Raw genomic sequence first — 250289 nt, 5'->3', positions numbered from 1 at the left:
AATTAAAGAAACCACGCTAAATGAGGTGATTAATGCAACTGTTGGTCCAGCCGCAAATGAACAGTGTATGTTCAGTAAATGCCCTCAATGTCACCACAAGCAAGTCAAATATCAATACGAAGCTGACAAAGAAATACAATACTCAAGATGGGAATACGTTCCGGAAACGAAAATTATAAAAGGGACAACAAAGAAGATTAGAAAGGTACTGAAACAAAAGAAATCATGTACCATAAGTGAACTAATTAAAATATTCGAAATAGAATTTGTCGATGTTAAAAAGCATATTTTCCAAATGAATCATCAAGCTTAGAGTATTCAAAGCCCGAAAATCATATCTAAAAAAGAACGAACTTGTTTTACACGTGGACTTTGCAGATAAATGTGGAACTAAATATTCAGAAGAAATTCAAGCAACACGTTACGGAGCATCAAGGAAACAAATTTGACTGCATACTGTGATATTATATTACGAATCAGAAAAGAACATTGTTTCTCCCAAATCATTTTGCACAGTTTCAGATATACTGGATCATCAAGCTCATGGCGTATGGGCTCACTTGAAGCCTGTTTTGGCAATAATAGGAGATAACTTTCCTGAAACTAGTAGAATAGGTTTTTCAGTGACAGTCCTTCTTCACAATATCGTAACAAAAATAATGTTGCGTTAATGAAACACATTGTACCGACAATAATTCCGAAAGTTCACCAAATGTCATGGAATTATTCTGAGGTAGGACATGGGAAAGGAGCTGTTGATGGAGTTGGGGGATCGGTTAAACGTACTGCTGACAGTTTTGTGTTGCATGGAAATGATGTTTGTGATGCCAGGGATTTTGTTCGTCTGTTTGAAGAGTCAACTGCGGTTGAAATTTTATATTTTCCAGATTCAAACTTCCATGAAACTAAAAGTCTTCTGGCTGTGAACCGATGCACCAGTAATTCCGTCTATTGGAAATGCTAATCAAATAGTGTGTACTCAAAAACTCTCAGAATAAGACGATTATCTTGCTTTTTGTGTCCACCACATGAAATATGTACCCACTATAATCTTGCAGCTGTTCATGATGTCCCTAAAAGGGACAAGATACCTTACACAAGAGCCTTAAGAATATTTCAACTAAGAAACGCCTTCACTGATTCTGATGACGTAATTGTGAATGTGAAAAAACAGCTTTATATTCCTGTTAAGAGGTTTACAGATGTAAATGTAGGTAATTGTGTTATTGTAGGATTTGATGTAAAAAAGACAGGAAAGCAAAACTATTTCGGTATATGTACAAGTATTCCTGAAGGAGAAGATGTTGAGGTTCAATTCTTAAATCAAACACGTGAAGGAAGCTCTTTGTTTACCCTGAATGAGCAAAATGTTTCTTTCTTTGTAAGAATAAATCAAATAGTGGGCATTGTTCAAGAATGTAAAATTGAAAAAAAGAGGTAAACGGAGGTTTTTTAGTTTCAGAAGGTGTGTGAGAAATCTGTTGTAAAGCAATTTGATGTATTTAGTTAAGACTTTTCATTTAGGTCCTTGAAATGCTGTTGTATTTTAACACAACAATGTTTGTGAATTTTTCCAAAATTACTTAAGAATTTTGATTTCCTTTCTGTTGTTCATACTAAGGTAAACTTTATATGAGAGTAACATTTAAGTTTTACTTTAAATATATCTCCTGAAAAATACTTATTGAAGAGTGGTACAAATCTATCAGTTTCCTATATTTGAAATATTACAAACTTTTAAAATAGTTCAGTTTCATGTAGATAAAATTAAGATTAAAAATGATTTTGTTTTAAAGAAAATTGCTTAGAATGTGTTTCTCAATCTTATGCTATGTAAAAGTATGCGTTATCTAAAACAACTACTTCTTGGATGTATATTAAAACGTTATTAGTATAATGTATTACTTTTATTATTGCTGTTATTCTTATATAATTCTACATGTATTACGAAAAATATGCATTGCTGTAATGGTGTTCAAGTTAATGTATTGCTCTGGCTTCAGTTAAAAAAGAAACGAATAAAATGTTAAGTTGATACATGTTTTCCTGTCACCACGGCATGGCGCGTCCTCAGGTTGCGGATCGAGGAGAAGGCCTCTAGATATAGAGGTTAGCTGCGAATATACTGAATAAGCAGTCGCGGACAGCCGACTAGGAGTGGTCCTCCAGCTTGGGGGTTTGGGTAGAGCTAACAACCTCATCCTGTAAAAAAAAAGCACTTGTTCAGAAATATTCACAAAAGCCTCGGACAAGGACTGATAACTTGGCACGACCTCAGCAAAAGAAAATGGACATGAGATTTGGAACATGGAATATTAGGAGTCATTATAGGGCAGGCGCGTTAAAATCCGTAACGAGTGAGTTAGAGAAATACAGGATGGACGTAGTAGGAGTTCAGGAAGTTAGGTGGGAAGGAAATGGATCTGAGAATTCCGGAAATTTTACGTTCTTTTACGGGGAAGGAAACAAAAATCGCCAGTTAGGAACAGGGTTTTTCGTTCATAAACGTATATTACCAGCAATTAAATGGGTTGAATTTGTCACTGACAGACTTTCTTATATTACTCTTAAGGGACGGTGGTGTGATATTATTGTTTTAAATGTACATGCCCCAACTGAAGATAAGGATGACGATATAAAAGACAGTTTTTACGAAGAAGTGGAACGGATATTTGACCAACTCCCGCGATACCATATGAAAATTCTATTAGGGGATTTCAATGCGAAGGTAGGACGAGAGGATATTTTCAAACCGATTATAGGGAACGAAAGTCTGCATAAGGAAAGTAATGACAACGGTGTTAGACTCGTAAATTTTGCAACATCCAAAAACTTAATCGTGAAGAGTACAAGATTCCCACATCGCGACATTAAGAAATACACTTGGACATCACCAGACGGGAAAACACATAATCAGATTGATCACGTTTTAGTAGATAGAAGAAGGCAATCTAGCATAATTGATGTCCGGTCGTTTAGAGGGGCTGATTGTGACACCGACCACTACCTGGTAGCAGCGATAATACGAGAGAGGTTATCGTTGAATAAAGGTAATATTCATTGTCCGAAAACGGAGAGATTCAATTTAAAGAAATTAGAAGAGAGCCAGGTAAGAGAGAAATACCAGATTGAAGTTTCGAATAGATTCTCGGCTTTAGAAGATTCGGAGTGCACTAGTGTTGAGGATACCTGGATTGAAATTAGAGATAGCATTAAAATTTCAGCAAAAGAAAAATTGGGACACGCGGAAATACGTATATAAATATATATATACGAATTGCATTTCTTCCCTTCACATTACTTATAATAATACTTAGAAGTAGAATAACACATTGTTTTTACACTGAGCAAATTCAAATATTTCGAACATTTCTTCTCTTGTTATATTTGTATTAGATATGAGGGTAAATAGATATTGGATGGCTCGAGTTTTTATGTATGATTACAGTTGAATACCTACGAGCTTTTATTTTAGATATGTATTTACTAATCTTTCTATTCACTTGCTCTTTATATATGTACATGTATTTAGTAGTATTTTTGTAAATTCTATATAGCTAGTATTTGTTTGGAAATTTAAGAACTTACATTCGCCAAAAAAGTTTTTCGAATTCGAATACTACACATATGAATTTTGCTGAGCATAAGCTAACAGTCTTTTTTCAGGTCTTTGAAAAAATGCTTATAACCCATGGTACTTTGGAAATCACTTCTGGTGTAATCTCTTTTGACAAAAAAAAACACATTTTTCTTGTATTAGATTTGCACACTATACAGCGTCCTTCTGATGCATCCACAATGTAATGCGTGTCAGAGTTTCGAGCTTCGAGAGGAACATGCGATCTTGGACCTGGCCTAATTGATGTCATGTTTCCGATGCGAAAGACACATGGTATCTTCCCTCAAAAACTGTAGATGTGTGAGTTCATTGTTTGCATTCAATTCGCAATGCAATTTCCAGGAAGAAACAATCGCTAAATTGAGTGCATTATTGAAAAGATTCCACCACCATTTCTTGGATCTGAGTTTGGGTCTGTATGATGCAAGAAGACGATCCATAACATCAACACCTCCCATTTCTTCATTGTACTTTTGAATAACGAATGGTAGACTAATAATTGGAACCTTTTTTCATGTGCATGAGACTATCTCCTCACTGATCCTACTGGCAAGTGTATAAGACAGTTTGAACCAACAGCTAGAACTGCACTGTCATTCGACCTTACAAAGCTCACATTATCATCACTTTTGACGTCAAACTTTCCTCTTTCCTTCCTAGCAAGTTCTAGCAAGTTATATTACGTCGTAAGTGCGCAATGTTGCAACCTTATGTGAAAAACATGAAAACTTTAATTGTAAAAAAATCGAAAGAAACTATTTAAAATATATTGTTGTTTAATTAAGGCAAATAAAACAATTAACAATTCATTCATTTATAATACTACTTAATGTCAGGCAAAAATATAGAAAATATACAACGCTAGAACGCTGAAAAGTAGCTGTTCCCAAAAGGGAACAATGGTACCTAAACGGTTAAGAAAGGCTATCAACCTCGTGCTTATATATTAAAGAAATCTGACGGTACAGTTCTCACTGACACGGATAGCATCTTAAATAGATGGAAAGATTTCTTTGATGATTTGCTTAACACGCAACCGAAAACTAGTGTGCGTGGAGAAAAGGAGATACACACCGCAGAACCGTATATTCCAGAACCCAACCGAATAGAAGTAGAAACTGCTATAAAGAAATTAAAGAAACACAAATCTCCGGGTGTAGATGAAATTCCGGCTGAGTTAATTTTAGCTGGAGGCGAAAAATTGTTGAACAAGATACACAAACTCATTCTCCTTATCTGAAACAAGGAAGAATTTCCACAAGAGTGGAAAGAATCAATCATTGTTCGAATTCACAAGAAAGGCGACAAAACTGACTGTAATAATTATCGAGGCATTTCTCTTCTGTCAACATCCTATAAAATCCTTTCAAATATTCTATTAGCAAGACTGACCGCATACGCAGATGAAATTATTTGAGATTATCAATGCGGGTTTAGACGGAATCGATCAACTATCGACCAGATATTTACCATTCGCCAAATACTCGAAAAAAAAGTGGGAATACAATACCCTGGTACATCAACTATTTATTGATTTTAGAAAGGCTTACGACTCGGTTAGGAGAGAAACATTATACAACGTTCTTACAGAACTTGGAATACCGAGAAAGCTAATTAGATTAATTAAAATATGTTAAAATGAATCCCAAAGTAAAGTCCGGGTAGGAAAATTTTTGTCCACGAGCTTTCACGTCGAAAATGGTCTGAAACAAGGAGATGCGTTGTCGCCATTATTATTTAACTTCGTTCTGGAATACGCTATAAGGAAAACCAAAGATAGCAACCAGGGCCTAGAGTTGAACGGTATTCACCAGGTTATGGCATATGCTGATGACGTAGATTTAATAGGTGATGATAGGAGAACAATAGAAAGAAATGCAGAGATCTTATTAAACGCTTGCAGGGACATGGGTTTAGAAGTAAATGCAGATAAAACTAAATACATGGAAGTGCGTCGGGACCGGAATACAGTAAATTATGGATGCGTTAAAATATTAAATAATACTTTTGATAAAGTGGATAGTTTCAAATACCTAGGATCAATATTAACAGAGGAAAATCATATTCGCGGAGAAATTAAATGTCGACTAAAAGCAGGGAATTCGTGTTACTATTCGGTTCAAAATCTCTTATCGTCGCGAATTCTGTCGAGAAATTTGAAGCTTAAAATATACAAAACGGTAATCATGCCTGTTGTTTTGTATGGCTGCGAAACATGGTCACTTACTCTGAGGGAAGAACGTAGACTGAAAGTATTTGAGAACAAGATCCTGAGACGAATATTCGGACCCAAGAGGAACGGGAATGGGGAATGGCGGAAACTTCATAACGAGGAAGTACATAATTTATATGGTTTAACCAACATTGTTAGGGTCGTGAAGTCTAGGAGGCTTAGGTGGGCGGGTCATGTAGCTAGAATGGAAGAAAGTAGAAACGGTTTCAAAGTCTTGATAGGAAGACCAATCGGAAAACGACCATTAGGAAGACCTAGGCGCAGATGGGAGGACAATATTAAGATGGATCTTGCAGAGATTGGAATACAAAGTAGAACTGGATGCAGTTAGCTAAGGATAGAAGTCAGTGGAGAGCTTTTGTGAATGCGGCATTGAACCTCCGGGTTCCATAGGCCATAGAGTTAGTTAGTTAGTTAGTTAGTTAGTTAGTTGATACATGTTTATTTGTCTGAAGTTCCAAATATTCATTTGGCCACAGCATCGTCATTTTGGTCACACTGTTCATTTGGGTCACGAGTGATAAAAAGTCTGTAGATACCGTAAAATTATATTTTAATATTAAAGTCCTGTGATTGTATGGAAATAAATCTGTTTTACTTCAATAGTATTATATAAATGAAAAGCTAAATATTTTAAAATATATTCGAAACTATGTGGGTGCAAAAATAGAAAAAAATAACAAATGATGAACTTTTAATATATTATTTAGCTTACAAATTTCAATTTAATTTATCTTAATGTACAGTAATATGAAAGTTTTTAAAATAAGGAGCGTCGAATGAGCTTGATTCTGTCTATTTAAAACATTAATTTTAGGTTTTAAAAATTCACTAAAAACGTGACCGAGATGACGTAGCGCAACACTTTCAATTAGTTATTTCATCATAATTTAGAAAAAAAATGACCAATCAGCGCCACCACTTCTGTGATGAATGCGAGAAACCTGCCAGAGGTAGTTCATGTTTGAAAAAATAGCAAAGGAAGAGTTTCATTTTCGCGAACAATATAACTCGAATTTATCCACTTCGTGAAATTGACCCATTGGATGAGTAAATAAAACTGGAATAACTGTTCTCAACCCAGAAAAACAGAAAAACTTGTATCCACGAAATTTCACGACTCAGGAAATTTCACGAGTTTGCTAAGAGAAATAGGTCTATAAGGTTAAAAACTGTTGGGGAAATAACGGTAAATCGTTGATTGGGCAACGCACACTTTAAACTATGTTAGGTCAATGTATTTTTTACTGTTTTTAATCACTATTTCCCAACTCGTATGTCCGCCAATACTGTGATAGAAACTATTGCTGTGAGTATGCTGCTAAGGGAATTGCAGTAGTTTTTCTTCTTCGGAATGATTCACTTTTGGTTTCTCACAGCAAGCAGCTAGATTTCAAAAGTTTCTGTATCGAAAAGTCTATGGGACTCAGGGCAATGTATAACTGTAGAACTTATACCATAAGTGCCCATTCGTCCAATGTAACATATGCAAAACGTCTCATCCAATAATACCGTAAGATTTACATTGTAGTAGCTATTTGACAATGATAACTCAATTGGTTTCAGACTGATATTTAACCATTGAACTACATTGCACTATCACTTTAAAACTCATAATACTTAAAGAGAAACTTGTTTCTTTGGCAGCACCTCAACCGTTGAAAGTTGAAATAGCGGAGTTCTGTGCGAAGCAAAATGCTGAGTGCCATCACACGAACCAATTCGAATTAGTTGAAGTCTCTCCAGCCACTCCAGTCTTCAGAAGAGGACAGTCATTTTTCTTTTTAATGAAATTCGACAGAGCCTACAACCCCAAGACAGATGTTCTTAAACTTATACTAGACTTTGGTAAGTAAGTATAAGATACTGTAGGCTTATATTGGTATTTATTTATTCTAAGCCCATAGTTAATTAGAAAAAATAATAAGTACATACTGAGAAGTTGAAGCTGAAGTTCTGCTCATGGAATCAAAGAAAATTCTATAATCAATAATAAAAAAGTAAACACTTAAATATGTTTAAGTAGTAAAGCTAAAAAGTACTGGAACAGGTAGGTCTAGGGAATGTGTCACCGCACTTTTGAGAACATACCAGCACATTCCGGCTCCATTTAACGTCCTCGTTGCTCGAAATATCCTTGCAACAAAGATAGAACTAACATCGCTTGTTAAAATGATAATACATTTCGCTGGGGAATAAACCGACAGGTATTGTACGGTTAAGGAAAGCTGGCTTCTAAAGTTGACAGAATACATGTTACTTTGGAGCTACTGTTGCCAAAGACTCTACAACAATAGAGACAGTAGCTCTGGTGACAAACTTAGAAGGTTTAACAAGCCACAATTTTATAATCTTAATAAATATGACAGGAAGACTTCCAAATAACAAAAATAATAGTTCTCGTAATATTTGACGAAAAGATTCAACATTTAATTATCATCAACAGGGTGAAAGAATGCTACACCAGTTGGCGAACAACTGTCATCATTTTGTTTGGACCACCAGCATATGCAGCTATCTGTTAGACGAGAGCTTCAGTTGTCAGAAATATCGTTTTCTTGATAGGCAAAGAACAGTATCAATTCTATGGAACGGAGGCGATCATCTTGTAGACCAATAACAACAATGTCCATTGAGTTGGAGTTAACTTTCGAATTTCCTATGCATGGAGTACTTCGTAAATATAATAAATTAACTATACATCTCAGCCCTCTGTGTACTTTATGTGTAGTTAGCAAGTATAAGATTACACTGGATTAATTATGAAATAATTGCTAATAATTGCTTGTATTTAATTCGCTACAGATTAATGTTGTTATTACTTTTATTATACATAATACAAATTTACATACATTTCATAGTACAGGGTGAGTCAAAAGTCTGAATAAACCCCTATAAAGGTTGAAGGGCGTGAGGAATCATGTCATTTGGTGTGGGGTGTCTATATGTGGGGGCGCAGCTTATAGTTGGTATGGCGACAGCGGCAGCCATGTTAAAATCCACCATCTTGGATTCGGGTTTTGTTTTTCGAATTGAAAGGGGGTCATGTCGCATATCATTTTAGACTGTCTTTTCCCGAGGAATACACCTGTGGAATGTGTTTTGCGATATCTTTATTTGTGAAGGAGTTATGAATTGTTAAAATTTGGGACACTTGTCAGAATCGGCATTACAGCATATGCTCAATATGACTTCCATTGCGCTGGATACACAATCGGAGTCTTTTTTGCCAGTCTTGCTGCACACATCGCTGGGTCTGTGTGTCAACAGAGGTAAACGAATCCTTAATATGCCGGCAGAGATGGGCTACATTGTTGATTTTTACCTCAGACATAATTGATTTCAAATGATCCCACAAGTCAAGAGAAGTGAGATCAGGGAACGTTGTGGCCATTCCATAGGACCCCTCCCTCCTATCCAGTGACCTGCAAACTGTTAATCCAGAAACTGTCTGACCTCAGTAGCATAGTGGGAAGGTGCACTGTCCTGTTGGGAGAAAGTTGGGAAATCATTCTGTGGATTCAACGATGTTGGAAACACATAGTCATCCTCTGAAAGATGATGCTGCAACTGTAACTTGTACGGGTGTCATTGATGTGTGTGCAACAGACGCAGGATTGAACGGTGATTGACACCGGATATTGCTGATAACTGGCACGTGCTGCGGTGTGGACTTTTCACAACTTATACCACAATTGCTGTTGCAGTCTCGTCGCCGGTGGCTGTTCTTGGCCGTCCACTGCGTGGCTAGGTATCTTATTTAATAATTATTTATAGTGATATAGGTAGATTTTTAATAAAGGAAGTTGCGTTAGATTAATTAAATTTAGGAACAATGTTGTCCGCCATAGAACCTGTTGCACCAAATTTGTCCAATAACTTGGGTACTGTCATATCTGAAATGTCATTTCTCTCAGGATGCCGGGCATTCTTCCACCACTCATTAACACAATTTCAATGCGTTCCTTCTGTGTAAGTACCATTGTGGATCACCTGCAACGATAAAGAAAATTGATAATCTCCTTGCAATTTAAAACTTTATCAGGTCATAACTCCTACACAAATAAAGATATCGCAAAACTTATTTCACAGGTGTATTCCTCAGGAAAAGGTATTCAAAATTTATATGCGACATGACCCCCTTCTTATTCAAAAAACGTAACCAAAATTCAAAATGGCGGATTTCAAGAGGGTCACCGCTGTCGACAAACCTCCTATAAGTTGCGCCACACCTATACACAACCTATACTAAACGACATTATGATTACTCACGCCGTTCGACTTTTATAGGGGTGTATCTAGACTGTTGCCTCACCCTGTATTTGTGCAGTTGAAATACCATTTTTACAGTTCGCAGTAAAAAAAAAAAATAAATAAAAAAAATGAAAAATACCCTGCAACATGAACATGAAAGTTTATTGTGAAACAACGAAATCTTTTTATCCAAAAAAAGAGTGCAGGGGAGGACGCCGATGTTTCTCTAGCATGATTTGTGCTACTTAGACGTTATGTTGATTCCCTGTGCTGTTAGGCGTAGTTTCACAATAAACTTACATGCTCATGTTGCAGGTTTTTTTGCTGCGGACTGTACCGCAATTACGTTTGTTAAGTAAGAATATTTTAGTTTTAAAATGTTGGTGATAGTATCGTGGAAAAGTATTTAACTTGTCTGTCCTGGCTCTGTAGGTGTCACAAGTGGCGAACTTTTCTAAGTGATATAGTTAGGTCTATATCCCTAAGTTTGAATATATGCCAAAATCAGCAAATGACCAAGTTTTAAAGGTGATTGAGTTGATTTTGAGTTTAACGTCCCTTTCAGCAGTGGAGCTATGTGAGACGTGGACCTACTGATTAACGCGGAACCCGAACATCAGTTCCCACGGAGAATCGAACCCGGATCTCCCACGCCAAAGCCGCGTAAACTAACCGCTTAGCTACAAAGGAGTTCAGTTTTAAAGGTGGCCACGTAGCAAATTCTACTGGAATTAGATACCTTTATGCAAAACTGTACATGTTTTCTTTCATTTTTTCATTGTCTAAAGGACCAATACCCTCTGCACCAAACGGAACTTTGGTCGTCCTTACTGTGGAAAACCAGAAGAAATCGTTCAAGGATAACTCAAAATGGGATGTTCGTATTCATTATATGGAAAAAGACACTGTAACATTGCTGGCAAGTATAGTTTTTCATTTAGAGTTCCACAATTAAAATACGATATATAGTCTTATATCGTTCTTTTCTAGATGTACATAGTTAATTTTTTTCATGTATTGCCTTATTTATCCTCGCATATTAATATACAGACGTGTTCAAATTATTAGATTCAACAATCTGTTTCTGAATATTTTAGTATTCTTACACTATTACGTGAGAAAATACGTTCGAACTTAGTCCAAATTACTACTTTCTAACTCTGTCATAATTTCTAGTGGGTGTGGCATATGCTTTTCAATGTCAATGAAACGAATGCGTACGTAGCATTCAAATATAATTACTATAAAGTGTGTATATCCAAATTGAAAATAAAATAAAATAAAATAAAATGGAATACTTACAAGAAAATTATCTCTCACACAAAAATTAATATTTCTTATGAAATCCCTTATTCTTTATAAGTCTTTTATACTTTGTGGCATTCTATGTACGAGTTTAGCACATTTTGCCTTCAATTCAGCATCGTGATACCACAAATGTTTGATCTCCTTGATCAATTGAAGTTTGGTTCTAATGTGCTTCTTCTCTAGCTTTTCTTTCATGAAGCTCCAAAAGTTTTCAATCGGGTTCATATCAGGACTAGTGCCTGGCCACGGAAGAACATTAATTTCGTTGTCCTCGAAGAATTTTGTCACAGCTTTGTCCCGGTGGCATTGGGCTCCATTATGCATAAAGATGAATTGTACGTCATCAAACCAGAGTGCAGTCTGGGAAAGCAGTTCTTCTTGAAGAACTTGTAGGTATTAGTCGTGCTTCATTGTCCTCTCTACTATATGCAGTCTTCCAGGCCCGAAGGCAGAGATCACACCCCAGACCGTGACAGAAGTAGGATGCTTCACGGTTTATTAGGCATTGCAACTTGAATTCCTCCCAGGTCAACGTCGTACATATTGTGAACATTCATCAGACACAAAGATACATGACTCATCACTCAAACACACTATTCTCCAATCGTCAGCAGTCCAATATTCTAGATCTCGTGCCCATTTGGGGCGCTTCTTTGCCATGATTAAAGTAAACTCTAATTTTTGTTTTCTTTCTTGACCTGCTTTTATTTCCTCGGCACAAAGAATCCTTCGAACACTTTCAGGCCAAATGTCTGCGTCATACTCAGCCATTTTTATGCTTAAGTCTATTAGAAGTTGCACTTCTGTTTCTCAGAGCCAATCTTTTTAGTTTTCTGATACCTCTTACCAATAGCTTTGGTTTTCGCCCACACTTCCCAACGCTGTTTATTTCAACAGAGTTTCTGCTCACAGATTGTTGTTCTATCCCAACTCTGCTAGCAATGTATTGCCGTGTATATCTTATTCCCACCAGAAGTATTTTGTTAACTTCCATTTTACGCGAAGAAAGGTCTTTTGCTTTTCCCATTATGCTGCAATTACAGGACTGCACAGATTAAAAGATTAATACACGAAACACGTCACGATCATTTTAAACTGGTCCATTCGAACTGTTGAACGCTTTGAATGTCGTTAACTTCTTACGACAGCAACCACAACACTTCAGATTGTAACTTGTTGATAGGAACTATAATAGCTATCTACAACTGAAACACCACTTTCAGAATCCCCCCCTTCACTAATACCATCTGCTGTTCAACGGTGATATCACCACTTCAACTGTACAGTAACAAATGAAGGATCCTATATTGATGGTTTAAGTATTAAATTAAATGTTCTAGAACTCTGAAATTAGGTCTTCTACATCAATTTTGCATTTTTCGAGCGTGAGTCTAATAATTTGAACACGTCTGTACAATGATGGGTGTCCCAAAATTCAATTTTCACTTTTTACCATATAGGTGCAATTGAAAACAAAAGCACTTTCCTACCATCAGTTGAATTTGGTTTTAGTAACGTGCACAGAATCGTTATTCACATGTTGACAAAAGAAAATCTAAATTCAGAAAACCCGTTCGCTTTCGAGCGTACAAAGTCCAGTGCTTTCGCTGTGCACCGACTAGAACTGTCACCACAAATCGGCGCGCAAAGGGAAATGAAGATGAACATTTAGGCCTATAGTTTTGCGCAGGCATTTTCGTGCACTTATGTATGTATATTCTTATGATACTTTTCTCTTGAAAAGCATTAAATAATTGATGAAATGGGACGAAAGAAGCAAATACTACATAGGTTAGGCAACGTAAGAATTATTATTATAGTCGATTAGGAATAATACTATTTATAGTTCGAAGTAGACGTCGAAGTATCCATAATCAACTTTTGAAGTGTCAAGAGTGCATCAGGCGAGGTGTGGCGATACTTCAGGGAATAGTGTAGGAACGAGCACTCGGTTTGATAATTTCACAACATCGCGATCATTGTAAGCAAACACTCTGCGTGCGTCAATGGGGCATTTTTCTTGACCCATATTTGTCGCCGCGCCTTCCAAAACCGCTATGAGCATCTTATGCTCAAAATATGATTTTTACAGATATAGGAGCACTTTGGTCTAGTTGTAGAACCTATACTTACAAATATCCTTCTGTGATATCGTTTATTTAAGGGGTAACTAGGTCTTAAAATGGAGCCTGTCATGTAATGTTGCGGTCATATTGGTCCTTTCATTTTCTGCTCAGTGTTCTGAAAGACACAGCTAATTTGACATTGAAATGGTAGCAATAATGCGCGCCAGCAGCTGCACATAATCTGATTTTCTTCCTTCCGTCTGACAAACAATGCATTCGTTTTTGCCCTCCTATAAACTTTTGAATTTTACACATAGCGATCTTTGAATGCGCAGCGACGGTATGACTTAAGAAAAAACGTATAAAAGATATGAAAATCTGAACGCTTTGGATAAAAAATCCAGAGGTCATCATTTTAACAGAAGTTTTCCCAGGGCTTTCCTCTATTACACGACAGAAATGCTTGAATAGTATCTTTAAATATATTCGACGAATTCCTTCCGAATTTCCCTTTCCATTGTTAATTTTATTAACGTCTCAGTACAATATCACCTTGACTGTATCTGAAACAGTGTCAATAAATAATTAGTAAATATAACTCAATAGAAAAATCTTTGAGTTTAACGTCCCACGATTGTGCCAATAAAGCTAAGGGAGATGATGATAGAAGAATAGTTGGAATGAGAATATAGGAGGAAACGGGAGTATCCCGAGAAAACCCACAACACAATGTTGTCCACCACAAACTTACTTAACCGGGGATCGAACCAGGGACTCTACGTCCCAGAGGGATCCCACCTGGAACCGTATTCATTCTATAACGCTCTACCACTGAACCACCGTTTTCCCCAATTCAATACAGACATACGCGTAGTAGTGTATTTAGTTAAATGTTTAATATAAAATATAAAAACTATCGTGAAAATTGTGTACCAAATAGACAAATTTTAAGATTTACATATTGATCAGGAAAGTTTTGTTGAGATCTGGAATAATATTTTTTTTTTTTTTTTTTTTTTTTTTTACAGAGTGCTTCAGTGAGAGTTACTAGAAGAACGAATGTAGTTTTGTATAGTGCATTCATAAAATAATCGGCTTAAGTTTCTTTTTGGTTAGCAATGTTTTGCAAGCTAAACACTTTTTATTACCCCATACTTGTATAATTTGCAATAAGAAGTATACGTTGTTGTCCAAGTTTCGGAAGATGATACTTTGCTGGTCTTTCATCTATTAACATTACATTTACAGGGGGCCACAAAAATTCTTGATGTACAAAGTCCGTGAGTTAGGCAACCCAACTAAAGCCCGCTCCAAGATTAATTACGCGTAGTAGAGTAGGTAGAACAGCAGCATGAAGTTGCTACACCTGTTAAAAGAACAAATCGTAAAGAGTTTTTTTTTTTTTTTTTTTTTTTTTTTTTTTTTTTTTTTTTTCCAGCAGTGAGGAGAAACGCTGGCTGACAAAGTGACAAAAGGGAGTCTTTGGATACTTGTACTCACAGTAAACAACACAATACCAGAAAAAACTATACGGACAGAGGCGCCGATGAGAAGATAACAGTCAGGGGCCTTAAATAACCTTATAATTGACTCAAATGAGGGATTATAAACAAGTTAACTTACTTCAAATGACTACACACAGGTGTACGCATATCTGCGTATCAAATAATATACGGATAAATTATGCGGTATATGTAGTAGGTTATTTTTAAGTAAACACAAAGCCTTGCGCTGAGTTTGAAACTATTAACAATAGTCCTACCTGCAAATCAATTAAAATATGGATCGACCATTCAGGGGAAGAGCACAGCCTCCAATGAAAATTTTGGGTGTCTAACAGGGCCTGAGCTCCTAGGTTCCGGCGCCACTGATTGATACGTAATATTACTTCGAAAGAAGAACTTGTTCGATTTCATTATTCGTTAAATGACTTTTGAAAATGCTAAATATTGATATGCAGTAATTTATTTGTAAATATTAAAATGTAAAATTCGATAACACTCAAGCGAGTTGGAGAACCTATCCGTACTAAGCGTATTTCCCCTTAGGTTGTAGATATAACTGAAGGTTCTTGATTTGATTAATATTTGTGAACATTTACACATTGAGACACAAGAAGAAAAGAGGAGAATACAGTGTCAATAAACAACAATTTAAAAATGCACGAAATTAACGGTTAATATCAAATATAGAACCATTAACAGAATTAACTCTGTAACTCGTTTTCTCCATTCATTTTTCTTTCTTTATTTTCAGGATTACATCATCACTGAATTTCTCCAGTGGAGATTATCTTTCATTCAGCAGCATCCAACTGGAGCTCAGCCTTGCAAATGAAACATCTTAAATAGTTGTAAACGGCGAGAGGGAGACTCGCACTCGGATCACCAGTTTAGAAAACCACAATGCTAACCACTCACCTAAAGCGTATACTTATTTAGGCGCGATTAAATAAAGAGTCTTTTCTGTTCGCTCAAAACAGTAGCTTCTTAATAGACAAATTGAAAACACAGGAATATGTAATTGAAAACTCGGAGTGTATTATATCATATCACTGTATTCACTAAATTATTAACATTTCAGATTTTTAAAAAACAAAATACAAAACGGCTTTATTTATACTCGTAAACAAACTAAAGACGAATCAATTACTGCGTAGCAATAGTGGTTCAGTGGTAAAGGCGCTTGACCAGTAATCTGAAGGTAATCAACTCGGACTCAGGAACAAGTACATTTTTCTTTTGTTTTAGAATTTTCGGTGGCGATTGATAAGCGATTACACATGTTCTGTTATCTTCAGATATTTGAATACTGGGATGTTTCAATAATTGAACTAGCAAATCTTTAGGAATAACAATAGTAATAATAATAATAATAATAATAATAATAATAATAATAATAATAATAATAATAATAATAATAATAATAATTGTTATCTCATAGAAGATTAAAAGTTGGGAGCTTATTATCACTCAGGGCATAACATTACAATCAGAAACGTAATACTTGGCAAGAGTATTTCAGTTTTGTTTAGTGTTGCCCACGAGAAGAGAAATTTCTCATCTCGTTTCTACAACAAAACAAAGAAAATTGAGACGAGAGTTAACATTTTACATTCGAGACGGAGCAAGGCTAACTCAAATTATCATCTTGCTTTGGAGATGGAAATCAAGACGAGACGAAAAGTATCGTGAACATTTTTCGTTTTATCTCGATTCTCGAAGTAGTGTATGTCCACTCTTTAAGTAACAATTGGTCTGTAGACTGAATCTTATACGTTATTTTGTTAGTTTGTATTTCAGAGCTAACTGAATTATGGTCAGTGTATATATTTTTGTAGCAAAGCTTTAATAATTACATCTGCATATTCTACAAGTTAGTTTATTATATGCCTTACTGTCCAATGATATTCAGTTATTCTATTACAGTTATTTTCCTTAAAACGTACAGTAGAAGACTTTCTACATGAAACTTTAGTGAAAATCTTTCGTTCAAATTTGGGTGTGTCAAAGGTGTCTTTTGAAGGTACGGAACCCCTCCCCGAAATCCCTACGTTTATGTAAGTTTTGCCAAATTTTAGAGCACCTTTTAAACTTTTAATACCATTATTATTATTATTATTATTATTATTATTATTATTATTATTATTATTATTATTATTATTATTATTATTATTATTGCTGAATATTTGATACCTCAATATTAGTCTTATTCGAATGCAAATAACCATACTTAAGAAAAATGAAAAGAAGTTTTTTGTTTCTCTATAAGGATGAATTGCCTTATAAGGGATACTTTGGAACGAAAAGAAGGGAAAAAACAAGGTGTCAGCCACTGGACAATATGAAAATAGAACGTTCGGATGCCTTAACAGAAACTAAGTAGGATTTGTCTTCATCACGATACATAGTAACACCCTTTATTTGGATAAAAGACATTGAATTATGTATGCGTAATATTGATATTTTAACAAAATATACAAACAAATTTTAAAAAGAATGGTTCCTTTTTACCAATTTTGGTTGAACGAATATATGGAACGTGTTGAAAATGGCAAACGAAAATATTATTATTAATTCTAGTAAGAGGTGAAGAACTTAATAACAATTCCACAATGATGGTTCATACAAGTTTATGACTCATACTAGACCTGAAGGATAACCCGTTTGTATTCATGAATTGTTTGGGAAACACGTGAAGTTTTCAGGCAGTAGAAATCGAGATTGTAGACTGTGACGTCATGTTGTTAATTTTTCCCTTGTGAAGGAAGTCGTTTCAACTCTAACTTATAAAAACGAGAAAAATTGACTATTTTTTATGTTATTATACATCAGAAATATCTGCATTCTAAATTATAAAATTTTTCTGAATATCCTCCGAGGGTTTCAAACCGCGGACTCCTAACTCATGAAACGAATGCTCAAGCCACTACTCTGAGACCGCTCTGTTAAGTAAGAGCCAAGAAACACTCGTCTATGTAGCAAATTGCAAAAGTTTACGATTCCAATATTTTATTAACGATGAAACACTGATTTCGGTCATGATAAAATATTATAGTCCAGAGAATTCAAGTTTAAATTAAAAAAAAACGAATGTAACTTACCTCTATTATATTCAGTTATTCTCGTTTTACAGGTATTTCCAGTTACCTTGAACGACAGGAACACGAATACAGACACATCGAGGACATGTAATATTTCAGTCTCTCCCATCGGGAATCGAAACTGAGATCCCGCCTACTGAACTATCTAATGGGTGGGGTGCCTGGTTCGTTCCCAAGACAACAGACGAACAAAATCTTGTTCGTGGGTTTTCTCTCGACACACCCATTTTCTCATTCCGCTACTTCGTCCATCATAATTCACCTTTTTTAATCATAGTCTTCCTCAACCCAACAGGCATAATCGTTGGACATTAAATGTAAAGATTTCATTTTAATGCTGTTAACCCAAAACAGTAGTATTTTCTACTGCTCATTAACGTGTTTTCACAAAAAAATATGTAGGAAAAACATGTAGAATCGTAATTCCATTCAAAAGGGAAACAGCAGACTCATAATACCTTAACCTAAAACGAAACCATTACATATCGTTTGAAATTTTTCCAAACTATGTACGGATATTCTGAAAAGTGCCAATCAGAGTTAGAGTGGGTCAATGAGTCGGTGGGTCAAGTGGGTAGAGTTTTCTGATTGTTATTGGGTCCTGGTTCAACAGCGCGTGATCCACTGCAACCCACCACCAACCATTACCCACCATGACCCACTGCGACCCACAACGCACCGTCCCACTCTGCTCATTGAATTGTAGACAGCATCTTCTGAACAGCATTTTTCTTTTAACATTCGACTCTACCCATAGAAACTAAAAACACGTTTCTTATTGGTTGCAGTTTGCGATTGTCCTAACCAGGCCCGCAACCATAGGGAAGTAGGGGGCCTGGTCCCCTTAACTTTTTGTTGTATCTCCAGAGCTCAACACAGAAAATACAATTTAGATATGTGTAAGAGACTTTTTAATCACTTGATCCTCCCTTACAAATTCTTGGCAGCTCTAAACCTCTGCGGCTGGTTGCGGACCTGCTCCAAACCTTCTAGTGTATGTATTGTGTTGGAATAGAAGAAAATTGCCTCTTTGTTAGGGTTGAAGAAGAAAATTGAAGAAACAGTTGACGTAAAATTTGTATCATGGACTTTAAAAATTTCATCCGTTTTTCCACAGAAAATATCGATAATTCAACAAGGAAATAATTAGACCATGATGATTTAATTGAAATTTATTGTAATTTTACCCATGACAAACACTTTACCATTTATATCGTAAAGGTCAGATCCATCGTTATTGTAACAGAGGGGTGCTTGAACGATTGACGGGAGAAATTCAAACTCCAAGTAGTTAGAATTTCCCAACCTGATTGTATTACAAGTGTAAACTCGGTAAGTCGGTAAAGAGGAGGTGGATCACGTGTCAGAGTTGGTGACGATGTGTTTTGGTGGGTCAGTGGTTCATGGTGGACGGTAGGTCGGAGTGGGTCATAGTAAATCACGGTGAGTCATGGGTCAGAATGGGTCACGGTGGGTGGTCGGTCGAGGGTCACGGTGGGAGATGGATCAGTGGGTTGTCGGTCAAGTTTTCATTGACAAACGCAATATCTGGGTTAAATTGTTTTAAACTTGAATTCTCCGGACTATTATATTTTATCACGACCGAAATCGGTGTTCATCGTTAATAAAATATTAGAATCGTAAACTTTTGCAATTTGCTTCATAGACGAGTGTTTGTTGACTCATGTTTAAAAGAGCGCTCTTAGGATAGTGACTTGAGTATTCGTTTCGTGAGTTAGGTGTCCGCGGTTCGAGTCCCTCCGAGGATATTCAGAAAATTTTATAATTTAGAATGCAGATATCTCTGGTGAATAATAACATGAAAAATAGTCATTTCTTTTGCTTTTACAAGTTAGAGTTGAAATGACTTCCTTTACAAGGGAAAAACTAACAACATGACGTCACAATCTACAATCTCGATTTCTACTGTCTGAAAACTTCGCGTGTTTCCCAAACAATTCATGAATACAAACGGGTTATCCTTCAGGCCTAGTATGAGTCATAAATTTGTCTGAAACGTCATTGTGCAATTGTTATTAAGTTCCTCCCCTCTTACTAGGAATAATAATAATATTTTCGTTCGCCATTTTCAACACGTTCCATATATTAGTTCAACCAAAATTGGTAAATAAGAACCATTCTTTTTAAAATTTGTTTGTATATTTTGTTAAAATATCAATATAACACATACATAATGCAAAGTCTTTTATCCAAAGAAACCGTATTACTATGTATCGTGGTGAAGACAACTCCTACTTAATTTCTGTCTAGGCATCCGAAGTATCGATATTAATATTGTCCAGGAGCTGACACTTTCTTTGTCCCCTCTAGTATTTTTTCGGACACTAATCGCTCTTATCTTTTCTCTATCACTGTCTCTTCTCCTTTCTCTTTCTTTAACCTATTAACTTCAGTACGCTTACTTACATTGCAATAGGACGTAATATTGAGGTCTTAAATTTTCAGTAATAATAATAATAATAATAATAATAATAATAATGGTGTTAGAATTTTTAAAGTTGCCTAAAATTAGAGAAAACTTATAGATAAGTCGGAATTTCGGGAGGGTGTCAAGAGCTCCAGGACACACCTCCGCAACTATCAAAATTTTAAAACAAAGTGTTCCACTGAAGTTTCATGTAGAAAGTATTCTACTGTACGTTTTTAGGAAGATAGACCCCTAACTGTAATAAAACTAACTTAATATCACTGAACAGTAAGGCATATAATAAACTAAATTTTAGGATATGCAGAAGTAATTATAAAAGCTTTGCTACGAAAATACTTACACAGACCATAATGAATTCAATGAGCTTCGAAATACAAAGCAACAAAATAGTGTATAAGATTCAGTCTAAAAATCAATTGCTACTTAAAGAATGGACATACACTATTTTGAGAATCGAGATAAGACGAGAAATGTTTACGATACTTTTCGTCTCGTCTCGATTTTTATCTCCAAAGCGAGACGATAATTTGAGTTAGCCTTGTCCCGTCTTAAATGTAAAATGTTATCTCTCGTCTCAATTTTGATTGTTTTGTTTCAGAAACGAGATTAGAAATTCCTCTTCTCGTGAGCAACACTAAACAAAACCGAAATATTCTTGCCAAATGTCACATTTCTGGTTGTAATACTATGCCCTGAGCTATAATTAGCTCCTAAATAATCTTCTATGAGATAATAATAATTATTATCAGTTTATTATTATTATTATTATTATTATTATTATTATTATTATTATTATTATTATTGTTGTTGTTGTTATTATTATTCCTGAAGATTTGAAAGTTCAAGTATTGAAACATCCCAGTATTCAAATATCAGAAGAAAATAAAACGCGTCATCGCCGATCAGTCGCCACCAAAAAAATTCTAAAGCAAAAAAATACACTGGCCGTTCGTGAATCCGATTCGATTTGACTACTTTCAGATTCCTCGTCGAGCCCTTGACCACTTAACCACGATTACTACGCAGCAATTGATTTGTCTTTAATTTGTTTACGAGTATAATACACGCGCCGTATTTTATTCAAAATAAAGGAGTTTTGTATATTGTTTTTAAAAAATCTGTAATGTTGATAATTTAGTAAATACAGTGATATAATGCCCTCCGAGTCAATTACATATTCCTGGGTTTTGCCAATCAATCTGACTATCAACAAGCTACTGTTTTGAGCGATCAGAGAAGACTCTTTATTTTGGCGTGCCGAAACAAGTAACGCTTTAGATGAGTGGTTAGATTTGTAGTTTTCTTATCTGGCGACCCGAGTTCGATTCCCGACTCCGTCGGTTACACATTTTTAATATGTTTCATTTACAAGATTGAGCTCCAGTTGGATGCTGCTAAATGAAAGATAATCTCCACTGGAATAATTCAGTGATGATGTAATCTTGAAAACAAAGGAAGGAAAATGAATGGAGAAAACGAGTTACAGAGTTAATTCTGTTAATGGTTCTATATTTGCTATTATCCGTTAATTTCGTGCATTTTTAAGTGTTTGTTTATTGACACAATATTCTTCCCTTTTCTCTTTGTCTCAATGTGTAAAATTTCACAAATATTATACAAATCATGAACCCTCAGTTATATTTGCAAGTTAATGGAAAATAGGCCTACTTTAATACGCATAAGTTCTCCAACTCGTTTGAGTGTTATCGAATTTTGCATTTTTAATATTTACAAATAAATTGCCAATAGTTAACATTTTCAAAAATTATTTAACGAATAATGAAATAAACAATTTGTTCTTTCGAAGTAGTATTACGTATGAATCAGTAGTGCCGGAACCTAGGAGCTCACGTCCTGTTAGAGCCCCAAAATTCTCATTGGGGGTTGGGTTCTTCCCTCAAAATGATCCATCCATACTTTTAATTGATTTGTAGGTAGGACTATTGTTTGAAAACTCAGCGCAAAGCTTTGAGTTAGTTAAAAAAAAACTACCATATATACCGCATAATCTATCCGTATATTATTTGATACGCGGATATGTATAATTATTTGAACTAAGTAAACTTGTTTATATAATTCTCATTTGAGTTAATTATAAGATTAACTAAGACTGTCATCTTCTCATCGGCGCTCTGGTGTCCGTATATTTTTTCTGGTATTGTGCTTTTTACTGTGAGTATAAGTACCCAAAAACTTCCTTTTGTCATTTCGTCAGCCAGCGTTTCGCTCCACTTCTCCACGAAAACACTCTTTACGATTTGTGCTTTTAACAGTTGGGGGCAACTTCACGCTGCTGTGCTAGCTACTACCAGTAGGGGTGGACGGTTCCTAAAAAGTAAACCGCGGTTTCAGTTTGCCACTTAAACCGGTTTGGAACGGTTAACCGAAACCGAACCGAACCGATCCCAAACCGAACCGAACCGAACCGAACTCATCCCAAACCGAACCGAACCGTTCTCAAACTGAACCGAATCGTACAGTTCAGAACTGTAGAACTTTGACAAACTGAACTGTCCTTAGGGTTTGAAACGTGGTTTCATTTACTAAAGCGAATTCAGCTGTGTCCAAATAGAGCTGAATTTAATCTTTAACTAACTCGTAACATACGACCAGTTAGCAGATTTATGTATAATAAAAGAATAAAATAGCAATGAGCTTGAGAGTACTCATTGCAGTACATATATATATATATACACACACACACACGCACACACACACACACACACACACACACACACACATATATATATATATATATATATATATATATATATATATATATATATATATATATATATATATATATATATATATATATATATATATATATAAATGTTTGTATATCTTTTGTATGTATGTAGATAGATAAAAATATCACACAACTAGATACCACGTATGCAAAAAAAAAAAAAAAAAAAAAATCCTGGCAATACAAGTATTTGACGGAGAATTGATCCCAATAAATTCCTTCAAATTAGAAGCATTTCATATGTCAACGGAATAAAAGAAAATCACTGGTAGTGATCAGTCTTTGAAAAAGATGAAATTCGTTGGGTTCTGACCTGTTAAGCCCCTATTCTACAGCTGCTTCAAATTCGAAAATGTCATTATTCCCCTTGTTTACCTTCACTTATAATATTCCCGCTCAAATAGCAGCTTGAATATGTGTCTTCATTTCTCTCATTTTTCATACTTTCATTCTCACCGTCGTGATTAATATTATAGGAAAAGCCTGATTAACCACACTCATCATCATCAAAACGCCGAACACATATTTCAGACTTTGAAAACGCTCGTACGTACAATGTAAGTCAATACTCAGCACCTTGTATATCACATCGTTATTAACAAATCATTATATAATAACTTTCTGAAAGTAATAAGTAAAAACTTCTTGTGAGTTTTACTGAAACGTTTGGATTGCGAGCATAGCGAGCAAGAAATTTTTTAACAAATCTATTTCTTTGCAAACCGACAACAATATTGATTTAATAGGGCGCCAATACTTTTACGGGGCACCACATCGTTTACTCATTTTCAACACTTCTTTTTTCTTATTGCTTGTTCGGCGCCCTCTTGCTACCAGCTTCCCCTCCACCTGTAGCTACGGCTCTGGGTGTGGTATCTTTTCCATCATGATGTAGGTTTTGTACATTTGCTAATCGTAGGCATAAATATTATTCTCTGACAGAAGAGTTGCACTAAGTTGCAATCTCGCTATCTTCGATTCTGGACAGTGAACACAATGGCGAGGAAACATATACCATTTCCCACTTTAATTTCACTTTATTTCATCACCATACGGCCAACGAGTGTGATTACAGAGGTAATGGAGGAGCACACACGTGAGGAATTGGCAGATATTGATCTGGCATACGGGAAAGCGGACGGTAATGGCCGTGTGGCACAACGGCTGTACAGACAACAGTTTTCTAATCTTAGAATTCCACGCCACGCAACGTTTTCCAGTGTAGATCGAACATTACAAGAAACAGGATTGCTGGAAGCACACAGGCCCAATGCTGGACGAAAAACAGAACGTATGGACTGTGGCTTTTGAGGAGAAAATTCTTGCTTGAGATCAGAGAAAACCGCCCACCAGCACACGAGTAGTAGCTGCTGAAATTAACACACATCAGCGGCAGGTTTGAAATATGCTCACGAAAATCATACGTACTCTTTCCATGTCCAAAAGGTGCATGCATTACACATCATCCACGTAGGCGGGAGTTTGTCCAGTGGCTACGCGAACCATGCTAATATATCCCGCTTCATGCCTCGTATTCTCTTCAAAGATAATGTTATGTTTTCCCATGCTAGTGTGATAAACACTCACACTCAACATTTGTGGTTTGAGGCAAAGCCATATGGAATGTCAACTCGTGTCCTTCAGGAACGGTGTTCTGTGAATGTGTGGGCATGAATCGTTGATAATTCTCATCAGACTGTACCTACTACCACAATTCCTGACCGGGTGGGAGTATTGGATATTTTTGAAAGAGATTCTGCTTGAACTACTAGAGACTGTGCCATTGGCTGTTTATCGAAACATGTGGTTTATGCACAACGATGCTCCAGCACATTTGCTGTGGAGGTGTGAAATTGTCGCAACGCATCCTTTCCGAACAAATGGACGGCAGAGAATTACCGGTATCTTGGACACCTCGCTCATCCGACCTTAACCACTTAGATTTCTTTTTCTGGGGCCATATGAAACAACTAATCTACGCGACGCCTGTGCAACAGAGAATGATTTGGTTGCTCGAATTGTTGCTGCAACGTGGAGCATTCAGGAAACGTTAGGAGTGTTTCAACGCGTTCGCAGCGTCTTTCCCTTCGACGCCGCTGTAATCTATGCATTGAAGTGGCGGGTCGAAACATTGAACATCTTTTGCAGTGTCCGTTCTGACAATGATCTTCTTTCATGTGAGCAAAGACTCCCCTCTGTATCTTGCTCCCTACAACTACTTTCTCTATGCAGTCTCGTTATACGATTTGGAACCAGAAATATCGGCTTCTGTTAGAGTACGTACAAATATCATGAATGGTAGGAATATTTTGCTTCACATCCGTTAGTTTAGAACATTGATTGAGAAAAAACTTACTGTAGTCGCATTTGTGTGATGTACTGATCGAAATGAATGTGTTAAAACAGTTATGTGTATTATTATTATTATTATTATTATTATATTATTATTATTATTATTATTTTATTATTATTATTATTATATTTATATTTATATTTATATTTATTATTATTACGCGTTCTTTATTTGTCTGTAGTTCTTGTTCAATTACTGTAGTTGTAAAGGTAGATCAGTTAAATTTTCTTAGTTACCTGATAATATTGCGCCACGATATATTCCACATATAGGACCTAAATCATGCCCCCTAGTCATTTCAAGATGAGTTTAATGTTTCATTCTAAACGTAGCTTCTCCTGGAATAGCATGCACCCTTCACGTAACTTCCCCCTTCCCCCTCCTTACACGGTATCCCCTAAATCCGTCCAAGCCGTAAAGTTGTCTTCCAACTGACATTAAGAGTTTTATTCCAAAATCCAAAGCATCAGTAAAAGTACCCACACAAGTACGACCCCTCAATTGTTTCTGTAATATCGAAATAATTATTCAGTAATATACCGAAAAACATAACATTCAGCCTTATTATAATGTCTGGGTGGACGGTTCCTAATAAGGGAAACTACATTTCTGTCGATTTCAAATATTGAACTGGAACCGAACAAAACAGTCCTCAAAGAGGGTCCAACAGTTGTTAAAGCGAACCGAACCATTCTACAAACCGAACTGTTCCCAAACCGAACCGAACCGTTTCAAAAGGACCGAACCGTTCCCGAACCGAACCGAACCTTTCCTAAACCGAACCGAACCGTTCCCAAACCGGACCGGACCGGTTTGAAGTCCAAACCGATTGATTCAGTTTAAACTACAAACCGAACCGAAACCGGCTCTTGGAACACCCCTACAGTCCCTTAATACGATTTGGAACAAGAAATATCGGCCCCTGTTACAGTACGTACAAATATCGTGAAAGGAAGGAATATTTTCACATCCGTCAGTTTAGAACATTGTTTGAGAAAAAAACGTACTGTAGTCGCATTTGTGTGATGTAGTGATCGAAATGAATGTGCTAAAACAGTTATTATTATTATTATTATTATTATTATTATTATTATTATTATTATTATTATTATTATTATTATTGCATGTTCTTTATTTGTCTGTAATTCTTGTTCAATTACTGTAGTTGTAAAGATAGATAAATTCTCAAAAGCGTTGCGATATCATTAATATGAGCAGATCAGCAATCGGAATTTATTTTGTGTTACTTATCAGCTTGTGCCGTACGTATTTTTACATTCTAGCGAGGTAAAGTTTCCAGTGAATTCGTGTACAACGATTTTACTAGTACTTTTTGAGGAGGCATGCAAACACACACAATAATTTTTACTTCATCCGCCATCTTTTATCTTCGTGTATGAGTATTGACCTGCCACGTAGTATTATTTCCAGGCAGTGAAATGTCCTTTACATGTTGTTGTCCACTCAATTTACGTCATAAAATGTCAGGGAATCCTTAACGTCCTTTGGGGAATCCTCCGAGCCGCCATTGCACAAATCTGGAAACTGCAAATTTGGATAGAGCAGGTTAGGGTCCTTTGTCGATATCATGCCGCATCACGTCTACAATCATAGTTTGTGCAATATTTAACTCTAAAGTTTGTTTTCCCACGCTTTCGGCAGCCTATAACACGTAAACGACACGCTTTTCGTCTTATGTGCACTGGAACTTTTGTTTGTGTGTTTTGCTCTCAGAAATCACCCCTCTGTTGTTGTACAACGAATTTAGCGCCATACTGTGTAACGTCATCAGAATGAAGTTGACCACACTAACGTGACAAAAGTAACTGTTCTCAAAAACAGCACAAATTTTCTTAGTTACCTGATAATATTGCACCACGATATATTCCACATACAGGAAGTAAATCATGCCCCCCCCCCCTAGTCATTTCAAGAAGAGTCTAATGTTTCATTCTAAACGTAGCTTCTCTTGGAATAGCATCCATCCTTCAAGTAACCCCCCCCCCCTTCCACGGTATCTCCTAAATCCGCCCATGCCATAAAGTTGTCTTCCAACTGATATTAAGAGTTTTATTCCAAAATCCAAAGCATCAGTAAAAGTACCCACACAAGTACGACCCCTCAATTGTTTCTGTAATATCGAAATAATTTTAATCTGAATAAAGTTACCGATTGATTCGGTTTAAGCTACAAACCGAACCGAAACCGGTTAACCGGTTCATGGAACACCCCTAACTACCAGGCGTAATTAATCATGGAGCAGAAGTTACTTGGGTTGCCTATCTCACGGACTTTGTACATCAAGAATTTATGTGACCCACTGTAGAAGTGCTCTTCAACAGTATTCATTCCATAACGCTGCATTCACCGCGTCACAGATGATTACTGCAAATTTTTCCCATGGTCCCCCCCTTGCCGAATATGTGATACTTTATGCGATATTTTTCGTTAAGATTTCTTTAGATACACTGTCTCTGTGTATCATCTATGCCAAAGTCTTTACAGTATTTTTGGGGCCGAATGAAATATGCACAACGGACCCTAACATTAACCATGCCTCGTTTGGTATGGCAGGAACTTGCTTATCGTCTAGATGTGTGCTGTTTCACCAGGTTGCATACATTGGTAGAGGGGATGCTTTGTTAAGTATGGCAGGGATTTCGTTAGCGTTTAGTATGCTGCTTGGCCAGTGATCATTTCGAGTCAGTCATTCAAAAAATTAATTACTAATAAAATATGTGCTACAAAGTGTGCAAATATTGAAAACTACAGTACCAGGCATGCTTTGTCGGATATGACAGGAATGTATTTGTCATTTACATATACTAAGTGACCAAAAGTAATCACTTAAATATATATTTTTGACGTTCTTTGTATAAAGGTGTAGTAGCATGGTATCTATATATGATATGGTAGTAAATACCTGTTGTATGGACATTTTGCAGTTATGCTCATTAACAATCAAATTCTGTATTTCTATTTCATCACAGATAATCATACCTGCAACAGCTCAAGTTGGAATGTGGAAGTTAACAATTGAAACAAATGTTAGCGGCGAAAGAAGCGCTGCCCAGAAGTACAAATGCAAGGAACGCATGTACGTCCTCTTCAACCCATGGTGCAAAGGTAAGTCACGATTGCTATATAATGCTTTATCTAGGTGATAAAGTCTGGGAAAGCATTTATCCTAAATAAGATATCAATGTTTCTGTTGTAATGTAGAAGCCACCAGGATCAGCAACTTTCGTTAAAAATAACATACCGTTAAACAAAATTCCAAACTCTCATTAACTCCAATCTTTGAGAGTATACAGTGAGTAGATGAGTTTTTACGTCCTGACTTTACTGAGAGTGATTTTGAGTTCGATTCCCTTGGGAGCACATAATTTTTAATGTTATCCTAAGAGTAAAAACATACCCTCGGTACTGGCACAAACACATGGATTCAAATGGCTAAGCGCATGCTGAAGATGTATGCTACATCGCGACCTAGAGGTCGACCGAAGGGTGAATTAGTGGTCGAATGGTAAACAACCGAGTTTGTTTTTACATCGATGTTCAGAGGAAGCATCGCTGTGGCTCGTGTTCTCATTGGTTCTCCCTGAAGCACTGTACTGAATAAAGTTTTCATTTGTTTAGAATTTCGTCTGCAGAGAATTTTGTGTGTCTATGCTCGAGACGTTTTAGTGCACTATTAAATTTGATTATGAAAGACATATTAATAAAACTGTTTCAGCAATGTGCGATAAGAAACACAAACATCATAATAGGAACGTTTTAAATAGAGTATAGAACAAAATAGCAACTGACATGGGAATGTCAGATAAGTTATTCAAATTTATTTTAGAATTATATGTAACTTATTATTATATAAGGCAGTAGCGGTTACATGGAGGGGGCTTTCAAGCTGAAGTCCGTAAATTGTGGAATTTCTAAAGAAAAAAGAAGCTATTGTTAATCATATCTATACTTAAAAACTCTACGTCCCGCTTCCCCAATTCCGAGATTAATGAAAAAGGCTTTCTTCTAAATCGTAACTGGTATAAGGTAAACAAATGTCTGTAAAGACAGGCACGTACACATAGGAAGGAAACGTCGAATAATGGAATTGCAGTGACGAAACTTCATTTGCTGAAGTTAATTTCTGAAACCTGAAGACAAACCTGTTTTTTTATTTTACTGGGAAATGATTTCTCGCCTGAGTGCTGAACAAGGACATTTCTTCACAGAAAATTGAAAAAAATGTAAAAGTCTTTGATTTATTGATAGAGATGAACCAGAGATGAAATTCAAATATTTTTCCGAAACAATATGAGACTTTGGCATTTCTCATGTCTCGTCTCGAGTCCATCCCTATTTATAAACTGTTTGATCCTTTCAATTTCAAAATGTGGTTTCGCAGTGAATTTTATGCACTGACGGAATAATTTCACACGCGTCACAATAATGTTTCTCCTCAAATTGAGAACTTACAGCGAGGGTGCGACCTCCTCGCTATGTGCGCCCTTCACCCATTGCGACCTAGACATCGATGAAGCGACCGCAACTTAAACCTCGACCTCGATCGCGAGGTCTCTTTGGTATGTCTTTACCCTAACGCCTAAAGCGATTGAGAGATATTTTTTTTTTTTTTGCTCAGGTCCGTCTTTCAGATCCAGTATCTGAAAATTAAAACCGGAAAGGGTTGTCATAATTGCCATTTCTCTTCTTTTCTATATTCATTGTCCTTTATGTTTCAGGGGAAAGAAAAAGGGGAAAAAGAAAACAAACCACAGCACTGTAATACGCTTAATTATATATATATTAATTGACTACATTCATTAAGGTTGAAAAATAAACAAAACGGCTGCATACATCTGTTAGAATATAAGAGTACATAGATAAAAAGTGTTATAAAATGTGCACTAGCCGTTCCTAAGGTAATTTGGGCATGAGTATGTTCAAATAGAAAGATATAAGATTTAACGAAGATATAGATTATGGATGTTATGTAAGATATGATTTAGGATTTCAAGATTACAAGAAGATATGATAATGATGAGTAATATGTTTTAAGAGATTTATATGTAACTAGGATAAAGGTACAGATAAAGAATAAACAAGATTCAAGAAGATTTACTAAGTATTGATTTTGTGTAGATTACTGTTGTAGTAAGATAGATACAAACGAAGTGATCTAGATACAATATAAAGATTTCCGATTAAGTAATTTAACCTAACAACATCCAATTCTTTTTTCCTTTTAGAAAAAAAAGAAAGAAGTCCTCCTTAATTTACGACCACACACGAAAAAAAAAACGCGTCGACAAGCTTATAAGTTTCGTGGTTTTTTTCGTGAAATTTTAGATTAGCGTTTTTGCCACCCTGGAGAGGAATTTTAACATAGACAATTTATTGACTAATACGAAACAGACAATTTATTTATTTTAAGATTGTTACTTGTAGGTTGTCACCAAGACACTTTTTTAAAACAATGATCATAGATATAGCAGACGGGAGTGTGGTTTTAAACAGTGTAGGGACATTTTCTCAAAGCTAGCTAACATTTACACAGTTCACACTAACTGGAGACAAACAAGCAAAAACAAAAATAACGAATACGTTGCCAAATTTATAAGAGAAATAAGCACACGAATTTTTAATGTATAAATAAAGCTTCGCTACTAGGAGTATATAATGGAATAGGTAACATTGCCGCGAGAGGAATAATACTATTTAGTAAAGGGACGAGCGAGAATAATGAGTTGTATAATGAATTATTAAAATTAGACGCCTAGAAATTTGGCAACAATTAAACACATAGTAAAAACAAAATGCCCCAACGCTGTGAACCCAAAACTTTACTTTAAAAAAAAAAAAAAAAAAAAAAAAAAAACAACCCAAAACCAGCTACGTAAGGAGTCCAAAATGGATTAACATGGCGCTAAAAAAGAATCTTAATTATTTAACACATAAGTAATAACACAAACCGCATGGTGACAGAAACGTAACAAGGCTAAGTTGTGCGGTCATTTTAAAAAAAAAATTCTCAAGACTCTCCGGCGTCTCTCAATATTTATTAAAACACGTAACATATACCACAAAAAACCTAGTCCCCAAGCGATCAGTTTGCAACTGCAAAAAATGGTCTTCAAAATACAAGCCCCCCAAAAACTACCACAAAAGAAAAGACGTAAAAGAGAGGGGTGTAGAAATGGGCAGGAAAAATGCGGGGGAATTTTCTTAACTAAAATAATTAGCTAGGTAAAGTTACTCTAATACGTAACAATAATCAAAGTTGAGTAAATTTTACATGCAAATCTAACGAAATAAATGAAGCAGCATTTCTTTAAAAAAATTCCCTGTCTGTCTCTCTCTCTCTCTCCCTCAATGTATATGAAATCGTATAATTATATAAGTATAATTATATAAGTAATAACATTATCAATTTACTGCTAGGCAAAAGATCATTTCTAACCTAGTTACAAGCTGTACATAATCTTGGAAAATATTTGGAACAAAATAGCATTATTATTATTATTATTATTATTATTATTATTATTATTATTATTATTATTATTATTATTATTATTATTATTATTATTATTATTATTGGTAACTAGCATTTTGCAACATCATAGAAAAGGAATTGTGAAACGAAGAATCATTTTAATAGTAAATAACATATTCAAGTAAATATAAATATTTTATAGAAGTATTTTAATTGTCATTGCATATATACATAGCTTATATATTATAAATTTCGTCATATTTAACCAACAAATATTATCATTATTAACACTATTAGTGATAAAAATATAGTTTTATTCAACATTATTAATACCACCATTATTATATCAAGCCAAGATTGAATAGAAATATAAATATTCATATTCCAGCAAGTAATATCTAAAAAATCAAATTAAATTGTCAAAAAATACAATATTTAATAAATCAGGTTTAATAAATATTAAAATATATATTTGAAAAAAAAATTGTAAGCCATTCACATTTGTCACTGGAGGATCATTCTAAATTGGTAGTACAATAACCTCAGCAGGGTGTCTCTTGCTAAAGAGGGTAACTTTGAAAAAAAAAAGAAAAAGGGGAGGTCTTTGCTAAGAAACAGGAGAGGAGTCAATGAAAAAAGGGTGGTCAAGAAACAGGAAAAAACAAATAAGACAGCAAATAAAACTTTCTAAAACAAAATAAAATGAACATTATTGGTTGAATTAGACAAGAGGTGTGTCAGAACGTAGAAAAATGGTCAGTGTGTGTAAAGAACAAATAGGAGAGGGGAAACAAAAATAAATAAATAATTAGTCTAAAATAATAAAAAAGGGGACAGAAAGAGGACAGAAAGAGTTTTTTTGGTTAGGTTCAAAGCAGTTAAGTGCTTGAAATCATCAAAGCACATAGTCCAAACTTCAATTTAGGGGTAACCGTCAAATGAAACATCCCGCCCTAAGCGTTAAAAAACAGTTTTAGTGGGGCAACTGGCAATAAAAATGCGAAAGGCCACAAGAGTACGCTATTTTTGGGATGTAATAAAAGGGCTGTAATAAAATAGTAATTCCATCTTAAAACGAAAGACCAAATACTAAGTATAATATTTTAATCAACGTTTTATAAATGTGCAACATTACCTGTAGTAATAAAACTCAGTAAGCGAAGTAAGCGTTTAAAACTCGGAGGACTTTCCAAAAATGTAAACTATCTAAAAACTTTGCGGTGAACGAAACAACAACAACAACAAAAAAAAAAAAAAAAAAAAAACACCGACAACTTCCACAAAGATACAGCGTAGCTACCTTGCTGAAAGTGGCAGACATTTTATTAACTAAATTTTAAGTATAATGCGCAATAAAAACTAAAAACCAAATAACATACCCTCAATTTCAAGTCATTTATAATTTGAGTAAAATTAAATTTACTCTCTTTTGTTTTGCAAAATCAATGTAATTATTGGTGTTAAAAAAAGGCCAACTTATATTCTTGTGGTGGGTGCAGTATAAAATATTTTCAATCAACCTGTAGGTTTAATAAGAGTTAAATACAATTTTGCAATTAACATAAAGCTGATATTCTACAAATAACACTATTATTCAACATCGTAATAACTGTATTTTTTATTTTTATATATATATATTTTTTAAGAAGTTATAATTATATAAAATCATTAATTGTTTAAAAATTTAAAATTACAGAAACAAATAGAAATTTGAATATAACGTTTTTACAACAATAAATTTTCCGACATTCTTAGATGAAAACCTCGGCTGAATATATGATTGTTTACAAATATTTAAAATAATAATATTGATTCAAACGGAGGTAGATTCATTTGACCTATTGTGCTCTCTGCTGAGAAAGGGAAAACCAGAATTAGTTTTCTTCTGGTTAACATAGTTCTGTATAATGCATTGACCGGTGCTTTAACTCCCAGAAGACTCGGAGCTCAAATGCATTCTAGATCCCTCCAACTTTATTTCCAAATTTCAATGCTCCTAGTGTACTAAGCGCCGTCAGAAATCACAAAAGAAAAATCTCTTCTAATTCTTTACCAGTGGGTAACGTGCCCATAATAGCGGCCACGTTCCCTCGCTGAACGGCAATGCTTATGCGCTGAACCAGAAAAGACCTAGCTCGAGTGTCTCCCGATTTAATGGATATACGCTTGCCAATTTCGTTAATAAATTTTACGCCCTCTTGATCCCAGGATCCACTAGATTCAATTGCTATTGCAATAAACCAATACTTATCTAGGAGATTAACGTATTTATTTCTTTTTTCTTTTGCTCTTCGTGCAGCGATAAGTCCTGCTTTGGTCGATGAAAATTGCAGATTGGAGGGCGCATAAGTGTCTGAGCAAGTGAAATCCCAAATCAACGACTTTCCTTGCTTCCAAGGCACTAAAGTCATACCATCCGGCCTTTTTCCGTCTGAACGGCTGCACCCAATTGGTTCTCTCACTGCTGGCACCCCTGCGTATGTTAAGGCTCTCAAAATGATGTCATTCACATTCGAATGGCGTGAATGTCTGCCGGCACTGCTTTTGCATGACAGACCGTGTAAACCTCTTTTATCTACGAGAGCGTTGCATCTTGGGCAGTGGTGTTGTTCGCATATATTTGCTCCTAGTCGAAGGGCGACGGACACACGGAAGCTTTCGTTGTCTAGGTGTAGGCCGAGAGAAGGTGAAGGTAGCGCTTGAAGCCATGCTCCGTTTTCAGGGTTCATGACAGCAAGTAATCTGGCCTTATCTTCGATGTTATTAGAAGTCTGCAATAATGAATCCAAACGGTAATTCAGGCTCGTCCCAGACCGACTGATTATTTCGACTTTCGGGAGCCGGGGGGTCTGACCCAACTAAATTTGACCATCTGGCTATGCAGTCCTGCACATCCGGGTTAGTGACTTCATCTTCTCTCTGAAGGAGGGTTCCAATCAGTTGTCTTGAACTATAGAAAGAGGCCAGAAAAGACGGGATAGCCAAATCCGTGGCACGACGTATTCCAAGACCTCCATTTCTGACTGGTTGTGATGCTTGTAGCCATGCTTCATCACTGAGGGTACAATTAAGAATATTCTCCAATCCTGTTTTAAGAGCATAGTCGAATTTCTCAAGTAGATTATCGTCCCTCCAGGAGGGGGAACTACGTAGAAAATACAACAATCTTGGGATCGAGAAAGATGCTCTGAGGAGATAAAATGCTGAATGTGCAGAAAGTTTGGTAAGGCGTGAAAGTAGATGATCTAAAGATGAAATCTTTTCCAGTAATATCTTGCTCCTTGTGTCTGTATTTATATTTGTGAATTTTATTTTCTCTCTCATTTCATTATTAAAGTAACTAAATAAACAATGAAGTTTTCATTAACCAAAATTTATTGTTGAGCAAATAAAGAGTTATGGTACAAATAACTTTAAATGGAAAGCTAACAGCAAACGGAGGCTCGTCAAAAGACCAAAGCCACAAAACCCTAAAATAAAAATAATTAATATACTATATTAAGTCTCAGCAATATTTTAACTTTTAATACAGCACACAACGCAGGAAAACAACAAACAAACGAAAGTAAACTATGAAAAATTAACAATAATTTCCCTAAGTGCTATATCCATTGAGCTTGACTCTTAACTAACTACCTTAGTTCCTAATTGTATCCTATTCCTATCCTAATAGCTTATCAAAATTTATTACTATTTATTACTTACTGAACTATCTAACCTATCTTATCCTAACAAAGATTAGCCTGACATGACAGTGTTTATTGTTTGCTAATGTTTAATTCTTCTAAGATTTTTATTTATTTAATATTTTTTTTTAATTTTTTGATTGTTTATGCATATTTAGTTTTATCTTTATTTATTTGTTGTTTATGCATTTATTTATTTACTTACAATATCAGTTAGTTTTATTTAGTTTCCATTATTCATTCTCTCCTTTCGTGTTCTAGTTCTCCATTTTTTATATGTCTTCCTTTAATTATGTTATTGTATATTATTTGTTTTATTTGTTTATTTTGTTCTGATTGAGAAAGCTATATTTGAATTAAAGGCAATGAACTCTGGTCTAGTAAGCCAGAAGGTAGCCAATGTATTAATTATACATTATTCAACAAAAGCCAATTTCCTGCCATTGCCCATCATGGGCTGTAACTCAAAGAGAATTCCATTATCTCTAATTATTATTCTTAATGGGCTCACATATTCATGTTAGAGAGACCTTAAAATTTTTAATTAGAAGACTTTTATAGGTGTTTAACGAAAATTAGTGAAAAAGATTTTGGATAAATATTAATGCTTACTAAACATTTAAAAACTATTATTAGATTTTTTACATGTTAAACAGGAGGAAGCTGCAACAAATATCCTTTAATATTGATGCTTAGGAAAATTTCTAAAAATAAACTTACTCAAGTAAAGCATTGCCAGACAAATCATATTACCCGAGCATACTGCACTAGCAATAGTAAATACGCAGAAGAGTGTCCAAGATACGATAAGCATCAAAATAGATTACCCGTGCATGCTGCGCTTCAATATTATGCGGACGAATTTCCAGGAAGTGATGTATGCATCTAATCAGATTATCTGTGTCTACTAATAATACGCGGAGGCGCCTACATGGAACGATATAGGCAACCAATCAGATTGTGCGTGCATGAAAAATATATTGTCTGATATAGGAAGTTTGCGGTCAATACTGCGCAAGCCAGGTGCACTAATACACTTTTGTGGCGAGACCAGATAATGAGATTATTGCAATTTACATTACAAAGTAACCTGGTGGTTAATGGTGCGAATAGACTATAACGCAATTGAAATGTTTTTTTAAATTAAACGGCTCGTCCTACGTAGGTAAAACCGATAAGAACAAAGTTTCTCAGAAGGGGGAAAGAATTTCGAGTATAGAAATGACAGTTAAAGAATTTTGACATGATAAGCTTCAGGTACTGAACACTTTAGTTGCTGGTACTGGATGCGTCCAGTTGACGGCACTCAAAAGTTTTGTTCGCGGTACCAAATATGTTTGGTACCAGGCAACAAATGGATATAGTTGTAGTACTGAACACTTTAGTTGCTGGTACTGGATGCGTCCAGTTGACGGCACTCAAACGTTTTGTTCGCGGTATCAAATAGGTGTGTTACCATGAACCATATCTACAGTTGTTGGGATTAAACGTATATAGCCATGGACTTTGGTTAATCCGTGGTCGCAGGGACTGTCCGAGAGGGTGAAAAAATACTTCCTCTGTATGTTCAATAGTACAGTGGAATTGGTTCCAATTACAAAAAGAGAAATTATGATGGAGAATGCATTACTCCTAAAATGTGACCCACACATTGTTTATTTTCTGGGTTTCTCTTGCACTGTTGTTTGCGTCTTTATCATGTGCCAGTATATCCATCTTTGATCTCAGTTGTTTACATTCTTGTTAACCATGCATATTTTCGTATCATAAGGTACAAGGGCAAAAAAGGCTCCAGTATAAACATAATAGGAAACAAAACATTCAAATGGATGAGGTAAGGAACGCATCACAAGTTATGTCATTCTCCAGCCTAATTTCTCTTTTTGTAATTGGAACCAATTCCACTGTACTATTCAACACACAGAGGAAGTATTTTTTTCACTATCTCGGACAGTCCCTGCGACCATGGATTAACCAAAGTCCATGGCTACAGGACCTAGATACGTTTAATCCCAACAACTGTAGATATGAGTCATGGTAACAAACCTATTTGATACCAATACTAAACATGAGTGCCGTCAACTAGGCGCATCCCAACAAAATATAAACACATGAACGGTAGCAAAAACGATACGTTCACGTAGACAATTGATGCAACAATAATTCCTATGAATCAAATGTTTTTTCATATGTTGGATAATGTGTCTGAATGATATAAAGTCCCTAGGTTTACTATACTAGGCACTAGTCACTAGGTGCATTTACCAGATCCGCATCGTTTGTAAACAGTAGCGTTTTGGACGTCTACAAAAAATAAACAACCAAACATCTTTGTGCAGTATCCTGAATGAATGATAATCCAAGTGGGAAATGATTTCATTGGGATAGTCGAGCTCTATCCATCACGAGTGTGGAACTAAGTACAAGAATAATTAACACGTTTCTGACCAGAGTATATACACTTCTGTATTACAACTAAAAATAAAGTGTTACAGTTTCGACTAGTGAGCGCTATCTTTATCAGACACTAACTGAAAGAAATATTCAGAACATTGAAATATGTACTCAAAACAGAAAGGTCTAACACTCATTGTTTGTTCCAAAGGCATCTGTGATTGTATCTAATTACTGTCATTTCTGTGGTTATATCTACAGTATATAACTGAAGATATGTCTTTCAGTTAGTGTCTGATGAAGATAACGTTAAGCTGTCGAAACTGTAACACTTTATTTTAGTTTCAATAACAAAGTATATATAGTCTTGTCAGAAAAAAACGTTATTTATTCTTGGGATAGTCTCTTGTTCCGACGAATTGTAGTTCGCAACAACCTGTCGGCGACACTTACCTTCATCAGACAGGATAATAGCAATTTATCTTAGAAAAGAAAATTAATGTGTCCTCAACATGGATTGAGATGCAATTGCACTAACAATTCTTGTAATGAAACCAACCAGATAACTAAAATACACAGAGCTTTATGGAAACGAAATGTTCTATAAAATAAACCGTAGTATTATTACCCTATTCATTAAATGTGAAACCAAGATCAAGGAATCGAGAGACTCACAAAAATAGTATCCTATATCCTTAGAACTAGCAGTCAAACTAAAGTACGCTAATGTGCATTTTAGTTAAGTGGTTCGACTCTACTGAGACAGCTGGTAGTATACACCGCACAAAACATTCTGTTAGCATGACACGTAGCACACTGTGTAGTAATACCACACTTTTATGAGGTAGAAAACAAAGATGCCACGAACATTTCTCCTGTCAAACGCTGAACGATAAAAAGTGCTTAATAACGAATGCAAAGATTTACGGTTATTACTTACAACAAGTTAAAGATAAACTTTATATGTTATGGAAAAGGAAAGTTAAAATTATACGAATACAGACTTTCAGATTGAATTCTTTACTGTATTTTACACAAAGTAATTAAACATCTTGAGAATAAAATATGGGTTCGAAACAATTTATAAAGAAAGAAAACATTGCAAATTTACATGTGGAGGCATGTAATTGACACACCGAGTCACATTCTGTATACTACAAGAAACTGAAACTGAAATTGTACATAGGTGATGCAAAATATACTAGCATAGAGGAAAAATCGTCCTATCAATACATGCATATTAAATAAACGTGTATGTCGACATTTAGTTTAGAATATATGATGTGTTCATAATTAAACGTTTACTACGTAATGATGTACTTATAAACTTCTCTGTTCCCTCGACAAGACCTGCCTCGCACAATTGAGAAGAAACCATACCCACATAAAAAGTTTCGTACCCAACCCCAGAGTGAGGAAAAAGAACAGATTATTGTGGTTGAAACGTAAAAGAATAAAGCAAGGGACATGTACGAAAATTGCCTAGGCGGGGCATTAAATAAATATAATATGCCCCAGAACTGGAGGGAATCCTCACTCCATACCTTAGAGCATCACAGAATATTTTTCCAATATCAAGGAAAAAACCACGCCCGTCTGGAAATCGCTTAGCTGATCACAGACGTTCTCTTACGATACTACAATTGTATTCTACACGAAAGATCATTGTGTTTCGTGATGACAAACTTTCTACAATGTTACTCAAGGTGTTTGTTGTGTTCGTCATTACGCGTCTTGACCCTACCACAATCATTTATTTAGATTGATGCACGTGGAATCAATCGACAGATTCACGACAAACTTCCAAGTATATTAATAATGTGGGTATCCGTTGTTTATAGTATGTTCGCAATTCTTTTCCATACGACATAAAAAGTACACTTAGTAATTTGTAGTCGCCATTGCGATCGTGCTTTCTAAAAGTACTGGAGAGGTGTGAGAAAAGCCTTCGGGTCTCATCCTAAACGAAGGGAAAATCTCAACCTACACCTCCTCGCGGGAGAAAGCGGGCAACGTCTTTGGCGGCTAACGTAGGTGAGGACCGACCGACTCCCGGGATAAGGAGTCAGCTTCTACCAAGTGCCAACGGCCTTCTCGGATGGCGGATGAGCAGGTGGTCAGGGCACCTTCTTGTCCTTAGGAGGGAACTGTCCTAAAAGGCGGATGAATCACTAGATGGTCAACGGCATGGAGATATGGAAAAGAAATGGGAATACTACCACATTAACTTTTTCCCAGAAGGGACGAAGAAGGAGAATAAATAAATAATGATGGTTCTTCCTGAGGTAAAAAGTTCCGGAGGTAAAATAGTCCCCTGTTCGCATCTCTGGGTGGGGACTGCTCCGGGAAGAATCATCAGAGGAGAAAATAATGTCTTTAATTTTAGCATAGGAACCTGGAACGTACGAACTCTACGACATGAGGGAAAACTTGAAAATTTAAAAGTGGAAATGGACAAATGTAAAGTGGACATAGTGGGCTTGAGTGAAGTAAGATGGCCAGGGAAAGATGAGATAATATCGGGAAATTACAGAATATACTATTCGGGTGGCGATAAGGGCGAGAATTGTGTCGCGATAGCAATGAAAAGCGAAGTAGTCAGGACTATAACCAAAATGGAATGCTGCAGTGACCGATTGATGTTTGTAATAGGGATGGTATCGGGACGAGACGAGACGAGACTTGGGACAGTCTCGGCCTCGTCTCGGTTGATAAATAGCGGTCTCGGTCTCGATCTCGTCTCGAGTCAAAAATCGCCGTCTCGGTCTCGGTCTCGTCTCGGTCAACATATGCTTGTCTTGATCTCGGTCTCGGTCTCGAAGGCAAAATCTCGGTCTTGTCTCGGGTCTCGTCTCAAAAGTCTCGAAATAAATAGTATGAATTAAAATTGTGAAAGTATTATTATCGAACAGTCTGTCGTTTCCGATTCTTACTTTTTGCCTTCATTCTTGACAGATTATGGCATGATGTAATTCTTCGTAGCTAATTTGCTAGCGCTAATGCTTTCCATGCGTGTGTTCCGGGTTCAATCATCAGTGGGTATAACATACCTGGAATAAAACCCTAATAGTAACCCATATTTCACTCTCAACAATAGACTTTGTCTCAAATAGCCTCAGTACTGCCTATACAATTAAACTCTATTAAATTAACTCTAGTACTATACAGTAGTTTATTTACTTCCTTTGAATCAGAATTGTTCAATACCTCCTAACGGATAACGCAACACATAGCAGCACGAATGTATTTAATCGTATCGAAATTGAAATTTTACAATTTCTCAGTTATTATCCAAAACACACTGCTTTGATTGTCATTTAAAAAAAAGAATATAACATTCATTATCTTAACAAATAGAATAAATTATTACTAACATATATTTTGTTTCAAATTGATCAATTGTTTTATTACCGTTTCACATCTCAATGTTTAATTGACACTTTAAAACAGGCACTCCTTAACCTTATGGTGGGAGCTACGGCACTCATCTTTGCTACCTGTGTTCTCGGGTTGGATCACCAAACAAGTTAGATTCAAAGTCTTATGTTTCGTATAGTTCGCGTCTCACTTTAAGTACATTCTGGTTCTTATACAAGTTTATAAGGTCGTAATGTCGGTGCATGGGGTCGCGGTGGCTTAATGGTAGAGCGTTTACCTCTGGTGCTTGGGGTCCCTGGTTCGATTCCAATCCTCGCCAAGTGAACTTTGTGGTGGACAAACCTCGTGCGTGGGTTTCCTCGGGGTTCTCCCGTTTCCTCCCACTTTCTTCATTCCACCATTTCATTCATTACTCATCATCACCGTCTCCTTTAGCCTAACCGGCATAATCGTGGGACGTAAAACTCAAAGATTTTATTTCATTTTTCTCAGCGGTGCATGTGATCTTTATTCGAGAAGACTAATCATGCATTATTACGCTGAAATTTTATATTGCTTAAAAATTACTTGCGAAACATGGACATACATATTATGTAAGTATATAGGTAATTCGAGCTATATGTATCAATTTTCTCTGTCCCGGCGAAACAAGTGATTCTTAACTTTCTAGTTTTCTTTTGTATTAATTTTCGTAGTTTTGCCGCAATATGAAGGATCAAATTTGTTTTTCGCTGTACGAATTTCGTTAAATTTTGGATCTGTTTTTACCCTACTTTACCTAGTAAAAGTTATATATATATATATATATATATATATATATATATATATATATATATATATATATATATATATATATATATATATATATATATGAACTTTAGAGACAGACTATGCTAAGTCATTTTTTGGTCGAAATTGAGTTAAGAATACTTTTTAATAGACTATGTTCTTTCTAGTGGTGTAACAATGTAAGTCTAAAAGCACATATTACTTTGTAACTACTTAGTATAGCTTGAAAACAGTACTATAGGTCTTCCTTAAGGAATTTGTTTTTCGCTTCTCTTGTAAAATTACGAAATTATGACTTGGTTTAGTTTATCTCTAAGGTCCAGATAATGAAATGATAGCCATAATCATAATCAATCACTGTCAATCCACTGCTGGATGAAGGTCTTTCCAAGCCTTCTTTACAACTATCTATCTTGAGCAATTCTTTTTCAGGTTACTCCCCAGTTGTTCTTGATTTCGTCAAACCTTCTTGTATAAGGACGTTTCCTAGGCTGTTTTTATCTCGTGGTATTCTGTCTAGAATTGTTTTTGTTCATCGATCATAATTTCTTGCAATACGTCCAGTACATTTTCCACCCCATGTTAAAAATTATTCAATTAGTACCAGTCATTAGTTGCCAAATAATTCATTTCTACTGTATATATTTAGCGTACAAATAGTTCAAATCCGCTCGTTTTGGAGCACCGACACACTACTTTTTGATCTTCGAATCTGGCAACACTGACTCAATGATTTAATCAACACAACGTGAGGACCTCCATTTGGTCTAGTGGCTAGCACGCTTGACCGGTTCGCGTGATCCCGAATTCGATTTCCGGTGGGGGTACAGTTGAACGACCGAAGTGGTTCGGATTCCATTATAATCATTAGCTCCACGTCTCCTTTAGACGGCCTGGCATAATCATGGGACGTTAAACTAAAACAAACCAAACAAAAAAACCAACACAATGTGTATTACTAACTGTAAGTCCTTTAATAATTGCATATAGCTATATGGTGTGGATCGAGTTTGAGGTGGTCGGTGGTCAAAAGTAAAACAAGTTTAATGTAACTAGGGTGTATTTAGAATTTTTCATTAAGCATGGTTTTGTGTACATCAGGTCTAAGGCTTAGGGCAGGGACGTACGCAGGGGTGGGTTCTGGGAGTCCGGACCCCCCCGAAATCCCGACTTTTTGTAAATGTAGTCTACTTTTAGGGGCAATTTTAGAAATTTTCATATAATTTAGCCTCAAATTGTATTTTGATCCCCCCGAAACGCTTTAGACCCCTCCCGAAATAAATTCCTGCGTACGTCCCTGGCTTAGGAGAAGAGTTAGTGTTACTGAAAAGTTATCAGTTATATATCAGCACGTAGTCTTTAGAAATTTAAATTTTCTGTTTCTTGTAGCTTTGTCCCTTCATTCATTCGAAATATATTATACCATGATCACAGTATTTGACGCTAAGGTACAGTTGATGTGCATTGCACCGTCCATGCCATTTGAGTTATTAGAGATTTCCAAGTTACACTAAATAATGTATGGGCTATTGTGGTTTTGTTAAATTACTAAATTAGAAATATGTAATACTTTACGTAGCGCAATTTGAGAAAATACAACTTTATTTTGCTTTAGCAACATTGCTTGTTTATCTAGTGATATTGCAGAGTATCAAGAAAAATTTCCCAACTTGGTAGAAAATTTCAGCATTTTTAATAATATATATATATATATATATATATATATATATATATATATATATATATATATATATATATATATATATATGTATATATATCGCAGATCCTAGGGGAGGGCTATAGGGACTATAGCTCCCTTTAACGCTCAGGTGTGCACTGGATAAAATGGGCTTCAATCCTACTTTCTTTACACTGGATAAAGCGGCAAACCATGGTTTAGCCCCTCCGTTGATCATATACTGGGTCCGTGGCTATATATATCCAAGATGGCCCATTTTAATCCTTCTATGGAGATATCTTGAAAACGGTTGAACATAAATGAACCGAACAAAAACTCAAATAGGAAATGCCATGGGGCACATTGAATGGTGTTGTCGCGGCACCTCCCGGGGCCGCCTTTCATAGCGTACCAGGGCCAACCTTTAAAATTTTAAATTGAAACATGGGGCGAGTAATACCTTGTTCCATATATCTTTAAAAAGTAAAAAAGCGTTGTGGCAAAAGACTTTTCATATCGGTCACCGTATTCAAGATGGCCGCCAAGACATGGTGCCTGTATCTGATAAAACGTCCAGTACCACTAATATGAAAACAGTTGGAGATAAACGCACAATCAGAAAGTGAGACAGGAAAGGAATAGGGCGCGTCGAATAATGTTCTCGCAGTACTCCCAGGGCTGCCTTTCAAGGGGGCCAAACCTAGAAATTTTAAACTGAAATATGGGTCAAGTGATACGTCGTTGGATAAATCTTGAAACACTAAACAGTGTTATGGCAAAAGATTGTTCATATGGGTCACCGTTTTCAAAATGGCCGCCAAGACATGGTGCCTGTATCAGATAAAACGTCCAGTACCACTAGACCCCTAATATGAAAATTGTTGGAGATAAATGAACAGAATAATACTCGTATAGGAAAGCACAGAGGGTATTTATCATTCGACGGCTCGAGTATAATGCAACGGAGAAAAATATTATTAAAATATAATTGACATGATGCAAAAGAGGAAATGATAGAAAATTATCTTTCCGATCTCTGTCCGTAAGTAGGTGAAGCGGGAATGAATGGTAAAATCTCAAATGAGAACCTCACTTTTATTTGCAATAGATATGGTTTGTCTGAAACACTTGTGTGTACAAATGACTGAATGAATAAAAGTAAAGTGAAATAAGGTGAGATTCAAGTTTAACAACATTTTACCCGCCTCTTCGCCCCTGATAATTTAATGCATTGCGTGCAAGATTTTTGGGACATATCTGCATCAGTATGTACCGTTTCGTTACTAAGGATCACAACTGAAATTACCGTTGAAAGTTATTCGGAATGTAGCTGTGGACTTCTCAGTGAAACTCATATTCTATCACATGAAAGATGACAGAAGGAAAAGAAGCGAACCAATATCAAGCAGGGGACTGTTGAACAAAACCAACGTTCGTAAACATTGGTCTAAAATTGCATTGTTCGACAAATTTGTTTCGCATTTCAGTTGATTCATTTTTGTATCAAACCATTGCCCGGAATCAAAATGGAAGGTACCATTTAACAAGAATTTTACATACTTTATCCCATTACAGAGACATTTATCTCTTATAAAAACACATTTCAAATAACTTCCTTTCGTAGATACAATTTGCAAAAACTAAGGCTCTCATTTGCAATTTCACCGATCCTTTCCGCATCAATCACGTATTCTCGTGTTTTCATATTAGTGATACTGGACGTTTTACCTGATGCAGATACCATGTCTTGGTGGTCATTTTGAAAACGGTGACCCATATGAACAATCTTTTGCAACAGCACTCTTTAGTTTTTAAAGATATGTCCAACGAGGTATCACTCACCCCATGTTTCCATTTACAATTTTGAAGTTGCGCCCTGGGCCCCATGAAGAGTGGCCCTGGGAGTCTCCGCGACAATATCAATCGATGTGCCACATGACATTTTTTATTTGAGTTTTTGTTCGACTCATTTATGTTAAACCGTTTTTATATTAGTGGTACTGCACGTTTTACTGTATCTGATAGAGGCAACATGTCTTGGCGGCCATTTTGAATACAGTGCTCGATATGAAAGGTCTTTTGCCACAACGCTTTTTAGTCTATTGAACGAGGTTCCACTCACCCCTTGCTTCCATTTAAAATTAAAGTTGGGCCCCGGGAACCCGTACAGGGCGGACCTGAGTGGCAACGCAACCATAGAGAGAGAGAGAGAGAAAGAGAGAGAGAGAATTCTAGTTGCATCAGCAGTGGATTTTGTTTCGGGAGAGGCTTGAGGAACGAGTAAAAACATTTGCGTTGTGCGTGCAATGCAAAAAATTATCACAAATTTATTTCGGGAGGGGTTTGAGCCCGATAACCACCCCCTGAATACGCCACTGTACATGAGTCAACCGTTCTCATATTATCTAACATAGCAACGAAACAAATTTTGAGTGAAGGTAATTTTAGTATCTATCAATATCAATATTCGAGACGAGATCGAGACTGATCTAAGTCTCGTCTCGATTTATAGAGGTTAGTCTCGGTCTCGTCTCGGTATTTAAAAGTCCGTCTTGGTATATAAAACTCCGTCTCGGTCTCGGTCTCGGTACTATCCCTAGTTTGTAAAACTACATGCAAAACCAGTGGATATTGTAATATCACAAGTGTAATGCCAACAACCGGCCATGATGATAATGAAGTAGAAGTAATGTATGATCATATTAGTGACATATTCATCAGGAAGGAAGAGGTAAGGTCAAAGCCGTAGTAATGGGAGACTTCAACAGTGTAGTAGGAGAAGGAGCTGAGAATAAGGTAGTAGGACCGTTTGGACTAGGTAGAAGATATAAACGAGGTCAAATGCTTATCGATTTCTGTAGGCAACATGAACTAGTGGTCATAAACACGCGGTTTTAGAAAAGGAAAACCAAGCTGTACACGTGGAAAAGTATAGGAGATACGAAACGCTACCAAATCGATTACATTCTTGTAAAGCAACGTTTCAGGAATAGTGTACGAGACGTGAAGACACTGCCAGGAGCGGACATTGATTGGGATCACAATCTCCGGGTGGCGGAAGTGCAAACATGGTTAAAGTCGAACGACAAGAATGGGAAGAGAAATCGAAAATGGAACTTGGAGCGACTAAGAAATATCGACGATGACGTGAAAGAACAAATTGAAGAAAAATTCTGTGCAATGGCGATGTGGTTGAATATATAGAGAATAGTTGGCAGGATGGAAAGAGCACCGAGAAAACCATGAATAACTGAACCAGCGCTTAAGGAGATGGAGGAACGCAGAAGGGCGAAAAACACGGACATCAAGGAATACAGAAGGCTGAATAATGAATTAAGAACAGATACAGACAAAGCCAAAGAAAAGTACATGGAACAGATATGTGAAGAAATAATGGAACTTCAAAGGCGCGGCAGATACGATATGATGTACCGAAGAATTAGGAAGGGAAGCTAACAAAAGTATACGAAGGTTCGGCATCGAAGATCAAGAAGGTAATGTAACCACTGACCATCAAAGAATCCTTAGAATTTGGGAGAAATACATAAAAGATCTGTATGATCAGAAGAGCCACCGCAAAGAAATTGCGATCGAAGACGAGGTGGGTGATGATGAAAAAGGACCCAGTATATTGAAAAGTGAAGTAGTACAAGGAATCAAAGACATGCGAACGAAAAAGGCTACTGGAGAAGACGACATACCAGTAGATTTGGCCAAGGGATTAGGAGATAACGCAATGAAAGTACTGACTTCACTTATTAACAAGATCTACCTGAGTGGAGAATGGCCAAAGGATTTTCATGATGTTACAATGATTGCAATGGCCAAGAAAAAGCAAGCAAAGAAGTGCAGCGATCACAGAACCATTAGCCTCATTTCCCATACTGAAAAGATCATTGCACGCATACTGAATAGGCGGCTGGAAAGTAAGATAGATGAGAGGATAGAAGATCAATTAGAATTCCGGAAAGCAAAAGGCACCAGAGATGCTATTGGATTGATGAGAATTATATCAGAAAGAAGTCTTGATGTAAAGAAAGAGTTGTGTTTGTGCTTAATCGACTGGCGAAAAGGTTTCGACCAAGTCAATAGGACGAAACTCCTGAAAATACTTAAAGAAATCGGAGTCAACTGGAGAGATCGACGACTCATTCAAAACCTGTACACATTAAAACGAGTGGAGCATTGGACTGTATGGTTCAGAGACTTGGACATTACAGAAGTTAGAGAGGAAATATTTGGAGAGCTTCGAAATGTGGTGTTGGAGGAAGATGGAGAAGATAAAATGGCCAGAGAGAGCAACAAATTAAGATGTTTTAAAACGGATAGGAGAAAAGAGGACACTTGTAGCCACCATCCTTTACAGAAAGATCAATTGGATTGGACACATCTTGCGAAGAAATTGTCTTCTTCACGCCGCCATAGAAGGAAAGATGGAAGGGAAGCGAGGAATAGAAAGAAGAAGAACGCAGCTGATCGATGATTTGAAAGATAGGAGAAAATAATGGGAGTTAAAAGAGGAAGCTGCTACCTACCGTTTCCCTCGAGTGCTGGCTTCCGGAGAACTCCCTAAGAAAACAGCTGATAACAATTCTGGTCCAGGTTCATGCTCGGTTCAGGCGCAGACTGACGACATTGAAATATAACAAGTGATTTGACATGAGCGACGTTAGTGCTTTTGAGACTCAAGTTGGATTATACTTACTTTTGCGTATGCATGCGTATACATACTGGCAAGCCGACTGTTCGCAGGGATTCATACACACATGAATGAAGACGATAGTATTTCCTTAGATGAATTATTATTTATTAAATAGATATACATGTGGATACGAAGTAGAATAAGAAATACTAACACACACACAAAATTTTCGCTTTAGAGAGCTTGAACGCTCAGACAGAAGAAATTGCACTGACGCAATTGAATAAACGAAATATTGAAAAATAAGACACTTAATATTGCGTAATAAACGTAGATATGCACATACTATACAAAAACATTAGAAACAGCCCTTCTATTCGATATCACTTACACTATAAACTTATTATTCACACTATGTTACTGTCACTGCGTAATTTAAGACAAGGGGAATGGGGAGACACAGGAAACACTTCCATGATCCATGATGAGATCCATGATGAAATATGTTGACTCCGAAGAAATGCTATGTTCTAAAAAATGGTTGTTCACTTTGTCGCTCAACACCAAAGTAAAACTACTATTACATATTTAAGTCTTCGTCGTACTCCTTTATATTAATATAGCGACAAAACGTTCTTCATAACTCTTCGTTCCTTCTTGCTCTGACGTCTTCGGCTAACCCCTTGCTTCTACCAACGCTTGGGAACATCTCTTTCGCTATACGTAGGGTTGGTAGTGCGTTATACAAAATAATAAAGAAACGTTAAAGTTTTCTCTATTCATACACAATACAAATGTGACGACGGTATGATGGAGAGCACTGGCAACATATATTTCGGTCCCGTGGGAACGAAACTCGGAAGTAATGGTTAAAAAAAGTGTTGCAGTCTGAACTAGTAGATTCCTTCCATGACTATTAGATTTTTTACACTACTATGATACATAAACCAGTTCAGTGGAAAGGAGCGAAACGGTAATTGTGTGAATGAGTCATTTCACCTACGACTCCTACAAGCCATGAACACTGTTCTCACGGTAGGAAGGATGACGCAATATGAGTGCGTGAGAACACGACAGACGACGAAAATTCGTTCACACACAATATCAACTTCAGGCCCAAAAGTATTCCCAACCTTAATAAATGTCGTTATGAAGAAAGTACATATGGAACAGTCATGGTTACGAAAACTATAAGTTGGTAACTATTTTTAGGGAAAGAAAAAAATGAGTTTGCTACTGCAAAGCACTTTGTCCAGACGATAAGCGTTGTATTGAAAAACAAATCCTTTGTTCCGTCGTGAGAAATGATAAGAGCAACTGTGGAACACCTGCAGACAAAGAAAGAGTTGAAGTCCTCACCAGCCAGAAAAATAGCTTTTCGTTTCTATGAGTAAAATAATTATTTCGTTGCATGAATAAAAGTTAAAAAAGAAATACACTGTTTGTCCAAAAACGTAATTTTGTGGCCAGGCCGACGGTCACAAAGCTGAAGATCGACAAAAGTGGAAGAAACATTTCCAGGCCAAAATCTAAAATTGGAAAAAATCCTCATTAGTCCCAGGACCTGCCGAAAGGCAGAATACTTAATAATAATAATTACTACGATTATGTGAACTAAATAAAGGAAGTGAAAATATACTACATTGGGAACCTTACAGTAGCGAAATATCGTCCTTTCCAGTTTACGTTGATACTGGCTGGAAATGGTGACCGTAAAGAGCATTTCTTAATATACACATTCCTTCTACTCCATTGTAACTCATAGGAAAACAAATGGTCATCAAACCCAATCGTACTCCACAAACGACATTTAAAAACAGCTTATTCTCCAGTACGGAACACGGAGTCTATAGTTGCAAATTCCGGCAAACCGCATTCTGTAGTGTTAATACAAACAACAATACCTTTTTTATACATTATTCCATTCAGTTGCATTCAGGTGGCACGTGGCAGTGTTTCATTTATATCACTAAATCTCTCTATTAGAATGTTGTCTGCGCAAGTTGTACCTTTCTTACAGCGGCCAACATCCATATCTACATTAATATATCCTCTGAACAATACAGTATTCAACTGTAATTGTTGCTTGAGTGCCAGTGTTTTGCAAATATTGCGTTTGTTACACGAACAATACGCCATTGTTGTCAATATTTTTTGTTTGACCTCAAAACAAAATTACCATAAACTTACTAAAGGACCTTGCCTTTCAATGAACGAATGGTAATGTAACAAAAAATGAAATTTGGGTTTCAGGGTCCTTTTTACATACATTTCGTTTAACTCCGAAATATGTACTTGTAACAATGTACTTTCATCTACATGCAGGGTCCTTGAAAGACGATTATCACAAATTTGCCTGAGTCTCTCATATAATTGCCACGTTGGTTCGTCCCTGGGTACAAAATCGCCAACCAAGAATCCAAAATATCGTACCAGAGTCAACACTCCCGTTGCGTAAAGTGGAATAATTTAAATGAACGTATTCCTGCTTAAGTAACGGCGGTTTACAATTCAAATCCGGTTCAAAATCAAATCCCGACAGTCTACCATTAAGAAATTCAACCGAAAAAAGTTGCAAATTCTCCGTTAAGTGAAACAAAAGAAACCCTATGATATCTTTACAGCAGCAGTAGTAAGCGCATGACTTGAGGCAAATTTTTCCGCTCCTTGGAGCGTGGCCGCCCGCCGCCGCCAAATTTTCGCCCCGAGCGCCCGATGCCCATTTTGGAGTCACGTGGTATGACGTCATAGGTCACATGATGTTAGGCCACGCCCTTATGAGGTAGTTTTATCGACGGGGTTGATTTTGTTTCCTTTTACGGCATAAATTTTTGGAGATTGATACCTTTTGATGGAATACAGGTGTATGTATAGTCTACCTTGTGGTATCTAATTTCAACTTTTGCGCCCCCGGCACCCTAGGCCACACCCCGTCCGCCTTTATGGGGTAGTCCCACCTATGGTTTATTTTGTTCCCTTTTATGGCATAATATTTGGGGATTGTTACCTTATGATGGAGTACAGGTGTATGTATAGCTTACTTAGTGCTACCTGATTTTAACTTTTTCGCCCCTGGAGTGTGACGCCCGCCGAAATTTTGCACTCCCCCGGCCCCTCTAGTTTACATAGTTTTACGCTCTGCTTTTATGAGTAGTCCACCTATGGGTTTATTTTGTTCCCTTTATCTCTTTTCTTACCTTATATGGTGTATATGTAGCCTACCTTATTTTTGTTTCCTTTGATACCCCCTGTGCCCACCTTAGCATCACCTTTAGGATCACGTCAGGGGGTCGCGCGGTGTTAAGTCATGCTATGTCTTTATGGGGTAGACTTACCGAAGGGGTCGATTTTATTCTCTTTTATGGGTATAAAATTTTGGAAATTGTTATCTTTATTTCTTATCTTATAGGGTGTATGTATAGTCCGTTTTCTTTGATGAGTATCAATGATTGATTTTTGAGCCTTATTACGTTATATGATTATTTGGAGGTGTACTTAAGATTATTTCCTTAAATTTGATATGTACTTCGTGATCCATTTCGTTCCACCTCAGGGATGAACATGGATACTTTACATATGTTGATTATTATGTTATAGACATTTCAATCGTCCGAGTTCGATCCTTGGTGCTAGTTTCAGGAAATGCTGAGATTAATGTCCCTCTCGAGGCTAAGCGAAGCGATGATGATTACTCTGTATCTAATTGTCCGATTTGAAAATTTTATGCCCTGATGTGATCTCTTTCTTTGTCGAACCAAAGGCCTTTAGGGGGAGGCTCTTATAATCTGTACGTGAGAGATAGTGGAGACAATCCTTTGTGGATTGGCGAATACATATGACTATGAAATTTTGCGCCATGCTATACACAGTAATCATAAACATGCATTCAATCACACACACTATCCTACTGTGCAATGCCCTTGCGAAATATCCATTTTCTTTTTACTTTCTTTTATTCCGTATCCCCGGCCAAGTAAGTTTGTGATGCACAACATCGTGCCCGTGGGTTTTCTTGGGGTACTCCAGTTTCCTCCCACAGTCTCATTCCACCAATTATTCCATCATCATTCACTTGCTTTAGTCATCGTCTCCCTTAGCCTAAAGGGCATAATCATGGGACGTTAAACGGAAGGCTTTCATTTCCTTTTCATTTGTTTTGTAAACACATTTACCATTATGAAACCATTACAAGTGATCTAACCTATGTCATTTTATGCGATATGGAGTGTTTTCTTGCATGACCCTAGTTTTAGCGCATACTCTTCGTCACAGACAAGGACACAGGTGGCTCAGTGGTAGAGCGTTCACCTGTGGTGCATGGGGTCGTTGGTTCGATGCCAGCTTGCGCCAAGTGAACTTTGTGGTGGACAATCACCGTGTGCGTGGTTTTTCTTGGGGTTCTCTCCTTTCCTCCCACATTCTTCACGCCTCCATTTCATTCATTTCTCATCATCACTGTCTCCTTTAGCCTATCCGGCACAATCGTGGGACGTAAAACCTAAAGATTTCATTTAATTTCTTTGTGACAGACGAACTTGCTCCCTGCGGACACATCCCCTGATACGCTCCTTCCTGACCCGATAAGATAGCATTCGTGCTTTTAGAGACAACCTACCACAAGTTGGTTAGTGTTTTTGCACAAGTGCTTCTAATCTTACGTACACTCGCGCCCTGCTAAGGTGAATCTGTACAGAGGAGTGCAAGTCCTTATCCTAAATATGATTGTTTAAGATACAGAGAGTCGATTTACGGGAAAAGAAGTACATATACAATGAATGTATGTATGGGTCCGTATAATACGTTATACATAAGAGCATAACCTCTTCGATTATTTACACAGTAATCTCATAAAATATTCTTACAACTTTGTTCTGTAAATTGTACAAATACATGGATCAGTAGACTCTACAGTAAATCTGCATGGACAATAAACAGGATTTATGGCTGCTGGTGTAGCACACTACATGTTGAAATATCTAATGCACGAAATGCATGCAAAGTATTGAATTTTATCTGTAGATATTTCAACAGATAAAATTCAATACTTTGCATGCATTTTATGTTGGCAATTGTAGTGTTACACTCCTAGCATAAAACTTTCACAAGCGCTAATGAAAGCCGTGTAACTGATAATCGCTACTTCTTTTTACTACCCTCCTTATGTTTATACCCACCATCGCAAGCACGCCTGCTCCATTCGGACGCATCTGCGCTCTTTAGCACGGGTCCCACCTCCTTCACCCTGCATTGACTTGGTCCGATAGCACTAGTGCTTCCAAGTGGCTAATAGCACTGGTTGGTGTCTTTCTTGCAATGTCGTTTTTATGTCATAAAACAGGAAGCCGTATTTATACACAATTTTGCAATAGAATTGTAATTTTTCACCAATTTATTATGGTGGCGCCTTTGAAGTTTTTCTATGCCAGCTGACATTTTCATGTCGCACAGCGCAATTCCTTTAACCCTTTCGGCATCCGGGGTTTTTGGGGTATTTTTTAGACTTTCAGTCAAGCAGCTACTGCATCGTCCCTATTTATCCTAGGATCAAGGTTCATACCTCATTCTCTTCCAAATGGAGCTGGCTTTCAAGTGGTACCACTTGCATGCTCATACCATATACCAGGAGAGGGAAAAATGATGTCAAACGGAACATTTCGTAGGGAAATTTTTTTCACACTTTGCGCCCCTCTGGAACGGCCCTGTGTGAAGGTAGTGATCTCAAAAAATCTGATAAATAGTACTTGGTAGACTGAATGTGTGTGCCAAATTTCAAGTTTCTATCTTGAATACTAAGGGCGGGAGAAATTTTATCAAGAATCCCCACAATGCTCCAAATTACCGCAAAACACCATGATCTCAGGTAAAAAATTTCCCGAGACATCACTATTTACCCTAGGACTATAACCCGCCAATCATTCTCTTCAAAATAGAACTGCCTTTCAGACGGTATGACTCACGTGTCTCCATCATGTATCTAAGGCGGGAAAATCCCGAAGAAAGTGTTTTAAATAAAAATATCCCTTTTTCAACTTTTTGCCTCTCTGGTTCCCCCTGTTTTAACGCAGAAATCTGAAAAAAAGTCTGGTAAATACTACTCGGTGGACTGAATGTTTGTGCAAAATTGTAATCTTCTACGTGCAAAAATAAGCCCGCCAAAAAATAATGAACAATAAAATAATAAAAATAATAAAAGAAAATATATATTTTAGAATAATGACATCATGACTTCCTATGCCTCGACGCAGAAAGGTGTGAAACCATACGTAAGATCCTCCACAATGCCTCTGGACTTGGAAAACAAAACAAAAAAAAAAAAAGGACGAAAAAGCTCAAATAAGAGAGTTATAACGCTATGTACCATGAAACACCCGTATGGTACAAATTGTGCCATCGGATCCCCAGGCGCCTTTGAAATTTATCTATGCTAGCTGACATTTTCACGTCGCAAAGCGCAATTCCTTTAAGCAACAATAACAAGAAAATTTGTGAAATAATTATTTTTTTCAAACATTTATTTCGAGTGATGCGCCAAGAGTAAAGCTGCAGGTACTTGATACAAGTGCACAGAAATGTGTTGGATATCAGAAATATCCCTCTCTCAAATCATTTCATGGCTACAGAACCTACATTTTTTTGTCTACACTGTGATAAAGGTAGAAAACAACGAGCCCTGAGGGACTTTTAACCCCCTTCGCTCGCTCAGCTGTATTTTATGAATCAAGCAACACTTGAGATCTTTATGTTCAGGGTTGGAGGAGATACTAGATATCAGCCTAGGATATTTTTCCGATGCGTTACATACGAAATTATAAACGATATACCTGGTCTATTTCTTCTATCGAAAACATACTAGATGCTAAATGCGTGTGAACTATGCAGGGTGGAAAAAAATCGTGATTTTTTTTAAAATTGATTTCCTCCTATACTACAAGTCGCGAACTGAAGAAAATACATTAGGAATTAGTATTAAATGTTAAGTATGCCATTTAAGTGAATGTATCGGAATTGAATTTTGAATTAATCCCCAATCGTTAACCTATTTCAATACCAAATAAAGTTTCTTAAGCATTATGGAAAAAGTACAGCAACGTTTATCAACATTGCATTTTTTTTTTTTTTTTTTTTTTTTACAAAAGTTACTGATATTTTGATAGGACATATTTTAAAACAATCAGAACTAGCTTGCGGCACGAATTTACATATAAAATCCGTAAATTTCGCCTAAAGTTATACAATCTAATATATATATCTGGGAACAAATAGACATGCAAATATGATAATTTTCGTCTTAAATTCGAATAACTACTGATTCCCGTTGGAATAGTTTACGATTTACTAATCCGATGTTACGAAGAGAAGAAAGCAGGATTGCCTTGTTACCTGTTCAAAACGGGATTTTTCCTAATCATCCTCTGCATAACACTCCTCCATAATTGAAATAACAGAACAGAAACGGAATTTTACTTATTTTCACTTCAAATTAATTTATTTCGGAATTTGATTTTAATAATCACTTGATTATTTAAAAAGTCAAGTGATTTAAATCTTGATTTGAATCAGAATGATTTGAAGCGTTTGGAGGATAAAGGTGTTATGTAACAAATTGAATATGACGGAAAAATTGACTTTCCCAACTTTGTCGGTCAACATACCGCCTTTGTCGTTTCTAAATATCTGCACCCAGATGAGGACTCACTAAATAATGTGTTACGTACAGGGGCGGATCCAGAACCGACTTCTGGGGGGGGGGGCGGTGGGTTGTCACACTGCTACTTTTAAGGGCTCCCAAGTTTGGGATGGGTTTTATTTATATATATAAAATAAGAAAGTTTCCTGTTCTGGGGGGGGCGATCGCCCCCCCTGGATCCGCCCCTGGTTACGTAGCATGATAAACATATAACACGTGCATGAACCGCCAGAATGCAACGTTTCAAAAAAATGTAACATAACACCTTTATCCTCCAAACGCTTCATTTATCAGAATTAATCCAATGCTCCAGATATAGCACTTGACTAACTTCCTACTAAGTCCAATAAATTATTATAGACTGTCAATTGCTCACTTTAACAATTTATGAAGTTCACTTTAACGCAACAGTTTTATCTGGATAGATACTTAAGTATTGTTAGCATATTTAAAGTACTATCAAATATCATGACATATAATTAGTAGTTTCAATTAACTGAAATGAGATGAAAATTAAAGCCCCCTGGCGAAAGGTTAACTATTAACTTTAAAAATACCTGTACCTCTTCAAAGTAATAAATGCTTTTACAGACTGTTTCAAAATCACAGATTTCGTGCTTTTTAAAGTGCAGTAGGCAAATCATAGTCAAAGCAGGCAGATGGGGTTTTCTAAAGTATTTGGGCATATGTTAATTTCATTTTCACCGGTTGCCAGGCTTGATCTGTCCTCGTTTTTGCGCTACGGTGCAATTTTCTAATATGGCTGCCACAATTATCAAAAATTTAAAATTCATGAAAATTCATAATCTTTATGTCAAAACATATGTTTATGTGGCTTAGAAATTCAAATCTGCCGTCAATTTTTGCATAGGAGTTATTGTTTTATGTACAGCCATATTCCAATATGGCTGCCATAATTATTTCAAATTTAAGAACAAAAATCATCATCTTTATGTTAAACCTTATGTTTTTGAGGCTGAAAACTGCAAATCTACCATCTATTTCTGCATAAGATACCAGTTTTGGGATTCTACCATTTTCCAATATAGCTGCCATCACTATTAAATTTCAGAAAGCGCGTCAAAATTATTATGACCTTTATATAAAACTATACATTTATGAGGTTATTGGTCAATTTTGACAAAAGTTAACGCCTGTGAGCATTTGATAGTCAAAGTTGGCAATTGGTACATCTTCAAAAACTTGAAAATTTCCTGTGCAAACTTAGTTTATTTACATGACCCATGTTGACTATGGCAGCTAGTGAAAATGTGTGGTACACATGAAATCATGAGCACACTTTTGCTTCTTTTTAAACAAGCAAGCAAACAAACAAATAAAAGAACTTAAAATAGAGAAGTAGTTTTTAGTAATTTTTAGTTGGTATATAAATTAACAGTACATTCCATGCGCCACTTTCATGACACTGAAATCTGTGATTTTGAACCATAATATAATCATTGGAGTCACTGAGAATAGCTGTATTATAAATTTACTAATAATTTACTATTAAGACTTTGTCTCCCACCTATGTCACACAGCTATGATATTCTTCCAGGTAATTGGAAAGCATGTTCAATTATCTGGACTTCAGAAAGCATGGATAGAGAATAATATGCTGGGGCCAAACATTGCTGAACAAATGTTGTCAGCAAGTCATACTCCAAAAGCATCAGGGTACATAAGATAACGTTGTAAGCAATGTGGAGGATTCTTGTTCCTCTGGTACTGAAGTTCATCGGTGACAAAGATGAAGATTTGGGAAAACAAATTGAGGCATAGACCACAACCCATGATACAACTGGCTTTATTTACCTCTCTGTAAACAAAGATATTTGTGAGAAGGTGGATGAATTTGTAGCAGCAAACAACAATCCAAACTTTCAGTTCTGGTGGATCTATATGCAGATGGTGCAGATTTTCCTTCTGTTCACCCGAGCACAGAGAGAAGACAACTGGCAACTTCACCTGCAGGCCCTTTTTTATGAGGTACAATCATACACAGTATGCAAAGTGGGGCACTGCGTATCTATGTGAGGTGCACCAGCTTTCAGAAGAGGTCAGGGCTGAATTTGAGAATGGTAATTTTGTTGGGAAAAGAGTAAAACAGAAATTTAACCAAGAGTGACACCACAGACCACAATTCCAAACCACAGCCAGTAGTGGATGAATGGCATAGGCAAGAAACGTGGTGGAACTGTTGGGATCACCAAGACATCATCAGCTCTCAGTTGATGGACCCCTTTATACAACCTGCGAAGTCACTTGGCTAGTGAGACAAAGTGTATCTATGGAATTGGATGGGACGTTTCCTTCACTCATAATGAATACAACAAAGCAGGCAGAAACTGGACCTTAAAGATGGACAAAATCTGATGGAAACTCCCCAAACATTCAAACTATTTGCTGAAAATCCACCTGAACATCTACAAAATATTGCAACAAAGGACATCGTCACACAGCAGATTGAGGACAACCTTAGTCTTGCTCAGCAGAAGTATCAGTAACAGCTTCTTAAGTTTGTTGAGAGACTTGGGCCTGGCGCTAAGGTTCCTTTCAGAGATAGTTTAACTAGGAACATGTATCTGACATTTACTTCTCTTTTTGAAGTGGAAAAGAAAAAAAGACAAGTGATCATAAAGTAATCCAACCAGACAGTAAGTTATTACAACACCTCAATACTGGAAGAAATGTCAATCTTAAGGACACACTGAAGCTTGAACTGCTTCCATCGCCTCTTGCACTTGCAAAAATTAATGGCGATCTACGGACAGAACAGAAGTCCTACAAAACTTGATCCACCAGACTTGCAGCAGCAGCCTACATTGAAAATTGATGGCCAAGCTCACATATTCGCATCGAGAAAACTCCCAAAAGCAAAACACTTTGACTGATTTGTTTGTTTTGTCTACTCTTCAAACTGGAAATGCATTCTGTCGCATAGACATTGTAGTCATTGTTGTATCAGTTGGTTTCACTGATAAAGAGCAGGTTAAAGCATGTTCTCTTGTCGATACAAAAGAGCTGGAAGCGCGACACGAGGAAGCTAACACACTTATGATTTTGCATTGTATAAAGAACCATGCTTCCTGTATTGTTGTAGCTGCACGAGATATAGATGCATCTATTCTTCTGCTGGCTCATTTCACAAAAGTGTCATATCCAAAGATCCGGATGAAGCTAGGAATATCGAAAAAACAGAAGCATATTCCAATTCATGACATTTCATCTCAGCTTGATGATAATGTAATCATCAGCTTTCTGTCCTATAACAGGTTCTAATACCACATCTTTTCTCGCAGGACATTCCATAAAAAGGTTGGAATATTTACAAAGCTAAACCACATCTTTTATCAAACTTAGGCCGAGAGATCTGACTAACCAAATATGTGCTGATGCAGCAAAATTCATCTGTAAACTTTATAAGATTGACACATCTTTATCAGTGAACGTTGCAAGATCAACACTCTTTGCACAAGAACGTCCTCTGGAATATCTACCACCAACTACAGATGCCCTCTCCTTTCACATCAAGAGGGCACACTATCAAGCATCCGTGTGGTATCAAGCGAATAAGCAGTATGGTAGATGGGAAATCAAGAATGGCAGCTTTGCCCTTACTTTAACATCCCTGTCACCAGTTCCAGAGTATTGCATTTTACTTCCTGCAGTTGTACAACACATTGCACAACGGTTAACTGAAATTGTAAAAAGGCAAAATTGGAATGTACTGCTGCTTGTAAGTGCAGCATGAGCCAGGGCTTCTGCAGGAACATTTTTTAAGACATTATATAGTATGCATTCACTTGTTAAGATCAATGTTTTTTTCTTGCTAAAAATTAATTAATTATTTGTAGTTATCAGATCCTGTTTGTAAATGTACTCCCACAAATGACTGATTACAAGTACATGATATTCCAACCACATTTTCTCAATTGTTTCAAAGAGCATTCTGGTGAAGTCACAGAAATGTTTTGCTTACCTCATTCACCAGACTTTAAATCTGTTTATCATTATATTAGTGGGGAGGTACATGCAAACACACAATCTGCTTCCTTTAGTACTTCAGTGTGCTTATATCTGAAAGAATATTAAATTAAACCCTGTAACCACTGAAAACGAATTTAGCATGCCCTAATCCTTTTTCAAAACATGTTTGTATTATTGTAAACATAGAATATATATTTGAATTTTTTTAGCCTTTTAATGGTTTTCAGAATTTTGAATAATGACGGGAGCCATATTGGAATATGGCTGAATAACAAAATCAATCAGTCGTATGCAAAAATAGACAGCAGATTTGAATTTTTCAGCCTCAAAAACACATGCTTTAATATAAAGATTACCATTTTCATTAATTTTAAATTTCGAATGATCATGGCAGCCATATTGGAATATGGCTGAACATAAAACTCGGTCAGTCCTATGCAAAAACAAACGGCAGATTTGAATTTTCCAGCCTCAAAAACATATAGTTTGACGTAAAGATCATTAATTTTCATTGATTTTGAATTTTTAATGATCATGGCAGCTATTTTGGAAAATGGCGCCATAGCGCGAAATAAAGAAAAGATCAAGCTTGGCAACCGGTAAAAATGAACTTAGCATGCTGAAATCCTTTAGAAAACCCGTCTACCCACTTTGACTATCAAATGCCTACGGGTGTTAACTTTTGTGTAAATTGCACTAGTCTAGTACGGTATTGGTTTTAAGGCAAATAGCTGTTTCTGTGTGATTAGTTACTTCGAAATAATTTTAAAAAATAAGCAAAGATTTTCGAGACATTCGAGTCGAATCAAGATTTTTACGAGCAGCCTCGACTCGACTCGTGTCTCGACTGAGAAATTGGAGTCGAGAAAGAAGATTGTCTCGACTCGAATTCGAGTCGATATTCGAGACATGTTTCGACTCGTGCGCATCCCTACTTCTTGGTTCAGCTCCATAGTGAATGAGCTGTGAGCCGAGCCGCTCGAGCCGTTGACAACCCTAAACCCGGGCCGAGTAGTTTTGAACATGTTTGGCCGGCGCCCTATAACTTTTAACAGATTTTGGCTCGAGCCCGAATACTTGCTCCTCCGGAATTCAAATTCCAACCTCATGAACAACGTTCTTGCCTCCTAGACTTCACGACTATCTAGGACACAGTCAATTAGTTCTTAGTATTCAGATACAAACCTCCTATCTTTCATGTTTATACGCGGTGTTCTAATAATAATAATAATAATAATAATAATAATAATAATAATAATAATAATAATAATAATAATAATAATAATAATAATAATAATAATAATTGTAGTAGAAGTAGTAACATTGATAATAATTTATATTGTCTATGTGGAATAATTCAAGAGAGTACTTGAAACTACATACATGATTTAGTTTGATTTGGCTCGTTTTGGCTCGACTCAACTCGAAACTCGAGCAAAATTCGAGTCGAGTTTCGAGTCGAGTTGAAGGAAATTCTTCCAGCCGAGTTCATGAGTCGAGCTAAAAGATGTCTGTTTCCTGTCGAGTCGAGTTTCAAAGAAAACTCGCTCGAACTCGCTCGTGCCCATCGAACAATAAGTCATACAATAGAACTCATAACACGTACTATTTGAATCACTAAGGATTAAGTATAATGTGAACATTTCTTTTGTGGTTTCGCGTGGTTACTCATTCCATTTGTCGAGTTTGTTTATTGTATATGATATAGTTGTGCAACCTTGAGATTACATTGAACGGGGTAGTTAACTACAAATTGTGAAAATTAGTATATATATATATATATATATATATATATATATATATATATATATATATATATATATATATATATATATATATATATATATATATATATAAGATGTTTCAAAACAACACCGACAACGTTTGGGAGGTGATTCCTGACACCAAGATAAGATCAAAAGTATAGACAAAGCTGGGTGCACAAATGCTTCCTTTCGGAGTTATTGGCTGCTGAAAACATTAAAAAAAATGAACTTTAAAGGTACATAGCTGGAAAACTATAGGACCTATCGTTGTCGAGTCACGACTTCACTTAGGAACTAGTATGTCCCCTATCCAAATATCCATGTTTCAGAACCCTGAGGTACTTCCATAACAATTTTTATAGGGGTAGTTGGTGAGTACTTTAGTTTATATGTCTGCAGCCAAAGTGCCTCTACAAAACTTGTTACAGAAGTACCGCAGGATTCTGATACATGTATTTTTGGATAGGGGACATACTTGTTCCTAAGTTATGTGTTGACCCGACTACAGTAGGTCCCATAGTCTTGGAGCTATGGACCTTTAAATTTAATTTTATCATGTTTTTGCACCCTATAACTCCGAATGGAAGCGTTTGTGCACCCAGGTTGACCTAAACTTTTTTTTGTCTTATCTTAGTGTCAGGAATCACCTCCCTAACGTTGTCGATGTTGTTTTGAAACACCCTATATATATATATATATTGAATTATAGATGTGTAATGAATGTACGTTATACTGAAGAGATTAGTATAATGTTAAAGTACTTTGATGTAGATAAAATTTTTCATTATTTTCCCCGATCGGTTGCGATATAAAGAAATACGTTCGTTGGCATAGTTTCATGAATTCAACAAATATAAAATGTAGACGTAGACTATACCGCCTTGCATTTAAATGTCATCCTTGTCCTTGTGATGTATTCCAACCTAAGACCTATGTATAACCTCACTAATCCATGGTGCATATAGTAAAAAGGCAGGTTGTCGTAACTCGTGATTAATATCAAGTATATCCATAAACTTGTGAAACTAGAATACTACTATGTAATCATATTCCTTTTGTTACGTGTGAATCTTCACACCAAATAGTGTTATTCATCTCAGTGACCGTGATTACATTTTGAAAGTGATAAGTAATGTCTGCAATATAATTTCAAGTTTTCTATGACAAGTCAACCTGGGCAACTATCATAAGAAATAATCCTATGGATTCGTTGTGTTGTCTAAATTATACGAATGTCACATTGATGTTGAAATCTTTGAGTGATATTGATTTTAACTATATAACCAACCAAATGACGGAAATAAAAATTTCGGTCTAATTAAACTGGATAATAGAAATTGAAGTAGCTTTAGAAACAGATGTATGCATATATTCTACTCACTATTCAGATTGAATATGTCTTAGTTTGAAAGAAGCATCTTAATATGTGTATATTGAGAAGTGAAATATTGAGAAACTATATAAATCATACTATCTAAAACAAAGATAGACTGGACTTGTTGAGTAAAATTCTTTTCTTTAGACTATAACAAACGAGATTCGAGCTCGTGTTACGAATGTTTAAACTACAAAATAAATAAAATCTTTAAGTTTTACGTCCCACGTTTATGTCGGTAAGGCTAAAGGAAATGGTTATGATGAGAAATGAATGAAATGGTGGAATGAAGAAAGTGGGACGAAACGGGAGAACCCCGAGAAAACCCACGAGCACGGTGTTTGTCCACCACAAAGTCCATACGGCGCAAGCTGTGATCGAACCAGGGACCCCAAGCACCGGAGGTGAATGCTCTACCACTGAGCAATCGCGCCCCCCCGTTTAAACTGAAGTAACCTTTTTATATTTTTTTCTTTCCGTTTCATCATCTAAATATTGATAGACATGTTTTGACATTATATGTACACTAATATATGTATATATATTTGCATGTAACTAATATCTTTTCTTGTATTCTTATTATTGGTGAATGTAATAAATGTCACGAAACAGTAGTTGGGTGATATTTTCCTTTCTCAAATCAGTATTTAACCCATTTACCTGTATCAATACATTGTCAAATAAGATATGAATATGTGTGTGAGTGAATGGTAACTCTACTTTTAAGTAGTGAATTCTAAGGTTTAATGCTAATTTAATTATCTTTGTTATGTGTATGTACTAATGGTAAATGTATTTATATATGAGTCATGACCTAGGCCATGAAGGTGACAAATCTCTAATTAATTCAAATCGGCTATGAAAGGCAAGCCGAAGCAACGGAATGAAACTAGAAATGATATCAGTTTGTCCAAAATCTTCAAGAACTGCAATTTTTGGAGGATGTGTTTCTCCTGAATTTTTTTCCTGGCTAACTCAAACGTGTGTTTGATCACTGCGTAGGGTAAATGGATGAAAATTATTTAATGATCAGAATCAACAAATAAAACGATTAACATCTCACTTCTCATCATCTGGGCTGGGTCAGAGTAACTCCAACTTGTGCATTTACCTGGATCCATGTCAGAGTTGTATGAGGGAACATGTGTCTTACCATGAACAGTACAAGCTGGATTCTCGAGTAATAGAATTGGGATATGAAATACCTATTTAAACTTCTTTACTATATTCCAATAATTATCGCGTATTACTTCGTTTCTATTTCTTCTTTCCCTCCCTCTTTTATCTTCATCTGTTTTAGCTGTAAACTATCCAATATCTCTTTAATGAAATATTTCCTCTTGTATTTCACTATCTCTAACATAATATATTTCCATCAGAAGACTTTCCATCAGAAAATTAGTGGATATAAATTGTAGTGTTCTAAAAGTTCCGCTTGTAAGGAGTGGAAGGGACAATTCCTACAATGATTTTCTTCATATTCGAATAAAATACCGTGCATCATCATGGGAAAACTTCTTAACCGTTTGAAATGATTTCTAGAATATTATTAGCATAGCTCGAACCTAGCTTTTATAATGTTAGTTTAAATAAAATGTGTGTCGAAAGAGATAGTGGAGTCAAAATTTACGTCAATGAATTGAATATCTCTAACGTTAGAACGATTAAGTTTTGTATATAGACTCCTACTTAAAAATAAGTGGGCACATGCTACAACGCTTTTTAAAATTCCACTTTTACAGGGGAAAGGGGTCAATTTCCACAATTGTTTTCTCAAAATATAAAACTGACATCGACGTGGCCAGTCTCATTGCGGGAAAACGGCGAAATCCTTTGAAATGACTTTTGAACAAACCACTTGATTCGAGTTTAGTTTTCATCAGTTCACTTTGATTGAAATAAGTTAAAGGGGAAATAGAAGTTTAGAAAACCTTCCAAATCTTTCTCAATTAACCTATTCTTTCCGTTCAAAGAACGAATATTTCTGCTATTAAATAAATAAATAAATAAATAAATAAATAAATAAATAAATAAATGTAGAAACTTCCAGTAGTTTCTTCAAGCAGTTAGACGAAGCTTAAAATACCAATATGAAGTGCGCCCTTGATATGTATACTATACTATTCGTTATAGTTGTAATTAGTTTACCGCTCTTAAATGGTATACGTATATTGAATTCCACATTATTGATACAAAGTAAATTCAGAATGCTTCAAGTATAAATAAGTGGATTAAATGTTTTTGTTAAATTACTTGTGTACTGCGTGCCCTTGTGGCTAAGTGGTATACTTGTGGAGAAGTACGGGATCTTCGGATTCGATTCTCAGTAGAACTAGATTTGTTGCGGATTCCACGTTAAGCTGTAGGTCCAGGTCTTATAAAGCCTCGTTGTTGCAAAGAGTCGTTAAACTTTCAACAACCAACTCATAAGTATGCTAGATGATATTGTAATAAACCGAGGTAATAAAACATTCGGTGCTTCTACTAGTCCATAAATAGTGCCTGGTTATTGAATCAGATGCAGAAAATTCAGTTCATGCACATTCCAGTGTAAAATGAAAAGGAAACATGCCTCCGCTATTCCTTTTCTCGTACGGTATTCAGTAAGGCATTTGGAGCGTTCAGAGTACAAGGGAATAAAGTAATATTACCTATGTTGTGAGTAAACTAGACATAACGTTTACAAAGAACGCTTAATTACCCGGAAAACCTTTACACGTTTTTTTCACCTTATAACAGTTATTTACAATATCTCAACATGAAACTTTGTATCTTATAAGCTCTGAAAAGAGATCCAAGTAGAGATCTTAAAGGTGAAATATATCCAAAAGAAGTGAGTTTTGTTTCAGTTTGACGGTAGACTACGGTAGACTTCCAAACTATTGGAACTTAATACTCAAACTTGAATTGCAATATTCTATACTACTGGCTACTATAGATTATAAACATCAAAGATAGAATCTGTTCTCTTGGCGAGGAATCCATACCGGGAACCAATTACTCGGTATCCCTTACTGTTTTTGTTCTATGAACATAAAGGCTGAAATCGGAATCTTAATTTGAATTACTTCCGGTTTGAGTAGATGGTTAAGGAGGAAACTATAATTTAGTCATAACAAGCTGAAACTAATGGATAGAACACACATTTCGATATCTCTTACCGTTTTTGCTCTAAGGAAATCAATATTGAATTCGGAAGTAATCGCAAATTACAAGCACTTTCGGTTTTGGTAGAGTATCGTGGGTTGTGATGTTATGTTCTCTTGACATTCTGTGTCAATTGCAGAAGACCATTTGTTGTTATACATTACTAATTTTGTTCTATGGTGATAAATGTTGAAACCAGATATTGCTAATTTGATCCACTTCCGGCTTCAATCGAGGGTTAATGGAGAAGGTAGAACCTATTCTTGGAAAGCTAAATCAATTGCAAAAAACTCATCTTGATATCTATTGCTGTTTTTGTTCTACGGAAATCAGTATTGAAACCGGAAGTAGTAGTAAATTTAAACCATTCTCGGTTTTAGTAGAATGTTCGGTTGTGTCATGATACGGTGGTTTGAGGCGCTGAATAGTGTGCAGAAGACCGCTTGTCGCTATCTAACAGCGGCGGAAATCTGTCTTCAACATTGAGGTGAGGAGACGAGTAAGACCGTTTCGATAATTATTATTTAAAGCGATGTTCAAAATATTTATGAAGTTGAAAAAAAAAATACTACGGAGGATCAGGAGAGCAGAGTTGTCTTCCCCATTGAGAGACGGACAGGCTTGAGGCCAATTCTGGGAGGACATCAATTTCATCTCACTTCATCAATTTCATTTTGTGGTAATTCGACGCAAATCCTCACATTTCTCTCTCTCAAAAAAAAAAAAAAAAAAAAAAAAAAAACGTTTTAAATCGGATTATTCTGGGGGACAGTCTCCCAAGATTAGAGGAGGCATGTCCACCTCATCTCCAGAGATTTGCGCCAGTGCTATCCAGAGTTGGCGTGGGTCAATGAAAACTTGACCCACGACCCAGTGACCCACCACCCACCGTGACCCACTCTGACCCACCACCCACCATGGCCCACTGTGACCCACCATGACCCACCCCCACCATGACCCACTCTGACCCACCACCCACCATGAACCACTCTCATCCACTTTGACCTACTCTGACTCACCAAAATCCATCGTCATCAACTCTGAACACGATCCGCGGCCTCTTCTGAATTGACTAAAGAGTTTACACTTGTAATAAAACAAGACTGTGAAATTGTCACTAATCGGAGTTGAATTTCTAGTCAATCGCTCAAGCACCACTCTGTTACAATAACAGTGGATCTGACCTTTACGATATAAAATGGTAAAGTGTTTGTCAGTGAGGAAATTGAAACAGTTCGAGGTGGGGGAAATTAGTGTGTGCCTAAAATATACTTGTACTAAGAGAGTATTCTTTCAAGTGTTAATTTCTGAACGCATTCCACTTCTATTCGCAGGAAAATACCTCTGTACAATATGGAAAAGGTTATGGTTTCTCGGTTCACAGTATTTTTCTTACAAAAGACTTGAAAAATCAGTTGTTCATAGGGTATAAAGGTGCTCGGGTACCCTTTGTGAGAGCATCTCCATAAAGTATGCTCAAAATTGTAATTTGTGTAATCACTAAAACACCACGTTAAATTTAAGTTACAAATATGCATAATTGCAATTATTATGAATATTTATTCAAAGTAGTTTACCTAAAGCAAAGAAGAGACTTACTAAAAATTAGGTAAAAAGTTGAATAACACAAATAAGCCATTAGTAATACAAGTATACATTTTCCGTAACTCATAATTTTCCACATTAAAACAAATCTGAAATCGGATTTATTTCCTGTTGGTAACTTTTTGGCGGTAATCATCCGCAGTGGAATGATGTCCATCCTTCAGCCAAGAAATAACTAGCTCGTCTACTTTGAGCTTGTCTAGCGGTGGGCCATTAACATTGATGAGCAACAAGTTAGACAATGTTTGAGCACTTAGTCTATTTCTAATATTAGTCATCTGTAAATTCATAAGGGGAAATCCCCGTTAGCACTCTGTCGTGGAAATTGATAATATTTCTACTCGATTTCTGCAACTTCTCATCGACAATCTACTTGTTAGACTTAAGTCTGACAACGATTTTTCTTGGGCAGGTTTGAAATACTCAGCAAGAAGTATCATCTCTCTATCACCATACGACATCTTTTCCATATCGGCCATGTCAGTTGGCAATGTCGACCCATGTAGAACAGAAACTTCATCTACCATGCCTTTGATAGGGAATCTTGTGAATAAATTATCAATTAAAGCCTGATAAACTGATGATTTCTTATTTGTTTATAAATTTAATTTTTGTAATTACACATGAAGGTTTGACACCATTACCAAGTTCCCTCCCCAGTCTAGAAAGCGAAAGGGAACGAGGTTTCTGGAAAGTGTTCAGAGTTGAATGGGACGTTCCCTCCTTCTTCAACTTTAATTACCACACTGCTGTTTGCCATGTGCCAAATTACGATGAATTTCAATTAAATTATCATAGTATAATTATTTCCTTGTTGAATTATCAATACTTTTCAGTGGAAAAAAGGATGAAATTTCAGTTCCAAATCAAAGTACGTAGACCAGTGTAAAGGGAGAAAAAGTGTAAAATTTTCCATACAATTATGCGTACAATCCAAACTTCAAATTTCCGTGTAATTAAGCTTACAGTACAAATTTTATGCCTATTTTTCTCACAACTTTATGGGTTGATTGCCCTGTGTTGTAAGCGCTCCATATAATAAACATAAGCTTCAGCAATTATTATAGCAGAAAGCAATGGATATATGAAGCCAAGCACTGTATTTTTTGTTTCTAATTTTTTTCTTAAATAACATCGATCGTATTCGATCATTTTTACAAACCAACTCACTACCAATTTTCCATATATAGAAAGTGTCCCCCCCCCCCACATAAAGGAGAATTTAAAAAAATGCTAGGACACATTCTGTTTATTTTCAATAAAGAGTTAATACACTGAATTTCATCTCCGTAAGTTTAACGGCTTGCGAGATACTCGTAAGTTTAACGGCAAAAATTCGGATCCTCACTACCTCCTTAGGATATTATGCATTACAATAAAAGCAATATAATATCCCAATTTGGATTAAGGCCTAACTATATACCAAAAGTAATTTCGTTTGACTGCAATTTGACCGTGATGATCAGGCACACATACAGTAGCTACATTCAATTTTTTTATATAATAATTTATATATTACAGTAATTCAAAAATGTATTTTTTCCTGTAGTTAGCTCTAAAAACTCACAGGTCTCGAAAGCCAAGTAGTAGTGTAAGTCCTATTGCTATTATTACTATTAAAAATATCAATACCCAAAAGTGCCTGAAGTTCTTTTTTCACTTGGTTAGATATACTCACCTCAGGTAAGTAGACAGAAACAAGTGGAAAAGAAAGGGAAATGAAGGTCTTGAAAGTAAAACGGAGACAAATTTACGTCCTCAGAAGATACTGTCTACAATGCAGTGAGCAGAGAGGGTCGGTAGATCATACTGAGTCGGTGGGTGGGTCGCAGTGGGCCATGGGGGGGTCGCAGTGGGTCACGGTGGGTGGTGGGTCGCAGTGGGTCACGGTGGGTGGTGGGTCACAATGGGTCACATGCTGTTGACCCACGACCCACTGACCCACTCAGAAAACTTGACCCACTTGACCTACTGACCCACCGACCCACTGACCCACTCCATCTCTGGTGCTATCTAATTACCATTTTGTTGTATGGCGATAAATGTTGAAATCGGGAATGAATAATTTGAACCATTTGAGATTTGAATACAGAGTTAAAATAGGAAATGAAACTTCCTTGGGACGTTGAAATGATTGTAATAAACCGTACCTCGATATCTTTTAACATTTTTGTTTTGTTAACTGTCAAAACACGGACAAACGGACGAACGAAAGGACAAACACATTCTATAAGACATGGTGTCACGAACAACTTGTAGTAGTAGTAGTGGTAAACGGATTATCACAAACAAGCGTTGATTCGTTGGACAACCAGAAAAATACTACATTCAAATTCGCGCCAACTGCGTCAAGCCACTTGTATACATATTATAATATATAACACTATCGCAACAACTAACGATTGAGACGGCGAAATCACTGGAAAGTATTGAAATGGAATTATTTAGTTTAACATCCTACATTTATGCTCTTAAGGCTAAATATGACGGATAATTAATGGGAGTAAGCGGAAAGGAAATTAAATTTTTGTTTTTCTACCGAGAATAGAACCCACAACCGCATGCACCCAAGTCGCACGTACTACTGGCTAGACCACATGAAGGGCTTGAAAGCTAATATTTTGTCTGAGAGTAGAATATTGTATTGACATTTATTTGCAACTGTTTACTTACAGAAAATAACTTAGCTAATTTCTTCATTTCTTTTTGTAACAGTTTGTAATGGTATTCATTAACTTCAGTATGGCACATAATACGCTATCGAGTCACAGTTATTGAATTATAGATAATATGTATTTTATTTATTTATTTATTTACTAAAAAGATTTCCGATACAGAAAATATACCATTATTTTTTGTAAAATGTTTATTCTTTTCAGGAGGCAAAAATTGAATATTCTACTTGGGTTGAGAACTATTCCAAGTATACTTTTAATAGACAACTAATAGTTCACGTTTTTATTATTTATGTCCATTTTCTAAATATTCTTTGCAGAGACTATTCGGAGAAAATGTTTTATTTTAGTATTATTTCATTTAAGTTTAGTCATATATTAGTTAACATTTCAAATATTTATAAGTTTCCTATTTCGGACATGATAAAATTTAGAAATGAAGTTTTCTCTTCTTACAAAATTGTTTACAATTTAAACATTTTAAAGACATAATTCTGAATTTTTTGAAAATATTCAAATAAATTAGAATGAACACGATAATACTAAAGAACATCATTAGAACAAAACATTGTTGCTTAACGAATTGACAAAATCAAACTTTTCCAAAAGAAACGTTAATGTAGGTTATGGTATTTGAACTGATGATCGTAGAAAAAGTTAAGTAGCAAGGAAGGACACGCTAACCAACTACTCTATGCAGGTAGGTTAAGAGTCTTTAACTTCGTACACGTATATAAAGAAATCACTATCTCAAAATGCCTGACCGCTTCACATAGTTTATGGCTTATTTCTATTTAGTCGTTTGTTTACGTGTAAAATGCTTAATACCTATGATTAATAGAGCTATGCCATCTGTATAGTAACTAACATTATCAGATATTTACGTAGCATTTCTAATAAAACATAAAATTCAATCTCTCTGTAAATTTTACTGGGCGTTTGGCACGGTTACGAAAATGGAACTTAGGATTGGGGATGAGTTTCAGAAATGTCTTTTTTATTTATAACTTACTTTTTAATTTTCTATTGAAATATTTTTTGTAAATATGTTTTTTCTAATTTTTCTGCATATTTGGAAGAAGATATGTGACATACTATTATAAGAAAGATAGTTATTCCTATTTATGTCAGGCATGTGCAAGTTGGAACACATGGTGGGCCAATCACAGATGACTTTGGTGTGAAACAATGTATAAAATTTTCAAAGAATTGAATAGCTGTATTCAACGGAGAATCTCACTCTCGTACACTAACATCACAGAAACGTTAAAACTATTTTATTTCGGTTACAAAAAATATTTACTTACTAAAGAAAAATATAAAAATCTTATGTACGACGAGTTTTAAAGCACAAAGTTGAGTGGGAAGGGATGGTGCTAAAGGAAAATACTAGCTTCTGGATTGTTTTCTCATGTTGTAAGTCTCACTGCGTGTCTAAGGGTTGTAGTTTCAATTCAGTTTTAAATATTATTTAAGACACACAGTTTAAATAGGATCTAATGGGTCAGACGGGCCGGATGAAGAAATCAATGGGGCGAAAAAAGCCCTAGGGCCGGTTGTTGCACATGTCTGATTTATGTAATTTCTAAAGTCATGGGACAAATTTTGGACAAGTGTATACATATAGGACAACAAATTGATAAACTGTATATCGATCTTTTGCGCCCTCCTTGAAAGAACTCCTGTCGACGTTACATTTCATCATATGGTTTACTTACTGAATTATATTGTGTTTTACACAGAATATAACAAGTATTTTTGTATTACTTAGAATCTTTTTACATTTATAACGGCTTGTGCTTTACGACAGCAAAGCATATTCGTGTTCAGCATAATCAGTTTCTCTTGTCAAATAAAGACAGTGAGGTGAATGTAATAATTGAGGGGGTGAGTGCAACAGTGGTCTAACCCACATTTTTAAAACTGGAGAAAAGTCAAGTTAAACACATCTTTTTTTTTTTTTTTTTTTTTTTGTACAATGTATGTGTGTACAATGTATGACACATTCAACCACTTGTGCTTGCTTTTGGTATATTGTACAAAAAAACACATGTGTTTGACTTGATTTTTCTCCATTTTAAAAAATGTGGGTTATACCACTGTTGCGCTTACCCCCTCAATTCACCCACATATTGAAGATTTGGAAGAGTATCCTGCGAACAGGTCATAGTAAATTCGTGAACTGTGGAAAGCACCGTTAGAGCGTCTACTACCAAAGGAGTTATTAGCTCAGCTGGTAGAGTGCCTACTTGATAATCCAAATGTGCGAGTTCGGGTCTAGGTCAGGTACATAGGGTTTTTCTCTACTTTAAATCTTGAAATATAAATATTTCTCTCTATACTTTGTCTCGTAATCCTGTATAGAGATGTTTGCGTGGTGAAATAAATGTACTAGAATATAAGAAAAGAAAGATAAATTATATGGTTCCTTTTGCAATTTTTAACTATATTTTCATCATTCTAGGACGTTTCTAAAAGTTTATATTTCTAGATCTTCCTTTCGATCTCGTACGTGTGTTTTAAGTCGGGTATTCTAATTCCTATAGTTCCATAGTGAATCACACATATTACAGATGTCGTATCTCTTTCTTTCTCTTCTCTCTACATCATGTCTGGAGATGAATGTTCTGACAAATTTTAAAAAAAAAACAAAACAAAAATAACGTTATACTCTATCAAATTTTGAAAAGGATAAGAATTTTTAATAATAATAATAATAATAATAATAATAATAATAATAATAATAATAATAATAATAATAATAATAATAATAATAATAATAATAATAATAATAATATAACAATTGAGTTTATAACTAGGGTACCATCTCATCTTGCATGGGAGGCCCGCTATTCTGCTACGCCAGTGGTGTCTTATTCTATGTTCGTTTCTCTGTCCGTTTCGTGTGGATGTTTGTTTTTGAGGTGTTAGGCTTTTATATTAAACCTTTACATTATGTAACCTTTTTCTTTTTTACGAGATTATTTTTATTATTAGTTTTTTGAAAAAAGGAGAGCATCTGGTTTCCTCTGATATCTATTTCTTACCATTCATGTTGTTTGAACTGCTTAAGTAAGACCATTTTGTAATTTTTGTGTCATCCATTGCCCTCATGATAATAAAATCGTCATTCTTAACAATTTATTTTATTCTCTTATTTACAATTTGCTGCACCGATATATGTGTAACGAAATTGAGGTTTGGTCCAACGCCTTTCTAATTCTCAACAACTTTTTTCTTTTCTTTTCCTCTTCTTTTTTTGCGTTGCCTACTATTGCAGAAAATGGAGAATTGCAGGGGGAATGCACTTTTGGAGTCGTCCATACCTTTCTTCCCTGAATTTACCATTCCCTAGTTTGATTGGACCATATCTATCTATCTAGATAGATAGATAGATAGATAGATAGATAGATCGATAGAGAGAGAGAGAGAGAGAGAGAGTAAAAGTGGGCTATTCCCATCGATTTCGGAGGGCGGGTAATTCCAATGGGAAGCAATAACTTGGAGACAAATGCTGCCATTTGACTGAGATTGAATACAATGGCAGTGTAGAGTGGAGTGTCCATCGTCAGTTACTTTTAGGTATGAGCGTGCATTATTTCTGAGACAGTTGCAATTGACAGAAAATATGACCTTGTAGACCATGGGGTTATATTTTTATAATCACAGTTTGGAAGTGGTTTTTGATAGCATACGCCTTGTGATACGAGTGAAAGTGACATATTCGAAAACAGAGATCCTTGTGTGAACAATGTGCAATATGATGCATAATGCATGCCTGATGCAGTGTTGTCAACCCAGTGTTGAAAAGTATCTATCAATGTCGGGCGATTCCAATCGACTTTTTGTGGGTGATTTTGATCGCGTGTACGGAGTATTTTGCACAATTTTTCTCTTGGAATAGACTATTCCATCATAAGTACTACACGGGGGAATCTATTTTCTCGTTGCAGATGGGAAATACATCAGTGAAAATGAATAACGCTGAAGTGACGACCATATGAAGGAAGCCCTTCAAGCCGTACAGGGTGGCTTGGCACTAAAGGAAGCTGCCAGGAGTTCCATGTTCCTTATACTACTTCCAGAATAGATTTGCACAAGTAATGGGTCGTAAACATAGAAAACGTGAAAAGGCTGGGGCTATGGAAGTGTTTATAGCTGATCAAAAGAAAACGTTGAAACAACGCATAATCAGGTTGTCGAAGTTTGGGTGTGGTCTTTCAAGAAAGGACATCAGGAAAGCTGCATATGCTTCTGCAGTAGCTAATGACATCCCTAACAGATTTAGTGCCGCAAAACAAATGATTATAGACACCAGTGGCGTATTTACGATTTTGTTTCGGGAGGGGCTTTGCTAACTTTCGGGGGGGCTTTGCCTGAAAATGTGAAAATTCTGCAAGATATTTCATTTACTTTACTATACTAAGTAAGATTTCGGGGGGGGGGCTTAAGCCCGGAAGCCACCCCCCTAAATACGCCACTGATAGACACCCTTGATGACACATTACAATACTCTGATCCACGATGTGCTAAATCTGTGGACTGGATTCAATGTCAAGGCAAAGGACTCGAATGGTACAACGAAGACTGTGTGGGATCTAAGGGTAAAAACCAATTTATTTGCGGTAAATGTTGAATCTAAAAACGTTCTTGACTTTTGATGATCATTTTCTTCTCCAGTTACGTCTATTATAATTATTATATATATAATTAAATATTATACAATTAAATATTATATAATTATTATATATTATAATAATTATTAGCACATTACAAATTGTGTTTGTTTACATGTTCTATAGTATCATTTCTATTTATTGTGTGTTCTATGCTATCACTTTCATTACGTGTTTGTTTTATGATATTTCCATGCGCTGGACGCGTTGCTTTTCACTTTTCACTTCCGTATTTTGACGCGTGTCACGTGTTTCGATGTTTGAGCAGCTGTATCCCGCTTGCTGTCAATAGAAGGCAGAAGCTTACAGGTTTCCTGTGCTTTGTGAATATCTGTTAGTTTAAGTAAGCGCCAGAAGAGGCATCGATGTTTACAGCATTGCAAAAAAATTCCGAAAAAGGTCATATCGTCGACAGCGTCACAAACTGTCGTATCTCAGTTTTCTAGACTTTTCAGGAGAGCGATTTTTAGGTTTTCACACAACTTTGAACAGCCATAACTCAAAATCTATTTTACCGAAAGCAGAGAAAATTTACTAAGTTATAACTTAAATCATAAGAAATCAGTGTAGAAAGTTTTATGGAATTTGCCTGTAAAAGCTTGTGGAAAATTTGGCGGGAAAAAGATACGACAGTTTGTGAGATTGGTAATCCTCTCTTGTATGAAAGATACGACGCATATTTTTTATACTGTGAACTACATTAAGAGATGAATAATCGAAATATATTGCACTTTTATTGAAAAACTTCGTGTTTATTACACAAAATAATTTAACAAATGTTTCCTGAGATTCTTGAGGGTAAAACGAAATTCCTGAAAACACACAAGAAACACAATATTAAGAGCATACTAACCATAACATAAATTAATGCTATCAAGTTGTCATTGCCAGAATATAAAATCTTGCAAAGTAATTTGCAAATTGCATGCTTTGATATTGCACTTGAGAAGGATGGCTAATGTGGTAAGTTTCTGTAAAATTGAACATGTTCAGGGTTTCGAATGATTGGAGTTGGGCCCGGACACAATGATAACGAGTCCTCATAGGCGTGGGAGACCCGGGTTCGATTCCCGGCGGGAGCTCATGTGGTTCGGATTCCACATTAATCAGTAGGTCCACGTCTCATATAGCCTCGCTGCTGAAAGGGACGTTAAAAATCAATCAATCAAAACGAGTCTTCGTACTTCTCTGGAGCGATAATTTTTGACAAGTCTGCAAAGTAGGAACTTCTATCTGGTGGATTCAATCTGCATTCTTTTCAGGGAAATAGTTATGCAAGTGTCCTCAAAATGACTTGTCTTAAACTGAATGCAGTTTGGATAGTCTTTGTTCACTTTCATTTCGCGCATTTCCGTCCAATTGATTGGATCTCCATTTTCGTCATGTCTAACTGACAGAATAAAAAGACATTGCGACAGAGACCTAGTCTCATACATCGCTTCTGTCAACACAATGAACGGTATATGGGTTATTTTTCCTTGCCGGTTTAATAATCGGTTCAAGTTGCGAGGGTACAAAATTACTGCGACAGTGCTTAATACAGGCCTGTCCATGAATTGGCTCCCGGAGCCGAAGCGTGAGCGAGCACGAGCGGAGGTAAGAACAGGTGAGCACTAGCTTCGCCCCTTCCACTGCATCCGATAAGTGTTGCCAACCACACATGATGGCAAAAAACCTACGGCCAAGCCTGGTAGAAATTCGCACGATGTTGAAGCATTGAGCAGACGCAAGCGTGAAATGTGCAGGTATGCTCTCCTCCTCCCCATTTCGAAAGCAGTGACGCGAAAACACTGCAGGAAATAAAATTGGTACGTTTTTTGGTCGAGGAAGACGCATGATAGAGGTTACAGTTAGCGTTGAAGTAACTAACAAATGAACAAGAAAGAAAGAAAGAAAAAAACTAATATTAAACATGTCAGACGTAAAAACGACTGCAGAAATCGGAAACGAATTGTTTCAGATCTCTTGAGCTTGCTTACACAATTCGTGACGTTGTATTACATTAGCACTCGGTCTGTAACTTGTCATTCGCTTCACGTTTGCTAAGTTGTAAACGCCTTTTGTTGCTAGAGTGCTAGCAGAACGACGAGAGGTTGAAAATAATAATAATAATAATAATAATAATAATAATAATAATAATAATAATAATAATAATAATAATAATAATAATAATAATAATACTGGTATTATTATTATCATTATTAGTAGTATTAGTATTATTCGGACCAAAGAGGGATGAAAATGGGGATTGGAGGAAATTCATAACGAGGAATTGCATAGTTTTTACCGCTCACCTAACATTGTTAGGGTCATTAAGTGTAGAAGGCTCAGGTGGGCAGGCCATGTAGCTAGAATGGAAGAAATTAGAAACGCTTTCATAATTTTAACTGAAAACCCAATTGGAAGAAGACCACTAGGAAGACCTAGGCGTAGATGGGAAGACAATATTAAGATGGATCTTGCAGAAATAAGAATACAGAGTAGAAACTGGATCCAGTTGGCTAAGGACAGAAGTTAGTGGAAATATTTTGTAAACGCGGCATTGAACCTTCGGGTTCCATAGGCCATATAGTTAGTTAGTTAGTTAGTTATTATTATCTAAAAGAAATGTTCAAATGTTGTTAAGACACAATTACAGAGAAGAACTGAGTTCCGACCAAACACTAATTTGCCGGAAGGAAATTCCAGTGCAGTCCAGCCCACTTTAAGCGTTATCCGTGTAACCCACGTTTCATGTTCAAGGCATTGGGAATAATTGTTCGTATCATTCAGTTGGAACGTTTCTTTCCGAGTTTACGCTGTTACAGTAGGCCTACAACATTGTGACTTTCAAAATCAGTCAGTAACTATCGAAGAAAGACAAGCGTGTATCTTCAGTCGTTGATATGATTTAACATTCTTTTTCACTTTTAACAAGCCACCGGCAATCAACCAGCCAGGGACAATATATTTTTCCTTATTAAAAAGACACTCCTTGTTATAAGAAAAAAAAACACTAATGGTAGTCACTAATGGCCACTCTTAATAATGGAAAATCTCTTTGGCTGTCTTAATATTTTGTTTGATTCTTTGCGATCAAAGTAACTTTAAAAGTGGAGTAAGAAATACTATTCTTCCTATTGATAGTGTACTAGTGGCTTCTAATCTCCACAACCAACCCCTTGCTAAGCCTATTCGCACACACATACATGCATAAGCTAATTTTCTGGAGATAATACTTAGATAACTACAAACAAGTGCTACAGTACTTGTTTCGTATCAACAGATTATCTCTTTTCCTAAAAAGCGAAACAACATAATATAACAAACCCACACTCGGATTAAGAACTTGATAATATATATATTGAAAACTGGTTTTCCATTGGGCAAACTAGCAAATTTTTATAAATGTAAGCGATGGTTTGGTTCCACCACATCCTTCTTTAACAAAAGAAAAGAAAAAAGAAGAAAAGGAACTTACATAGTTTATCATTTGATTGCTGTTACAAGTTTGTGTTGTCTATAGTTAACGGTTACCACATTGTAAAAAACACTATACACTAAATGGCAATCAGTTACCATACATAATTTTTTTTTTAAATTTGGTAAGCTAGTGATTACCGCCAAGGTTGACAACACTTCCGCTCCTCTAAGGACGAAACCCGATGATTCACGAAGCACGAACAACGATATTTGCACGTAGAATGCTCGTGAGCGCTCACGAGGAGAGTTTCCACTATCTGCTCGCCGTGGCCAGGGCTGGCTTAATAGATGTGCTTATAGCACTGTAGACTGAATCTGCCTCATTTTGTCCATGCCTAGATTCAAAGAATCGGAGAGAAATTTCTCTGATGTTCTTACGTGTTTGCACTGCATACCCCAACATAGCAACCGACCTGAACTCCTACTAGGTCCATCCTGTATTTCTCTAACTCATTCGTTACGGATTTTAACGCACCTGCCCTATAAAGACTTCTAATATTACATGTTCCAAATCTCATGTCCATTTTCTTTTGCTGATATCGTGCCAAGTTATCAGTCTTGATCTGAGGCTTCTGTGATTGTTTCTGAAAAAGTGTCTTTTTTTTTTCTATTACAGGATGAGTTTGTTAGCCTCACCCAAACCTCCAAGCTGGAGGGCCACTCCTTGTCTGCCCGCGATTGCTTATTCAGTATCTTCGCAGCTAACCTCTATCTAAAGGCCTTCTCCTCGATCCGCAACCTGGGGCCGCGGTGGCTCAGTGGTAGAGCGTTCACCTCTGGTTAATGAAGTCACGGGTTCCAACCCTGCTCCCGCCAAGTGAACTTTGTGGTGGACAAACAGCGTGTGCGTGGGTTTCCTCGGGGTTTTCCCTTTCCTCCCACTTTCTTCATTCCATTATTTCATTCATTTCTCATAATCACCGTCTTCTTTAGCCTAACCGGCATAACCGTGGAACGTAAAACTCAAAAATGTCGTCATGTCGATCCGCAACCTGAGGACGCCCCATGCCGTGTAAATATATATGTATACAGCGCCGCATTGATAAAGTATAACATTCTAGCTTATAAGTTTATTTGCTTCGGCTGTTCCGAGCTTAAGATATAAGTAAAAATACATTAGGAACAAATTATAAAGAAACTAAGTGGATAACAATAAGAAATGATATAAAAAGCAATGAGTTTATCAGTACGGGACTGTATACCTACTTTTGGGCCACTTTGTATATATAAACAAATTGCTTTGAATATAGGCTTATCTGTCCAGTTGCGAAAGATCTGTTGCTCACAAACTGTCGTAACTCAAGATACGACTGTTTGTGAAAATGGTTTATATGCTTCATCTTAAGATACGACACAGTGACGTCATCACCACCGTCAAAACAACGCACATTACAGATGTGTCGTTTTGGGAAATCGTAGAAGTCAGTGTATGCAACTACATAGTAAAATATCTCAATTTTCAATTTTTTTGAGATACGACACTTTGTAACGCTGTCGACGATATGTGAAGGGGTTAATATTAAACATAGTAATCTAGCATTTTTCGTTTTGTGTATAGCGATCGAAATCATCCTCCTACGTGTCGGAATCACCCGCACAAGGCGGGTATTTCCGATCGACAATAGGTATTTACACTTATATATATATATATGACATATGACGTGCTGGCTTACCCACTACTATCTCGGGAATTTTGGAGGACATATCAAGGTATGTCATCGTAATTTATTTTTGTAAATTGCATTCGTTATATTCAGCTCTGAGCTGTTTGTCCCCAAAACGATCGGAATCAGCATCCTTTACTCTCTCTCTCTCTCTCTCTCTCTCTCTCTCTCTCTCTCTCTATATATATATATATATATATATATATATATATATATATATATATATATATATATATATATATATACAGGGTTTGTCCGGAAAGTAATAGGACTGAGTCGATTAAAAAAAAATATTGAGCCATCGTTACAATTCTTTAAAAACTTTCAAAATAGGCTCCTTCTGCGTCGATGCAGCGCTGCCAGCGCGATTTCCAAGCATTGAAGGCGTCACGGAAGTCATTCTCCGGAATAGCCTTGAGAGCCGCGGTGCAAGCTGCTTGGATCCCCTCTGGCGTCTCAAAATGCTTGCCTTTCATCGGGCGTTTCAGGCGAGGAAACAAAAAGAAGTCCGGGGGCCACATCTGGGCTGTAGGGCGGCTGCGGAAGCGCTCCGCTTCCAGTCGGCTCCGATGTCTGGTCGGACCCGATTGACCCTTCGTTTGACTCTCTTGAGCACTTCCACGTAAAACTTGGCATTGACGGTTTGTCCAGGAGGAACAAATTCATGGTGGACGATGCCTTTGATGTCAAAAAAGACAATGAGCATCGTTTTCACTTTGGATTTGCTCATTCTTCCCTCTTTTTGGGCGAGGAGACGCCGGCGTGTGTCATTCGGAAGATTGCCTCTTTGTCTCGGGATCATACTCAAAGATCCATGATTCGTCAACTGTGATTAAGTTATTCAAAAATTGGGGGTCACTTTCACACATGTTCAAATTTTCTTGGCACAATTCCACTCGCCGCAATTTCTGGTCGTCAGTGAGCACTTTTGGGACAATCTTCGCGCACACCTTGCGCATGTTCAAATGCTCCGTCACAATTTCCTGAACCACAGTTTTTGGTAAATTTAACATCTGGGCAATTAAACGAATACTTAGTCGACGGTCTGAGTTCAAAACTTGGCGCACACGAGTCACATTGTCGGTGTTTGTCGAAGTCGAAGGTCTTCCAGCACGGTCTTCATCGGCGACCTCTTCCCGGCCCTCCGAAAAGGCCTTGTGCCACCGAAACACACCACTTCTTGCTAAAGCATCATCTGGGTAAGCCTGCTTGATCATATCAAACGTCTCTGTCGCAGATTTACCGAGTTTAACACAGAATTTAATCGCGTACCTCTGCTCTAACGAACGCTGCATTTTCGGCTTGCACCACTCACAGAAACATGTCGCTCGAAAAAGCCTGTCCTGACTCTTCGTGTGCTCGGAGACAACTGACCAGCTGCTCGTTCGTTAGCTAGGAACGCCCTCTACTGGATCCAGTCGGTGCGCGCACGCTCCGAAGTACAGTCATGGCGGAATAAAATCAGTCCTATTACTTCCCGGACAAATCCTGTATATATATATATATATATATATATATATATATATATATATATATATATATATATATATATATATGAAAATGGTACATACTTGAGAATCGGTTTCTAAGTAGAGTGTTTCCAATCCCAAATACTCTCATTGGCGCAAGCTGCATCGTAAAATCTGCCTATGAGAATCATGCCGATTAGTCAACCATTACAAGGTACAAAATTCTTTTAATGCAGCAGTGATTTTTATTGTTTGGGCGTAAGTTTGTGTGGTGAGAAACAATGTGTATGTCATGTGAACACTCTACTTACAAACTGATTCTTCCCTCGGCGAAACAACAGAGAAAAAAGTCGATTGATTACCCTTGTTGCTTTGTGAGCTGCAGTCCACTCATTTGACTCTCAGCATTCCATTTTACATCGTTCCCCAAACTGATGGAGATATTGGCGAATGTTTTCTGTACTGCAAAGGAATATTTCTCACCAGTGGCGTGTAGTGCTTTTTCTTACCGGGACAGGTCATACATTGCAACACACTCTTCGCCAGCTGGAGGAACTCTAGAGCAATATTAACCTCCCAGCTAGTTTAGTGGATAGCGCATGTACGTTTTTACACATAGTCCTACGTTAGATTCCCGTGAGAGAGCACAAAAATTTTACCTTTATGATGATTCATCTTCATTAATGATCCGTCTTCTGTAGTCTGAAGTGTATAACCGTGGGGACTGACACTAAAAATTCATTTATTTTTTTGTAATGTAAAGGAAAGATGTAGAATCCATATGAAGTGCCACCACGCAGAAATTCAATAGAATATTCGGCGGTTCCTCATATAAATTAAAGAAATTAAATTATAAGCCCATATATAATGTCTGAATTTTGTTCTCTTCCAGAGGACACTGTGTACATGGAAAACGAGGAGCAGAGGAAGGAGTTTGTTTTAAATGAAACGGGTAAAGTATGGATGGGGTCCTCCCGCCAGCCAGAAGGACGTCGCTGGATATTTGGACAATTTGCTAAAATTGTGCTTCCTGCCACCATGTACTTGCTGGACCTCTCTAAGCTGCAACACACTGATAGAGGAAATCCAATACAGGTCGTCAGAGCAATTTCTGCAGTGGTAAGTCTCCCTGACCTACTACTTATTTTGTGTTGTAACCTACTGAAAAAATATATAACACTCCTAGTGTTTCAATATAAAATAAATTTTCGTACTACAATATGGTGCCTGCATACCTAATATCATACATAGTAATTGCTTTAGTATGATTTTTTTTTAGAAAAAACTATGTACAGTCATGTTCATAAGAAAGAATATGTTGAAGATCTTTTCTTTAACATGATTGTACAATCGTCGAGATTAAGTATGAAAATTCGATATACATCTCAAGAAACCTTTACTTTGATTGTACTGTACCTGCAAGGAATTTAGTGGTTAGTGCTATCAGAACTTCAATTAGTACTTGTAATTAGCAGTTACAGTAACAGCATTACCGTAATAACCTCATAGAAAAATGTAACATGATACGATTTTTCAAACTGCCGTTAGTTAGCTTTATTTAAGTATTTTAGTTTCGATTTAAGAAAAAAAAAGACGCACAAGTTTAATAATCTATCAATTGAGATGATATGTTCTAAAATATATATTTGTAAGGTGGCTCTGTGGGATTCGAGGCGTGGAAACAAGCCAAACTGTTTAATGGCTCATCATTTATCATCTTTCATTGATGAACACTGAGAACAGTACATGGACAACACATCAAAGATCTTCTAGGCCTCACCGGTGGTCTAATGGCTAGCGCGCGTATCTTTGGTGTTCGATTCCCCGTTGGTGATCATTGAACGTATTATGTATTACAACGTAAATCGATATTTAGGTCCACGTCTCAAATAACTCTAGTTGAAAACGGACACTAAACTTTAATAAACAAGAATAACAAAGCATTTTTATCTATTCAAGATAATCTTGGATGTTAGGTTCGTTTTAAGTTTAACGTCCCTCTCCAGTACCAAAGTTACACGAGACGTGAATCTGCATTTAAACGTGGGATCCGAACTGCACGAGCCCTACCAGAAATCGAATCCAGGTCACCGAATAGCTGAGAGAGAGTTTTCAAGATATTCCTTTGTTACTAATTACCAAAGCATATAAGCTGAAATAATTAGATTTTACCTACCTATTCTATGGTCCAGTGCAGAAAGATGTTATCCGAAGTCATTTGCAGCCTACTAATGTCGATACTTAAGTTCTTCGCCGATAGAAATACCAGTGGAGATATCGCACAAAATACATTGAATGTAATATAGTGTTCTCCGTTTACAGTTACTTGCTTGTTTTCTACTTAAATGATGATGTTTGAATAGCTCGTGCAAGCTTTGACATTTAATTACAGAAGAGGCGTTAGTCTTCAAAGACGAACATCGCAAATCACCTCGTTCTTCTGCATAACTTTCATTGCTACGTGTAATTATTATAGAGAGTGTACAGTATAACAATTGCGTTACGGACGGTGGATTCTGTGAACAAAAAGTATACATCTACAGTTTAGGACTATATTAACAGGTTAACCGCTATGAGACCAAAAATAGTTCTCAAGTACTACTCTTCGCGAAGCCGCGATATTCAGCTTCGGGTCTCATCACAATTGGTTGAGGCCGTGATATCCCTATGTACGTTTCACTTGATATTTGTTAACATGTGTAATGTAAACCAGTTTTTTACGCTCCAGAATGTTTTCCTGTGGGGATGGTACCGAGACCGAGACGGACTTTTACATACCGAGACAAGACCGAAACCAAAACGGACTTTTATATAACTGAGACGAGACCGAGATAGACCTTTATAAATCGAGTCGAAACTAAGACGAGACTTAGGTCACTCTGAAAGTTTTAGTCTCGTCTCGAATATTGATAGCTATTAAAATTGCCTTTACTTACAATTTGATTCGTTACTTGTTTGATAATATGGAAATGGTTGACTGATGTACAGTGGCGTATTTACGGGGTGGCAATCGGGCTCAAGCCCCTCCCGAAATAAATGTGTAATCATTTTCTCGCATTGCACACGTACAGCACAAATGTTTCTTACCTGTTCCTCAAGCCTCTCCCGAAAGAAAATCCACTGCTAATGTATTGTAATGGACCCTTCTTCTTCCACTTCGTATCAAAACCTGATACTTAACCCCAAGAGACGCTTACATAATATAAACAAAATATGTTTACTAATTGTCTAGAGTAATTAGCAAACAAATATAACTTAATACCCAAGGTTCAGGGAATTTTATATAAATTAGGTTTTTCCAATTAGACCAAATTTTATTCACGAAACCAAAAAAAAAAAAAAAGGAAATTTTCCCTAGTGGGATTAAAGTTTCTTAATTAATAAATTTGAGCTCTCTAATTTGTTCAGTTGCAAAGAAAAAAACAAAAAGAGCATAAAATTAGGTTCACCTCTAGATCTAGAGGTCACCGCCTACTTAATACATTAAATTCTGCTTGCTTTTGTCCGGAAGCGTTCAATCCAAGAATAACTAAGATTTCTCTAAAAGAGGTTCTGAAGATGCGTTCTCGTACAAGCCATCATAAACCTCGAAATCTCTAAAGACAGCCCAACATTCTGAGCACTGTCTGGCATAAAATCCCTAATTCAGGGATTGCCCTTTATTGGACAAACCTTCAGGTAAATAAACTAGCTATTAATCATTAGTCTTTAATACTATATTTTCCCTTATACTATGCACAATAGCACAATTAAGGTAATATCACTCGATTAAAAGATAGCATACGCAACAAATATTTTAGTACGTATATATTAACTTTTAAAAAATTATGAACACACTGATACAACGCAATCACAATATATTCTGATTTAAAAACAAAATGATGATGGCCCTGAAACTTGATTTCGACGCGCACGAAAACGACACTACGAAACACGCACGAATATTATAATTTCGATAGTTTACCGAAAAACAGTATATTTCTTAAAGAGAGAACCACTATTCTTCTTTACTGGCCATATGATGAGTTATTTTCTCCAGAAGACGTCCTTGAATGTTTCTTCCATTTTCCCTAGATATATAGCGTCGCTAAAGACGGATTTTTATAAATTCTTTAATTTGTAGGTAATTTAATAAAAACACATTGTATTTGCAGTGACTTTTAAAATTTAAGAACTTTTGGGATTTATGTTCTCGTATTTTACACATTTAGTTGTAATATTACCACGAGCAGGACTTACCCGGTGGTCTTCTCAAAGCACACTCTAGGTACGGACATGATGACCTATCTTCACTATGCAGGAAAGTACAAGGGTGAAATTAATATACATTCTTAATAAAACAGCTATAGGTGATTGTTCCAGAGTATAGTGATAATTCCTTGAAGCAGACGGTCCAAAGCGGAACTTGACTCCGCGACCAGGGCTGTACGCAGCTGGAGCGCTGCCAGACATTTCCAAAAATAATGTTCCCACTCTAGAACAACTTAAAATCACTGCTTATGACATTAAGGGACCAATTACACCATGATTGCTCCAGTATTACACTTGATAGGGCATGGAAACACAAGCGCTAAGCTCGATAGGAGTGAGTATAGTAAAGTAAAACCCATAAGAATGGCTGAATGAGAAGTTCTGCTTGACCATGACAAAACGGCCATAATAATACACAGCACAGACGATATGACAGCTCCTGGGTTGGAACTTATTACGTCTTCCACCAGAAATAGTATTGCCTTTCGGAGAAAAGTCAAATTAGCTTGAAAACGCATATAACATCGACCATCTTACACTGCGGATTCTTCATGATGAGTAACTGTGATTCAATGAGTGCCATAACTGATAGCGTCAAAATTAGATTTCAAATAAACCAAAAGATGAAATAAACATTAGTTGGTGCTGAGATTATATTTCAACTGTAAAGAGCACTGTTTAGCTAGTAGGCAGAATGGAACGTAGGGCCGGGGTTTCCTCAGGAATTTACTCGCTCATGTTTAGCTGTTCACGGCACTGTAAATTAAAAGACATCATACAAAAGTACTATTCAAAAGTTCTAACGTATGTTAAATAGCACTGACAACTAGGTTTTCATATGTACTTTCACACTATTGAAGAAAAGAGTTGTGCAATAGGTAAACAAATGGTTGAGCACTATCACTTCACATGTGACAACTGGCTTAGACAAAGAGCATAATTTTCGTTCACTCACTATAATTAATATTTCATGTTAAACTGCCTACTAAAAAGTTAATCAGGGAAAGCAAGACTTCAGCTATCATTTAGATTCAGCCTGCGCTTTGGATGACGCCGTTCAGAGCGAAAAACCCCGAATTATTTGACACAAAATTCAGACATGACTTTAGACTGCCATACCGAACAAACAGTCTCCCTCCAAGCGCGCAACTTCCTTTTTGCTCCACCGAAGCCGGAAGCTACAATATTGTCAGCTCTTACAATAGAAAATTTACACCAATGAATTTTAAAAATATTACTAGAAATTATTACTATTGCTGAGGGCATTACACCTTTCACATTTACTTTTGCAGTAGATAACAACATTTTTGCGTTAGGCTTAGCCTTTAAGGCACAATATGACACGTGGTCTAATTTTCACTGGAATCTGAATTGTTACCACACACTTACCCCGTGGCACTGCTTACACTTGGTAACCGCGCTGATTTGTCCTTTGTTACGTTTACATGCAACAGTGTATTGTGCCTTTTGGAACACTTTTACAACCCCTCGATTAATAATTCTTTAAAAAATGATTAACTTTTAAACAATTCATACATAATTTATTTCTACGAATGCACTCTAATTTTGGCTGTGTCTTTCATTAATAAAAGATGAACAAGAATATAAGAGATTCTAGCTATTACAAAATACACAAGCATTTGAAAATATTGGTAAATGAGCTTTTGATGATTGAATACTCTTTCCTTGCCTGTTTTGTACAGTAATACCCTGATTCACATAATCAATACTAGTTTTCATGTTCTCAAGCACCTGACAACGTTTCTCTAGAAACGAAAAGAATTCACATAAAGCAGGAAAATCTGAATTTGTGTTTTGAAACTACCATGATTTTCTAGTAGTTGCGTCTAATTTTGATACGAAGTGTTAGGTCTGTAAAGTTTACATCTAATTCAAGTGCTTGTAGAGCATTTGTATTACTAGTAGCTATATTTATAAAAATGAGAAGTTTACTTACATTTTCTTTATACACTGGCTTGATTTGCAGTATTTCGTGAATATAAGAAGAAGAATTTAGCTTTTTATTTGAATACCTGTCAACGGGTTATTGCCATGCTACTGAATATTTTTTCGGTAAATGGCAAATGTTTAATTAGGTTTAATGCATCGCCCTTAAGAGAAGTTCGGAGGTACTGAAACTTCTGTACTGTTGAAATGTTTTTATTCTCTTGAATAAGAGATGTAAAAGTGTCCTTGTATGATAACCAATCTTTACAGTTCCCGTGAAATGTAGCAAACTGTATGACCGGTAATTTAACTTGAGTGCCATTGCTAGTGCTATTATTAACAGCTGATTCTTTATTTTCATGCTTTGAAATAAGTGCTTGCTTTTGAGCTTCTAAAGAAAAATACACATTTTCAATCTCTGCACGAACGTTTTCTGCTTCTGTTTCGGGTTTGATTTGATCAATTTCAATAGTACCTTGCACCTCCTGCAACTTTGGCCAGACGTTATTTAGATGTTTTAAGCGTCCACGCAATTCTTCGATATTACCTTCATTTGGATCAAGAGGCTGAACAAAGGATATTCTGCTTAAATGGACTCTGTATGAAGATCTTTGCCTTAAAAGACACTGGGGTGATACAGTCATGATTAAATGCTATGCAGAGATATGAAGAATAAAAACACTACTGACCTGCAAATGCTGCTTATATATATATATATATATATATATATATATATATATATATATATATATATATATATATATATATATATATATATATATATATATATATATACCTAATAAATGGAACCCAGAAGCCTGATCCTGAATACAACACCTGTTTGCTTACACAACAACATAATTATTGTTCAACGTACGTGATGCACCTTATATAAGCCGACAAAAACACGTTACTCTTAATAGTAGCACAGAACATTTCTTAGAAATCTTTGTACTCACCTGGCCCGGAGGACCAGTGTACAAATGTAAATGTATAAATTTGGAATTTCACTAAATCAAATGACAATGCTAAAAACAATGTTTATAGTAGTGGCTTGTAATCTAAGGTTTGATTCGTATACCACATGAGTGCAATTAAATATAAATTCACTATATTTAAACGATTACAACTTCAGTTTGTACACAAAAAATAAAATATGTAAATAAACATATTCACAAGGTATTTAGTTGTAATTTATTGTGATACGATGGCTTATTGTTTGTGCTATATTTTATGAACTTCGATCATGATATCTGCTCCACAAAAAAACGCATGTTCTTACCTCATGTAGCGTTTATTACTTTAAAGAACAATAATAAGTCTCTCGACTGATCCAAAATATTCCATATAGCAGTTGGTTCGGGATTCAATTAGCATCTCAATTTAAAAAAGTCTCAAAGTAATCTATCGTAACTATATCAAAGAACGATTTCCTTAAAAAGTTACACTGACTCGGTTTATTCTAAGCGTCACTTTTCTATACCACAACCACTATATTTCTCGTGAAAATAATTAGGAAAAAAACTAGCAATCGCGAGTGACTTTGAAGCAGTGAAAAATTACAACAGCAGTACACCTGAAATCCTCCCAAAAATTGAAGGGCAAATAGTTAATCTTAAAGAAATCCACACTCTCATTCATACGATTTAGGATGGTGAATGCAGGAAAATAGCAATTAAACAGATAAATCAAATTTCGGACAGTTTTACTTAATTTTAAATTTTTAAGATTTAAAGTACCATATATAATTAAATGTAGAAAAAACAGTAACAATTTATAACTACCAATTAAATATCTTTAACGATTTAACTATAGTATCAGAAAATGCAATGCACTGTGTTTAACATTAATTTAATTAGGCCCATAAGACCAAACTTTTAATTACCAATAGTGAAATATAAGCTTGAATTGCCAACACGCTTTCTTCGTTGAAATATACAGACTTTAGATGAACTCGACATGGAGATTTTTGACTCAAACAATATTCAGCATATAATTGAATTATTAGTTAATTTTTTTTTTTTTTTTGTTTTTGAAACGTGTGCATTCAACAACCAGTGACTATTTGTACTGTTTCTAACAGGGGAACATCTTATATTGATAGTAGCATTGCCCAATCAAACAATGTGCAATCGATAGAGAAGTAAAAAAAAGTAAGAAGTCCAAAGTTTTAAGGGCCGACACCCAGAAACACAGGAGATACATAGGAAAGAAGAACCTAGAATCATGTGCAGATAGCAATGCAAAATATACATTGACATAGAAAGAACTTCAAAATGATTAAAGTAATCAAAATGACATTTACAGAACAGTATAGTAAGCAAACATTGTACCCACAGACGTGCTCAATAACATTACATGTAATGCAGTGTTGCCAACTGAGCACAAAATGAAGTTTTGTTAAATAGCACGGAACATAACTTATGTAGCAAATCTAATTATTTGTAGAACCATACCTGTGAAGTCATGATATTCAGTGTTGCCAACGTTTGAAGATAGGTCTATATGAATTCCTATATGAATCTCGGATGTAGAAGAGTACATACAGTGCCAAGTCACCTCGGAGGACTTTATCAACAGCAACAGTGAAAAATTGACTGCCAATAATGTGTGAGGTGATACAATATTACGTGCATCAGAAAGTGAGCCTGCTAATCAGTTGTCAATCCAAGAGCAAGCATAATTTCAGTTTTGTGTGTTGTGTTTCATACTATTCTGATTTTCCACTTGAGCAAACCTGCTTCAACACTGTAGTTCGGGATCCACAGTACATGTCCGTAAAAATTTGTGGGTGCACGGAGTTTTATTGTTGCATCGTGTTCTTCGACCTATTGTTTTCCACTTTTTCTTGGGTAGACATCTCAATTATGGTCGCTTATCTCCATAGACGCCATTTTTCAATATGGCCGCAAAATAAGCAATCAGCATACATAACTAAGAAACTAAGTCCCTAGGAAAGTCATATTGGTGTCGAATTATGGGTTTTCGAGGTCAGGAAATTCAAATATTACCTTGCATTTGCGATATATTGAAGTCTTGTGTATAATATGGCCAAGAGACAGGAATTTATTTCGGAGGAAGTTCAAGACTTTTTGGCGGTTCCAAGTTCAATATGAGGACAATTTCTATTAAAATTTGTAAAGCTGTCCCTAAAATTATATAAAATTTACAGAAAAGTAGAGATTTCGGGGATCCAGAAACCAGCAACCACCCCTTGCGCACGCCTCTGTGTATAGCCACAAAAATTAAATAGCTAAACAACTTATTTCTTCAATAGATTTCTTTTAAAAAAATTAAATACATGATATTGAATATAAGCACATAGTTAGGTAGAATTCATTACGCCTATTACTTGAATCAACACCTATCCCAATCCACAACATAAAATAGCAATCTTACTCCCTTTTATACAAAATCTCTATTGTGTGTGAGGTTACATTTAACAATTATTGTCAAGATTCGATTTAGGATTTTTTTTTTTTAAATTTGCAACTTCTTTTCACTGTTTCAAGGTATCAACATTTTTTTTATCATGTAGATAATGAATGCTACAAAAAATACACCTTGAAGAAAACTTCTAGAATCCTGAAAGACGATGACGATGATGCCTGATATTGTGTTATCATTCTTTTCAATATTAGCAAATCACACCTACTCTTGAAAGCGGCAGGAGACAGTGATGTTGCAAACATTGATAATGAACTAGAAGATGATGTCATTTATAATTCGAATGCACTCTCTCTATTCCAAATAATGTAAAATATTATCAGCTATGACATAGTATGAGGAAAACACCATTTCATATGATGATCGCGCATACAATTTATGATCGATGCAAAAGTAAAACGTTAATAACTTTCTTAAATTGGGTTAGTATTTCCATTAGACGCTCATATTTAATAAGAAAGATAAATTTACTTTTTGCGTACGCTGTAGAAGCCTGCGAAATTGCTGACACATCAATACCAAGTCATTTTAAGTTAAGAGACTTCACAGTAAGAGCTCTTGATAACTTCGACTTTGAGGGCAAGTCATCGCTTTCAGGCACATTTGGAAGCCATCATACTGCCATGGTTCTCTTTCAACATAAGATATCAGATGAGATCCACAGAAAGAAAAAGATTTCACACACTGCACTAAAGAAGAGAACATGTAAACTTTAGTGTGAACTACCGTGTCAAAAAATACTAAATCGAAGAAAAGAATACAACCAAACCTGCTTTTCCGAACAACTTTAAAGTTGCTGAAAATGTTGGCATTCATTCATCTGATGAAGCATCCACATGTGCTCTAAAAGTGAGTTTGTTATTTCTCTTACTCGATGTGGTGCGTTTTTAGGCGACACTCACCCTATATCACCAAGGTTTTGCAGCGTACACTCTTTAATTTCATCCAAGGTTGTACCAATTAAACAAGTTAGGTTTCTACCAGTTATTCCTTCCCTAGTTACAGATTACGCTACTGTGTGTACTGTCCTTAAAAAGTTTGAATATGTAAGACAACAATTGAGACAACCTAACCTTCCGGTATTCTGCGACGAAAGAGTGTTCTATACAGTTGTGGACATAGTTCTCATTAATGCCAGGAGAATTTCATGGCATATTGCCAATGCTTGAAATGTTTCATTGCACAAAAGTGGCTCACGGTACCTCCTTGGTAATGGTTTCAATGATGCACTGGTTGAAACAGAGATCTTTGGAGTGAATTCAGTCAAGAGTGTACTAAATGGAAAACATTACGTTCGGGAGTTTCAAGGAATGTTAATTGTTTTTGGAGCACTCGAGAAAATGATTTGGCATGCTTTCTGGACAATAACGAAAAGGAAGCATACAACAATTTGCTTACTGAAGTAAATGAGTTTCGATTGGCCTTGCAAAATAAAGAAAAAGAAAAGTGTAAATTCCTCCACATTCAGCAGTTAATTTCAAGTCAACAACTAGGAGACCACTATTTAAGATTTGTGAACAAATGTACCGAGAAATCGGAACTTTCCAGTTACCTCAACCATTTCCTCAGCATTGTAGGACTCATCAAAAACCTTGTAACGTCTGATCGCGAAGGAGACTGGAATTTACATGTTGAGACCGTTGGGTCATTAATCCTTATATTTCAGCAATCCAATTGCCTGAATTATTTACGTTATGGATTATGGTACTTGGAATTAATGAAGCGCTGTGAAATAGATTGCCCTTACCTTTATGAAACGTTCTTGGATGGTCAGTTTGTAGTTTCTGAAAACCCGGCACCATTCCACGCAGTGGCCCCAGATATGAAACTGGAACAAACAATTCAACGAGTTCATAAAAAGGACGAGAGGAATCATTGGACAAACGCGTAAAACTCAGTACGTCACTGAATAGCAATTGATCTATCACGAAGTTCTCGTCATTGTCAATGTTTGGAACAACCTTACAAGTGCACAGATAATGAGTCACACAGAAACAGTTCATCGTAAATTAACAGAGAAGCAAAACCAATCGTTTCACTCTAATGTCACACGTTTGTTTAAGTTCATAATAGCATAAGGTAATGCATTCAAATTGGATAGTTCTCCTAGTTTACGCAACATTATGACAAAAAAAAAAAAATGTTCCTGAGAATGTAAGGGGGAAAATTTTAGATGTAGGGGAGACCGGGGTTGATTGGCGAACTTTTCATTCTTTATTTTTTTTATGAGCAGATGGTGCACTGTATTGCAATGTAATGGATGTGTACGGACAGACCAATGTTTCCTCTAATAAATTCATTTTTTGTTTTTATTTTGTTGCTTACAGTTTTCGAGAAATAAATTTTTCTTTCTTTTAAAATGGAGTATGCGAACCGACCCCTAGTAAGTGGCCAGGTTGGCTGATATTGTGAGGCTATTTGGCATACTTTTTAAATATAACAAAACACAAACAAAAATTGGATTTATTAGAAATAAACGTTAGTTTTCTAAATTCTATTATATATATTGCAATGAAGTAGGCTATTTGAAGTTTGAAATTACTTTTATTCACAACATTTAAAAGAATCAGCAGTATGAAATATGAAAACTTCTTTCTTTCATTCTAGCTTGGTTGTCATGACATTGAAAGCTACAAGATTGTCAAACCACATCAGTTTTAATATTATTTGGTGTAGGTTAATTCTTCATATTATTTCAAAATGTAATTAAAATAACTGAACTAGCCCCTATCAAGAAACGTAGTTTATTTCCCGCTGTTCACAAAGTAGCTAAGAGAAACTAAGATATGTTTTAGCTGAATTATCGAGAAATGCAGTTTGTTTCCTACTTTCCACAAAGAAAGAGAAAGCAATAGCTAGGCCTCTAATTTTGTAACAAAAGAGCACATACAAAATATTCTTGATCCTGAGAATTAGGCCTATTCAGAAAATTCAGAGTCCGGCATGCAGTCTTATCTCGATTTCTAAATTTTGACAGTAATCCAATACGTGCATGATATTCTATAACAATGAAGTAAAAGATTGATAGAACTGTAAACAATATAACAATAAAACAAACAATATAACAATAAAAGTAGAATGAAATAAAATTCCACGCGGGTTTGTTTGGCGCGCTTGCCAAAAAAAAACAAAAAAAACAAATACTATACGCAAGCCAACTGCAAGCCCATGTTGTGCAACAAAGTCGTAATTACTCAGCAATTGTTTCGCAGTTACGTTTTATTGTTTGAATATTCATAAAAACAAAGTTCAGATCTAACTAGTGCTATATTACTTACCTCTGTACTCCAAGTATTGACGATTCTGTGATGTAACGGAAAACTAAAAAAAAAAAAAAAAAAAAAAAAAAAAAAAAAAAAACTTCAGACTGGCAAAAACACTCTTTATCTAATAGACGCCATAATCCGCAAGTTACAAATTCCATGTGAAGGTGGCAGCTGCATCCATAGGTCGCTCTTTTATGACAGCAGCAACAGCTCATTATGTTATATGCAGTTCGTCAACCAGCCCCTGCTGCCAACCAGTCCCGGTCCCCCCTATTAAGAGATGGAAGACGTAACTATGAGAAGTTTAGGAAAGAGCGCTTCATTACCAAAGAAAGGAAACTGACGGACAAAATTGAAAACGTCTATGTCCGCACCTTCGAAACTCTTATCACAAACAACACAACTGTAACACTTGCCATCATCAAGTAAAAGGATTTTACACAGATTCAGAAGAAAATCGATATTGCAAATGAAAGAGGCTTGACAATGAAAAAAAATACTCTCATGGTCTCGTAAATTCAAGTCAGTTGTTTGAAGGTGATGCACAATCAAGACCAACAAAGCATGAGCTAGTATTACATTTGGAGAAAAAATCAACAAGAGTATTTAATTTCATCCAGAATTTCGGGGAGGGACTACTGTAGTTGTTGATTTCACGTCTGAGATAAGAATGATGAAGAAGTCAGTATTTAAGAACTTTGGAGAAGCAATAAACGCCGTTATTGAACGAACGACTAAAGTGTGCGCAGCCAAAGAAATACATTTTATTTTTGACAGCTAGAAAGTGAGAGTACGTCGATCATGCACTACCGGATTTATTCATCTCGCTTGCCTTCAATCTCAGACTCACATAAAAATCCAAATTGAAAAATTCTGATTTGTCGTTCAAAATAAAATAAAACTGAAGCATTAACAAAAAAGAAAAAAGAAAAAGAAAGGAAAAAGAATGATACTTGAGAAAACCTTCCACATGCTTAATTCTTGTTACAAGCGGAATGGTAATAAATGACAGTGTCCTTCCTGCTACCTTACACTTACAAGGAAACGTAACTAGTATTGAAATGCTCACATCAAAGATTGAAAAAGCCGACCAAAGAAGTGTCCCTCACTCGTACTGACAAGCAGTTGAATGTGGCGCGCAGCGAGTTGTTGTGATGTCCAATGATACTGATGTGGGTGTTTGGTTACTAAGATATTTTGCAACCTTAATTAGTAAAGGGTTGAAGCAATTGTAGGTAATGTTTGGGGGTGGGAGAAAAGCGTCGTTTTATACCTATTCACCACTTATATAATACACTTGGACACGAAATGAATAGCGTCGTAATCAAAGCTCACATTCGCACTAGCAATGATATTGTAAGTAAAGTGGGTACAAAAAATGCAGCACTGAATGCACAACCAACAAATTATCTTCATTTTGTTGAAACAAGCAGTCTCTCAGCTGAAGACATAAGGAGTGCAGAATCATATTTAACGAAAGTGTAAGCAGATCGACTAAAGTAGAGACTTCTGATGCTTTACACTATGAACTTTAACGAATGAGCCGTAAACCCACCAATAAGTTGCCACCCACTTATCTGCTATTCGAGGCCACGTTAGACGTGCGTACTTTGTCATAAGAGAATATCTGTTGTTAGTAGAAAAGAAATGCATTACTGAAAGCCCTGTGGAATTTGGATGGGAGGAAGTAGACGATTTCCTGAGACCAGAAAACTGTTTCCGACCTTAGTCAGATGCTGTATTACGAGTGTGTTCTTGCAAAACAAACAAATGTAAACAATGTATATGTAAGAAATTTCAAGTGTCATGTACAATGTACTGTCTTTGTCAGAAGCGCTGTGAAAATTTTCAATTGTAAGTCACGCATTTTGGACACACATAAATTTGGACACATATTAAGTAATCTTTAATCTATATTTGCAAAAGAATAATATTTTTAGAGGTTTAAATAATAAGGTTGGTCAAATGCGAGGTACAATATATTATCTGCGGGGAAAAAAACTTAAATTGTTAAAGAGTAACGTAGTGCTCTTTATGGAAATATTTGGTTTTCTGTGTTGGTATTGATATTTTATATTTTACACAATAATTAGCATACATTAAAAATGACAAAATAATATTACAGACTGTAAATATTGTGATTGCTAAAATGTTGTGTATAATGTTATTTATATGTGGGAAATATTGTAAGAATATTCAGTTGTTTAATCACATGAGCACCTTTTCTAATAGTTCAATATGTTTATATTAATGATCTTTTGGACCATTAACAAATATTAATTCATGATGGTAGTAATAGCACAATATTTAATACACTGCTTTTACATATATTGTAAACCTTAAGCCATTTTGTATATCAACTTTGTTTTCGAAATAAAGATTTTTCAAAACGTCAAATTTTAATTTCTTTTTTTTTTCTTATAATTTTGTTCCCATGTACTTGAAATACGTCAGATCATGATGATAGTATTTGACACTAACGCGCATTCGATATACCTTGTCCCGTTCGTCTCACTTGCCTTATTATTATTATTTTTAGAAGCCTTCAAAGTTTGGCTGTTTTTAATGTTTGTGATATTGTAGCCTCCGTTAGTTTACAACACTGAACAATAAGTGCGGTATTGTTTTTCTTTTTAAATGTAGATTTGAAAATTGTAATAACCTCACGTAGTGACATTTGAAAGTATTCAACTTTATGTTGGATTGGCAACACTGTTAGTTTGGTGGTATTAAAGAATACGCCAAAATGTGTCTCTGTTTGTGGTGGACAATTATAATTAAAAACTACTCTTGATCTGGTTTGTAATTTTCGAGATATTCCCGTGGATGAATCAAAATGGTCTACCCTGTATATATATATATATATATATATATATATATATATATATATATATATATATATATATATATATATATATATATATATATATATATAGTGCATTTTTGTCTGTAATATATAAAATTCTTTATATATAGCAATTTTATGGTAATATTTGAATTCCCTGACCTCGAAAACCTATGATTCGACACCAAGATGACTTTCCTAGGTAGCTTTGTTCCTTAGTTACGCATAGTGGTTGCTCATTTGGCGGCCATATTGGAAAATGACGTCTGTGGAGATAAGCGACCATAATTGACATGTCTACTCAAGAAAAAGTAGACAAAAATAGGTTGAAGAACACGATGCAACAATAAAACTCCGTGTACTCACAAATTTTTATGGCCATGTGCTGTGGATCCAGGACTACTGTGCTTCGTTCCTTATTTTCATACTTCGGTGATTATATTCTTGTTTGTGGTTTCATATTTTGCTTTTAACTAGTTTGAATCGTTTACTGTATGCACTTTTCTACATCCAAGATTCATATAGGAATTCATATAGGCCTAACTTCAAACGTTGGCAACATTGTACATCTTGACTTCACAGGTATGGTTCTACTCATAATTAGATTTTCTACATGTTATAATTTGTGTTCCGTGCCGTTTAACAAATCTTTATTTTGTGCTTAGTTGGCAACACTGCATTACATATGATGTTATTGAGCACGTCTGTGGGTACAATGTTTGCTAACTATACTGTTGTGTAAATGTCATTTTGATTTCTTTAATCATTTTGAAGTTCTTTCTGTGTCAATGTATCTTTTGAATTGCTATCCTCACATGATTCTAGATTCTTCTTTCTCTGTATCTCCTGTGTTTCTGGGTGTCGGCCCGTAAAACTTTGGATTTCAAACTTTTTTTTCACTTCTCTATCGATTGCACATTGTTTGGGCAATGCTACTATCAATATAAGATGTTTCCTTGTAAGTAATATCTAGAAATCCAAAACTTAAGTACTTAACATTTCAAAATTGCAAAATTTAGAAAGACAGTATAGAGTTTACCCAAAAAGCTTAAATCATTTGCGGGCTCCACAGTCTAAGACCTTCTGTTTCAACTACTAATGTACAACACGATTTATCAATGAGAATTTTTATTATTCAGTACATATTAATTTTAAACGCCCTATATAATCTCACCGAGTTTAATTTAATAGTTAATTCAATAATTTCTTTAATGTGTCTGAATTTAACTTAACTTTCTGCCTCAATTCGATCAAACTTGTCTTGGACTTTATTTCTCTACATAGTCTCATTTAATTTATTTAATTAGGAATATATTATTTATTAACTTAGTTTTCAGCCTCTTTAACCACTACTCCTAGCAATAACTATTCAATTCAAATTACATCCGCTAACATATTTTAGATATTACTATTACGTATTAGCTCTATCATCCCACTACGAAGTTTAATTCCAATTTGGTAGCTTTAGAATCAAGTAGCGAAGGTGATTACTTAATCATTAACAAGTTCTTTCCTTAAAAAAGGAACATTCTAATTGTAGCATTACCCGACCTGTCGATTAAGGAAATTAATTTGTTATTTAATGCGAAATGCTTAATTTCTCTCAACAAAACGATATAAAAGGAGTCGTAATACAACAATTAAGTTGAGACAGCCTACATAACCTAACAACCTTGCCTATCAAACTGTACCAAATTGACGATAAGTTACTTCCTCAAACATAATTTTAAAAAACACTCCACTATCGCTGAACTAATTCACGGTATACAATTGTGTTCTTTATATTTGATTTCTGCACTAGCTTCTTTTTTGTATTTTTTACAATTACTTATTTAAGAGCCACAATTTATATACGGCCTTCACACCAAAAACAGTATTGCACCAACTGCTAAATCGTCGTAATCTTTCACTTGTTCCTAAAATCTTAGTGAGTTCTTCAAACCAAATAACGAGGCTTAGGTAAAGCGAAGCAGCCGAGGTCAAAAAGGGGGCGTGTCGCTCACACGTTCCGTCTTTTACTGTGCCGCGTCATTCGAACACACGACTTATAGAAAGAAAATGTGTTTCGCTTACAGCTTTAAGCTTTTTAAAAAAATGTTAGCAGAAAAAAAGAACAACAGAAACGAATCCCTTTCCTACATATTAAAGTGCACCTTTCTAAATAACAACTTAATATCTTTCTTTTTATAACAGTATTAATTCACTTAAAACAATAATTTTTAACGACAATGATTTTAACACACACACACATTTATATATATATATATATATATATATATATATATATATATATATATATATATATATATATATATATATATATATATATAATACAATGGCGCATTTTGCGGGCTACCGGCAGGAACCCTTACAAAAAAAATCATATTGATAATTTTATACTCTAGCATCTTCTTTCATGATACACGATTCTGAGAACTTTATGAATTAAGAAACATCCACTAGTTTCTTTTCACGGAATATCTCTGGTTTCTTCTTCAGAGATCTTCGACTTGGCAACACAGCAGAAACCTACCTTCTCCTTCAGCAAAAATCGTATAATTATCAACGCATTCTTCGCTCTAACTCCAACCGCAGTTTACGAACGAGCTGCCAGGTAGCACCAGTTACCTACAGAGTAATCGGCTTCCTCCAAGGATGTTATAAAATAGAGTATTAGCCCATACAACAAAATCGTGAAGCTATACGTCAGTTTCGCCACACCTACTCCGCGCCAGTAAGATCGCAATGCTTCTAACCATCAATCATGGCGGAAGCGAGAGTAGCATATCAGATGTGCCGTCTCAGACGAAGACGGTTGGCTTTTGACTTCATTGAGTTCACATGATGAAGATACGAGGGTCACTACGAAAGTATTGAGATGTGAAATAACTTACATACTTAAAATCAATTCAGCACTTACATTTTCTCAAAGTATTCACTATTACACTGTACACACTTTTGCATCCTCGAAAACCACTTTTGGAAACAGTGTTGCCAGTCTTTTTCTTCAAGTGTTGAAAGTTCATTCTCGTAAGCCACTACAGCTTCTTCAGGGCTGCAAAATCTCTTCCCACGCATGCGATCTTTGATCCTGAGGAACAGAAAAAAATCACACGGGGCCAGGTCAGGGCTATACGGCGGATGAGTCATAAGCTTGACTTCCGTAGATTCTAAAAACTGAATTGTGATGTTGGCCGTGTGTGCAGACGCGTTGTCATGATGAAGCAGGATCCCACGCAATCCAGTTCTTGGATGCCGTTCCCGAAGCTTCTGGAACACTTTTGTTAGGCAAACAGTGGTGTACCACAGAGCAGTAAAAGTCCTTTGTTCTTCAAGTGGAACAGTTGCAACATGGCCAGATTTGGAGAAGGAAGTTGCGACCAAATTCTTCCCCACACTTCGCGGTCACTTCACTTTCGTGGGTGGATTTTCGTCTGAAAAGATCCAAACTGTAGACTGGCGTTTATTTTCAGGGTCAAATTGATAGATCCAAGTCTCATCACCAGTAACAATGTCAGACACGCGTCGAGAATTGCCTCCATCAAATCTTACAAGAATTTCTTCACACCATTCCACACACACGCATGGTAAGGATTAGCCTTACAATATGAAGAGGTACACCATACCATAATTCTAAGACAAGAATGAAGGCAAAAAGTAAGAAGCGGAAACGACAGACTGTACGATAATAATACTTACACAATTTTAATTTCACACTATTTATTTCGTGACTTTCGAGACAAGACCGAGACTTGGCCCTCGAGACCGTGAACGAGATCGAGACAAGCATAAGTTGATCGAGACGGTGATTTTTGACTCGAGACGAGATCGAGTCCCAAACCGCTACTTATCAATCGAGACGAGACAGAAACTTTACAAAGTCTCTTCTCGTTTCGATACCATCCCTATTTTCCTGTATTTGTACCCTGGCCTCGCAAAGCAGTACTTACTTATACTTTACAGAAATGGCTTGACATAGTTGTATTTAATATCATTATTCATTTTTGTGTTCGTTAATTATCTGTTGTGTTATTGAACAGCATATTTCATGAATTTGTTGGTTAAATTTAATTCACACATCTTTACATTATTAGTGAGGAAGAAAATAAATAAATCTAAAAAAAAAAATGTAGTGGTCAAAGTTATAAATTCTACATAGTGATGTCTTCAAGATGGATGGGAAAAACACTGTCAGTGTTGGATGTCATGGTTTGGTGCTTTAAATTTACTTCACTTAAAATGTACTCCTTTTGGGATCTCAATTTTAAATTGCTTTTTGTTTGTATTTAAGTTTCCTTTGTTAATATGAATATCTTCAATCATACCCCATCAGGATGCCGATCAGATGCCGCAGTCGTATTGCCGGCGCCGGACACCGGCGTCTTTCCGCGCGATTTTCGACCGCGACGAGCAAAAACAGAGTCGATACGAATTAGGGCTTATATTTCCCTCGTATAAAGCTTTCTCGAAACAGTCGGCAGACAGTCGGACGACTGTTGCAAAAAGACCCTGCCGGCAATGTCTTGGAAAATTACGTCGGTTAAAGTTTCAATGTCGCGTAAGAGCGGCAACCAGTCGAGTTTTGGAAAATGAATCATATCTTCTCTAATGATGAAGTAAAAATTGAAACTGTCCGAACGTTTTTCTTGTGGGTGAACATTAATTCCATTAAATATGTTTTGTGAAAACGGAGTCTACTGAAAGTACGGAACGACTGCGGTAAATGTTGTAAAGACGTCGAAACGCTGACGGCGCGCCGACCATAAAAAGGTAAATGTATGGAAAGAAATTTAGTAAAGGGACTGTATGTAAAGGTTATATGAGAAGAACATTTTTAAAATTAAATTACAAGTACGAGAGGATCCTTGACAAACATTTTGGAAGAAGACGGCAAACAGCAGACGGTGCGGCAAATGTTGTCGGAAAGACACCGAAACGCTGGTGGCGTATGTTCGTGGTTGTATTTGTTATATTCGTGGTAAGTTAAGAACGTGGTTGTATTTGTTGATTATTTTTGATATTGTTAGCGGAACATGGAGGCGGATGGAGAGGTACACTTGTTTTAACCCTATATTGCGCAAATTATTTATTTTTTCGAGAAAAAATATTTAGATGTTTTTCTTACGGCATTCGCGTATCTAAAACGAACTAGTAACAAATTTTGACTCACACATTTACCATATGCCGTCAGGAGGATTGTGTGTTTGAATTAACATTGGGCAATTATGAACCTTATTTGTTTAATTTTTCATTGATATACAATACAAAATTTCTTTTAGACTTTACAAACTTTCTTAACACATGTAATATTGTGCAGATTTTTATAACATGCTTTAGTAAAAAAAAATATGTATTTTAAGGTATGCTGAAACACAGTACATTTAATCTGAAATTACTAACATATCTTTCATGAGTAAAATGAAGTCACACCTATTGTGTATGGAATGACAGGAAACAATTTTTCATTGAAGTGAAACACAATGCCGTAAGACATGTTATCAACAACTTGGTGAATTCTACAGAAAGAACTCGAATACAATCTTGTAATTGGTATACGAATAATGGACATGAATATTACGGTTCCTATAAGTATTTCTAATTCTAAATTAATTAGTTATAAAGGTTTATTTGGATAATTCTGGTTAGAATATAAATTGCTTTCACGAACGACTAACTCTTTCGAATATCACCACTGAAAACATTCGAAAATATTGAATTGGAGATTTGACTTCACTTGGAGAAGACAAACGTGATTTCTATTGTGGTGCCTGAAGAGGCGGATCATTTCTTGTTATTCTTTTCCATTGGGGTGATGACTGGCAGCAGTTGTAGCCTGACTGGAATTGACATTTACTGTTTCATCTGTATAAAAAAAAACGAACGATTCATACAATTTACTAATCTGAAAGTGTAGATTTCAATGAAATCAAAGCAAAATACTTGAGAACAATAATTTGAACATATCTTCTGATCCATTTGAAGTTTCAGATTTAGGATGTGATTCTTTATTATCTGAATCCAGAACTACTTCTAAATCATCATCGTTTACCTGTAGCTGCTCATCCTCACTGTCGTCAGGCGGTATGTATGGCTGAACGAGTCATTTTTCCAAAAATATATTCTTGCCCATCTGTAAAAGTAATATAAAGCTTTTACAGTCTTCAAGAATCTTTATCGAGCAATAAATAAGTAAATAATACAAAATGGAAACAGAATGGAAAGAGAGACAAAGAGTGAGAGAGATTTTCAAAATAACACAAATTCGAAATCAATAGAGGAAGATGTCGGAAATTACGTTGTTACCTTTAGTAATTGTTTTCCTGTTCAACTTCGGATTATTTTCATTCATATGTTGGCAGCATTGAAAGCATATGCTGCACGCAACAATGCTTTCCATGAGCCGACAATAAATTTTCAGATCTAAGATAACAAAATTAAAAGCAAAGAAGGTAAGAAACAAACATTTCAAACTTTCTATTAGGCGTATAGAAGAAATTTTTGATTCTTAGTAAGAGGTTCGTAGTTGCTCAATGTTAATCAGAATATACAAACACATTTCGGACGATAAAATACAAAATGAAATTAGTATGATAAGTTACAAGCACTTAAATAAGAGGCACTTACCTTCTAGAAAAATATTTTTTCAAGGAAAAATATCCCTGTTTTCGATTCATCTTGCTTCAAAAATAAACAAAGCAATGCATCCACGCACGCTGTATCAGCGCTCGCAACAGAAACTGCTGAGAAACCTCTACTTCCGCAACAGATGTAATTATGAGTGTTCAGAACAGATGGCACGGCATAAAGGAAACCATCTAAAACAGTATTGGCACCATCTACGGTATGACATTTATAGTGTCACGCTCAACATGGTTTGTTAATTTGGATTAACACGGCGCAATATAGGGTTAATTTACGGATCCATAAATTGTAAAATGTACAGAAAACATTTGGCAAGTCTTTAATTTGCCCATTTCATGTCGAGAACCGAACCCAACCAACCCTTGCCGGGCTTCTAACCCGTTCCTACTACTATTATTACTACTCTTACTTCTGCTCCTACTACTACTAATACTTATACTATGGATCCGTATTAAAGTAATACTGCACGCCTAATGTAACTTAATCTAACGTACTGTACGTAACGTACGGATTTAAGGAAGTTTAAAGAATATCGCATGTAACTTAGAAACGTAATGATTTAGAACACTGTATTTTAGACATATGATAGTTAGATATGTGTGGAAAACATTCATATAAGGTTCGTATATACACTACAGGTTACGCCAGCCCAATCGTTGGATGTGTGACGTCACCGGGTAAGCAGACGCGAGTATTTTCTTGGCTCAGTGATGCCAGTTTTGTAACAGCAAAATTCCCGTCCAAAGCCACAAAATTTCCTAATGTGATGCAAAATTTCCCGCTAACCTAAATAGATATAGTTTACATCTAGTAGTAAACAATTTTAAAAAATACCGCTTTAGACGGACTATGATGTAAAATGGAATTCATTCTCGTAGTATAAAAAGGTATTATTTATAATTATGCATGATAAGGTAAAAAACAAATTTTTAAAAAATACTGTGTACACTTTTTTGTAACGAACACTATGTCGTTCTTTATGGTTTGGAAGGTAATGCTATGTTCAGCAAAGCCAGAATTAATTCAGTTGTTTTGGTCTAACGATTTTTGTGTTGCAGCACATTGATTGTTCCGTCACCAAAAAAGCAGCGAAAAGCAGGGTATTTGGAATTGCTTTACATTAACTTGATTTTTCAAGTCTTTTTGTATTTTTGAGGTTCATTTGTATCACAAAAGAGCTCAGTGTTAAGGATCTTACACCTATATCCTATTATACATCGTCAAACTTTTCCATCAAATATTGTATCAAACATTTCTTTGGCGATAATTTGGTCAAATAAGTTGGGTAAAACTTTCTCACCCATTATAACGATCAAATATAAAGGTGAATATCATTGCTCAGTTGTTTATATTTCTTGATTCAGTTGTTAGGTCACATGAACGTATATGTGAGTTTTATGGTGGCACCTGCTGGTGTAACTATAATGAATAAGGTTGTAGAAATGAATGGAATGACTATTCACAGTTACTTCTGTCTCATTTCCCTCCTTTATTGCTATTCCCAAATAAATCTTATTTTCATGCTTCCTTTCTTGTTCAGTAAATACGTATGAATCTACATTCTATTTATTAGTCCGATGCTTAAATTTCTTCTAATTCAGTTAATTTTCGAGTAACTTTTGTAACTGGGGCACTGATTAAGAATAAATAGTCCGTCATAAAAATGTTTGGCTATTGTTTAGCTTTGGGGGCCAGGTTTTTAATTGACTTTTTGCGATTTTCTATTAACATTCGGTTAGATTAGCTTAATAACATTTAATTCACACAGTATTGCCGAGCGAACGTTAGCGAGTAAAGGCGGGTTAGAGTCTTGCAGGGCACATAGTTTTCAGTTTTCGTTAGTTTTGCCCCCCCTCCCCCATTACTAAACAGTTACCAAATGTTAGGTTTTACAGTTAAAATGAGAGAGTACATATTAACGAGGGTTCTGTAGGATATTAAATTCCCGAGGAATTTTTCAGTGTAGGAAACTTCTAATTTATATTTAGAAATGCGAGAATATTACGCACTCTAACCTATTTTGATTTTATGCAACATCAAGTGTTTTTCGCTACCCTCATTTTGGCTTTCACCTTCAGCTATTGATGCCTCTGCCTCTTACGAACAAAACCCTGTGCTAACTTGTGGGTCCCATGCTGTGCTCCTGCTTTGAATCGGTTAAATATCATCCTCGCTTTTAATGGCCACCTATCGTAAGATGCTTTTCCTGCAGTCTCTTTTTAAATGATATTCGTTCGATGCGTAGTTACACCTTAGAGGTCTTCACTACTGCGTAATTAAACTACCGCTAATTTTAGAGTTTTTCTGTAATATCCTCAAAATAATAAAAAATACCCGAAAAGTAGAAACGTAGTAAACTAAACAATACGATTTTGTGTGTGATACCGTTATCATAACTCATCTATCTGCTTTCGATTTGCAACTGTAGATAGATTTAACAGTTTTTGTGGGTTATGTAAATAGCGGCATACCAAAAACACATAGGGAATTGTAGTAAAAGTATCACATGCACAATTGTACTATTGTCTAGTTCACTACGTTTCTGCTTTTCGAATATTTTTATTAGTTTTGAAGATATTATATAAAAACTAAAATTAGCGGTAGTTTAATTTCGCTGAAGTGAAGACCCTTAAAGAAAGTCCTCGTAAAGTGAATCTGCACTCATGAATGCAACTCCTACAATGAGAAACAATTTTTAAGGCATTACGAATTAATTTCGTGAAGAAATAACTACATATAACAAGATAGCACATGATCGTTCCATACACATCATATACAGGCATATTGTCAACCTGTACGCAATAATCTGAGCATGCGCCAAAGTAATAACCAGAACGTCTTAAGAAATCTTTTAAATCAAGAAAAGTGAAAAAAATGTTTGCTATTTTTTTTAAAAAAAAAAAGTCACGGAATATTCTCAATCTACGCCAATTTTGGGAAGTCGCCTGTGGTACTTAGCCCTAATATTCTTTAATTTTATAGTTATACAAAACAGATTACTGCTAGTATGCATCAAAATAATGTTAATTGCTTTCCGTGTCCACATACTCAATTTTAGTGCCACCGCATAGCGATTTTCGTTTATATATATATATATATATATATATATATATATATATATATATATATATATATATATATATATATATATATATATATATATATATATATATGTATATAATGTTGGATAGAAATAGAACAAGTTCTAATTTAGAGCAGTTGTGTCAAATGTTGTAACCAACCCAAAAGTTGCATACAACTTGGTATCATACATGTTCAAATTCCACTTTGATGAAATATTTGATACAATATATGATGGAATATTTGTTCGTCTATAGCGTATTATTAAAAGTTGGGAATGTCTCCATTTCCCTTTCCAGCCTATTTTAAAGAAAAATTCCCGCCAATGCTCAGAATTTCGCATTTTACGGGAAATTTCCCACAAACTGGCATCACTGGCTTGGCCGTGCTTACCTCATGACGTCACACGTGTTCGGCATAGTTCGTAATCTCAGTTTGGGTCGCCCCCCTGCATTCATATAAGTTCATTAGTAAACATTCAGTATGACCATAGTTATTGAAATATAAACTTTGGTGCAAAGTAACCCCATAGTTGGGGTTATTTTGTACAACATACAAGAAAGTATGTTAAGATACGAGTATAACGTTTCTGTGCAATGTTTTCTCTTCAGTGTTTATACATTTTATTTTCTACACAAAACTGCATACAGTTTACAAATATTGATATTAGAATGAGGGTATTAGTGTCGATACTTAGTATGAATTACCAATATTTGTGAAGAAAATTATGTATTTTCTGGTACCGGCACAGGAGCTACATTCTAATAGTTCAGCATATGTCCCACACAAATGCCAACTCAAGAACAGAAAGAAAAATCCCCGTGAACTGATTTGCCTGGGTTATTCCTTATGCCCAAGAATATCGTCCCAACCGTAATTAGTGGAAGATTTACGGGGTTTGAATCTTTCAGGCTGAAGTCCACCCAAATTGCATGCTTTCTTTTTCAAAAAATCTAATGTTAATCATTCCTTTACGTATAAGCTCCAAGCCTTTCCAAAAGTCTAGTTATTTCTAAAAATAAAAAATAAATTGAAAAAACCAGAAGCCTTTATGGGTGAAGCCTCTCTCAAACAACTCTTCTGGATCCGCTACTGTTCATTACTTATTTTCCAACATGAAATTCATTCGGCATCTACCTGAATAGGTAATTTACCTAAATTTAGAATGCAGGAGGTTCCACTAGTAATAATTTCCTATCTACGGGGTATTTTTCACGTGTGCAAAGTAACTCCGATTACAGGCTGAAACCGCCTTCTTCCAGTTTTACTTTTTTATGACTTTAAAACGTTTCACATTTCAATTTCAACTATTGTATCAAAGTTTCATTACATACAGTAGTATTCTACGAAACTGACTTAACTTTGACGGAAATTCTTGTGGGTGATACCTTTCAAATTTTGTCGGCCATTACAGTGACTGCTTTCCATGCCTCTACAAGAACGAACGATTCCGGTAATTAGAACTGATGTTAACCACCATTATAGCCAAAAAACAGTTAGATGTTCTATCTTACGGTGGCAGTTGAAACTTCCTCTTTACTGTTCATGGTTTTGCCGACAGAGGACTGCGAAACTCTTTTCATATTTTGTGGAAAGTAATCCGTGATGTGCGAAGTAATCACGTCTTACGGTAACTTGTTATCCAAAACAATATAACCGAATGCAATACATTTTGGTGCTTTTCTTCAATTTTGAAAGTGGTTCCTCGATACGGCACAAATGCTTGCTTGTGGGTTTTCTCGGGGTTCTCCCGTTTTCTCCCACTTTTTTCATTCCGCCACTTCATTCATTTCTCATCATCACTGTCTCCTCTAGCCTAACCGGCATAACCGTGAGACGTAAAACTTAAAGATTTCATTTCATTTTTTATTAAAAAATAACAAGTGACAGTTAGGAAACTGTAGTATGCGATTTTCTTCTTGAAATTGCAAAAGTTTGCAAGCCTTAGTTTTGAAGGTAAGTGGTTTCTAACTCAACGGCAATGTTTAATGATGCAGACTTAGCCAAAAATCTGCAAGTTGCTACAGCACAACAGGATAATGTAAAACAAAGCCACGCTATTGATTTTAAAGTGGGGTACTTAAATGTTCAAGGGATCAATAATAAACATGTGGTTTTAAATGACTTTGGGAATGGGAATAATTTAGATGTCTTAGGTTTAAGTGAACATTGGTGCAAAGAGGATGAAATTGTGTTTAATAAATTAGATGACTATGTACTTGTTAATAGTTTCTGTAGGAATCACCGTGCTCACGGTGGGATAGCTATTTTTGTAAGAGACAAGCTCTCACTTAAGTGTAAGAAATTAGATCTTGACTTTCTATGTACTGAAATCGATTTCGAAGCCACAGGTATCGTTATTAGTTGTCTTAAGTTGGTTTTCGTAACACTATACAGATCTCCAAACGGTAATTCAATAGTCTTTCTAGATAGGCTCGAGGAACTGCTAAACTTGTTGAGTAGGCCTAGTTTTAGAAATTTTAAGATAGTCATAGGTGGTGATCTAAACTTTGATTTTGACGTAACAACAACAAAGAACAGTGTAGATGAATTAAAAAATTTGTTAAGGCAATTTAATTATAGTATTACAAATATGAAACCAACAAGAGGTCTAGCTTGTCTTGATAACATATTTATAAATTTTAATTTATGTCAAATTCATTGTGATGTATCAATATTTCCATTTCTGATCATGATTGTGTATGGATAAAATTGGATAACGCACTATTAAGTAAGGAAATTGATATCTTGTCCACAGAATGTAAAATAGTTGTCTCTAGGCCAATCACTGAGGGTAAAATATCTGAGTTTAAGAGTTCACTCTGCAACATGAACTGGTTTCAATTGGTGTCGAATTACAATGACTCTAATGGATTGTTTGAACGCTTCATGAATTTGTTTCTCTATAATTTTGACACATTCATCCCACAAAGAATTTGTAAAGTTAATCGGAGCCTACTTAAAAAGCCACATAAAGAAAATAATTCCACGTGGTATACCTCTCAACTTTACTCAATGAAGTGTGAGGTGATGTTACATTTAAACAAATATAAGAGAGAGAAAAATGATGTAACTAGGTCAGTCTATCTGAAAGCCAGGAATACATATAAGAAAGCTGTTAATGAAGCGAGAAAGCAGTATACTTCGGCAAAAATCGAATCGTCTGTTAATAAGTGTAAACAAGCTTGGAATGTAATTAATTCTATAGTTAAGAGTAATCGGGACTGTCTTTACCCCAATCCAGAAGATTTTAGTAATTATTTCGTGAACTCTGTAGATGAAGTACACAATAATATTGACAAACCTAATGTAACAGCAGTCAATCTAATGGAACAATCTGTAAATCCTATACACGACAGTTTTGTATTTAGAAATATATCTCCCCAAGTAGTTCTCAACATTGTAAATAACTTTAAGTGTTCAAACATTATTGGATTGTCTAGTAATCTAATTCAAAAAGTTATTGATTGTATTGTTCTGCCGCTTACTCATTGCATTAACCAATGTCTAACACAGGGAATCTTCCCCGAAGTTTTAAAATTATCACGAGTTGTGCCTGTATATAAAAAGGGACCCGAGAATTGTCCATCTAGTTATCGACCAATTTCTCTGGTACCAGTCTTCTCAAAAATTCTTGAAACTGTGATACATATGCAGTTATGTGATTATCTTGATAAGTATAACGTAATTAGTGGTTCACTAACGTAATTAGTGATTAGTGATAGTTTGGTTTTGTAAAGGGTAGATCTACTGTTGGAGCGATTGATTCGTTGGTAAAGAAGGTTATTAGAGGCTTTAAAAACAAGGATTTTGTTCAGGCAACATTTTGTGATTTAAGCAAAGCCTTTGATTGTGTTGAGCACACAATTCTCCTTAAAAATTAGAGTACTACGGTATCAAGGGTTTAAGTTTTAGATTATTCAAGTCTTACTTAGAAAACCGTAAACAAATTGTTTTGTAAATAACAATAAATCTGGTATTGCATCAGTTAAATACGGAGTACCCCAAGGTTCAGTACTTGGGCCACTTCTATTTTTACTAATGATAAATGATCTACCTTACTTTTTATCTGCTTACTCTATACTATATGCTGACGATACGACCTTCCTAAATACTAGTCCTGATCTTAGTAGACTTAATTCTATAACTGAAAATACATGGGATCAAGTTGTGATTTGGTTTAAGGCTAATGGTTTCTTACTTAACGAGAATAAAACTCAACATATGACTTTTAGTCTAAAAGAAGTGCCTACTGAGAATAACTCAACATGTGTGAAGTTCCTAGGTATATATATTGACAACAAGTTATCGCGGGAACAGCATATTACTTATATTTCTGGAAGACTCTCAAGAGTAATATATCTGCTAAAACAACTAAGAAATCATGTTCCTGATAGCTATGTCAGATCGGCTTACTTTGCTTTTTTTCAGAGTATAATTTTATATGGTATATTATTTTGGGGTAACAATTATCATGTAAATAGCATTCTTTTAATACAGAAAATGGCCATCAGAATTATTTCAAACGTAGACAAATTAGCTCATTGCAGGCCTTTGTTTATCAATCTTAAAATTATGACAATAATCAATCTATACATTTACACAGTACTCCTCTATATAAAAAGTAATCACCAAAATTTACAACTCAGGCAAGACATCCACTCGTATAATACTAGAAGCAGTAAATTCATAAATGTCCCATATCAACGACTGTCCAAATCATTAAATAGTTATGAGACAATTGGAATAAAACTGTATAACAAGTTGCCTGCATCAATAAAAGATGAACATATAGATAGATTTAAAAGTAAGCTATACAATTGGTTTGTTGCAACGCCCTTTTATTCTTTACAGGAGTATTTTAATTGTTCAATAGAAGTGTAACAAATTTTGTAGTCTCGTGTTGAGCTTGTATTTAAAATGTATATTGTTATTGTAATTTATTTTGTAATGTCATTTCATCATTAATTTAGTTATAGATCATTATTTATTTATACTTACGTATCAATATTGTATCACATTTTGACGTTGTCTATTGCTATGTATAGCTTAACGACAATAAAATTCTTTATTATTATTATTATTTCTGCACAGTGTATGAAAGCTGTATTTTATGTTTACAAGTGAAGCGATATGTATAATTACCAGAGCCCACATGTTTTTACTACCCTCCCTTACGCGTATACCCACTGTCGCTAACGCACCTGCACCCTTTGGACACCTCCCGCGCTGCCGCGCGGGCCCAGCAGCATTACCCTGCTCTGACGCAGTTATATAGCATTCGTGCTTTTTAGTGGCCAATTAGCACAGGTTGTTTTATGCTTTTGCACTGTAGTTTTTATGCCGCTAACCTAAATTAACGTAATCGAACATAACTTAATCTAATCCAACCAAATATAACCGATTGGAATACGTTTTGTTACTTTTTTTTTTTCGATTTTCAAATTGGTCCTGCGATACAGCATTACTAAATTTAGGTTAGGTTAGTTTGGATAATTAGATTAAGAGCTCTGGCTTACTGCTAGAGGTGATAATTTGATTTTGTCTTTTTGTGAATAGTTGTTGCATAATAGTAAAAAAGTGACCCGAAACTTTTTACTATGGCAAAAATACTTAATAATGCGAGGCGATATACAGGCTGCACCCCTATAATACAATCAAAAGAACGCTATTTCCAAGCAGAAATCCGTATTCCAGGGGAAAAACGTCAGCGCGGTGAGTGGTAGGCCCGGTTTGAATCTCTTTTACTACCACATACCTTTTATTACAATAGTTTTATTTATAATTTTTACTTCATTAATTTTTATTTAAATCTCATTTTCCAGAGGGAGTGGGATTTTTGTACTTTAAAAAATTTAGAAAATCACTTTTTGCCACATTTCTCCTTCCTTCAATTTACACGCTAGAGCGCGCGAACACTGACGTGTGTTCTCTGGCGAGATTATAAAGTTAACAATTACGAAAATATCTTTAAAAATAATGCTTTTCTCGACGTTTTTAGTACAATTTTCAGAAACTCTTTGCATCAAATAACAATAAATGCACAAGTTTGGTTATGTAAACAATCAAACAGTTCTTTATTTTCTTATTTGGGCTCTCGACCCGCCAGCGAATTGCCAATGGGGAACGCTGATGGTGTGCCAATTACAAAGATTTTTTTTTGATGAAATTAATGGAACAATAAGTCTGATAAATTAAATCATAACTATTCTTTTGTTGATAGTCGCCCATTTTTGGCCATGCTCGCCAATAAAAATTGAAATTGTCGTTTAAAATCCTTTTTCAAATAGTTGATGGGAAAACGACAGCCTGGAAAGTTCGTATTCCGACGGATTGCTTCGGCTTTTTTTTCTCCGAAGAAAGCGTTTGCAACGAGTTTGCATGCATAGAACAGTATTGTTCCTAGTCGTCCTGATATTGAAAAATGTGCTTTCAGGGGGAAAATGTACTGACTGTTATAAGTTTTTCACATTACGCCCACAGACGTGTTAATTGAAATATTCTTAACAGACATTATTAGCTGCTTACTTGTTATTTTAGGTCGCATTCAAGCATTTGTAAGTCATACCCAGATACTTTCTCTCTATATGGCACTTAAAACGTACTGAGATTGTATAAATATACTGCGTATGTACCGAGTGCAACATTACAGGTGGGAATTGCTAGTTCTGAAAGTATATAATACTTGCATGTCCCATTCAATTTCTTCTTTTTTGGCTGAGAGTGCTGCAAAAAAAGCAAAAAGGAAGAAATTTTATACTGGGACACACACACACAAAATCAAGTATTATGCTTCAAGAACTTGCAAGGGTGCTCCTTGTCGAGAAATCATAGCATGGGGGAAGACTTAAATGTAAAAGGTGATGAAAATGTTGCCTTCCTGAAGGGTTGATTTCCAGTCGGCAAAGGGCCACTTTTCGGCGGCGGCAAGAGGTCGGATGCCGCTTGTGGGAGAATCCGGAAGCTAACATCGTAAAGAGGTCCTTTTGAGTAGTCGGCAAACAGGCGGAAAGTCGCATAAAATGCGCCGGCCTCGCCGCTGGAAAGTAGCCTTTCCGAGCAGTCGGCAAATAGCAGAAGAGGTGCATAAAATGCGCCGCGCCGCCGTCGAATAGTTGCCTTGCCGAACAGTCGGTAAACAGCCGAAAATGAGCATTAAATGCGCCGGCGTCGTCGTCGGAAAATTGCTTTGTCGAGCAGTTGGCAAAGAGCCATAAAGGTGCAGTAAATGCGCCGGTGCCGCCGTCGAAAAGAGGCTGGCATAGGAAGTTGGCAGAGGGTCGGAAAGAGGTCTTTCCGACTGTTTTGAGGACTCTGACGGTCGGCAACAATCGGCAAAAGGCATTTTTGTTTTACGATTTTCGGCCGCTTGCCGCCTCTGCAAAAGGTCGGCAACTTTGAACAAGTAGATCGTCCCGCCGCCGCGAACGGGTGCCGGCTGCCTACCCGCGGCTTGCCGCCGTCGACGGCGGCAATCTCTCTTGCCGACCGCGACTTCTTGATGGGGAGTTAGCCCTATCTATTTTGTACACAGATTTTGTCCATGACAGTCACTCTTCCAACATGTAAATGTTCATATTTATTATTTTCCAATAAAATGTCCTAATATTTGGAAGACTAACATGTTGTGTTAATCAATACAAACAGAAATCATATCCCAAAGGGTCTCTTGAAGCAGGGGCTCCCTAACTACGCTGGACACTTCATTATGCATAATATCAACCGTGGTCAAGACCTGTGCCATCTATAACATATAATTTTACCATTTAACTATCAAATTTAATTAAAGTAACATTAAATTTATATATATTTACTTTGAATAAAAGTCAAGAGTCTTTCAGTTGAACCTGAAGAAGAGATTAGTAAAATCACATAATAAAAATTCCAGTTCATTTCAAAGAAAAAGAAAGATACTTTGTCATATGAATCAATGGGATAAAAATTATGATAGCGTACTCAGCAGCACTATTAACTCTAGTAAGCTAAGTCAATACTACTAACTGAAGGATGCAGATGTCAGAAGGAACAGTGCATGGAGTTAGTTAATCGATGGAAAATTTATGTTGTTCCGACTTGTGGCAATGTTAAAGCATTAGTTAGCAGTATTAAAAGGGAACTTGGAGCTCCGCCTTAAAAAACTTTCACCGTTATCCTACATTATAATTAATATCCTTTTTCACGTTGTATCAATATACTCTTTTTAGATAAATTCCTTGGATGATAATGGTTTGTTAGTAGGGCGCTGGGACGGAGATTATAAAGACGGAACGGCCCCTTATGCTTGGACAGGAAGTGCTGCCATTTTGGAAGAGTATCTTAAGAATGAAGGCAAACCAGTTAAATATGGGCAGTGTTGGGTGTTCTCTGCTGTTACTGTCACTGGTAAGTGCTACTTTATAAAGTTAACAGAATTGGGCATTGCATTTTTAAACTTCATTTACTGAAGTTAGAATCAATGAAAATTCTTTGTGTAGTCACTTTTATGAATTTAACTATCCAAGTGTTTGTTGAGAAAGTAAAATAATGAAATTTCATGAAAAGTAATATCAAGTACGAGTAGGATGTTAATTATTTTGGTCTCGTAATTTAAAACTGAGAAATACTCATGGCTAAGGCTTGGATTGCTATGACATGGCTTATTTCTATGACAGTTTTCTCCAATAACAATTTATAAGGATTTTGGTACAAATGATACAAAATGCAATGACACTCATCCGCAATGCTAGTGGAGTCCTTTCAAACATTATTTTGGTTAAGGTTCTCCCTTTGGGGGGCAAGGGGCATAAAAAAGTGGTGGGTGGAGAGTTACCAAAATCCCAATTTTTATTTTAGGAACGCCAGTATGCGTAATATTAATCACAAATGCCACAGATCTAATATTCTGATGCTCCTTCCATGTGCTAGTAACTTATATGGGGCTACAACCCCCCATCCAAAAGTCGCATTAAAAATTCAGCGTAATTATTTTTTTGCACGGACATACAAAAAAAAAACTATTTTGTTTTTGTGAATGAATGTGAAATTTGTTGTTATTGTAGTAGAAAGGTAAGGTTTTGAAATCTGGAATGTTATTTTGATAACGCACCACCTGAGGGGGGCACAGGGGCTTAGCATAAGATGGTACATCATTTTTAAAATATCCAGATTTTGTTGTGGAAATGCCAGTGAGCATCAGATTAATCACAAATACCACAGAATTTTTATTCCGATGCTTCTTGCACGTGCCAATGATTGATATGGGGCTGTAGCCCCTCTATAAAAATCACAAAAATAACCATAAATATCCTTAGTACGAACGCACAGAAATACATTTTTTTTGGTAAATTAATTGAAATTTGGTGTAATTGTAGTAAAAAGATATGCCTTCTGAAATCTGGAATGATAGTTTGGTAACGCACTGCCTTAGGGGGCACAGGGGGCGTAGCATAAGCATTTGGAAGCTTATAAAAATTTCAAATTTTATTCTGGAAATGTCAGTGAGATTAATCACAAATGCCGCACAATTAATTTCCGTCGCTCCGTGCATGTGTTAGTGGTTGATATGGCGCTACAACCCCTTCCAAAAATCATAAAAAATTACATCATTTCTTTGGCAGGGACATACTGAAAGAAACTTTTTTTATTCGTCATGTAATGTGAAACTTGGCTTTATTCTAGTAGAAAGGTTCCCCTTTTTTTCAATTCTGTAATGTTATTTTGGTAACAGGGGTCAAGCGTGCGGAGGGTAATTTCGTGGTTGTGCAGAGCACAGGGGTGGGGCATTAAAATTCTAAGTTTTATTTTGCGTGTACCATCGAGCGTAAAATTAATCTCATGACGCACACAATTAATCATTCAATGCTATTTCCAAGTAGCAGTGAGTGATATGGGGCTACAACCCCCTTTGAAAAAGCGATAGAAATTAATTATGAATGTCTTTGCGCAAGGACCTGCTGGCAAAAGTTAAGTATTTTTCATAATTAATATGAAATGTGAAATTTGACTCTAGATACTCGAGTCAATATTTTGAAAGAAACGCATCTTTATGGATCATAATTAATGGCCGCCATATTGAATTCATAACCGGGCTTGGTCAGGCAACTTTGTGCTTCTGGTGAAAGTGGAACTTACGAAGAACACATCACAAGAGAATGATTTGCTTCGTATAATGCAGCATCCATCAGTGATGTTTTATTACGGTAAATGAACTCTCGTTCGAAATTTGGGAAAGTCAATCGACTCAACGTGAATCTTTAAATTGTCATAACTTCGTTGTTTATTAACCAATTTGAATGAACTATACACCAAACGAAAGATAATTTAACAGTCTTTAAAACGTTATATGACATTTTTTTTCGATAATCCCATCCGTTTATTTCTTATTTTAAAAAATATGAGTAAACTCTATCATAAAAAATGCAAACTTCCAAATTAAATAATTTCTGTAGGTGTTAATTTCAGTGTTAGGTAAAAGCTTTTGCTAATTTATTAGACCCTGTTATCTTGTACGTTATTTAGTTTTTGAATCGTGAAGATTGTACTATTAGTTAAGGAGATATAGGCCTCTAAAACCAACACTATGAATTCGCAGAGGCAGCCATCTTTGATAGCCGCCATATTGGATTCTAGCCACCTGTTGGAGTTGGGCCACTTCGATTCCTGCTTAGTTGGATCAGGGGAACAACAAATCCGAGTGGCATCTTTTTAACACAAAGTGCAGGATACTTCCCGTAAGCTCCCCTACTATTTGCTCGAAGTGCCCCCCTAAGGCCGTGCATTAATTAACTAACATTCTAGATTTGAAAAATTTATACCTTTTTACAATGATAGCGCCAAATTTGACATTGCTTGATTAAAAAAATTGCTTCTTCCGGCATGTTGCTGCTAAGGATACTTAACGTGATTTTTTATGTGACTTTTAAGAGGGGGCAACTCCATATCAGTCACTGGCACATGCAAGGAGCGTCGGAGCATTAATTCTGTGACTTTTGTGATTAATCTGACCTCACTGGCATTTCCAGAACAAAATTTGGAATTATTATAAAGATTACCTTTTTATGCTATGCCCCTGTGCCCCCCTAATGCACTGTTATCAAACTAACATTCCACATTTCAGAACGCATACCTTTTTACTACAATTACATCAAAAATTCACATTAATTGATCAAAAAATGTATTTCCGTATGTCCCCGCTAAGGATATTTATGGTCATTTTTATGTTTTTTTTTAAAGGGGCTACAGCTTTCACTGGCGCATGTAAGGAGCATCGGAATAAAAATTCTGTGGTATTTGTGATTAATCTGTCGCTCACTGGCATTTCCACAACAAAATTTGAAATGTTTATAAAGATCCACCATCTTACGCTACGCCCCTGTACCCCTCGTTAGGTGGTGCGTTACCAAAATAACATTCCTTTCTACTACAATAACTACCAATTTCACATTCATTCACAAAAACAATATAGTTTTTTTTCGTACGTCCGTGCAAAAAAAAATAATAATAATTACGCTGAATTTTTAATGTGACTTTTGGATGAGGGGCTGTAGCCCCGTATAAGGTACTGGCACATGCAAGGAGCATCAGAATATTAGATCTGTGGCATTTGTGATTAATCTTACGCTTACTGGCGTTCCTAAAATAAAAATTGGGATTTTGGTAACACTCCACCCACCACTTTTTATGCCCCTTGCCCCCCAAAGGGGGAGCCTTAACCAAAATAATGTTTGAAACGACTCCACTAGCATTGCGGATGAGTGTCATTGCATTTTGTATCATATAAGACTCATTTTTACCAAAATCCTTAGAAATTGTTATTGGAGAAAACTGCTTCCAAAATTTAACATTGAATCTCCCATAAGGAAAATGAACTTTTGTGTTTACCCCCTAAAAGTGGGTCTGAACAGTATTTTTCTCTTATTTACTTTTGAAATTTGAAAAATTCAGACATTTTGCAATAAGAATGCCAAATTTCACATTAATAGTGTGAAAACTTCATCTTCTGCCACTGCTCTAGAAAATTACACGAATTATGGAACAGTCTATATATATATACAGGGTTTGTCCGGAAAGTAATAGGACTGAGTCGATTTAAAAAATATATATATTGAGCCAATCGTTACAATTCTTTAAAAACTTTCAAAATAGGCTCCTTCTGCGTCGATGCAGCGCTGCCAGCGCGATTTCCAAGCATTGAAGGTGTCACGGAAGTCATTCTCCGGAATAGCCTTGAGAGAAGCGGTGCAAGCTGCTTGGATCCCCTCTGTCGTCTCAAAATGCTTGCCTTTCATCGGGCATTTCAGGCGAGGAAACAAAAAGAAGTCCGGGGGGCACATCTGGGCTGTAGGGCGGCTGCGGAAGCGTTGTGATGCCGGCCTTGGTCAGGTAGCTGTTCACAAGAAAGGCGGTGTGAGCCGGGGCGTTGTCGTGGTGCAGCTTCCAGTCGGCTTCTATGTCTGGTCGGACCCGATTGACTCTTCGTTTGAGTCTCTTGAGCACTTCCACGTAAAACTTGGCGTTGACGGTTTGTCCAGGAGTAACAAATTCATGGTGGACGATACCTTTGATGTCAAAAAAGACAATGAGCATCGTTTTCACTTTGGATTTGCTCATTCTTCCCTTTTTGGGCGAGGAGACGCTGGCGTGTGCCACTCGGAAGATTGCCTCTTTGTCTCGGGATCATACTCAAAGATCCATGATTCGTCACCTGTGATTACGTTATTCAAAAATTGGGGGTCACTTTTACACATGTTCAAATTTTCTTGGCACAATTCCACTCGCCGCAATTTCTGGTCGTCAGTGAGCACTTTTGGGACAATCTTCGCGCACACCTTGCGCACGTTCAAATGCTCCGTCACAATTTCATGAACCACAGTTTTTGGTAAATTTAACATCTGGGCAATTAAACGAATACTTAGTCAACGGTCTGAGTTCAAAACTTGGCGCACACGAGTCACATTGTCGATGTTTGTCGAAGTCGAAGGTCTTCCAGCACGGTCTTCATCGGCGACCTCTTCCCGGCCCTCCGAAAAGGCCTTGTGCCACCGAAACACACCACCTCTTGCTAAAGCATCATCTGGGTAAGCCTGCTTGATCATATCAAACGTCTCTGTCGTAGATTTACCGAGTTTATCACAGAATTTAATCGCGTAACTCTGCTCTAACGAACGCTGAATTTTCGGCTTGCACCACTCACAGAAACACGTCGCGCGAAAAAGCCTGTCCTGACTCTCCGTGTGCTCGGAGACAACTGACCAGCCGCTCGTTCGTTAGCTAGGAACGCCCTCTATATATATATATATATATATATATATATATATATATATATATAATTGATAAAAATTGAGTCAGAACAGTGTGGTAGGTAAAAGTGTATTAGCGTATCACAATAATGAAACAGGTAGTATACTGAGATTATAGTTATAGTGCATTGCATTGCTTGCCTTGCTTTATATATATATATAAAAAATCAACTTCAATTCCCAACAGAATGCAATATATCACTCTTTCTACAAAACTTGGCTCCGAAATAATAATAATAATAATAATAATAATAATAATAATAATAATAATAATAATAATAATAGTAAACTTTTTAGAAACAAAAACAAGGGGCGTGGTGGTTTAGTGCTACAGCGCTTACCTCCGGTCCCCAGTTCAATCTCGTATCGCGTCAAATAAACTTTGTGGTAAACACATAGCGTGTGCGTGAGTTTCCTCGGGGTTCTCCCGTTTCCTGCCACTTTCTTCATTCCACAATTTCATTCATCATAAAGGGTATGTTGCCACAAGTAAATTGATATAAGTTACCCTAACTATCACAACCATAGGACATAAAACCAAAACAAGCATACGTGTCTTTAACTTTCATAAACCAGGGCTCAATTCCCCGTAAAGTTCAAATAGCATGTTACACTGTAAGTGTATGTCTCCTAAAGCCTCACACCTAAAACATCATATCAAGTATCCAATAAATTTTCAACACATACTAATAATAAACAAATTATGTGTTTTCTCACTGTACAATTCATTTTTAAATTATTTCAGTTAATATTCTATAAATTCCACGCTATTTCCTCTCTACCTAATATATATATATATATATATATATATATATATATATATATATATTCGGGGAGTCCATAAATATCAATTTTCAGATCGCGCTGGTCTCACCCCCTCAAGTAATATTTTTTCTTTTTCCTCATAATTGATAAATCATCTTGATGGAAAAACTTATTTGTAGTTCATAGCGAACGAAGCAGTTTCTTTCAGTTTATGTAAAATACTTCCAAAATTCTTACAAATCAGTGTTCCATAACTAGAATAAAATAAAATTACATCGAAGCATTTTGTTTTTTACACGTAATAACTCTTATATGAATATATGTAATTTAAAAATAATATCAGATTTGTGTTTCTGGTGAAATGCTACCCCTAAACGATATGTCATATGACCCTCTTCCCATTTAAAAGTTTTAACCTGAATTCAAGGTGGCGGACTTCAAGATGGCCGCCATGATAATGTTATACAAGATTACGTTGGTCTCTTTCTCTAGTTCCATTATCCAAGATATCTTTCCATTCCCTTAAGCCGTTTCTAAATTACAAGAGTTTATTCCAGCTTTTCCCCATATACTATGTATTGTGAGCACATTGAAAACTTTAGGTCGTTTGGGGCACCATTTAAAATTACTCAATGGATCTAATTTTTCTCCTGGCCTAATTTGGTCCCATATAGAACCATTTTAGGGGGTGAGTCCAAGGAAATTCCTAAATTTATTTTTCTCCATATAAATAAGGACCACCCTAATATATATATATATATATATATATATATATATATATATATATATATATATATATATATATATATATATATATATATATATATAAAACAAATTTCTTAACGCTTCCCAAAACTACAAAAGGTATTCAGAGGCACCCGGCTCCAAACAATGATAGTCTTTCAATACAGTGTCCACAGCAATAAACCTAACTAAACCCTCATCCACTAATGCTAGTACAATATATCGTTCCAAAGGCTACAATAGCTATTGTGTAACTTGACTTTAAAAAGAAGACTAAAAAGAAAAGTTAACCGCTTATAATAAGATCCTTTTTCTTTACTATTTCCACATACAATACTTAAAATAAAAACTCATTATCTACTACAACTCCCGGAAGAGAAAGAAAGGAAAAGAATACAAATAGTTTCCTCATACAGTGTGTTTCTCTATATATCTTTACAATTCCAAGAATTGTACAACACCCGTTTATTTCGTGTCACATCAGGAAAGATACAAAATAATGCATTTCTTCTCAGCTGTTGCTCTTTAACTAATAAGGCGGAAATCCCTAACCATTGCTAAAACCAATCTAGTGTGATTTCTAAAATCTCAATAAGGCGGTGTTCCGAGATCACATTCAAATAAAGAATCTTTTCGTTCCATTGTGACTTTTTCCAACAATACATGCTACAAAAGGTAAAAATCACATAATTTTTTCGAATTGTAACACACTTGCGTCTCACATATGTCGGAAATTCAACTTCAAATGATACTCTTTTCAAAAACAGATCACATATATTTACCAATCTCAAAAGAAAATAAAATTCACCTGGTCATAAACAATACAATGATCTATTCTAATTAGTGTATCAAAAATTTGAGTCGAAAGGTACTCTTTCAAGAACACAACACATAAATTTACCAATCTTCAGATTTCTTGTATTCATATTGTATTATTTCAAACTATAAAGGATGTACAGGTGTGTTCGTTCACACAATTGAATTTCCTGTTCCGATTGTTAAAATTGGACTTCAAAAGATACTTATTCAAGAACACATCACATAAATTTATCAATTTGACATTTTCTTGTATTCGTGTCCTATTATCTCGAGTTATAAACGATCAACAGATGTCTAAGGTGACAGGAAGTTAGACAATGGTCCTTTATATCCAATTTCTTGTTCCAGATGTTCCAAACTGAAAACAATAGAAGAAAATCTCGAACTACCACTACTTAGGTCGACTGAAGTATCTTGAATACGTGATTTTACATTTAAGTCAACAAACATAATATAATAGGACACTAATGATAACTAGGGCAACTATAAAGCATAAAAAACAGTAAAAGCATGATGGAATTTTTTACCTATGGTTGGTACCATATCTGTGATTTTGACCACTTTACATATCCAAATTTGTTGATTTTATAAGCATAATTTACAGAAATAAAGCATAAAGCATAATTCTAAATGCTTTCGGTTCCAGAACTTGTATATGTATAAATCAAAGAAAAATATGTTAATATATTTTGTCTCAAAGAAAAAAATGATCAATAAAGGCTGTTATCAATGCCACAAACAATGGAAATCAACTACCATTTGCCTTTACGCGTTCGAATTCCCCTCTCTTCGCACCTTCCGCTCAGAAGGATTTTTTTAGTTTCCTCACTTTGTGTTAAAAGACAGGCAAGGCTGGTTATGTTTATTCCAAGAGGCCAAAATGAAGAGTTTATGCAGTCTCAGAGAATAAGAGAATTCTAAACTGACCATTTCAAAGTACAAGGCGGTAATCTACTTTGTACTCTTTGTTCTTCAATTCATATAATTTGAGAAGTCTACTGTGCAGCTCCATGTTTCTTGGAAACATCGCTTAAGGAAAACTACACAAACCGATGTATTTATTAATGTAATTTTAGTGGGAAAAATTAATTGTTTCATATACATCTTTAATAGAAATGGGTAAAAAATTAAGGACAATTCAAGGAACAACATATTAAGGCATAATTTAGGAAAAAGCATAATAAAGAATAACGTAAGGAAAAACAAAGCATAATATACAGCTGTATAAAGCATAAAGTTAGTTGCCCTAATGATAACAAACTAGTCCCAATTGGCTGATTACTACTGGATGAAAATAAATTAAATTTATGGTTTCACGTCCCACATTTTAGCCCTGTAGACTAAGAAAGACGGAAGATTAATGAAAGTGAATGATTAGAAAGGAACTGGTAGAATGACCACGTGGGAGGAAATGTTAGAACCACAGAAAACCCACGCACGTGATGTAAACCCTCGCACCGGATGTAAGTGCTTCTCCCCTGATGCACCGTGTCTCCTGATTACGAATGTTTGTGATATGTCATGACGAGTAACATACACAATATTCTGTTCCAATGAGTGAATCAATATAAGGGAAATTAACAGGGCTATAACTTGTGGGGGGCAGGGGGAACTGCCCTCCCAGGGAAGCTCCACACCGTTTGAGGGGGGTCCATTTTAAGACAAAATTTTCTTACTCCATATAGACTACTATACGAACTTGAAATTATAAATGAAGCATCGAACAGGTTCACTACATTACATAAACGAAACAGCACACAAAAGGTAAATAAAACAAAAATGAGTCGTGGGCCCATTTCAGTAAAAAATGTCTACTATTAGCGGCCCTAGAAATAATATTTATCCGTTTGAGATAACTCAATATTGTCCTCTTAATTAATTTGTCATGTATGGAACGGGCCCAGGGGCGTAAGTACCGGCCCTGCAGGCCTGGAAGTGCAAAAGTGCCCACAGGCTCCGGGGGGCCATAAAGAGTAAGAGAAAGATGGAAAGAGGGGGCCCTTTCCTTGTGGACCTCATAAAACGTTCAAAACGCAATACTTTCGCAATCTAATGGACACATTATCATTAGCACTGAAGCATGTGCTGTCGCTACACATAAACAATAAGTTCTTTAAGTCATAAAGAAGGAAACCTCAGAAACCTCGTAATAACTTAAATATTATCCATTTTGATTTGTGCATTAAAGGGCTAGCCACATATTATATTTCCACATCTCTTTATAATAATATTAAAGGTACATATTGGGCATCGCACAGAACACGAAAAAAGGATACAGGGAGAGAGGGAAAGAAGGAAAGTGAAGAAACAGATGTATCACTTCCAGTTAACATGGAGAGCTAAATTTGGTTAACGCACTCAGAATAGTTTTAAATGGCTATTTACCGGTATTTGTTCATGGAAGTGCAGTGTTACTTTTCAGCACTGAACCTACGTGCTATATGAAACGTATCTAAATTTTAAGTTGAATGCGAATCACTGTAATGCATTCAAATTTCAAGGCGTGGGAGATACGGTAGGTTTAGTGGTGGAACGCTTATTCCTGGCGTGTGGGATCCAAGTTCGACTCCTGACCAAGTAAGTTGTGGTGTACAACATCGTACCCGTAGTTTCTCTCAGGGTACTCCCGTTTTCTCCCACATTCTCATTCCACTGATTATTCCATTATCTTTCACTTGCATTAATCATCGACTCCTTTAGTTTAGCCTCAAGTACACAATCGTGAGGCGTTAAAATCAAAGATTTCATTTTTATTAATTTTAAGGCCTTCCCAATGGGAATCTATCCCGGAATCCCGTGTACCGAAGGATCACGCGTTAACCACTAGACCAGTTGGAAAAGCCGTTCTAAACAATACTGTAATAATATCAGTAATAAAGCTCTCACTTTGAGGGTACTTTGCTTGGTTCTATGCCATTGAGTTCACGTGATGGATAGTACTATGTCTACGAATTTTCTTTATTTTCTCCCGTTTTCTCTCATATTATATTCCACTAATTCTTTTATGGGAATTCCCTTCCACTAAAAATGTGTCTCCTTTAGCTTATAGGGCATAAACGAGGGACGTAAAATTATTATTAATAAAGTTATTCGCTGAATATTTAAAATAGAATGAAAATTGGCGACAACATTTATCATAAGCTCAAGTGGTAGACCACTGGCTTCGCACTCGGGAGGTCAAGGCTTCGATTTCCGCTGCCGATCATCCTGACTTGGGTTTTCCATTGCTTTCCCCAGTCCTACCAGGCAAAATGCCGGGATGGTACCGACTAAACAGGCCCTGGCCGATACTTTCCCAAAACCTTCCCATTGTTATTGCTATTGTTGTTATACATCCAGTATAAAAATGGCCTCTGAGCTGTAACTGATGAACTCATTCCAACGTTGAAAAACAGCAGACACTACAGTTGTAAACTATTACCGAAGTTATTTCCAGAAGGAAATACCATGACATATTCTAATGTCAAGGGTTAACAATAAAGCTGTACTGTAAAGGTCTCAAATTTCTTTTTACATGTGAGATTTGCCTGCAAAGTACAATCTTGAACCGAAAAAGTATAGTTTAATTGCTCCTTTCTTTTAATGATATGCAATCACAATCATAAAAGAAAGTGCTTCAATAAGCAGGCCTGTAGTTGTCTAAAGAGAAATTAAATCCCAGATAGATATATGAGTTCATAGTACACAACCAGATATTCCTGGGTTTTCTCGTGATTCCTCCACTTTTCCTACCAATTTCCATTACTCCAGTTCACTGAAAGTTCTATATTATTTATCAAATTGATTTGTATGGAGAAATATTCTAGTTTGTTTTCTTTGGAGTGAACAGGGACTTTAATGGTTTGATTTTACTGATTCTCTTCTTTTTAAAAAATGAAATATTTCAGTTTAACGTCCCACAATTAACTTATACGCTTTAGGCTAAGAGAGACGAATGATAAAGGGAAGTAAATGATGATGGAAGAATTGATGGAATAAGATTGTAAGAGGAAAAGGGGGTACCTCGAGAAAATCCACGGACACGATGTTGTCCACCACAAATTTAATTGGCCGGGAATCGAGTTGAGTTGATTTTAGTTTAGCGTCCCTTTCAGCAACGAGGCTATATGACACGTGGACCTACTGATTAACGTGGAATCCGAACCACATGAGCTCCCGCCGGGAATCGAACCCGGGTCTCCCACGCCATATTCGCGTACGTTAACCGCTTAGCCACGGAGGAGCTCTGGCCGGGAATCGAACCACGAATCCCACACACCAGCGATAAGCGCTCTACCACAAAGTCACCGTGGCCCCTTTTCTCTTTTTCAATTCGAGTTAAATGCCCATAGCTTTGTCAATATGAATTTGCATTACATACAAGTTTCATATAATTTAAATTTGACTTATAAGTAATAGTGTGAGTGTACGGCACGTGAAGGAGTTTGGTTTGTATACCGTCATATTTTCTCAAATAATATTGAAACCGGAAGTGGTAGTAGATTTACTGAACAGTGTAACAGTGTACTGGAAACCTTATTTCTTTACTCGTCTCGTCTCGTGGGCAACACTGTTTATTTATGCCCGGGAGACAGTGCGAATTGCAGGAATACTATATACATTCATATCTTCAAACAATGTGTCATCTTAAACACCAGATTTCGATATCAAAAATCGATGTCGATAAAAAATCGAAACTTGATCAATATATCGAAATATCGAAAAGTCAAAAATCGAAGTATCAAAAAATATATCGGAATATAATATACCGAGATATTTAAAAAAATGAACACTGAAACATCGAAAACTGTCTAAATATTGGATACGTAGGTACTGAATGGCAATATATAAAAAAATATCGCAATATCTAATATCAAACGATCGAGAAAAATAAAAAAAAACATATATAAATATCGTATTATCCAAAGTATCGAAATAACGATCAGTAATATTTTTATATCGAAATATCGATCAGTCGATCGATATATTGAAATATCGCACATCCCTAGAAGTCATACAAGACATTATCTTTTCTGCCATTTTATCACATTGCTATATTAAATTTCTAATGTACCTTCTTCCTTAGGTAATAAATAGACTTATGCGTTAAAATGTACGAGTAAAGTAAAAAAAAAATAAGTACTCAAAATCTTCTTAGAATGTAGAGAATATTGAATAACATTAACCCTACGAATATCCATTTGGATTATTTGCCTTTTGAAACTCTTCTAAGACATTTTCACTCCAATACTAAGAAGTTCAAAGTTAGAATTATTATTATTATGTAGTTCCCTGTAAATGTAAGGAACATGAAACAATGTTGGCGCTAAAGCAAGACAATATCAGAAACTAATTTGTTTTTCTTTGTAATAGACAACCTTCTAGCTAGACGCTATCATAACAAAAAAAAAAAAAGAAAAAAAAGAAAGAAAGAAAAAAAAGAAAAAAAAGAATTAACTTAACTATCAAGTTTAAGAGGTTTTATTATTCCTTCCAGGGTCAATATGGTAGGCTGAGAGTGCAGAAAATTTACTTTCGTCACAGTTTTTCTTCCCTTTCTTTCTATAAGCAATGGATTATCTCGTAAGGAAACAGATTTCTATTTTAGGTATTTTATTCAGAAGTCATCCATCTGTAATTCAATATGATAAACATTTCTGATTTTTTCTCTAACTTGATTAACAGATTACAATGAAAGAATAATGACACTGTAATGATTAGTGATTTCTTATTTATATCGAGTGTAATGAAGCAAAATTAAAATAGCACACAATACAACAAATGGTCGCTAATTTTTAAAAGTGAATTCGTTACCAGTGGTCAAAAATTTATATGTATCCATATTGTGTGGAACAGCTTCTTGTATCTATAAACAATGAAAATGATCCTTCAAAAATAATTTGCAGAACTAGAACTTTGCCATGCCTTTGACTGAAGCCCGCAGAATAATTGTAAGCGACGCAAGAGAGTAGAACAATAGTACAAGGGTCACTACGAAAGTTTTGAGATACGCATTGTTGTGGCACAGTATTTGAATTCCAACAATTGCGTTCGGTAGTGGTATCCAGAGCGAAGAAGCGAAGCAAGTTTCAACTCGCCTCGCTTATCGGCGTGGCCGTATCGCCTTCACTTGTTTGTTGATGTGAGCAGTATTCGGCTGTCTAGAATGGAGCTCGAAAGGGAACATTTTCGGGCTGTGATACTTTACGATTTCAAAAGTGGTTTGAACGAGACACAAACCCTTGAGCGTTTGCAGGGAGCATTTGGGGACCTTGCTACTTCCCGTGCTACCATTTTTCGGTGGTTTGGTGAATTCAGAAGAGGCCGGATATCGCTTAAAGATGAAGAGAGAGCTGGACGTCCGGCAACAGCTGTGTCAGATGAAAACATTGCCGCTGTGGAACAAATGATTCGAGAAAATCCTCGAACAACTTTCAAGGACATTGAATCTACAGTGAACATTGGATCGCCAGCAGTAACAAAAATTCTTCATGATCATCTTCGGCTCAGGAAGGTTTCATCTCGTTGGGTGCCTCACACTTTGACTGAACAACAGAAGCGCATGCGTGTGGAATGGTGTGAAGAAATGCTTGCAAGATTTGATGGAGGCAATTCTCGACGCGTCTCTGACATTGTTACTGATGATGAGACTTGGATCTATCAATTTGACCCTGAAAATAAACGCCAGTTTACAATTTGGACCTTTCCAGACGAAAATCCACCCACGAAAGTGATGCGACCGCGAAGTGTGGGGAAGAAGATGGTCGCAACTTTCTTCTCCAAATCTGGCCATGTTGCAACTGTTCCACTTGAAGAACAAAGGACTGTTACTGCTCAGTGGTAAACAAATGTTTGCCTAACAAAAGTGTTCCAGAAGCTTCGGGAATGGTGTCCAATAACTGGATTGCGTGGGATCCTGCTTCATCATGACAACGCGTCCGCACTTACGGCCAACATCACAATTCAGTTTTTAGAATCTACGGAGGTCAACTTATGACTCATCCGCCGTATACCCCTGACCTAGCCCCGTGTAATTTTTGTCTGTTCCCCAGGATCAAAGATCGCATGCGTGGGAAGAGATGTTGCAGTCCTGAAGAAGCTGTAGCGGCTTACGAGAATGAACTTTCAATACTTGAAGAAAAAGACTGGCAACACTGCTTCCAAAAGTGGTTTTCGAGGATGAAAAAGTGTGTACAGTGTAATGGTGAATACTTTAGAAACTGTAAGTGTGAAATTGATTTTAAGTATGTAAGTTATTTCACATCTCAAAACTTTCGTAGTGACCCTCGTACTATTGGTCGATTTGCAATAATTTTACAGCAGTAATAACTAAATAATTAAATGAACACATTTGATTTATGAAAATTAAGACCATATGTTCTCTTAAATGCAGACAAATGATAGTGTATCAGCCATATCTGTTGATATTTATTTATAGGATTATTGTTTACATTTGCATCCAATATTTAATTTTTTCCGCATAATTTGAGATTTATATATTATTTTTTTAATGTCTAACCTATCGTACATTTGTTTGCATAATGAAAGGGGATGACTGAATATAATGATAAATATACAGTACATGTTAAATTTTATTAATTGAATTTTCATCATTATGAATTAATTTCAAATACCATTAATATATATGGATAGTCCTAAGACAGGGATACAAATAACCAGTCGCCCACTCTCCCGGGGCGAGTAGTTCATTGGTGCGGGCGAGTTTTTAATATCACTGTTGTTTATTTCAAAGGTAAGTAAATGATTTCTATTATAAGATGTGGGCTAGTAGCTCTTTTCGTGGACTAGTAAAACTGTTGCTTATTTGCATCCCTGTCCTAAGATATTCATTTCGTCGACATTGGATGCACCAAAACATTTCCTAAACGCAGAAGATGCATTTCAGTACACCAGACTGATCTGGCCATTTCTTGCAAAGAGGGGTGTTGGATTATCGAAAGTGCCGGATTATTGAAATTATCTGAAATACAATTTAAAATATACAGTGCTATACTTCATTAAATATAAGGTTATATACATTATCACAGAAAAATACAGAAACTTAATGTTGGAGATTGTACGTAGGTTATCACTCACTATGAAAAATGTCCCAAATGTTCAGTTGAAGCAATGAAGATGATCGCCGGCGGCATGCATTATCACGCAATCGCTTTCTAAGCAACAATAAACGGAAGCCACAATAATACTGAATGGTACAGCATTTTTCCGCAGCTACGGTATAAACAAATACAATCGTTGATAGATTGTTGATTACGTTATGCGGTAGGCGCCAGATGTGGGACCGGATTACTGAGAGGCATATTAGCAAGAGTCTAGTGTATGATCTTTATTTTTTAAAAAAAATCAAAACGCACAGAGGAGAACCACACAAGTTGTGGGTAGCAGCGTATATATCCACAAAAGAAGAGGAAAATATGAATAGAGGAAATTTCAGTTTACTTCTCCTCTAATAGAAAGGGATATACAGAACATCAAAATCCAGCAATGGTGTAAATGGTGTACATGGTGCACATTTCGTACTGAGCGGCATCGAGACGAGTACTCCAGCTCTCGGATTTTTCTTAGCTTGCTGTGAAAACACAGAAAACAATAGGTGTGAGATAAAATGTACTTGACCATATTTCGCAGGGCCTGCCATCTTGGCGTCTAATATTGGTGATATTGGATCCGAGCCTATATTTTAGTTTCTCTCTCTATCGTGCTGTTTATATCGTACAAGCAGGACTATTCCATCCTTTTACCTTCACCCCCGTAGTTAAGAAAGGTTACAGTCATCTCCTATCCAATGGCATTACTATGGCGCGAAACCCCGCAATGTGGGGGTACCCGACCCTTCTAAGGGGGTCCTTCACCCTAGCATCTTAATAGGTCCAATCAACACGTTTTTCAGTTTTGTATTACTCGGCAATGTTTTCAGCCTCCCCTGTTTTCGGCTATCTTTGGGAGGCTTGACGTGTAGGTCAAGCACCACCAACAAAAAAGAGGGAAAGTCGGTCCGATCAGCTTTTATAGGCTATATATTTTTCTTCGGCGGGAAATATTGAATCGAAATTTAGAATTAACATGTAAGGTAACTGCAGGTATATACGCCAGGACAGCTAAATACGCCAAGTATTCAGTGCTGGGTCGTTTCCGACGAAATCCGCTAGAATGCGCCTTCAATATATGCCCCGGGCTTGGAAAATCCAATTTGACGAATACTCTGGGAGACAGCGCTGAGACCCTCACGCCATGCAGTGTTGTGTGCTTCGGGACGTTTCCGTGGAAGGACGTTATTCATTTCAATAGTTGTAAGAATCCACTATTATGTCGTGCTAACTCAGAACATTACCGATTGTTTACAGCAATGTACTCCCATGCGCAAAAAATATTGCGCGTATACTGTAACTCACGATTTTTCGCAATTATTCCATTTTCCTTATGTTTATGGGTAAAATTCAGTTATTAGTATGTGGAGATAATAGAAAGCAATCCATCTAAGGAGATATTTCCAAAAAATATAATAAAATAATAAAAATATAAGCAAAAAACAAAATTATGTTCGGTTTTGTGTATACTGGCAATAATGTTTTCGAGGGATTTTTTGCAGTAGCACAGCACGATTGCAGAGGGAATAACTTTAGTTGAATCAAGGAACTGGAAAGTGGACTAATATATTGCATTTATTGGCTTAAATCTAGGGTGTAAATTGTCTACCAAATATAAATTAGCTTCTGTAACCAAGATGTTATACGGAAGTATAGAAACAAAGAGAAAAACTGTTGTCTTAAGTTTGGAAGTGACATGCTCTATAGCCATGAGCATTTATTTGTTAAGAAAAAGACAGGCAACAAAAGGTAGTCTGTGTGGTCAAGTGGGTAGAGTGGCGGACTAGTAATTCTTATATTGTTTTGACACCAGATCGAATCCCATGCGATCCCATCCAATTTTTTCTTTAAAAAACATTGTAGAAAGTGTATAATTTTTATGTTAATAAGAACCGAAACAATATAATAATGAAATAACTATTTGTTTTTTCTGATGACGTATTTATTTAGAATTAGTGTATGCTGTTGTATAGCTTCTTTTATCATCCTCTTTCCTTGAAAAAAAAATTGTCTCCAATAAAGTATGAAAAATATATATAGACAGAAACAGACTTCTTAGTATCAAACGTGATTAATCGTGATGAATTAAACAAGTTTCCCGTTGTTAAAAAAGAAAACTATAGAAAATTATTGAATTTGGTCTTTAGGTTTTTAGCATGCTATATATATTCTTTATAAGACTATACTTTATAAGGGAAGATGTGCGATCATACCCACAAATTTAGCTAGTGAGTGAAAGATGTTTTCGGCACAAATATTTTACAGGTTTAGGTGCATGAAACACCAATACGCCATAGTCTCGACCTTCGTTTATTCCACATTATTATCCGACATATCATAGCAGGTAAAAAGCAGCATCAATTGGCAAGAAGAACTGCAAGTTGTGGTCTGTTTTCGATGCTCCGGACTCGATCGCCTAGCACGCCCGTCTATACCATGACTCATACGTCTATCATTCAGTGCAGGCACGTATCCAGCTTTTCTTTTCGGAGGGGGGCCAACACGAATTCTCGTAAGCATGTAATTCTAATGTTTCAAAAATATCAATAATATCAATAATAATAATAATAATAATAATAATAATAATAATAATAATAATAATAATAATAATAATAATAATAATAATAATAATAATAATAATATCAATAATAATAATAATAATAATAATAATAATAATAATAATAATAATAATAATAATAATAATAATAACACTGCAACAGTTCTGTATTTCTCTTAAACGTTTCTTACTTTTCATTTATGAACCGGTCAAACTGCATTGTAACACAAACGAAATCAAAAAATATTTTCTAGAGACATGTAAGGAAAACTGTCTGCTACGTATATCACATAAAAAAATAGCAAATGGCTATGAGTGTATCGTTCTAATACAGTAATGTTATAAACAAAACGGAAACGAAATTATAATCCCATTTAAAAGTGTGCTTTAATTCCACCTGGTTTCAATGGCATTACGGTATATTCTTACAAGTAACACTCCGATTTTGATAAAATTTGGCAGGTAGATACTACACATAAAATAAACGAATACATGTTTCTTTTTTTCTGCGGAAAAAACGATTTTAAGAGGCAAAAGCCCCCACCCAAAATTTTGAAAATTGACGCCCGAAAGGCAAAAACAAGTGGACCAAAGTGAACGAAATTGTGCACAGATATGGCAGACGTAAAATGAAGGAATACGTGTTTTGTATTTTCCTGGAAAAAACGGTTAGGTGGGGCACAGACTCCTCCAAACCTTTGATCACGAAATATCAAAATGCTAGTAACAATATGTCAGATGTGTGTAAAGGACGAAGAATTCCAACGACACTTTGTGTATATACGATACGCAAAAACTAAACGAATACCTGTTTTTTTTATTTTCTGGCGAAAAAATGGCTTTTGGGGGCAAAAGCCCCCAATCAAAATTTTGAATGTTGATGCCCGAAAGGCAAGAAAAAGTGAATCTAAATGAAAGAAATTGTGCCCAAATATTGTAGACGTAAAATGAGGGAATACGGGTTTTGTATTTTCCTGGAAAAAAGAAAAGAAAAACGTTTGGGTGGGACACAGAACCCTCCAAAACTTTGATCGTGAAATATCAAAAGTGCTAATAACAGTATGTCAGAAGTGCCCAAATTTACATGAAGAATTGGAACGACACATTGTGTAGGGACAATACACATAAAACAAACGAATACGGTTTTTTTTTCTGCGAAAAAATGGTTTTAGAGGGAAGAATTCCCCACCCAAAATTTTGAAATTTAAGGCCAAAAAGGCAACAAGAAGTGCACCGAATTGGATGAAATCGTGCACACATATTCTAGACGTAAATTGAGGTAATTGTGTTTCGTATTTTCCTGAAAAAAAAAAAACGGTTGAGTGGGGCACGGATCTTCTTAGTTGGTTATTACGAAATATCAAAAGTGCAAATAAGTATACGTCAGAAGTTCCTAAAAGTATGAAGAATTGCAACGAAACTTCGTATAGGGACAATTTGCAAAACAATAAATGAAATGTGTTTTAATTTGTACGGAAAAACAGTGTTGGAGCCTAGAGCCACTCCGAAAAAAAAAAATATTACCGTAAAAGTGCAGGAAGGAGTGGACCGAAGCAAATGAAATTGTGTGTAGGTATTGTATAGACTGTATGTAAAATAAGGACTTTCGTGTTTTTAAGATGTCCCTATCAATTTTGGCACATCAACAGCAAACAGGAAATTAATCGGCACGTGTTTTTGTTTATGCGGAAAATCATTGTAAGGGTTAAAGTTGCCTCGTGAAATACTATAAAATACGCTATACTGTTTGTGATTGTTGTTGATCTGCCAAATTTGAATAAATCTGATGGAGACACTTGTGAAACAGGAGAGGCTTTATTTATCATATCCAATATCTATAGACAATTTCATTGGCTTCGGTCCACTCCTTCCGACACTCAACACCACGGTCCACTCAACAGTATTTTTCTTTTCAGGAAAATACGAAACACGTATTCCCTCATCTTACCTCTACAACATTTGTGAACAATTTCATTCAGTTCGGTCGATTTCTTCTTCCCTTTCGGGCGTCAAATTTCAAAATTCTGGGTAGGACCTTTTGCCCCCTAAGACCGTTTTTTTTTCACAGGAAATAAAAAAAGCCGTATTTGTTTATTTTTTGCTTATTGTCCTAACACAAAGTTTTGTTCCAATTCTTCATGTAAATTTGGGCACTTCTGACATACTGTTATTAGCACTTTTGTTATTTCATGATCAAAGGTTTGGAGGAGTCTGTGCCCCACCTAACCGTTTTTTCCAGGAAAATACGAAACCCGTATTCCCTCATTTTTCGTCTAAAATATCTATGCACAATTTCATTCACTTCGGTTCACTTTTTCTTACCTTTCAGGTGTCAACTTTCAAAATTTTGGGTGGGGGCTTTTTCCCCTAGAACCGTTTTTCCGCAGAAAATAAACAAAAACCGTATTCGTTTATTTTTTGCGTATTGTTCATACACAAAGTGTCGTTGCAATTCTTCATGTCCTTTACACACATCTTACATGTTACTAGCACTTTTGATATTTCATGATGAAAGGTTTGGAGGTGTCTGTGCCCCACCTAACCGTTTTTTCCAGGAAAATACAAAATACGTATTCCCTAATTTTACGTATGCAATATCTGTGCACAATTTCGTTCGCTTTGGTCCACTTGTTTTTGCCTTTCGGGCGTCAACTTTCAAAATTTTGGGTGAGGGCTTTTGCCCCCTAAAACCGTTTTTCCGCAAAAAATAAAAAAGCACTTATTTGTTTACTTTATGTGTAGTATCTACCTGCCAAATTTTATCAAAATCGGAGTGTTACACTGGGGAAGTGTTACTTGTTAGAATTATAACAACAACGCATTGCCCACAGTTTGAACACTGACTCAAAGTAATCTGATATAAAAGAACCTCAAAAGGAAAAAAGTAGGTTTATTAAAAAGTGTTTGAGGTTTGGAAAGGGACAGCTTCCAGGACCTCACGCTGGATACGTCCCTGAGTCAATGCATTATATTTGTTTCTTGCAAAACATGATTATTAGATGAGTAATATGTAAAATTATATCATAGTTTGACTTTTAATAGGTCTTTCCTTAACGCACCCATATTATCCGGCATTCTGCCTGTCTATTTTATGTCGAATAAACGAAACTCTACTGTATTTCCAAAGATAGCATATACACAGGGGCTAGCGGTCTGCACGGGCCGGAATTTTTAGAACGGACCCTGCCCGTCCACTTTAATTTATAATCTATAGGCATTAGCGGATTAAGGGCGGAGCCAATGGAGCCCAGGCTTCGGGACCCCAAGCTCAGAGGGCTCTTTAAAATCCCTCTGTTTAACAGTAATATATAGTAATCAACTTATATTATAGGCTCCAGACCGATGCTAATTTTTTTCCGCTCGTTACGCTCGCGGTATCGCTATAGATTTAAGTCTTTCCATCAGCAGCATTTAACTGTTAATAATGAATGCAATTATTTAATTGTTAATAATGGATTTAACTAAACTAATTATTGTAAACTTGGAGCACATTCAAATATTACGGCATAGTTCTCGGTAGTTCCATAAACCTATGAGGCTGTGGAAGGCAGCAAAGAAAATTTATGCACTGGAACTATTCTTAACATAGGGCCCCCTTAAAATAGTCGGCTCTAGGTCCCAAAAAGCCTTAATCCGCCCATGTCTATAAGCCAAGTGAACCTTGTGCTGGACACTGTGTGCGTGAGTTTTCTCGGGGTTCTCCCGTTTTATCCCACTTTCTTCATTCGACCATTTCATTCATTTCTTATCATCACTGTCTCCTTTAGCCTAGCCGGCATAACGTGGGACGTAAAACTTAAAGGTTTCATTTCAAATCATTTCAATCAAAAAACAGTTGTAGGAAGTATGTAATTTCGAATAAAACAAACTACTATATACAATTCTGAGTATATTATTCTTTTATGAAATTCTCGCGAACCTTATTTCTAAATCGAAGGGTAAGAAGACTAAATTCACTCTCTTATTGTTATAGATCCATTTCAATTGAAGCAGTTGGAATAGTTGGAAAAAATTAAAAAGCCATACCCTATAGGATAAAGGTACCGAATATGGAATACTTTTTGTTTCTTCTTTATTTCTCAGAAACGTGTATTCCAGAATAAAAATATTATACATCATAATACTTGTGGTATCTTTGTAAAACAAAATACAGGTATGAAAGTTTGTTCCACATTATTAATTTTTTACAATATTACGAAATTGAAAGAAACTCAATTTCCCATATTAGGCACACCCCGCTCCTAATATGGAACACTACCTGTTCTTAAAATGGAATACTAGAACAAAATATGCGCGTCTGCCTACAATGTGACATTTGGATAATTCGAGCATGGGCAATGCATTCGAGCAATTTATTTGCTTATTTAAGAAATAAATGTATTTATTAGTTCAAGGAAAGAAGCAAAGGTAGTGTTCGAGTCTCTAATTCCGAGATCACATCGGCCCTTAAGATAAGTCTACGAATTGAAAAGGTCTGGATCTTGACCTCAGGAAAAGAACCATCCCGGCATACACCTGATAGGACTGAGGAAAACCAGAAAAACTTCACTCAGGATGGGTGGTCTGAGCAGGGGTCGTGCCCATGCTCGAATTATCCAAATGATGCGTTGTAGGTATTATAGCCTATATATCATATTTGGTAGGGCTATAAGACAAGTACACAAAAAGTTACATAACATTCTTAAGATAATTAAAATATAAAACAGCAGAAATACCAGAATTTTACGTAGTACAAAGATAATTATCAAACTTGACTTGACTTATTCATTATTAGGTCTATGTTTGTAAATTGCTGTGTAGTGCATTCGGGGAATCAAACTACGTGAGACATATAAAGTTAAAAAAAAATATATATATATATAAAAGAAAAAGTTTAAACATACTGGATTAGCGTATCTTAAGGCGTCTAAATTTTGATTCCAGTTTTACTTTGCAGAATAATGGCCACAAACATATTATTCTCCACTTTTCACGGGAGACATTTCGTGGGATTATCTTTTACAAACTGGGCATTTTAACCAATCTTCCTCCCCTGCACTGAGCGACTACAATTTACCACAATGTCCGCTTTCCTCATAATCGTCAACATCATCAGTAGGATCACTTAAACTTCCACTACTTTCGTTAAAGTTTCTCACTGACTCTCCGGATTAACTACCTAATTTGTAGTAGTGTGAAGTCCTTTTCTTTGGCTGTTTCGATTGGATTTTGTTGGGTGGGGCTAAGAAAGCTAAACATCTTTTTAATTACTTGCAATGATGAGGTAAAGATCCGTTGTGATGAAGTAGAGGCAGCTTCTAAATCGTTTTTGTGCGGAGTACTCGTAAGTACTTTTGCCCACCTGGCTTTCGACTACGTGTGCTGCGATGCTGTGGCTGTAGTTGTGGTGGCGGACTCACTACTTCAATCGGTACTGCCGTGCTGTTCTCTTCATTTAACACTGTAGACGACACGGCAGTTGGGACATTTAAACCAATAATTAATCTGTAAAAGTTTTATTCGAATTGGTTCATGCGTTCAGGAGTTATCGCAAGACACACAGACACACACAAACAAATACCCATATACAGGGTGTCCATAAAGTCTGGGCAAATAGGGAATTCTAGTAATTTGTTTTTATTTTTACAAATTGAATGATGACTGACTAAAGAAGAACGAGTCAAGTTGGTACTCTTAAGTAGACGAAAAGAATGATCGTATCGCAAAATTGCGCAAGAATTTAACCTTCGACACCCTCATTGTCAAACCTATTTGTTTTACTGCCGTCGGGAAATGAATCACCAAGTTTAAAGAAACAGACAGTATGTTGGACAAACCCCGTTCCTTGCTAGGACCTTTCTTCTTTGATGAACATATAACTAGTGAGACTTATCTAAACATGATGAGAGACAAACTGATGCCTCGAATTGAGCGTTTGAGGGACTTCCAGACTGGTTTCAGCAGGATGGGGCCCCTGCCCATTTTGCTGCAGCTGTTAGAGATTGGTTGAATGACAATTTCCCTCACTGGATTGGGAGAAGAGGTCATGTGAAGTGGTCCCCTCGTTCGCGAGACCTTTCTCCACTTGTTTTCTTTTTCTGAGATATGCTCAAAGAGAAAGTTTATTCGATAAAGATTAGAAATTTAAATCACCTGACAGAACGCATTACCAGTCGATGTGCTGAAATCGACGGCAATTCAGACCTCTTCCATCGAGTTCACATTAATCTTGCAAAGCACATCAAATTATGCATTGAACAACAAGGAAATAATGTAGAAAATATTATTCATTAACATTAAATTGACTAAATTGTGCTTTTCACCATGTATCCAGATTTTATGGACACCCTGTAGACAGACAACACAAATGCCAAACGTTTCAACTAGGAGACTTCCCTGATGCTCGGTCTAAAACAATATCAGGTCTATTATAACTTATAATTCAGTTATTCTTCTTCACTTCTGGTTCACATACGGATGAACCTATTAAGGAATATTCCATATTAGGATCCTGTTGGTATTCCATATTAGGAAAATCGCCATTTTAGATAGTTATCTTCGTACACACGCTTATGTGATTCTCTGCGTACTGAATCTTTATGCCCTTATACTACACTATATATGTAATCTAAATATCACAAACTCATCAATAATATATGCCTCTTTGTGTATATTCAGCAGCCTGGAAATGTTCGTCCGAAAAACTCAAGTTCTTCAAAAAACTATTCTGCAACGAAAGAAAATGTTATGTTATCGTTCGGCAGCAAACCACTCATGCGCAGACTGAGGGTGTCACTGTGTACAAGTTTACGTAAAGTCTATTCTGTGCCAGCACATAGCAGACAAAATAGACTGGTATTTCATATTAGGAACGTATTCCATATATGGCGCACCCACCGGCCTATTCCAGTGTGGCACAATTGGTATAACGCGGCACACTGGTGTGTCTAGCAAAGTGAACAGTGTGACGCAAACTGTTTCCTATTATTTGCAAGAATATTTGTCGAGTTTCTGTTATTTATTATTATTATTATTATTATTATTATTATTATTATTATTATTATTATTATTATTATTATTATTATTATTATTATTATCAACGATTCTTCCATGGACAGCTGTCTGTATACGGTTAAGCAAGCACAAGTATCACATTGAGGGATAATGCAAAAGTCTATTTGCTTGTATATTCTATCGGGAATAACTGCATCCGTCTAGAAAGCTAGGACTAACAACAAAGGGATCCGATGTTCTGACCGCACACCGCCCTAAATCGTGAGTGCTACAAGTTCTCTTCTACGCCTTAGCACAATAAGGGCTGTTGCGTTAAGGGAGAGAGAGAAACAACTTAATTCCATTGCAGTTATATGCTTATTAAATGTTAACTTATGTTTATAAATTATGTAAATGATCGTATCGTTTTCTGTTTATTATTATTATTATTATTATTATTATTATTATTATTATTATTATTATTATTATTATTATTATTATTATACATTTCTTAATAGGTTGATTGCCACGTGTATGGAATTCCATACACACGGCTCTCCTGTGCAGCAGAACGTGATGATTTTCCATACGCAAACAATGTAGATATTCCAAGTTTGTTGTGTTCGTTTTATAGGTGTGTATGTAATTAGATACATATGGCGTAGAAATCAAAATTTAATATCCATGCCACGTATATGCAAAACCATACACAAAGAAATTTATGAACAAAGACATTGAGTTTCAGTTTATCGTCTCGTTCAGCAACGAAGCTATATGAGACTTCGGCCTACTGATTAACGTGGACTCTAAACCACGTGAGCTCTCGCCGGGAATCGAAGCCGTGTCTTCCACGCCAAAGGCGCATGCGCTAACCGCATATCCACTAAGGAGCTCATGAACAGAGACATTTATGGGCTAAAACAAAGGCGAAAACAAAGATGTGTGATGTGATTTTGAGTTTATCGTCTCTTTCAGCAGCGAGGCTATATGAGACGTGGACCTACTGATTAAAGTGGAATCTGAACCACCTGAGCTCCCGCCGGCCGAAAACAAAGAATGTTCATTTCAATGCAAACCTATGTAGGCCTACGGACTTCAATATTCGCCCTCAAACGAAAGTGAAGACTATCCATGATTCGCAGTATTAAACTCTCTCTCACCTCTGTATTCTCCTAACATGTCTCCCAGCGATTACAACATTTTTTGGCGTCTCAATCACTTCTTATGTTAGTAGGATAGCTTTACCTAGAGGCCACTGATTAACCTGGCATTGTATTTTTCACTTTTTTACCTTTGGAATTGACAATCATCGTTTGGACATTTCAGTCGCACCTACCTAATATTAACAATGTTTCTACGATAATTTCGTAACATTGTATTATTTCTTTGTTGATTAGCTTGGTTAGGCTTATTTAAACACTTTTTTTTCTTTGCACCGACGTGTAACATCTCTTGGACGAAAATACACTAGCTCTCACTGGAAATCAAATCCAGAACCAATACACTTGAACCATTTGACCACAACAAGGCAAATTTAAAAAGAAGTTTCGATTTTGTTCGGAAAATTGTGATTAGGTGTAACATTAAAAATACATTTAAGAAAGGGTACGGAGCAAACGCACTGTACTTTCTCGCTTGAATTTCTTACACTGACTCGTGTTAGGCTGCAACTATTATTGAAACATTTATTTGGGAAATTGCGAATAAAATAATATTTTGGAAAACTTTGCTAGAAGAAACTTCAGGCCCAAAAGTAAAGTACCCATTGGTCATATTTTGGTTAGAAATAACTTGATCCATATATTGGAATTATTAAGAATATAATTGTATGCGAACTATAAGCAAAAGCGTCTGAGTAATTTCTGAGAAAATCATGAAAAAAGTCACCCCAAGAATAAATTATCCTTTGTGGATCTTTTCAGGACAAACAAGCTATGCTATATTGTTAGTGTTTTCATAAAACATTTATTTATGAAATACGAACACAATCGCCTGAGTCGTTCTTGAGAAAATCGCAGGGTAAAACTTACTGTCAAAAGTATTATACCACTTCTAGATTTTCCGGATGAGGGAATTATACCATATAGCTAGGTTATTTATGTAACATGTATTTATAAAATATGAACAACAAACATCTCCTGAGTTGTTTTTAGGAAGGTCATCGTTAAAAGCTTACCCCCAAAGGTAAACTCTTCTATCTGTAATTTTGACAGTATATCGAATAATTTTTAAGCAAATCGTCGGGAAAAATTTCACTGTCAAAGTAAACTCTCTCTTTTGGATTTTTCTTTTCGGAACAAGCGAGTTATGCATATTGTAAGAGTGTTACAGACAATATTTTTACTGAAATTAGAAGAAATTTGTCTCCGTTATTACTGAGAAAATTGTCAAAAAAATATTCAACCCTTGAGAAAACCACTTCTTCTGTATGTTAACGGAATAAACGATTTATGCTGTATCTTAGTTTATTAATGAAACATTTCTTTACGAAATATGAACAAAATTGCCTGAGGCATTAATGGGAAAACCATCGGGGGAAAGCTCACCCTAAGAGTAAACTACTCCTTCGAACGAGTTGTCATATTGTTAGGTTATTAATAATACGTTTATTTATGAAATGTGGTTGAGAAAATTGTGGAAAAAGAACGCATACCATACAGTAAATTACACCATATATATTTTCTCAGAAAAAATATTCATATACGGTGGATATTTGTTAATAAAATATATATTTATAAAAAGTAAATAAAATCGTCACAGCTTTTTTTTCTTGAGAAAATTGAATTATTTTAAATTTTAATCCTTCAGTAAATTACCCTTACTTTTAGGTGTCGAAGGATATAAAATTCGAAAGATAGTATGTTATTAAAACGTTATGTCTAGAATTCGGTCCAGATACGTTGAACAGTATGGCCTCTATTTGAGTGCATGTAAAAGCGTGACGAACCGAGAGACGAATAGATGGACAGACATCGAAAAATAATTTTTTCGATATGTAGGAGCATTGTAGCTTGAATTCATTGAAATCTGGTATTCGGTTTTTATAACTATCACCACACTTTCTTCTTTCGTCGCTCGACTGTGAAAACGAATAGGCCTATACCGACACGTAAGGTGATAATTTGTAATCCCAAAAATTTAATTTGTTATGTTTAATGTGTTGTCACGCTAGAAAAAAAAAGCTTATGCATGTTACATCATTTTATTATCAGTTTTTCACGCTTCTGTATAATTCGGTATGATTATAATTAATACCCATGGCATCTTTTGGAAGCATTCGTGTTCCTCACAAATAGAGCTGTTAATTTAGTTTTGTTTAAAGAAAGCATCCTTTATTTCCTTACACAGACTTATTATTGCATTTGTTGCATTTGTGGATATGAAACAAAAGGAGAGAGAGAGAGAGTCAATACTCTAAAAAGAAACACACACACTGAAACACTAGAACAGTAATTTAACATCAGCTTTTTTTTTCTTCATGACAACGAGCTATCGCTGTGACTGTGTTCGCCACGCTGTGTGTAAGGCAGCAGGTCGCGCATGTTTTGTTTTTTTTTACTGTTCCTGACTCACAGACACTCGCAGTGAGTTGGAGTTACTTCTGCTGACGGAGAGGGAATGATTAAGCATATCATACCATAAACTGAAAACAATCGCTATTAGTAATAATACACTAATTCTAAATAAATACGTCATCAGAAAAAACAAAAAGTTATTTCATTATTATATTGTTTCGGTTCTTATTAACATAAAAATTATACACTTTCTACAATGTTTTTTAAAGAAAAAATTGGATGGGATCGCATGGGATTCGATCTGGTGTCAAAACAATATAAGAATTACTAGTCCGCCACTCTACCCACTTGACCACACAGACTACCTTTTGTTGCCTGTCTTTTTCTTAACAAATAAATGCTCATGGCTATAGAGCATGTCACTTCCAAACTTAAGACAACAGTTTTTCTCTTTGTTTCTATACTTCCGTATAACATCTTGGTTACAGAAGCTAATTTATATTTGGTAGACAATTTACACCCTAGATTTAAGCCAATAAATGCAATATATTAGTCCACTTTCCAGTTCCTTGATTCAACTAAAGTTATTCCCTCTGTAATCGTGCTGTGCTACTGCAAAAAATCCCTCGAAAACATTATTGCCAGTATACACAAAACCGAACATAATTTTGTTTTTTGCTTATATTTTTATTATTTTATTATATTTTTTGGAAATATCTCCTTAGATGGATTGCTTTCTATTATCTCCACATACTAATAACTGAATTTTACCCATAAACATAAGGAAAATGGAATAATTGCGAAAAATCGTGAGTTACAGTATACGCGCAATATTTTTTGCGCATGGGAGTACATCTGATTTGTTGTCCGTCTAAGAACACTTTGTTTTATAAGTGTAACTTCAGTATTTGTGATTCCATGCCTACTAAATCTATACCAAGCATTGTGCAGAGAAATACGCCAGGGCCTGTGCAGGGCTGACTGCAGAAGACAAAAATGATTTCATTTGCTCCACATGTTCCATATAATATCGGTGTAGTTTTTTAAAGTCACACTACAGTGACACTGTTTGTTTACCTTCCTTTCAGCTATGGACTAAAACCTTTCAGCTTTGAACTTCATTTCAACTTTGGAGATTATTGTTTTTACGTTTTATCTTTTTATCTTAATCTTGCACTTGGCTATTCTACTTTTTTTTTTTTTTTTTTTTTTGCTTCAGCCATGTTGCATAGTAATATTTGAGATCATATAACACAGACGATGTAAGCAGTTGTAAGATTTATTAGAGTTTTCTGGTAGTATCCTTAACTTGGCGTAATTACCTACACGTGTTAGTAAATACACCAGTTTGTAACACTTTTTTCTTTTACCTTGTGTACAACACAGAAGTGAGTGGCATCATTGCCACATTTTTTACACGTGGAAAAGGCTACTCTGCAAGGCATATATGTTGTTCTTTGTCTTTCACGAAAATTAAGGCCATAAAAAATCCAACACCCTTAACATTGCTTTTTTACCTGCACCTACCTTATATGAAACTATTTGACGTACAAAATTCACAGTTCCATTGTCATTTTACATCTTTGCGAGATACAGTATCCAAATTTTCCTTTTTGTTTCCTGCCAGTATAATTCATCTCACAATTCTAAGGAGGGCACAGATACTTCAAACAACTTACAGTTGTGATATCGATTCTCCGTTTCCGATGGAAGTAATTTGCTTTGTGAAACAGCTGAAATCTGAAATAAATGTTCAGAATTCTGTTTGACCTACAAGGTTATTAATTGTAAAATATAAGTCATTGGCATCTAGCTTTCCAGAACTTATTACCGCTTGTTTGTTGTTTTTGAATCTCTTTGTCAGTTCTGCAGAGAGGTCGTTCTCAAACTTGAAATTAATATAAAACTATGTGAGAAGCACAGTGGGCCAAAATAGCTTAAGTAATCTAGCACTGCTCTCAATAAATGCGAGCGAAGCTGAAAAATGGATGGACGGGAGTTAGTACAGACGTGTTCAAATTATTAGACTCACGCTCGAAAAATGCAAAATTGAAGTAGGAGTCCTAATTTCAGAGTTCTAAAACATTTAATTTAATGGTTAAACCACCAATATAGGATCCTTCATTTATTTACTGTACTGTTGAAGTGGTGATATCACCATTGAACAGCATATGGTATTAGTGAGGAGGGGAAATTCTGAAAGTAGTGTTTCAGTTGTAGATAGCTATTGTGGTTCCTATCAACAAGTTACAGTCTGAAGTGTTGTGGTTGCTGTCGTAAGAAGTTAACTACATTCAAAGCGTTCAACAGTTCGAATGGGCCAGTTTAAAATGATCGTGATTGTTTCGTGTATCAATCTTTTATTTTGTGTAGTCCTGTAACTGCAGTATAATGGGAAAAGCAAAAGACCTCTCTCCGCGTAAAATGGAAGTTAACATAATACTTCTGGTGGAAATAAGATATACACGGCAATACCTTGCTAGTAGAGTTGGGATAGAGCAAAAATATGTTAATAGAATCTCTGTTAAAATGAAGAAGAGCCAAAATAGGGTCGGGAAGTGTGGGTGAAAACCAAAGCTATCGCTAAGAGGTACCAGGAAACAAAAAGATTGGCTCTGGGAAACAGAAATGCAACTTCTAATAGACTTAAGTATAAAAATGGCTGAGTATGGCGCAGACATTTGGCCTGAAAGTGTTCGAAGGATTCTTTGTGCCGAGGGAATAAAAGCACACGGTCAAGAAAGAAACAAAAATTAGAGTTTACTACAATCATGGAAAAGAGGCGCCTCGAATGGGCACGAGGCCTAGAATATTGGACTGCTGACGATTGGGGAATAGTTTGTTTCAGTGATGAATCATTAATCTTTGTGTCTGATGAATGTTCACAATATGTGCGATGTTGACCTGGGAGGAATTCAAGTTGGAATGTCTTTAATAAACTGTGAAGCATTCTACTTCAGTCATGGTCTGGGGTGGTATCTCTGTCTTCGAACCTGGAAAACTGTATATAAGCAGAGGGGACAATGAAGCACGACCAATACCTACAAGTTCTTCAAGAAGAACTGCTTTCCCAGACTGCACTATGGTTTGATGACGTACAATTCATCTTTATGCATGATGGAGCCCCATGCCACCGGGCCAAGGCTGTGACAAAATTCTTCAAGGACAACGAAATTAGTGTTCTTCCGTGGCCAGGCACTCGGCCTGATATGAACCTTCTGATATGAACCTGAATTGAAAACTTCTGGAGCTTCATGAAAGAAAAACAAGAGAAGAAGCACATTAGAGCCAAACTTCAATTGATCAAAGATTAATTTTCGTGTAAGTATTCCATTTCATGTTTTGTTTCCAATTTGGAGATACACATTTTGTGGTAATTATATTTGGAAGTTACGTACGCATTTGTTTTATTGATATTGAAAAGGATATGGCACACCCACTAAGAATTAGGACAAGGTTACAAAGAAGTAATTTGGATTAAGTTCGAACGTATTTTCTCACGTAATATTGTAAGAACAGTAAAATATTCAGAACCTGAATGTTGAGTCTAATAATTTGAACACGTCTATAAAGGATTTTGCTGACGGGAAAGCAAGAAGGAAAAAAAATCAATTAATTCTTGCTACTGTTCATGAAGACTGATGTTACTGACTGCAAAGATGTGAATCCATCTTCCATTGTGAAGCTTATTGAATAAATTATTTGTTTAACAAAGTGATTCCCATTTATGAATATTTAGGCCTAGTAGTTGCATGCATTCAACTCATTATTCACAGGTATACTTATTATGTTATCTATCATTCCACAAAAAATATTATTAAACAGGGGCCCTGGGTATTCTCTTGCGGAGGGGGGGGGGACATAAAACGTAGTTATGCCACTGCTCCTATCCTTATTATGTTTATTTGAAAATACACATATATATTTAGACTTAGTATCACGTATGCGATTTATGTATTATTTTTATTACACACCAACAAAGCTTATTTCGAATCATATCTGTTTGCTTTCTGTAGTGCTGAGAGGGGTGTAACGTATTGGCTGCAACGACAGTAAACATCCTGACCATGTGTATCTCACTTAGCAGACAAATGGTTCCAAAGAAAGTGTAATTTCAGTGTTCTTTTATGCGTGTCATATTGTAAACATCATTCATATACAGTACTGGCATAATTATTATGGATTTTTGATAAAAACAAAACTTTTGTGCAAAAATGTCTTGCAAACAATTTTATTAACTAATACTTTATTTACTTTACCACACCAGTACCAAACAAATATTTATTAGTTATTGTAAGTGGGTTTTACCGTCTTATATGGAAGTGTCTGGCAATACAGAGAGAAAACGTCTGATAACCCTGACACAATCATTGCATTGTCTGGACAGAGCTCAGTTATAGTCTGGCATTTGCGTGGAGAAATGTGTGTTTGTTGCATTGTCTGCCTGTCATTTGCATGTGATCACTTTAGTTCTGTGTATTTGTGCATTTAAGTTTAATGCCAACTTTTTTTGTTCAGATTTTCTAATGTGAGCAGACATGGGCAAAGTTCGTGATTTGAGTCCTCGCAAGGTTGGACAGATTAGTGTTTTATTGTAAGAAACACCTTAAAACAGAAAGAAATAGCGAAGACACTTAAAGTTTCAACTCAAACCGTCAGTAATATCAAGAAGAAATTGGAATATGGCTACAGTTTGGTACCAAATAGGGTTGGAAAATGTGGTAGACCTAAGAAAACAACACCGAGAATGGACAGAAAAATAATTAAAATGGCAATTAACAACAGAAGAGCATCTTGCAGAATGATTTTCAACCAACTTGAAGCAGAGGGCATTACCATTGCTCGCAGAACAGTAAATAAGAGACTATTGGAAGGTGGACTAAAAGCATATCGTCCCAGAAAAAAGCCTCGCCTTACTGACAAGATGAAACAGGCTCGCAAGGCCTGGGCAGAGGCTCACGTTGACTGGACATCTGAGCAATGGGAGAAGGTAAGAGTTTAAAATATTCATGTAAAAACGTTAATAACACAAATGATTAAAATTATGCAAAATATTAAACTTTACTTCCAATTTTAAGCCTTGCAGACTTTCATGTCATTAAACTCTATTCGTTATTCAATTCCTTCCATCACTTTCTTCAGCTGTTAGACGCCTTATTTTGTGTTCTCTGACAAGTCTACCATTGCAGTGCTTGACGACCGTGAGCAGACTGTAAGAAGGCGATCAGGTGAGCAATTTACATCGGAATGTTTAAAGAACACTGTAAAATTCCCTCAGAAGGTCATGGTCTGGGGAGCCATTTCTGTACATGGAACAAGTCGTTTGGAGATTGATGATGGCACCATGGACCAGTATAAGTACAAAGAAGTACTACAAAGACGTTTGCTATCTCAAACAAGGGACTGGTTTGCGGATAGACCTTGGATTTTTCAACAGGACTCTGCCCCGTGTCACACGGCAAGGTCAGTGAAGACCTGGTTTGAAGAAAATGGTGTAGAAGTGCTCTCATGGCCTGAAAATTCCCCGGATATGAATCCGATTGAGAGTTTATGGTCTGTATTGAAAGATGAAATACATAAAGCTCCCATAACGACCAAAACAGAACTCATACAACGTCTTATCAAAGTATGGGTTCATTCAGGTAGAATCAGTTAATTGTGCAGAAAGTTGATCACTGGAATGCCCAGACGTGTTAAAGCACTTGTTAATGCAAAGGGTGGACAAACTAAATATTAAAATAGTTGTTTAGTATTGACGTACTCATTATTTGTGAATAAAATTGATTTGCATTATTATTTGTTTGCTTAAATGGCGTTTTTGTAGAAAAATTATGCTTTTTTTTTTTTCAAAAATCCATAATAATTGTGCCAGTAGTGTAGGTCGTCTGTATTATATATAAGTTGTGTACACTCATATCCAAAATTACTGTCGCATGTCTATAAATATGTTGTTGTAGGAATATAATTTGATAACGAATTCGCCCGGTATTTCTTGTTAGTATGTGTATAATCTGCAACGGCATGTATGTGGCAAATTTCATGTCAAAAGAGCAGCAAATAAGAACAATAAAACGAAAATAAAACTTTTTTGTCCATTTAACTACATTTTTTTTTATTCATTCTAATATTCGTATTTATAATTCTTTTCGTATGAAATTTACCACAAATATACATTTCCCGATTACACACTTAGTATCAGTATTAAAAGGACCCTGCAAAATCATTATCAAATTATATTGTTACAAGAAGACAGTTATAAATATGCGACAATAATTTTGGACATGAGTGTACATATGAGGAGTGTTTTTCCAAAACATGCTAATCCAAAAATATCCGATTTTGAATTGAATATGGAAGAGTATACTTTGGAACCTCTTACGTTAAATTTTGAAATTATTATTATTATTATTATTATTATTATTATTATTATTATTATTATTATTATTATTATTATTATTATTATTTTGTCAAAAAACATTATTTTCAGTGGTAAATTGTTTGAAATATCACTTGGCATAGTGTTTCAATGTAGGTAGCCACATTTTTTTTTTTTTTTCGCAATTTCTGAAGAATCCTACCAAATGGATTTAGCATGTTTTGGAAATACACTCCTCATATAATAATCCATTTTATTTCAATGCATTATCGTGATATATGTAAAAACCTTCAATTACAGGCTTTGTCCTATAGAGCGCACATGGTAGGTTAGTTGACATTTTGGCCGTCAAGGTCAATAACTGAGTGCAAGTGATAGGAGCAGGATGTCGGCTAACACTTGTTTTCAGAAGTTATTATAAGAATTTTCCTCCAAATTAAGATACTTATGGATAAGTAATTATAACAAATTAGATATGCATAGAAAGCCTAAAGTTTGGTGTATAGGGTTGTCAATCTGAATTACTAAGACAACGAAAATTAATACCAGTAATTGTGAAAATGATTTGGAAAGTGTAGTTTCCAGACATACTGTCGCCAAAGTTTGTGACTTCGTACGTCTCCTCATCCTGGCATAAGAATGGTGTGCTAACTGAGTGCATTTCTTGGTTTTTGGTTGTTTTTAAATATACTGCAGGGGTACCGAGAGAAACATTCTATTTTTGCGGTTTGCAAGAGTGAACATCAACTTCGTGTTAAAAGGGATTCGACTCTTAGTTCAAGGGTGTTATAACTCGTATACCAAGTGTTAACACATAATTGGTCGTCTGAAATAGAACAATTTACGGTAGTAGTTTTACCGATATAGAAAACTATACTATTTCTTTAGTTAAAACATATCATATGTCATCGGATATGTGCAAGCTAGTAATTTGTGACACTGCAGAACTGTTTTCAGTTACGGAACTAAACATTAAACTGACATATAAAGTGTTGCTCTACGAAACTCGCAAGTAACCAGAAAGTGTTCCGTTAGTAAATAGTAACAGAAAAAAGCAAATTGTTACTACAGGATATTTACATCAGTGATTATTTCTGTATATATAATTCTATGAACAATGAAACGAAGTCATTTTTTTTAATATATAGTTGAGCTAAAACTCAGAAACTAGTCTGAAGTATAAATAGTTGTATGTACATTGTGGTTTACGTTGTTCCATCCAGCTGAAAACTCTGTGTTATTCACAAATGAAATAAACTTAATTAATAAGTAATCTTAGTGCAGTGAGGACATGTGCTGTTTATTTCAAAGGCTCTTTCCTAGTAAGATAGTGCCCTTGATCCAAATTGGGTCGCTATTCACCCAAAAGGTTACCCTTGACCTAAAACTACCTAAAAGAATTTTGACCCCCTACCCCCTACCCCCTACCCTTACCGAATTATCGTATCATAATGCTCAAAATTGAATACTTTTTTAAAATTTTGGTGGGAATGGTCGAAAAAATTGAAAGTTTCACAGATTGTAGATATCTAGATGTAAATGTGTATTTTTATCAAAACTATCGATGCGTATTTTCTTTCGTGTTGAAAATTTTAAAAAATTGTAGGAAAAAATTGGGGGGGGGGACATACGTCGCTGATTTTTTGATTAAAAAATTTGTTATACCCTTAGGTACAACATATATAATTTTGGGGGCCCTGTAAGTGGTGGCAACATTGTCAAAAAGAAATAAGACTGTAAACAAACGTGTTTTTCGCACAGTTTTCCCACTATTTTAGGGTCTTCAAGGTGAGGGCCTCTTCAAACAATCCTTTGCCAAAGTTCACAATTTTCATTCCTCTTGCGTCCCTTTTGCTTCTGTCGTTCTTTGGCTGCTTCGATTTTTTTTCCATTTCGGAATAGAAACATCAAATCTATCTCCGTAACAGTGCCTCCACTTCAACCGACTCTTACACAACAAAGTTACACAGCTTGCGGTAGAGAGCGCTACCCAAAGAAAAGCAAGCACTGATAGGACGAGCCAAGGCGGGGTGTGTGTAACTTCGTTGTGAAACAGTCGGTTGCAGTGGAAGCACTGTTAAGGAGATATATTTGGTGTTTCTATTCCGAAACGGACACAATCGAAGCAGCCGAAGAACGACAGAATCGGAAGGGACGCAAGAGAAACGAAAACTGTGAACTCTGGCAAAGGATTATTTGAAGTTTGAAGGGGACCTTAGTGAGAAAACTGTGCGAAAAACACGTTTGTTTACAGTCTTATTTCTTTTTGACAATGTTGCCGTCACTTTCATGCTCCGAAAAGAATACATGTAGTACCTAAGGGAATAACATTTTTTTTAACAAAAAAATCAGCGACGTGTTCCCTCCAAAAAAATTTTCTACAATTTATTGAAATTTTCAACACGTAAAAAAATAAAGAAAATACGCATCGATGGTTTTGAAAAAATTACACACTTACATCTAGATAGTATCTACAATCTGTGAAACTTTCAAAAATTTTCGACCACCCCCACCAAAATTTAAAAAATATTCAATTTTGAGCATGTATGATACGATAATTCGGTAAGGGGAGGAGGTAGGGGGTCAATTTTGTTAGGTAGTTTTAGGCCAAGGGTAACCTTTTGGGTCAATAGCGATCCAATTTGGATCAAGGGCCGATTTCACTATCTTACTAGGAAAGACCCTTTCATAGTCAGTTTTCGTCAAGCTGTATAACTCAGCGGTAATAATAAAATAATTAACAATGTTTGTAACTGGTCAAAATTAGTTTGGGGGGCGCAGTGGCTCAGTCGTAGAGCGTTCACCTCCAGTGCTTGGGGTCCCTGGTTCGATCCCGTGGGGATCGACATCGTGCTCGTGGGTTTTCTCGGGGTTCTCCTGTTTCCTCCCACTTTCTTCATTTCATCATTTAGAACGACAGCATGTATTATTCGATAGCATGTATTATTCTTTACCTGCACCATTTAGATAGTAAGACTATTCATGGCTTTGGATTAATTGTTTTAACAAAAGAGACACTGACCAAAGCTTAAAACTTTACTTTATTTTAAATTATAATTTGTAACTGTTTCGGATATCTAGCATATCCTTCTTCAGACACGATCGAAATTAATGAAAATACAGACATATATATAAATGTTGTTATAACAGAGTTTAAATTCTTTAACCGTCATATATATATTCATTGTTATAAAAATGTTTTTAAATTCTTTTAACAGTTCTTTTAAGAGTCATTGTTGTACTTTTTATTTTTATTTATTTATTTATTTTTCTTATTTACCGAGGCCTTCAGCACATCCTATAAGTCTTCGTGTTCACTTTCCATTTAATCACTTCCTTTATTTTTGGTTCTTATAAGGGCCTTTTATTTTTATTATTATTTTTTTTTATTTTTATTTATTTATTTTTTTCTCTATGTTATTCAAACTTCCTTGCCATGATTCATTAATTGGTAATCCCCCTGTCCAGTTCATCAGTTTATCTCTTCCTACCTTCTTTATCCAATCCGCTTCTTTCCACTTCCTTATTATCATTCTTTTCTCCATCTCCAATACTTCCGTCTTATCCCAATTAATTGCGTGATTCGTCTCCTTAACATGTTTGTATATGGCATTGGTATCTTTTTTCTTCCTAACATCATCTTCATGTTGTTTTATCCTTTCTTTCATTCTCTTTCCTATCTCTCCTATATATGACATATCTGTCTGAAGGATATGCTAGATATCCGAAACAGTTACAAATTATAATTTAAAATAAAGTAAAGTTTTAAGCTTTGGTCAGTGTCTCTTTTGTTAAAACCATTTAGATATTTTAATCAAAGGTGTTATAAATTAGCCAACTATTTAATTATTTTATATAGGTTAGAAGAAGAAGAAATATATATACTTTAATTATATAAATTTGTATCTTAGAATGTTGATTGTGTATACAATAAATACATTCGAATAAGCCACATTTGCAGTTTTTGTGCTAATTTAATACGTGTGCAACTCACTTATTTGAACTAGGGCTCAACGATTACGTTGTACATTTCACTCATCTCTTATAATCACCGTCTCCTTTAGCCTAATCGGCATGACGGTGGGACGTAAAACTTAAAGATTTCATTTCATTTCATTTCAAAGTCAGTTTAAATGCAGTGGATCACCGCATTTGAAGAACCATATATAATTGAGAGGCAAGAGGTTTGGTTTGCTATTGGGAAGAAGCAAATCTGGCGCTGGATTTGAACGTGGTAGCCTTGTATGGGAAGACCAAGGCCTTTGAGTGAACAAGAAAATACATATCACAGTCAAATTGTGTACAAACTCAGAATTTAAAATAACAGGATATAAATCCGGAAACATTATATATTCAAAATTATTTTTATTTCAATGAATTATTATTCTGTGTTATTTATCAGTGCTTGTGCCCTGTGTATCATGTTATTGGTGAATTATTAAAATTCTATCAAATGGATTTTGATTACTCATCTGTCAACCTTGAGGAGACACGAAGGTACGTGGTAAATATATTTGAATATGTTACTTACTTTTCAGGCTGCGGAAGCTGCAGAGATATTAGCAGTCAGTAACTTTGGCATTATCAGTTATGATATTTTGTATGTGTCATGTTGGATATTCGTCATTATCAAGAAGGAAAACCAAAGGCATTTATTCCGAAGTTGGGCGTCCGCTTTTGACACGTTTTTTGCTGTTATCTCCTTTCCACACTTTCTTCAATTTGTTATTAAGTTCATTAATCCGTGCTCTTCACAAACTTTTAAAAGATTTTGCTCGTTATCAACGTATTGCTTCACAAATGTTAAAACTGTTAGTTCATTGCCCTTGTACATTCACCATGTTGATAACATAAATGCTCGTTTCTTTCCCATAATGCAACTGTTCGGTTACCTTGCGCCAAGTAGTTCCCTCCGCTCGCCGTATAGTCCCATGTTTATAACCGCTTATATATAACAAATAAACAGATTTTTGGAGACTCTTATATATTATCAAGCACACAAACTATCAAATTATCCATATCTTTCCTGTAAATTTTAAAAATTTTGCTGGAAACGGATGCCCAACTTTCGAATTTAACCTAAACCAAAAGATAAGGCCCTGAGATCTAAATTAAATTTCAATTCATTTTGTTCAGCTGATGAGATTTTTCAAAATTTAACTCCTTCAGAGCTTTTTAGTTTGAATGCTGAACTATTCATTCTTAATATGTATTTCGGTAATTGGAAGACCTCTTGAAATTGCTCTACCGACTTTAAATTACATCTTGAGTATTAATTAGTAATAATTTGCATTTAATTCATTTACAAAATTAATTACATCACGATCACTTATGTGTTTGTAAGCTTTACACATAGACTCTCCCATCACAAAACCTAGACCTTCCCTCTTTTACAATAGTCATAGCAAATTTTCTGTAATCGTGTGAATTCAACATACATTATACTCGAGCACGCGAAGTTCTTCTCGAGCTCCGTCGTGGTTAGCGTGTGCACCTTTGGCGTAGGACACCCGGGTTTGTTTCCCGGCTGGAGCTTATGTGCTTCGGGTCAAAATCAATGAATCAACAAATCTCTGCTGCGACAGAGGTGGCAGAAAGTAATGGCCAACGGAGTAGAACCTAAAAGCACTATTTCAACGAATCAAAATTCAAGAGCATAGTATTATTTACAGACTATTCAGAAAATAACAGTAAGAACTTTCTGAGGACTCAAGAACTTGTCTTTTGTTTTCTGTTCTCTGAATCCTTGTAAAATGCCTACTAGAGACCAGTTGTTAAATTATTTGAATGACACCACTGAGTATATCTCTTATGGCATAGTTAACTAATTGCCATTTTATGAAAATTAATATATTTCAAGCACTGGACTTTTGCATCATCACTTCTAATACCTTCAATCATTTATGTACACTCCAATACAAAATGTTAAATAAATTATTATTATGATATTATGTAAAGCAAATTAAATATGGTCCTTACTTCCAGTTTGTCGAGCTTTGGGTATCCCCTGTCGATCAGTGACTAATTTCCTTTCTGCTCATGATACTAACCGCTCTCTCACTGTGGACAAATACTTCGATAAGAAGGGCGAAGAAATTATAGGAGGCCCTGATGGTAAAACCTACGACTCAATCTGGAATTTCCATGTCTGGAATGATGTCTGGATGTCAAGACCTGATCTACCGATGGGTTATGGAGGATGGCAAGTCATTGATTCCACGCCACAAGAGAAAAGCGATAGTAAGTACTCAATATTATTACTAGGCGTAGTAGTACTACCGCTGCTCTCATTTGCTATGAACTATACCTGAATTCATTAAATAAAGTTGAAGAGCTCTAATGTTATTTCCTTTTTAAAAAAGTTAGCATTTAGTTGAGAAAGAGGTCCTAATAGGACTTCAGTCACCCAGCGTGCCACTGCGAAATATTAACCTATTTTTGAACATTGTATTATGATTATGGTTCTGCTTTTTGGGTTTAGTTAGAGGGGAAACTAGTAAAAACATCGTTCTCGAAATATTTTTAATTTTTACACACAAGAAATACGCACATATCCGAAAACCAATTGTGTCGCTTCAGATTTTGACAGGGTAAGAGACAAACTTATGTCCGCGGAGTTTCACGTTTTTTATTAGTATACAATGTATTAAGAAGCATGTGCTTCTAAAAGTCAGGCAGGCACTTGTACTTCTGCCCTTCCTAAACATGGATTTAAAGATATTTAATTAAGTTTAATAGTTAATGATAGTTTTAGGTTATTATAGGTATTTCATTAGTAAGCGGAAAATAACAAAATGAAACCTCTTTACCAAATTAAAACGAATTATTTATCTTTTCCGTTACATTTATAGAGCAGAGATGGAATGGATCGGTAGGTCAAGTGGGTCAAGATTTGTGAGTGGGTCAACAGGACGTGACCCACTGCGACCCACCACCCACCGTGACCCACTCTGACCCACCACTCACCGTGACCCACTGCGACCCACCACCCACCGTCAGCCACTCTGACCCACCGATCCACTCTGACTCACAGACTCATTAAGATCCACCGACCCACTCTGCTCACGTCAGTGCACTGTACACAGCACCTGAGCACTAGTGAATTTGTCCACGCTTTACTTTGAAAGCCTTACTTTTTCTTCTTTTTTCATTTATTTCTATTAAAAAAAAACTTCAAACACTTTTGAATATTGATATTTGCATTTATAATAATAGCAATAGGACTTACTTCTTGGCTTTTGAGACACAACCTGTAAATTTTTAGAGTACCTAACTACTGGGAAAAATATTTTTTAATAATCTGTAATATATGAATTATTATATAAAACTGAATGTAACTATTTGCGTGATCATCACGGCCAAATTACAAAGTCAAATCAAGTGATTTTGGTATATAGTTAGGCCCATATCCCAACTGGGAAGTTATCCATTATAATAATATTCTAAGAGGAATTGAGGGTCCGATTTTTTGCGAAAAATCGAGCTTCTCACAAGCCGTTCAACTTAGGGACCTGAAATTCAATATATTACCTCTTTATTAAAAGTAAATGGAAAATGTCTGAGCATTTTTAAAATTTTCTTTTAATGAAGGAAGGCTTTTTCTACATATTGGAAATTGGTAGTGGGTTGATTTGTAAAAAAATAATCGAAAACAATCGATATTAGTTCAGAAACAAATTGAGAAATCAAAACTACAGTGCTTCGCATTTTATATATACTGCTTTTTATTATAATAAATGCTGAAGCTTGTGTTTATTAAATGGAGCGTTGAAAGTATAAGGCAATCAAGCCATAAAGTTGTGAAAAAATGGACAAAATTTGTACTGTAAGCTTAATTACATGGAAATTTTAAGTTTGTACAGGATGCTTAATTATATGGAAAATTTTAGTACTTTATTTTCCTTTGCGTTGGTCTACTTTACCTTGATTTGAGACTTTCAAATCTCATCCTGTTTTCTACTGAAAAGTAGCTGTAAGTAAACAAGGAAATAATCATATATGATAAATTTAAATTCATCGCAATTTGGCCCATGACTAACACTACCATTGTATATCGTCAGATCCACAGGGATTGAAAGAGAGCGGTGCTTGAGTGGTGGATCGTAGAAATTCAAACTCCGATTAGTGGTTATTTTATTACAAGTGTAAACTTTTTAGTCAGATGAAAGGAGGGCGTGGATCATAGGTCAGAGTTGATGACGATGGGTTTTGGTGGGTTGGAGTTGGTCACAATGGGTGAGAGTGGTTCATGGTGTGGTGGGTCAGATTGGGTCACGGTTACTGGTGGGTCATGGTGAGTCGTGGGTTAGAGTGGGTCACCGTAGTTCTGGGTCAGTGCGTCGTAGGTCACGATGGGTGGTGGGTTATGGATCAAGTTTTCATTGACCCACGCCATCTCTGCTAGAGAGTGCTCTGTTTTAATCTTTTTTATTGCTAGTGAGCGAACTGGGGAAGGAGAAACTAAACCATAGTTGTCCAGTGTCACATTGAAAACACTCCACATAAAAAAAAGTTTCATGTGTTGTATATGTATGTTGACTAACTCAGCACTAATAGATCGATGAATGCAATTTTCAAAGAGGAAGAAATATATTGGGGAACCTACCATGTCTTTACATGATATTAAAATTGTAAAAATAATATAATCCTATTAATTTTGGTGTACAAAGTGAAGCTGCTTTTCCCCAGCCCCTTCCCATCCGTAAAAGGACTTCTTACATTTCTTTCTCCTCATAATTTAAAACTACATTTATCACTGCTTGGGAGTAAGAAGGTATTACACTTCACTTTTGTTCTTCTTTATTTATAGAAATTATGCAATGTGGTCCAGCGTCTGTGGAGGCGGTTCGTCGGGGTGAAGTGAGATTTAATTACGATACACCATTTGTATTTGCAGAGGTAAACGCTGATGTGTTTCATTTCCAGCAAAACGACACCTCCAAATGGGGATTCACTCCGGTTAGGATGAATCAGTATCTGTAAGTTAATCTTGAAATAATATAAAGTAAGATAGGCCATGAAAGTTAACTGTTAGTAAGAAATGGAAGGCACACTTACTAACTATGAAGAACACTTTTTATAGTCCTAAATAATAATAATAATAATAATAATAATAATAATAATAATAATAATAATAATAATAATAATAATAATAATAATAATAATAATAATAATAATAATAATAATAATAATAATAATAATTATTATTATTATTATTATTATTATTATTATTATTATTATTATTATTATTATTATTATTATTATTATTATTATTATTATTATTGGTGTGAAGAAAAAGAATGGAGAGAATTGCTGTGTCTAACGAAAAATAAATAAGATGTTAGAAATAATGGGAGAGGGAAAAACAATTTTAAATGTAGTAGAAAAGAGGAAGAGAAATTGGCTGGGACATTGGCTGAGAAGGAACTGTATCATGAGATGTGCTATGGGGTATGGCGGAATGAAAAAGAGGAGGGAGACAAAAGAGGCTACAGTTGGTGAACGACCAAAAAACAGAAAAAAACGTACATGAAGGAAAAAAGGAAGACTGTTGTGTGTGGAAGCATTTCAGTTGTAGTAAATGGACTGCCAATAATAGCAGAATATTTATTATTATTATTATTATTATTATTATTATTATTATTATTATTATTATTATTATTAGAAAATTCCATAAATAATCTTTGGACGTAGTAGCCATGCAGCCCTTTTAATTATCCAATTTAAATAATATTATTCACTGTAATATCTCGTTCCTAAAAGAGTGAAGCGTAATTTTTTAACAGATGGCTCATTCTCTATCCAACTATGTTTTCTTTCTTTTTCTTTTTCTCCTCTTCTTTAGAAAAAAAAAGTAATTTATAAGATTAAAATAATAAATTTCTATGTACCGTATTTCAGCGTCCACGATATTTCACTGGAAACTCTTTATAACTGTAAATTAATTTCAGGAAATCGAAATACTTTCCAGTGATAAAGGCAAAAATATTTTAAAGCTTGCAATGTTTCCGGTATTATAACTTAAGGGACAATTTATTCCGCCTTTTCGTTCATTTTTTTTTTTTTTTTTTTTTAATTTGAGAGCTAAAGTATGGAAAGGCTTGTGCCACGGTAATGTTTGGCGCCCGTCTGTTCGTAAATGTCAGAGCAGAAAATGGCATGAGATAAGAGAAATGTTTGATAGATACCTATTCAGTGTCTCAAACACAGATCCCATCTTTTTACTTACTATAATGGTAACCAAAAAAGTTTTGTCGATTTTTCACGCTCAACATTTGAACATCGATATGTCACCTAAGATTTACCTGGAAGATCAAAAATAGTCCCCATCAGCATCGATGACCTTCTGAAAGCCCGTGGATACCATCACGGTAGAACTTGGTGGGCCGTGAAGCGAAGAAGGTATCAAGTGCAGTTTGCACCACTACTAAGGATTTGTACTGGCGTCCTCTAAGGTGATTGTCCAAAGAATGAAACAGGTGACAATCGGACGGTGCAATGTCTGGGGAGTATGGCAGTTGCCATAGTGTTTCCCATCCAAGGAAGGAGCTCATCCGTGGCTAAGCGGTTAGCGTACGGGTTCGATTCCCGGCGGGAGCTCATGTGGTTCGGATTCCACGTTAATCAGTAGGTCCACGTCTCACATAGCTTCGCTGCTGAAAGGGACGCTAAACTGAAATTCAACTCAACTCAACCCATCCAAGGCATAGGATGGTGTCCTAGGTCATACTAACCACGTGGAGCTTAGCGTTGTTCAGCAACAGGAGGACCCCTTTACGATTCAGAATTGATGGCTCAGGGTTTTGAGTTTCTCTTGAATACGACTGAACTCCTAACAGTACACAGTTGCATTGATGCTCTGACCAGCTGCTAGTAGTTCCCGATGCACGATGCCGCGAGCAATCCACTCAAATACAAAGGAAAACTTTCTTCTGGTACAGTGCTGGTTTCGGCTTTTTTTGAACCGGTTCATGGGATGCTAACCAATGATGACGGCGCTTCGTACAGGACTCACTTCTCATCACCTGTCAACATCCTGTCCAGGAATGGCTCCTTCCTCAGACGAGACTGCAAAGAGACACAGGTATCTGCTCGCATTCCCTTCTGGTCCGGAGTCAAATCATGTGAGACCCATCGACCCAACTTGTAGTTCTTCACAAGTTGATGGTGTTTCTACTGAATGATTTCTCCAGTCACACTGAATTGTAGTTTTGCCCTTATGAGGTTCTGTGGAAATCGCATTTTCACTCTGTCCTTATGCAAATTCACGGCGTAACTGAACTGCCACAACCAGTTAGTATGTTGGATATACCCACAATAACAACTGACCTTCGCCTTATCTCCATTCACATTCTACTCACGGAGTGAGGGCCAATTGAACACAGACCTCCACAAAAAGCGACAGAACTTTCTTAGTTACCTTTACAGTCAAACCGGAGAAATCTACCATTTACGGTTTCAACACTGTTCTCGATACAGCATAAATGATAATAGATAATGAGATCTTTTTTTTTTTTTTTGAATGGATTCAATGTTCAAAGAATATGTTGCATCTTTGCCCTTTGTCACTCTATCAAACCTTAAGTGATAAGAATTTACCTTTTCTGGTTTCAAGCTAATCGCTAGAGAGCAAAAACGGTAAGCAATAGAAACAAACGGTTCTCAATTTAGAATCAACGTCTCGTCCCATATCCGTCATTATCTCTTTACTAAAATCAGAAATAGTAGAATTTACTAGTGGTGGGCGCAAACACCGGTTTTTTGCTTTTCGGTTTTTAGGAAAACCGAAATCGGATTTTGAAAATTTTCAAAAAACGGTTTTGTCGAAAACCGAAAACGGTTATCGGTATTCTTCAAAACCGGTTCCGTTTTTTTTTTTTCAAACCTGGTTCTATTTCTGACCAGAATAGTGTTTCGATGTTCTGCGGAAGCCAATTAGTTTTCCACAGATTTTTTTTTTTTTTGTATGTTTTCGGAAACAGTTTTATGGACAAAAACGAAATCGGTTTCGTTCTGGTTTTGGAGAAAACCAAAATGTCTGCTTTTCGGATTTCAGTTTTTCTAGAAACCGATTTCCAGTTTTTATAAAACCCAGTATTGCCCATCCCTAGAATCTACTCCTGGTATTAATATAGATTCTCATAGCGCAAAAATAAGCAGAATGTGAATTCGCCATCACAAGAACAGGTTACATCTCTGACCTTATCCAACTATTGAAACAGGAAATATAAAGCTTTACAACTTCCGGTTTCAATATTGAAACCTCATTAGGTTGGAAGTGAACTGTGGTTTCCTAATATGAAACGAAATCCGCACGTTTTTATTTAAACAAATAAATAATGCAAGAACTGGACGTCAAACGCATTACAGGTGCTCCATTAGGCTTACAGTATAGATTTCACTTTATCTTCATCTAACTTCATACAATATTATATTAATAGATAGCGACGAGGGTTTTTTCGCAAGTTATTCGCGTTATCCGATTGACGTTCTTTAAGGAAAGAATAGGTTTGAAGAACCTTTGAAAATTGACTGAAACTTTCCTTGAACTTGTGAAAATTAACCCCTACGTATTAGACAATCCCACTGGACAGAAGAATAGTACTGGTTTTATAAGACAGGGTAAATCGATTTGGGGGTAGGGTCAATTTTTAATATTGAACGGAAGAATTTGTGATGAAGCTAATTGATACCAAAAATGTAAGTTTTGTAATCTTGCATTTTCATTAAGATCGAAAGTGACAAAATTAATTGTTTAATCAATGATTCTGATCTGCAGCTACTGTGTACGAGATAAGACTAGGCCAGACGAGAAATAAGATTTTCATCTCCTGTCTGATCTCGCGTCAATTCTCGCAAAAAAGCTCTTCTCGTATCTTCTCGATTTTTTCTAATCTCAGTTTGTGTCGTTTAACTATAAAACACATATATAATTAGTCTCTATAATATATATAGTAGATAATTACTTTCAAGTGAAAATTTCGCTCCTTCCCGGTCTCATCCGGGGAAAAAGAATTTTTAAAAAATCCTAACGGTTTCCTTGAATAGAGCTACACAAGTAACAGGGAAAATATAGAGACTATTCAATAACTTGTGAAGAATTTTTGTATTTGCGAAAATTAAACAAAAAAAAATTATCTTGGTTTTAATTCTTTAATTAGTTCCCTTAAATACTTTACAATTTTTGTACAATTTGTATACAATATTAATATTCTTGATCGTATTAAATTATATTCTTCGACCTACTATCTTTTAGACCGTAGTTCATTCAGTCGAGCGGCCAATATCCATTCCGGAAGAGGACTCATTCGATCCCCGACCGAAGCAAACCTAGTATTATCTTTGTCGCCAGCTTACTCGACTAGACGACTGTTTTAAAATGGGACCTAGAAGAAGACTCACTCGATCTTCTACAGGTTAAAAATGAAATTATTCTTCCAGCTTTAATTCAGCTGTTCCTACTTAAAATTTCTTAAATAATAGAAAAATTCCGCAGCTATTCATCACTCAGATAGCTGGGTTTAAAAAAATTCATCTGAATGCCCCCTCATTTAAGAGACAATCAAAAATGCAGATCTAAATGCCCCCGCATTCAAGAGACAATTAAAAATTAAAACTCTAAATGCCTGCTCATTCCAAAGGCAATAACAACACAGTGAATGCCCCCTCACGCTAGAGACAACCACAATATTTAAAAAAAAACTCAGCAGCCGACATCATTCAGGCGACTGGGTACTAAAAGCAAAAAAAGAACAGCGCTTCCTCATTCCGAAAGCGGTTCAAAAAAAAAAAAAAGCTTTATCTGGTTCGTCGTATAACGACCGCCATCACCTATTAAAAAATAGCTAAAGTTTATCTCTATCAAACCCCCTTCCATGCTCACTTATCCCGAAAGAAGAGTTATCATTATTAAATTAAAATAAACAGTCTCTATCATTCAAGAGAGCTGCCCAAATAAAATTTAGCAAAATATTTTTAAAATACTAGTTCAAAAATAAAAGGTATACTCCCTTATAATAGGAATCTAACAAAAAATCCTTATATCATCCTATCTAAAATTATCCTAATTTCCTAAGATTAAAAAAATGATAGGGTATGTCTCAGAGCCCAGGGCCTAGAGTTGAACGGCATTCACCAGGTTATGGCATATGCTGATGATGTAAATTTAATAGGGGATGATAGAAGAACAGTAGAAATAAATGCAGAGATCTTATTAAACGCTTGCAGGGACATGGGTTTAGAAGTAAATGCAGAGAAAACTAAATACATGGAAGTGCGTCGGGACCGTAATACGGCAAATTGTGGAAGCGTTAAAATATTAAATAATGCTTTTGATAAAGTGGATACTTTCAAATATTTAGGATCAATATTAACAGACGAAAATCATATTCACGAAGAAATTAAATGTCGACTAAAAGCAGGGAACTCGTGTTACTACTCGGTTCAAAATCTCTTGTCGTCGCGAATTCTGTCGAGGAATTTGAAGCTTAAAATATATAAAACGATAATCATGCCTGTTGTTCTGTATGGTTGCGAAACATGGTCGCTTACTCTGAGGGAAGAACATAGACTGAAAGTATTTGAGAACAGGATCCTGAGAAGAATATTCGGACCCAAGAGGAACGAGAATGGGGAATGGCGGAAGCTTCATAACGAAGAACTACATAGTTTATACGGTTTACCCAACATTGTTAGGGTCGTCAAGTCTAGGAGGCTTAGGTGGGCAGGTCATGTAGCTAGAATGGAAGAAAGTAGAAACGCTTTCAAAGTCTTAACTGGTAGACCCATAGGAAAACGACCATTAGGAAGACCTAGGCGCAGATGGGAGGATAGGCCCTAATATTAAGATGGATCTCGCAGAGATAGGAATACAAAGTAGAAACTGGATGCAATTAGCTAAGGATAGAAGTCAGTGGAGAGCTTTTGTGAACGCGGCACTGAACCTCCGGGTTCCATAGGCCATAGAGTTAGTTAGTTAGTTAGTTATGTCTCAGAGCCGACTTCTCATTCTGTAAGTCCGGTTGAGGGGTAAAAAACTTCATCCCTGCGTCCCTTCACTATTGGAGGCACAGAGGGGTAAGGATCTCTGGGAGATGTGTAGAAGTTAGTGGTTGAGAAGAGAGTCCCTCCCCCGCACAACATAGACCGTATTTATACGCTCAACCTCCCAACTCTCCAAGCACCCATATGTTTAAAAAAAAATCCCACGGCTACTTCTTCTAAGGAGAACAGCAACTAAAGCGCAAAATACTGTTTGTGAAAAAACTTTAAAAAACAATTTTAAAAATCCATAACAATTAATAAAATCAATATACTATAATTATTTATGTAAATTATACAAAAATTAATGTGTAGATTTTAAAATCAACACAAGTTTGTAAATTTATGTACAAAATTTATGTCCTGATTTTCCTTCCTTAATTTCATCTAGAAGTAACAGAATCTTTTCGATTCACGAAAACTTCGAGAAAAATGATATGAGAACATTCAAATCACATTTATCATTGGAGTATGTTGTGCAATGACTTGCTTATCTTTAAACGTTGATAAATGTTCTCCATTATGTTCGTACAATCACTTCCTTAATTTATGGCTTTTATACAATGAATCATGTAACACTAAAACTGTGTTTGATATCGAAGACTTGAATCTAGTGTTGCATACGAGACTCGTCAATTTTATCGTCTCGTACCGAAAATGAGACGAAAATTGTAATATTTCTTGTCTCGTCTCGAATTTAAAATGGTACTTCTCCCATAGACTTTCTACTCGTTTGAGACAAGACTAGAAATTTTGCGTTTCGTAGAGAACACTATCTTCAGCGCCCGTGCTTCGATACTCCTTTGGTCAAAATGTGTTTCAATTATTATTAGCCTATACATTTCTTTTATAGTCACTAATTCGTTTAAGTGTTTCACTTAATATTTTCCCTGCCTGGTTCCTGATAGAAAATAAATGTAAAAGTAGGTACAAATACTTCTTGCGTACGTACATGTTTCATCGAATACCACTTAAGAATTGAACGATGGAATGGACATATTTGAATATGACGTTATGTGTATATTACTTTTGTAACGTACTTTCTGGTGTTTCTTTCCAGTGTTGGACGTATGATTGTAACCAAAAGGGCAGACAGAGATGATGATCAAGGCGATACAGACATGGAAGATATTACTGAACAATACAAGGATAAAGAAGGTAAATAGTGTAACAGGAGAGGTCAAAACTCACTTCTATTCCCTATCCGCATGCTTATCCTTATCGAACAGTGGCAAGATGGGTGGAGGTCTTCAAACGGGATAGTGTCAACTGCCGATCTGCTTCGTAGTGGATTGTCCAGTGTCCAAGGACACAGATGACAAAGATGCACGGTTCAAGGTAATTAAATAGTGCTTAAGTGAGAACATACACTGAACAATGGTGGAATTAGCCTAGCAAACAGAAATTTCTGCACCGATAGTGTGCCATATTGTCAAGAAGGATCCACAAATGTGGATCCACCGATAGTGTGCCTTGTGCAAAGTTTGTGGCACATCACTTGACCGAGATATAGAAGTGAACACGCTAAAAAAAATAATTAAAAAAGGATTTCAGCAAGAAGGGCATGCCATGATATTCTCCCCTGTTTGACGACCTTCATTCAAGTCGCCACTACTACTTGTAGCTCTGTATGGCATTTCTGGGCATTGCTACCGCAGGGAACCGTTATCATGTCGTACACATGTTTCTCCGATTCATCACCTCAATTCCTTAACACTGTCGTTTATAGTAATCGTGTTGAGTCGTGAAGTTTGATCTAGATATACCAATGTCATCACCCAATAGAGCGCAAGGATGTGTCCCCTTCATCAACCCCCACCCATGAAATTTTGCCAGTGTCGCTTCTCGCGCTATACGGAAAACACCTGAGGATTCATTAGTGTCGGATAGTCGCTAAGTTTCGTTTTGTGTTATTGTTGCAGTAGGCCTAATTATTTTATATTTTGCTATTATTATTGTTACCTTTTATTTCGTTATGTTGTATTATGCTATATAAGTGCTGCTTTCTTTTTCGCTCGTTTGCCATATCCACTAAATTTGGCAACGTTGTTGGTGTACTTCTGCTATTTCACTTCTTCTCAAGCGTGCGTTCGGAAGGCAGATGCACACATCGCACCGAATTCTTCCGATACATGTAAGGAAAAGTAGTTCTATGATTTATGTAGAGCCCAGGCTTCACGAGTCGTCACGGCCACTATAGTAAGCATCCTTACATTCACTACTCTGTGCCCTCGCTCAATGGAAGTACATGCTCAGTGGCAATGGAAGTACATGCCAGACATACTTTGAGTTATGTCCAGTTCGTGAGAAAAAAAATATATAGTTGCTTATCAATCAACTCTCGTGTTACAACCTTCGTTTTCTTACTCCGTTAGACTTCTGTCATTATGATAGACCATGTGTTTCCAAATTGAAATCTTCACAACTGCTGTTCTCGACTAACCTGTATGTATTCACGTGGGAATTGTCGTCTTTTTCTTTCTCTCTCTCTCTTTTTCTTTCCATCATACCTTCCATTACGTTTCTTAGCATAGTACAATTTCTTCTCGAAGTCATAACCAGTTTTTATAAAATCTTCAACTTTCTCTACTCTTCTTCAACTTTCTCAGTATTGTTCCTTTAAACTAGCATTCCATCCAGGTATTCTTCTTTCTATTTTTTGGCATACATATAAAACAATACTTGAAATTTGTTTTTTTAAATCTTTTTTACATATGGCTATGTTCCAGTCTATGCAAATTCTATACAAATCTGAATCATACAATACTGCCATTTTTACCTCAGAGTTAATGTAATTAGTATTTAGGAAAATAAAACTTTTAAATTGAATAGAAAATTCATAGCATGGTTTTGATAGGATCATTTTTGTAGCTCAACTGTTTTTAGAAAACCTTTCAAATTTTTCTTCCAATTTCCTTTCACTTTACTAACACGTTCCTCCGGATAAAATCAAGAAAATTACCAGTGAAATGCATCTATATATGTGAGAATGTATTAAGAATGGAAGTAGAATATTCCCCCATTTTTCGAATCACATATCACTAACAAAAAATGCTTTTATTTGTCATTTTTCAAATCGTTTCAGTAATATTAAAGGATTTTCACGTCTTCTATAATAAGATTTTAATGTATAGAATAAAACCTGCATAACTTGAATATCCTCTGATACACAGAAAATCTTCAATCTATGTATGATACTGATCAACATAATCTACAGTGACTGATTATAACGTCACAGTATCATAGATACATGGCCAACTTAGGGAGTGGCCAAGTTAAAAAACTTTGATGTAAGTTGTTAAAGTAGCACAAATTAATATGCCACTGAATTGAAAAATGAATTTCGTGGGTAAGTAGGAATGGAAACTATATTTTTAGGCTGTTGGCATCTATGGCCATTTTAACCCGTCACATATGAGAGATGACGTCCCTCGGTGATCACACTACCCGGAGAATGGGAGGAAGGAAGGAAGCAGCCTAGGATCTCTATGTTAGATACCATCCCGGTATTTGAATGGTGTGAATGAGGAAAACCCAGGAAAAAACTCACTCAAGACGGCTGGCCTGGAAATGCTTTTACACCTTTCCTGTCGAGTGTCCCCAACGAGAACCGAACCCGGAGCCACTTGCACCAAAGGTGATTTGTGGGTAAACTCTACCCAACTTCAAGTAACTGAAATACATGAAAATTATGAATTAAGTGATATGTACCATTGAATCTTAACATGTAAGAATCTTAACATAAACGTAATGTAAAACTTTTTATTTCCATTCTATACTCTATAATAGCTTCATTTGCACCAAAGCACTTATATAGCCACTTGCACCAAAGGTGATTTGTGGGTAAACTCTACCCAACTTCAAGTAACTGAAATACATGAAAATTATGAATTAAGTGATATGTACCATTGAATCTTAACATGTAAGAATCTTAACATAAACGTAATGTAAAACTTTTTATTTCCATTCTATACTCTATAATAGCTTCATATCTGATTTAGACTAAATTTGTGAGCACCTGACGCAAAAAAATAAATACGTTACCTGCATACGTGTTTGTCAAACAGCAAATCACGGAAGCATATTTTTTGGGGAAAATTTCCAGTCAAGTAGGTTCTAGAATAAAGTATTCTTTTGCAAATGTTTTGTAGTTTTACTGTTTTCAAAAGTTTTGTGTTGCCCACATGAATCTACATGCAAACATCTATAACTAAAGGTCACACAACAAGCACAGTAGTAAGCTAGAGGTCTGCACGCGCCGGAATTTTTAGCCCGTGGCCAGCCCGGCCCGTGAGTTTATAATGCGTGGCCCGACCCTATTCTGAAATATGTTTTAGCATTTAGGGCCGAGCTCGTGTGATAACCAAATGAGATGGAAACAAGCCCGAATTACAGAAACTTAATAATCAACGCAAAATTTGGGCAAATCGCATTTCAGGAGTACATCTTTTCTTGTCATTTCCATCAGAAGATCTGCTCTTTCACTGGAGATCGTTCCACACCAATGCGTATATCATGCTCTGATGAGTTAGTCATACTTGATTTTTGCCCCAAGAGACCATTTTCACATATTCGTTATAGTTGTTATCAGTATCTTGCCCGAGACGGTAAGACTCATACGATCCCAATTCAAGAGGACACATTATTACAACCATTATTTCTTCCAGTCATGTTTTTTGGGGGCACTGCCTCCCGGAGGTCTGAGAGTGACCCCCAGAGGAGACCAAAATAATACGTCAATATTATAATGATAAATAGAAAGTACCGTGTGAAAATAATATGTGCCCGTCCGAATACTGAGTGTGCCCCCGGAACATTTTTTTCTGAAAGAACTGATGAATACGATTACATGCCGAAGTTTTCACTATATTCTATTAAAATTAAAGTATAAGAGTTAATAATAATTTTAGGTTATTGTATCTTTGACCATAGTGTGTATTGATAACTTGGTAGTGTCAAAATGAAATTATCGTTTTTAAAATATCAGTTTCGTTTTAATAGGTGTAATGTTATACATCTTGTTATTGTTGGGCACTAATAATTTTCTAGCACCATAAATATTCATTTTTGTAGATTTTGTCGAAAACTTCACGTAAGGTTTTATCCTCCTTCCTTTAAATGAGATTTATGGATTGATACGTATATCTCATCTTTGGACAGTTATTGTATATACATTAATTCTGCTGCAGAATTTAAAGAGATAATATAGCTGTTTTAAAAATGAAATGTAATCTCCAACTTTTACGTCCCACAGTTATGCCGGCTAGGCTAAAGAATACGGTGATGATGAGAAATGAATGAAATGATGGAATGAAGGAAGTGGGATAAAATGGGAGAACCCACAGAAAACCCACGCACACGCACGTGTTTGTCCACAACAAAGCTTATTTAGCTGTTTTAGAAATATATTAATGTGAACATTTTACAAGCCTTAAGAGTAAAACTAGATTATTACACGAAAAACTTACTGTAAAATGTCCCGTAGTTACATTCTTCCATGCGTTTCCGAGTATACAGGAACGAAAGCCGGCTCATAGAACAAAATATTCCTGCTGGGAGTAATATTAATGATTAATTCTTCTCTACCAAGCGAAAACGCATTGTAACATACTTCATTTATAAAACAGTAAGTATTTTCACGATATTTTACTTTTTTCAGTAAGTACATTAGATATAAATAAATATAGGCTACGATCGAAACACTGTACTCGGTGTTCGAATTATTGGGGAGGTGAGGAGAATACCTACCTCTGTAAAGAAACAAAGCTATCGAATGGAAGGGAGTTTCATGTGAGCTGAAAAATACATATAATACAAGTGTGGTATTTTTTCTACAGTACACGTCACTCTTATGTAGAGCTCGTATACTGCGCATACTGACTGTACCAAGAATAAAAATAATACAATAAAAACATCCAATATTATTATTAGATGCTGAAAATCTATTGTGGATAAGGGAAATAAATTTCAACTTGGAACTGTTTTGACAAGTCGACTTACGACATATTTTATGGGAGAAGAATATTTTGTCTGCTGTATTGCATCACAGATTTACTACTTACAAACTATAGGAATTCTTTGTGTGTTAAGTACGAATGAAAAGAGGATAATTCCTCTTCGTTATGGAGATATTTATAAAACCATGAAAGAAAAAGACTGTACATATCCGTTAAAAAGAGAGTTCTCTCCCGTAGTAACCAATAGGCTTTTTTTTTTTTTTTGCCGAAAAATATCATTCTTCAGTTATTGAAGCGAGTGTAGTGAGGTTTTATTCCATTTGACCGAAATTTCTGTGTCTGTCCGCGAGAACTCTCGCAAAACTTATCTAATCCAAATGAAACTTAGTATATTCCTCCAGCCTTCCTAAATAGGCTTAACTTTTAGAGTTACGATCTATGTATGATAAAGGGTGACAGGCGGATAAAAGCTATCTCATTTTGTACATCTTACAAAAAAATCAGGATATAATACTAAAAAATATTCGATATTGACAAAACATAAAGTTTCTTTAGAAGATTCCGATGATACTCCAGTTTCTTGCTAAAATTTGCCAAGAATGAAAGAGTGAATTTATACCATTTTTCATGCCATGGGTTGAGGAATAGCTTAGCTATGTACCTTAAGCCATGGTTTTGATTTAGCTACATGCCTACATTGCGCATAATAATCTGCTATGTATTATTTTTCGTCTCCTTCAATGTAGCATGATGTACGATAAACCTGCAGCTTCTTGCTTTATTTCGTGAAAAAACTATTCAATTAAAATCCTCAGAATCAATTAGTTCAAATTCCCAAATTTCTTTGATGTCAGGAATTTTTCTAATCATGCTTTAGTGCTTTATGTAGTTCAGGAGTACAATACATGTCTGTTAAGGCACGTTCGGCTCACAATGTCTGCAATTGTTGACATATTCTTCCTCCAAGGTATAACACAAATACAAGTCTACTGTTACATGTATTATGCCAAATCAGTGCCTTTTGTATTTTCTTAGTTTGAGTATACCTATGTTTTTTGAGACATTACTCATAGCATCTAATTATTGATTTATTTCACCAGTTCCACATTTATATCAATACAAAATCTATGTTTCCTTACACTATATCTTCATAAGGTTATATATGATTAATATGTTTCTTATCGTAATCAACGTAAACGTGACGTCATTCTGATGGATCAAATTAAAAGTGGCATCATTCTGATGTATCGAACTAAATATTTTACGGCGCAATATTTTGCGGAAGGTTTGTAAGTATAAATTTGACACATAGGTGTGGTTGTGCTAGTACAATAAAGTGATTTATACGCTGTTAAGATGTACAGTCAAAAGTCAGCTCTTTCAGCGGATGCAAAGCAAAAAATAAATAAAGACTTACATAATGCTTTACACGTAAGAATATAATCTCCTTCTCAAAATAAGCAAAGGAAGGGTGATATTCAAACCAATCTTTCCTTATCACAAAGTAAACGTGTAAACTCTAAGTATATTTCACCACGTGAAAAAAGTTTTGAGCCTGAAAAACAAAAAAATATTCTTGTACAACCAAATGATCCTGTTATTCCTGAAGAAGAAGGTGACGTATTTAAAATGATCTACTCTACAGAAGATATAATACGTGATGGTGTGTATAGACGAAATTTCCGATATTCATATGAAATACCCTTTGAAGAGGAAGTAGTAGATCAAGATACAATTTCTAACGACATTCTAATATCCAATGAACTGAAGTGTGAATGTACCCCTAATGAAGTAAGTGAACTTTGTGTAAAATAACTTTTAGAAAATTATAAACATTCTGAACCTCTACTTTGTGAAAGTTGTGCTATTTGTAGTGAAAAGCAAGTATGTTCACAAATGTGTAACTGAAACTGATGAATAAGTACAACTGTGTGGAATTTCCTAATTAAAAAATCAACACGTGAGCAAATACTAAAACTGTATCTGAAAACACATGTCAAATATATAGAAGTGAATATTATACCATATATTATAAACAAATTTAACTATACATATCAAGATATTACATTTAATGATTATCATATTTCTGATTAAAGAGAATCCTATCTTGAACAGGTTAAATTGTGTTTAAACAATCGTGAGTGTGAACATCAATGTGTTTCACTTAATACATATGATGATTGCGGATATCAGTGTACTTCTTTTTCTGTAGATGAACAATGTGTGTTACTGTGTATTGCAAGATGTAAGCCACAGCGTAAACTTTTGTTATGGGTGTTTTGCAAATCGCAGTATTTTAGATGGACGTGAATGCATTACTTTAGACTATGATATGCTATGCTATAATGCATAGCATGCTATGGTTAATATGCAAACCTTTGATGACTTATATGAAAAATTTGCTACAGTACATTATGATATTGAAATTGGTGATTGGACATTTACATGTGCATTATATAATATATTATTAAGCAGGGAAAATATTCAATTAATTACGGAGTTATTCTTAAAAAGGATTTGTAATACAGGGTGCGGCCCGTAAAACCGGCCCGTAAAGTAAACACACAAAATGAAATGTAATGTATTGAATATGATTAACTACAACACATAAATGAAATGTAATGTATTGAATATGACTACTCACCTTCACAGCAGCCTTCACAGCAGGTGCTGAAAGTGTCCTCCGCCCACTTCAACACACATGTGAGCACGATTGAGGAGATTCATATATACCCTTGTCAGTTCTTGTGTTGTAATGCTATTGGTGACATCCTGGATCCTGGTCTTGAGTTCTTCAATTGTGTGTGGATTTGTTTCGTATACTCTTCCCTTTAACAGTCCCCATAAGTAAAAGTCACACGTGGACAAGTCTGGTGATCGAGGAGGCCACAAGCCTTTGCTGATTGTCCTCTCTGGTGTAAACATCTCATGCACAAGGGACAATGATGCAGCTGATGTGTGGCATGTTGCACCGTCCTGCTGAAAGTAACATAACTGACGCTCCTCTTCGGTCAAGTGTGTATAAAACTCCTCCAGGATTTCCATATACACGTCACTGTTCTTTAATTCAGGTGTGCAGACAGATGGTCGTCTGTTCCTGGGAGCATTTTTAACCGATCCTGTACGCCGCCATTTTTCAATCAATTCCTGAATGGTGCTTTTTGCTGGCACAGAACGTCCTGGAAATTTCTCCCGAAACAAATTCTTTGTTTTCACAAAAGATCCAGTGAGAATGAACCCTTCAACAATGGCAACACGCTCGGGTATCGAATACGGCATTATCACACACTGACACTCACCCGGCTTAACACAACGAGGCGTTTTTCTCAACTGGTTTCGACAAGTTTCACTGGCTGCGGCTGCACGTGACTGCTGCAGGAAACGTAAGTCGACCCGACCTCGACACGCCATCTCTTGGTAGGAAGGTAGATTATTTAAGTGTTGCCAAAAACACAATATACCAGAATATTACGACGGGCCGGTTTTACGTGCCGCACCCTGTATAATATGTATTTTTCAAGTTGTAAATAATAATAATAATAAAGGAAAATAAGAACTCTTCTGTAAATCAATTAGAAAACAATATGTGTAAGTTAACGAAAAATGTGATAAAAGACTTTCAGCATTAAATTGGCCAACATGTAATTGTACATATAATATTATAAATATTGAATGTATTAAACATTATTTTAAGGAATATCATATTGAAATTTGTAAATAAAATTTTATTACTTAATATATTAGTTATTATTTCCTTACATAACTTTTAAAATTTTATTATGTCTGAATACAATTTACAACATAGTGCTTCAAAAATCTATGAAGAAAGAGAATTACTTCTTGCAACAAAACTTTAACATGTTTGTGTGTGACAAATGACTTTCTACATTTTATAACATAAGTATATTTTAATGATTGATAAATGAACTTGTTTTTCTTTCTTTCAAAATTTGCTTCACTAGGAGCTCTGCTTACTTTTCTTAACAGAACACTCGTAGAGTGTGATCCGTCAAATAATTGTTACACAAACGATGTTAATTATTTATTCTTTCGCTTCGATATGAAGCTCATCTTATGTATTCTATCGTTTCTTGCAGAAACTCTGACCATGTTTGTCGGGAACCAATGAATTATACAGTGTGTACTTTAAAAAAATTAATTGTAGTAGTAGTAGTAGTAAAAAATTTTAAGATAAAAACACTCATATCAAACTTGTAGAAAGGAAGGAATAAAATCGTGTACTATAATTTTAAGAGTATAAAAATAAAGTTATATATAATAGGTTTCACATTGTAAAATACCAATGTTACCTTTTATTCAGGAAAAGTTTCTTTAATAAAAATCAAAAATAAAATTTTCTATACATATTTATTTACATATAAAAACAAGTATACAAACATAAAATAATCAAAATAATATATACATTTAAAGATTTAAAAAACAAAACAAGCTACACATGAAATCGAAAAAATACACATCAATATGTTTTATCCTTTGCTAATACGATGCCAACTAAGTCTCTCAAATAATCAGGGTTTCTTAATTAATTACAATATTCATTGTTAAAAATGTTCTGATTTTTCTAATTAAAATGACAATTTACATATGTTCCATACACTGCGTTTCTCACACTGTCTTTAGCCATGATACACCACGTTTCATGGTGAAAGACAGAGTGTATTGATTTAGAAATAAACGTTGGGTGAAAATTGATTTCAATGATTTAAGCTACACCCGGGACAAAGTAAAACGTCCTTTGGTTTCCACTTAACAATACCGTGTTTAACACAATTTTCATGCACTAGGTCAAACTTACATTCACAGTGTAATAAGAATGATGATTCACATCGTGAGTGTATACGTAAATCAAGTTGTGATTTACTTCGTGAGTGTATACGTAAATCAAGTGGTGATTCACTTCGTGAATTACTTGCAAAAATACTTGGTGAGGAAGAATCTGGCCTACATTCGTCTAATCCGTTAAATAGTCGAAGAATTTCTTCTTCCTTTCCTTCACTAAATAGGTCTGGAGATACCGGTCTTTGCATTAAGTCCCATTTCATTGTGGGCAGTTTCACCGTTGCTGGTGCACCTTCAACTGAAACCACTGTCTTTGCCGGATCTTCAACTGCAACCACTGCTTCAACTGAACTCAATGTTCTGCAGGACCATCTAGAGAAAATAATGATGGTGATAGTGATAATGATGCTCCTGGTGATCCTACTGATGACGTCGGGATTAATAATGGTTATTCTCTTAAATATATAATTTTTGTATCTTTAACATCTGGTGATGCTGGCGAAAAATACGTATCTTCTATAAAAGGTCGAGAGATTTTCTTAAAGATTTAAACATTTTCTTCTTTGGAGATTCGACAAAGTCATATGGAGAATCCCAATCAATTTCATCGCAAAATGCTGTTTCACGTTGTTTTTGACTGAAAGACTCCATGATGATTCTAAACTCATTTTCTCTTCAAAGCCCATATGTAAAGAAAATTTTATCAACGACATCATAGCACGTGATACTTTAAAAATGCATTTTTCAAACGGCTCCCTATTACAACATTTAAAATATTTTTTCAAAACAAAACTCTCACTTTCCCAAATCTCTATACAATTTTCATAACTATAGGGTATAAGGAAACTCATATTTACATTTCATTTATAAAGTTTCTTCATGACATCATATGTTATTCCCGTGATCAAGGACATTCACTTATTCTCTGAAAACACCAGCATACCATCATGTTCTGGTCATTCACATCTCAAAAAGAAATTCATCTTATTCTATTATAAGAACATTACTTCATTAATGTAATTCAGGTAATCGTATCATATACCATTCATTCACATCTATTACAACATTTTATCAATAATGTTATTCACGTGATCATTCAAATGTCCACCATTTGCAAATAAATGGCTCACATATTTTCAAAAAGGAAATCTATGTTATTTTATTCCAACATTAATGTTATTCTTGTACAAATAAGTTATTTACAAGTAATATTCTATTAACAAATTCTTTTAAAAAACACATTTTCTATTCCAAGTTAGCATTCTTTAATGTCTACCCTTCGCAATGTCAAATTTCTTTTCTATTCCCCATTGGTATTCTGTGGCATTAAACTTGTTTTATATTCCCCCGCCAGTATTCTCTAATGTCTTCTCATCGCGGCGCTAAACTCCTTTGCTACTGCTTCGTTGATATTCTGTGGTGTTAAACTTCTTTTCTATTAGATGTCGGTATTCTCTGACGTCTACCAAGCCTGGCACCAAAGTTCTTTTCTATCACGTTGTAGGTATTCTGTGATGTTAAACTTCTTTTCTTTTATTCCTCGCCGATATTCTCTCATGCCTAACCACTGCGGCGCCAAACTTCTTTTCTATTGGATCGGCGGTATTTTGTGATGTCACGTAGCATTAAGTTCATTACCCTACATCACCAACTTTCACTTCTGTCCATCCATCCGGGTTCCAAAATCCGCGAATACTTATGTTAGTCTCCTGACTTCGACCAAGAAGGATGAAGGACGATTATGTTCTGTATACAGCATATGAACCAACATCAAGCATATGAAAAGTAAATCAATAAATATTTCCACTTCACAAGTTCGCGACGTCTTTCAGAGGGATAATCCACAATATGTTCCTTCCTTCCCTATTCCTTTTCTTCCTTCCAAACTCCTCCATGTTAAATAATTACTGTGCACGCCTTTTACATAGGAGTCCCGGGTTCAATTCCTAATAGTTTTTCTTCCTCTACTCCATCTCACAAGTTTACATATTTTAGTACGATCACACTCATTGAGTGTTCGAGTAAATAAATGAATAAATAAATGTCCCTTCCAAACCTCTGCATGACTTACTGTGCACGTCCTTAACCTGAGATTCCCGGGTTCGATACCCGTTCTTTTTATTCGTACGAAACAGTTTCTAATGTCGTGGTTAAGCATTTACTGTGCATGCCTTTGGCGTGGGAATTTTCATTTCTACAAAACATAATTTCTAGTTCCACTCATTGAGGGTTAGATTCCCATTTCTAGTACGCTCACACAGAGTGTCCAAATTGAAACATTGGGAACTAATTGAGGAGGACAGGGAACTATTCTCTTCCTCTTCTTCTACAGGGGGCATTTTTTACATTTGGGGATCCAGGGCTACAGGGGTAATAAGAATCAGGTTTTATACTGTACCTAGAATCAAACCTGGAAAGGCATTGAACATCTTAACGAACTTTTAGTGCGCTCACACATAGTGTTCAAATAATCATCACGAGGGATTTGAAAAGCCGAGGTTTTTCTGGGACCACTTTAACAATCCCGGGGCTATAGGAGGTCCCTACACAAGGACACTCTTCAAGATCCATAGTCCTGCTGGCCACAGCAAGCATCAAAGGTCAATAACATCTCCCAAATGTCATTTCCATTTTAGAAATCAAGACCTACTTTTCAACCATGTACCAATTAAGATGACAACATTTTCTATACCAAGTTAATATGTCAGTAACCATTAGAACTAACAGATTCTGCAAGAGGCGGCCTCTCAGATGTTGAAAATCACGCATGATCCTACTCACGAACACGGTTATTTTTTTTTTAGTTAACGTTATGACATAGATTAAGGGAAACAGAATGATGATTATGAACGAAATTGTGTAATGAAGATAAGCGGAAACGGAAGAATTTCTAGAAATTTCCATACACAATCCTGTCACTAGAAAAACCACTTATTGAAAGCCGTGATCGAACCAGAGACCATATGACCCTATGAGAGCTTTACCATTAAGCCTAAATGAAAATCAATAGTTGAGTTTTTTTGCCAACTTAGCGAAAATTTGATTATACACATATTAAAAGTCTAAATTTGTAATTTCTATTAAAATAATAAAATACTACATAAATTAAATATATTAGTAAGAAAATACAGTAAAATTTCTGAATACAGTACTTCTTATAGTCATACCTTTAAAATAAACATCATTATGGGAAATACACTTCACGTATGTGTATTTTAAAGAGTAATTGTAGCACATTGCAGTGCACTTCAATTTTCTAATTTTCTAACAATCACTGTTAGTTTCATATTTTAATTAAAAAGTTGGTCCGCGGTGATTCAGTGGTAGAGCATTCACGTCCGGTGCATGGCGTCCTTGGTTCGATTCCAGCTCACGCCAAGTGAGCTTTGTGGTAGACAAACATCGTGCATGAGTTTTCTCGGGATTCTTCTGTTTCATCCCACTTTCTTCATTCCACCATTTCATTCACTTCTTCTCATGACCGTCTCCTTTAGCCTAACCGGCCTAAGCGTGGGACATAAAACAAAGATTTCATTTCATTTCATTTTTAATTAAAAGTTAGAAATATCTTTAGTTCATATTATTAACAGCCAAACAAGTATTATCTAATATAAAAGTGTCGTAATTTGGAAATCCTAATCCAGAATATAACTTTTCGGCTATTGAAAGAGAACTATATTAACAAAACTGTATTGACGGACTTCCATGACAACTTGTTAAAATGTGTACCCTTGAAATGAGATTGTGTTAGACTTACAGCCTAGAAGATGGTGCTGATAAGAATAATGTCAAACGAGTGAGTGGTGGTGTAACAAGCTGTGTGGGAAAAATTAAATATGATGAACTGGTCAGATGGAACGATTTCCCGAAAAGAAGCGCATCTTCTGATGGAAATGAATATAAGAGGTAAGTACCCCTGAAATGCGATATACCGCAAAATTGTATATTTTATTTACAGCAATTAGAGTTTGCAGTTGTGCTTTAAAACTTCTCCAGAAAGAATGGTCCAATAAATATCGTAGTACAGTATATTTACAAATTTAGGCCCGAAAAAGCTCAAGAAATATGGTTGTATATTTAAAAATTTACGGCCCAAGCCCGAAGTGATATATGCTTTTTTAGGCCCGAGTCCGGCCAGAGCCCGTGCAGACCTCTATGGTAAGCCTATTTTGCTCCACATTTAAATTCAATTTTACTATAAATATTTGGTAAACTATGTTTTCCATCACGCATGAGAAGGGGTTAAATCCAAATACACTGAATCATAAATGTATGTATGATTGAAGCCATAAATCAGTATTTATATTATTATTTCTTTCTATCAGGTTCATATGAAGAGCGATTGGCTGTTTTCAATGCAATCCGTGGCAATGAGTTAGCTCAAAAGTATTATGAATTACCCAAGAGGGAAGATGTAGCCTTTAACCTGGTGAAAATAAACGGCATACTTTATGGACAAGGCTTCAACGTTACCGTGCAGATTTATGTAAGTAACACGCAACTGTCAAAAAATATGCACTTTTCTGATGAGGATGTGTCTGCGAGAGGGGCGGATCCAGGGGGACGATCGCTTCCCCCAGAGGAGAAAACGTTCTTATTTTATATATAAATAAAACCCATCTCAGAGTTTGGAGCTCTTAAAAGGAGCTCTAAGTAGCAGTATTAGAACCCACCGCCCTTCACCCCAGAAGTCCGTCGTGGATCCGCCCCTGGTTTGTGAAGAGATTCGAGTCGAGGCAAAGCTCTATCAATAAAAGGAGATTCAATTTTTGAGACGAGGTAAAGCTCTTCCAATAAAAAGAGATACAATTTTTGAAACAAAGGAAAGCTCTTCCAATTAAAAGAGGTACAATGTTTGAGACGAGACATCACTTTTACAACACATTTTCGAGATGAGACAGCCTCAACTTTCGTCTCGTACGTATCGCTACCTTTTAACATTATTTATTACGTCAATAATTTTGTTATAAGCGATAAATTTATTTTGAAGATATTAACAAACTATTTTTACTTATAAACGCAGATGTTTTTATCTAAATTCTTTTGTATGTTTGGAAATCGTCTCATATCCGTAATGTATAGCAAATTGGTGTACGCAAATGCACAATCCCTATCATCATCGTGATTAATGAATGATGATCTTGCTTACTTTTCTATTTGAATAAAGTAATTGTTGTAGAGTAGAAAGGTAGGAGGAACTCGACGGTTTAATTCCTATTGATTGCTCATTAGGTTTAAGAAAAATAATTGATTTGAGAAGGGTTCGAAGTGAGACAGTATGCGTCAATATGTCATACCGGTTCTGGTGTTATAAAATTAAACTTACTAGAGGAAAAAGCGATAATATGAGAGTAGCTTGTGTTACTGAATCATTATAGTGTTCCACCCATACACAGCCATAAAGTGGATACTTTCAAATATCTAGGATCAATATTAACAGACGAAAATCATATTCACGAAGAAATTAAATGTCGACTAAAAGCAGGGAATTCGTGTATTATTCAGTTCGAAATTTCTTGTCGCCACGGATTCTGTCGAGGAATTTGATGCTTAAAATATATAAAACAATAATCATGCCTGTTGTTCTGTATGGTTGCGGAATATGGTCGCTTACTCTGAGGAAAGAACATAGACTGAAAGTATTTGAGAACAAGATCCTGAGACGAATATTCGGAACCAAGAGAAACGGGAATGCGGAATGGCGGAAACTTCATAACGAGGAACTACATAATTTATATGGTTTACCAAACATTGTTAGGGTCGTCAAGTCTAGGAGGCTTAGGTGGGCAGGTTATGTAGCTAGAATGGAAGACAGTAGAAACGCTTTCAAAGTCTTGACTGGAAAACCAATCGGAAAACGACCATTAGGCCCAGATGGGAAGACAATTTTAAGATGGATCTCGCAGAAATAGGAATCCAAAGTAGAAACTGGATCCAGTTGGCTAAGGATAGAAGTCAGTGGAGTGCTTTTGTGAACGCGGCATTGAACCTCCGGGTTCCATAGGCCATAGAGTGAAGATTGAAGGAGATTAGGAAGTATAAATGAAATGAAATCTTTCAGTTTAACGTTGCACGTTATGTCCTTTAGGCTAGAGGAGACGGATCATTAAGGCAAATGAATAACGAGGAAACAATTGGTAGAATAAAGATTGTAGAAGGAAATGGGAGTACAACGAGAAGACCCACGCACACGATGTTTTCTATCACAAACTAACTTGGCTGAGGATCGAACTAGGGATCCTACAAGCAGCTCTACCACTGAACCACTATGATCCGCATCAAGAAGAAGATAGATAAAAACACAAAAACATTGTTCAACATCGTTTTTTCCTGACTTCGCACTACGATTTCGGAATTTGGCATAAATGTTCCTTATTGCAGTTGACCCACAGTTTACGAACCCCTCGGTTCATGAACAAATTTTTGAACTGCTTTCCTCTCGGCTTACAAACAATATTTTGGGGTACGAACTCACACACACGTGTGTGCACAATTCCTTGCTTCCACAGTGCTTTTACGCGTTAACGTAAATATTATGGTTTTTATGCAGAGTCGTTCTGATGCGTGATTAGTGGCGTACTAAAGAGTTCGACTAACATATGTTTTCTTCAGTTGTCAGGCCTTTAGTATGAAGCTAATCATATGTCAAAACGACTCTGCGGTATATGTCAAAATGCTGTGGAAAAAGTTTTCTGCTTTTGTTTCACTTTCTGTATTTTTCAGCCCTCATACTATCTTTTTTTTTTAAATTTAGTGTTATTTACAACTAAATTGTATTTGTCTTTGTCTTTAAAAAGAATAATGTCATTTTCATTGTATATTCTTCATCATAGGAAATACTTTAAAAAAATGCATATATTTCCATTTTCCTTTGACTAGGATAGACTACTTGTATTTACATTACTCTCAGTGGGAAAAACAATTTTGAATTACGTACATTATGTCTCTCAAACAGTCCTACGAAACCAATGAATTTCGTAACCCGAAGGTCCATTAAATTTCCAAATGTGCATAAGTTTATGAGATCTTATCAACAAGGAGGTAATGCTTGAATTATGGTGCAAGAGTCTATTTTCAGTGTAGTTCACACAGCCAGCATTCGGCTTCCACTATATAGTTCAGCAACATAAACGTTAGTTAGATTACGTAATGTGACAAAGTCAAGGACGTAAGGGAGACTTAAATCAAATAAAGTTTAAATAAGCCTATTTTTAAAATAATTTTCCAGGAAATTCATTTAATTTCAGATAGGAACTGCATAAATCATGACGTTTTTATAAGCAAACCTTGAGCTAAAAGTAATCGTTTGGTACGTACTCACCATTAGGGTGGGCCCAAAAACTTTTTTTTAAGTCGCTATAGCGCGGAAAAGTTGCCTTTGGTACTGATTAGAAAAATTAAGAGAAAAAATTGAAATCGGTTAACATCTTCCGTTCGCGCATCGCAGTTAAAGTTTACCTGTGATTTTTAATTTCTTTTGTCTGATAAATAAATAATACTTAATCGATTCCATGATTTATTTTCGTTAATATAAATTGTAGTAAAGTACAAAAATAGATATAGTGTGTTGTTTTGTTTTATGTTTTCCAATTGCACAACTTTACTGAAAACTTTTTTTAAACAAAAAAAATACTTTTTCATACTTTATGTCTGGTATAATTTTGCACATATGAGTTAAATGATTGGTTTAAAAAACAAGCAGATTGACAGGGAAATATTTCACCGCAGTCCGACAATTTTCTGGATTTAATCCCCCTTCCCTCCCCTTCTGCAAGATAGCTTGACTTTGAGAGAGTTCGAGCATTGTTGCTAAATGATGAACGCTGCAAGTTTTGACACGCATTCCGTGTCCGTCACGTACTCGTCATTTCCTCAATTAGTGATTAAGTGTGGCGTTGTGCAGAAGTCCTCTTCAGTGTTAGCTGTGTTATTACATTTGTATTAGTTGTTCTTTATACTCTTGAACTATGGTGCTTAGTATTTTTGTTGCATTCCGTGCGGTGATCTTTCGTATCGCTACAATGGCAGCTTCGAAGATGTTTACGAGGCAAAACTTTTAGTGTCCTTTTTTTGGTCATCCCAAAGATTTGCCACTAACTAAACTGCCTACATATGAAGATGTACTTCGGTGTTGTTTTCACGAAAGACTACAATTGTACCCACAAATAAACAATGCAAAAGTGAGCTTTTCAAAAGTTGCTGGGATAGTAGCAAGAAAAATAAAAATATGAAAGAGCGTCCATTCCTATCGTTACTGAGTACAGGATCGTGCAGCTTGTTGCGTATCACGACAGTTACTATAAAGTGAGAAAGTCGTACGGTCGTGATTTGAACAAGCCAACATTTGCAAAGAAGATTGCAGATTTCAAATAAAGATCATTGTCGTTATTTGATGTGGCAGCATGCAAATATCCTATCATTTTGAACTGTACGTGTGATAAGACAGAAGATTTGTGTGAATATTTAATTTCTATCAAGTGCAAGTGTGAAAAGTCTAAGAAGATACCTGCCCTTGAGTTACGATTCATCTATTTTCAAAGGAAGTGCGGTTTGGGCAAAAATGGATCAATAGATCTTCAAGAAACGAAAAGGCTAACTTCAAGACTGAGAAGAAGGAGCTACAAACATAAACGTGTTTTATTGATACGCCTTCGAGTTCATCAACCATTTTTGAAAACGACCCTACAGATTGTTTCAGTTCAAGACTTCAACAAGACGGTTCAGGCTCTTCCGAGTTCTGTGAAAGTGAAAATGATGAGTTCGTCCCAGATATCCCCACCAAAACTCCGTCATAATGGCAAATGAGAATAAAACTGAAGACAACGGCACTAAATAGTAATAGGTTTGGTGCATCTGACCGTGCTACTGCTGCGATTGCTTCCAGCGTTCTACAAGTTATTGGAATGGTGACAGACACGGACTATTCTCACGTGGTCGATAGAAATAAAATACGGAGAGAGAAAAGTCATATCAGGAGACCTTAGCAGTGTAAACCTGATAATTTGCTTCGTGGCCTACTGATACCTTGATGGGCGCAAGGATGATCCCTTGGTGGTTGAAGAACGTGATTCTAAGCTATTTCGTAGTCTTCAAAAAGAGGAGCAATACACTATCATTCAAGAACCTGGGTTGACATATATATTGGCCACGTTTCTCCATTATCGGGATCTTCTACTGATATCGCTTCCAGCATAATTTCCTACTTGACTGAAGTTGACATTTCTTTGGACGAATTAGATGTTGCTGGCTGTGATGGTACTGTTATCAATACATGATGGTGGAATGGTGTAATTCGGCAAATTGACTTCATATAGGTAGACCGTTGCAGTGGGCTGTATGTCTTCTCCATGTTAATGAGTTGCCTCTCCGCCACTTATTTCAACACGTTGATGGGGAAACAACAGGTCCTAAAACCTTTAGTGGGCCGATCGGTCAACTGCTTAATGGCTGTGAAAGATTACCTGAAGTTGAATTTGAAAGTTGACTGCATAACCCCTGAAGTAGACCGTCAAATTCTCAGCAAAGGCCAGCAATACCTTTTGGATATTTCAAGATCAGTAAATGCAGGGGAATGTCCAAAAGACTTGTCCTATCGAGACTCTGGCCCTATGTCGCACTCAAGATGGCTGACAACCGCAAATAGAATTCTTAGGTTGTATGTTAGTACGGAAAATCCCTCAGAAGGTCTTAAAGAATTGGTACTTTTTATATTGTGTTCGTACGTGCCTTTGTGGTTAAAATCAAAACAGCTATTCTTTTTCACATGGTTCGAAACATCTTTTTGAAGCAATTCTACAACAAGATACCTTCCTGAAACTCTTCGGCAAGTGGTAGAGCCTGTAATTGAGAGAAACGCATTTTTTGCCCATCCAGAAAACTTGCTCTTGGCTACGATAACGGACTAAAGCAAATATATTAGAGAACTTGCTCTTAGATGAATAATAAAGGCAAGACAGCCAAAAACTAAAGGAAAGACAATCAGGAACTTCATACCACCCAAACTCAATTTTGGTGCTAAAGATTATACTGAAATGATTGACTGGTCGACCAGCAAAGTATTTTCTACTCCATTGTTGCGTCGAATCAATGATGATGAAATCAGACTCCTTGTACAGAGTGGCATTGTACCCAATTGGGAAGTTGTAAGAGGATTCCCTTGCAACACACAAGCTGTCGAGAGAAATGTAAAACTGGGAACAGAAGCAGCTGGCAAAGTATGTGGTGCTCAGTCAAGAGCTGGATATATCAGGGCAACTCTGCAATCCAGAGCGATTATGCCAAAATTCAGCCAAAAATTTCATTTCAAAGTGAATTCTCATTGCTAAAACAAGTGAAAAATCCACAAAAATCAAGGATTAACTAAAAATATGTAAAACACACCTGCATTGGATGGTTGGTTGGGAAGGGTGCGGGTGGAACTCGAACTGCAGCCACCTCCTCGTGGCGAATTCTGGGTCATTCCTGTTTACGAATGGGCGAAAAGCTGCAGATGAAATTATTTAAATTTTAAGTACAATTTAAAAAGTAAAAAAAAAGTTGTATGAACAGTTTTACAATGCTTATTTTGCTGTTTAAACCAGTCATTTAACTGAAATAATCCAAACTATGTTATACAAATATAAAATGTTATTTATTGGAAAATAATTTTCAGTTATGTTGTGAATTTAAAAAATACAATAACTATTTTTTAGTTTAATACAATTTATATTTAAAAAAATAAATCATGGAATCGATTAACTATTACAGTGAAACCTCTCTAAAGCGGAAAGCCGTGGGGAATCAAAAATTGTCCGCTATAGAGAGGTGTCCGCCTTCAAGAGGTTTCAGTATTTTGTTATGTAAATTAGTCAGCAAGGTAATATACAATAAGAAAATAATATTTTTGCATGAATCTTGTCTTTACGGATATTACATGCATTATCCTCTTTCATCCAATACTCTATATTCGGGGCACAACATGGAAATAACATGTTATAGTTCTCTGCACTTTACACTTATCAGTACTTCCTTCGTTTTCAGTATGGCGCTTTAATTTGTGGGGTAATTGTAGTCCTGAAGTGTCCTTTTTGAGACAATATACATACCTGAGGGCAAAAATACTTAACTTGTCTTCTAGTTGTTAGATACTTCAACGGGACAGTAGCATAACGTGTCATCCATAACGGCGGGCAACTGTCAATCACTTTTGTGTCTAAAACAGTTTGGGTCGGAGTGGGATGCAAGTAAAGGACATAAGAGTGTTGTTAAACGGAGATGCTTCGTCTGGGTTTCTGAGCAGACAGTTGCAAGAGCAAAATGTTGTCACAATGCTTCCTTGGTGACACATGTATGAATTTCTAAAAATGTATTTTTACTACACTTTTCAACTTATTTCTAGAGAAAGTGTCCGTAATATAGAGGTAAATAATACCTATAAAAGACAGGAAAGACTGTCCGTGTCCGTACTAGAGAGTGTCCGCTTTAGAGAGGTTTGCCAATATGCTTTTTCCTATTCCAGTGTTTGGGGATTACAAAATATGTCCGTTAAGGGAGGTGTCCGCTTTATAGAGGTGTCCGTTAGTAGAGGTTTCACTGTATTTATTTATAAGACAAAAGAAATTTAAAATCACAAGATTTTCGTCATTTTTGGTAAACTTTAACTGCGATGTGCGAACGGATAATGTTAACCGATTTCAATTTTTTTTCTTAATTTTTCTAATCTGTACCAAAGGCAACTTTTCAGCGCTATAGTGACTTAAAAAATAAAAAGTTTTTTTCGGCCCACCCTACTCATCATATCTTCCTAATAGGACGAATACCACTTAACGTTAACTTAAGGAATTCTTTATGTCTTTCTATTTCTCGATTTGTACACCCCTGGAACTAACTGTCCTTCCGTGCTATGTTAAAGAATTGTTAACCATCTATGAATTGTGCATGACTGGAATGAAATGTGTGAACATGTAAATTTCTATACATATGCACCAGTTCTGATGCTAGCTATAATTTCTTGGTGGGAAGCTAGTGGAAGAGCAGAGAAAATTTTAGCATGGCAGCTATTTGGATATCGAAAAGGATAGTACGGTATATTGCTTGACCTACCTTACAACGCATGTCCTGTGGTAGCCGCAAGAGGAGGTGGGGTAGCAGCAGGCATCGTTATCGGGGAAAGAATGCTCGTCCCTCTTGGCCCCTCTGACATCGCCACTTCGTCACTGACATACACTATTATTACGAATTATTCAGTGCATTTTAATCTTATTTGCAAGTAGAGGTACCTAGGCGTAGGTTTATTAAATGAAGAGACAATTGGGCTATCATATAAAGGTAACCAAGAAAGTTCTGTCGCTTTTTCACCCACCGCCTTCGAACATCGATATGTCACCTAAGAAGTACCCCGAAGATCACAAGTAGTCCCCATCAGCATTGGCGACCTCCTGCGAACGTTCTGGAAAGCCATGGATTCCATCACGGTAGAACTTGGTGGGCCGTGAAGCGAAGAAGGTATCAAGTGCAGTTTGCCCTCTATAAGGGATTTGAACGGGCGTTCAAGGAATGAAATAGGTGATAATCGGACGGTGAATTGTTTGGGGAGTATAGCGGATGCAATAGTGTATCCCATCCAAGGTGTAGAATGGTCTCCCGAGTCATCCAAGCCACGTGCTGCTTAGCGTTGTCCTGTAACAGGTGGGTCTCTTTGCAATTCAGAATTGCTGGCTCAGAGTTTTTAGTTTTTCTTGAGCACGATTCAACTGCTGACAGCACACAGTTGCATTGATGCTCTGACCGGTTGGCAGCAGTTCCCGATGCACGATGACGTGAGAGGTCCACCAAACACATCGGAGGACCTTCTTCTGGTGCAGTGCTGATTTAGGCTGTTTTGGAACCGGTTCATAGGAAGCTAACCAATGATGGCGGCGTCGCGGAGCTTTGTACAGGACCCACTCCTCATCACATGTCAACACTCTGACCAGAAATGGCTCCTTCCGCAGACGAAACGGCAAAGAAAAACAGGTGTCTGTTCGCGTTGCCTTCTGGTCCGGAGTCAAATAATGTGGGATCTATTGACCCAACTTATAGTGATTCCCAATTTGGTGGAGGTGCTGCCGAATGGTTTCTCCTCTCACACTGAATTGTGATTTCAGTTCCTCACATGTCTGCCCACTGTTCGCCTTAATTGGTGCCTGAAGATCTTCATTCTTTACATGTGTTGGTCTTCCGGCTCATGGTGCGTTTTCGAGTGTTTCGTCACCGTTCTTAAACTTGTAAAAACCATCTTGCACTGTCCACTAGTCACGACACCCTCACCAAAGCCCTGGCCTATCTTCCGCCGCGCTGCAACGGCGTTTGACTCCAGTTTGAACTCGTACAGCATACACGCCCTCATGACGCTCTGTTACAACTATATATTGCTATTATAACGGTATTATCAATCTGTACCTGTTTTGTCGACACATGATCAGAGGCGCAATAACTGAACATATATACAGTTAAAAGAGAAAAGAGGTAATTAATAGGTTGTCATGGGAAAAAATTGTTGTTGATAATATAACTTATGGATGTATCGAAGAATAAACAAGTGATATCTGGACAAAATTCTTATAATTTAAAAGGACAAAAAGGGATAGTTATGGTCAGTAACTATTAGTTAATATGTTTAGTGTTATGACTTATTGATGTAAAGTTGATTTGTTGACGAATTAGGGCTAAAACGAAAATTAAAATATTATGGTTTTATCTGAAACCATGTCTGGAAATGCCGTAACTGTGTCCGAACGTTCCCATTCTAATCTTATTGATATGATTAGTCAACTACTAACTGCTAAATTTGATCAACAACAAAAATTGAACGATGAAAAGCTGAAATCAAACCATGAAAAGCTAGAACAGACACTAACTGCTAAGCTAGAACAGACACTAACTGCTAAATTTGATCAACAACAAAAATTGAACGATGAAAAGCTAGAACAGATACTGGGGCAACATAAATCTCTTGCAGATAAAGTACAAGGTGTACAACACAATTGATTGCTTGCAACACAATTTGAAACAGAATTTGCAAGTATTAGCTGATGAGGTTACCATCAAAATTACAAATGATATGACGAGAGAAGTTGATACCAGGTTTCAACAATTCAGTAACAAATGACAAGGTAGACAGGATCAACTAATTCTAGAAGTTGATTCGATAAAGAAAGTCGTTGAAGTCATGGAGTTGACTACAGACCAATGAAAAAATCAGATGGTAAACATTACTGTCCAGGTTAACTCGTATAGCGTACTGATATCTAACTTGCAAGAGGAAATTAGATCGTTACAAGAAAGGGAAAGTAACAGCAATAATCCTATGTATAATGAGGCTTTAGAAACTCCTAATCAACAAGAAATGCTGCATCACCGTCCGAGAACTCCACTAATAGAAAGCGATGTGACATTTTCTCCTAAAAGTTCTACCGATGATGATTTGGTTACGGAAATTCCCAGAATGCGATTCCAAAGCCGTGATCGCAAAAGAAGAAAGGAAATAAAAATGCAAGAAGGGAGTCCATACCGTTCTCAACGTCAACAGAAACATAAGATAAATGTTAAGGTCAGCGAGATCCAGGCCATGACTAAATTCAGCGGCAAGTATGACGAAAACGCAAGTTCGTTTCTTCAGAAATTCGAAGACGAGTGTGAGATTATGGGAGTAGGCCAATCTAAATTTATGAAGTTGTTACCACACTTGTTACTTCCTCCTTGTTCTTTGTGGTTCAAGGCGATTCGCGGTCACATAAAAACTTACGAAGAATTCAAACGAGCTCTGTTGGCTAATTATGAGAATGATTTTTTGTTAGCAAATCAGGATGTGATGGTGAGAACTCGACATTATTCCCCTCGAGTTGACAAATCTCTTACAGATTTTACAATCAGCACGTATAATGAGCTCAAACTTGTTAATCCGTTACAACCTGAATCGAGAATAATTGCTTCCGTACATATTTTATTGCCTTATAAACTGCAACAGATCTTGTTGTCAGCTCAATGTGTGAATTTCAATCATCTACTAATGTTAGTCCAAAACTTCGAGAACCAGTTTCCGGCACAAAACCATAATCCTAATTAGAGTAATCGCAATCTATCGAATCAGATCCCCGTCCGAAACATAAATATAAGTAATGGAAACGCGGAAAATGTTCGCAATGATGAAAGATCTTGTAATAATGCTGCCATTGAAACTAATGAAAGATTTGATACACGTATTGGAAATAATGGAAGATTCAACACCGGCAATAGAACTGAAACAAATCATGGCAATACAAGAAATAGATGGGTCAGCAGAAGGAATTTCCGCGGAAGACGCAATTTTGGTAGCAATGTGATACGTGCTAATACAACTCAAAACGGATTTAATTGGAGATCAAGAGATGGCAGGAATTATCGAAATGGGATTGAAGCAATAAATGGAACAGGAAGTGGATCGAGAGAAAGTAATCAGGATTGTGGTGTTCAATGCACTCTAATTGACTCATTTGTTAATCCTAATTTAAACTAAAATCCGCTGATATGGTTGGGGTTAATCCCATATCAGCTGAAGGTTCCCATGGTTATTCGTCTCAAAATTCGTCTAATAGTTTATTTGAGAATGACGATATGGGAATGAAAATGCTTTTGATGATGATGATGATGACGATAATTTATTTGAGAATAACAGTGATGATAAATATAATTTAGATGTAGTAAATAAACGTTGTATATATCAATATTTACCCATTGCTAATTGTTATTGGGAAACCGACGATGACATTGATGATTCATATAATGATGATAATAATTTTGTATTTTTTAAATCGTTCTGTACGGCTAGAATTCCTGTGAAGGTTAATGGAATTTCTTTGAATGCTTTAATTGGTACGGGAACTAATGTATCGTTATTATCTTTTTCATTTTGGAGTAGGATTGCTAAAGAATATTCCAATCCTAGACTGGAGAAACTTGAAAATCTAATATTAGTGGATTATACGGGGAAACAAAAAGCGAGTTATGGGCAAAACTCAAATTGTCTTATCTGTGCAAGAACGGGATATTAATCTTCCCATTCTAGTAATAAATGAGTTAAATGTAAACCTTTCGATTGGTCTTGATTCATAACACAATTTCGTGTAATTCTAAATTTTGAAAACCAGACTTTTACTTTACCTGGATTATCGGATAGCATAACACAAAAATTAATTTCTCGTATGGAAGATAGCTCACTCCAATGCAGCGTGATAGATAATCTTGTCGACGAAGGTGAGAAAACTTATCCGTTTGATCTTTATGTTCAAAAAATTTTACATGACCTAGAAATTAAAGATCAAGATATAACTTTACAATTCGTACATATTTTGTATAAGCACCGAAAGGTATTTTCTAATCGCCCCGGTTGTTGTAAAGATTTTCTCTATTCACTTGAGGTACACGGCAAGACCCCCATTGTTACTAAACCTTATATAATTCCTTACAGGTTCAGGGAAAATGTAAGGAAACAAATCTCAGAAATGTTGCGTGACGGGTGAAATAAGTCAGTCCCAAAGTGTTCACTTAAATCCTATCCATGTAGTACCGAAAAAGGATGGACGTCTGACAATCGTTTTGGATATGCGTAAATTGAACACATGTATAAAACTGCAACAAGTTAGATATCCTCCAGTTGAAGAAATTTTGAGTACGTTACAAGGGAACGTTATTTTTGGGAATCTTGATCTGGTCATGGCATATAACCAAATTTTGCTAGATAAAGAATCACGACCCTACGCGGCTTTTTCCTTCGAAGGGCATCTTTACGAATACAACCGGGTAGTTTTTGGTTTAATGAATGGAAGCGCAGCTTTAGCGTCATGCCTAAATCAGGTCCTAGGTCAAGATCTGAGGAGTAATGTGATAGTCTATGCTGATGATATATTAATTATGGGAAAGGATTACCAAGATTATTTGAAATACTTGGATATTGTGTTAAAACGTTTGGAAATGTCTGGATTTACTTTAAACCTGGAAAAATCAAAATTTTTCAAAACATCAATAGAATTTCTTGGTTACCAGATTGATTCTGAAGGATTGTGTTTTAGTGAGTCCAAAGCCCAGGCCATTAACGATCTGCCTCCGCCAACCAATGTAAAGCAAACTCGCCAAATTTTAGGGTTGTTCAATTGGTTCCGAAAATCGATTCCCCGTTTTGCTCAAATCGCACAACCTATATTTTCTATCACCAAAAAGGGAATACCATGGCAGTGGGGTGTGTTGCAGGAACGAAGTTTTAATCAGTTGAAGGACTATGTAATGCGGAATATTCGTTTAAACCATCCGAATTATAATGTGCCCTTTTTTGTGCAGTGTGATGTTTCTTTAGCGGGAATATCTGGAATTCTTTGGCAACCTAACCCTACAATGGAAAATCCCGCTGTCATACATTGTGTGAGTCGGACACTCAAGAAAGTAGAAAAGGGGTACACTACCACTGAGATTGAATTGTTAGCTGTACGTTTCTCAATCCAGAAGTTTACTCCGTACATTAGCGGATATCATTTCACCGTAATTACCGACCACAGTTCGTTACGTTATTTACGAAGTATACGAGGATAGACTATTGAGATGGTCGTTAGAACTTCAGTCCTTTGATTTCGAGATACAGCATGTAAAGGGGATAGATAATGGTCCCATTGATACTTTGTCAAGAATATTCCCTGGTGAGGAACAACGTATCTTGAGTATCAACGTTTTTAAGATTCTCCAGGACGAAATCGCTCACGTAGAGGTGGAAGACCTAATAAAGAGCCAAAGAGATCACGAGGACTATATGAAAATTATAAGCCATCTATCGTCATGTGCCCTAGGATGTAATTGCCCCAAAAGGTGGAATTCTACGTTTGAGTTATCAAATGATGTACTATTAATTAGAGGTTGCAAATTCAAAAACCGTAAGAAAATCTGCGTTCCTCCTGTATTAATTCCCAAGATACTGAAGGCATATCACGACAATTTTGGGCATTTTGGTTACCGAAAGGTTTTCGATCTGATTAATAAATCTCTTTATTGGAAATCCCTTAGAAGTCATGTTAAAACGTACATTAATGATTGTGAGGAATGTATGCATATTAAGCATAATAATCGTGCTATTAATAAGCCCATGCTCTCAATACTACCTGATAAACCTCATTATTTTCTATCTATAGATTTATATGGTCCTCTACCAAGGGCATCCTCTGGAGAATCCTATTTGCTTACTTTAATGGATATATTTTCTCGTTATGTTGTGGCCTACCCTTTGAGAAAAGCGACATCTTCAGCTATTACATATCGTATATTGAATGTATATATACCCCATTCTGGCCCGGTGGAACACATTTTATGCGACAATGGTTCACAGTTTCGTAGTGACTCATTCATAAGATCAATGGCTAATGCAGGTATCAAGATTCATTTTGTTACTCCATATCATCCTAGCAGTTCCGTGGTGGTGAACGTTCATCGCTATTTTGGTACGCTTTTCAGACATTTGTGTAAAGACAAACATTCTGATTGGATAAAAAATGTTGCTCAAATTACTTACTTCTTAAATTATTCGATCTCTGATTCGCTGGGTGTGGCTCCGGCCACTACACATAATGGAACTAATACATTGTACCTCATTGAACATCATTTTGATATAAAATTAAGAGAATCAGAGGATTTGGAATCCTCACATTTGATAAGTATGGTTCGAACTCGTCGATTTCAAAAATTTCAGCGACGTAATGAAAAGGTAGAGCAAGAACAGGAAAATAAATATCAGATCAAAGTTGGTGATATGGTATTTCTGAAGCTCCACCCACAAAGCAATGGTAACTTAAAGCGAATTTATAAGTTTTGTGACGTCTATGCTGGCCCTTACCTATGTATTAAGGAAATTAATCCTAAAGTGTTTGAATTGATTGATGCTAAAACAGGCAAATCTATAGGATTTCGCAATATTGATGAACTGAAGGTATGGCAACCTTCGGAAATCACAAGAAACAAATGGCTAGAGCTAGTTAAAACTTTAGTCAACCCTGGTGTGTTAACTAAACTAAGCTTGGATAACAATTCTTAATATATTTTCTTGGATGTTACAAGTTGTGTTATGAGTACTTCATTTGAACTTTATATATGTGCAACATGTTATGATGTGATTAATTTATTTTATCTTTGTACTAACTTTGAGTGTTATGTTTATCTTTATTTTACCTTACGTGTTCGAAAGAGATCTGATTGTGTTAAATTAAAATTCATGACATTGATCTTAAATTGAAGTTTTACAATGTAATTATTGCCTTCTGATCTTGTTGACATTTGATATGATGACGATCTTAATTATAAATGTTATTTGTATATGGATGTTGTCGCTCAATGTAAAAAGGAACAATTAACTAATAACTCTGCGTAAGTCATCAATTAGTCATAATTTTGAATAGACCCATAAACGATATTTTTTTAATGAATCGACGTTTTTCTGATATGTGATTAGTAATAAAATAAAATGTTGTTATGAATGAATTAATATATACATGGAGAAGGAAAAGAGAAGAAAAATACTTATATTAATGTAATAATAATTTAATAGACCCATAAACGATATTTTTTTAATGAATCGACGTTTTTCTGATATGTGATTAGTAATAAAATAAAATGTTGTTATGAATGAATTAATATATACATGGAGAAGGAAAAGAGAAGAAAAATACTTATATTAATGTAATAATAATTTAATACGAGGGCTATTCAAAAAGTGAATGTTTGAAAATATTTCATCCAGGGTTCTTTCCTTCACTGTAATACTGTTACAGAATTCCCGTTCTGGGCGACATTTTATACAACGATATATTGTTATTGTAACGGTATTATCAATCTGTACCTGGTTTGTCGACACATGATCAGAGGCGCAATAACTGAACATATATACAGTTAAAAGAGAAAAGAGGTAATTAATAGGTTGACATGGGAAAAAATTGTTGTTGATAATATAACTTATGGATGTATCGAAGAATAAATAAGTGATATCTGGACACAATTCTTATAATTTAAAAGGACAAAAAGGGATAGTTATGGTCAGTAACTATTAGTTAATATGTTTAGTGTTATGACTTATTGATCTAAAGTTGTGTTGACGAATTAGGGCTAAAACGAAAATTAAAATATTATCGTTTTACTGTGGAGGTCCCATGTTCACTCTGTCCTTACGCAAGTTCACGGTGTAACTGAAGTGTCACAAGTTACACGGAGTATGTTGGGTATACCCACATCAACAACCGACCATCGCGTTATCTCCATTCGCATTCAACTTACGGTGTGAGGACCAATAGAATACAGACCTCCACAAAAAGCGACAGAACATTCTTGGTTATCTTTATAGAGAAAAGTTATTTCTTTGTACAAGGTGAGTGAATAATGATTGAATATAAGTATATCACATTATAATTTCGTCCCACCTGAAAACAGTATGTACCAGCGTTGAAGCACATTCTCGGAAACATTAATTTCGATTCATGTTATCTTGTAAACACTTCCAAGTCTCTTTATTTGTTCCTTTCTAGTTTATGAAATAAATCTTCCGTTAACAAATACATGAAGATATTTATTCTAATGTGAGCGTAGTATGAAAGTACAGAGGTCTTGATTGAAGTAGGTTAATAATAAGGAACTTTATTTCCATTCTAGAACAAATCAAACCGACCTCGTACGATTACAGCCATTTTGTCAGTAAACTCTGTTTATTATAATGGATCTATTGGTAATAGGCTAAAAATAGGCGATAAACAGTTTGTTGTGCACCCAAACAAAAGTAAGTATGTAAAGTAAGTATGTATTATTTATTTATTTACTACTTAACGCACTTATTCTCCGGCTCAATAGTAAAATATTGGAAAATGTTTTAAATTGAAAACGGTGTATATAATCCTTTTGGTCTGGTTCTTCGCCAGCAGCTCATTACAATTTTTGTCGGGGGAGGGGAAGGGCAAGATTGTACGCTGACCTAAGAGCTTCACGTTTGTTGTTAGTATTTTAATATACAATTTATTAAAAAGCATTTGTTTCTGAAGCTCAGGGTGGGCAATTGCCCCCATGCACTCCCCAAATGATGGCCCTGTTCTTCGCTGACACGAGTTTGAATTCACTGGCTCCTGAGCATACCCCACGTCTCCAAAATCATCCCTAATTGCTTTTATCAAATACATAATAAATTTTAAGATATTAAGGAAAATATTTTAAGGTATTGGTATAAAGTGAAAGCAGAGAACACATTGAATATAACATTATATTGATAAATCGTATCCTTTAGTGTCTGTTAGTTAATGCGATCTGAAAGTCAATCAAACTTTGTAAATGTTACACTGAATTGTATGGTATATCTAATCGCGGATGCAGACACTTTTTACAGTACAGAGCACAAAAATATGGATGTATTTATGGTGATGGATTAAACATCCAGTGTTTCCTGCACAATGAAAGAGGTAAAAGAGTTTTATTAATTTCGAGAATTTTATTACACAACACTTTAACGGTGTCAATTGTTAAACATGTTAGTGACTGATAAACGTCAAAACAAACATGCAGTCTTTCATGAGAATTTTAAAAGAGGAATGAATCCGGAGTTCGCTCTAAGCAATATGTCCCGTTGGAAAGCCTCAAAGAAATATAGGCCTACCGCGTTTCATGAAAATAAAGCAGTTTTCTTTTTCTTTTTCTTTTTTTTTGGAAAAAGAAAATTATCATTAAAGATGACGTAAGACGAAAGTGAATTCATTTTCTTGGATTGAAGTGATTTCAATCAAAAATAATGAGGATAATTTAAGTCTAAAGGAAAATAAACACTATTCTTGATTTTTTTTAAAAATATATTGGAAAATTATTATGAAATTTATTGTGGAATATTGTTATAGGGCCTCAAAATTCACATCCTGTTTTCTGACGGACCTCAAGCAATTAGGATGATTGAAAAGCCTTAAAGAAAATATATACTATATTCTATATTTGATCAAAATTGAATAATCTACAAAAAAAGACATTTGCATTGTTATCAAATTATATACTGTATGTGCAGAAGCTTGTAACTTAGGATTGATTTTTATCTCCTTATTGTTGACGTCACGACAAACACACGCCAAGCTTTTATTAAATGGGATATTTTTTTATGAAAATTGAAAGCTTGAGGTAATTTGGAACGAAATGAAATGAAATCTTTCAGTTTTACGTCCCACGTTTATGCTGGTTAAGCTAAAGGAGACGGTGATGATGAGAAATGAAGGAAATGGTGGAATGAAGAAAGTGGGAGGAAACGGGAGAACCCCGATAAAACCCACGAGCACGGTGTTTGTCCACCACAAAGTCCACCTGGCGCGAGCTGGGATCGAACCAGGGACCACAAGCACCGGAGGTGACCGCACTGAGCCACCGCGCCCGCGTTTGAATTAATTTGTTGCGCGTGTAACTTCGCTATCTGAATAACACTGAATCTTGGGTACTTCTTGCATTCACTTGAGGGACTTGGAGAAACATGATTCGATGGATAGTTTCTCTCATTACGTTTTGTCTCCAGGAACGAATCTCAAAAATAACCGTTTCATACTTTTCAAAGTCAAACTTACAAATTGCATATACAATAAACTCATGACAGATTGCAAGTATTAGTATCCAGGAATGACTTTCTGTTTTATGATATTTTTCGACTTGTGAAAATATTACAAGAGTAGTATATTTAAGAAATAAGCACCAGAAAAGTACAGTTTTAAGAAGTAATATATTACATAAAATTATAAGTATATATTACTTAAAATGAGAAACCATAATGTGCTGATTAAAATTAAGAAAGTAAACCACATTAAAATGTAAACGGCAGGTTCTCATAGCGCAGTTTTCTACTATCTGACAACTATTTGCAAAATTTCAGTAACCATAAAATATAAGGAGTATGTAACACATATTCAGATAAGTAGATTTGTTCCTTCATTAATGAGATGTAAACATACATATAGTTTTGCTTTAGTATTGCTAGTACATACTAAATCTGCTTTAGTATTGCTAGTGCATACTAAATCTGCTTTAGTATTGCTAGTGCAGATACTAAAGGAATAAGCGTAAATGTAGAAAGCTTACAAATTTAACAGGGACATACAGACCTGGAAGCTGGTCTCTAGGGTTTCTATACACAATTCCAAAAGTGCATTATGTAACGGGTGAACGACGCATATATAACCTTTAAATAGCCCCCACTACCCACAGTCCTGCGAGAACGGACGTCACCTCACTTTCCCCTTTAGAATATAAAATTATAAAAGGAGAGAGAGAAGGAGAATTCCATTCCCCACGGCTGAGAACAATGACGACGTGGTGTGATGGGTTCAATAGTGGACAAGGCTTATATTATATGCAAATATCACTATTAAGATTACTAGGAGAATTTCTACGACTACTTGTAAAGGTAAAAGTTTTCTAATATTTTTTTATTATAACAAAATCCGAAAGTGGTATATATAAATCTTGAAAAATGTAACCATTAACAAGTAACAATATTATAAATAGAAATCCCCGTTAACAACAACTTCAAATTATTTTCTTTAAAAGGTTTTGTTTTCAAGTAACAAATGTTTTTTGAAGTTAGTATTAAATCCAATAATAAATTCAATATAGTAAATAAGAACCTTTACAATAAATCTTGTCAGAATGTATGGAATTTAAAGCTACTGCCAAGTGGCTTTCGGAAGGAATGAAAATGTCGGAGGAAAGAATCTTTTAATGGGTCAACACGAATGAATTACTAACGATAGCTCAACTGCAATTAAATAGTTTCCTTTCCCCTTTTTTTTCTTTCTTTAATCAATCTCCTTTTTTTTATAACCAAAAATTCTAGGAAATTTATCATTCATTTTAAAGTCTCCTCTTGCCTGAGAATTTTTCCGTAACAGTAGTATATTCAATTCATGACTAGCAACTTCTAATACAACTTGCAAGAAAAACAAGAATCAACATGTTTTAACTATGAGGCTCAAGTATGCCTACATAAACCATTTTAAGTTACGGTACGATTAACTATGTTACTTTTCTTTTCTTTTCTTTTCCTGTTTTTAGAAAATTATACTTTCATAATTAACAGATAATACTGTCAAAACCTGAATAAACTCAATAGTCAGGGAGTATTATAATATTTAAAGAAGTTAATAAAGAAAGATTAACTTTACGGAAAATGTTTTTAAAGACACATTCTTTCCTTTGATATTTTAAACGACCTGATTCGCTCACCTCATTTGTAGCACTGTAACTAGCTCCTTGCTTAGAGCAAAAATCTCGGCAGCAACGTGACGTCACTTTGAACGACACGAAGCTCGCGTAAGCAACACTCAACGTTACTTATACAGTGCTTCCAACTCATCGAGAATTAACCAGCATTGCAGTAAGCCGGAGTTTCATCTCACATTTTTTCTATTTACAACTTTATTTTTATTATGAAACTTGGGTAGATTAAAATTACCACTTGCAATTCTCCTTTTCCCGCAGTAGCAGGCAACCCAAAAACTCGGCGGTTGGGTTGGTTGCGAATTCGAAAGGCGTTGGTCCAAACCTCAATTTTGTCACAAATATATCAGTGTGGCAAACTGCAAATAAGAGAATAAAACAAATTGTTAAGAATGACAATTTTACTATCGTGACGGATTTGGATGACATCAAAAGTTACAAAATGACATCAAAAGTTAAGCAGTTAAAACAAGATGAATGGCAAGAAACAGATACCAGAGGAAAGCGTTTCTCTTCTTCTCCCCCCAAAAAAATCTCATAAAAAAGAAAAAAGTTACATAATGTAAAAGCTTAATATAAAAGCCCCTCCCAAAATTTTGAAAGTTGACATCTGAAAGGTAAGAACAACTGAAACGAATTAAATTGTGCACAGATATTGCAAACGTAAAATGAGGGAATACGGGTTTCGTATTTTCCTGAAAAAAGGTTGGGTGGGGCACGGAACCCTACAAACATTTCATCACGAAATATCAAAAGTGCTAGTAACAGTGTCAGATGTGTGTAAAGGACATGAAGAATTGCAATGAAACTTTACGTATGGACAATACGCAAAAGTAAACGAATATGTTTTTTTTTATTTTCTGCGGACTAACGGTTTTAGGTGGCTAAAGCCCCCATCCAAAATTTTTAAATTTGTCGCCAGATACGCAAGAAGAAGTGAACTTTAGTCAATGAAATTGTGCACAGATATTGCAGACGTAAAATGAGAATACGGGATTCGTATTTTCCTAAAAAAAAAAACGGTTGTGTGGGGCACGGACACTTCCAAACTTTTGATCACGAAAAATCAAAAGTGCTAGTAATAGTATGCAAGATGTGTGTAAAGGACATGAAGAATTGCAACGAAATTTTTATATACACAATACGCAAAAAACAAAGGAATAAGGTTTTTTATTTTCTGCAAAAAAACTTTTTTAGGGGGCAAAAGAACCCATCCCAAAATTTTGAAAGTTGACGCCCGGAACGTAAGAAGAAGTGAACCGAAGTGAATGAAAAATGAAATCTTTAAGTTTTACGTCCCACGGTTATGCCGGTTAGGCTAAAGGAGACGGTGATGATGAGAGATGAGTGAAATGGTGGAATGAAGAAAGTGGGAGGAAACGGGAGAACCCCGAGAAAACCCACGAGCACGGTGTTTGTCCACCACAAAGTTTACTTGGCGGAGGCTGGGATCGAACCCGGGAGCCCAAGCACCAGAGGTGAAAGCTCTACCACTGAGCCACCGCCCCCCCCTCCCCCGAAGTGAATGAAATTTTGCACAGATATTGTAGACATAAAACGAGAGATTAGGGGTTTCGTATTTTCCTGGAAAAAACGGTTCGGTGGGGTAACGACCCCACCAAATCTTCGATCGCGAAATATCAGAAGTGCTGGAAGTGTAAAGGACATGAAGAATTGCAACGAAACATTGTGTATGGACAATACGCAAAAAATAAATGAATACGGGTTTTTATTTTCCGCGAAAAATCGGTTTTAGGAAGCAAAAGCCCAACCCAAAAAATTTGAAAGTTGACGCCCGAAAGGCAAGAAGTCAAGATAATGATAATGAAATCAAGGAATGAATAACCACTCTTAGTTTTTCCGTGGAATTAATTATTGACATCGATGTAATAAAAAAAATAACGTTCCACTTCCAAAGACTGTCTGTGCTGCTTTTGTTTTCGTCCATGATCCTCACGCTTTTTCCTTTTTTCTTTCGCTTACAACTATCATGCAAACACTGAAGAGACAACATTCTGTCAAATAAGTTAGAGCATAATAACAGGAAAATTGGCAGTATTATTTCGATTTCGCTTTGGTGCTTCTCTGCTTCTCACCCAACCCTGTTGAACTCGGTGTTCATCGAGTAACAACGAATAGATACATAAACGAACAAAAAAAATTATTTTTCGGCTCCTTAGAATCAAGTATAGTTGAGAAAAGATCTTGCTTGCTCCACAAGCTTCTGCTACTTTGTCCTGCACTTTATTTAAGTTGATTAGAGAACCTTCTGCTTTGAAAAAATATGAATAACACTAAAAATTATAGATCCCCTTTGCTGGTGAAATACTTTCTCATTATTTCCAACGTCACTCTGGTGCATATCTCACGAACGAACGAGTACTCGAAAAAGAGAATGAAGATAGACAATAGCAAGTACGTGTGCAATAGCATATATTTTTACATTTTCCTTGGCAGAACATTCTTCCAAACATTTACGTGAAAGTAATATCAGTGCTGTAGCTGAAGTGATGAATAGACAAGGAGAAGTAACGAAGCATTCCTTCCAGTCCAAATTACCGACTTCGTTGAAGTTTAAGATAAAGTTTTGTAGAACGACGAAGATTTAACTTTGATTCCTTCCATACGGCAGAGAAGAATCCTTAAAACGCTTGATACAGCAAAATGCAACACTGATATGTTCAGCATCGAAAGAACATTACTTTCAAGTCTACGACTTGGTGTTAATTACCATGATCAGATGATTTTAGGTCTGAATACCACTCATTCTAGCTTTGGAACTTCTTGTATAAAATAACAGACAAATTCTGACCAAAGCATATATTAACTAATAAATAATAGCGTTACAGTTTCGGCAAATTAACTTTGCCTTCATCAGACACATTAACGTGTCTGATGAAGGCAAAGTTAATTTGCCGAAACTGTAACGCTATTATTTATTAGTTAATATATGCTTTGGTCAGAATTTGTCTGTTATTTTATGATTTTAGGTATATATTTTCTCTCTGCTGTAGGATTCTTAACAGTTGCTGATTAATAATACTAATGGAAAATCTGTTCACATATCCCTAATTTTAATCTAAATGTATTCAAAACACATACACTTTGATATTTTAAAAGCAAATCTTCTCTTCGGAATACCATGACCCAACATAGATTAACTACTTGATGATTCTTCATTCCTACAAAGATCTTCTCGAAGAAGTTGCGAAATAACCCAGTACCATTGGTAAGGAGCTCATATTGGTTGAGATGATTTTGAGTTTTACGTCCTTTGAGCAGCGGGTCCTATGACACAGGACCTACTGATTAATCATGAAACTCTAACCACATGAGCTCTCGTCGGGAGTAGAAACCGAGTCTCTCACGCCAAAGGCGCGTACGCTAACCACTTAGCCACGAAGAAGCTCGGAGCTCATATTAATAAAGAAGAAAGCACATTGTGGGAATTTCTGTGCAGACAACTAAGTACGACGACTGTTAAATGAACATTTGTCACCTTGAATATATTGTGAAAATGGTCAATATTATTTGGTAATATCGTTTTTTTTAAAAAAAATAGCATTCTATTTTCAGTAACTCACTACAGTATACAAGTTAAATTTCACACAGTGTGCAAAAGAGACGAAGGGAACTGATGAACAAAACCTTTCTTGTAAAATTCAGCCCAGGCAAAGGTTGCCATCTTTCCCCGACACTCTCTAGAAGAACATATTTTGATTAACCTGTTTTTAAGAACCTGTGTGATTGACTAATATCTACACACTATATTGACAGAATGAAAGTCTTAATTTTAGTACTGAAGCTGCCCTCAGGCAAAAAGCAAACTGCCCGCAGGCGTGGCTTTTGTGCCTTGTAACATTGTGTTAAAAAATACACACAAGATCAGTTGACAGTTGCTTAGTTCTTTGTAAAACAACTCATAAGACTTTTTTCTATTATACAAATCATATTTGTCAAAATGTTGTTTGAAGCCTCTTTATTCCTTATAAAAACAATATATTCAGAATTCGGATGCCCACAGGAATTGTAATAGAAAGTTGAAAAATATCCTTATCATTCAGATCCTTTATTATTATTATTAGTAGTAGTAGTAGTAATAGTAGTAGTATTGGTATTATTATTGTCACATAGTTTTCGTTAGTCCTCACAGCAATTAATAGTTAGCAGCAGGGGTAAAGTGTGTGAGAACGCGATGAAACCCCGTCCACCAACCTCCAAGAAATGTGTGTGGCGTCCCCCCAGTTCCTAAGAAATTACAATGGGCAAAGATAGATATGGGGGACAGTGTGACGTCATGCCACTACTTACCGTCCCCCTGCCTTTTCAGATTCACTTTTACCCCTACTTAGCAGGAAATCGATACCAGAGTTAGTAGAAAAGCTTCTCTTTGTTGATAAAAATGGTATTTTGGAAGTTATTAAAAGCAATATTTCTATGTTTAGAGGTAGAAGAGAGGAGACCATAGAAGTTACAATTGCCACGTATAAAAATGAAACATGTGTTCTTGGGGTCTCGGGTTCGATCCCAGCCCCCGCCAAGTGAACTTTGTGGTGGACAAACACCGTGTTCGTAAGTTTTCTCGGGGTTTTCCCGTTTCCTCCCATTTTCTTCGTTCCATTTCATTCATTACTCATCATCACAGTCTCCTTTAGCCTAACCGCCATAAACGTGGGACGTAAAACTTAAATTCTTCATTTCATTTTTAAAATCTGTGTTCAACACTGACTACGTATAATGCAAGAAAAATTTTAAAAAGCGAAATGCTTATACCTTTTCAAAAGTAAACTTAATATAATTACTAAAAAATACATTCATCGAAAAACTCAGGGGTAGCAAAGTGCACAATCTTAAATCCGTTTGAGAGCATTCACATTGCACACATATTGCAGACATAAAATGAGGAAATACGTGTTTCGTATTTTCCTAGAAAAAACGGTTAGGTGAGGCACGGACTACTCCGAAACTTGCATCACGAAATATTGCAAGTGCTAGTAACAGTATGTCAGATGTGTGTAAAGGACATGAAAAATTGCAACGAAACTCTATATGAACTATACGCAAAAAATAAAGGAATATAGGTTATTTATTTTCTGCGGAAAAATGGTTTTAGGGGGCAAAAGCCCCTACCCAAAATTCTGAAAGTTGAGGCCTGAAAGGCAAGAGGAAGTGAACCGAAGTAAATGAAAGTGTGCACAGATATTGAAGACATAAAATGAGTGAATACGGGTTTCTTATTTTCCTAAAAAAAGAAAACCTTTAAGGTGGGACACAGATCCCTACAAAACTTTGATCGTAAAATATCAAAAGTGCAAAAAACAATATGTCAGAAGTGTATGAATTGGAACGACACATTGTGTAGGGACAATACACAAAAAATAAACGAATACGTTATTTATATTTTCTGCTTTAAAAAGTTTTCAGGGGGCAAAAGTCCCCACAAAAATATGAAATTTGAGGTCCAAAATTCAAGAAGAAGTACACCGAATTGAATGACATTGTGTGCAGATATTGTGGACGTAAAATGAGATAATTGGGTTTCGTATTTTCCTAGAAAAAAGCGGTTGAGTGATGCACGGACTTTCTAAACCGTTGATTACCAAATATCGAAAGTGCAAATAAGCATACGTCAAAAGTTCCCTAAAGAATATAGAGAATTGCAACGAAACTTCGTATAGGGACAATTGGCAAAACAATAAATAAAACGTAGTTTAATATTTGGGGAAAAACAGTGCTGGGGCCTAAGTCCCATCCCAAGAAAAGGTTATTACCGTAATACTGCAGGAGGGAGTGGACCGAAGCAAATCAAATTGTGTGTAAATATTATATAGACCCTATATAAAATAAGCGCTTTCGTGTTTCTTAAGTGTCCCTATCTGTTTTCCTTCAAATTTGGCAGATCAACAGCAATCTGGAAATAAATCGGCACGTGTTCTTGTTTATGCGCCAAAACATTGTACGGGTTAAATGTGCCTCCTGAAATACTATAAAATCCAATATACAGTTTGTGCTTGTAGGTGATCTGCCAAATTGAAAAAAATTGGTTGGAGACACGACACTTGTGAAACACGGAAGGACATATTTTACATAAGAAATATCTACATTCAGTTTCATTCGCTTCGGTCCACTCCTCTCGCCGCTCAATTCCTCGGTCCAATAAACACCTTTTTCTTTCAGGAAAACTCGAAACACGTATTCCCTCATCTTACCTCTACAGTATTTGTGCACATTTCATTCACTTCGGTCCACTTCTTCCAGTTTGGGGTCAAATTCCAAAATTTTAGAGGAGTTCTTTTACCCTCTAAAACCGTTTTCGCGCAGAAAATAAAATAATCATATTCCTTTATTTTTTCCGTACTGTCCATACAAAAAGTTTCGTTGCAATTCTTCATGTCCTTTACACACATCTGACATACTGTTACTAACACTTTTGATTATTCGCGATCGAAAGTTTCGAGTGGTCCGTGCCCCACCCAGGAAAATACGAAACCCGTATTCCAACATTTTAAATCAACTTTCACAATTTTGGGTGGGGCTTTTATATTAAACCTTTACTTTATGTAACTTTTTCTTTTTTATGAAATTCTTTTTTCGGGCGGGAAAGAGACAAATGCTTTTTCCTGATATCTGTCTCTTCCCATTCATCTTTTCGAACCGCTTAAGTAAGATCGTTTTGTAACTTTTGATGTCATCCAAATCCGTCACGATAATAAAATTGTCATTCTTAGACATTTGTTTTATTTTCTTATTTGCAGTTTGCCACACTGATATATTTGTCACAAAATTGAGGTTTCGTCCAACGCCTTTCGAGTTCGCAACCAACCCAACTGCCAAGGTTTTTGGGTTGCCTGCTATTGCAGGAAAAGAAGAATTGCTGGTGGTAATGCACTTTTGGAGTCGTGTATAGATTATATCAACTATATAGACATACCTAAAATTCTATGTTTTTTTTTCTTTTATTCTGTTAAATCGTCCTCATTTGTTACAACAAATATGTATGAATCAAAAGTTACCGTACCTTGGCGATCCCTTGGATGTAAATGATTTAAAATTTCTTGGGCAAGGTAAGTCTTGGCTGCGATGGTGACATTCGCAAGAATATTTTGTGAATAACCTAATTGAATTTGCTTGTAACCAACAATTGTTTGTTTTTTGTGTGGCATACCGGACTAGAAATATGGGTCCCTGTTTCAATGCTCTCTTTATCCTTTTATTCCACACATGTTTTTAGTTACCACAATATACATTATTGGTGTAAAAACAACGTAATATTCTTTTCTTATGTATAGAAATACCTGCCTGGTTTCATGTGAGTCCAGAAGAATATATGGACAAGATGGTTGATTACTGTTTCATCAAAATTTACGCCATTGCCAATGTCAAAGAGACTCGACAAACATGGAGTGAAGAGGACGACTTCCCATTGCAGAAACCAAAGCTTGAAGTTGAAGTAAGCTATTAAACTGATCAGGAGACACTGTTATTAATACACACACACACACACACACACACATGTGTATATATATATATATATATATATATATATATATATATATATATATATATATATATATATAGATAGATAGATAGATAGATAGATAGATAGATAGATATAGATATAGATATATAGATATATATAATCTGATAGAACAGTTTTGTTCTCCAACATCCAGTTACGTACCCAACTTTTGTTTACATCTTAAGCTGAATGTTATATCTCTATGCTTGTTCACAATGCAAATCCACACAATTGGTTTGTAATGCACGAGACAGTGGGCTTTTTAAAAGTACAATTTAAATCGTAATAAGTAGAAAATGAACGTAGCGATATTTGCTAGCTAGCTCTTCCTAGGCCGCACCGTATTTTTGGTACATGAATGTACCCTGGTCTGATTTCGGTTTTAAGCACACTTTCACCAAAGAGGTTGAAGGAGTCAGGGACTAATAATTAAAAATTGTTTGACAACTAACTCCTCCCACACCGCTGCATTTTTTATGCTTTTGGTATGTGAGTGGCCTAACTTAGATTTCTAGTTTTTTTCCGGCAATGAGGAGAAGGCGTGACGGGGAGTTATGTAAAACAATCGAAAACGAACAATACTGGTATTTCAATCCTTAGTTTGTGGGGTTGCTGTGATAAATAGTGGCACGTCGATGTCATTGCAGTCCAAATTTATACCCCCGTCGCTATGGGGTGAAGGGCGATAGTGGTCTTGGGTGACAAGTAAAAATAATTGAAAACGATCGATACTGTGTCGGGCCGGACGTATGTGTTTGCTTAGACTGGGTCCACAAAAATAATTTATTAAAGAAACCAAAATGCTTCATTCCATTGATTAGCAAAAATCTCTGCAAACCATAAATTGTAATCGAGCGGCAAAGACACAATCTGAAACAGGAACTCAGCTACTAAACAGCCGGGAAGATCTTAATTATAGGGGGTAGCGCTGGCCTCGGCCAAGTCTGAACTTCAAAGAATAGTTTTTCCTTTTCCGGGTTAAGACTTGATAGTCACCAACCTCCGAGAATATCTGAACAGCACAATGAAAGATTCTAATTTCTTGGAGAGTGGCTGCGTTGATTAGTCCTAGGAGTAATACGAAGTCCACGAGCTGGGTATGGTGTAGAAGAAACTCTACGGTAACAATGAAATTAGAACTTATCAATGAAATTAGAACTTATGGTAACAATGAAATTAGAACGTATTTTTTATGAACGAGTGGCCACCAAATAGTTTGTGATGTGTTTCAGGTGGACAGGTAATATCTCTATGGTCTAACGGTGAGTTACGAAATAGCCAGGCACTTATATGGGATTTTTCTAACCTAGAGTCTATTCGAGCTCACCAAATAGGTAGACAGTAAACTTCGGTGATCAACAACCTAAGAACGCCAGCAGTTCCTATAGCGAACCTGGACTGAAGCCAAGGATTCACGAGCAGAGTGCCAAGCTCGAACGGAAGCAGACTTCGATCGTCAATTTCCTAAGTAGGTCAGCAGTTTCTGTGGCGAACCCGGCTAAAGTCAAATTTCAGAAACAGAATGTCTGAAACAGAAACAGAAGTTACCTAAGAGGATAAGGGAGGATGACCTTGCTAGGAAGTCGGGCAGAGTGGCGGCAAGGATTTACCAGGAGTTAGGCTCAGAGTTCTGTGTTAGGTCGTACCTAAGACATTGCGGATTCCGCCTAGATACTACTAACTTGAAGAACCCAAGAGCAAGGAGAATGTCCAATAGGGTTAGTCTTGCCTGGGCGATTACGTACTTCCACCATATGCACGACATCCAAGAACACAGAGCGTTGATAAAGACCAGAACAGCAATTTATAAAATGCTCGGAAAGCTTTGCACTCGGAACAAATCCATGTGACGTGCAGGAAAAGGTAACAGGTGCAAAAGTTGCACTAGACCCGTAAGAAGAAAGGTTGGGTATGCGTGGTAACCAGAAAGTTTCTTGGGGAGGAACGAAATGGCTGTTACCATCCAGTAAAGAAATTTGATTAGTCTGCGCACGGCACAGGAGCCAAAACTGAGTTGTTAAAATTTCATCTTATTGCAACAGAAAGACGTTTATTGGAACACGTCATAGAAGATAAACATAGCCGAGCTAGATAGGGCGGAGTTGTGTAGGGAAGAAAGGTAATGTTATGTGTATGCGTGACTGTGATTTAACTCTTCGCGGCACGGAGTTCCGCAAACGTTATGTAAAAGGTGGTATAAGTACCACCGTGCTTTAAAAATTAAACAGCAAATCATTCTTGTGGATGTATCTGTGTTACCCAACGCTCTGGATAGTACTGATACATTGATGCTCGGTTGCAGCAACTGAGGATTAAGATCGGATAAGATAATCCATTGATTACTTTTTTCTTTTGTAATGAAATTATAAGACTTTAGTTGAAAAAAATGTTCTTTCATGATATTATATATATATATATATATATATATATATATATATATATATATATATATATATATATATAAGGTTTCATTCTTACTCAAATTACCAACATTGTTTTGTTAGAACTACCAATTATATGTAAAGAAATATATGTATTAATACTAAATTAGGTAAAAAGGAATTTTGACAAACAGTAACACTTATCGTGGACTAATGAGTTTCTCCGGCAGTCACGTAGCGTGAAGAGTAATTAGGAGAACAAACAAAGCTGTTATGGAGAACATCAGGGTCTAAATGAGGACAGTTATTGCTAATAACAAAGTAAAGGGGAGATCCAAAAAGCATCCAGACATGATCCAGAAATCAACTAGTAACTCATCTAGTGTTCATCCAAGTCTTAATCCAACGATAGTTGGACATATCGGTGGACAATTACTATTATTACAGTAAGTTGTATTTTTCATTTTTGTATATCAAAGTGTGAGGTGCAGGTAGCCTGAGCCGAAACTAAGGTTACTACAACACCAACACAAATAAAATAAAATAAATAAGGTGGAGTGACTGGGAATATTCAAATTAAACATGAAATTTACATGAAATGCAAATTACCACCATCTGCATAATCTATTCCCTCTTGGAGATGATAGTGTTCTCCTGGCAGAGCCGCCACTTCCACTGGTAAATCGGTAGAGCATAAATAAATTTTTAGTTACTACGAACCACAGATCTCAGGGTTATCTGGTCTACAGTCATGGTCAAAAGCTACTATAGTGGGTTGTTTGTTAAGTATCAAAAAGGTTTAAAAAAAATTTAAAAAATCTACTTTAAATAATGACAGGTAGCAGCCTGTTTATCTAACCCACTATACTCAGGACTGTTTATTGGTTCTATGGACAATTATACTCTCTGGGCCCCATACAGAGAGCCGGTCAGACATACTTATGACAAGGGAAAATGCCTCCTTGTATCACACTCCTGAAAACAAACATTTGATTAGTATCAGGTACTCACCCTGCAGCAAATTGAGTAGACCAAGAATTCTGGTTAGAGATGGTAGTTTTATTCTCACAGAACAGGACATAAGGATGAGAGCGGTGATAAATAGCTTACACTTCTATACACTTGTTACTTTCACTCCTTCTGTAGTGCACTACCACACACACTTACACTTTTCCTATATATATATATATATATATATATATATATATATATATATATATATATATATATATATATATATATATATTCACACCACTGTTGCATTTTAAAATAACAAAAGGAGAGGGAATTAAATGTGAGATAAAGGTCTGTCTGACCTTTGCAGATAATAAAAAAAAACAATTTATATACAAACTTTCTTATCTCCTCATTTTTTTAGTGAGTTTATGGTCTCTAAACAGTTTAGAGAGGAGAGAATAATTTCACACTAGATATCATTTAAAATAAATACGATGATAAAGAAACAAACAAAATTTAAACTGATATAATATCTTTGTACTGTCGAAACACAGTTTCTGTTGTAGACGAGGATGTCACGCACACAGGTCTAGATGAATATCACAATGTCCTTCTGCATTACCATTTCACGGTGAAGGGAAATGTTCCTTATGAGCTTAGTTACACTGGCTTGTGAAGTTTCACAAAGTAGACATGTAGTATGTCCTTCAAACAAGCAATTTAAACTGCTTGAACTCCTTGTTCAAATGTCCAAGGAAAGGCACTGTGTAAAAGCGTTACAGGCCTATGGCAATATTTCTACTTGAGATATTGCACATTTTGTTTTCTCCCATACTGGAAGTATTTGTTTCACCAATATTAACAGTGGGGTGTTTGACAAATGTCAAAGTTAGCAATCTCTTTTGAGTGACGGTTAGCACTTAGAGAACGAAAAGAGAAAAAAGTTTAACTGTTAGTTCCATTTGTCACTCGTCGTTACTTAATACAACTTATTTAACAACACAGAAGATATGTGCATGGCTTCACACATTCTGTAGTTTCACTTGACGGTGTTTTGCACAATTAGAGTTCACTACACACTCGCGTAGTACTGTTGTTCACGGGAATATCCACGGGGACCGGCACTGTCCTCACGTTTTCCCGGGTTATCAGCAACTATGTAAGCGAAGTCAGATGACTTCCTTACGACAAAAAGCTATATGTTCTCACCTCTAGATACTAAGTTGAACTCCCCTTGTTTCTCTGCAGAACAAGTATATCAATAGCACAAAACCAGGAAAGGAAGAAACTCGCTCCCTTTCGAGTCCTTTGACAAAAGGTTGTGTGCCTTCTGGCTATATTCTGGGTGGTCCTATCTGCAAATACACTTGTTCAGCTACCTTCCGTTGCCAATTTTCACCTTCACCCTTTTGACAGGTGCTGCCCTTACTCCAAGGACGGTCAACACGAAAACTTTTGCTCCCAGCAGAAGGCTATGAGAGTTTTTAACACAATTATGTTTATCTTCACTTGTTACACACGTATTAATATGAGAAACATATGATCTTATACATAAAATTAAAGGAAAATATACAAAGAATACATAGTTATGAAATACATGAACTGTCATCTCTATCAGAAGCAGCAGTAAGCCCAATTTCCTGTGGCTGTCCTTCAAAACTGTCTGCTACTAATGCATCCATGTTTGTTTGGAGAGGGATAGAGGAAACATCTTTGTTAATATTTACTTTTTACAATTACAAGATCCAAGTGTCTTGTTCGATAAGGGATACACGATGATAAATAAATCAAGAATTTTATACGGTACTTCCAAGAACGTTTTGAGCGTAATACGATAATATTAATAATTAACATAGAAAAATAAGTCAAAATAGAGTAAACATTCAAACTGCTGTTGCATCTTGGGAAAGGAGTCTAGGTCCGCTTGCTGACCCGTACTGGTCATGGGGGAAGTGGGGGCGGAAGCGAAGCTTGAGCCTAGCGTCGCACAAACTCACACCTATAGAAATCTAATAACTCACATGTAGAAGCTAAAAATTTTATGACTTTTTACACAATAGAAGCTGTGTGTCTCTACCCACTGTTTCCAAACCAGAGTGGTACCACTAAGGAAGTTTGTAGAATCCTTCCTGTGTATTGTGAGCTTTATTTATTCCCAAAACTAGTGATTTCTTTCCATGCTGAGTTGTGAGGACCCCACATCTCGAAGTCTAAGGCGACGAGAAGTCGGGAAGAAAAAAAAAATTCTCTGTGAGCGCTTGCTCTGTCTTCCAGCCAAAAATCCAATGTATGATTCTCATCGAATATGCTTATTTCTTCAATTATTTATTCATTCTATGCATATTTATATCATTCTTCTTTCATCCCCATGTATGCTATGCATTGTCCAATACTCAGTAATTAGATGCAAACATTTTATTACAATATAACAAGCCTATAAACGAAAATAACACAAATAAATATAATACAATATGATACAATATTGTATTAATATTCCCGTACTACGCTCCAGTGTTATACACAATTTTATCATAATACCTTGATATATGTAAAAAGTATGCTAATATTCAAGCAATTAATTTTATCACAATATACTCTATTTACATATTGATAGGTAAATGTGCCCCTCATCTGCATTTTAATATGCAGATGAAGGAGAAGGACATAGGCCTTCTACAAAAGGCTGTCATATGTATAGGCTCCAGGCTAAGCGAATTGGTTTCCCAAGTAATAACAAAATTTCATTTTGTATCTTTTGCCTTTTAGTTCACGAAAATAAAACCTTGCTTCTTGTAAAAAAGTAACATTAATCTATTGAATGACTTCATCCTTGGATTAATTTGATAACTGACAGGCATAAATACTTGGCTACCGAGCATAAATGCTCTAAATCCTAACTACCTCACTATTTAAACATGGCTCCCAGACGAAAGAATACAGCTTCGAATCTATATCAATTGACAGTATTTTATATACATTAGTTTTTCATACCAGAATTAACTTTTTCTCTTGCTTTTTTCGACTGTTTTTCCAATAGTGGTATAGTTCTTCCAGTGTATTGCCAATATTTTTTCTTTTGTTCATCGATATATTTTCGAATGATTTTCTATAATGCCAATTCATGAAAATTTCAAGGGGCTATACGGTACACTCAGCAATCTCTACTGATTACCTGGCAATTCCTATTGTAAATTTATCTAATTATGACCAGATTTTCATACGGGGAACGCCCATTGCATTGGGCGCAGTTCTTCCAAAGGACTTAAATGCGTTTTCTGTCACTCAATTATATGAATCAACAGAGAAACACGCGGAAGAAAACCGAAAAGAACGCATGGACAAAATAAAAGACTATATTAATTTCACGAAATTCAATATAATTTCGGATCTATCTCCTATTCAAAAACAACGAATGTTGGATGTTTTGAAAAAGCGAGTGACAACATTTAAATGGTTTCCCACGGACTTTACAAAAATTAAGACTTTTAATGTCTATTTAGACCTAGTTGACCGTCAACCGTTTGTCACTCGTCATTAAATCTTTCCATACCGTCTGCGCCCCAAACTGAAAGGAAAGATTTTGCAATTTTTAGAACATCATACAGCCCTCTCCGTCCGAATATAAGAATAACATCATCGCTGTAATCAAACCGAACTCAAAGGGTGACTTACATATTGTACTTGATTTACACACATTGACTAGTAAATGCCATTCAACGAATACAGGAAGTATTGGCTTCAATGGCAGAAGCAAAACGGACCATACATCTTGATTTATCTCAATCTTTCTATCAGTGTCCATTATCCGAAGAGGACCGCTCTAGCACTGCCTTTTTAGTTCGTGACTTAAATTTACTACACTCGCAGTACGAACTATGCGTACAGCCACAAGGCCACAAGAACACGACTATCAATTTACAACTTATTTTACATACTATTTACCGTGACATTCCCGCTAAAGAATTTTGTTTATATGTAGATCACTTCTACATTTATTCTTCTTCATACTCACATCTGCTAGAGTTTTTTGACCAGGTTTTGGAGCTCGCTGAAAAAACACCCATTACTGTTTAATATAGTTAAATCAGAATTCGGAGTAACATCAGTAAAATGTCTCGGACAGATTGTTTCTCACGGTTCTTTGAAACCTGATCCGGCTAAAATCGACGCTATCACTAAACTAAGCACACAACAATCAAAACATAACGCGGATGGCTTACATGTGTAAAATTTTACAGGAATCACATACCTTTCATCTCACAAAAACTTGATCCCCTATAGAAGGCCCTCCGCGGAAACCCAAGAAAGTTACAATGCATTCCTGAGATGGACAAAGCACTTGTAGGCATGAGGCAAGCATTAGTTATCATGCCTATATTACAGCTTTACAGCCCAGAAAACATGGAACATATGGTACTGTGCGATTCCTCAACAGATGGCGTGGGCACATGTCTTTTTCAGAGAAAGATAGGTGAAAATGATTATCATGCTGTATGTTATATTTCGGCAAGACGCCCACAACGCATAAGACGCTTCCTATTCATAATTTGGAATTCTTGCTATATTTTTACACTAACAAGATTAAAGAAATATTTATTAGGCAAACACTTCTTTTTAGTAACAGACAATAAATCGTTACTTGCAATAAAATCTACCACACAATTGACGCCTAAAATTTTACGGTGGTTGAAACATATCAACCATTATGATTTTACACTGCTCCACTTGCGCTCTGCCCAGAATCCGGTCAGTAACATGTTAAGTAGAAATACGTTGCCTTTTGATGAAACAGATTTACAATTATTAGACGCGGATGTGCATCCTTTTAATCTGTTAACCTTACACACAAAAACAGATATAGCTCAACTTTAACGTAATGATCCATATTTTTTGAAAATCATTACGGCACTAATTACTGAAGACCGTAGGAACAAACATTACGAGACTTGGGACAAGCAATACTTTTTTTTAGAACAACCTTTTGTACCGAAAAATGTATTCCCCCGCTCAGCCACGCACTTTAATTTGTCTACACAAAATTTTGCGTGATACCATTTTTGATGAATTTCACAATAACTCGTTGATTCATCCTGGCATCTCCAGCTAAATTTTCTCATTCGCAACAAATATTACATACCTAACTTAAAAAACTGGATTCACAATAAGTTAAGGTCATGTTTAGATTGCGGATACTTTAAACGCAACTACCACAAGTGCAAAGTGGTTGATCATGTGCAAAGATTGCCCCCCACTAATCTCTTCTCCACGTGGCAAATAGATATTTGTGGTAAATTGTTGCTATCAGCGGGAGATGAATTTGCACATTTCTACGTGGCTACTGACCTACATTTATCATACACAGTGTCCAAACTGATAGACACCTACATGAGAAGCTTTCATTGACTTCATTACTCATGAAATAATAATTCCCTTTGGTGTAATGGAGATTATTTACACAGATCAACAAAGTACTCACTCATACCAGTACAAAAACCAAAACCTTTTTAGATTCTATGGGGATTGAAATTAAGTATGCACTACCAGGCGTCCATAAAAATTAGTCAAGTCGAGTCTCGTATCGCGAACTTACAAACGGTTCTCAAATTCTTAACAAGAGACAATCAGCGCCTGTGAACAAACTTTTTAAGGATTGCCACAGCGACCCTTAACCAAACCCACCTGACGGCCTATGGCGTGTGTTCTTTCTACGTCTTATTCAGATGTGAATTGCGCTTTCCTTTGCAAAATATTCTCCCTACCATTGATCCACCCACGGACATTGCGGACAGATTAGCCATGCTGAACGAGTTTCGTGATATGTTAGAATACAGAAAGAAACAGGCCTTTCAACGTCTAAAAGAAAAAAGTTTAAAAATATCAGACTCCCACGGAGTTTATTCAAGGCTTACAAGTATTAGTTAAAAGATTAGCAACACGCAAACATGAATGTGGCCTCCTTAGGTCACTTTATAACGGGTCAGATAGACTATTAAACAGGCTTGATTCTAACACGTATCAACTAGACATTGATGCTAAAATCGTATGTAGCGAAAAATATATTAAAATTATTCATTCCTGATACAGAGAGCAATCCGGTATTTGTCACCAAATACAAACAATTCCTAAATACGCATCCGTGATCAAATCAACTAACAAGAGGGAAATTGAATAATACTGACACTTTATTTTAGTTACCGCCTTCGGCTCCCACTTAAATAAAAAATCCGCAAAAATAATTAATTTGGTGAGTACACTAATTTCTACACTTCGCAAATACGACGGGTCCATACTACAAAATATTAAATCAGTAATTTATTCTTGTACTTACCAACCCCTATTTCACCAGCAGGGTAGGTTGAATGGTCCTCCTTCCTGTTTTTGAATCGGCCACAAAACCTCCGTTCCTTCATTTCGCCAAACAATTCCAACATTACTTCAATATAAATAACTTCTACACTTCACTCTTAATAGCGAATTCCATTTATATATCGACGCAATATATCTAACACAAGTTACGTTTCAGCCCCGATATCGCAAAATTCGCAACGTTTTTTTCTCATACTACATAACATGAACGAAGGGGTCTGTGTCGAATATAAAAATAGGAAGGGAGAAAATAGAACAAGTGGATAGTTTTCGATATCTGGGTAGTATTCTTAGTAATGACATGAAATGCGAACGTGAAATAAAAGCAAAGATAGGAATGGCGAAAGAAGCCTTTAGGAGGAAGAAAAGTCTGTTTTGTGGGACCTTGAAGAAAGAGTTGAGAAAAAGACTCATAAAATATTTCGTGTGAAGTGTTGTACTGTATGGGGCGGAAACGTGGACATTACGTAAAAGTGATGAAAATCGACTGGAGCATTCGAAATGTAGGTGTGGAGAAGAATGGAAAGAATTAGTTGAGTCGAGCGGAAAACTGGTGTTAGAAATGGTGGGTGACAAAAGAACACTTTTAGATATTATTAGGAAGAGGAAGAGGAACTGGTTGGGACATTGCCTAAGAAATTGTACCATGAGGGACGTCCTAGAGGGTATGGTGCGGGAAAGAGAGGGAGTGGCGAAGGAGATAATACAATTAATGGATGATATTAAAACAGAAAGATCATACGCGAAGACGAGGAGATTAGCGGAGGCCCGTGGAGCATGGAAGCTTCTCAGCTGCGGCAAGTCACCTGCCAATAAACGGAGAATACCTATGATGATGACCATGGGCGGCGATTAGGGGGGGCAAAGGGGGGCAGTTGCCCCCCCCCCACTTTTTTGAAGTAGCCCATTAATGTATATAGTTTCATTTGGAAATGTAAAGTTTTTGTATGTATTACTGTTTCATAGGAAAACATGGTGCCATATAATATTTGCCGTTGCGTGACTACGTATTGGTTGCCTTCCGTGAAGTTAAGAAAGCTACAATAATTGCGTTTTAATTGCCACGGAAAATAACCCAAAAATTAACCTATTGGAGCACAACAATTCCAGCATACTTTCAATTTAGGGATATAGAAGCAAAACCTGCTAAATCCATTTTTCAATTTTGTTAAGAAACGAAGGAAAAGATTCAGAATTGTTGAACATTTTCTTTTGTTTAGTGGTCACTACTTAATACAAATGAGTGAAATCAACCACTTAAAAAAAAAAGTTCAACAATTATGAGAACATGAGGGCGTCACTTTTTCCACCTCCCTCGTTCCCTGACAAAATTAAAAAATGGATTTACCCCCTTCTTACAAGGGCTCGATATGGTAGTGAGCCGCTTTGAATCTAATTGAGAGAACATTTCGCAAAAAGGAAGTATTTCATAAGTTAATCTTTAATTGCACAAAGACTGACAGTTCCTAAAATGTCTTTTCTTCTTTCTAAAGTAATTTTGATTTAAAAGAGCGTATTAAGAAACAGCTTCTACCTTTTCCATTGTTTTGTAGTGTAATATACGAGTGAAATGGTGTGTTTAGGGTGTACGAGTGTATATACAATTAAATTTAGTGAATTCAACATAATTCTAGGTTTTAGGATTATTTTGTATAACTGGAGTGTGAAGTGATTCTAAATACTGTGTTTGATGTGTTCCAAGAAAGTGAAAACCGCACCTAATGGTAACGAACATGATTCGGGAAACTGCAAAAGTATTTCTTTAAATGTCATAGCATATGCTTGTAGGATTTACTGTCTTTCATTTTCTAAGAGTAATAACATACATTTAATAGCATCTGTGGAATTAAAAATTAAGTTGCTCATTAATCTCCAGTTTCAATATAACTTCTACAAATCAAGACTCGTTATTCATTGCTTTGATGAAAATTATCCTTTGTATTTATTTGATATGTAAATTTGTTATTAAATAATCTGATTACACAATTTCCCAGACAAAATTTTAAGATGTTCATGAGCAAGGAATCAAATCTCTTCTTACACCTTCGTTGTTTTAAGAGTACAAAGGGCTAGTATCTACCTCCGTTGCTTTTGTCAATTTACTTAATAAAATATGAAATACGATATACGGCATTTTAACCGAAAAAGATAGTATCCTATTAGTTATACAACCTCTCGTCAAACAAAGTGTTAGAAACACCCAGGGAAACTACGATTGATATACAAATATTCAGATCTTGCCCCCCCACTTTTAACGTCCAATCGCCGCCACTGATGATGACATAACATGATCTTCGTCACAGTAAACTAACACTCAATAAATAAACACTCATTCACATTGAACAAGCCCTATCACCCCTTTCAGTCCCCAACTCATACTAATTGCACAAGTCTGTAAATATCATAAACAAATTGCTTGGACTTTGAATCAGCCAATCACTCAGAAGTGAACAACACAAAGTTTCAATTCTGAAATCAGCACCCTCAAGGTCGATTGGCAATGACACAGGTGTTCAGTAACTCACACAGACACATTCCTTTAATGAGGAGAATGTTTGCATTTTTCCACAAAAATATCCAAACAGGAAATAAGGGATTTCTTTTGGGTTCAACATACTGTTAGATTTCTAAATCTGGTCTTTTCACAAGTACGAGTAACAATAAATTCTACACCTTTCTTTTAGTTAATAATACCTTATTTCGTAAATAAATGCTCACTGCCAAATTTTTTTCTTCTTACAGATTTATACTAATTTCTGGCCTTGTGTCCCCATCCCATAGACAATCCCTCAAATCAGAAGGGGTAGAAATTACAATTGGGGGAAATTCCGTTCAGTTCAACAGGCCATTATGTATAGTAATAGTCCCTTTATTATATTCCTTCCAAATTCCCATCGTGGAGAGTAATTCTATAACGTTAGATTGTACACCGCAAAATGGGTCCCAATATTGTTTATCATTGCTTACCATTATCCAATCAACAAATAACTTTTCCCCGGACCTAATGCAGGCAACGTATAACTCTAAATTTGGTTTTCTACCTAAAAATACAAAAAAAAAAAAAAACAAGAGCGCTTTACTCCCCTTTCTGGGATCTTTTCTCAATTGAACGACTGGAGTTGCGACTAAAGATAAAATAACACATTTTCAATCACATAAAAATGAATTAAAACAACATATTCAACTACTAGAACAAAAAGAACTAATTGTTCACTCGCAATTACACAATATGTCTGTACTCGTTTCCAGACTAGCAAAAGAAACTAAAGTGAGTTTTGAGGACGTTCAAACTGCTTTTAAACGAATTATTCAGGATGAGATGCTGATACAAGAAACATTACTTTCAGATAAACGACAACTTCAATCTTAATTCTCTCTTGTTGAATAAAAAATGAAATGAAATGAAATCTTTAAGTTTAACGTCCAACGGTTATGCCGGTTAGGCTAAAGGAGACGGTGATAATGAGAAATGAGTGAAACGGTGGAATGAAGAAAGTGGGAGGAAACGGGAGAACCCCGAAAAAACCCACGAGCACGATGTTTGTCCACCACAAAGTCCACACGGCGCGAGCTGGGATCGAACCAGGGACCCCAAGCACCGGAGGTGAACGCTCTACCACTGAGCCACCACGCCCCCTCTTGTTGAATAAAGTACATCAAATTTCAGAAATGTCCATTTTTAATTATATATATTTAGCATGTAATGAAAACAGAATATCCAATACCTTGGTTACACATAATATGTTATTAGAAGGAATTTACACGCTTAAACTTACAGTTACTCAAAAAAGGCATGCATATTGACCCATTACTTTCAGCGCATACGGCCTATAACATGCCTATAGTTAACTGTAAGATTACTCCATCTACGGTATACATGCAGATCAAAATCTCCGTTATCCCCATTAATACTAAATATTCGCTACATAAATTACTCAGATATCCTATTAGCCTAAACGATGAAACATGTACTTTGCAGACCAATATTCAATACGTAATTTTTACACAGACACAGACTATTCTCCTCCCTCATGATGCAATACAACATTGCGAGTTCTCTGCTAATCGCTTTCTGTGTATAATACCCGTGATTGTTCACAATGATTCCCCCTTTTCCCTCTGTTTACAGCATTTACGTTTCGCAAAAGTCACCGGCCTGTATAAAAAAAAGTATGCCCTTTTTCTTGCACTACAAAACACTCGTTGACCATTACCCAATTAAGCAATATCGAATTTGTTCTTACTAATGCTTCTCTTCCTCTATTTATCTTGTCTCCACAGGGACATAAGACGGAACTCCATGTTCCACACATGCGCACCATTAAAGTAACCTTACCCTGGAAACACAAGTTAGTCACGGAGGAGAAAATTCTTCTTTTGCAGCCGGACTTATGCCACCATGGACAAATTTTACCACGTCATTTACTATTGGCACATGCTTTACACATAAATGACTCTTTAATTTGCCCAACGATCGACTACTTGAATTTCGATCAAATTTTTCCAATTGCCCCCTTGAATTACAGTTTGAGAATCTCCGAAATTTTACCCATTACCGTCAACGATACAACATTACCTTGGAGCAGTTGTATACCGCTTGAATATTCAATACCTATAAGTACTACAATGACGTCATTACAATTTCTCATAACGATTAGTAACTCAGTATTTCTTGTTATCCTCTACAGACGTTTTAAATCCTTCCAACTTTCGGTGCCCAGTTCAAATCCAGAAGCCATTTCATTGACACAATTACGTTAATTTTTTTCTTTTCCTTTTTCAGAATTCGATATGCCTTATTACTTCTGTTTCCTACCCCGAATCTAGCCCTTTCATACTTTGATATCACCCTCATGACAGTGACACCTCTAACACTGTTATTGCTTATTACTCTCGGAATATTCTGTTGCCAACGTTACTTAGCGTACTTAGTTTACATTCGTGTCACAGTTGATTATTCTTCATTCCAGCAAGTAGCACTGGCGTACGTAAATATAACCCTTTTAATTAAGCAAAGTTTATTTTAGTAATTCATGGTCGGGTTTGCACAATGTTACCAATTTGCGTTGTATTGAAGATTTATGTACGGATCCAAGCACAAATTTCTTGTATATATACTTCTTTTTCAGAAAATCGATTTTTTGCATCTTAATCATTCTTGGGGTATGGAATTGCATTCCTTAGTACAGATTCATTTTAGGGGAGTTTCATTGTGTGTATACGATAAGAGCTATTGTGCAAAAGACACAAATCAACTTGTGCTAGATTGTCACTTAAAAAGTATGAATGCTATCTGAGTTAGGGTAGGAGCGCAGAGGAATGTCCCGATCGGTAACGTGGGTGTGCGTCAGCAAAAGTGGGTATACATATAAACGAGGATAGCACAAACAATATATATATGGCATCAAATTACTTACCTTACATGTTGAATAATGTGTTTGTACGGTAGTAAAGACGTTATAGGTAATAACCCGATGTTTTCATTGGTTGTAGATTTGTGTTCCAAATTAAGGGTTAAATGCAGTACTGTCGGACCAGTTCTAGGAAATTTACCGGGTGAATTGGTTAATTTATTTTGATTTCTGACGAAGAATGAATGAAAGTCACGTGATGGGAATAGTTGAAGTTAAGAGAGTATCTCTTGTTATTGTTAATTTTTAATTTAAGCGGCATTGCATATGGAGGTGGAAGGGTCTATTTGACGGAGAGATACACTTGTTATGATTTAGTGCCGTGAAAGGCAGTGTGGAAATGGCACGTATATGTCAAGGTTCTGACAGTCTTGTTTGAGTTTTATCGAATTATAACGTAACCTAATGTAACTTAACCAACCTAACCTGCTCTGGCCAATACAGTGTGTATTTCTGCATACAGTATAGAAAGTGTATTTTATGTTTACAAGTGGATAGTTGCTAGTATGAAACCATGACAAGTGCTATTGAAACTCGTATCATTAGCAAAATCCACCTGCGTTCACTACCATCTCTTACGAGCGTGTGCACCGTCACTGACGCGCCTATTTCCTTCGGACGCTCCCCCGCACTATTGTGCGGATTCACCAGATATGCCCTGCTCTGACTCGATTAGATAGCATTTGTACTTTTTAGTGGCCACCTATCACAGATTGGTTTGTTCTCTGCACTCTAGTTTTTATACCATATATCCAAACGTCATAGGCTATTTATACGCATGTAGTGATTTTCTATTCCAAGTTGTAAAACTTTACACGCCTCTGTTTTCAAGGTAATTGACTTATAACTCAATCTAACCTTACCTAATACGTTATCTAATCTAACGAAATGTAGTACATTTTGGTATTTTTTTCGATTTTCTTCTGGTCCGGCAATACAGCACAAATGCTCAAAGTAACATAACATACTGCTAACGTAAATTTCACAATTATGTGGATCTCTTAACTCTTAGACATTTGTATAATTGCGCATCATGAGTTAGGACATTAACTTCAGATACTTCCCTTTACATACTATGGCTACTAGCTACCTTATAGAGGAATTCGTGCATAACAGGTTCGACTTTCATTAATGAATTTTTACGTAGCTACGTATCTCACAGGTAAGAAGACAATATATTTCGATTAGTAATACACTATGGTAATAGTTAAGAACAGCTACTTCTCATCTTCCGTGCATGAGAATACTTCTTACTGTTCCACTACCTACAGAAATGATTATATATCATGTGCAAGTGGTAATTGAACAGAAAACAAACCAAGATCATGTTGTGTTCACACTCCAACATGGAGTGTGAATACACTGTGATCTGCGTTTGTTATGTGTTCTATTTCAACTTGCACATCAAATACAATCATTTTTGTAGGTAGTGCAACAGTAAGAAGTATCCACATGCACGGGACATGCCATATGTGTTTCTCAAATCCCCCCACACATACTCATACACTAAGTACAAGGGCACATTATTATTCTTCCCATACGAAAAAAACAGGTATTCCTAGAGACACACCTCAAGTACAAGAGCAAATTTCGAGAAGGAAATAAAGGAAGTACAAGGGGGAAACGCTAACAGACTAAGTACAAAGGCAATATTATTATAACCAATATAAAGCACCTGTAATTTAATGCCTAGAAGGACTTACTCAGGAGCATACAAGTGCTTACCGTTACGAGGCTGTAAATTTCAAAATGTGATATGCTGTTTGCATTTTATTTACGTAAAATAATAATTCCTAACATGTGAAGAATAATGTACAGATGGTGATCAGAAAAATGGAAACACCTGAACGAAATTGCAACTTAACAGATTAATATGGTGTCGGGCCACCTTTCGCCTTCATAACAGCCTTGATGCGACGTGGGATGGAGGCATAGAGGTCGCGAATGGTAGCGAGTGGAATTTTACACCATTCCTCGTGCAGGGCATCGGCCAGTTCTGTGAGAGAGGATGGAGGTGGAAATCGTCGCCGGAGTCGCGTTTCCAAGACGGACCACAGATGTTCAATTATGTTGAGATCTGGGGATTGGGCGGGCTAGGGGAGGTGTTGAACTTCATCCCGATGTTCCTCAAACCACGCTGCAACAACGCCAGCTGTGTGAATGGGTGCATTATCATCCTGGAAGATGGCGTCATTGTCCGGGAACAACATCCGGATCATAGGATGCAAGTGGTCTCCTAAAATTGCGACATAATCGTTGGCAGTGATTCGTCCGCTAAGTGTGACCACAGGACCCAATGAAAACCATGATATTGCGGCCCACAGCATCATCGAGCCGCCGCCATGTTTCACAGTTGGGCGGAGACACTGCAGATCATAAGCTTCTTTGGGCGTTCTCCACACATAAACACGGCCCGTGGTTGCGAATAGGGTGAAGGATGACTCATCCGACCATATCACACGTTTCCAGTCCTCAACGGTCCAAGTTGCATGGTTGCGGCACCATTTGCGGCGTGCGAAAGCGTTATGGTCCCTGATGAGCGGTTTGGCCCGTGCAACACGACCCCGTAAGTTCATGTCATGTAATTCGCGGCGGACTGTGATTGTCGAAACAGGGTGGGGGAGGTGCTGATTGAGTTCCTCCGTCACTTGCTCCGCAGTGGCATGACGGTTCCACGTGGCAATGCGCTTTAATACCCGGCGTGACCTGTCACTCATGATTTTCTTCCGCCCACTGTTCCGCTTCCCCGATGTGGTTTTCCCGTGTGTTGTGTAGGCCATCATCACCTTCGACACTGTCCCACGCGACACACCTAACACAGTAGCCACTGCCGTCACACTCACTCCACATAACCGCGCACCAACAATTTGCCCTCTTTTAAAATCTGAGAGGTCTTCCATTTTACACTACCTCCGTCTGCTGCAGCCACTGGACACTGCTGTTCCACTGCGTCTGACGTAGTATGGAGACCAACCTAACACACCACCACCACCAGTCCGGCGCTACGGGCGCCACGACACCACTGCCAACCCATACATCTGACGTGTTGCCAACTATAGGTGTTTCCATTTTTCTGATCACCATCTGTACTTTTTCCTGTATAAAAAATATATTCGTTGGACAACAAAACACATTCCTTTCCCTACAAAAAAAAAAAAAAAAAAAAACTCGTCCCTACAACATTTACAGCACAACTTACCCAATGGAAGCACGCCATGTTCCTACATCAATCGTATCGCATCTTCCCTCCTAGAATCAATACTTAACTCCACGATCCTATATTCTGATAACGTGCACTCGCTGCACGTGGTCCCAATCATTACCACACCTTCCGCCATGTTTCCTCCATCTTCTTCTTACCTTCGTTCCTTCCCGACAACCCACTCGCCAGCAACATCAATCTGCGCAGACGCAGTAGCATGCACTCAGTTACGCTGGCATGAAACATATGAAAAGCGCTAGTCGTCAAAGTAAATAAACAAACCAAAACACAACGAGAGCGGAACACAGGCACGTCTTTTCTTCATCATCAATGACTCATTAACTAATTAAAATTGGGTATATTACCAACTTTTTACAAAGCTAGATAGTCAATGAATAATTCCTAAAAGTATGAGTTTTCTCGTCCTTCCGTAAACGGGAAGTACCGCTGCCTAACTATTTCCTACACTATTCTATTAAAATATTATTATAAAATTCTGTAAATTTTACAAATCTATGGATTCATACAGTAAATGTGCACCGGCGATTCTGATGAAAATTTACTTACATTTTCTAAAAATCTATACACATCAAGTTATTACTTAAGGTGGTTACTGCATGACTTATTGGTAGAAGGACGATAGCAACAATCAATAATTTTTATTGTAAAATTTGCAGAACATGCTAGTCAATTTAATGTAAGGATGGGAGCAATTCTAGTTTATGACATACCTGACCAGGATAGCAGTGTGATTTTGGGAGGATGGCGTTGCTGTTGTGTTTACATTAGTTTCCTGGCAAGCGCGGTAGGACAGGCGAGCGGAGAGTATCACTCTGCAGTGTATCCAACGATTTTTAAAAGTTGCAGTTTGGATATCTAATCTCTTTATTTATTGCATAGCCTCTTTCCGCTTAATAAAGAACGCCGTAAGTTATGTGGTTGTAGTGAACCATTCCTGCAGCAATGCAGATGTATTGTGAATAGTGATATATGAATGGAAATTACCAATTTAAGAACAACGTAGCACAATTGACAATTCAGTGAGCTTCTACCGGGTATTAAGCAGATTGTATAAAAATTGATTACGCTTTATTTGATGTCATTATAAAACAGGAGCAGCCTGTAAAACGCTGCTCGCACGTTAATATGGAGGGTGTGTTTTTGTTGTAGTTGTGTTTTGCTTGTTACTTAATATGTTTTGCAAATGACTTCAATAACTTTTGAAACTGTTTGTCTTAACTTGAGCCAGGGGCGGATCCAGGCTGAATGTTTGGGGGGCGGTCGTTCGAAGTCAAATCAAGGTAAGAGTGTATTGCAAAAAAAAGTAAAACAACTTTAGAAAAGGAGAAGTAGCTATTGTCTGCAATTTCTAGATCAGAAATGGCCACCTGCGATTTCGAAGATGGATATTTTTTGAGCAAGAACGCCAATGTAAGTAATTTCTTGCAATTTATTGCTTTATTTGACTTCTGCAACGTAAAACAAAAAAAGCAAGGCCTACCTATTTTAGGTTTTATTTTACATTTATAATACAAAGGTGAAAATTTTTAGGTTTTATTTTTAAAATAAAAATATCCTATTCTGAGGGGGGGAATCGCCCCGCCCCCTGGATCTGTCCCTGACTTGAGCATATGCGTGGTTTATTACGAACAGTACAAAAATAACTGTGATAGATTGATTACAAGTAATCCGGTTAGAAACACTGCTGCTTGCATTTTAGTTCCAAAACCGGCCGCCTGCACTCGCTCGCTGGTCAGGTAATAACTGTTCCGATTTTCTGCTTCGGTTTATTATTTTTCTTTTCACACTTATTGCTGCAGTATTTAATACACAAGGGCATATTCAACCAAATAAAGCAAAATTGTAAAGATTTAATATGCCAATAGCCCTGTTTAATGTGCCAATGTTTTATAATATACACTGCTCCATATAAATGAACGAATGGAGCAGTGTATACCATAAAATATAGCTAACCCTAAGAGAGTGTCTCAGAGCAAGGTAGAATCTTATCACCTTAAATGTGAAATAATTCTAACCTCCTATGTCCGTCTTTATTAGGTGGCCACTGAAAGCTAAATTTCTTCAATGCACAAACTGTAGTAAACAAATAAGTCAACTAATAAAATAAATAATATAATGAATTAGTGTAAATATGCTACTTTAATCGGTCCATTGTAGTAATGACAGATTTTTATTAGTACAAATATCACTCTTTCTTGCTTTAGGAACAATTGAAATAAGCACAATAACACTATTTATATCCACAAAAGCACATAAACATCCAAGTTATTGATCTAATCTCCTGCAAGCAATCCTGCAACAAAATGCTGTAAAATATCCAAAACAGAATACTTCGAGAAGCGAAAATGAATACAAAATTCATCATCGTTGAAATACTCAAAAGAATTTTGAGCGTCTCTCATTAATCTTCTAAGTCGGATAGCATATTATATACTTATATCTTCAGCACTTCAAACTCATCCAAAACATCCAAACCTTCTGCAAGCATATTCACTCTATTCATAGCTGAACACAATGTTATCAAGGATTAATCTTCCGTTTTTGATGGTTAATCTTAATCCGACGGTTTGGCAATATAAGCTTCAGATCAGTGTTGGTTCAACACATTATCCTCACTTCGATTATTAAATTTAGTTTAATCCCTATCCACGGATTAATCCTCGGTTGGCGCAACTGAGCATGATTGAACACAAGAATTGCATATAGTAGTATTATAATGGTTAAATACAGTAAGGTATTACATATTTGTAATATTGGTCATCCTTAAGATAAAAGAACACATTGTTAAAAACATACGCAATATAATAATTAACACTTCTGACCAGAGTATACACACTTATCTATTAGTGAGTTCCAGAGTCGTGATGGATAGAATTTCCTACGTAATATCTATATATTAAGAAAACAAAAATATACTTCTTTATCTAGCTTAAAAGCAAAAAGGAAAAGAATTTTCAATATATATAAATTATACGGACATCTTTGTATTCTTAACCAGATTCTACCACTAATAATATTATCAATAATAATATGATTACATGTTTACATGTTATAGATATTGATTTGTTAGGAATACAGACATCCGCTTGTTAGATGAAAGGGAACATCTAAATATATTTATTAACCAGAGAGCTGAACTCGTGGTCAAAGAAGGGGAGATGAACACATTCAACAAGGAAGACGAACTCCAGAAAACAGATATTCATTCTAGCTATACAGAAGACAAAATATGCAAACAAGAAATATGCAATGGGTATTTTAAAATACTTATTCACTTGCAAAAATGCAAAGAAAATAAATAAATAAAACTAAAGGGACGAATTTGGGTCACTACAGTACCCAATCCACAGTTCTTGGGGTCACTGAGATAAATAGTGAAACTCACAATGCTATAGAAGTCCACATTTATTCCCCATACGTATCCTAAGGGGAGAAAGGACTCAAATGCTTTCTATAAACCTCTTAAACCTCTCCTCGTGCAAAGAACGGACATTGAGGCTAGTTATTTATGAAGCTCAAACCACATCGTTGGCTTCGCATACGTAAGGAAGAGATTGCAGGCCATTTAACTTTCTTTGTCACTTCTTTATTCCTGGGCAACGCATAGGCGAATTAGTACCACAAGCGACAGTCCTATTAGCGACAGGAACTGTTATCTGTCCTACGAGCGACCGATTCATTTACATTGAGAAGATCAAAGATGATATGTTTCCCTCTCGTAAAATATGTTTGTCTCTGGCATTATTAGCCTCCGAACAACCTTGCTATGGAAAATGTACGTGCCAGTGATACGATTCGTTAAATATATGTTCCCTCTACTGTGAGTGCAAATAAAACATCTTAATTTTGAGTTAGATTTGACATAAAACAAATCAAATAACATAACGAGACAAGAGGGATATTTCCACAAAAAAAATATATTTCTACGTAATTAATTATTGAAAATCCAATTGTAATGTCCTCTTTCTTCAAAGGCTTTGTTTTCTGCACTTAATTTAATTCAAATCTAATTACTTACTTAGCAAAGCAACATATTTTATTTTGGAAAACTTAAACGTGTAACAGTTTCGCCAACTATCTACTTTTAAAACTTCGTAAGACTCTATGAATAAAATAAGAAAAAACATTTCAGTAATAAAAGACAGCTTTTGAGATTCCTTGCATCTCATTGGCTATTTTCAACCAATCCCACTAATTACAATGAAGTGCACTCTAAACAATCCAAAAGGTAAACAAATTCTTTAAATTACCTTCCCCTCTGTTCGCCTTGCCCCCCTTGTTTTGACTCATACATAAAAGCTTTTCGTATGGCAATCTGATATGATCAGTTATAGCTAGATGTACTGTTAAGTCCTGCGAGAGATTTGTAACTTGTGAAATAATTTCTTCGAATACACCGTCTTTTTAGATTTTTTTGATATACTCAAGTAGTGAGTACCAGTAGCGTAGTGTGGTATTCCGAAATGAAAATGAAATGAAATGAAATCTTTAAGTTTTACGTCCCACGGTTATGCCGGTTAGGCTAAAGGAGACGGTGATAATGAGAAATGAGTGAAACGGTGGAATGAAGAAAGTGGGAGGAAACGGGAGAACCCCGAAAAACCCACGAGCACGGTGTTTGTCCACCACAAAGTTCACTTGGCGGAGGCTGGGATCGAACCCGGGACCCCAAGCACCAGAGGTGAACGCTCTACCACTGAGCCACCGCGCCCCGTATTCCGAAATGAGAATGCCAAAGTAGCCACTTGTGTGATACAATACTGCTGAAATCAGCAACGCATAGCTATTACGAGGAGAAATATAGGATTATAAAAAATTTAGGGGGGCAGGCCACCCTAATTGGTGGCCTAGTGAAGTATACAGAAACATAAGCGTGGATTACGTTAGAAGCAAATATGCAATTGTCTCAGCTCCTTCTTACCACTACCGTTGTGACGAGAAAATTCCGCCCCACTGTTGTATAAACACTGTTTTCAGTATAGTTCCCTTTATTTATTTCTCGTGGGCAGTTTCTTTCTCCATATTTATGCTTGTTTGTTTGTGAGTTCCCTCAAAGAGTTTTTGGCTACGCCACTAGGCATACTAATTATTTATTGATGATGAAGATTAATAGTTTGCTTTTAATTACGATTATAATTACGATGCATTTAATTATGATTAAAGCATAACTATTTTTATATTATTATTTACATTACCGACATACTTCAAAAAGGCATTGAAGTAGCCATTTCTGTTTTGTTCCACTTCCTTGACGTTAGCGCTCATATGTTCTGTACAGAAGCTATAGCTTAGTTCAAAATAGATGAGTTGGAAATACTTGAGAATATGCCAGCTTATATCTAAAGCAAAATGTAGAGTTGCAAGGGTTGAGGAGGAGTGGGAAAGCAAGTAGTTGGGCATGCGCATTCGACAGAAAGCAGACGATAACCCCGATGGATGCAGTAGGCCTGGAAGCCCAAGGAACATAGCATAGACAGGAGGAAAGACAGAAAATGTGGATCTGAGTGACGTGCATGCCTAGGTTCCGCTTGTCAAAGTAAGGCGTGAGAGGGCATTCAGAATACTGCAGTGGAAATACTTATGATAATTACAAGTAAACAATATATATATATATATATATATATATATATATATATATATAATGAAATACGTACATTTTCTTATTAGCAGGGGATGCCAGGCATACCTGCGTTCCCTTATGCTACGCCGCTGGTGAGTCCCTTGTTTTCTATTTCTTTCTTATACCATAAATATATTCAAGCTAAACTTATGCTCCGTATCATTTTCACATGCTATTTCTAATAACATTAGGATCATAGACGTAAGTGGAGCTACTCTATGGAACTTTTCATAGTACATTTTGTTAGGTTCTAAGTGTCACGAGCATGAAACAAGTTAAAGAATAGGGAACCTTATCTTCTTCCATTATCTTAGTATGAACGAATCGGTGACTCATAGCACAGTTAACAGATCGAATCTGTCGCTCATAGGACAGTTAACAGTTCCTGTCACACATAAGACTGTCGCAAGTAGGACGACACCCGCATAAGCTTCAGCTAGTCTACTGTATCCGTAAAGTCACGCAACCGATATTTTGATCGTAATTATCTCTTAAAGCAGGGATGCAAATAACCACTCGCCCGGGACGAGTGGTTCGTTGGTGCGGGCAGGTATTTAATATCATACCGAAGGTAAGCAAATGATTTATATTGTGGAATGTGGGCTAGTAGCTTTTTTCTTGAGCTAGTAAAATGCTGTTGCTTATTTGCATCCTTGTCTTAAAGCAAGAAGGTTAGAGACCTGATTTTTGTAGGACAATGTAGTGTTTTCTATGCATATACTGTATCTTGAGAAGAAAACCGACACAATTCGTGATGTTGAATTTAAGTAGTTATTTAATTGACAGGAAGTGTATTTTTCTAAAGAAATTAAAATTGCTGATAATCAATCGCGAGATACATAAAGAAACATCAATCACGATAATTGTTGGTGTGGATGTTTAGTATTTATCGGATGAGGCAAAAATTTGATATTGTTTTTAGCGTTGATATTGTTACCAGTTGCAAAGGCTATTTTTAACGTATTGATAAAGAGTACATTTTAAAAAATAGCATTTTCTGACAAGAATGTACTAAGTACTAGCACAGATGTATCTTATCTCCGAGTGTAGTGGGCAGTGTTATTTATCAATACAATAATATTTTTTTTAAAGTTATAATAAAAGCAATTACTCATTACAGCTGACACAATTACTTACATTAATTTCAGTAGGAAAAATAATTTATGTCCATGAACAGCGTTAGGGAATGAATTAAATTTGTGATCCAGGGTCCACTCTTATACGCTAAACATCTATGTTTCTAATATAATCAGCCACTTATAAACTTTTATTTCTGTTGTACTTTGACTTCAAATTTAATATTAATTGTTTAAAAAATAAACAAACAAGAAACAGACTGCTAACTACACATAATTTCAGGTTAGTAAATCTATTATAACATTTTAAGAATTAGTATGTAAGTTTGTCTGCGAATTCATTTTATGTGCTGAAGAGAGCTTAACTTATATAATGAACTTCCTAATTATGTAAATCTTGCATTGATAGTTTTCATCCTCTAAACCAAATTCCGCTTTGTACATGAACCCGGATTTCTGGGTCAATCTTTCAATCGGGTGGTTCTACGTCACAGCCACGGGCACTTTGAGTAACAACCTCAGCAAAAGTAACAGTATAATATCTGACAAGTAAGGGACCATATGGTTGTCGCACAAATCAGATGCAGACATACGCCATCTGATTGAGCATGAAAAGATATGGAGAACACAGAAATGTAAGGTGCTAAGGGCCATAGGAAGCGGAGTGAGGGAAGAGGAAACATTGAATGTCGGCAAAATTGAAGAAAGTCAGGAATGACGGGAAAAGTTAATTTCTTGCAAACAGGGAAAGAAAGTCAACCAAAAGAAAGAAACTAAACATAACAAGGACATCAAGGACGAAGAAAGATCATAATCAGGGTTGCCATCCGGACCACAGTGTTGCCAGCGCTGCATAACATTGATATGGAAAATATAGCACAGTATAGCAATTCATGCACTAGGAAAAATATTAGTAACACAAAAGACAATTGAAAAGACTGTACACGTGCGTAAAAAGGTTTAACGCAGTCGTGAGTGAATATTACACCCGCGTGAATACAAATGGAGGAAAATAGAGAACAGTACGCACCATTTGTAGTTTAATTGCAGTTGACGTGAAGATCATGAATGAATGCGTGGTCAACACCCAATCATTTCTCTGTAAACATTAAGTACTTATGCTAAAATTGTACGTAAAAGTGACCGAGTTCTAGGACTATCACTTCTATCTCCACTCCCCCCCAAAAAAAGGTATGTGCTTAAATAAAATCTGTCAACTCCGAGCATATTACACCACATAAACAATTCACAGACACCATATAACAATCCAATTCATTAAATCAATCACATGTTGAAGCTTGTTATTCACGCCTAAAATTACCAAGATTAATTAATGTTGTATAACTCTTTTATCAGGAGTATAAGAGAAAAGTAGGTTAAGTTTATTGCACTGAAATCTCTCACAATGCACCCAATTAAAATTTAATGTATAAACCTTCAATTTAACCACACTAATATATAAAAACCATATATATATAAAAACGTAATTGATCTTGTTTATGATCGAATCACAGGAAAACAATTTAAAATGAATTTTTCATCTAGTTATCACCTACCTCGAACTGACATTTTTTTTATCATGTTTCTTTTATTAAAAAAGCATATCCTAAGAGGAAGCGGGAGATCATAATTTATGGGGGAAAAATCGTATGTCACGAGTTCGTCACATTAAAAATAAACATGTGCCAGTGTTTTTGGAATTTCCCATTTCAAGGAGGGAAGGGAAGCACTTTCTATACTTTATTTGTTACATTGAAAGCAAGGTTTGTCTGCTGTTTGTGATCGCGTCATAAGAAAATGATTAAAGAGTTTGAAATGAATTCTGTAACATAGTTAATGCCTACTGAAACTGGGTTTTTCTCGTGTCACCTTGATTAGAGTATAGCTTATGGGGACAGGAGATCAAACTTTATTGCCGAAAATAGAATATCTAATGAGTTTTTATAATTATACTCTCACTGAAATGTCTATCCTACAATGAAGAAAGGTATTCGAATATTTTTCATAAACCCGGTGCGAATTACAAGTTTTCCAGCTAGTTTTTAAAAGTAATTATGTAGGAAATGTATATAGAAAAGAGATATTTCTTAAACGAACAAGGACTTTGATTTATTCTTGTAACGAATTTAACATGGAAATTGCATGTTTGAAACTCATTAAAAAATATTTCCTCCATCTATTATAGGTTTCTGGAGAGCCAAAGATTGGAAATTGCTGCCATGCCACTTTCTCTTTCCAAAATCCACTGAATTCCCTACTGACTGAATGCTATTTCAGCGTCGAAGGTCCTGGATTGCTGATGAGACCTCAAATTGTTAAATACAGGTAGTTAAGAGTAAAATAAATAATATATGTATATACAAATTTCTCATTTATATTTCTTGAATGACAGTTCTTCATTGATATTAATTAGGAATGAGCGATATGTCGATGTATGAATGAATATTTTCAAATATCGATCTCGAAACTTTTGGTAGTTATGTTTTATATACATCAAATAAATCGATCTTTCCATGTTTCTTTCGACATTTTGTCAGCGATTTGGAAATACGATATCACAGAGCCTTACTTACAGTTTACTTGTTAAGCGAAAGTACCTTAACTAAAATTTTCTAAAATTTCCACGCCATTTTCTGTATAGTTAGTGATAGAAATACGCGGTATCATAATTCATATTTTCTAAATATTGTGAAGATCGTAAACTCGGAGACGAATCCTATTTCGATTTTTTCTTTCATTATTTTAATGAGTAAAATCCCCTCCTAAATATTGAGGACCCCCTGAAATTCAGACTGTTCTGTAAATGTAGTCTGATTTTGCAAATTGTAATATAATTTATCCTCATATTGAATTTGGACCTCTCAAAAAAATTTGTCCCCTTCCCGAAATAAATTCCTGCGTACATACGGTACCTGGTAAGAGGAATTTTAAAAATCCCTGTATAAACAAATTTAACCTAAACTAACCTTTGAAATTAAATAAATTGAAAAGGAAGGTTAAGTTGGATCCTTTAAATATCTTTGGGTTATGTCATTTAATTTAATTTTATTGGTTCTTAAGACTTCCACACTAAGCTATTGGATGTTTTATAGATTGGATGTTTTATAGAACATTTAAAAAAAATAGGTATCAATTTTGGCTTTAAACCTTCCTATTGTAACCGAGGGTGCCAGAATGGTGGCATTAAATTTCCGGCTTCAATATTGATCACTATAGGAATATGGTAAGATATAACGAGATAACATTTAAGAAGTTCGGTTTACAAGAACTTCCTTTTATACATTTACTCAGTGTGTTCGTCCTGCAGGAAACAAAAGAATCTCAAGAACTACTCGATGGATTACCATCACTTTTGGCCAAGACCTAGAGAGCCAAATTTTGGGAATTGAGTTCGTTGATGAAGAAAGTTACGGTACAGTCTGAAAGTTACGGTACGTTCACAATATGAAACGAAAATCCGTTCTTGAGCTCCCTCGTGGCTAAGCAGTTAGCGTACGCGCCTTTGGCATGGAAGACTCGGCTTCGTTTTCCGGCGGGAGCTCATGTGCTTCAGATTCCACGTTAATCAGTAGGTCAATGTCTCATATAGCCTCGCTGCGGAAAGGGACACTAAAACCAAATCAATCAAACAACGAAACTTCCTTGTTAGACTTCCGAACTATGCTATGCGTAAGTATCGAAAGTCTCATAGAACGGCTATGTCCAATCGCCTGTCTGTCTATCGACAGGTATCAGAAAAAATACGGTAAGAAATACTGAGAAGCGATATTTCGGAATTGATCCAGTGTCCCAAGATTAGCTTCCATCTCATTCGTTAACCCTCTATTCAAACCAGAAGTGATATAAATGAACCCTTTCCTGTTTAAACATTGATCATCATAGAATAAAAACGGGAACAGATAGTGACAAGCGGTTTTCTGAAATCGATGTAGCGTCTCAAGGAAAAAAAGATACTATCTTCGCCCGCATCCATCTACTAAAACCAGAAGTGGTAGAAATTTACGACTATTTCCAGTTTCAATATTGATTGCAATAGAAGATTAACGTAAAAAGATTCCGAGCAATCTCTTGCAATTTATTCAGCTTCCCAAGAATATGTTCCATCTCTTCCGTTAACCTACCATTCAAACCGGAAGTGGAAGAAATCAACTATTTCAGATATCAATGATATTTGATACGATATCGAACAAAAACAGTAATATAGCGCTTTCTTTGGAACCGATTCAGAAATCGTATCATTTCCACCCATATCTCTCCGCTAAAATCGGAAGTGGTATAAAATGACTACTACTTTCGGTTTCAATATTGAATTCACGTAATTTTTAACTCTGTCGTACTTCCCTAATGTAAAACAAAACTCACTTGTTTTCTAAAGTAATTTATTTATCGACATGGGAAAATTACCTTTGAAATATATTAGCATCAGCAAAAGGATCTAAATACGACATTTCCTTACTATATACACTATGTGATCAAAAGTATCCTGACACCCCTAAAACATATGTTTTTCATATTAGGTGCATTGTGCTGTTGCCTACTGCCGGGTACTCATTATCAGCGACCTCAGTAGTCATTAGACATCGTGAGAAAGCAGAATGGGGCGCTCCGCGGAACTCACGGACTTCGAACATGGTCAGGTGATTGGGTGTCACTTGTGTCAGAAGTCTGTACGAGAGATTTCCACACTCGTAAACATCCCTAGGTCCACTGTGTCTGATGTGATAGTGAAGGGAAACGTACAGCACAAAAGCGTACAGGCCGACCTCGTCTGTTGACTGACAGAGACCGCCTACAGTTGAAGAGGACTGTAAAGTGTAATAGGCAGACATCTATCAAGACCATCACACAGGAATTCTAAACTGCATCAGGATCCACTCCAAGTACTATGACAGTTAAGCGTGAGGTGAGAAACCTTGGATTTCATGATCGAGCGGCTGCTCATATCCACACATCACGCAGGTAAATGCCAAACGACGCCTCGCTTGGTGTAAGAAGCGTAAACATTGGACGATTGAACAGTGGAGAAACTTCGTGTGGAGTGACGAATCACGGTACACAATGTGGCGATCCGATTGTAGGGTGTGGGTATGGCGAATGCCTGGTAAACATAATCTGTCAGCATGTGTAGTGCCAACAGTAAAATTCGGAGGTGGTGGTGTTACGGTGTGGTCGTGTTTTTTCTTGGAGGGGTTTTCACCCCTTGTTGTTTTGCGTGGCACTCTCACAGCGCAGGCCTACCTTGATATTTTAAGCACCTTCCTGCTTCCCACTGTTGAAGAGCAATTGGGGAATGGCGATTGCATCTTTCAACACGATCGAGCACCTGTTCATACTGCACGGCCTGTGGCGGAGTGGTTATACGACCATAACATCCCTGTAATGGACTGGCCTGCACAGAGTCCTGGCTTGAATCCTATAGAACACCTTTGGGATGTTTTGGAACGCCGACTTCGTGCCAGGCCTCACCGACCTACATCGATACCTCTCCTCAGTTCAGCACTCCGTGAAGAATGGACTGCCATTCCCCAAGAAATCTTCCAGCACCTGCTTGAAAGTATGCCTGCGAGAGTGGAAGCTGTCATCAAGGCTAAAGGTGGGCCAACACCATATTGAATTCCAGCAGTACCGATGGAGGGCGCCACGAACTTGTAAGTCATTTTCAGCCAGTTGTCCGGATACTTCTGATCACATAGTGTAGGTCATCGGTTGATACTATTACCTTGAAAGTATCGACATTATTCAAGGATCAAAAGCATCTGAAACCACTCCCATTAAAATGAAATTTATCAAAGTTTGATTATCCTTAATTCGTACAAAATATCCTAAGTTAAACACCTGGCCAAATAATGGTAGCGCAGTCAAAACCATTAGAACAGCGAATGCGGGTTCGAATCCCGCAGTGGGCTTGCGTGTTATGTATTATCCTTCCACCATTCACTTTATTAGCATCATTAATATCTCATCACTTCCTAAGGGAACAAAATTAATTAAGAGATGTAAAATTCACAAATAAATAAATGAGTGAATACAAAAAATAATAAATGTTTATGTATTCAGCGTTTCACAATTATAGAGCCGAATTTAAAACGAGTCCAGTTTAGAAAGATAACTAACTTAACAAGTTTTGAACTCCATTGAGGCTAATCTTAAATTAAATGACATCTTTAGTTTAAACTCTCATAATTATGCCTATTCTGTAAAAGTGTTCCATAAAATTACAATGAATGACTGTCAAACGTGTTATCATTCCGTCCTTGTTAATTCAAAGCGCTCATGTTAAAACCATAGAGCCCATGTTAAAATATTAAATATAGCCTACTGTAGATTGATATTAAAATCATGGTCAATACTTGTAGCACTCATTAATTATAGTGTCATAAAGAAATTGTCCACCGTCAATTCAGATCTATTGAAGGGTCTCTCAAATCCAGAAATAAGAGTTCTACCACAAGTAAGCTACCGTGACTACTCTTGAATTATGAAGAGAATTCTCTAGTGTAATGAATCCGTCATAATTAATCTAGTCAATCGCATGTGTATCTTGGGTTTGTTACCCGGTTGGAGGGCATCAAACACCCTACAGTGCACAGTGGTCCAGAAACCACGAAAACCTGGCCAAAAATTAGACAAGCCACATGGACTGCATGTGTGATTTGAAATCGTTAGAAGTACCGAAAAGAAGATGATAGGAAGTGTCTGAAAGAATATTTTGACCGTATGGATAGAAGTGACGTATAATATGTATGTAAGAAAAATACAGTATAACCTTAGTCTGAGTCCTCTTCACTGACATCTGTGACATGGACCATGAATGGCTGTAGAGCGTCCAGCAGACGTACTTCAATGGAGAGTACTTCACATGATAGTGGCTTTCGGTTTTGTCTTGGTATAATTTTTTGTTGAAATGATAGGATCAGAGGTAACGAGAAGGCGTTGCACCACACCTCGCATGGTAAGCTCCTTTGAGCTCTTCCTGGCTTGATGCTCTCGAAATTGCTTTAGATTCTTGTTGCGAGCTTCCTGAGCTTCTTCTGACATCTGTCCAATAGGCAGATGGGCGTAGGAGATGATGGCCGCACCATGAACAAACTCCTTGTGCACAGACGCATGCATGAAGTACCAGGGGTATTGTCGTATGTAGAGCTGCACTGTCTCTAATGCGTATGTTTGAAACTTCTGTGTGTTGATGTGTAACCGCTTGACATGGCTTTTAAGATGCATATCTACATCTCTTGAAGGGATTTACACACAGGCTGGTTATGCTTGCAACCTGATCAGGATGATGAAAGAATCTTCTCGCCGAGTTTCCGTCATTTGTTATCCCCGAACCTCCCGGCAGTGGATGATCCACGAAGAGGAAGAGTGATTCCTTTAATTGGCATTAAACTTGTTTTCTCCGGTATTCCATCATAGAATGAGGACCTCTTCCTGGACGATAGCTTAACGTTGATTCGTGTGATCCAAGAGTTCCTGAAGCGGGACCTCTACAATTGATTCAGACATTAGTAGTCCGTGTGGATAACAATGCTTTTCTGACTAACGGTTTGTTATAGGCTGGGTAGATATCACGCATTCTAAAACTTTGCGTCAGACCGAATAAGCAGATATTGATGATTAGTCATGTCATCCTCCAGGAAAAGTACAAATGCTGCATCAGGCGTGTATATTCGAGTTCCTGATTCCAAAACCTCATGTTGTCTAGATGCCCAGGCTACTTTTTTTTTTTTTTTTTTTTTTTTTTTTTTTGCCCTACTCAGGAAAGCCAGACTTTCTTTCAGTAGCTTCGCTTGTTCCATCTTTCCTTCTTTTCTTAACTTTATAGTGGTAGCTTCTGCCAGGATACAGCTAATGTGGGACATTCTTAGGCTCTCTGTCTTCCTTTTACGTAATCGTCCACTGTCATCCGCAAAAGAAACACTTGGTCTCCCCTTAGGTGGTGATGCACGATCCTCCTCCTCCACAAGAATAACAAGGTTTTCGTCTAGCCATGTTGCAAGTTGCGATGCACCTTGTCCAATCGTCGAAATGCATAAGTAACAAATACACTAATGCCGTGTTGAATAGTTTGTCTTCCTTTATCCCTCTTTGGCTTCACTTCTTCCAGAACGTGGTTCACAAGTTGGCTTTACTCTTCCCGTCCTCTACTCATAGACTGCAGCAACACGAATAGGTCTCTCCTTTTGCGTCGACACTCAATTTTGGACCTGAAATTACAGAATAACAATGTTCGTCATCATGCATTTTCTTCCAATGACATTTGTTTTCAAACATTCTACTAATGCGGATTTTACTATTTTTCGCTTCATAGTACACCCATTCATATATAACCTTACTTTTCTACGAAAGGAGCAAAAACGGGCAAGTTCTTTCTTTCTTCCCATCTCAAGGGAATGTTACTCTAGGTTCGGAACAAGAAATGAGCATGTAACGAGGTGTAACAAATTTCGCACATCAAATCACAGTTTGCTTTTATAATTAATTTCTAACGAACGAAGTGGTACAATTATCTACCATCTATCACATGGTAGACGCATATATCCAACCAACAACTTTGTTATTCAAAAAATGAATATCTATATACATATTAGAAATAAAAATATCATGCCCGTATTCAGTGTGTACAGGTACACAAATTCCAAAATAATGCCACCCTTTTCTCAATTCAAAATGCGACAAATCAGTAGCATGCATTGGTACAGTTTAGTTGGCTCTGGACGTCTACTGGGAGGTTGCAAAATGTCCATGACAGGTATTTCGTACTCCCCAGATATTTGGCTTCTCAAAACTATATAGCATACATTCCATCTGTGTGTTTGAAAAAATCATTTTTGGCCAGGTTTGTCGGGTTCCGGGACTACTGTGCAAATTTACTTTAAACTGTAGGTGTCGTCTATTATAATCTTGCTGCTGACAATGAACATAAAATCTGCTCTGGTCAAGAGAATCCAAATTCGATTTGAGGTGGGTTACTTTTGTCTTGAATACGGATATTAAAACTTCTAAGAAACAAAAAGAAATTCCAGATTTTTTATTGTGTATAATTTTAGTACATACATTATTGCAACGTTTTTAAATATTAAACAAAAAAAAACTTCAATTATCTATTCACTTTTGTAGGAATGTGAATCCCAGAGAGTTTGTCTCGTACTCACAAATATTCTTCCCAAAGAAAACCGGAGAACGAAAAATTGTGGCAACTTTTAATTCTAAACAAATCACCGAAGTTACTGGTTCAATCACCGTTCACGTCACTGAGTAAACAGGAAGCTTATTCCAAAGAAGAAAATAAAGAAAGAAGGAAGAAGCAAGGGTACAAAACAAGATAGAAGATATAGGCTATAGAATGATACATGTGTGTTTGTGCAAGTATTATATCATATGGATGAGTTAAAGTTCCTGAGGTATAACTCAGTTTTCAAGAAAAAGACTTAGAGAAACCAAATCTAAATTAGCCAATCTGTTAACAGAAACCATAACTTAGAGCTTCATTCTAGACACATAACAGTGAAAGTTATAGTGATAAAGGAAACAGCTCTTTTATTCTCGAATATACTGAAGTATTTTTTGCGTTAATCTCTGGAAAACGAACAAAATGTGACTTACACCACTGTAATTTTAACCCGTCCATGTTTAGTTTTGTATTTTGTAACCAACTAGATTGTATTTTGATTTGTCTCTTGAAACTAAAATGATCATGGGAGTCCTTATGGGGGGGGTGAGTAGAAGAGGGACAAATCGACCTTCTCTTGGCACCCAAAAACACTTTACACAGAAAAAAATGAAAGAAAAATACATGACCATATGAGCTGAAATAACTACCCACAATATTTTACTTTACAAGTAGTATGTGAATAACCGCTAGGAGTAGCTGTCTGTATCATAGCTAGGAATGTTTCAAACGGATACGAAAACAGTACAGTAATAGATAGTTACAATGTGCCAGTTATCACTGTATTTTTCCTTACATATTACGTACATATTCTTACATATGAGAATTTAACCTCAAAGCATGTACTTTTGTTCAGCTTGATCTCATATATCGATTGATATGCGCATCAACTTTGAACATTATTTTAGTTAAACTGAAATTGAAATTTAAGTGTAATCATCATTTGAAGCTATATCTCATTAGCAGTACTATGAATTATTGTATGTCATGTTTCTAGCTTCATAAAGAAGGTCTTGATCAAGATGTGTATTAGTTTTATCTTATTATTGATGATGTGATTTTTGTACAACATCAATTTTTGGGTTTTCAAACAAATTCTTTTTTTTCTCAAAAACTACGCATGAGTTTTACACTCATTCATTTAATTTTATTCAATGTAGTGAGATCTATCGATTAGTATACGTCTCATCTTTGAATATTTTTTCGTTGGGCGCTATAATACTCGTATTTATGAAATTAATAATATTTACATGAAATATCTACATTAGTTTCGACTACCCCCCAGAGCAGAAGATTAAAACCATTGTCGCAAGTAACATAATATATCCTTGTGTTCTGTTACCTGCACTTCATTTCATTATGTACTGTACCATGCTCAGGTCATCTTCTTCTGCATGCCTAACAAGATAAATATATCAACAAATAAATAAATCCTGATTAGCATTTTCCAATGAGACTACCAATAAATAAACACTTATGACCTCACAAAAGGCATTACCTTCTGCAGCCCGCACATCTTCGGATGGGAATGAAATTGTACTTTAAAAATATGGACGATCTATTCCAGGCCCATGAAAAACAACGCGAAAAAATCTAAAACCAACTGTATTGTACATCTTTATATTTCTTTTGGATGTGATAATTTCATGTTCAACTATTAAAACCATATGGATGCCCATGGATATAATTCATAATTTGTTCTTGTGTGCACTTAAAAAAAATCATTATCATGTCGATAAGGTTATTATTTCAAAAGGATCACGCTGTTATTCCTCTGCTGTTTATTTAGTATTTGTACATGTGTATAAAGTAGGACAATCAATAAATGATTCCAATTAATTTAGTTACTTAACACATCATAGTGTATAGTTATTTGCTTTTATATTATGTTTGCTATTGTGTTAAATGAAATGTTATAATAGCCTACTATATTATTTTTAGATTTCATTATGTATTTTTGTTTTTAATGAAATATATCTCCTTCTTTCACACAACATATATTTTATTCCTTGCAGCACGTAATTTTTGTTAGCTAATAATACTGAATATTCATCCACTACCACTATTTTACGTAGTGGTCTGTTGGATGATACTGGATGAAAGTACGTGAGGCAGCCGCCGAACGGGCCAACACTGTTGAATGAACCAACATGATAAAGGTCGAAAGTGCCATTTACTACGCAAAATATTTTGCTCAAGAAGTTTACTTTAATCATTAATGCTATAGTGGATAGTTGCTTTCATTACCTAGTGCTAAGCTACGCAAAATTTCTCATGGACATTTAAAAGAATGGAAGATTACTTTGATTAACGAAAATGTTAACTGTTCGTTTATCTCTTTTGCTTTATTTTTCACACAAATCTATTTTAATTTCTGGCAACGATATGAGGGAAGGAAGTTTAGTGATCATGAAAACAATATCGACTTCAAGATTTCAAAACGGACTTACAAATTTCATAACCCCCTGTCGAAAACCAGATTTTTGAATGTATATCCATCAGTTCATCCCAAGGAAAATACTATGTTTACTCACCTGGAGGCCATAACACTCAACATATCGAGACCAAATTTTAAACTTCAGATCTTCATAAGATTATATAGTGAAACTTACCGAATTTTCTTGCTAGGACCCATTTACTGAAAAATGAAACTCAAAATTTGTGATTTTTTTTCAAATATGGCTCTAGCAATGGTGTTCATATTTCATCAATCAATGTTTCAACCACTCCTATAATATGGTGTAAGTCGTTTATCTAGGAAAAATTCAGAGGGAGCAGTTTAATCTTTGGGATTTATCTTTTCTAATCAATTTTATCCGAAGCGACTTTAGCGATTTTGTTCATATTATTTAAATATTAATAAATATTGTGGTGTAAGTGGTTTCCCATTTAAACATCCACAAGAAGTAATTTATTATTGAGGATGAAATTTTCTCTGACAATTTTCTCAAAATGACTTAACTGATGTTTATATTTCATTAATAACCCGATATTATAGCATAAATCATTCGTCCTGAAAAATCTTCAAGGGGTAATTTACTGTGGTGGTGAATTTTTTTCGGACGATTTTCTCAACGATTCATGCAATTTTGTTCATATTTCATAAATAAATGTTACATTAATAACGTGACAATATGACATAACTCATTTGTTCTTCAAAACTCCACAAAGGGTTATTTACTCTTGGGGATGAGGGGGCGACTTGAATTTTGAACGATTTTCTTAGGTAATTTTGTTCATATATCACAAATAAATGTTTAATTTGAACCTGACAATATGGCATAACTTATTTGTCCTGAGAAATCGACAAGAGTAATGTGATGCATTTTCTTCGGATGATTTTCTCAAAAACGACTCAGGCGATTTAGTTAATATTTCAAAAATGTTTTATTAATAACCCTACAATGCACGATAAGTGATTTCTCATCAATAAATACACAAGGAGTAGTATATTATTAGGATGCGTTTATTTTAACGACTTTCTAAAAAATCAATTGATATTGCTTATATTTCATAAATAATTATTCCATCTCATAATTACGTAAACATGTCTCATTAAAATATTCAAGTATGGGGTAGTTTATTTATTTTTGTCAATTCCTGATGCAATTTTATTGATAAGACATAAAGAAATATTTCATTAGTAACAGTAATTATGATGTAAGTCATTTTTCATGAAAAAATTGGCAAAGGGATGGTTTACTTTCGTGAATGAGTTTTCTCTGGACAAAATTTCCAGAACATTAATTTTGTTAGTATTTCACAATTCATATAGAAAGATTTCAGTAATAACTACAGCATAATATGGTTTACTTTAAGAAATTGAAGAGAGGAAATTTTATGCGATGACCCGAACTTTATTATTACTATTATTATTATTATTATTATTATTATTATTATTATTATTATTATTATTATTATTATTATTATTATTATTATTATTATTATAGTTTAAGGATAGAACAAGATTTGTATTTCTATAATTGACGTGTGTGTATTAATATTGCACTTGAACATTTTGAGCCCATCCAAAAACTTAAGTTTAGGAATTTCTTCTTTTTCACAAATACTTTTGCTTGCAGATCCCGTTAAATGCATTAAGCGTAGTGGCTCGGGTCACACATTACGCTGTAGGTCCCATCCTCAGCAACTGACCAGATGGGGCTCTTAAACTGAAGTCAAATTGAATACTTCATATTGTCCTGATATATAGTAAATTAGCATTATAAGTTGTTTTAGAATCAAAACAAAACAGGTATTCAGTTGCTGAACTGGAGTGTCAACGATCATATTGCAAAGAATTATTTAAAATCATATTGAAGGCGAATAGAAATATTTCTTGCTTCATTGCTGGAAGTTTAAAAAAGTTATATTAGGCAGTGGCGTATACATGATTTTGTTTCCGGGGGGGGCTTAAACCTGGAAGCCTCCCTTAAATACATCACTGGATTTATGTATTAGATGAATTAATTAAAACTCTTCCACAACTCAGATAACTTTCTTATTTGTTAAAGTTAATATGACTTTATGATACTAAACATAGTACAGCTTTGTCGTCATTAATTACATTCTTTCTTACTTACCTTTATATACTGTACATCAGTCATCTATTAAAAAAAAAAGTATCGAGACTTTTGAGCACGAGATGGCGTTAGTGTTCCAAATCTCAGTGTATATGAGTCACAGAGGATCAGGAACGAACCTCATTTGACAGATGATAGTTGAAACTAGTAGATATAAACAAAAAAGAGAAAGAAAAACGACCAATTTTAGGAAATTTACCCGGTCAATTGGAGAATTTATTTAAGTTTGTGAGGAAGAATGAGTGAAAGTCAGGTAAGGGGAATAGTAAAAGTTAAAAAAGTGGTTGTATTTGTTGATTGTTTTTGATATTGTAAGCGGCACTGTATGTGGACACGGATGGCAGCGTTTCCACACTTTGTACAATTGTACCAAATTCAGCCCTTTCTGTCATTCATCGGCCCGTTGGTACCACGCTGGCATTTTCAGCCCCTTTTGTGAAAAAGTTGGTACAATTCTACCCAATTCAGCACCATTTAACAAATACTTGTCACATTTTCAAAAATGTCAATAAGAACCGAACTCTGGACCGGTCTCACACTATTTACAAATGTCAGTTAACTTGCCTTGTATTCTTCCTACAGTCTATTATCCCCCTTTGGCAGTGAGATAAGCGAGAATAAGGTGCAATAATTTATATTTTAACATTTTATTATGACATACTGTTTACACACGAACTCGGAGATGATTGATTTGTTCCTCGTTTTATATATTCTTCATATACGGCCATAATACCGTTTTGGTTTATTGGTCACTTTGAAATAGAGGCACGTTTGGTTTTCTTACAACATATACCGAAGATGACAACTTTTTTCTCTTTTAATTTGCAGCCTTTGTTATACTTCCTACGTGCAAGAAAAGTTTCATCTCCTTCCATGGTTCTTCGGGGTCCCCTATTTGGATATTTTTAAAGAGAGCACTTTCTTGATTTGAATTCTTGGAAGAGGGGGGAGGAATGTTCTAGAACCTTACCTCTTTTAGTTTCATGTTATTGAGCCATGCATAGGCGCCGACTTGAAAAAAATATTGGGGGGGGTCTCAAACAGTGAGTAAATATATAATCATATTCAGCCATTTTTTCTATCAACTGCTTGATGAAGGTTCCCTTCCCCCCAGATCTCGGTCCGCTGCATCCGCTCCGCTGCGAAATTCACGACCTAAGTTATAAGTGAAAAATGCCTAAAGGCATTAAAACAAATTCAAGATCAAAATTTGGGAACTTCACTGCATGTTTGCGCACCACATTGATCTTCACTTGTCATATCAGTGCTGCCAGAGTGTTGGTTGAAGCTTCAGTGCTCTAGTAAACACCGTTTTGAAAACGTCCTTTTCTATCGAAAGATGGCTGTTTCTAATATTGAGTTAAAGGCACGACAAAGTTTACGATAGTAATTCTTACTCCTCCTTGTGAATTCTTCCTCGACTGGATTATATTGGTGGGGCGGGGATCCCACCTTTAAATATTGGGGGGGAGCAAAAGTGCCCTGCCCTCTTCCAAAGTCGGCGCCTTTGTTTTAATTCGGTACTATTTTTCAGCCCACTCCAGAGCTAGGACTGTGGCAACAGTGGTGGATGGACTATTTCGTGGAGAGGTAGGCCCTACACTTGTTTTGCTATACGGATCCATAGCTTTAAAATGTACAGAAGAATTTGGGCAAGTCTTTAATTTGCCCATTTCATGTCGAAAACAGAACCCAATCAATCCCTGCGGGGCTTCTAACCCGTTCCTACTATTACTAGTACTATTACTGCTACTACTACTTTCACTATGGATCCATATAGTAATACTGCACGCCTATCTATATATATAAAAGAGAACGCACAAATCCTTTGTGAACTCATCACGCTAATACGGCTGAACCAATTTCTTTCATTTTTGGGGGGTTATTAGGATTTGGACCCTAGATGGTTTTTATCATATCACTTTAATTTTTAATTACCAGTGTCTTGAGATAATTGACCATTCAAGTGTCCATACGTACAAATCCTTTGTTATTAGTTCATCATAGGTAAAAATAAACGTATTTATATGCAACCCGCATGACCATGTGACTCGGCGGGTTAACATAAATGACAGGCGCTATAATTTTAACATTTACTGCAATTTGAAAGCGAAAAAGTAAAAATTATCTAAGTAACAAAGTTTATTGCGTTCCGGGGTGACCGCAGCGAAGCGGGGTGAACGCTGCTAGTGTAACATAATCTAACGTAACTTAATGTAATCCAACCAAATATAACCCAATGCAGTACATTTTTGTACTTTTTCGATTTTCAAATTGGTCCGACGATACAGCACTAATGCCTGTATTAGGTATTCCGCTATAAAGATGAATGGATTTCTGCAAAACCGCTACATTTTAGAATTTTATTTCGATAAAGATTAAATGCTGCGTAGGCCCGTGAATTGGCATCAGGATATATAATCAGAAACAACAGCAAAAAGTAGATTCAAACTCTCTCGTTCTGGAAGCTTCAATGCTCAAGATGCTAGTTGCAATGGGTGATCATGAAAAAGATGATATTATGGCATAATTCGAGCAAGAATGGCATGTAATCACTTATGACACCTATAACCAAAAAGTGTTAAATCATTTAGAGAAAGCTGACTAGAAGAAGAAGTTCGACGTTTGGGTGCCATATGATCTTACTCAAAAACATTAACCCGATCGAATTATTTTCTACGAATCTCTACTGAAATGTAACAAACTCAAGTCATTTCTGAGGAAGTTGATCACAAATGATGAAAACTTCGACAACAATGTGCAATAATGATCATTAGTCGAAGCGAGGAGAAGCTCCACAGTCTGTTGTAAAACCCACACTGATGCTCAAGAAGAATTATGCTGTGTATTTGGTGCGATAGGAAAGGTATCACGCATTACGAACTGCTTCCAATGTCAGAACAATAGACATAGACCTATATTGTTCACAAATAGCGCAAGCGTACCTTGCATTTCAAAAGAAACGACCGTAACTAGTCAACAAAAAGGGTGTCGTATCTCTCAACTCCAGACTGCATACTGACAACTCCAGATTCAATACATTATTAACGATCCATCATAAATTACGAGAACTTCGCTTGAAGGTTTCAATGCACACAATGTAAAGCCCGGATTTGGCACCGCCAGACCATCATTTGTTTCAGTCTC

The 250289-nt window shown here is 36.0% G+C and overlaps 1 protein-coding gene across 1 annotated transcript; it reads left to right on the top strand.

Moving 5' to 3' along the window:
* The first annotated feature begins 83124 nt into the window (after positions 1–83124).
* Positions 83125–244535, top strand: LOC145666383 (hemocyte protein-glutamine gamma-glutamyltransferase-like). The gene is made up of 10 exons (XM_081733576.1): positions 83125–83326; positions 115891–116068; positions 156784–157038; positions 159608–159776; positions 166898–166995; positions 180920–181080; positions 197265–197388; positions 208127–208287; positions 235576–235715; positions 242508–244535. Exons 1-10 carry the CDS (start codon positions 83171–83173, stop codon positions 242647–242649), a joined length of 1584 nt encoding a protein of 527 aa, XP_081589702.1. The 5' UTR covers positions 83125–83170; the 3' UTR covers positions 242650–244535.
* Positions 244536–250289: the final 5754 nt, after the last annotated feature.

The sequence above is a fragment of the Thermobia domestica genome, chromosome 1 (genome assembly GCF_964235325.1).
Source record: "Thermobia domestica chromosome 1, izTheDome1.hap1.1, whole genome shotgun sequence".
NCBI classification, from domain to species: domain Eukaryota; kingdom Metazoa; phylum Arthropoda; class Insecta; order Zygentoma; family Lepismatidae; genus Thermobia; species Thermobia domestica.
Note: the sequence above shows the minus strand (reverse complement) of the source record. Positions and strands in the feature narration are given on the sequence as shown.

Bases quoted from the DNA above. Each gene is read 5' to 3' on its own strand.
- LOC145666383 (XM_081733576.1), top strand. From the start codon at position 83,171: ATGGGGTCCTCCCGCCAGCCAGAAGGACGTCGCTGGATATTTGGACAA. The intron at 208,288-235,575 runs GTAAGCTATTAA...CATCTATTATAG, and splicing joins AACCAAAGCTTGAAGTTGAA to GTTTCTGGAGAGCCAAAGAT. The intron at 235,716-242,507 runs GTAGTTAAGAGT...TCACTTTTGTAG, and splicing joins CCTCAAATTGTTAAATACAG to GAATGTGAATCCCAGAGAGT.